This window comes from Aquarana catesbeiana, linkage group LG09 (genome assembly GCF_042186555.1).
Source record: "Aquarana catesbeiana isolate 2022-GZ linkage group LG09, ASM4218655v1, whole genome shotgun sequence".
NCBI lineage: Eukaryota > Metazoa > Chordata > Amphibia > Anura > Ranidae > Aquarana > Aquarana catesbeiana.
In genome coordinates, this window is record NC_133332.1 from 23,476,788 (window position 1) to 23,765,145 (window position 288,358).

Genomic DNA, 288,358 nt, shown 5'->3' on the forward strand with positions numbered 1-288,358 from the left:
CCAACAAAAACTAAGGGAGTGAAAGAAATAGAAAAAGAAAACAGCACCTCACCCAGAGATGGGCAGTTCACCAAAGGCAGGTCTGATATTCCTCCACGCCCTTTTCCAGACCGCCCGAGGCTCCCTGCCCCTCTCAAGACCCCGAATTTTCCCAACCTCACCCAGAATATCGTGCACCACCACCTCAACAGAGAGGACTTTTTTCCGCAGGGTAATCTGGCACCGTGCATTCCATGTGAAGTAACGGACAACTATACTAACTAAAAACAGTGTATCCAAATCAAAATCCCAGCAAGTCGGGAATGCCCCGTACACCCACTCCGCATAACTCATGCAATAGAAAAAGGGGATGCCTAGAGCCCTCCCCACCCTTTTATATACCTCTATGTTAAAGGGACACTGCAGCAAAAAGTGGTCCATAGACTCCACTTTACCAACACACTCCGCTCTAGGACAATCCCGATCATCCACAGGGCGATGCTTCAAGTTCCCTCTGACATAGAGCCTTCCATGGAAAGCGAGCCAGGCTTGATCCCTAAACTTCAAGGGAATTCTTTCTAAATTGATTAAACGCAACCCCTCCCTCATTACAGAGCCTGGGCAATCCCTTAAGGCCAGTGACACACTGAAAGCAGAGCTCAAAATCCTCTTCTCCAGAAGCTTCCTGGGGAGGGACTTGATATCCTCCACTGTCACCTGCCACTGCCGAAGTATTTTCAGACATGGGGCAACATAAGCCGGGAGCTTGCCATGTCGGACTCTCAGACTTTTCACTGGCCCGCCATCTTCCCAGCATCGCAGAAAAGGCCTAAAACAAGATTGAAAAATGCCCACCCATCCCGGCGGGTTCTCTGCTAGCATGTTACCAAGATTGTACTTTAAAAAGAGCAGAGAAAAGAAAACTATTGGGTTGACCATTCCTAGGCCACCCTCCCGCCTAGACAGGTAAGTTACATTGCGTTTGATCAGGTTCAGCCTACTTCCCCATAACAGCTGGAAAAAACAGCTGTACACCCTTGCATAGAGAGATGCTGGCAAGATACAGACGAAGCTAACATATAAAAAGATTGGGACCAGGTACGTTTTGATCAAGTCAACCCTCTCCCTCAAGGAAAGCTTCCATTTCTTCCAGCTTGCTACTTTGGCATTGGCACACACCAACCTGCTTTCCCAATTTCGATGACCATAGTCACCAGGACCAAATTTGATGCCCAACACTTTAATTTCCTGCTGGGGCTCTGGGAAGGCATCCGGAAGTTCGAAGCTTTCACCCTCCTCACCCATCCAGAAAACTTCACTCTTTTCATGGTTGACTTTAGAACCAGAAGCCTCCGTGTACTGCTCTATCATAGAGACCACCTCCTGCGCCTCCTCTGTCCCAGAGACAATAACAGACACATCATCGGCATAGGCCACGACCTTCAGAGGCGGCACACCAGCAATGCCCAAAGGCACCCCGCACAAAGATCCACTCTCTAGCCTTCTTATGAAGGGGTCGATTGTGAATACATATAACAGGGGGCTCAGAGGACATCCCTGGCGCACACCAGAGCCAACCTCAAAAGGCCGTCCAACCCAACCATTAACCAGTGGGAAGCTCTCAGCCCCTCTATATAATGTCTTCAGCCAATCTATAAACCTCCCCTGCAGGCCGTATCTACCAAGTAGCAAATACAGGTACTCGTGATTGACTCTATCAAAAGCCTTCGCCTGATCCAATGCCAGCAAGTACTTTCTCCATCCAGCAGCCCTGCATCGTTCCAAAGCCTCCCGGACAGCTAAAACCGCTGAAAAGGTACTTCTACCTTGGACTGAGCAGTGCTGATGACTGGACAACAAATCGCCTGCTACTGACGACAAGCACCAAAAAAGAATCTTCGCCAGGATCTTTCTATCAACATTGAGAAGACTGATGGGGCGCCAGTTCTCAATCATTGAGGGGTCTTTACCTTTTGACAGAAGAATCACAGCGGATTGCCTCATGGAGGGAGGGAGCGAACCCTCTTCTAGACAGCTGTTATAAACCTCTGCTAAAAAGGGAGCCAGAATGGACTTAAAACACTTGTAGAATTCAGCTGTCAACCCATCTGGCCCAGGCGATTTTTTGGTAGCCAGCTTCTCTATAGCATTAACTACCTCATCCACTGAAATTGGTTCTGTCAAATCCATCAAAGGCAACGTACCATTTCCCAATCCTGGAGTAGAATCCAGAAAGCTTTCCATCCTGTCCCGACAAAGGTCCTTTCTTCCCAGAAGGTCTGCGTAATATGATCTGAAGATCTCCAGGATCCCTGATCTGGACTTCACCAGGGAACCCGTACTATCCCTCAGGCCTATGACCGTCTTAACTGCTATGCCTTGCTTACAGTTCTGGTAAGGATCAGGCGAGTGATATTTTCCATAATCCCTCTCCAGAACCAAGGAGGCATGCCGGTCATATTGACACTTCCTAAGAAGAAACTTCACCTCAGAGATCTCCCCTGGATCTCCTCTATACGAGACAAGACGATCAAGCTTCCTCCGCAAATGCTGGTAGGCAATGTACATACCAAGCTGCTTCTTCTTACTTATGGCCTTGAAAAGTCCAATTGCCCTTTGTTTCACAAGCTCCCACCACTCTGACTTACTGCTGCAAAAGTCCAGAATAGAAACCTGTGCCTGAAAAAAATCCTCAAAGGATTGTCTTACCTCTACATCTTCCAGGAGAGTCGAATTCAGTTTCCAGGTACCCCTTCCCCTGGGTGGAGTGTCCGAGGCATTCAGAGTCACAGACAGCATACAGTGGTCAGAGAACTCCACCGCCCTCAACTCAGAAGCCGAGAAAGCAGAGTTCTCCTTTAAAAAAAACTATCTATCCTACTCTGACTATTCCCTCTCTGAAATGTGAATCCCGTGCTGCCAGGGCAGTGCTTAATATGCACATCTACCAGGCCTGCTTGTCTCACCATATCTCTAAGAAAAACGCTATCGTAACCCAGCCTGTCTATGGAGCCTCTCCTGTCTTCAGGCCTAATTATGGTGTTAAAATCACCTCCAAAGACAACCTGCTGGGACGTAAAAAGGAAGGGCTTGATCTCTGTGAGGAGGCATTTCCTGCCCCATTTTGACTGCGGTCCATAGATATTGATTAGGCGCAGGTCCTGCCCCCTAACAGAGACGTCCAAGACCATGCATCTCCCCATTTCTACCTCAATTACCCGCCGGCACGTTACCATATCGGTTTTAAAAAGGACCGCAACTCCTCTGCAGGGCTCAGCCGCAAGAGACCAAAAGGCGGGACCACATCTCCACTCCCTTTTTGCTAGATGGACATCGGCCAAAGTATTGAGCCAGGTCTCTTGCAAAAATAAAATCTCGGCATCAAACTCGCTGAGCAAAAATAAGGCAATATCACGAGCTCTTGCAGATTTAATGCTGGCGACATTAATGGTCGCCACCTTTATCGGAGTGGGAACTGCCATCAGGATGATTGGGGTAATCGTTTCTTAACCTTTACCACACTCTCATCACCAGAAACAGCTCTCTTCAGACTACGTGACTCCCCCTCATCCATGGATGATAAAGAGAAGGATATATCAGACATCTCATCACCCGACAAAACTGAAAAGATATTACCAAGAGGAACCCCTCCTGGGTCCGACCCTGAGGAAGAAATGGCCACTTTACTTGTCTTCCTCTTCTTCTTTTTCTTCCTCCTAAACTTCTCCCACCCCTCATCATCCGAATCCCCCTCAACAGAGGGTGAGACATGGGATATGGACACCCTTCTATCAGCCCCACCCCCATCCAGCACCCCCACATTCCCCTGACCACGTTTGCGCCGCTGAGGGACAGGGACTGGAGGCCGAGAGGGAAGATCTGCCAAACCTGCCCCCCCAGCAGCTTCTGCCAGCCTGGAGGATCTGCGTACAGCAGGATTAGGGACCACCACATGGGGGACAGACTCAGGGACCACATTACTGGGAGAAATAGAATCCGAAACAACAGATGTAACAGACACAGGAGGGACAGACTCAGGGACCACATTACTAGGTGAAACAGAATCCGAAACAACAGATATAACAGACACAGGAGGGACAGACTCAGGGACCACATTGCTAGGGGAAACAGAATCTGGAACAGATGTAACAGAAACAGGAGGGTCAATAACAGTTTTAGCGGCCTCATCCTCCTTATCAAGTCTCTGCAACTCAGCCTCCAATCCTGGCAAGTTATGTAATGCCTCCGGGCACTGGCTATAAGGATGACCGAGCTTTTGGCACAAATTGCACCGAATTTCAGTACAATCCTTAGCCAAATGGTCCAGATCCTGGCATAGTGAGCATTTCTTACGGGTACAAGTAGATGCAAAATGGCCTTTGTCTCCACATTTGTTACAGACTTTAGGCTGACCCTGGTAAAAAATAGTCAGCCTATCTCTCCCCAGAAAAGCTGAACAGGGAAGGTGTTGAACTACATTTCCAAGCACCCCCAATTTTAGTGACACTGTCCAGGCCCCTGTCCATATCCCATGCTCATCAAGGACCTTCCGCAGTGGAGCGAGGACCTCACCATATCGGCGTAGCCATACTATTAAATCAGCCTCTGGTATGGATTCGTTACGCACCAGGATCGTCACCGACTTTATCAGAGGCTGCCTGGAAATCACCTTTGGCACCAAACCACTCCACTGCGGAAGGCCCTTGCCCCTACTATACCTCTCCCAAAATAAATCCAGACCCTCAGGCTTTACAAAGGACAAATCAAATTCATAACTCCCCACTGGGCAAATCAAAGCAAAGATATCCAAGGCTTTAAACCCCATTTCCAGAACCAACTCAGCCACCCTCCCCCTTACTGGTGGGGTCCCCTCCCTCTCCCACTTCAATTGAACCACATTCCTCCTCCTGTACCCACCAACCATCCCACCACCAAGCCTCCCCAAATTGTGACCACTAATATTTACAAAATTCCCTCCACCCTCCTTGGTGCGACTCCCCAGAACAGACGCATAACTGCCCACATTTCTCCCAGCAGAAGAAACATTTGTGAGTTTTGAACCGTCTGACACATTCCTAGCAGATATCGATTGTACAGATTTGGTCTGAACAATCGATGAGTCTTTCCTCTGCTGAGCAGGGAGAGCAATGTCATTTTTATTTTTCCCAGCAGTATTAACCCCTTCACCACCACCCACCACATTCATTGTTTTATCATTACTGTCATTCTTAATACTTGCTGGTATATTCACAGTTCCTGTAGTCTTCCCAACAGTGTCAGTTCCCACTGCTGTGCTGGTGGAATCTTCAGCTGGCCTGTTCTCTTCCATCAGGACAGGACTTTCAGCAGGCTGGTCTGACACATCCATGGCTTCCACTGCACATGGTGCAATGTGCTGATCCCCTCCCCCATCACCATCAATCAGCTCTGCTGGAACACAGGGAGGCTCAGGTGAGGCAATCTCTTTGCTGGTGTCAGCCATACTGTGTGAAACACATGCAGCAAACTTGGTAGAGGAACTACTGGTCTTAGCAAATGCAGGAGTAGAAACATCCATGTTCAGGGTATTTGGTGCAGGTCCATCTTCATTCCCTGGTTTATTTTTCCTCTCATCCTCAGGGGTTTCTGATGGATCATCAGAAATGGCAAACTTGTCTGCTCTCAGGGGTGACTCCATCTGCTGGATGAAGGTCAGGGTGCCATGCTCACTCTCAACCCCCTGGCTGGTTGCCGCTGGCGATTCCAAGGCCTTACATGGGGGGAGAGGTGCAGAGGCAGATGGACCCGGGTCATCCATAGCCTGAGGCTGCTGATCCATGCAACTTACTGACGACTGGCTGGCAAATCTCTTCTCATTGTCAAATTTTTCTTTAAAAGCTCCACTTCTGGCTTTTAACTTCTCCAACAATAAAGTTTGCTGCTTTACTTTTTCCTCTAATTCCTGTAACTCAGGCTTCATGGCTGTGCGATTTCTACTCCAGGCCTGGAAGTATTTGGCTCTGAAGTTCTTATGTTCAGTTTTCAAAACTTGAAGTTTCTCTTCAGCCCTTCCAATTTCCCTGAAACGATCAACAATCTTCTGTCTGAAGATACTTGCATCCATACCAGGGCCTGGACCCACAGTCAGATTCTCCAGCTCCTCCTCACTAGGCCCCATGTCATCAGGGGGATCCCTCCCTGGGCCTCCCCCAGGATCAGGCATTGTTCCTGGGCCAAGCTAGCAGGCAAGGCCCAGGCTTGAAAAAAGGCTGGTTCTCAGAGAGCTCCTTAGGTGTGTCCTCCTCCTCCTTCCCACTGACCTCCAATGTAAGGAACATTCTTCCCACTGACCTCCAATGTAAGGAACATTCTTCCCACTGACCTCCAATGTAAGGAACATTCTTCACTGACCCCCAATGTAAGGAACATTCTTCTCACTGATCACCAATGTAAGGAACATTCTTCTCACTGATCACCAATGTAAGGAACATTCTTCTCACTGATCACCAATGTAAGGAACATTCTTCCCACTGATCACCAATGTAAGGAACATTCTTCCCACTGATCACCAATGTAAGGAACATTCTTCTCACTGATCACCAGTGTAAGGAACATTCTTCTCACTGATCACCAATGTAAGGGATATTCTTCCCACTGATCACCAATGTAAGGGACATTCTTCCCACTGATCACCAATGTAAGGAACATTCTTCCCACTGATCACCAATGTAAGGAACATTCTTCCGACTGATCACCAATGTAAGGAACATTCTTCTCACTGATCTCCAATGTAAGGGACATTCTTCCCACTGACCACCAATGTAAGGGACATTCTTCTCACTGATCACCAATGTAAGGAACATTCTTCCCACTGATCACCGATATAAGGAACATTCTTCCCACTGATCACCAATGTAAGGAACATTCTTCCCACTGATCACCAATGTAAGGAACATTCTTCTCACTGATCACCAATGTAAGGAACATTCTTCCCACTGATCACCAATGTAAGGAACATTCTTCTCACTGATCACCAATGTAAGGAACATTCTTCCCACTGATCACCAATGTAAGGAACATTCTTCTCACTGATCACCAATGTAAGGAACATTCTTCCCACTGATCACCAATGTAAGGAACATTCTTCTCACTGATTACCAATGTAAGGAACATTCTTCCCACTGATCACCAATGTAAGGAACATTCTTCTCACTGATCACAATGTAAGGAACATTCTTCTCACTGATCACCAATGTAAGGGACATTCTTCCCACTGATCACCAATGTAAGGAACATTCTTCCCACTGATCACCAATGTAAGGAACATTCTTCCCACTGATCACCAATGTAAGGAACATTCTTCTCACTGATCACCAATGTAAGGAACATTCTTCTCACTGATCACCAATGTAAGGAACATTCTTCCCACTGATCACCAATGTAAGGAACATTCTTCCCACTGATCACCAATGTAAGGAACATTCTTCTCACTGATCTCCAATGTAAGGGACATTCTTCCCACTGACCACCAATGTAAGGAACATTCTTCCCACCGATCACCAATGTAAGGAACATTCTTCCCACTGATCACCAATGTAAGGAACATTCTTCTCACTGATCACCAATGTAAGGAACATTCTTCCCACTGATCACCAATGTAAGGAACATTCTTCTCACTGATCACCAATGTAAGGAACATTCTTCCCACTGATCACCAATGTAAGGAACATTCTTCTCACTGATCACCAATGTAAGGAACATTCTTCCCACTGATCACCAATGTAAGGAACATTCTTCTCACTGATCACCAATGTAAGGAACATTCTTCCCACTGATCACCAATGTAAGGAACATTCTTCTCACTGATCACCAATGTAAGGAACATTCTTCCCACTGATCACCAATGTAAGGAACATTCTTCCCACTGATCACCAATGTAAGGAACATTCTTCCCACTGATCACCAATGTAAGGAACATTCTTCCCACTGATCACCAATATAATGAACATTCTTCCCACTGACCACCAGTGCCTTGGGACTCTTTTCCACTGACCGCCCATGTAAAGGGGCACTTCAATGACTGCCAATGTGATTCTTACAGTTTTCACTATCTGCATTCTTTTCTGGCTTTTATCCTCAAACATGAAATATGAACAAAGCATATCCCCTCTATAGTGTGTACTTATCTAAATAAAACTATAATATATTGATTTATTAAAAAAATAAATTATTTTTATTAACACTGTAGGTCAATATCCTTTTCAACATTCCTTCAAATCTCAGCTAAAAATATTGGCAAAAATCAAACAGTTTGCATTGATATAAAGAATAATAATATCAATAACAATAAAAATATTAATAAATTATATAGTATGTCTCTCTATGACACATATAACAAGCATGTTTATTGAAAAGTGCCCACTAGAGGGCGATGTGGTTTAATTTATTCTTGCCCATGACCCAGCCGTATGGACTTTGCCACCCTTCCAGTTATTCCAGTCGAACAAGCAGTAATGTAACATATAATCTTTCAGTTTCCTGAATCTTCCGTCTGTGGATGTTTTACAATAAAGAGATGATTACAGTTACCTGCTGTTAGCCCAAGTAGCACACCATGCGTGCAGCATAATTAAAATGTCTAGTGCTGTGCATTACGCTGCACACATTTCTGCAATGGCTTATTCTCCGGAGATAAAAAAACAAAAAAAAGGAAAAAGCAAAAGAAGAATGAAAGGAAGCTTTGACATTTTGTTTTCATGAAACACATAATGACCCATCAATTTGGTCTCGCACACTATGCAGCGAGTCGTAGTTACTTACCGCTGCGGAAGCTCTGATCTGCGCTATTGTTTCTGAGAGACGCCAACAACCTCATAATATCATTGAAAACATAGAGAGAGAGAGAGGGAGATGTAAGCCCAATCACTGAAATCTTATACAAGCTTTAACCTCTTCCTGCCGCTGTGATGCTTATATACAGTGGTGAGGTGGGTGGGTCTTAATGCCCAGCCGCCATACTTGTATGTACATAGGGCTCCAAGGTTGTGTGCTGAGAGCGCTCCCACTGCGTGCTACCAGTACAGTGACTGAGCTGTTGTCAGCAGCTCCCAGTTTCTGTTTGTGATTGGGAGCCAATAAGATAAGCTTCAGATCATGTAATCGCTGTGAGAGCCAATCACAGCGATCACATGATCAAGACACCTTCTTCAACTCCCTGCATAAAGATCCACTTAAAGTGGGTGGGAGGTGGCAGGAAGATGTTAACATATAAATGCAATTTTTTAACCACTTTCAATAGTTTTAAATCTTTAGCTCCCGAGGCTCCTGGTCATGTGACCATTTTGAGAGCCAATCACAGTGATCACATGATCAGGACACCTTCTCCAACTCCCTGCATAAAGATCCACTTAAAGTGGGTGGGAGGTGGCAGGAAGGAGTTAACATATAAATGTAATTTTTTAACCACTTTCAATATTTTTAAATCTTTAGCTCCTGAGGCTCCTGGTCATGTGACCATTTTGAGAGCCAATCACAGTGATCACATGATCAGGACATCTCCTCCAACTCCCTGCGTAGAGGCTCACTTAAAGGGGTGGACAAGAGGTGGCAGGAAGGGGTTAACATGTTAATGTAATTTTTAACCACTTTCTCTTCAAAATATTTATTGTTTTTTTCAACAAGCAAGTTGTACAGTCAACGAAACATGTAGGCAGAGTAGTCATATCACATACAGTTAGACCCCAATGGGGTAGGCATTTCAGGCAAAGGAAACACATAAAAAAAAAAAAAGAAAATAAAAGGAAAACAAAAACAAATGTTAGGGGTTAGGACCCGGCCTGTGGTTATAACAGCTAATCTAAAAGAACAACACCGTTTACCTAAGGAAAGAACTAAAGAGAGGATAAATCCCTAGACTATCCAAGGAGTAGTTGTAGGAGGCCTGAGGGATTCCGTCGGCACCCCAAAAGGGAACACACTGTGACCGGCGAAACCTCCATCAGCTCCCCCCAACCCCCCAGCAAACATTGCTGAATTGTAGACATCCAGTTAGGGAAACATCATCAGAGCATTTTAACCCCTTAGAACAGAAACCATCTGGGATCATGAGTGTCACTAAAACCTTCGGACTGTCTGCGATTCAAAACTTAAGGCAAATAAAGAGAGAGAAAAGAGTGTGAAATGGAGAGGGGGGGGAGGAGAGAGAAGAGAGATATGGGAGCCAACCCGCGGGGAGATGTCCCGCATCCCCGCAACATCCAGCTGAGTTATGGTTGCATGCCCGGAATCAGGGAAACACCAATGAAATTTGCCCAGGGCTCCCAAATAGCCTCAAATTGGTCTTTTGTGTTGTCGAGAATGCTAGCGAGCTTCTCCTGGGCCATAATCCAGGAGATTTTCCGGATCGTCGCCTTAAGGGACACTTTGGGTTTCTTCCAGGCCTTGGCGATGGTGAGCTTAGCGCCCAGAAAAATAAAGTGGATTAGTTTGCGGGCAAGCTTCGGGACCCTGGGCAAATTGTCATTTAGGAGCGCCATAGTTGGTGTTTTCGGGATATGGGCCTTGGTAATTTTCTTGATCAAGAGGAAAATCTTATTCCAGAATGTCCTCAATCTTGAGCATTCCCAGAATATATGAGCCAGCGTGCCCCTAAGTAAACAACCTCTAAAACACCTCGGGTCAGCCGAGGGGAACATTTTGGCTAATCTGTCAGGAGATAGATACCACCTAGTAATAACCTTAAGACTAGACTCTATCATGGGAATATTCTTAATGCCCCTGTAGGCCCTGAAAAAGGTAATCCTCCATTTATCTAGGTCCCACTGCATGGATAAGTCCGACTCCCATGCCAGCATATACGGAGTCTTGGTTGACTGATTGGCGAGTGACTGATAGATGACGGTAATGCCTCCCCTCTGCTCTGAAGACCTGCCACACCAGAGTTCGTATGGCGTGAATGAGTGGGGGCAGATTTTGCCTCCCCATTGTGGGCGAGGAAATGACGAATTTGATGAAATCTGAATCGCTCCGAGGTAGGCATCTCCAATTGGCTCACACAAAAGGCCAGGGTAATAGGGCCTAAACTCGTGTAGAAGTGTCCGATCCGGTACATCCCCTTATCCAACCACCAACGGAATGCTTTGATGTCTAGACCTGGAACAAAGTCCGGATTATTGAAAATGTGAGCAAGTGGGTGGCAATTTGAAATCAAGCCCCGATTGTTTCTTAGAGAGTCCCATACTTTAAAGGATTGAGAGAGAGTTGGTGAGAGAATCGAGGGGCGCTTTCTAGGAGGTGCCCACAGTAGGAAATCTAGGGTGTGGGATGGTACAGCCTGTCTCTCTATTTGGATCCAGTCTGGTTTTTCTGTCTTCGCATACACTACCGATAACTGGGCGAGCCTGGCAGCTTGATAGTACCAGAAGAGCTGAGGGAGACCTAAGCCCCCCTGTGATCTGGCTAAAAATAAGGTATTTTGCTGGGGTCTGTGTCCCTTACCCCCCCAGATAAACTTGATAACTTTTCTTTGGAATGCAGATAGATGATCTTTTACAATATTTATCGGGAGGGCCCTGAAAAGGTAGAGGAGTCTAGGTAGCAATGTCATCTTGACTGCATGAACTCTACCTAGCCAAGAGATTCCTCCCTTTGCCCAGTTGCCTAGGTCTGACTCTAGCTTGCAGTATGTGTGAGGGAAGTTGGCCGAATAAAGTAGCTCCGTTTTCGCAGTGAGCTTGATTCCTAAATAGTCAATAAAAGTGTCGCTCCATCTAAACTCGAAGGCATTCTGGAGGGAAGAGACCACATGTGGTTTGAGGGAAATGTTCAGGGCAGATGATTTTGAGTAGTTTACCTTTAAGCCCGAGATCTGTGAGAATTCCTTTAGGAGTTTACACAGATTTGGGAGGGAAGTGATTGGTGATGTGATGAATAAGAGCATTTGTGGACTTGTTCGCCGCATTTCACTCCTAGTATATTGGGGTCCGATCTGACTGCGATTGCTAGGGTTTCAATCGCAATGGCAAAAATTAAAGGGGATAGAGGACAACCCTGTCTAGTGCCTCTCGCTATAGATAGAGGTTTGGAGTAATGGCCTTGTAAGCGAATTACTGCTTTTGGAGTGGAGTATAAGGATTTAAGGGTCCCAAGAAAACTGGGACCGAAGCCCCATTTCTCCAGTAAGGAGAAAAGATAAGGCCATTCGATAGAATCGAAGGCCTTATGGAGGTCCAACGAAAGGAGAAATCCTTCCTGTTTCGGTCCCCCTTCCCAATTTGATTGGAGGATGGAGACAATGTCTATTGCTCTCCTAATTTGGTCCGGTCCTTGTCTCCCTGGTATAAAACCAACCTGGTCCTTGTGTATATAAAGATTAATAAAAGATGAGAGGCGGTTGGCCAGGATTTTGGTGAAAATTTTGTGGTCATTATTGATCAGGGAGATCGGCCTGTAATTTTCCACTTCCTCGTGATTTTTGTTGGGTTTGGGGATTACCGAGATAAATGCAGTATTCAGTTGTGTATCCGGGGGAGTACCTGTTTTAATGGAATTGAAAAATTTAGCCAAGTAAGGAGCTAAAATTTCTCCAAATTGTTTGTAGTAGGGGACCGAGAGGCCATCTGGCCCTGGGGCTGATCCGGGCTTCAAGCCTTTTATAACCGTCCTGACCTCCTCTACTGAAAAGGCTCCTTCCATTAGATCCCTGCAATCTTTGGAGATTGAAGGGATCTGCAAATTGTCCAGAAAGGCCGTGGTTATAGGGCCCTTCCCTGATTGGGGGGATTTGTAGAGATTTTCATAAAATTCATGAAAGGCTGACATTATTTTGTTCAGGTTAGCTGTTGGGGGATGTCCTGCGATTCTTAGTTTAGGGAAAGAGGAAGTTCAGAACCTCTGGGTGAGTTTGGAGGCTAGCACTGAGCTGAATCTGTCTTTCTGGCAGTAAAATTTGGCTCCACTCCACCTGATGTTTTTCTCTGCTTTGGCCGTTAAGGCGAGGTTCAGCTCAAGTCTAGTCGCGTCTAACCTTTCTGAAATGGACCTGTTCGGGTGTTTTTTGTGTTCTGCTTTTAAGGAGAGGAATGTTTTTTCAAGGCGTTGAATATCTATTAAGCGCTCCTTTTTATATTGAGTCACGATCCTGATTAGAATGCCTCTAATGGTTGCCTTGTGGGCGGCCCAAAGGGTCTCTGGGGAGATATTATCTATGTCATTCAGGGTAAAGTATTCTTCAATGGAGTCTGCTATCTCCTTACAGTAGCAAGGGTCAGAGAGCAGGGATTCATTTAGGCGCCAGTAGGAACCACCTCGCCCCGAGAGGACATTTCTCAGGGTGAAGAGGACCAAAGAATGGTCCGACCAGGCTGTGTCCAATATTGCAGCTTTTTTGGAGAGGGGTATAAGTGAAGATGGGATAAGTATGTGGTCAATCCTGGCGTAAGATTGGTGGGGGGCGGAGAAGTGTGTGTAGTCCCTACTTTTGGGGTTTAGTTCCCTCCAGATGTCTATAAGTCCATGGGTATGTAGCAGCTTAGCTATTCTGGTGCTTAATTTTGTGGGGCGTGTGAGCTGGTCCTTGGGGGGTCTAGTTTTGTCCAAGCCCTGGTCAAACGCCACGTTAGAATCTCCTCCCATAATGACCTTCCCTTCTAATAGGGGTTCTATTGTACTGAGGAGTCCCTGGAAAAAGGATGCTTGACCCTTATTCGGGGCATAATATGAGATAATCGTGTATAAAACTCCTTCCAGGGTACCCTTCACCACAACAAATCTTCCCTCCGGATCTTTATAATCAGAAATATAGGAGAATTTGCTGTTTTTGGAAAGTAGGATTGCCACCCCCTTAGTCTTGTTAGGGGCATTCGCTAAGAAGAAGGATGGATAATAAGAGTGAAGGAACTTGGGGGTGTACCGGATGGGAAAGTGAGTCTCTTGAAGGAGAACTACATCAAGTCTTAAAGATTTGTAGTGATCCAAGGCTAGTCTTCTTTTTCTAGGTGAATTCAGGCCCTGAACATTATGAGAGGCCACCTTGAGATCGTTTCCTAGTGTAAGTGTGTCAGTCATTTGAGCAGAGGGGAGGGGGAATCATGATCAAGCAGTCACTCACCAATTGAAGTCTTCCATATCTTGCCGGGTAAGATACGTAATGGGTGTCTTCTATGTTTATCTCTGAGAGGTGCGAGGCCCCTGCCCGCAGGACGGCTGGAAAAAAGAAAAGGGATGAGCGGATACAAAGAGTAGAAAAGGACAAACAAACATATAAGAGCAACAATAATAGCGACATGGGTCTCATAATATGACCCTTGGGATCTTGTGGAAAATTTTCCGCAATAATCCCAAATTTAACCTTCAGTCCACCTGGGAGGCCGACTGAAGTCCCAAAACCAAAGGACACTAAGGTTCTTCGTAAATGAGAGGAGGCACAAGGGATCCACCCCGGACCCTTTCTTTGTCAAGGTAAAACATTAATACTTACACACTAACGTAAAAGAACAACTGTAGTAAGGTTCAAACAGCCCTGTACTCATGGCACTGCGTGCCAGGTTAACTAGTAATATACCATAATGCTTAAATCAAAAACGAAAACTCCCCACCCGCTGTAGCACTTCCACCCCCCCTACCCCATATCTGACTTGGTGGGCAACCTAAACGACCCGGGCTCTACACTGTAGAGGTAAAAACACCCCTACCCTCTAAGCATATCTTGCAAACTTTTGGTCATTATTAGCTAGACCTACAAGCAATCTTGCCCTATGCTAGAGCGGGGCTAGGTACCAAAGTCCCAGTAAGACTAAATCAACTCTACAGTCCGCTAGGACTATTGTCCCGAAGATCCGAACGTCTGCTGGAGGGCGTCTGAGTCCGCTGGACAGTTCCGCTATAGGGAAGGATGTAGATATTCTGGTCTTGGAGGGTTGCTTCCCTTCCCCTGTGGAGGGGTTTTTCGTTGGGGGGAATTGGTGCTATAAAGTGCATTGGGAGGTGTAATTCGGGTGATGGGCTTATCAAGCCTTTGAACCGTGATGGGGTGTGGAGCTCCAGCTCCGACAACTGTGGGGACCACCACCTCAAAAAAAAGTCCCTGCTGGGACAGAGAAAAGATAAGAGACCAGGCTGGCCTTATGAGGGTTTTCCATCCTTGCTCCTCTTGGACGTGTTCTTATTCCACAGGGGGGACACAGGGCTGCCTGGTGGAGGGCGTTTTGTCGAGCCTGATGAGGATGCAGAAAAGTCCATTGGAGCTTCCTGTGAGATGAATTTAAGGGACAGCAGCAGTTTTTCACCTTCTGGGAGACTGAAAAAAGAGTGGGTTTTACCCTGAGATGTGAATTTTACTGCGAAAGGAAAGGACCAGCGGTATTTAATGTCCCTCTGTGATAGGATCAAGAGAAGTGGTTTTAGAGTTCTGCGTCTTTGAATAGTGGAGGGAGCTAAATCCACAAAAATCTGGATCTGATGTCCCCTGTATTGCAGTTTGGGGTTCTGACGAGATTGTCGCATGACTTCCTCCTTGATCGCAAAAAAGTGTGGTTTCACAATTATGTCTCTGGTTGAGCCATCTTGTCTGGGGGGACCAAGGGATCTGTGTGCCCTGTCTAATTCGAGGCGTTGAGTGGGGATATTAGGAATGATTTCAGAGATAATGTCCTGTACCGTGGAGGGAATATCCGTGAAGGTTTCTGGGAGGCCTCTAATTCTGAAATTATACCTCCTGGACCTGTTCTCGAGTTCGTCTATCCTGGAAAGGGCCACATCGAGTTGTTCTTGAATAGACTGTAGGTGAGCTGCATTTTGGTTCGTTCTAGAGACCGTGCTCTCAACTTTTTCCTCTATTGCTTCTATTCTTGAGCCTATACTCAATAGGTCGGCTTTGATCGTATTAGTGATCTGATGTGCTGTGCTGGCCAGGCCTTTCTCCAGTAATGAGGAAAATTTAATAAACATGTCTTCTTGCATTTGTGTAAAGTCAGTGATTGAGAAGCCTGAGGACAGGTGAGCTGCCCCTGAGAGCTGGGCCTGTATGGGTAGGGCCTGGGGAGACAGCTCCTGGTGTGTCAGGCTTGAGGAGCCTGTGGAGGCCTTAGCAGAGGCCTGGGGTTTCTGGGAGCCTTGATGGGGATTCTGATGGACGGTTGGGGGCCCCTGTGCTGCCTGGGCATAAGTGAGTGTCGGTAGAGTTAATACCGGCCTGTGTTCAGGAGCCTTGGGGTGCTGGGCCGCGTGTGGCTGTGTGAGGTCCGTGCTGGCGGCCATCTTGGGACTCCCGTCGGCTCCCGCTGTGTCGAATAGCGGGCCGAGATCTCTCCTCACCGGGGGACCGGACATCTCCGCTGTCTCCTCGGAGGGTCCCTGGCACGGATGGGTTAGCGGCAAGCGGCGCTGAGGGCTGTGGCTGCTGTAGTGCGGCTCTGCGGTCCGGGGTGGAGCGGAGCTCCTGGCTCAAGCAGCCATATTGGAACTCCCGCGCATGCGCCCTTTTTAGCCATTTTCAATATTTTTTAATCTTTAGCTCCCCCGGGGCTCCCGGTCATGTGATCATTGTGAGAGCCAATCACAGTAATCACGTGATCAGTACTCCTCCTCCAACTCCCTGCATAAAGACGCACTTAAAAGGGGCCAGGAGGTGGCAGGAAGGGGTTAATATGTTAATGTAATTTTTTGCCACTTTCAATATTATTAAATCTTTTTCTCCTGAGGCTCCAGATTATGTGACCATTATGAGAGCCAATCACAGTGATCACCTGATCAGAACACCTCCTCCAACTCCCTACATGAAGACCCGTTAATGTAATGTTAAGCCACTTTAAGTTTTTTAAAATATTTTGCTCCTGAGGCTCTTGGTCATGTGACCATTGTGAGAGCCAATCACAGCGATCACATGATCAGGACACATCCTCCAACTCCCTGTATAAAGAGACCCATTTAAAGGGATGGCCAAGAGGTGGCAGGAAGGGGTTAAAATATTAGTGTTATTTTTATTCACTGACAAAAATTTTAAATCTGCAGCTTTCATTAAAATAGTCACTAGTGATCCTGCCATGGGGATCCTTTTTAGGCCCTTCCTGTTATAAGGTCTGACCACTGACAGGCTGACCCCCCACCCCTTCAACCTCTGCAGCAATGCTGGCAGCACTCATACGTCCATTTCCCAAAGACAACCTCTGGATATGACGCTGAGCACGTGACCTCAACTTCTTTAGTGGACCATGGTGAGGCCTGTTCTGAGTGGAACCTGTCCTGTTAAACCGCTGTATGGTCTTGGCCACCGTGCTGCAGCTCAGTTTCAGGGTCTTGGCAATCTTCTTATAGCCTAGGCCATCTTTATGTAGAGCAACAATTATTTTTTTCAGATCCTCAGAGAGTTCTTTGCCATGAGGTGCCATGTTGAACTTCCAGTGACCAGTATGAGAGAGTGAGAGCGATAACACCAAATTTAACACACCTTCTCCCCATTCACACCTGAGACCTTGTAACACTAACAAGTCACATGACACCGGGGAGGGAAAATGGCTAATTATTTTAAATATTAAATAAATTAAATAAATTTTAAATGGCCCAATCTGGACATTTTCACTTAGGGGTGTACTCACTTTTGTTGCCAGCGGTTTAGACATTCATGGCTGTGTGTTGAGTTATTTTGAGGGGACAGCAAATTAACACTGTTATACAAGCTGTACACTCACTACTTTACATTGTAGCAAAGTGTCATTTATTCAGTGTTGTCACATGAAAAGATAGAAGAAAATATTTACAAAAATGTGAGGGGTGTACTTACTTTTGTGAGATACTGTAACACACAGAGCACAGGGGTCAGGAGTAAGTAACACAGAACACGGGGGTCAGGAGTAGGTAACACACAGAGCACAGGGTTCAGAAGTAAGTAACACACAGGGCACGGGGTCATGAATAAGTAACCCACATAACAAGGGGGTCAGGAGTAAGTAACACACAGAGCACAGGGGTCAGGAGTAGGTAACACACAGAGCACAGGGGTCAGTAGTAAGTAACACACAGGGCACTGGGGTCAGGAGTATATAATGCACAGAGCGCAGGGATCAGAAGTAAGTAACACACAGAACACGGTGGTCAGGAGTAAGTAACACACAGAGCACAGGGGTCAGGAATAAGTAACACACAGAGCACAGGGGTCAGGAATAAGTAACACACAGAGCATAGGGGTCAGGAGTAGGTAATACACAGAGCACGGGGTCAGGAGTAGAAAACACACAGCGTACAGGGATCAGGAGTAAGTAACACACAGGGCATAGGGGTCAGGAGTAAGTAATGCACAGAGAACAGGGGTCAGACGTAAGTAACACAGAGCGCAGGGGTCAGATGCAAGTGTAGCGGTGAAACACCTCTCCAGGTTGCGAGAACTGATGGCCAACAAATCCCGGACGAGCCCCCACATGTAGCAATAACTCTCGGTGGAGCTGCTGGTTTAAAGCGTGCTGTTACCTTCACTCTCGATACCTCTGTTTCAGCGGCACCGGGTCTAGGGTTCCGTTGAGTTTACCTCTGGACGATATAAGCACCAAACACTTGAGTATGTTTTCAAATGCTTTAATGAACAAGTAATAAAGGAAGTAGCAGGAAAGAGGCAGAAGGAAAGTTGCAGGGAAGCTCAAATACCTTTACTTAGTATTCTTTAGAACATTCTTTGGAATTGAACACTTGTAGTTGAATGCGCTCCCCTTGTGGGATTCAATCTTTGCCCGCCTGGATAGGCCTCTCTCACTTGCCTAGCAGCCAGTATGTAGCACGGACAAAAGTCTCTGCCACAGACTTGTTTGGAATAAAACCCGTACGATCCTCTGGCACAGGATGTATTGGTTTGCGATGAATGTCAGACACAGTACTTGAACCTTTAAGCCAACCCGGCAGTACTATGCAGTAAGACTACTTTAGGATACGTCCTCCAACCGAGTCACCAGGCCCCTCTCCAGACCAGCACTCTGCATGATCCTTCCATGATGGGTCCTCCCCTGGGATCTCCTCGGTTGTCCAGCTTCTTCACTTGGGATAGACAGCTCAGGACCATTCCTCTGCTGCTGTGGTAGGCCCCAGACAGGCTTCTGGGCCCACCCACACGCCACAGCGACGTGGGCCTCCGAAACGGAGGACCACGAGGTGGTACTCTTAACACATACCTGTCGGCCAGGAGGGCCAGCAGGTGGATGAAAACGAACCCCTAAACATGGCGTCTGTCCCATAAATACCCTCTCCCAGAATGCAACTCGGAGGACCACCTCCATTGAGTTGTCTCCGGGACAGAAGAGCACTCATACGCTTCAACACGTTGCCTTTCCAACACTGGCCCATGGTGACAACGACACCCACCGGCACAGTGTGGATCCACACGCAACTCAGCCAAGCTGGAACAGAGGCAAATCTAACTTCCTCTAACAAGTAACCCACAAGATTTACCTATCAGCGGTAGATTAAAAATCTACCAGCGCTACATAAGTAACACAGAGCACGGGGATCAGGAGTAGGTAACACACAGAGCATGGGGGTCAGGAGTAAGTAACAAACAGAACACAGGGGTCACAGTAGGTAATACACAGGGCACGGGGGACAGGAATAAGTAACACACAGAGCACAGGGGTTAGGAGTAAGTAACACACAGGGCACAGGGGTCACAGTCCTTACACTCATAAAATACTCCTAAGCACTCTGCTTTCAATGACATCCTCACAGCCACACATAAACCTCAGTACAAAAGGATCATTATTAAAAAAAGAAAATGAACACTTTAAGCAAATGCTGCAAAGACGTATCTGGGATACTATGTTGAGCCAATGCGATCCCCACCCACCACACTCTTGGGACTCAGACTGCAAGTAGTAAAAATAAGAACTTTCCCTTACCAAATTATTTGAACCAGTGCACAAAGCAAGGTCCATAAAGACATGGATGAGCGAGTTTGGGGTGGAGGAACTTGACTGGCCTGCACAGAGTCCTGACCTCAACCCGATAGAACACCTTTGTGATGAATTAGAGGGGAGACTGTGAGCCAGGCCTTCTCATCCAACATCAGTGGCTGACCTCACAAATGCTCTTCTGGAAGAATGGTCAAACATTCCCATAGACACACTCCTAAACCTTGTGGACGGCCTTCCCAGAAGAGTTGAAGCTGTTATAGCTGCAAAGGGTGGGCCAACTCAATATTGAACCCTACGGACTAAGACTGGGAGGCCATTAGAATCCATGTGCGTCCCAATACTTTTGGTATTAGAGTGTATATGAGAAACGTGTCAGCATTTGGCGCGGTAGCCAAGTGGTTAATGCAGCTACAGACTGAACAATCGTTTCTTCCTACAAATGAAACTCTTTGTTTTATCCCTCCCCAAAAAAATAAAAAATAAAAGACACAAGTCGGGTGTCATGAGCGCGGATCTATGTGAAGTGTCAGGCGGGCGTGTGATGGATAATGACTCGTAAAAAGCAATATTATAATACATGGCGGCCTCGCTGTTGACGGAACAATCTGTCCTCGCTGCGGAGCTGCCGCGTTCACTTTGCATTTTATTGTCACTTACTTACCGAACTGCAAAATATCTGTGGGTGTGTTATGAATAAATAATAAAAAATAAAAAAAACGCCCGGACTTTAAAATAGAAGTGCGGAAGGTGACCCGGGTGTCGGATCTCACCGCGTTCTTTGCGGAGAAAACCGACAACAAAAAAAAGTAAAATAAAATAACTGAAAAGAGTTGTAAATGACATATTAAAGTAAACCCATTATGCAAAATATTCCATGGCTTGTCCTTGCTGTGATCTCCTTCAGGGGATGGTGGAAGCCTGCTGGTCATGTTGGTCCTTTCAGGGCTTCCTCAGACAGGAGTTGCTGGCCTCGGTGGCTGCATGCTTCTGTGACAGCGCTGAAGGCAAGGGACGGACATGACAGCCAGGCAACTAACAGCAATGGCAACCCCAGGGGTTTATCCTGCCATAGATCACTGCTCTTGTCATCTTATATCTACTTTTCTCTCCAGAAGGACGGCGACATCTTTTGTTCAGGCATCATCCAGGGTCACCATCTACTTTCTGTGTTGCAACATCGTAACACTGTATTATGTTGACTATTGTGGATGGTTTTAGAACAGGTTACGGGCAAGTGTACAAGGGCACCACATCCCGATCAAGTAGTACAGTGGTCTCCAAACTGCGGGACTTTGTCACTTTTGGGACTATTTTTACCATTGACACCAATGATGGGGCACTAGTCCTCCCACTGACACCAATGACATGGACTATTCCTCCCACTGACACCAATGACATGGACTATTCCTCCCACTGACACCAATGACATGGACTATTCCTCCCACTGACATCAATGATGGGGCACTATTCCTCCCACTGACATCAATGAAATGGACTATTCCTCCCACTGACACCAATGATGGGGCACTTTTTATCCCACTGACACCAATGACACGGACTATTCCTCTATTCCTCCCACTGACACCAATAATGGGGCACTATTCCTCCCACTGACATCAATGATGGGGCCCACTGACATCAATAAAACGGACTATTCCTCCCACTGACACCAATGATGGGGCACTATTCCTCCTACTGACACCAATGACATGGACTATTCCTCCCACTGACACCAATGATGGGGCACTTTTTCTCACACCGACACCAATGATGGGGCGTTATTCCTCCCACTGACACTAATGATGGGGCACCATTACTCCCCCTAATACCAATGATGGGGCACTATTCCTCCCACTGACACCAATGATAGCACACTATTAATCCCACTGACACCAACAATAGGGCACTATTCATTCCACTGACACCAATGACATGGACTATTCCTCCCACTGATACCAATGATGGGGCACTTTTTCTCACACTGACACCAATGATGGGGCACTATTCCTCCCACTGATTTCAATGATGGAGCACTATTCCTCCCACTGACACCAACAATAGGGCACTATTCATTCCACTGACACCATTGACATGGACTATTCCTCCCACTGATACCAATGACGGGGCACTATTCCTCCCACTGATTCCAATGATGGGGCACTATTCCTCCCACTGACACCAATGATGGGGCACTATTCATTCCACTGATACCAATGATGGAGCACTATTCCTCCAACTGACACCAACAATAGGGCACTATTTATTCCACTGACACCATTGACATGGACTATTCCTCCCACTGATACCAATGACGGGGCAATATTCCTCCCTCTGACACAAACAATAGGGCACTACTCCTCCCACTGACACCAATGATGGGGCACTATTCCACCTGTTGACAACAACGATAGGGCACTATTCATCTCACGAACACCAATAATGGGGCACTGTTACCGACGCCAGGACATTTTCTACTCCCACTGGCAAAATTCTGGCCCCTCTAAAATTTCAAGGACAGTAAACTTTATTTACAAAGTTTGGAGACCCCTGAAGTAGTACATTGATTATTGGAAGTGGACTTTAATCAGTTTGGCACTAGAGATTTTTTTTTTTACATTTTGTGCACACAGGTACATTTTGGGGAGGAAAGAACTAAATGATGCTGAACGTCCTCCCAATTCAGTAAAGGATGGGAGCCTGTACAACAGTGGAAGACTGAAGGGTCTTGGCCGTTAGAGTTCAGCTTTAACCTACCAAAACAAGAGCTTAATAGTGCTTTAAAAGCTTGAACAAAGCTCCTTGACGCATGCCGAAAGTTCTTTATGCAAGCTGAGGCCCTTGTGAACATGACATCAGAGAAATACAACACATTGTGGTACCCGAATACAATGCACCAAATTACTGACACTAAAAAGGCACCAAGTTGTCTGTTCTGAATGGGACCTCCAGTTCCTTGTCCTCTCTACATCTTCCAGCTGCTGCATAAAGTAGTAATTTCACAGCCATGATACAAGTTCATACCTTTCTGTGAGAAACATTTAAAAGCATAATTAACCAAGACACATTCACAAATATCCAGAGTTTATTGGAACAACAATGAATGAGGAATGCCTTCTGATCCCCATAGCAAAGAAGAACCTAACATTTTATTGGAGTTTCGTGTCTGTACAATGCTCTTCCAGTTAAATACCAGGATGTCTTATAATGTGTTTTACTACAGATTCTTCTTCTAAGTTCAAACAGGTCCCAAGTTTTATAAACGCAAATAACTGAAGGGAACAACTCGAAGAATTCGTAAAACAGTTGGGGAAAAAAAGTTAAATAATTATATACAGAAATGCATGAAGACATGCTCATGTATAAAACAGGGTAAGACAGGATCCATAAGGTGAGGAACGGGGGGCCTCGGTTGGGTTACTTCACCTGGAGAGATGGATTAATGCATTCTGGTTGATATTATCCATGAATGCTTAAACATTCTTGAGAACATCTGGGGCCCAGGAGAAGAAACAATATGGACCCCTAAATTTCTTCCTGAAACATGGCCCTATAGCTCCAAATATGACGCTGGGGCTCAGCTTTGAAGGGTTCATCTAGGAGTTTCAGGGGTCCATAACAGATCAGATCATAGATATATAGATAGATATTAGTCATAATAAAAAGATTGAGTTATTTTACATGAAAAGATGGCTTGCTAGATTCTATTTGATATTATTCAAGGATGTTTAGACATTCTTGAGAACATCTGGGCCCCAGGAGTGAAAACAATATAGACCCCTAAACTCCTACCTGGATCATGGCCCTATAGCTCCAAATGTGACCCTGGGGCTCAGCTCTGTTGGGTCCATCTAGAAGTTTCAGTGTTTCAAAACAGCTCAGATCATAGATAGATAGATAGATAGATAGATAGATAGATAGATAGATAGATAGATAGATAGATAGATAGATAGATAGATAGATAGATAGATAGATAGATAGAATGCTTAAACATGCTTGAGAACATCTGGGGCCCAGGAGTAGAAACATTATGGACCCCTAAACTTCTACCTGGAAAATGTCCCTAAAGCTCCAAATGTGACCCTGGGACTCAGCATTGATGGGTTACTTCACACGGGGTGATGGCTTGATAGATTATATTTGATATTACCCAAGGATTTTTAGACATTTTGTAGAACATCTGGACCCCAGGAGTGGAAATAATACGGACTTTTAAACCCCTACCTGGATTATGACCCTATAGTTCCAAATGTGACAGTGGGACTCAATTTTGTTGGGTTCATCTAGGAGTTTTGGGGTTTCAAATCAGTTCAGATCATGGATACAGTAGATAGATATGTAGATAGATAGATAGATAGATAGATAGATAGATAGATAGATAGATAGATAGATAGATAGATAGATAGATAGATAGATAGATAGATAGATATTGGTCATAATAAAAAGATTGGATTACTTCACATTGAGAGATGGATTCTAATTGATATTATCCAAGGATGCGCAGAAATTCTTGTGAATATGTGGAATACATTATGGGTTTCTAAACCCCTACTTTGAATATGACCCTAAAGTTCCAAATGTGACCCAGAGACTCAGCTTTGTTATAGTTTATCTAGAAGTTTCAGGGTTTTAAACCAGCTGATGATGATAGAGAGAGAGATAGATAGATAGATAGATAGATAGATAGATAGATAGATAGATAGATAGATAGATAGATAGATAGATAGATAGATGTAAGGATAAAAAGATTGGGTTACTTCACATGGAGAGATGGATTGATGGATTCTGTTTGATTATCCAAGAACACTTAGATGTTCTTGAGAACATCTGGGCCCCAGAAATGGAAACATTATGGACACCCCTAAACCCCTACCTGGAATATGGTCCTATAGCTCCAAATGGGGACTCAGCTTTGTTGGATTTATCTAGGTGTTTCAAACCAGCTCAGATCATAGATAGATAGATAGATAGATAGATAGATAGATAGATAGATAGATAGATAGATAGATAGATAGATAGATAGATATTGGTCATAATAAAGGGACTGGATCATTCCACATGGATTGATAAATTCTATTTGATATTATCCAAGGATACTTAGATATTCTTTAGAACACGTGGATCCCAGGAGTGGAAACAATATGGACCCCTAAACCCCTACCTAAAATATGGCCCTATAGCTCCAGTTTTGACCTTGGGATTCAACTTTGCTAGTTTTATTTAGGAATTTCAGGGCTTCAATCCAGTTCAGGTATTAATTTGATCGAGAGATAGACTGGAGGACAGGTAAATGGAAATTGGTCAAGATAAAAAGAAAGATTGGGTTATTCCACCTGGAGAGATGGATTGATGGATTTTAATTGATATAATGCAAGAATGCTTAGACATTCTTGAGAATATTCGAGTCCCAGGAGTGGAAACAATATGAACTTCTAAACCCCTACCTGGAATATGGCCCTAAAACTCCGGATATGACCCTGGGACGCAGCTTTGTTGGTTCCATCTATGAATTTTACGTTTCAAAAAAGTTCAGGTAGGTGGATAGAAGATTAGATAGATAGATAGATAGATAGATAGATAGATAGATAGATAGATAGATAGATAGATAGATAGATAGATAGATAGATAGATAGATAGATAGATAGATAGATAGATATTGGTAATGTTAAAACTTTAGATTGGATTGCTAATTGATTATTTTGATCATTGAAACATATCTATTGTCAGGAACACAGCTACTTACTGCCTCAACCATAATAAGAGTCACTGGGGTACCACATTATAAAGAATTAGACAATGCAGATCTAGCTATTCCTGTCTATGTCTAAATCAGCCCACACTTCCAGGTCTTTGACTGCTACTTTTTACTTTGCATTCTTCTACAGACTGAGTGGAAAGCAAGTCATAACACTGATTTTACATTGCAAGAATTGCTTATTATTTAAGCGAAATGAAAAGAACAGCGTACATTCCCGCATGTCAAATCTCCTATGCCTCCTGCCCTCTCCCTTTCTTCTCTTGCGTCACCCCACAGACTGACGAGTATCCGGGCTCCAGCTCATGTGTAGAGTTAAAGCCTCGCCGAGACCCAGATGTTTTATCTTACAGCTACCTGTATTTATCAGACAGCTACTCAGTCTACATCTGAATGTAGAAGAAAAGGAGTCTACTTCTTCGAATTTAGTTTTCAAATGCAGAGAGACCCACAGTACAAGGTCCTCCAGGTTCCCAGGATTCATGGGGGGATAGAAATAATGGATGGAAAACAATTTAGTGAAATGTGGGAATAAGAAATCGCAGCAATAATAAGACACTGGGTGTATGTCTTGATACTTTGTATACAGCTACTAATGTCAAAGCTCCCTCGGACCCTGTGGACTTGCAAACAAGTTTCCAATGATCCATGAGAAAAAAAAGAAAAGTTCTATAAAACGTTTAGTGGAATACGTAAATTATATTTAAAACAAAGGATATAATCTACACCAGCCTTTCTCAAACACTTTTAAGTTAAAGGAACCATTGAAATAACTTTCCAGGCTTGGAGAACCCCAACTAACAATTACTTTATCTACGGCTCACCGTACATTAGCGTGATGGTCGCATCGAAGGATAGTCCTTATATTTGTGTTCATTAGGATACATCCCATCCTTACAGATAGCTAAAAAAAGATCATTGCGTCAGTGGTTACTTATCTAAGAGGCAGGAGTTGCTCCAGAAACCCATGGCAACCTTTGGAGGAACAATGGTTGGGAAAGGCTGATCTATACTATTGCAACGCACACCATTCTGAAATGTAATATGACCTAAAAATTATTAAAGGGAATCTGTTACTAAAATAAAATTTGACATCAAAGACATACTTGAAAAAAAAGAAAGCATATCCTTACCTCTCTTGCTGCCCATGCCATTGAATTCCGCTCTGATTACCAGAAATCCCTTATGAAGTCTATTTAGGATCCTATACTCTTGGGAGTGTCCAGTGGTTCCCTCTATTGACCCTCACATCATTAGAGGACACAGTTGCAAGGGTGGGCAAGAGGAACCAATGAGAGCAATGGAGGACCAAGAGATTGACACCCCAGGATGTGTTTGTTTTTAAAGAGTTTGGGAAGTGATATCTCTCCATAAGAGCAGCATTTGGACTGTCACTTAAAAGCTCAGCCTATCACATAAAGATTTTTTTTCTTTTAGAAATTATTTTTATTGAATTTTTCATAGAAAAGATAAAATAAACAATACAAACCGAGCCTTGGGGCATACCCCAGCTCGAAGAACACAACAACAAAACATTAGATGTTCTAACACACAAAAGCAGTGTCTATTTTGTACAGGAGCATAGAAGACAATATCAAAAATCAAGTAGAATGTCTCCAAGGTGTCCATCAGGATAGAGCATAACATTGGCACTCCCAATACCCACGCCAGCCATAGATATAAGAGGACAAGTAAACATTGACAGCCTAACACCAAAGCAACCAACTACCAATAACTCCTGAGAAAAGCAAGAAAATGCATGATTCATTTGTAGAGGGAGAATCAAGCCAGAGGTCCCAAACCTTGTTGAACTTCTGGGGGCATCCACGAAACAAGTAGGTACCATTGTAAGGGGCACAACAATATTTATCAAGGACTTCCAGAAATGCAAAGTGAGGGCCTCCTGCAATTTCCATTTTAAGGTAATAGCCTTTCTGAGCATAAAATAGTAAACTTACATCAATGATATTGAAAAATGGGTCCTAAGCACCCAACAGAAGGCCAGGGGACCCACTAAGCCAAGCAAATAGTAGTCAATGCACATGGGAACCACTACGGTGGTCAATTGAGCAAGGAGTTTTATAGTTAGGAAAGGACAGGATATCTTTCTCAATCTCAAGAGTCGAAATAGGGGCATCAAGGCTTTCCACATCCTCCAGAGCCAGGGAAGGCAGAGATAGACTATGTGACTCCTCCGAGAGGGAGACCTCTGGAGGAGATGTGGTCTGACTTTACAAATAACTATAACTGGAGATCACGTAAAGATTTTTAGTGCTTCCAAGGAGAGGTTGTTATTGTGTTCCTCCCTCCCATTTAAAGGATAAAGGTACTTTCATTTAACTTAAGTCTAACAGTCCAAATCCCAGCCCTGATGACCGTGACCATGAAAAAATCCTACATGTAGAGGGGAAGAGTTCCAGCCTTCCTCTGAGCTAGTAGGACTTTTCGGTACTGTTCATGTGCAGCCTTTTCTCCATAGTCCCTAATAGAGACTAATCGCATCTCCCTTCAAGTTTTCAAGTAGGTGGATTCTCTTTTATAGACTATTTTAGGTTATGCAGTAACATGCAGCCCCACTAGCTCAGGGGGTGCATCTTCCAGCCCAGGTCATCTGCTGGTCTGGGGCATGTATCAGGGAGGTGTAGATAGCATAGGAAGAACAAGGGGGCTGTTAGAGTTAAATTGGTTTTAAACCCTTACATATATACAGTGACTGGCATCAGATAATACACAGAGACAAAACAAATCCTCCTACATACGTTGTACCTGCTTAACTAAAAAATACCTGTTGCATGCTGTAGGCACCAGTGAGGTTGCATTCTCCTAGAACCCAGGGAAAGCACATTCTGCATTGCTCGAAGACACAGAAAAAGAGAGTTTAACTCTGTCTGGTAAAGCAAACGGAAAAATGGCAAGGATTGACCGCACAAAAAATAGATTGATTTTAGTCAAATTGAATGTATTGTGCTCATACTGTATGTATGCCCTAGGTTTGAGGGAAATGGAGTTTAATTTAGGATAAAGTCATTGGAGCCAAGGGGAAAGGTGAAATTAATGTGGATTCTGGTGGTTTTTAAGGATTCAGTTGGTTATCAATGCCCCTTGGGGGGGCTGCAGAAGCCCCTTTCATCTATTGTGAGTCGGTTTTTATGGCAAAAATATCCCCTGACTAGCCTAAGTACTTTCTTTCACAGAAAGAAAAAACAGAGAGGGGTAAAAGCAAAATTAAAATGTCAGGCGGCAGTCACCAAATAATCGAAAAAAAAACAAAATGTAAAAACAACACGAATAACACTAATGCCCTGTACATACAGTCGAACTTTTCGATGGAATATGTGCAATCAGAACTTGTTGTTGGAAATTCCGACCGTGTGTAGGCTCCATCTGACTTTTTCGATCGGAATTTCCGACAAACAAAGTTTGAGAGCAGGCTACAAATTTTTCCGACAACAAAATCCGATCGTGTGTACACAAATCCGACACACAAAGTGCCACGCATGCTCAGAATAAATAAAGAGATGAAAGCTATTGGCTACTGCCCCGTTTATAGTCCCGACGTATGTGTTTTACGTCACCGCGTTCAGAACGATCGGATTTTCTGACAACTTTGTGCGACCGTGTGTATGCAAGACAAGTTTGAGCCAACATCCGTGGGAAAAAAATCCGATGGATTTTGTTGTCGGAATGTCCGAACAAAGTCCGACCGTGTGTACGGGGCATAAAACTAAATTACCCCCTTTTTTTTTCGCTACAGCTTTAGTTGCATTATTATTACCTGTAATTAAAGGGTAACTCCACTTTCGTGGGGAAAAAAAAGGCAAATAAAGAAAAAATAATATAGCGCATGTAATTGCGACACTAATCATATTGTAATTGAATGTTATTAAAAATGACTTTTCCTTTTCAATCTGCAGCTGCTGTAATTTTCTGAGAATGCATAGCAATATGGCTACCTGAAGTTGTTCTGTACACAGAGTGTGTACTGACCACTCCCCAGAAACATCATTTCCTGCTGGTGTGAATGGCTCATCAATTTGCCCAGAAGTCTGCCAAAGATACAAGTCAGATTTCAGGCATCCCCTGCAACAAAAATTTAATTTCTGGAGAGATACTTTCAATAGGAACAAAGGGATGCAGGCCCAGCAGATTTCCTCATTAGTGCTTTCCAGCAGCACACCTGACAGTTAATTATGAAACCACTCCCATTAGACCCACTTAGTACAGAGGCACACAAACACACAGGATTTCTTCAGATTAACAAAAGGTAGGAATTTGCAACAAAGGTTGTTATAATCCTTGCAATGTACATCGATCACCCAGAGGGGAATGTTTTTTTCTCAACAAAAGTGGAGTTATGCTTTAGGTATGTCCTGAGATGTTCCGGTTGCTGGGTTCTGTAGAAATATTCCCTGCAGGGCTGCCCTGTCCTCTTCCTGGTTCTGAAACGTTCAGGGCTGTTGGGTTCAACAGCTTTGGACCCCCTGGACTAAAGCTGCACTAAAGAAGTTCATCCTGGGGGTGGGCATGCCCCCATTGGATCATTTTAGTGTAGCTAAGTCCAGGGACCTGAAGGGGTTAAAGCCCACGGCCCTGGGCTTTAGCTGTAGAAAAAAAAAAAAAAAAGTTTGACTTTCACCCCCTTCCTGCCCAGGCCAGTTTTCAGCGCTGTCACGCTTTGAATGACAATTGCGCGGTCATGCGATGTTGTACCCAAATTAAATTTTGATCGTCTTTTTTCCCCACAAATAGAGCTTTCTTTTGGTGGTATTTGATCACCTCTGCGTTTTTTATTTTTTGCGCTATGAACAAAAAAAGAGCAACAATTTTGAAAAAAAAACACAATATTTATTACTTTTTGCTATAATAAATATCCCATTTAAAAAAAAAAAAAAAAACAAAACGTTTTTTTTCCTCAGTTTAGGCCGATATGTATTCTTCTACATATTTTTGGTAAAAAAAATCCCAATAAGCTTATATTGATTGGTTTGCGCAAAAGTTATAGCGTCTACAAAATAGGGGATAGATTTGTCATTTTTATTATTTTTTTTTACTACTAGAGGGGGCGACCTGCGATTTTTTATTGTGACAGTGAGATTGCAGCGGACAGATCGGACACTTTTGACACTATTTTGGGACCATTCACATTTATAAAGCGATCGGTGCTATAAAAAAATGCACTGATTACTGTATAAATGTGACTGGCAGGAAAGGGGTTAACACTAGGGGGCGCTGCAGAGGTTAAATGTGTGTCCTAGGGAGTGATTCTAACTGTGTGGGGAGGGGACTGATAAGGGGAGGAGACCGATTGGTGTTCCCCTGTACAAGGAACATACGATCAGTTCTCCTCTCTCCTGACAGGACGTGGATCTGTGTGTTTACACACACAGATCCACGTCCCTGCTCTGTGATGAGCAATCGCAGGTGCCCGAGGACATTGCAGCCCCCAGGCACGTGCATCGGGTCCCCAGTGATGCGGCGAGCACGCGCCAGCGGCGACGCACGCGCGCTCTATCCACAATGCCGGGAAGCCAAGGACGTCATATGACGCTCACCCGGAGGGAGAAACGGTTCCGGCCGTAGGGAACTGGTTAATATCCATAAAAAAATACACACTTTAAATGAAAGACTAAAAGATTGGACTTCGAAATTTAGAAAAGAACAGCTGACGGACTTTAGCGGTACCAGTAGAGGACAATGAAAATCCAATAGATAAGATATTGTCTTTATTACAAAATTTAAAATTGTTTAACATACTTTTTCTAAAAAAAAAGCTCATGTCAGACCATTAGCTCATGTCAATTATAACATGTCAATTATTACTCCTATGTGACTCCATTACTGCTATGTCAAGAGGTTGACGCATTTCACAATTATAGCTTCTTCAGGACCTCAATATCTTGACCACAGATGGGGATTGCCTATCCAAAGAGAAAGGCATAGCTGTTAGTAATACTGTATTAAAACATCAGTACATATCAACCTTCTTTTGGGGTTCCCATAAAAAAAAGGAGAAACCAATTAATCATATGTATTAACAGCTACCCTGTTTCCCCGAAAATAAGACCTAGCGTGATTGGCGGTGATGGCTGCAATATAAGCCCTACCCCCCAAATAAGCCCTAGTTAAAGTCCTTGTAGGTCTTAGTTTCAGGGTAGGGCTTATTTTCGGGGAAACAGGGTAGGGCTTATTTGGGGGGTAGGGCTTATATTGCAGCCATCACCGACAATCACGCTAGGTCTTATTTTCGGGGAAACAGGGTATGCATTCCTCTTTGGATAGGCCATCTCTATCTGTGGTCAAGATATAGAGGTCCTGAGAAAGCTATAATTGTGAAACGCGTCGACCTCTTGATATCACATAAAGTCACATAAGAGTAATAATTGACATGTTATAAATGTATTGAGTGAATGGTTTTCTTTTAGAAAAAGTATGTTAAACAATTTTAACTTTTGTAATAAAGATAATATTTTATCTATTGGATTTTCATTGTCCTCTTCTGGTACCGCTAAAGTCCGTCAGTTGTTCTTTTCCAAATTTCAAAGTACCTTATAGGATGAGGTAACCATGTAGCCCATAATTCTCTAAGCTTCTAAAAGACTGGACTGTTAGGCCCATATACAGTATATCTTGTACTTGGGCTTCAACGTACGTCTGTCATCAATATGCATGGGGAGTAGGGTTGCCACCTTTCCGGTATTCACCCGGACAGTCCGGGTTTTGAATCATGTGTCCGGGTTTCAGTCCACCTGAAACCCGGACACATTTTTTCAAACATGAATGTAGTTCGGAAGAGACCCTGACAAGGAGGGTGAGGGGGCACTATGCACGCTGCATTACTATTCTCTTTGGAGCACCAAATGGTGTCCCAGGTCTGTTATCCTATAGAGCAGGGGTCTCCAAACTTTCTAAACAAAGGGCCAGTTTATTGTCCTTTAGACTTTATGGGGAACGGACTGTGGCAGGAGTGGACATTTTTCTGTCATCAGTGGGAGTAAACATCATCACGATTGGTATTAGGGGGAGGAATAGCGCCTCATCATTGATATCATTGGCAGGAATTGTATTGTGTTGGTGTCAGTGGGAGAAATGGTGCCCCATTGTTGGGGGCCCCTGCAGTTGGCCCCTGTCAGTTGGCAGAATAGTGCCCCATATCAGTGGGAGGAATAGTGCTCCAAGGGCTGGATAAAGGCAAGAAAAGGGCCACATCTGGCCCCACGGGAGTTTGGAGACCACTGCTATAGAGCATATTAAAAAAGAAAAAAGAATTGCTGTGCGCCGCTAAAGTGTTCAGGTTTGGCTTGAAGAAAAAGCAGCAACCCTAATTGGGAGTGCCATTCACAATGAATGTCACCGCAGCACACCAACACGCATTGTGGTAACGCAGATGTATGAATCCAGACTTATTCTTTATTTCAACCAAGTTTCTCCTAAGCAGCTAAATTAGCAAAATTAGATTTACGACTTTGGTAACGCCGAAATTCACGACAACATCAATTTTGCCTAAATCGTTCCACTCATCCCTAAACTTGATGTTTCCTTGATTAAATGGATAGAGAAGTTACAATCAATGAGGTATTGTTCCCAGATGATGGTTTTATTTGTAACATTTTATTTAAACTTTAAAGATAATTCAAATGAACTCTACTAAGAACCAAAAAGAAAAGAAGTGAATGGAGCCAGGCTAAGCAAACCATTGTAGGAATTCAGACACAGCTTGGTGGAGTAGAGAGAACAAAGCCAAGCAAAGAGCCAAAATTGCCTTGCGATACTCAAAATAAAGTGGACCTGTCACTTCTATTCACATTTCACAATAATCCATGGAGTACATCAGCTCTACCAAAGGACATTATTATTTTGAGTGAAAAAGTACCTAGTTCTGGCCATGAGTCAAACATAAACTGATGTCCTTCAGCTTCCAGCCTAGGCAGTCTATCTATCTATCTATCTATCTATCTATCTATCTATCTATCTATCTATCTATCTATCTATCTATCTATCTATCTATCTATCTATCTATCTATCTATCTATCTATCTATCTATGATCTTAGATGTTTTGAAACCCTGAAACTCCTAGATGAACTCAACGAAGCTGAGCCCAGGGGTCACATTTGGAGCTATAGGGTCATATTCCAGGTAGGGGTTTAAGGGTCCATATTGTTTCCACTCCTGGAGTCCAGATGTTCTCAAGAATGTCTAAACATTCTTGAGTAATATCAAATAGAATCTATCAAGCCATCTTTTCATGTAAAATAACTCAATCTTTTTATTATGACCAATATCTATCTATATATCTATGATCTGAGCTGTTATGAAACCCTGAAACTTTTAGATGAACCCATCAAAGCTGAGCCCCAGTGTCACATTTGGAGCTATAGGGCCATGATCCAGGTAGAGCTTTAGGGGTCCATATTGTTTCTACTCCTGGGCCCCAGATGTTCTCAAGAATGTTTAAGCCTTCTTGGATAATATCAACCAGAATGCATCAATCCATCTCTCCAGGTGAAGTAACCCAACCGAGGCCCCCTGTTCCCCACCTAATCGATCCTATCTGTAGCTCAGGGGCGTCGGGAGGGGGTGGCTAGCCGTGGCTGAAGCCCCGAATGTGCCCCCGAAAAGCCCCGAGCCTCAGGCATGCAGCTCTTCATTACAAGCCCCGAGCGGCGAGCGCCAGGACAGATCTGATCCCGAGCGCCGGCGAATTTGGTCGAGTTTGGCCGAGTGCCGTAGCAGGTCCCGCCTATTGGAGCCTGCAACGCCTATGATGGACGTCCCCCTGGTCCAATGCTCGGACCGCGGGACGTGTGACGTCCATCATAGGCGCTGCAGGCTCCAGAAGGCGGGAATTTCAATGCGGCCGCCGCGCCACTGTAAGATCCCCGCTGAGCGCTCGGGCGGCCCGCTCTCCTCTCCTCCTCGGCTCCTCCTCGTCCTCTGACTGCCTGGCTGCTGTGACACCGCACACCACGGCTGAGCTGAGGTAGGTCAGGTCAGACAGTGTATGTGGGTCAGGCTGGTCAGTGTAGGTAAATGTCAGTGTAGGTAGGTCAGTGTAGGTAGGTCACTACGGTCAGTGTAGGTAGGTCAGTGTATGTAAGTGTCAGTGTAGGTAGGTCAGTGTATGTAAATGTCAGTGTATGTAAATGTCAGTGTAGGTAAATGTCAGTGCAGGTAGGTCACTATGGTCAGTGTAGGTAGGTCAGTGTATGTAAATGTCAGTGTATGTAAATGTCAGTGTAGGTAAATGTCAGTGTAGGTAAGTGTCAGTGTAGGTAGGTCAGTGTATGTAAATGTCAGTGTATGTAAATGTCAGTGTAGGTAAATGTCAGTGTATGTAAATGTCAGTGTAGGTAAATGTCAGTGTAGGTAGGTCACTACGGTCAGTGTAGGTAAATGTCAGTGTAGGTAAATGTCAGTGTAGGTAGGTCAGTGTATGTAAATGTCAGTGTAGGTAAATGTCAGTGTAGGTAGGTCAGTGTATGTAAATGTCAGTGTAGGTAGGTCAGTGTATGTAAATGTCAGTGTAGGTAGGTCAGTGTATGTAAATGTCAGTGTAGGTAGGTCAGTGTATGTAAATGTCAGTGTAGGTAAATGTCAGTGTAGGTAGGTCAGTGTATGTAAATGTCAGTGTAGGTAAATGTCAGTGTAGGTAAATGTCAGTGTAGGTAGGTCACTACGGTCAGTGTAGGTAAATGTCAGTGTAGGTAGGTCAGTGTAGGTAGGTCACTACGGTCAGTGTAGGTAGGTCAGTGAATGTAAATTTCAGTGAATGTAAATTTCAGTGAATGTAAATTTCAGTGAATGTAAATGTCAGTGTAGGTAAATGTCAGTGTAGGTAGGTCAGTGCAGGTAGGTCACTACGGTCAGTGTAGGTAGGTCAGTGAATGTAAATGTCAGTGTAGGTAGGTCAGTGTAGGTAAATGTCAGTGTAGGTAGGTCAGTGTAGGTAGGTCAGTGTAGGTAAATGTCAGTGTAGGTAAATGTCAGTGTAGGTAGGTCACTACGGTCAGTGTAGGTAGGTCAGTGAATGTAAAGGTCAGTGTTCACTACCGTCAGTGTATGTAGGTCAGGTAAGTCACGGCCCAGCCAAAAAAAAAAGCCTGCATCACGTGTACAACACCCCCCCCCCCCCCCCCGGGTCCGGCCTTGGACTTCGGGCTGAAGCCCCTGGTCTTTTTGCCACCTAGCAACGCCCCTGCTGTAGCTATTCATCTATTTGTCATTGCCTGCTGACACTAAATTATGGCGAGAGGGGGCTATGAAGGGCATACTGATGTAAATGGGAACCACAATGTAAAAGGGGACTCTTATGGGGTCACCTGAACTAAGGAGGGGCTTTGATGGGGATCCTAATGTAAGAGGGGACTCTGATGGGGACACCTGATGTAAGGAGGGATTTTGATGGGGGCACCTGATGTAAATCGGACTCCTATGGGGACTTTGATGTAAGGAGAGAGTTCTGATGGGTACGCTGATATAAACCCTGACATTTTTAGATGAACCCATCAAAGCTGAGCCCCAGCGTCACATTTGGAGCTATAGGGCCATGATCCAGGTAGAGCTTTAGGGTCCATATTGTTTCTACTCCTGGGCCCCAGATGTTCTCAAGAATGTTTAAGCTTTCTTGGATAATATCAGCCAGAATGCATCAATCCATCTCTCCAGGTGAAGTAACCCAACCAAGGCCCCCGTTCCCCACCGAATCGATCCTGTCTGTAGCTATTCATCTATTTGTCATTACCTGATGACACTAAATTATGGCGGGAGGAGATGACACTAAATTATGGCGGGAGGGGGCTATGATGGGTATACTGATGTAAATGGGGACCCCGATGTAAGAGGGGACTCTGATGGGGTCACCTGAAATAAGGAGGGGCTTTGATGGGGATCCTAATGTAAGAGGGGACTCTGATGGGGACACCTAATGTAAGGGTGGTTTTGATGGGGACCTTGATGTCTGGGGGGAACTCTGATGGAGACACCTGATGTAAGGAGGGATTTTGATGGGGGCACCTGATGTAAATAGGACTTCTATGGGGACTGATGTAAGGAGGGAGTTCTGATGGGTACGCCGATAAAAGGGGGACTCTGATGATACCTGATGTAAAAGGGGACTGTGATGGAGACCCTGATGTAAGGGGGGACACTGATGTAAGGGGGAACTCTGATGTAAGGGGGAACTCTGATGTAAGGGGGGAACTTTGATAGGGACCCTGATGTAATGGGGGATCCTGATGAGAAAGATGCAAACTGATTTTTTTTTAATGGCGCAAAGTTTATTTAGAATTTCTTTGCTCTGGATGAATATGCATATTCAAAATGTATAAGGTTTTATCATATCATATGCATATTCATAAACTCTTCTCCTTCTCATTATTCCAATATCTATCAATCTATCTATCTATCTATCTATCTATCTATCTATCTATCTATCTATCTATCTATCTATCTATCTATCTATCTATCTATCTATCTATCTATCTATCTATCTATCTATCTATCTATCTGTCTATCTATCTGTCTATCTATCTATCTATCTATCTATCTATCTATCTATCTATCTATCTATCTATCTATCTATCTATCTATCTATCTATCTATCTATCTATCTATCTATCTATCTATCTGTCTATCTATCTGTCTATCCGTCTGGTCGTCTGTCTGTCTCAGTCATTTGTGTATGGTATGAAGTTTGCTGTGCACTGGGTACATTTTACTACTGAAGAAGAATACACGCCTAGGGAAAAAAGAAAAAAAAATGTAAGGAAGGATTGGTATGGGAGATCATTAAGTCACTGAAATATAATTCCCCTTCTGTGGTCCTGCAGCAGCAGACTCCGTGTTGCACAATTGCCTCTCCAGCTCTCTCCCTTACTCCAGCCTTACTCACTGTCCCTATAGCAACTCCAAGGATGAAGACTATACTAGAAGAGACAGGGCTTCCAGAAGTAAGGAAACTATATATTTTTTTAAATAAGTGTTGTCTTTATTATATATATATATATATATATATATATATATATATATATATATATATATATATATATATATATATATATATATATATATAAATATATTATATATATTTATATATAGATGTATATCTATATATATAGATATATATCAATTTATATCTTCTTTTTCCTTTAAGGCAGAAGTATCAAAACCAAAAAAGTGGAATTCCAAAAAATGTGTGATTTTGGCGATATCCACCTGCGCTGTTGCGGTTATATCACTAACTCTGCTCTTCTTTGTGAAAGAATTCTGGAAACAGCTTCCAGAGAAGGTAAGTCACCTCCCATAGTGCCTTAGCATTTAATATGCTTAGTTTTTTTTTTAGTTTTTTTTATTAACAGTGAAATTATAGATAAGACATATTTAGTGATCAGATTGCTATGGACTTTTTTTTTTAAGATTACTCACTACCACCTTTGAATTTTATTGGTATGGTATGGGCAATCGAAAGAAAAAAAAAATCGGAATCTGGTTTGCTGGCGTACGCATAAGGGCGGAGTCAGCTTTCACCGAATTTCCCTACAAGAAATATGGGAACATGGTAGCTTTTTTTGTTTTTTCCTTAACTTGCTTGCGTCACTGAGTTGAACGTTGGTCTATGAAGCTAATATAGACCTGCTATCCTGTATATTGTTTACACTAAGGGGTATAGTTATAAATCAGTCCAGTGAATGTGACAATAACTAAACATTGACTGCAGGTGTACATTCCCGGGTGAAAGCGTTTTAAAATGAGTGTATGTATATAGTATCTTAGTATATTGCATAGTGCTAAATATGTTGTAAAAGGCTGCGCAAACTGTGCTATATAAATCTTGTATAATAATAATATAATAAAAGTATAAATCACCTGTAGTGAATGGTGAATGTCACATTCAATACCACTTAAAAAAAAAAAAAAAAAAGCTGCTTTGACAGGCATTTGAGCTTTTAGTTCAGCTTGAAGAAGCTTGTACTTTTTTGGGCTCCTTTTCACTTTTTTACTGAGCTTCTTTGAGCTCCCTTGAGCTTTTTTGCGCATAAGTGTTTTTTTTTCACAAACCCTCCCCTCGTCTAATTTTTCCTTATTTTTTTTTTGTGTGTGTGTTTTCGAGCTTCTTTGAGCTTTTTCTTGCATTTTCACACTCTTTCACGTGTTTTTGAGCACTTTGAATTTTTTGCTCAAAAGTTCTTCTCAAAAACGCAAGTATTGTTGTTTTTTTTTTCTGCCTGTAAGAGCACATGCCTGTAAACTCCTGAAAAAGCCATAGTGTGCACAGACACATTGGCTAACATGGAGGGGAGTTTCCAGGCAGGAAAAAAAAAATAGAGCTCAAAAAAGCTCAAAAGCCTGTAGGAACCGCTTCTTTGAACTTCGTTGAGATGCAGTGTGCATGAGCCCTAAGTGTTTCTCCTTTTATCTGGCATGGACTAGCAAAATTAACTCAAAGTGTATCTAAAGCCCAAACTTTTTCTTTTAGTTTTCGATAAAGTAGGGAAGGGTTAACATCTCTGTCGGGTTTTTATTGCTTGGGAAACCGAAGATAGGTGTGGGAACTGGATCTCTTAAAGCAGTAGATGTATTGAAGGAGTCAGGTCCTAAGCAATGTGGAGGGAATGATTCTCTTTCAGTAGCTATCCAAGAATAGTGGGTGAAGGTTGGCATTTTGCTCAAGTAGGAACTGGATGTGCAAGGGGGAAAATACCAAAAGCAGAATGTATAAAGAGCAGATACAATCTATTTGAAACTCTTATGTCATAAAAAAAACCACCAACACATTTCAGAGGTTTAAAGGGTTCCCCTTTATCAGGGCTTAGTACCGCTGAACTGGACTGATAAAAGTGGAGGGATCCTGAGAGATAATTATTCTGATGATGGCTGCAGATGCTAGTGAAGCCTAACCAGTATCTGGAGTCACCATACTAACCGGTATCTGGAGTCACCATACTAACCGGTATCTGGAGTCACCATACTAACCGGTATCTGGAGTCACCATACTAACCGGTATCTGGAGTCACCATACTAACCAGTATCTGGAGTCACCATAGTAACCAGTATCTGGAGTCACCATACTAACCGGTATCTGGAGTCAACACCATACTAATTACCCTTCAAGATCCCTCCAATTGTATACATTTTGGATGTACGGTACACACTTTGTTCAACAGTAACAAAGCCCTGATAAAAACTGACCCTTTGACTCAAGAAACCTGTTGACCAGGGCTTTTTTTAAGCAGGAATGTGGGGGAACCCAGTTTTGGTACCTCCAGGACAGCATGTATGTAATGGCAAGGGGTACTAGAGTGTGTGTTGGAGGGTCTAATAATGATGGCTGCTAGGGGGGTCTAAGGTTGCTGGGGGGGTCTATTTTTGCGGAGGGGGTCTAGTGTCGCTGGGGGAGGATCTATTGTTGCTGAGTAGGTCAATTGCTTCTGAGAGGGCTCTACTGTTGAGGCAGGGGTCTATTGTTGCTGTCCCCTTGAGGGTCTATAGATGCTAGGAGATGTTGCTGGCTGGGGTTTATTGTTATTTGGGTGTGGGGTATTTTGTTGTGACGGCTCTATTGTTACTGGGGAGGATCTATTGTTGCTGGGGTAAGGGCTCTATTGTTGCTGAGGTGGGGGCTCTATTGTTGCTGAGGTGGGGGCTCTATTCTTGCTGGGGGGCACTATTCTTGCTGGGGGATCCATTGTTGTTGGCTGCAGGGATCTCTTTTACTGTGTTTTTTTGTTATCAGTACCCAATTCCATACAAGATTACTTCCATACAATGTAGGATTAGTACAGGAAGGTGGGTAGGGGGTGGAACCAAGGGACGGTGCTCTAAAGTGGGTAGGGGGTGGAACCAAGGGATGGTGCTCTGAGGTGGGTAGGGGTGGAACCAAGCAACGGTTCTCAGAGTTGGGTAGGGGGTGGAACCAAGGGACGGTGCTCTGAGGTGGGTAGGGGTGAAACCAAGGAACGGTGCTCAGAGGTGGGTAGGGGTGAAACCAAGGAATGGTGCTCAGAGGTGGGTACGGAGTGGAACCAAGGGACGGTGCTCAGAGGTGGATAAGGCGTGAAACCAAGGAACGGTGCTCAGAGCTGGGTAGGAGGTGGAACCAAGGAACAGTGCTCAGAGGTGGGTAGGGGATGGAACCAAGGAACGGTGGTCTGAGGTGGGTAGGGGGTGTAATCAAGGGACGGTGCTCGGAGGTGGGTAGGGGGTGAAACCAAGGGATGGTGCTCTCTGGTGGGTAGGGATGGAACCAAGGGACGGTGCTCTGAGGTGGGTAGGGGGTGGAACCAAGGAACGGAGCTCGGAGTTGGGTAGAGAGTGGAACCAAGGGACGGTGCTCTGAAGTGGGTGGGGGCGGAACCAAGGAACGGTGCTCAGGGGTGGGTAGGGGGTGAAACCAAGGAACGGTGCTTGGAGGTGGGTAGGGGGTGGAACCAAGGGACGGTGCTCTGAGGTGGGTAGAGGGTGGAACCAAGGGACGGTGCTCGGAGGTGGGTAGAGGGTGGAACCAAGAGACGGTGCTCTGAGGTGGGCAGGGGGTGGAACCAAGGGACGGTGCTCGGAGGTGGGTAGGGGGTGGAACCAAGGAACGGTGCTCTGAGGTGGGAAGAGTGGAACCAAGGGACGGTGCTCTGAAGTGGGTAGGGGTGGAACCAAGGAACGGTGCTCAGAGGTGGGTAGGGAGCAAAACCAAGGAACGGTGCTCAGAGCTGGGTAGGGGGTGGAACCAAGGGGCGGTGCTCTGAGGTGGGTAGGGGTGGAACCAAGGAACGGTGCTCAGAGTTGGGTACGGGGTGGAACCAAGGGATGGTGCTCTGAGGTGGGTAGGGGTGGAACCAAGGAACGGTGCTCTGAGGTGGGTAGGGGGTGGAACCAAGGGACAGTGCTCAGAGGTGGGTAGGGGGTGGAACCAAGGGATAGTGCTCGGAAGTGGGTAGGGGTGGAACCAAGGGACGGTGCTCTGAGATGGGTAGGGGGTGGAACCAAGGGAAGGTGCTCGGAGGTGGGTGGGGGTGGAACCAAGGGACGGTGCTCGGGGGTGGGTAGAGGGTGGAACCAAGAGACGGTGCTCGGAGGTGGGTAGGGGGTGGAACCAAGGAATGGTGCTCGGAGGTGGGTAGAGGGTGGAACCAAGGGACGGTGCTCTGAGGTGGATAGGGGTGGAACCAAGGAACGGTGCTCAGAGGTGGGTAGGGGGTGGAACCAAGGGACGGTGCTCTGAGGTGGGTAGGGGGTGGAACCAAGGGACGGTGCTCAGAGGTTGATAGGGGTGGAACCAAGGAACGGTGTTCGGAGGTGGGTAGGGAGTGAAACCAAGGAACGGTGCTCAGAGGTGGGTAGTGGGTGGAACCAAAGGACGGTGCTCTGAGGTGGGTAGGAGGTGGAACCAAGGGATGGTGCTCTGAGGTGGGTAGGGGAGGAACCAAGGAACGGTGCTCAGAGTTGGGTAGGGGGTTGAACCAAGGGATGGTGCTCTGAGGTGGGTAGGGGTGGAACCAAGGAACGGTGCTCAGAGCTGAGTAGGGGGTAGAACCAAGGGATGGTGCTCAGAGGTGGGTAGGGGGTGGAATCAAGGGACGGTGCTCGGAGGTGGGTTTTTAAAGTGCTTTGTAAACTGTTGGTACTTCATTAAGTCAGTATAATAATAATACTCTTCATCCACTTGATTAAAATTATAATCTGAATTAGACCCAAATCTTTCAAATTCGCACACCATTTCTTAGTACTGTAAATACATTTTTTCTACCCAATGATTATTTTCCTATGGCAAAAACTAAGTTTCTTGTTTTTAATGGAATGTCTTAACACTACAAACGTTATATATTATAAATGAGCTCAAATTTTGAAATCTGCGTCTGATCATTATGCCATTACTGATTATGATCATCATTATGTGCCTTAACTGAATATTGATTTGGTATAGTTTCTTAATAAGAAGTGTTATTTTGTTTTCCACATTTTTTAATCTTTTAATCCTTTCCTAAATATTTCAGTTTCCACAAACCTTATATTTAAAATTGTCCAAGATTAGAATAAATTAAAGACCAGATTTAAAATACGAGCAACACTTTGGAACACAATATAAAAAATCTGCAGAATTTTATAAGGTATTTATGTCCCACGCCTCTCTCAGCGCTCCACAGACAGGTCAGGTTACCTCCTGACATCGAGCTGAGAATGATTGAATACTTTTCCAGATACTCTGATTGTTCTGCCAGAGGTTCGTGGAAAATAAACAGTGCCACGTAGGAATGTGGGCCAAACACCAGCACTTAGTTCCTGACATTTTTAGTTCATTTAAAAAAAAAAAAAAAAAAATTACTTGCTCAAGATGAATAATTTTGACATTGTGATGAGAGGGAAAAAAATGTCATAGGTAATTAAACATATGTCTTATATTATTTCAGTAGCAACTGGGAGCGACAAGGGAAATCGATCGCTAAACTTTTAACATAAGCCAGGTTATGAATGAGGTCTGCATTGGTACATTCCCAGGAACCAATAGCACCACTTATCTATTTTTGACAGTTTCCTATTTAAAAAAAAATACATGGATGAGTACTCATTGAAAGTCCCCCTTCGAAGTGACAAGGACCTGGTTAACAATATGGAGGGTTTTAGTCTTTTTGCAATCAGTATGTGGTCAATCGCATTGTAAAATGCAGTGTCTGGTTGCCTTTATTTATCATATAACCAGGGCTGGGACAAGGGGTGGGCAGAAGGGACCGGCTGCCCTGGGCACAGCGTGTATTGTAGGATTGGGGGTGCCACAAGTTCCTTCTACTATAAGGCTGACTACTTCTTTCAGCCCAGCGCTGGAAGCAGCAAGGAAAGCGGGAGAGAGTCGGGTGCAGGTGCAAGCTGTGCTCTCTCTCCCCCTTCCCTCCATAAGCTGGCACATAATAAAGCGGAGGGACGCAATTTGCCATCTTTGCCCTGGGCACTGGATGATCTTGTCCCGGCGCTGCATATAGCCACCCCATCTACAGTGTATAATATGTCCAGGGCTGGTGCTACCACTAGGCAAACTAGGCAGTCGCCTAGGGCGCCCAGCCACTGGTGTTCCTACTCTCTTCTCTCTGCTGCAAGCAACTAAGTCTCAGCATCAGCAGGCAGCCACTGATCCGTTCGCACATAGTGTTAGAGGCGCAGCGGTGGCGGAGGGCTGTGTCTGTGTCCCGACTCCCGAATGAAAGTAAGCAAGCAAACATTCCTTGATGGGCCCATGTAGGCTGCATTGTTGGGCGCTGGTAGACTACATTTGACGGGCGCTGGTGAGGCTGCATTGATGGGCGCTAGTAGGCTGCATTGATGGGCGCTGGTGAGGCTGCATTAATGGGCGCTGGTGAGGATGCATTTGATGGGCGCTCGTAGGCTGCATTGATATGCGCTGGTGAGGCTGCATTTGATGGGCTCTAGTGAGGCTGCATTGATGGGCGCTGGTGAGGCTGCATTTGATGGGCGCTAGTGAGGCTGCATTTGATGGGCGCTAGTGAGGCTGCATTGATGGGCGCTGGTGAGGCTGCATTGATATGCGCTGGTGGGGCTGCATTTGATGGGCGCTAGTGAGGCTGCATTGATGGGCGCTAGTGAGGCTGCATTGATGGGCGCTCGTAGGCTGCATTGATGGGCGCTCGTAGGCTGCATTGATGGGTGCTGGTAAAGCTGATTGATGGGTGCTGGTGAGGCTGCATCGATGGGCGCTGGTGATGCTGCATTTGATGAGCGCTTCGTTAAAAAGGTGGGGTTTACATGGGCAGGGAAAAGGGGGTGGAGCCAAGGGGGGCAGCAAAATGAGGTTTCGTCTAGGGTATCAAAAATCCTTGCACCAGCCCTGGATATGTCCTAATTTTTACTGTGTGTGATAGGACATCCACCCTATCAATTGTATGTACAGTAATAGATTTACTCCACATTATCTGTTTGCAGTAGGATATTTATTCTACCCATCAACAGTATGGATGGATATTCCTTACCTGTTATATATGATAGAATATGATCCTCCATCAACTGTGTGTGTGAAAATATATACCCAACCCCAACAATAATATGGGTCCCCCATCAATTGTGCATAAAAGGATATGACCCCCCTATTAACAGTGTGTGATACAAGATGCCCTCAACCCACTGAGTGATAATATTTGTTCCTCCTTCAACTGTGTGATAAGATACACTATATTGCCAAAAGTATTAGGACACCTGCCTTTACACGCACATGAACTTTAATGACATCACAGTCTCAGTCCGTTGGGTTTAACATTGAGTTGGCCCACCCTTTGCAGCTATAACAGCTTCAAATCTTCTAGGAAGACTGTCCACAAGGTTTAGGAGTGTGTCTATGCGAATGTTTGACCATTCTTCCATGAGCGCATTAGTGAGGTCAGGCACTGATGTGGTCGAGAAGGCCTGGCTCACAGTCTCCGCTCTAATTCATCCCAAAGGTGTTCTATCGTGTTGAAGTGCAGGACAGTCAAGTTCCTCCACCACAAACTCGCTCATCCATGCCTTTATGGACCTTGCTTTGTGCACTTCTCCAAATCATTTGGTGGAGGGGGGATTATGGTGTGGGGGTTATTTTTCAGGGGTTGAGCTTGGCCCCTTTCTTCCAGTGAAGGGAATGCTTAAGGTGTCAGCATACCAAGACATGTGGGACAATTTCATGCTCCCAACTTTGTGGGAACAGTTTGGGGATGGCCCCTTCCTGTTCCAACATGACTGCGCACCAGTGAACATGGGGACTTTGATGTGAACTGGGGGGGCTTGGATGTGAACTGGGGGGGCTTGGATGTGAACTAGGGGGCTTGGATGTGAACTAGTGTGCTTGGATGTGAACTAGGCTTTGATGTGAACTAGGGGACTTGGATGTGAACTAGGGGGCTTGGATGTGAACTAGGGGGCTTGGATGTGAACTAGTGAGCTTGGATGTGAACTAGGGGGCTTGGATATGAACTAGGAGGCTTGGATGTGAGCTGGGGGGGCTTGGATGTGAACTAGGGGGTTTGGATGTGAACTAGGGGGCTTGTATGTGAACTAGTGGGCTTGGATCTGAACTAGGGGGCTTGGGTGTGAACTAGGGCGCTTGGATGTGAACTAGGGGGCTTGGATATGAACTAGTGGGCTTGGGTGTGAACTAAGGGGCTTGGATATAAACTAGCGGGCTTGGATGTGAACTAGGGGGCTTAGATGTGAACTAGGGGGCTTGGATGTAACCTAAGGGGCTTGGATGTGAACTAGTGGGCTTGGATGTGAACTAGTGGGCTTGGGTGTGAACTAGTGGGCTTGGATGTGAACTAGGGGCTTGGATGTGAACTAGTGGGCTTGGATGTGAACTAGGAGGCTTGGATATAAACTAGTGGGCTTGGATGTGAACTAGGGAGCTTGGATGTGAACTAGTGGGCTTGGATGTGAACTAGTGGGCTTGGATGTGAACTAGTGGGCTTGGATGTGAACTAGGAGGCTTGGATGTAACCTAAGGGGCTTGGATGTGAACTAGTGGGCTTGGATGTGAACTAAGGGGCTTGGATGTGAACTAGGGGGCTTAGATGTGAACTAGGGGGCTTGAATGTGAACTAGGGGGCTTGAATGTGAACTAGGGGGCTTGGATGTGAACTAATGGGCTTGGATGTGAACTAGTGGGCTTGGATGTGAACTAGGGGGCTTGGATGTCAACTAGGGGCTTGGATGTGAACTAGTGGGCTTGGATGTGAACTAGTGGGCTTGGATGTGAGCTGGGGGGGGCTTGGATGAGAACTAGGGGGCTTGGATGTGAACTAGGGGGCTTGGATGTGAACTAGGGAGCTTGGATGTGAACTACTGGTCTTGGATGTGACCTAGTGGGCTTGGATGTGAACTAGGAAGCTTGGATGTGAACTAGTGGGCTCGGGTGTGAACTAATGGGCTTGGATATAAACTAGTGGGCTTGGATGTGAACTAGGGGGCTTAGATGTGAACTAGGGGGCTTGGATGTAACCTAAGGGGCTTGGATGTGAACTAAGGGGCTTGGATGTGAACTAGTGGGCTTGGATGTGAGCTGGGGGGGGCTTGGATGTGAACTAGGGGGCTTGGATGTGAACTAGGGAGCTTGGATGTGAACTACTGGTCTTGGATGTGACCTAGTGGGCTTGGATGTGAACTAGGAAGCTTGGATGTGAACTAGTGGGCTCGGGTGTGAACTAATGGGCTTGGATATAAACTAGTGGGCTTGGATGTGAACTAGGGGGCTTAGATGTGAACTAGGGGGCTTGGATGTAACCTAAGGGGCTTGGATGTGAACTAGTGGGCTTGGATGTGAACTAAGGGGCTTGGATGTGAACTAGTGGGCTTGGATGTGAGCTGGGGGGGCTTGGATGTGAACTAGGGGGCTTGGATGTGAACTAGGGGACTTGGATGTGAACTGGGGGGACTTGGATGTGAACTAGTGGGCTTGGATGTGAACTGGGGGGCTTGGATGTGAACTGGGGGGCTTGGATGTGAACTGGTGGAGCTTGGATGTAAACTAGTGGGCATGGATGTGAACTAGGGGGCTTAGATGTGAACTGGGGGGGCTTGGATGTGAACTAGGGGGCTTGGATGTGAACTAGGGGGCTTGGATGTGAACTGGGGGTCTTGAATGTGAACTAGTGGGCTTGGATGCAAACGGGGCTCTGATGAGATCATAGATATGATTGTGGGGGCTCTCATGTGAATGGGGGAAGCTCTGATGGGAATATAGGGACTCTGATGTGTACTGGGGGATTCAGATATGAAGTTGGGGGGGGGGGGGTGTAATAACATATGTCCCTATCAACTGTCATGGGGGTCTCAGATGTGAACAAGGGGTCTCTGATGTGAAGTTGAGTCGGGAGTAGGGGGGGGGGGGGTGTAATAAGATATGTCCCAATCAACTGTGTGTGATAGGATATGCCCATTTATTGTACAATAGGAGAAGTCCCCCATCAACTGTGCATAAAGGATATGCCTTCCCCATCAACAGTGTGAGATGCAACATGCCCTAAATCCGATGATTGATAGAATATGTCCACCCCCAACAACTGTGTGTGATGGGTTCTGCTCCCTGTATGTATTAACTGTACATCATAGGAATAGTGATGGATCCTCAATGTGTGGGGCCCAATGTGCATCCAATGACTGCACACACTGAGGATCCAGGTTAGCTGGGAATCCAGCACAGCCCATCTCTTCCTCTCGATCATGCACATAGGTCGACTGCATTTCGAAAATGCCCCCTACATAAGATATCCTGATCCCATACTACCTATCAACTGTATGTGAAAGGATATCCTCCCTATTAACTCTGTTATAGAATATGCCCCCCTATTAACTGTATGTGATTGGACATGCCCCCGTTCAACTATGTGAAATGGATACCCTCCCTCAACAACAGTGTGTAATAGGATATGTTAACCAATCAAATATGTAATAGGATATGCTCCCCCATCAACTGTGTGTATTAGGATATACTCCCTCATCAGCTGTGTGTAATAGGATATGCTCCCCCCCATCAACTGTGTGTAATAGAATATGCTCCCCCATCAACTGTGTGTAATAGGATATTCTCCCTCCCCCATCAACTGTGTGTAATAGGATATGCCCCCCCCCCCCCCCCATCAACTGTGTGTAATATTATATGCTCCCCCATAAACTGTGTGTAATAGGATATTCTCCCCCCCCCCCATCAACTGTGTGTAATAGGATATGCTCCTCCTATCAACTGTGTGTAATAAGATATGCTCCCCCAATCAACTGTGTGGCATAGGATGCCCCCCCATCAGCTGTGTATAATAGGATATGCTCCCCCATCAACTGTGTGCAATAGGACATGAGCCTCCATCAACTCTGTGTAATAGGATATGCCCCCCCAATAGCTGTGTGTAATAGGTTTTCCTGATGCCAACATGGCAGCATACATATGATATAGCTCCACCCCTATATCCCCCAACAGGATCGGTCCTGTCACAGGACCTGTCCAAATCTATAAAAGTCTGACTGACACATGCATCATGGACCCCCATCATGGACCCCAGCAACCGAACACCATCTCAGATGTGCATCCATCTCAGGTGTGCAGAGAGGCACATGCATCATGGACCCCAGCAACCGAACACCATCTCAGATGTGCATCCATCTCAGGTGTGCAGAGAGGCACATGCATCATGGACTCCAGCAACCAAACACCAGCTCAGGTGCACCACATGAGGTTTTAACGTCTCAGGTGTGCAGAGAGGCACATGCATCATGGACCCCAGCAACCGAACACCATCTCAGATGTGCATCCATCTCAGGTGTGCAGAGAGGCACATGCATCATGGACTCCAGCAACCAAACACCAGCTCAGGTGCACCACATGAGGTTTTAACGTCTCTAGTTAGAGAACCCCTCAGCCCCAAAAGACCACCAGAAGGGGCTCCCCACCTTGTTAGTGCATTTAGCAAGCTAAGACGTGGGACTGCACCTGGGGGGGGAACGAACCCAGATGGACACCAAAACAGTCGACAGGTAGGGACTTTTCGCAACATCACGGTCTTGCGGGTGTATATCTTGAGGACAGAAAGGAGAATGGGGGAGGTTGCTCTCAGTCAGACTTTTATAGATTTGGACAGGTCCTGTAGGTGGATATAGGGGCGGAGCTATATCATATGTATGCTACCATAACACCATCTCAGGTGTACAGAGAGACACATGCATCATGGACTTCAGCAACCAAACACCATCTCAGGTGTGCAGAGAGATACATGCATCATGGACCCCAGCAACCAAACACCAACTCAGGTGTGCAGCCATCTCAGGTGTGCAGAGAGGCACATGCATCATGGACTCCAGCAACCAAACACCAGCTCAGGTGCACCACATGAGGTTTTAATGTCTCTAGTTAGGGAACCCCTCAGCTCCAAAAGACAACCAGAAGGGGCTCCCCACCTTGTTAGTGCATTTAGCAAGCTAAGATGTGGGACTGCGCCTGGGGGAGGCTGAACCCAGATGGACACCGAAACAGTCGGCAGGTAGGGACTTATCGCAACATCACGTTCTTGCGGGTGTATATCTTGAGGACAGAAAGCAGAATGGGGGAGGTTGCTCTCAGTCAGACTTTTATAGATTTGGACAGGTCCTGTAGGTGGATATAGGGGCGGAGCTATATCATATGTATGCTACCATGGATTGACGTCAAGAAAGTAAAAATTATGGTATTTGATACAATTTTCCGTTATGCTCCCCCCATCGGCTGTGTTGAATAGGCTATTTCCACCTATCAGCTGTATGTAATAGGATGCCCCCACCGTATACTGTGGGTATCATAGGCTACAACCCTTGAGAATGTAATCCAGATCTGAAAACGTTATTCAGATCCCCAGCAGGATCTGTAAAACGATTCGGAATATGCCGCACACGCTGGACGGATTACATCTTCATTCATTGACAAACTTTCAAAAAAGATAAAAAAAATGTATTTAGAATATTAGCAGATGGCTACAAAGAAACATTTCAGAAAGTTCCATTGTTTCCATCTATTTTGTCTCTCTGTATATCGCAGACCCCACCATCCGCCAGCTACAGCTGGGATCTATTAGTCTCCTGGCTTCTCTTTATTACTGAAGACATTCTAAGCATCCTTCTCTCAGAGGGAACATTACAACCATGCTGGGGACACAGCTCTCATCTCAGAGCCCCCGCTTAAAAAAAAAAAAAAAAAAAAAAGAAAAAAATTTGTCTCTTTCTTTCTATTTTTTTTTCCATTAGGGTCTGGCAGGTGTACATGCTTCAGGAGAGGAAAGTCACATTAGACTTAGGAGCAGTTAAGGCTAAATCAGGCATCAGGAAAGTCCTCATGCTGCATTCATTTACTTTAGAATTCCTTTTTTTTTGTATATTATTTTTAGAGGTACTAATTAACTTTGAAAATTTTTTAACTTTGAATGCAATAATTAATATAGCTTTTCAAAGTGTTCGTGTTGCGGGAGTGAAGAATGAATTATGAATATGAAGATTTGGTGCTTGATGGTATCAAGTCTTATCTACGCATATCTACGAGAACACTGGCAACTTCCAGCTCCCAAGATCTTCAGATACACTCAAATCAGCCATCATGTTTACTTTCTTCCTCAAAGCCAACCAGGTTCCCATGAACGCTTGACGCCATTTCAAAAACAGTGCCTAAAAGACCCTACACAGAAGGGTCCAGTTGGTATCTGACTTACATGCCTCCCTGACTGATGCCATGGGATCATGCACACTTCTTTGTGTTCCGAAATGGGAGCTTGATCTGAGAAGAACCCTGGACCAATCCGACTGGAATCATATATGGCTCAACTCATCTAAATTCCCAGAATATACCTTTTCACACACAGTTGATAGGGATATACACTATATTGTCAAAGGTATTGGGACGCCTGCCTTTACACACACATGAACTTTAATGGCATCCCAGTCCTAATCCATAGGGTTCAATATTGAGTTGGCCCACCCTTTGTAGCTATAACAGCTTCAAATCTTCTGGGAAGGCCGTCCACAAGGTTTAGGAGAGTGTCTATGGGAATGTTTGACCATTCTTCCAGAAGCGCATTTGTGAGGTCAGGCACTGATGTTGGACAAGAAGGCCTGGCTCACTGTCTCCACTTTAATTCATCCCAAAGGTGTTCTATTGAGTTGAGGTCAGGACTCTGTGCAAGTCAAGTTCCTCCACCCCAAACTTGCTCATCTATGTCTTTATGGACCTTGCTTTGTGCACTGGTCCAAATCATTTGGTGGAGGGGGGATTATGGTGGGGGGTTGTTTTTCAGGGGCTGGGCTTGGCCCTTTAGTTCCAGTGAAGGGAACTCTTAAGGTGTCAGCGTACCAAGACATTTTGGACAATTTCCTGCTCCCAACTTTGTGGGAACAGTTTGGGTATGGCCCCTTCCTGTTCCAACATGACTGCGCACCAGTGCACAAAGCAAGGTCCATAAAAACATGGATGAGCAGGTTTGGGGTGGAGGAACTTGACTGGCCTGCACAGAGTCCTGACCTCAACCCAATAGAACACCTTTGGGATGAATTAGAGCAGAGACTGCGAGCCAGGCCTTCTCCTCCAACATCAGTGCCTGACCTCACAAGTGGGCTTCTGGAAGAATGGTCAAATATTCCCATAGACTAGGGTTGCCACCTCATCCCTTTGAACCCGAACACATATTAATTACACAGGTTCTGTGGCTGATTAAGGTGGTAATTCAACTCACTTGGTGCCTTATCTGCATTAAATTAGCCACAGAAGGTGTGTAATTCATGTGTGTTCGGGTTTAAGGCTCGATTCACACCTATGCATGTTGCTTTTGAGCGTTTCTGCAGTGTTTTTTGTGGTGCTTGCCGTGTTTTTGAGCAGCATTTTTACAGCGTTTTTTGCGGCGTTTTTGCCGCGTTTTGCGTTTTTTTATACTGTATACAGTCTTTAAAAAAACCACCAAAAACGCAAAACGTGTCAAAAACGCTGCAAAAATGATGCACTTGCGTTTTTGATGCTGGTCCATTGAATTCTATTACATGCAAAACGCTGCATTTTGCATGAAAAAAAGTCCCTGACCCTTTCCAAAAATGCAGAGGTACAAAAAGGCATTGATGTGAACATGTTCCATAGGAACCCATGTTAAAAAATTCCCATGCATTTCTGCAAAATGCAAAATGCACCAAAAAACGTGTTAGTGTGAATAGAGCCTAAAGGGATGAGGTGGCAACCCTACCATAGACACACTCCTAAACCTTGTGGACGGCCTTCCCAGAAGAGTTGAAGCTGTTATAGCTGCAAAGGGTGGGCCAACTCAATATTGAACCCTACGGACTAAGACTGGGATGCCATTAAAGTTCATGTGCGTGTAAAAGCAGGCGTCCCAATACTTTTGGTAATATAGTGTAGGTGGGTTTGATGGACAGGTGTCCAAATACTTTTGACCACACAGTATAGCTACCTAGCTGTTACCCTTCCTGTAATACTCCTATGGCCCTGAAATGGACATGTGACAATTGTATTGGAACTTCTGATCTGCACTTTGCTCCTGGCAAGTGAATGCATTGAAGCCGGAGGATCGGCCTGACAGCTAGGTGGTTAGCATTTTCTGAAGCAGTTGAGCAATGGGAACCCTTTATTTTCCTGTTTTCTTTCATGATAATTTTTCTGTAAAGACTTAAAAACAATAAATTCTGCAACAGATTGTCGGAGGAGATTGACGAATGCAAATCCTTATCCCAGCACCTTATTTACTCCCAAACTAGGTGCTGATTATATCTCATTACATCAAATGTTTGTCGGTACACAATGAACTTGTTTTAAATATCTAATTAGACGTCTTCACACACTTTAGGTGATTGTGATACAAGGAGATTTCACACAAACTTATTTATCGCAAGGAGATGAAGTCTGAACAGTGATGATGCACTTAAGGAAGGATTAAAGGGGGACGCGGTGTATTTTCATTGAAGGAATCCAAATTGATTACTGTTAAAGTCCAACTAGAATTAGAATTCTCCACCAAACTATTCAAGGCAATATAATGCTTTTGTATGTAATATCTTTATTGTATTTTATAGTTGTGTAGCGATCTCCCCAACTTCCAAGGGCCTGATGGTGACCCCCCAGAGCCAGGGAGAACTACATTCCTCCTCAGGGTGCAGGTTACTAGGCATAGTGGGTGTGGTGCAAGGTGAAAAGATGGGGCGCCAGTCACTTTTTGTAAAAAAAGAGTTTTATTTCTCTTAACAGGAATGTTGGGGAGAGAGGGTTAGGGCAAAGGACACCCTTAGGCAAATGCAATAGCAATTAAGGCAAACTCCGCAGACAACAATAGAACTAGGCCAACAGCAATACAGAAAAAGGGCCTTTAAGGTGAATGCAGCAATCTGTTTCTTGTAGCAACCGCTGTTTCCTATGGCAACAAATTCTCTCAGAGGTAACCCACTGTAGATCTTCCAGCTTAACTCACAGTGTCCCACTCAGTGGCGGTGCGTCCATTAGGGGCGCTCGAGCGCCGCCCCCTCTCTCCAGTCGCCCCCTCTGTGTACTATGGATAGATTCATGCATTGCACTAATCTATCCATGGCCGTTGTAGCCCCCCCATGCAGGCGTGGCTACTTTTCGGGCGCCGGGTGGTCTGAATTACAGCGGGGGGGGTGTTTTTGAAGCACCTGATTAGAGCCATAGGCTCTAATAGGCTTCAAAAAAGGTGCACTGCCAGCACAAACCGTTGTGCGCGCAATGCACCCAGGTGTCATAGCAAAGCAAATGATTATTTGCTTTGCTAACACAGAACCGCCTCTCAGCCAATCAGGAGGCATGGATGTAATACCGGGCACCTGATTGACTGAAGGTAGAGGCGATCTCATTGGCCGCTGTGCAGAACAGGAAGAAGACATGCACGGAGGAGCCCTGCATCCATCGGCGCGCTACACATCCCACAGCTCGCCGCCTGACCCAGCACCACGATGGGGTAAGTGCCAGGCAGACGGCGGGCGGGCGGGGGGGGCACAGTGGCTGCATATTATGGGCACAAAGGCTGCAATTGACGGAGCACATTTGGCTACATTTTCGGGGCACAGTGGCTGCATATTATGGGCACGTGTGTGGTGGCAACCAGGTGAGGAGTACAAAGACAAGTGTGTCTTGTCTACAGTCAAGCATGGTGGTGGGAGTGTCATGGTCTGGGGTTGTATAAGCACTGCCGGCACTGGGGAGCTACAGATCATTGAGGGAACCATGAATGCCAACATGTACTGTGACATACTGAAGCAGAGCATGATCCCCTCCCTTCAGAGACTGGGCCACAGGGCAGTATTTCAACATGATAACCACCCCAAACACACCTCCAAGATGACCACTGCCTTGCTAAAGAAGCTGAGAGTAAAGGTGATGGACTGGCCAAGCATGTCTCCAGACCTAAAGCCTATTGATCATCTGTGGGGCATCCTCAAACGGAAGGTGGAGGAGCGCAAGGTCTCTAACATCCACCAGCTCCGTGATGTCATCATGGAGGAGGGGAAGAGGACTCCAGTGACAACCTGCGAAGCTCTGGTGACCTCCATGCCCAAGAGGGTTAAGGCAGTGCTGGAAAATAATGGTGACCACACAAAATATTGACACTTTGGGCCCAATTTGGACATTTTCACTTAGGGGTGTACTCGCTTTTGTTGCCAGCGGTTTAGACATTAATGGCTGTGTGTTGAGTTATTTTAAGGGGACAGCAAATTTACACTGTTATACAAGCTGTACACTCACTACTTTACATTGTAGCAAAGTGTCATTTCTTCAGTGTTGTCACATGAAAAGATAGAAGAAAATATTGACAAAAATGTGAGGGGTGTACTCACTTTTGTGAGATACTGTACACACACACAGTATTGCTTTAACAAATAATTATGACATGTTACATATTTCCCACTTGCAGTCACCAGAGGGAGTATTAATCAATATATATATACACATACATAGAGTATAGCACAATGTTTTAGTACTAAAAGCAATAAATAATAAAGATTTTTTACTAATGTCACTTCATCATTCCTGACTAGGGATGAGCCGAACACCCCCCGGTTCGGTTCGCACCAGAACCCGCGAACGGACCGAAAGTTCGCACGAACGTTAGAACCCCATTGACGTCTATGGGACTCGAACGTTCGAAATCAAAAGTGCTCATTTTAAAGGCTAATTTGCATGGTATTGTCCTAAAAAGGGTTTGGGGACCCGGGTCCTACCCCAGGGGACATGTATCAATGCAAAAAAAACTTTTAAAAACGGCCGTTTTTTCGGGAGCAGTGATTTTAATGATGCTTAAAGTAAAAAAAAAATGTGAAATATTCCTTTAAATATCGTACCTGGGGGGTGTCTATAGTATGCCTGTAAAGTGACGCGTGTTTCCCATGTTTAGAACAGTCCCTGCACCAAATGTCATTTTTAAAGGAAAAAATCTCATTTAAAACTGCTTGCGGGTTTAATGTCATGTCGGGTCATGGCAATATGGATGAAAATCAGTGAGACAAACGGCATGGGTACCCCCCAGTCCATTACCAGTCCCTTTGGGTCTTGTATGGATATTAAGGGGAACCCCGCACCCAAATTAAAATAAGGAAAGGTGTGGGGCCACCAGGCCCTATATACTCTGAACAGCAGTATACAGGCGGTGCAAACAAGACAGGGACTGTAGGTTTGTTGTTAAGTAGAATCTGTTTGTAATTTTGAACATTTTTAACGTGTTTAGCTCCAGCCAAAAAATCTTTTCTAAGCTTTTTGGAAAACATAGGGAAGGGTTATCACCCCTGTGACATTTGTTTTGCTGTCTTTCCTCCTCTTCAGAAGATTTCACCTCACTTTTTTGTCCCAATGAAAAATGTTTTTTGAAAATTTGGGTTTTTTTGTGGAACAAGGATTGGAAAGCATCAGTGGAAAGGAGAACTTGTTTTCCCATATTAACTCTTACAGGAGAGAATTTCCCTTCCTAGGGGTAGATTTCATCTCACTTCCTGTTGTCTCCTTCCGTTTACAAGTAGGAGTCGTTTGTAAGTTAGATGTTTGAAAGTAGGGTCCTGCCCTATATACTCAGCAGAAATTTGGGCCTTAGGTGTTGCTGTGGCCACAACACTGTAAGCCCTCACAGGGCCCTGCTGTGAAATATTAGATCAAGAATTGTAATTACATGCCCCTGTTGAACAGGAGCTGAAAAATTAGGCCTTAGGCACTGGTGCTGGTGCCACAACACTGCAACCCCTCACAGACACTCTAGTTGGAACGCAGGAACGAGCCCTGCTGCAAATTATTGCTTCAAAAATTGTAATTACACGCCCCTGTTAGACAGGGGCAGAAAAATTGGGCCTTAGGCACTGGTGCTGGTGCCACAACACTGCAACCCCTCACAGACACTCTAGTTGGAACGCAGGAACGAGCCCTGCTGCAAAGTATTGCATCAAAAATTGTAATTACACGCCCCTGTTAGACAGGGGCAGAAAAATTGGGCCCTAGGCACTGGTGCTGGTGCCACAACACTGCAACCCCTCACAGACACTCTAGTTGGAATGCAGGAACGAGCCCTGCTGCAAAGTATTACATCAAAAATTGTAATTACACGCCCCTGTTAAACAGGGGCTGAAAAATTGTGCCTTAGGCACTGGTGGTGGCGCCCAGAACCAAAAATGTTCTTACAAGCTATCAGCGTGATGATTGAGGAGGAAGAGGATAATTACTCAGGGATAGTCACTCAGCATCAGCATAGGCAGTCTTTGAAGGGATCTGAGATTTCAAAAAAAATTATTCGGTTACATCAGCATCAGGTGCTTGGTAGCTGGTGGTGATCCAAGACTCATTCATTTTTATGAAGGTCAGCCGATCGACCGAGTCGGTGGACAGACGCACCCTGTGATCGGTTACCACGCCTCCAGCAGCACTGAATGTGCGTTCCGAAAGAACGCTGGATGCAGGACAGGCCAGTAGCTCAATTGCATACTGTGCAAGCTCTGGCCAGTGATCCATCCTCAAGACCCAGTAACCCAGAGGATTTTCGGTGGGAAAGGTGTCCAAGTCTGATCTTGCCCCTAGGTATTCCTGCACCATGTAAAACAGACGCTGGCGATGGTTGCTGGAACCGATCATACCTTGGGGCTGCGGACCAAAAAATTGTCTGAACGCATCGGTCAGACGGCCACCTTCTCCACCGCTCCTTCTTTGACTGACCGAAGCCTCAGCAACACGTTGTCCAGAAACAGGAGTTTGTAACCTCCCAGTCTCTGGGAACGCGTTGCACAGACCTTTCTGCAAGGCCTCCCGAAGATGTTTCATCCTCTGCTCCCTCTGCGATGGCAAGATAAGGTCCGCAACCTTACCCTTGTAACGTGGATCAAGGAGGGTTGCCAGCCAGTATTGGTCCTTCTCCTTGATACCACGAATACGAGGATCCTTACGCAGGCTTTGCAGGATCAGGGAGGCCATGCAGCGTAGGTTTGCTGAGGCATTCGGTCCGGAGTCCTCTGGGTCACTAAGAACGACATGGTCCGCAGCCACCTCCTCCCAGCCACGTACAAGTCCATGTGTTTCTTGGGACTGATCCCTTAAAGACTGCTGCTGATGCTGAGTGCCAGGCTCCACCTCCATACTGACACAATCTTCCTCCTCCTCCTCTTCCTCCTCCTCCTCTTCCTGTGTGATTGGCGGGCACGCAGGAACACTGTCTGGATAAAGGGGGCCTTGAGAGCTAAGGAAGTCCTCCTCTTCCTGCCTCTGTTCTGCCTCAAGTGCCCTGTCCATTATTCCACGCAGCGTGTGCTCCAACAGGTGGACAAGGGGGACAGTGTCACTGATGCATGCACTGTCACTGCTCACCATCCTCGTGGCCTCCTCGAATGGTGACAGGACAGTGCATGCATCCCTGATCATGGCCCACTGGCGTGGGGAAAAAAAACCAAGCTCCCCTGACCCTGTCCTGGTGCCATAGTCGCACAGGTACTCATTGATGGCCCTCTGCTGCGTGTGCAGCCGCTGCAGCATGGCCAACGTTGAGTTCCACCTGGTGGGCATGTCACAGATTAGGCGGTTCTTGGGCAGGTTAAACTCCTTTTGGAGGTCCGTCAGCCGAGCACTGGCATTATATGACCGGCGGAAATGCACACAGACTTTCCTGGCCTGCCTCAGGACATCCTGTAAGCCCGGGTACCTGCCCAAGAACCGCTGCACCACCAAGTTAAGGACGTGAGCCAAACAGGGCACATGGGTCATTTGTCCCTGTCGGAGGGCAGAGAGGAGGTTGGTGCCATTGTCGCAAACCACCATTCCTGCCTTAAGTTGGCGTGGCGCCAACCACCTCTGAACCTGCCCCTGCAGAGCTGACAGAACCTCTGCCCCAGTGTGGCTCCTGTCCCCCAAGCACACCAGCTCAAGCACCGCATGGCATCTTTTGGCCTGCGTACTTGCGTAGCCCCTTGAACGCCTACGGAGCACCGCTGGTTCCGAGGAAGAGGCCATGGAGGAAGAAGAAGAGGAGGGGGTGGAGGAGAGAGGTGTGTCACAATCAGCATTTTGGAGGCGTGGTGGCGGAACAACCTCCAACACTACTGCACCTTGTCCTGCATCCTTCCCAGCTGCCAGCAGAGTCACCCAATGCGCCGTGAAACTTAGGTAACGTCCCTGTCCATGCCTGCTGGACCATGAGTCAGCGGTAATATGCACCTTACCGCTGACCGCCCTGTCCAGCGAGGCATGGACATTGCCTTCCACATGCCGGTAGAGAGCCGGAATCGCCTTCCGTGAGAAAAAGTGGCGTTTGGGTACCTGCCACTGAGGAACCGCACATTCCACAAACTCACGGAAGGGGGCAGAGTCTACCAACTGAAAAGGCAGCAGTTGAAGTGCTAGCAATTTTGCCAAGCTAGCATTCAACCGCTGGGCATGTGGATGGCTGGGAGCAAACTTCTTTCGGCGGTGCAGCAGCTGGGGCAGGGAAATTTGCCTGGTACAATCTGACGTCGGTGTACCAAAAGCAGATTGCCCACAAGTACTTGGTTGTGACACACCTAATTCTACACCTTCATTCCTCTCACTGCAGGTCTCAGAGAGGACTGAAGGTCTAGTGGGGTTGGAAATCTCAGCTGATGAGGAGCAAGGAGAGATCCTCTTTGTTCTTTGGTGTGGGTCTTTTAGATACGCTTGCCAACGAACTGCATGGCAGGTCAACATATGTCTGGTCAAGCATGTGGTACCCAAGCGGGAGATATTTTGGCCACGCGAGATACGCTTGAGACATATGTTGCAAATAGCAGCGGTGCGATCTGATGCACTCGTCTCAAAAAAGGCCCACACCAAAGAACTTTTTGAATAACGCGCAGAGACTGCAGCGCCCTGCACATGTGGAGCTTTGGGGTGTGATGCAGTCAATGTGCTGCCCTTAGGCTGGCCCCTGGAGGGCATCCTGCCTCATTGGTGATGTGCTGCCGCCTCCTCCTCCTCCTCCTCCTCCTCCTCCTCTCTCCTATCAGGCACCCACGTTGAGTCAGTGACCTCATCATCCCCTCCCTCCTCATCACTGGAGCAAACCTGGCAGTATGCTGCAGCAGGGGGAGCATGACTGCCAGATTGCTGTCCTTCTTGGGCACCCCCTCTGTCCGCGCTCATGTTACTGCCTTCATCGAGCTCAGTATCGTCATCAGAGCCTTCCAAACGCTGGGCATCCTCCTGGAGCATGTACCCAACACTGTGGTCAAACAGTTCGAGGGAATCCTCATGAGGACATGGTGGAGCTAGGGAAGGAGTCACTGATGACATTGAGCTGAGGGAAGAGGCCGCTGCTTTGCCAGACAAAGCACCCTGGGCATGGGTGAGAGAGGATGAGGAGGATGAGGACGGCTTGGTCATCCACTCGACCAAGTCTTCCGCATGTTGCGGCTCAACATGGCCAGCTGCCGAAAAAAAGGCCAAGCGTGTCCCATGGCCACGTGCTGATGAGGATGCACCGTCTCCACGACCAGCACTAGACACAGAGCCTGCTTGCCCTCTCTTATTGGCTTGTGACTGTCTGCCTCTCCTTCTTGGCCTTCCAGACATACTAATGGCCTGTAGCTGCACTAAGCTGGGATAGAACACCTGTAATTTTCTTCAAGTAGCTTTATATACTGTAACCAGACAAGCCTGCCTGTCAGTAGGAAGATAACAGGAACGGATCTAGCTGAACACTGTGAGCAGGACGCACTGTACTAAATGTAAATAGTCTAGCTGCCTGACCGTGGTACTAATAGGATCAAATAGAACACCTGTAATTTTCTTCAGGTAGCTTTATATACTGTAACCAGACAAGCCTGCCTGTCAGTAGGAAGATAACAGGAACGGATCTAGCTGTACACTGTGAGCAGGACGCACTGTACTAAATGTAAATAGTCTAGCTGCCTGACCGTGGTACTAATAGGATCAAATAGAACACCTGTAATTTTCTTCAGGTAGCTTTATATACTGTAACCAGACAAGCCTGCCTGTCAGTAGGAAGATAACAGGAACGGATCTAGCTGTACACTGTGAGCAGGACGCACTGTACTAAATGTAAATAGTCTAGCTGCCTGACCGTGGTACTAATAGGATCAAATAGAACACCTGTAATTTTCTTCAGGTAGCTTTATATACTGTAACCAGACAAGCCTGCCTGTCAGTAGGAAGATAACAGGAACGGATCTAGCTGTACACTGTGAGCAGGACGCACTGTACTAAATGTAAATAGTCTAGCTGCCTGACCGTGGTACTAATAGGATCAAATAGAACACCTGTAATTTTCTTCAGGTAGCTTTATATACTGTAACCAGACAAGCCTGCCGGTCAGTAGGAATTTAACAGGAACGGATCTAGCTGAACACTGTGAGCAGGACGCACTGCACTAAATGTAAATAGCAGGAACGGATCTAGCTGAACACTGTGAGCAGGACGCACTGCACTAAATGTAAATAGTCTAGAAGATAACAGGAACGGATCTAGCTGAACACTGTGAGCAGGACGCACTGCACTAAATGTAAATAGTCTAGAAGATAACAGGAACGGATCTAGCTGAACACTGTGAGCAGGACGCACTGCACTAAATGTAAATAGCAGGAACGGCTCTAGCTGAACACTGTGCGCAGGACGCACTGCACTAAATGTAAATAGCAGGAACGGATCTAGCTGAACACTGTGAGCAGGACGCACTGCACTAAATGTAAATAGCAGGAACGGATCTAGCTGAACACTGTGAGCAGGACGCACTGCACTAAATGTAAATAGCAGGAACGGATCTAGCTGAACACTGTGAGCAGGACGCACTGCACTAAATGTAAATAGCAGGAACGGATCTAGCTGAACACTGTGAGCAGGACGCACTGCACTAAATGTAAATTGCAGGAACGGATCTAGCTGAACACTGTGAGCAGGACGCACTACACTAAATGTAAATAGTCTAGAAGATAACAGGAACGGATCTAGCTGAACACTGTGAGCAGGACGCACTGCACTAAATGTAAATAGCAGGAACGGATCTAGCTGAACACTGTGAGCAGGACGCACTGCACTAAATGTAAATAGCAGGAACGGATCTAGCTGAACACTGTGAGCAGGACGCACTGCACTAAATGTAAATAGCAGGAACGGATCTAGCTGAACACTGTGAGCAGGACGCACTGCACTAAATGTAAATTGCAGGAACGGATCTAGCTGAACACTGTGAGCAGGACGCACTGCACTAAATGTAAATAGTCTAGAAGATAACAGGAACGGATCTAGCTGAACACTGTGAGCAGGACGCACTGCACTAAATGTAAATAGCAGGAACGGATCTAGCTGAACACTGTGAGCAGGACGCACTGCATTAAATGTAAATAGTCTAGATAGAAGATAACAGGAACGGATCTAGCTAAACTGAATACAGTGTATATATATATATGCAACACCTGGGATGCATATATATACACAATACACTGTAAGTGCAGCTAACTGACTGACTGTTCTGCCTAATCTATCTAACTCAAATCAAATGACACTGTCTCTCTCTCTCTCTATCTCTCAGCACACCGGAACACACACTACACAGGGCCGCCGTGCAGGCGGCCTTATATAGTGTGGGGTGTGTACTAAATCCCCTGAGCCATAATTGGCCAAAGCCACCCTGGCTTTGGCCAATTACAGCTCTCTCTACTGACAGCGCTGTGATTGGCCAAGCATGCGGGTCATAGTGCATGCTTGGCCAATCATCAGCCAGCAATGCACTGCGATGCCGCAGTGAATTATGGGCCGTGACGCGCCACACGAATTTAGCGCGAACGGCCCATAACGTTCGCAATTCGGCGAACGATCGAACAGCCGATGTTCGAGTCGAACATGGGTTCGACTCGAACACGAAGCTCATCCCTATTCCTGACAAGCTTTGTTGCATATCTCCTTTAATTAGTCACCGCAGACCTCTCTCATCCCGGTAGATCTCTCTATGCTGCATCTTGTCTGCTGTAACTTTCTCCATCATAAACCTGTAATATGAAACATCTGCTGAAGACATAATGGAAGTGGCAAGCCAAATAGTTATTTTATGTCCTCAGTAACATTTTTGGTGTGACGCTGTGACTTGTCTGTAGAAGATCTCTGGTCATCAAGCGGAGCCCGAGAGCAATGGGCTCCGTCTCCTCTGTCCCTTTGTGTCAGATTAAATTTAGAATTTAAAACATTTGTTTTTTTGTTTTTTTTGGAGTAAAGAAGGAAAGTACATTATTATTCCGCCTGGGAGAAAAGTGGACTGAGCCTCAGTGTGACATAAAGTAGAATATATACAAGCAAAGGGAGTATTATATACATAACAGAGGAATACATTTCTACCTGTCATTTTCAAGCTAGAAAAAAAACATTTAAAGAAGGAAACATCTGATCTTAGCTTTGCTGCAAACATAAATATATTTATACTCAATGCCACATGCGGAGCTGCAGTCAACAGTCAAGCTGTCCTGTGGTGACAGTTGATCTCCACAAATATCTATAGACAATTATGCCACAAAAGCACAGCCCGTAGCAAAATAAAGAACATAAAAAGCGCAGGGCTGCACGAACAGGGGCACAAGGGAGCCAGGCTAGTGGGGGTTAATACTGTTGCTAGGCAACTAGAGCAGGCCGTAGATTGGCCAGTTAAGTGGTGGGGGGAGGTACTGCAGGAGCTGGAGTGAGGGTGGTCAGGGGTGACAGGATATCCGGGCCAGCAGACACGCGGAGGAAATCGTTCCATGCTGAGCCCTTCCCCTGCGTTCCTGATGGAGGATCCAACGCTCAATGGCGGAATCCATGGGGACCGATTGGCTGCAGAGCCAGATTGCAGCCCTGCAGGGGACGCCCACTGCTGCTCCGGCTGGCACCCAGGTGAGACGTGCTCGGCCGGCACGCCCCCCAGAGCGATTCAGCCCCTCACAATCCCCGCGAGCTCAGCGCCATATTGGGAGCCCCGACTCAGACCCTTCAGCCCAGCCACCCCTGGCTGGAATGGGCACGGGTGCTGGGAGAAAGCCCCGTCGGGGGCGGAGCTCGGTGGGATGGGTACGCAGCCCACCCCCAGGCCCAGCACCAGTTATGTCATCTCAGTGAAGGAGGAGTCGAGCCGCGGATCAGGGCCAGTTGGGTAGGGCAGCCAGTGACCCCATCACACCCAGATTCAGTCTGGATCTGATGGCCTCCAGTTCGGGTCAGCACAGCAGGGCCCCGCCCACCATCGGGGGGTGAAGAGGAGCTACACAGCTACGGCCGGGCAAACCAGTCCTGGGAGTCAGAGATGCAGACAGGACAGCGAACAGTCTGGTCCTTCCATGGGCGGCTTATCGTCACCAGTCCAGCCTCCTGAAGGCTGACGGGATTCCCCCGCTCTAAAGGGTGAGCTGTCCAGTGCAGAAGAGGATGTCGCCCTGCGAAGGTCATCGACGGTGAATTCCGGCATGGCAGCTGTGGGACCTTGTCCTGGTCTGCCCGGTAAGTTGTTGTCTAACAGCTTTCTGTTTCACCTGTTGTGGGTTCTAGCGGTGGGCAGGCCCCAGGGGTGGGTCCTGGTATCAGTCGGCAGGTAGTAGGCGGGGCCTCCCTCACATGGGACGGCAGGCCTAGGGCAGGCCGCGCCAGGTGACGCTGCCGCCGTACTGGACCTTTTAGTCGGGCTGCCTTCTTTGGTCCAACGCTTTGACGCGGGCACGTCGGCAAGCTCTACGGCTTGGGTTTCAGACTCCCTGGGGGCAGGGCGGGTAGTGACACAGGATACTGCAAGTCCTGTGTTGGCTCTGGGTCAGGTATTGGTGGCATTAACGTCTCTGGGGGGTTACAGTGGCCCCAGGTACTAGTGTTAGTCCCCCCCGTAGAATCTGCGAAAGAAGCTAATAAAAGCACGGACTTGGTTCGCCTGGCCGATTCGGCCAAATTTGAAGTGTATGTCTGTTTTGAAGGTGAGCACATGTCCTATGGAGTCCAAACCTGGTGGGTTTGATTGTTTATAGTATGGTCCGATTGTATGTTTATTGCATATTTCAAGCCGTGAGTTAATCAAATCGCTTTATATTCTTTTTTTTTCTTCTGTTTAGTAACATCCCTTACATCCCCTTCCTGAAGAAGCCAGAATGGCGAAACATGTAGAAGAATAAGTGTAAAGGAATCCTACTTTTCATTTGCTGTACATGTACAGTAGTTAACTGCCATATCAATTTACCATTGCTTTTAATGACTTTTTGTAAACTAAAATTGATATATTAACAGCAACATGTGTATCAACAATTTTGCACCCATAATATGCCATCCTTAAAAAATTGTCTGGATTGGAGCACTGTACTGAGATCCAGACCAATGCACACCGTATAAGAGCAGCAGTCTGGATCTCCAGGGTTCCGTCAGCGCATAGTAGCTTGATACAGCAGTAAAGTACCGGTACTTTTAACTCATTAAAAAAAAAAACATACCGGTACTATAGCATTAAAAAAAAAAAAAAATGGATTCAAACGGGCATTAAAGCTGAACTCCAGGAGAAGCAAATATTAAATAAATCCATTACTCCCGTGTATTCTTCTGGAATCTCAGTGTGCTTTGAGTATTTCTTCCAGATTTGTGCAGTCATCCAGTGTGAGACTTTTCCTTCCTGTAATAGAGACCGCTCACTGCTGCTGTCTCTTCTTGTGCAGGGTGACCGGTCTTGTCTCCGCCCCCTCCTGTCGTTTTCTGCAGGTAGTCTGTAGTGGGTGGAGCCTGCTGGGCCCCTCCCACAGCTCTTTACTATGTCAGAACCTCTTAACCTCTTTAGCTCAGTCCTTCTAGTAGCAGTCAGGGGCTATCCCCTTCTCTAATGCTTTAGAGCAGAGGTCTCAGAGCAGCGGCCCTTTGCTTGCCTTAAGGCCCCTTTCACACTTTTGCAACTTGTCCTGCGACTTGGGACTGCAAAGTCGCATGACAAGTCGTACCCCATGAGTACCATTCATATCTGTGCGACTTCAAGTCGCACCGACTTCAAAGTAGTCCCTGCACTACTTTGTTCCGACTTTAATGCGAGTTGAGGTCCATAGACCTTAAAGTTTACAAAGGCATTCCCTGAAATCGTGGCAAAATCGCAGCTGTGAAATTGTGGTAAAATCTTGGCAAAATCGTGTTACTTTTAAGTGTAAAAGGGGCCTTATCCAGTTCTTGGGGCCCTCTTATACACACCAACAACGGGACTCTATCCCTCCCACTGACACCAATAATGTGGCACCATTCCTCTCAATGACAACAACAATGGGACACTATTCCTCCCAATGACACCAATGAGGCACACTTTTCCTTCCACTGACAACAAAAATAGGCTGTATTCCTCCCACTGACACCAATGATAGGGCACCATTCCTCCCACTGACCCCAACAATGGGGCACTATTCCTCTCATTGACCCCAACAATGGGGCACTATTCCTTCCACTGACACCAACAATGGGGCAGTATTCCTCCCATCGACACCAATGAGGGGCACCATTCCTCCCACTGACACCAACAATGGGGCACTTTTCCCCCAACTGACACCAAAAATAGGGCAGTATTCTTCCCACTGACACCAATGAGGGCCACCACTCCTCCCAATGACACCAACAATGGGACACTATTCCTCCCACCGACACCAATGAGGCACACTTTTGCTTCCACTGACACCAAAAATAGGCTGTATTCCTCCCACTGGCACCACTGATAGGGCACCATTCCTCCCACTGACCCCAACAATGGGGCACTATTCCTCTCATTGACACCAACAATGGGGCACTATTCCTCCCACTGACACCAACAATAGGGTACTATTCCTCTCACTGACACCAATGATGGGGCACTATTCCTCCCACTGACACTAACAAAAGGGCAGTACTCTTCCCACTGACACCAACAATGGGGTACTATTTCTCCCACTGACACCATTAATGGGGCACTAGTCCTAAAACTTACACCATCAATGGGGCACCATTCCTCTAGCTGACATCAACAATGGGGCACTATTTCGCCCACTGACACCAGTGCTGGGTCACTATTCATCCCACCTTCACCAATAATGGCATTGCTTACACTCACTGACACCAGGACATTTTCAATCAGGTGATTAAAACATGTGCATGTGAATAAATCAATAGTGAAAAAGCCAAATTACATCAATAGCAAAAATTGAAATAAAAATATATGTTAATTAATGTCCATATACAAAATGGTGCAAAAAACAATGTCCTTTCTTTTAAATATAGTTGATAGATGTATACACAAAAGAGAGGTGGGTAATGAGATCCACAGCAGGTAACAGAGTCCGGGTGGTCTATCTTGCTCTTTAGTGCCGAAACCAAAAGAAAACTAGGGTATGAAGCTCTATATATGATAACCCTTACCGGAACTGGTGGACCCCCTAAAGAGCGGGGTCATACGAGCAGACAGATTAAGACCTTTGCAGGGACACTTGGATCCTCCAATATCTCCGGTCCTTTGATTACCTTGGGTGGTCAATGGGGATTTTGCCAGAAAGTGATCAATCGCTCATCAGCTGGATGTCCTCAATCTGAAAAGGAAAACACATCTCGGGCTTTATTTTGCAGTATCCATCACAAGTATGCTGTCACATGACTTCAATTCTACTTCCTTTTCTCTTAGTTTCGGCACTAAAGAGCAAGATAGACCACCCGGACTCTCTTACCTGCTGTGGATCTCATTACCCAACTCTCTTTTGTGTATACATCTATCAACTATATTCAAAAGAAAGGACGCTGTTTTTTGCACCATTTTGTATATGGACATTAATTTACATATATTTTTTATTTCAATTTTTGCTATTGATGTAATTTGACTTTTTCACTATTGATTTATTCACATGCACATGTTTTTATCACCTGATTGAGATTGCCATTTTCTCGTTAATAGAGATTACTTAATCTAGCGCAACTTTGTATCTATAATTTTCACATTAGCACCATTAGATATTAGATGGTTTATTGTTGCTGCTGTCTGTTTGCTTGCTGTTTTCCTAGCGCGGTATTTCCTTTATTTTTAATATAAAAAGATGTACATTTTCTAGGCTATATTTGTATGGGCATGGTACGCCTGGCTTGAATAATTTCCAATAATTTCCAATACAAAATGAAGCTGAATTATCTCTTATATAACACATATATAGCACACATATCTTTCTACTGGAAAGATATATGTGTTATATAAGAGATAATTCAGCTTCACTTTGTATTGGATTTTGCAAAAGCATTTGACACAGTTCCCCATAAACATTTACTGTATGAATGAATGAATGAATGAATGAAAGATTTGTATAGCGTTGCAAATGCGAACTGAATCACCTCAAGGTGCTAGATCCGTCCTGTGTTGTCAAGCTTCTTAGAAGAGATAGGTCTTGAGTTTCTTTCTGAAGGCCTGATGGTTTTCTTCCATGCGAATGTGAGTAGGTAGAGCGTTCCATAGCCGTGGTCCTTGGACTGCGAATCTTCGTTCTTCCTTTGTTTTGTAGCGGGGTTTTGGAATAAGGAGGAGGTTTTGGTTAGAAGATCAGAGACTGCGATTGGGTGTGTAGCGTTTTATTTTCTCGCATAGGTATTGAAGGGCGTTTCCTTGTATAGATTTGTGGGTGAGGCAGAGGGTCTTGAAAGTGATTCGATTCTTTATGGTTAGCCAATGTAGGGTCCTCAGGGAAGGGGAGATGGATTCCCAGGGTTTTTTTTCCTGTTAACAGTCTTGCCGCCGTGTTTTGGATGAGTTGTAAGCGAGCAAGCTGATATTGGGGTAGTCCTATATAGAGGGAGTTTTTTTTTTTGTTTAATAAGTTTTTATTAAAGAAAATATATCATGTATACAGTTATAACACAAATCTTCCATTATTTTAACAGCATAGGTTATAGTACTCATAAAATTCACTGCTTAGTTAGTTTTATCAGGTGCGCACAGGAAGTTACAATAAGTCAACTAAACAGCTGATTTGGATAAAGAAGTGTAAGCTAGGTGAGCACTATACATTAAATGGAATTTAAATAGAAAATATTGCTTTAGTTTAACATAAGTATACATCGAGACAAGATAGTGGTAGAGAGGGAGAGGATAGAAAAGAAAGAGTTGAAGGTGGGAAGGGGAGAGGGTAGGAGGTTGCTGGCATACTAGACCATGTATTGAGCAGAGGGGAAGATTATCATGAGTGGGTGTTTAATGGCTATGCTAAAGTGTTAGGGTTGAGGGGTTAGAGCAGGAGGTTTGTATATACGTGGCAGTAGTCTGAAATTTTTTCCAGGGTTCCCAGGTTAAAGAATGTTTCTGGGAGGTCCCTCTAATATTGTGGGTGATACTCTCCATAAGGTATACATTGTCAATCATTTGTAGCCAGGCCTTCATAGAGGGAGTAATTGGTTGGCCCCACAATGTGGGGATTAAGGCTTTGGCAGTGTTTAATAGATGAGGAATGATTGAGTGTTTGTACGCCTTTATGGGAGTTTTTGTGATATGAAACAGAATAGCCCATGGATCATTTGGTATTTGAACATCAGCTATCTGAGCAATCAGAGTGCGAATATTCTCCCAATACGGTTTAATCAATGGGCAGAACCACCATATGTGTGCGTGAGTAGCTTTGTTCCCACAGTTCCTCCAGCACAATGGGGAACTGGCGGGGAACATTTGGTGTAGGCGAACTGGGGTGTAATGCCACCTAGTGAGCAGTTTATAGTTGACCTCTGTCATTCTTGAGGCTATGGACGAGGTGTGAGCAAGTTGGAGGATCCTATCTTTTTGGTTGTCAGTCAGGAAGAGACCAAGGTCAATTTCCCATTTAGTCAGGTAGGAAGGGGGGTCTGGGTTTTGAAGTGTAATAAGAGCTTTATAGAATATAGAAATGCAATGTAGAGGGGGGTCTTTTGGAAGGAATATTACTTCTATTTCGTTTAAATCGCTAATGCCTCTAATTGGATTAGAAAGGGAGCTTAAGAAGTGTTGTAATTGGTGGTATCTCCATTTATCTAGGAACGTGGCTGGTTTAGGGGTGAGGATTGAAGATAAGGGTTTAAGTGTATTGCCATTTAGAACGTGATGTAATAAGAGGGGTTCCTCTGACCTCCATGTCTTAAAACCTGGATCCAAAAGGCCTGGTAGAAAGTATGTGTGATTGAGAAGAGGTAGCAAAGGGGAGTCATAATTCCAGGAATGTTTTTTGTGTAGTGCGTCCCATATATCCAAAGAGGAAATGGTAAGGGCCGAGGTGGTGTGGGCGAGGTTCCTGTGGGAGCGGGGTATCCAGGGAGCCATTGAAAGGTCCACTCCACTCAGATGATATTCGATTTGTACCCATAGCTTCCTGCCAAGGGCATATTTCCATTCAGCTAGTCTGGCCAGTACCGTTGCTTGGAAATAGGCTTTAAAATTAGGAAGTGCCAAACCACCTGAGCATTTGGAGCGGGACAATAACCCCCTGGATATTCTAGGGTGTCTATCCTTCCAGATAAAGCGGGAGACCAGGGACTGTAAAGTAGTAAAAAACCCCACCGGGACACCTAGTGGTAGCATTTGAAAAAGGAAAAGGATGCGTGGTAGTATGTTCATTTTAATTATATTAACCTTCCCTAACCAAGTATGTGACAGGTTAGACCATTTTCGTAGGTCAGTTCTGACTTTATTTAGCGTGGGGATGTAATTATATCGGAAAATGGATTGAAGATTAGAGGTGAGGTAAATACCTAGGTACTTCAAACAGTTTGATTCCCATCGAAAAGGAAAAAGGGGTTTGAGGAAGAGAGTCTCGGCCTTGGGGATGTTAATGTTTAAAATTTCGGATTTAGATAAATTTATTTTGAAGTTAGAAATTGATTGAAACGTGGAGAATGCAGACATCAGATTCGGAATCGAGATCCGAGGTTGTTGGATAAAAAATAGTACATCGTCTGCATATGTCGCGTATTTATGGGATCTGTTGCCTATTTGTATGCCTTTGATGTTAGTATTGTTCCTGATTGTGGCGAGAAAAGGTTCTAGAGTGATAGCAAATAGAAGAGGGGAGAGGGGACAGCCCTGCCTGGTTCCGTTATGTAGGGTAAAGGGGTCGCTCAACGTTCCGTTAATCTTGACTTGAGCCGAAGGGTTAGCATAAAGAGAAGAAATACGGTGAAACATTTTAGGACCCACCCCCAAATGGCGTAAGGTCAGCTTAAGGTACTCCCAGTCCACCCTATCGAAAGCCTTTTCTGCATCAGTAGAGAGGAGTAGGGTGGGCTGGGAGCACCGTCGAACGTATTGAATCAGAGAAATTGCACGAAGGGAGTTATCTTTCGCTTCTCTAGCGGGTATAAAACCTGATTGATCCGCCGAAATCCAATTTGGTATAAGGGGAAGTAGGCGGTTTGCCATAACTTTGGCAAATAATTTAATGTCAACGTTTATTAACGATATAGGTCTAAAACTATTACAGAGTGTAGGGTCCTTGTCTGGTTTAGGGATGACTGTGATATGAGTCAAAAGTGATTCTGGGCGTAAGCCTGAAGAGTGGGAGATTGAGTTTGCATATTCAGAGAGTCGAGGGAGCAGGATGTCACTAAATGTTTTATAGTATAAAATCGTGAGTCCGTCAGGTCCAGGGGCTTTACCAGAGGGGGAGGACTTCAATGCTGTCTGGAATTCCTCGACCGAAAAGTCTTCTTCTAATTCTTTTAGAACAGATATGGGTAATTTGGGAAGATTTGCCTCTCTCAAGTAGGATAGCATACGGTTTCGTCTCTCCTCACAAGGGAGAGAGGATAAGTCATTTTTGACATTATATAGGTCCGCGTAGTAGTCTCTAAATGCTTTAGCAATATCTGGGGTTGCATGGGCCAATGTACCTGACGGAAGCTTAATCTTGGGGATGAATGATTGCGACTGTTTAGTCTTTAGTGATCTAGCCAGCAATCTACTTGGTTTGTTCCCCCATTAGTAAAATTTTTGCGACAGACGCTGGAATCTTCTCTTGGTGTCTAGATTAAGGAGGGACTTCAATTCCTCACGTTTAAGTGTGAGGGATTTAAGGTGTTCATTATGTAAAGAAAGTTTATGTTGCTTATCTAGAGCCTCTATCTGTTGTAGAACCTGGTTAATTTGTTGACCATGCTCTCTTTTTATCCGTGCACCAAGCTCAATGAGCCGACCTCTAATGGTAGCCTTATGAGCTTCCCAAACGACCGAGGGGGAGGTGTCAGAGGATTTGTTTTCCCTAAAATATTGCGATAAGTGGGAGGCTAGCATAGAGACCTCTGCTTCATTAGTGAGAAGGGAATCGTTAAGCCTCCAGTTGGTGGTGCGTCGGGGTAGGGAGGGCATGGTCGATGTCATCGACACAGGTGCGTGATCTGAAATTGATGTGAGACCAATGTGGGCAGAGTGTAAAAAGGGGAGATGGAAATGGTCTAAGAATATATTGTCTATTCTAGAGTATGATTGGTGTGTTGAGGAGTAGTGTGAGAAATCCTTCTCCTTAGGATGAAGAAGGCGCCAAACATCCATCAATTGATGATCAAGAAGCCGTTTTTTCACAAATTTCAGTCTTTTGAAAGAGATATTAGAACGGCTTTGTGATGTATCAATAATGGGGTCTAACGGCATGTTTAAGTCCCCCGCTAGAATAGTAAGTCCTGTGGCAAAGTGTGACAACTTAGTCAGTATTTGGGAAAGGAAGGTAGGTTGGTCATGGTTCGGGCAATAGATATTTGCAAGCGTGCATTGGACATTTCCAATGAATCCCTTAAGAAAAAGGAAGCGACCATAGTCATCCGCAAGCATGTCAGAAAGCCTGAAAGACAAACCACTGCAGAAACCAATAGCTACACCTTTGGACTTATTGGTGTCTGACAGGCTATAGTACCACTGCGGAAAGTTAAGTGAGGTAAGTTTAACAGGTGTTGTGTGGGTTAAGTGCGTTTCTTGAAGAAAGGCAATGGAACATGTAGCTTGTTTAAGTTCACGATATAATTGATGTCGTTTAGCAGCAACATTAAGACCCCTAACATTGTAGGATACAATCTTTACCTTAGCCATTTAAAAAGAGCATGAATATTTTCAGTTTGTCTTGCCAAGCATACCAGCAGAGAGGGGGAAGAGGGGGGGGGGAAGAGAGAGAGGAATAGTAGGAAAGAAAGAGAAGAGAGGAAGAAGGAGAAGACAAACATATACAATAATTATACATGTAGGTCAGAGAACTAGTGGGAAATGAAAAAATATCACGCAGAAAACTGCAGTGGTCCCATTGGGGAGAGAGAGAGCGAAAGGCCATCCCAATCCTTAAACAAGGATTAGATAGGATATCTTCGGGGCCATTCACGCTCGCCATCCCCAGGAGGAGGTGGGGGGTGGTGTTACGCTATGGGGGGGAGGTGGCGAGGGGAGTGTGCCCCGACAGCACACGGCCTGTAGAAGAAAAACATGTTAACAACCCGTCATTAACAAGAGAGCAATGAATTCCAGTCGGAAATATGAAAACCCATGTAAGTGAAACCAGGATCAATAAAAACAATAAGCAACCTACAAGAAATCGCAAATGTAGACCAATTGGAAACATGCAACAATCAACATAATAATAAAGAAAAACAAATATTGGTCAGTTTACCGATGAGTCCACCCCGGCTCCGCAGGCACAAGTACAGAAAAGAGTAAAGAAAAATTCTATATGCACACGCAAACACAGCGACCGGGTCCGGACTCAGCCAAAAGAGCCTTTTTGTAAGAAAAAAAAAAAAAAAATGATTTATATTATTAACAATAATATGGGTGAAAAAATAAATGTTTTAGCCTTGTGTTTGTGCAGAGCCTGGGAGAGAAGCGCGACTCCTCTTTGAGGGGGTCTTTTTCCAGACAGAGTCCATGGGACATGAGAATTTTGGAATCGAATCCTGCCAGCCTGGAAGTTCCATGGGTGAGAGATGTAGGTCCTGCAAAAAAGTTGGAAGTTCCTCAGGAAATCTCAATGTATGGGAACGACCATTTTTTGTAGCAATCAGGCAGGCAGGAAAACCCCATCTGTATGTAATCCCGTCAGATCGTAAGTTATCCAGTAGCGGTTTTAATGCTCTGCGGCGGTCCAGAGTATCTTTAGAAAGATCTGGATAGATACTGATGGTGGCACCGTCAAAGTCAATGTTAGGTATGCCTCGCATCTTTATCATAATGGCATTTTTATCTTCAAAATAATGTAGGCGGCAGATGACATCTCTGGGCTGGTCCGAGTTAGCGTTACGGGGTCGTAAAGCCCGATGCACACGATCAAAGCGTAATGGTGCGGCGACAGGGTTACCCAGGATGGTATTAAAAATGCCTCTTATAGAAGGTTCAAGATCAGTATCCCTAGTGGCTTCCGGCAACCCTCTAACTCGGATATTGTTTCTGCGGTTACGATTTTCGAGGTCTTCGAGCTTATATAAGGATGTACGGTGAGCAAAAGCCAGCTGGGCAACAGTGTCCTGCAGTTCTTTAATGGCTAGTGCCTGCGTGTCCTGTCGCTGCTCCGTTTCCTCCACCCTGACCAGGAGATGTGACATATCAGATCGAACAGCAGTTATTTCTTTTTTGATGGATTTCTCCAAACTGTGAAACATACCTGCAAGTTCTTTTTTGAGGCCGCTCATAAGTGCTGACATTTCAGAGCCTACGGGGGATCCGGGATCATCCATAAGATCCGAGCAGCAGGAAGAAGCTGGAGAGCTCTCCCTCACAGAAGCAGCGTGGGATGATGGAGAGGCGCTTACTCTCGAGGCCCTGTCTTGGTCACCGCGTGCGTTGGCTAGGTATTGCTGAATAGAACCTGTGGAGACTGGAATAGAGAGTGATCTCTTGCTTGAACGTTTAACAGAGGCAGAGCGGAGCTTAGGTGTTTTGGCGGGCATAATTGGAGCTATATGGCCGATAGCTGCAAGGGGCACCCCCCCTCACATCTGAGCAGTGTCACATATTCATCAAAATGTTGTCAGCACCTGGAGGGGTTCCCATTTAGGTGGAGCACAGGTAGCAGAAAGTGTACTCTAATGACAGTAGAAGGGCAAGTAAAATTATTAAAATTATTGTAATTAAGCAAAAATAGAGGCTGTAAAGGTAATGCGTCAGATGAGAGAGGAACTTGCTGAAAAGTGAGTGCTGTAGAAAAGTTTCAATGAGAAAGGTAGTGGAGAAAGATGGTTATGGGAGTACTTGGAGCACCAAGATGGCCGCCGACCTCCAGGGATAGGCCGAAGCCGCGGACTTTCCTAGTGATTGTATCCGGTCGGGCGAGCGCCTTTTTCAGTGCGAGATGTAGGCTCAGAGCGGATCTTTGGGGAGGGGAAGCTGTTACTCACTGTGTCCCAGGGATCAGGCAGGGCAGATCCATCCCAGGCCGGTGTCCAGCTCCCCAGATAGTGTAGGTCAGAGGCTCCAGGTATGTAGCAGGCCGCGGGGCAGCATCAGGCCGTAGCGCAGCGGAGCGGAGGGATCGGGCTTCCAGGCAGACCTCGGGTGACCCCCCTCGCCGTTCCCCCGACAGGTTGGCAGCCACTCGCCGAGGATGAGCGTCCGCTCGGCTCCCGGCTCACTGGGGCGGCAGGCTAGAGGCTCCGATCGGGCCGTAGGCCCCAAGATGGCGGCGGGAGTCTCTGCCAGGAGCAATCCACAGGCCCGGGGCACCGAAAACAGCAAGAGTCCACAAAAATAACACTCCGGGCGCCAAGCAGGGCGGCCCCAGGGGCTGATAAAGTATAAAGCAGGCTCTCAGGAGAGAGTTAGAGCCCGGATGGCAGCAGATTCTCTGTGGCTTGGAGGAGCTCAGCCAGAACACGTCCTCCACCTTGCTCATCCAGACACGCCCCCCTAGAGGGAGTTTGTGTAGTCGAGTCTGGAATTGATGATGGTTCCAACTACTGATGCTTTGTACTCTTCTGAGACGAAGGGGATGATTCTACGTAGCAGTCGGAGGAGATGGTGAGATCCGCTGACTACTGATCCTATTTGTGCATCCATTGACATTTCTGAGTCAAAAATGACTCAGAGACTCTTGGCTTTGGTGCTTGGAGAGATGGTCTGTCCAAAGATGGTGGGAGGTGTCCAAAGGGTCTTAGTTTTGGAATTTTGGTTTGCGTGTAGGAGAAGAAGCTCTGTTTTTGATCCGCTGAGTTTGAGAGAGCTAGTGGTCATCCAGTCATCTATCAAAGTGATCTGGAGGACATTAGTTATGAGGAAAGGTTGCGAGCGTTGAACTTATTCTCTCTGGAGAAGAGAAGCTTGAGAGGGGATATGATTTCAATATACAAATACTGTACTGGTGACCCTACAATAGAGATAAAACTTTTTTGTGGAAGAGAGTTTAACAAGACTCGTGGCCACTCATTAAAATCAGAAGAAAAGAGGTTTAACCTTAAACTACGTAGAGGATTCTTTACTGTAAGAGCGGCAAGAATGTGGAATTCCCTTCCACAGGCGGTGGTCTCAGCGGGGAGCATTGATAGCTTTAAGAAACTATTAGATAAGCACCTGAATGACCACAACATACAGGGATATACAATGTAATACTGACACATAATCACACACATAGGTTAGACTTGATGGACTTGTGTCTTTTTTCAACCTCACCTACTATGTAACTATGTTTACCAGTCCAATATACATATAGCCTAGAGAATGTAAATCTTTTTTTATTGCAATGTATTGCAATACATCTGTTGTGCCCATATTTTGATCTTGATGAAAACAGCCTATACAGTCTGCATAGGCTGCTTTCATCAAGATCAAAATATGGGCACAGATGTATTGCAATATAAAAAAATGTACATTCTCTAAGCTATTAATATGGGCATGGTACGCCTGGCCTGGGTAATTTCCAATGCAAAGTGAAGAAGATGAATTATCTCTTATTACATAATATCTTTCCAGTAATATATAAATCAAAATGCTCCTCCTAACTGCTGTTACCTGTGGTTCTTCTTCTGTTGCTTGCAACTTTTATATGCCACTTCAGGTCGGGATTTCCTGTGATGTGATGATGAGTAGGCACTGGCAGCGTATCACTCGGCAGCTCGGCCACTGACTGCACTGAGTGGGCGGTGCTGGTGCTGCGCCGGCTGGATCTACACAACACATACACAGGCAGGCAGCCAATCACTGAAGAGGAACAGCAGAACTGCCGAGGGGAGGCCCGAGCAGCCGAGCCATCTCATCCGATGATCAGGCCGGGGGGTGGGGGAGGGACATCAGATGTGTCAGGACAGAGAGCAGCCGGCAGGCTTGGAAAAAAGTCTGCAGCGGCTGCAGAGGACACTGCAACTGGCAACTGCAACACCTTCTTGATGATTCCAGGGGGAGGCAATTGCCCCCCCCTTGTTCCTACTTGCGGATGCCCATGTTCACTTAGTCATTGGAGTTGCTTGCCACCCACTCTCCACAGATAGATCCTCAGTTAAAGAGAGACAAAAGATCCTGAATGAAGTCCCTTGCGTAGACAGGATTTCCAGGAACATAGGCCCCTCTGGCTCTGCCACAGCTACGACCTCCATGAAATACTTGAGGAGCTGTAGCTGGACTGCCTGGAAGGGCTACAGCCCTTTCAGGCTGTGGACTTCTCCTCTTGGGCAAATGACCCCTCTGCCTCATGCCTCAGAGTATATATGTACCCTCTCACCCCCACCACCACCACCAAAAAAATAAAAGTCAGCAGCTACAAATACTGTACTGTGGTAAATTTAGTTGATTGGACATGATTTGGAAAGGCACACACCTGTCTTTATAAGGTCCCACAGTTAACAGTGCATGTCAGAGCATAAACCAAGCCATGAAGTCCAAGGAATTGTCTGTAGACCCCCAAGACAGGATTGTATGGAGACACAGATCTGGAGAAGGATACAGAAGCAGCATTCAAGGTCCCAGTGAGCACAGTGGCCTCTATCATCCGTAAACGGAAGACATTTGGATCCACCAGGACTCTTCCTAGAGTGGGTCGCCCCGGTCAAATTAAGTGATTGGGGGAGAAGGGCCTTAGTCGGGGAGGTGACCAAGAACCCGATGGTCACTCTGACAGAGCTCCAGGGTTTCTCTGTGGAGAGAGGAGAACCTTCCAGAGGAACAACCATCTCTGCAGCACTCCACCAATCAGTCCTGTATGGTAGAGTGGCCAGACAGAAGCCACTCCTCAGTAAAAGGCACATTACAGACCCCCTGGAGTTTGCCAAAAGGCAGCTGAAGGACTCTCAGACCATGAGAAACAAAACTCTCTGGTCTGATGAAACAAAGCTTGAACTCTTTGGCCTGAATGAAGCGTCATGTCTAGGGGAAACCAGGCACCGCTCATCACCTGGCCAATACCATCCCTACAGTGAAGCATGGTGGTGGCAGCATAATGCTGTGGGGATGTTTTTCAGCGGCAGGAAGTGGGAAACTAGTCAGGATCGAGGGAAAGATGAATGCAGCAATGTACAGAGACATCCTTGATGAAAACCTGCTCCAGAGCGCTCTGGACCTCAGACTCGGGCGAAGGTTCATCTTACAACAGGACAACGACCCTAAGCACACAGCCAAAATAACAAAGGAGTGGCTAGAGGACAACTCCGTGAATGTCCTTGAGTGGCCCAGCCAGAGCCCAGACTTGAACCCGATTGATTGAACATCTCTGGAGAGATCTGAAAATGGCTGCGCACCGACGCTCCCCATCCAACCTGATGGAGCTTGAGAGGTCCTGCAAAGAAGAATGGGAGAAACCGCCCAAAAATAGGTGTGCCAAGCTTGTAGGCATCATACTCAAAAAGACTGGAGGCTGTAATTGGTGCCAAAGGAGCTTCACCAAAGTATTGAGCAAAGGCTGTTTTTTGTTTTTTTGTTCTAATAAATTTGCAAAGATTTCAAACAAACTTCTTTCGCATTGTCAGCATGGGGTATTGTTTGTAGAATTTTGAGGGAAATAATGAATTGAATCCATTTTGGAATAAGGCTGTAACATAACAAAATGTGGAAAAAGTGAAGCGCTGTGAATACTTTCCGGATGCACTGTATATTTGAAAGTTTTTGCTTCCAGACTTTAAATCTCTACATTTGGGTAAGGCCTTTATCATTATTCTAGAACGTTTTTTTTTTTTTTTTTTACTTTCACGACAATGACACCTTCTAATATTCCAAAAACAAAGTCAATGTGAACTTTTCTTGTTTGGACAAGCTGAACATTCTACAATGACAAGATTTTCTCTTTGCGCCTCTATAAAAAGAAATTATAGAGCGGCGTCAACCCGTTGTTGTTCTTATTATTGCCGGGAATATTATTCTGTCAAGCCCTAGAAAAAGCTACAATAATAAGCAAGCAAAAAAAAAAAAAAAAGGCGAAAAAAATAAATAATCAAACTTAGCGATAGTCCTGCGGGAACATTTAACATAACGTGACAAGACGGGAAGAGATGAAAATTAATTGAAAGTACTTTAAAGAAAACTATTAGGCGACTTTAACTGGCAGCTCGGTTCCCAGAGGACGGATCCAGATATTCGGTTTAGAATTTTAATGGTTACAGCTTGTTTTTTTTCTGTCAGGCAAACTATGATGTGTTACGTTTTTTTTTTTTTTTTTTCTTTTGTAGTGTTTGGTAATGTTGTATTGTGGCTGTTAGGTGTATTTTTATTTAATAGGGTGCATTATTGATTTCTAAAACAGAATAATGTAATTTTCTAAGGACTGGGTGACCTGTACTAGACCAGACTATTAAAGGAACGACTCTTTGGACTTATGCAAGAATCTGGACAGTCAGTCACTATTATGAAAGAGAACCCGTCTTTGACTTAAAACATTTTTAGGTAAACTACAAAAAAATCCGGTATTTCAAATGCTCATAAACCAATGTTCCAGAAAGCAAATAAAAAAAAAAAATTTAATTTTTTATTTTTTGCTCTATGAACAAAAAAAGACTGAAAAGTGTTTTTCTTAGTTTGTTGTAAAAATTTGCAAATAAGTCATTTTTCTTCATCGATTTTGACTAGACATGCGAACTGCCGAAAAATTAGTTTGTTCGTTTTTTGTTTTTGTTTTTTTCATTTTTCGGGTCATTCGTTATGATTGAAATTCGTAAACTCGTACATTCCGAAATTCGAAAAATCGAAAATAAGAAAGAAAACCCAAAAACTCAAATGAACGAAAATTCGAAATAATAACTAATTAACTAACTAATAATAACTAACTATTAAGTTATAGGTATTGGAATTTCCATTTAAATTTGACTGTTAGTGAATGTAACAAATACGAATTTATCCAAAGTTACGAATCATCGAAATAATGAATGCCGTATCTAAACAAATGGAACGGAATAAATTAATAATAATAATAAAGTTTTTTATTATTATTATTATTTATTATTATTAATTTGTTACGTCCCATTCGTTTAGATACAGCATTCGTTATTTCAGATAATTCTTAACTTCGGATAAATTCGTATTCCTTACGTTCACTAATGCCAAGTACACACGAGCGGACTTTCGACGGACTGAACTCCGAAGGACTTTTTCGACGGACTTTCGACGGAGTTCCGACGCAACGGACTTGCCTACACATGATCACATCAAAGTCCGACGGATTCGAACGTGATGACGTACGACCGGACTAGAATAAGGAAGTTCATAGCCAGTAGCCAATAGCTGCCCTTGCGCCCTTTTTGTCCGTCGAACTAGAGTACAGATGAACGGATTTTTCGACCGGACTCGAGTCCGTCGGAAAGATTTGAAACATGTTCTATTTGTAAAGTCCGTCTGATTTTTCAACAGCAAAGGTCCGATGAAGCCCACACACGATCGAATTGTCCGGCGGATTCGTTCCATCGGACCTTTGCTGTCGAAAAGTCCGCTCGTGAGTACGTGGCATAACAGCCAAATTCGAAAGGAAATTCCAATTACCTATAATTTAATAATTAAGTTATTATTAGTTAGTTATTATTTCAGATTTTCGAATTTTCGGATTTTCGTTCTAATTTTTGGATTTTCGTTTTTTTTTAAATTTTCGTCTTTATCTTCAGATTTTCGAATTTCCGAATTTTGAATTTCCGAGTTTCAGAATTTTTGAATTTAGGAGTTTTCGAATATTCGAATTGACGAATTTTCGAATATTCAAATTTGTTAAACAGGTTCTTGTTAATTCGCATGTTTCCAAATTAACGAATTTGTTAAAGCGGAGTTCCAGTCAGAAAACAAATTTAACATTATTCAACTGCATTCAATACAAAGAACAACCTTTGGGAAAAAAATTTTTTTTTTACTCTCCTCTTCAGGTCTGTTGCTAGGGGGGTCCCTCATAATCTGCCTCTTCCTCTTCAAGGCGCCAGACGTCATTTACCTCGGCGCCCGTGCGCGCTAGTGCTCCTGGGAGATGTCTGTCATAATTTCCCAGGAGTCACTGGGCAGCGCCGAGGGCTGTAATCGTGTTACGTTGTCATAACAAAGGGGCAAGACCTTCCTCTGTCACCGCCCGTTGTTATGGCAACATTACAAACAATCAGCGCTATGGCCGCCGCTAAATCGCGCATGCGCGAGATCGAGGGGTGCATGCTGGTTACCCAGCATGCACCTCTCCCTGTATATTCCATGAAGCAATCGCCATTGGGCTTCATATACCCACATCAACCATGGAAATGGCCAAATACGGAGGAAACAAATTTACCAGTAAGGAGTTTATTTCTTACAATAGAATAAGATATATAGATCATTGTATATTTTTATTTTAATTTAGTTAGCACTAAAAATATAACACAAAAATGTTTTTTTTTCGCTTTAAAATTCGGGTAAACGAATTCGGAACGAAACTAATTTCACATGTCTAATTTTGACCAATATTGATATTGCTACAGTTATAGAGTCTACAAATTATGCTACGTACCATTGAAAATTCATCACACCTGATGTACTGATGGCTTATCTAACTTCTTGAGGCCCTAACATGCCAAATACCCCCCCCCCCCCAAATTACCTACTTTTGGAAAGTAGACAGTCCAAGGTATTTAGTAAGAGGCATGGCAAGTTTTTTGATGTTGTAATTTCTTTACCACCATTCTTTGGAAAATTAAGATTTTTTTTTTTCACAAAATTGTCATAATAACAAGTTATTTCTCACACACAGCATCCTTGTAACTATATCCCAAAACGCATTCTGCTACTCCTCCTGAGTATGGCAATACCACATGTGTGAGACTTTTTCACAGCCTGGCCACATAGAGAGGCCCAATATCCAAGGAGCACCTTTAGGCATTATCCATTTTAAAGCAGAGTTCCACCCAAAAGTGGAACCTCCGCTTATCTGCTTCCTTCCCCCCTCTGGTGCCAGATTTTGCACCTATTTTTGACAGGTACCCTTCCCCAGTGCCGCGGCCCCTCTCCCCCTTCCTCCGCTGCCGGGCCAGTTAGAAAGCGCAGTGCGCTTCTTGCATGCGCCGTAAGGAACTGGCTGTGAAGCCAAAAGGATACCCTTACCATGAATGGTGGCAGCAGCACCCAAGAGCCAATCCGAAAATCGGCTGGGGTGCCGACATCGCGGGAACCCTGGACAGTTAAGTGTCCTAATATTAAAAGTCAGCAGCTACAGTATTTGTAGCTGCTGACTTTTAATTTTTTCGTGGGGGGGGGGGGGGAGACTCCACTTTAAGACGAGGCCTTCTTCTGACGCTTTTTGTTTTCAAGTAAAAATCTGTATTTTTGCTAGAAAATTACTCAGAACCGCCAAACATTATAAATTTGTTAGCAGAGGCCCTAGAGCAGGGAGTCTCAAACTGGTGGCCCTCCAGCTGTTGCGAAACTACAAGTCCCATGAGGCATTGCAAGGCTGACAGTTACAAGCATGACTCCCACAGGCAGAGGCATGGTGGGACTTGTAGTTTCACAACAGCTGGAGGGCCACCAGTTTGAGACCTCTGCGAGAATGAAATGGTGGGTTTTGCAATTCTTTTATGTCACACGGTATTTGCGTATGCAAGAATACACTTCAATGACTTTTAAAGCACACAAACACAACATCATACCCAATTTTTAACTAAAATATAAAATGTGGTGGTGCGCTGAGTAAATAGATACCAAACATGTCACGCTTTAAAATTGCGCCAAACTACGGTAGTTAAAAATCTCCATAGGCGACGCTTAATAAGCCTTTACAGGTTAGCAGTTTAGAGTTACAGAGGTGGTGAGATGTTTGCAGCAATACCTCACATGTGTGGTGTGATCGTCGTTTATATGGGTTCCTCCACCCCAAACTCATCCATGTCTTTATGGACCTGAAATTTTCCAAAATGTCTTGGTATGCTGACGCCTTAAGAGTTCTCTTCACTGGAACTAAGGGGCCCCAACCCCTGAAAAACAACCCCCCACCATAATCCCCCCTTCACCAAATGATTTGGACCAGTGCACAAAGCAAGGTCCATAAAGACATGGATGAGTGAGTTTGGGGTGGAGGAACTTGACTGGCCTCAACACGATAGAACACCTTTGGGATGAATTAGAGCGTAGACTGCAAGCCAGGCCTTCTCATCCACATCAGTGCCTGACCTCACAAATGCGCTTCTGGAATAATGGTCAAACATTCCCATAGACACACTCCTAAACCTTGTGGACGGCCTTCCCAGAAGAGTTGAAGCTGTTATAGCTGCAAAGGACGGGCCAACTCAATATTGAACCCTACGGACTTAGCTTGGGATGCCATTAATACTCATTTGAGTGTAAAGGTAGGCGTCCCAATACTTTTGGTAATATAGTGTACCTCTTTGCCCCATGAGCAATCTCCAAAGAAGAGCTTTTGGGAACCCACCCTTTCCCACTTAAATATCTCAACTATGAGGTGTTCCACAGGCCACATGGCAGACATCTACTGGGATTTTCTACTGATCTACTGGGATTTTCACACACAGCCATCTCTCGGGGTTTACAGAGTATGGTGGGAAAAAAGAGAAAATATCCAGTGAGTGGAAGTTGTGTGGAGGAAAATGCCTTGTTGAGGTCAGAGGAGAATGAGCAGACTGGTTCCAGATGATAGAAAGACAACAGTAACTCAAATAACCACTCGTTACATCCAAGGTGTGCAGAATATGATCTCTGAATGCACAACACATCCAACCTTGAAGCAGATGGGCTACAGCAGCAGAAGACCACACCGGGTGCCACTCCTGTCAGCTACGAACAGGAAACTGAGGTTACAATTTGCACAGGATCACCAAAATTGGACCACAGAAGATTGGAAAAACGTTGTCTGGTCTGATGAGTCTGGATTTCAGCTGCGACATTCAGATGGTGGGGTCAGAATTTGGCGTAAACAACATGAAAGCATGGATCTATTCTACCTTGTATCACCGGCTCAGGCTGGTGGTGGGGGTGTAATGGTGTGGGGGGGGGGGAATTTCTTGGCACACTTTGGGCCCCTTAGTACCAATTGAGCATCGTTTAAACGCCACGGCCTACCTGAATATTGTTGCTGACCATGTCCATCCCTTTATGACTACAGTGTCCCCATCTTCTGATGGCTCCTAACAGCAGGATAACGCACCATGTCACAAAGCTCCAATCACAATGAGGTCACTCTACTCCAAAGGTCTCCATAGTCACCAGATCTCAATCCAATAGAGACCCTTTGGTATGTAGCATGTCTCTATGGACCAAAATCCAAATCCAAGAATTAAGGCAGTTCTGAAGGCAAAAGGGGGTCCAACCTGGTACTAGGTGTGTGTGATAAAGTGGCCGGTGTGTGTATTTGGATGATAGAAGTCAGCAGAGCTATAACTCATCCACTAAGCTCCTTTCACTAAGCTTCCTTTGTAAAGTGCAACTTCCCTTGCAAAGTGAACAGCCTGTGGGCATGGCCTAAGGCACCCTTACATAGGCAGGGAGCCACTGCTATGTAAAAGTCAACATTAAGGCGAAACTCCAAGCTTTGAAGCGGGCATCACTTGCACAGTTAACATTTCATAATCCGTGGTCATCTTACATTAAGTGTGCAGTATTTTTGAGCTGGTATTTCTGTACTGGTCTTCACCAACTCAGCAGTCCAATCACCTTACTCCCAGTGACAATGTTCTGGAAGTTGCTAATGGACACAGGAAACACACTTTCTCCATAACTCCATGCTTGTTCTCCTTCCTGGGGCCCCCCTCTATATTTCTCTCACCCATGACTTCAGGCTGTGTCCCTAGGTATGCTGGCCAAGCATAACCCCCCTTCACTACCAGAGTAATCATCACCTTGGCCATGTCACCCATTTCCTGATTGTTTGGCTGCTTTAGCAAGTTACACAAATACGGTAATCTTTAGCAACAGCACTCAAGCTTCCTCCGGACAGTATTCTGCTTGTTAGACCCCTGTACTGTATCTTTTCTAACTTTAGTCCCCTGTCGTAAGACCTGTTCTTTTGATGCACAGTGCATGCACATCTTTGGAGACTTAAGACCTAGCAATTTAGATAAACAAATAAGGATCGTTTACTGAAGTAGTGCAAGTAACAAGTGACATTCTCAAAGACATCATCCACACATTTTCCTATACAAAACTCTCTAATGCCCCATAAAGTGACTGTACAGCCTTGGTCAAAAGTTTTGAGAGTGACACAAATATACATTTTCACAAAGTCTGCTGCCTCAGTTTTTATGATGACAATTTGCATATACTCCAGAATGTTATGAAGAGTGATCAGATGAATTGCAATCTATGCAAAGTCCCTCTTTGCCATGAAAATTAACTTAATGACATGAACAACATTTACACTGCATTTGTGAAGAAGGCTTTAGGGCGCCCAAGAAAATCCAGCAAGCGCCAGGACCGTCTCCTACAGTTGATTCAGCTGGGGGTTCGGGGGGGCACCACCAGTGCAGAGCTTGCTCAGGAATGGCAGCGGGCAGGTGTGAGTACATCGGCACACATAGTAAGGAGAAGACTTTTGGAGGATGGCCTGGTGTCAAGAAGGGCAGCAAAGAAGCCATTTCTCTCCAGGAAAAACATCAGGGACAGATATTCTGCAAAAGGTACAGGGATTTGGACTGCTGAGGACTGGGGTAAAGTAATTTTCTCTGATGAATTCCCTTTTCTGATTGTTTGGGGCATCCGAAAAAAAACCTTGTCCGGAGAAGAAAAGGTGAGCGCTGTCATCAGTCCTGTGTGATGTATCCTGAGACCATTCATGTGTGGGGTCGCCTTTCAGCCAAGGGAGTGGGCTCACTCACATTTTTACCTAAGAAAACAGCCATGAATAAAAGAATGGTACAAAAACATCCTCCGAGAGCAACTTCTTCCAACCATCCAAGAACAGTTTGGTGAGGAAAATGCTTTGTCCAGCATGTTGGAGCACCTTGCATAAGGCAAAAGTCATAACTAAGTGGCTTGGAGAACAAAACATAGAAATATGGAAAATATGGAAAATATGGAAACACGGAATCGAAAGGAGCATTTAGAAGCGTTTAGGGTTTTTTTCTGCCTGGAAAACACTCTAAAAAACATTTTTTTCTGCTCCTAAACACTGAAGCTCCTAAGAATGCTCATAATAGATTCTAGGAGCTTTAAAAAATGCTAGTGTGAATGGAGCCAAGTCTATGATTTGGTAATAATTTACAAAAGGCAGTAAATCCATAGACATCCACAGATCCCAGCCCCCATTGGGAACCCCACCTGGGCTCCAACCCCCCCCCCCCCCCCCCAAAGAGCGAGTAAACCCAACCAGCAATGTTAACACCTTCTTTTTTGACTCCACCAGCTCAGCAGGTCAACTTGAGGACAGAGTGCAACTTTAAGGCCCCTTTCACACTGAGGCGCTTCTAAACTGCCAGTAAAACATTTGAGCGCTTTTGAAGAGCTTTTCAGGTGCTTTTGAAGAGCTTTCCATTATTTTCAATGGAGAGGGGCGTTTTTTCACCACCCTGCCAGCCCACTGCTCCAGTGTGAAAGTATTCATTGATTTTAAATGGAAATAGGTTTTTGTGAGCTTTTCAGGTGGTTTTCTTAGCGTGAAAGTGCCTGAAAAGCGCTTCAGTGTGAAAGGGGTCCTAGACATTGTAGCAATTTTTTACCTGGTTGACTTAATTAACTTGAGGAAGCACCTGCTTACAAGCCAATTTGTCCTTAGTAAACTAAACCCAATGAGTAATATAGCTTGTGTCGCTAAAGTTATGGAAAATCAGGATGTTGAGAACGTTCGGGGAGAATGAGAACTGTGAGGGAGCTTTGCAAAAAACCTTTCCATGGTGGAGAAACTGCAAATGGCTGGCAAGTCGGTCCTTTGATGCTTTATACATATGCAAGTTATGTTTAAGGGGAAGATTGCTTGTTTACCTCTGGGGAAATTCTACACATTACTGAGGAGGTGGTCCCAGACGAGTGGTGATGAGCAAACTGATTTGCAAAGCAGGCAAATTAGCAATTCTACTGAATGTATGGCAGATATCTCCAGCTGTCAGAGGAACAATTCATTGATATTTGATCATCGCTACAAATGAGTACTTTACAGACTTAAATTAGAATGTAAAACTGTAGTCTTTGTACCGGCTGCCACCGAGGGTCCTACCAAGAGAAGCACTTGAGAAGAATTATCTTACTGTGTGTGTTGTATCACCCATAGCTTCCCGGTGTAGGAGGTAAATCCAAGATTCACCAGGACGTGACATATCAGGGATAAGTTGTCCAGTCCAAATTAGAGATGAACTGAGATTTGTTTGTTCCCTACAAATTCCACCAAAAATTGGGACTAGGGAGGGAAATTGAGAGTTTTGGATTCCCTGAAATTCCAAAGGCAATCAGGAGAGTTCGGTGAAATTTGCTTTTTTTAGGCATGCTGCATTGCATTGCTAGAGGGAGTTGTACACATGACTTGGCTGTGATGCCCTGCAGAAATTTTTACACGGCTTGTTGAGTTGACAGGTGGTCAATAGATTGCCAAATGGCAATTCTGAATGGGACCAAAGACAAGACAGGCATTCGGGAGGTGGCAGGATTGCCTCCTGAATAAGGATGAGCTCAGGCGTGTTCGCAACTTCACGTGCCCGCACCCACCAGGAAGCTGAGACTCGGCAGCGCTAATCACAGGTAGTGAGACATTTCCCGATCGAACTCACACAATTTCAAAGTCACAGTCAATGTGAACGAGGGCTAAAAGTCTGATTCTGAGGAACCCTTGCTGCTATTTTACAGCATCAGGAGTCGGGAAGCAATGTCTTCAGCACACAGTAAAGTCTACACACATTTAGTCCCCACGTTGTTGTGATAATTATTTCCTTCTTTTGGCTGAGAACGACTTTATTCTGTTATTCCCCCCTGATTACGTTCTCCTTCTCGTTTGCACATAACAAACTAAACCAAGGCGCTTTGAACAGCCGCGAGTGACAGAAGGCCGGGTTGCTTTCCAACAAACACAAGGTGCGTTCAATCATTGCTGGATTACCATCAGTAGAACACACTCTTTGACACACAATGGCCTTTCTCTTGTACCAGTCTGTGAGATTAATTTGGTCTTTCTGGTTGTTTGATGGGAAAAGTGTGGGGGGGTGATGCTGGTCACAGGCATGAGATGGTAGTTGGGAAATGTGCCCGCAGAGTGATGCTTTTGGAGAAAAATGAAGACATTAACAAGCATGAACCATGGTAGTAAAGTCTAAAGAAAAAATACCTGAGACCCCTGCAGGTTAACGCCATAGTGTGCTGGCATGGACCGCACATTATGGCAGACTTACCTGTCCAATGAAGCCCTCCAGGGGCATGCAGTTACCGCTGCCGGTGCTTCCATCTCCACCCAGTCTTCCTACTGGGTTTGCACACTTTGGCCCTCCAGTGGCATGCAGGTACCGCTTTGTGATTGTGTGAAGCACATCTACCAAGACTCTCTGTTGGTGTCCTATGGTGTGACTTTGGTGGTTCTCAAATAAACACTCCAGCAGCACTCCACGGAAACTGCCTTACTAAAACTCACTAATGATCTACTAACTGCTAAAACCAACAGCCAGTACTCCATACTCCTACTACTTGACCTCTCTGCGGCCTTTGATACTGTCCACCATCCGCTCCTTCTCAATAAACTACATTCCCTTGGCCTCTGAGAATCTGCTCTATCCTGGTTCTCTGCCTATTTATCACAGAACTCCTTCTGTGTCACCTACAACTCTGTCCCCTCCTCTCCATTCCCCCTTTCTGTGGGGGGGGGTCCCCTAAGGCTCTGTTTTTGGACCCCTTCTCTTCTCTATCTACACCTCCTCCCTTGGTCACTTGATAACCGCCCACGGCTTCCAGTACCACTTATACGCCGATGACACCCAAATCTAGGGACGAGGGAATTTAAACCAGGATAGTTGACAAGTATGAGGCAGCTGCTTTGGGCCCCACAACAATGACAGGGCCCAGGGCAGCTGCCCCCTTTGCCCTGCCTTTAAAAACGGCCCTGGAGTCCACGGGAACCCGGACACATTTTAGCCATGCTACCATGTATTTGCACTAACCAGACAACTCTGGGGCCAGGCTTATCTCACAAAGCAGAGCAGGGAGCCGATTGGCGGTGTTTGATCGCTCGATTCAATGTTCTCTTGCAGCCTAAGGCCACTTTCACACCGAGGCGCTTTACAGGCGTTTTTTTATGTGCTAACAATAGCGCCTGTAAAATGGCTCTTCTGCAGCCCCAGTGTAAAAGCCCGAGTGCTTTCACACTGGGGGGGGGGGGGGGTGGTGCGCTGGCAGGACAAGAAAAAAGAAGTCCTGCAAGCAGCATCTTTGGGGTGGTGCAGGAGCGGTGTATACAGCGATCCTAAACCGCCCCTGCCATTGAAATCAATGGGCAGCGCAGCCAAGCACCTGCAAAGTGCTTTGGCAGCGACAATTTTCAGGCGCTTTTAACCCTTTCCTCACGCGCTAGTAAAGCGCCGCTAGAACTAGGTTTACTGCTAACACCCCCAACCCCCCCCCCCCCCCCGTGTGAAAGTAGCCTAAATTATACTATCCAGTTTCACGTGTCATTGTCACAAGATAATCAATGTTGTTCACTTTACCTGTCAGTGGTCATAATGTTACATACCTTCCAAATTTCTGAGATGGGAACGAGGGACACCTGTTAGCAAAAGTATGTAGGCACAGGACACACCCCCTGCCATGCCCCCCTTAAAGGAGAATTAAAATGATTGATTAAACTCATAAGGGCTTTTTTTTACCGCTACTATTCCTTAATACAGTGGAACCTTGGTTTACAAGTAACGCGGTTAACAAGCTTTTTTAAAAGACGAGTACATTTTTTTTTTTTTAATTCTGACTCGGTTTGCAAGTGTTGTCTCGCAAAACGAGCACAATTCAAGCTGATGGGCGGTGTGCAGTACCGCATTTGGCCAGAGGTGCGGGGGACGCCGGAGACACTCGGAACAGTTCGGAGCCATTCGGAAATACTTAGAATGACTCGGAAATACTCAGTTCCAGAGTGTTTCCGAGCCTTTCCGAGTTCATCCGAGCTGTCCCTAAGTATTTCCGAGGCTCTCCGGTGCCCCCCCCACCTCTGGCCACATGCGGTATTGCATGCAATAGAAGTCAATGCGGAACTAATTATCTTCGTTTCCATTGACTTCTACGGGGAAACTCGCTTTGATATGCGACTGCTTTGGATTACAAGCATTCTCCTGGAAAGGATTATGCTCGTAATCCAAGGTTCCACTGTATTTGCTTGTGAAATTTTATGACTGCAGCAATTTAAAAATTGGATGAAACGTTGGGCACTGTAAAACACTTTCTTATAGATAAATAGTGCATTTTCTGTACAACTATATAGATCAGGCCTGGAAGAAAAGAAGAAACCCTGGACGGCCGCACACCTCTGAAGGCATCTTTATTGTTGCGATAAAATCCAATACAGTGACCTCATATACAAAAAGGGACAAGCATCTAACGCGTTTCACACCAAACCAGGGTGCTTAATCATGATTAAGCACCCTGGTCTGGTGTGAAACGCGTTAGCTGCTTGTCCTTGCCCCTTTTTGTATATGAGGTTACAATATTGAATTTTATCGCAAACAATAAAGACGCCTTCAGCGGCGTGCGGCCGTCCAGGATTTCTTCTATTCTTCCAAGTTTGCGCAGAGCCATAATAGGGTAGGTGTTTCCTAAAAGGTCTGGAGTTTTTTGAAGCGGCAATCCCTTTTCCCATATATATAGATCAGGCCAAAAATGAGGGACAAACGAGGAGGAAAGAGGAACAGGAGGGACTTGGGACAGTCCCTCGAAATCCGGGACGGTTGGGAGTTATGTGAGTATGGTGTTATGATCGGTGCATTTCGATATAAAACTTTTTCAGCTCTAACCGCCTAACTTTGGCAACTACGTAACTATTTTTTCTTTTATATTCAGCTATTCTGTAAAATTAGTTGGATCAGAAAAGTGGGGGGGCGGTCAAATCACGCAGCGCCCAAGAGTTTTCGTTAAGAAGGATCGCGACTGATGAAAACCTTAAAGAAAACTTTCCACGAGGCGTTAAATTAAACTTTGGCTCGCTTGTGCGCAGACAGCCCCCTTGAACGCACTTTCTATTGTATTTTAATAGAAGCATTGATGTATTATCCAGACCGGGGCGCGAACCTCCAAAAAAAAAAAAGTGTCAGTCAGCCTGAGCAAAAGCCGTCTCCGACAAAGGAAGGATTTCAGAACTATTTCAGACCCACGATGAAATATCTCCGACCTCACACATGAACTATTTTAAAACTCATATTCTAGGCAGGCTGCTTGCATGATTTAAATACTGCGGATATCATTTTCTCTCCCTCCGTTGGCTTCCTTTTAAAACTTTGTGAGCTAACTGTGAACTGTAATCTTAAAAAGCAATCATTGCCGAGACATTATATGAAATATTTATATTGTACCTCTGTCCTGGGAGTCGGATATTAAGGGAACATATTGACTTCTCCTATTTTATTGCAGATTGTTTTGCCGGCGGTCGGCGTTGGAGACGGTTGGGTTATGTCAGCGGTATTCCGAGCCGCAAAACCGGCTGAGGTTCCCATTCAACGATGGGATGTTTAGCCGTGAACCCAGATACTCAAATAAGGGAATGCCTGCCTCAGCAATTTTTTTTTTTTTATTTTGCTAGGGCAAAATTCATTTTAACCACTTGCCGACCGACTCGCGCCGATATACGTCGGCAAAGTGGCACGGGTGCGCAAAACAACCTACCCGTACGTCGCTGCGTCATCGGCAGCTAGCAGGCGTGTGCGCGTGCCAACGGGAGCGTGCCCACGAGTGCGCAAAACAACGTGCCCGTACGTCGCTGCGTCATTGGCGGCTAGCAGGAGCGCGCGCCGTGGGAGCGTGCCCGCGGTTCGCGAAGACTCGATGTCCGCCGGTGGCCCGCGATCGTGACACGGAGAGGCAGAACGGGGAGATGCCTATGTAAACAAGGCATTTCCCTGTTCTGCCTAGCAACATGACAGGGGATCTACTGCTCCCTGTGATCGAGAGCAGTGATCTCTGTCAAGTTCTAGTCCCATCCCCACTACAGTTAGAACACGCCCAGGGAACACACTTGACCCCTTGATCGCCCCCCTAGTGTTTAACCCCTTCCCTGCCAGTGACATTTATACAGTAATCAATACATTTTTATAGCACTGATCGCTGTATAAATGCCAATGGTCCCAAAGGTCAAAAGCGTCCGATGTGTCCACCGCAATTTCGCAGTCATGCTAAAAATCACTGATCGCTGCCATTAGTAATAAAAAAAAAAATTATAATAAAAATGCCATAAATCTATCCCCTATTTTGTAGACGCTATAACTTTTGTGCAAACCAATCAATATACGTTTATTGCGATTTTTTTTTTACCAAAAATATGTAGAAGAATACGTATCGGCCTAAACTGAGGAAAAAATTAGTTTTTTTATATATTTTTTGGGGATATTTATTATAGAAAAAGTGAAAAAATCTTGCTTTTTTTTTAAAAAATTGTCGCTCTTTTTTTGTTTATAGCGCAAAAAATAAAAACCGCAGAGGTGATCAAATACCGAATACCAAGTGCCGAATCTCAAAAAATGCTCTGGTCAGGAAGGGGGTAAATCCTTCCGGGGCCTCCAGGGCTACCGTAGTTTGTCACCATTCCACTAATGTGTGCAATTTTAAAGCATGACATGTTAGGTATCTATTTACGCCGAGTAACATCATCATTCGCATTATACAAAAAAAAATTAGGTAAATATTGTGTTTTGGTTTTTTTTTATTCATTAAAGTGTATTTTTTCCCAAAAAAAATTGCATTTGAAAGACCTCTGCGCAAATACTTTGTGACATAAAATAATGCAACGACTGCCGTTTTATTCTCTAGAGACTGCTAAAAAAAAATGTATAATTATTTAACTTTTAAACAAAAAGTTCCAGAAGAGGCCTGGTCTTCAAGTTGTTAAAGTAGTTGTCAAGGCTGAAGAGTTTTGTATTCTATGCATGTAGGTATAAAAACTTTCTATGTGCTGCCCCCCCCAATACTCAGCTGAGCCCCATCTCGATCCAGAGATGTGCACTAGAGCCTCGACTGTCCCGGGACTCCCTCTCTTCATTGGCTGAGACAGCAGCAGGAGCCATTGGATCCCTCCGCTGTCAATCACAGCCAGTAACCCAATAAGGAGAAAGCGTGGGGGGTGGGGCCGAGCTGCGGTTCTATGTCTTATGGATACATAGAGCAGGGAGTTAGGAGCGAGCACCCTCCCCAATACTCACCTGAGCCCCCTCTCGATCCTCGACTGTACCAGGACTCCCTCTCAGTGTTGGGACAAGGTCATCCAAAGCCCAGGGCAAAGATGCCAAACTGCGCCCTCCCCCCTTCCCTTAGGGTTAGGACCAGAGCACCCCCCATCCCTGCAATAAACCATTGGCACCCCTCCTGCCCACCCTTTGTCCCGGCCCTGCTCCCTCTCCTCCTTAGCTGAGCCATTGGCTCCCGTTGCTGTCAATCACAGCCAGTGAGTCAGTGAGGAGAGAGCGGAGGGCGGGGCTGAGCCGAGGTTCTATGTGTCTTATGGACGTTATAGAGCAGGGCTCGGGAGCGAGCAACTTGCTATTGGGGGTACTGGTCAATGGGGAGGAGCTAGGAGCATGGGACCTGAGAAGAGGAGGATCGAGGCTGCTCTGTGCAAAACCACTGCACAGAGCAGGTAAGTATAACATGTTTGTTTTTTATTAACCGAAACCTTTAATACCACTTTAACTCCTGGAAGGTTGAAATTATCCCTTGCAGTGGGGCTGTGTGTGCACTGGAAAGGTTAAAGTGGAAAAAAAGCCTGAGTCTAACTATTCTTGAAAAGTGTTCCCTCCCCCCTCATCCTACCCATAAAAATGATGTGTGTACTTACCTATTTTTAACCTGCTCTGGTCTCGTCCGGTAACATGATGCTGCAGCTCAGGGAGAGCTCAACAATGGCTGGGAACTCCAGGAACCATGACGTCACCCACAGACTCTCGCGGTCCTGCCGTCGGCACTCCCTCTTCTACCCTGCAGCAGCTGCTCTCTGACACAGGAAAGCTGGAGCTGCAGGATAATGTGAGATTGAGGTCTACATGTTCTCAATTGTTTTATCTCTCAATTCCGACATCTGTCCCACTCCAGAATGTGGGCAGGCCTTCACCATCATAGCATACAGTGCAAAGGCAGCAATGGCCACTGATTCTACGTTGTACTTGAAGATGTTGGCAAGAGGAGAGCGACTTGAGGAGAGGGTAAGATATCAAAGAACAAAAATAAAGTGCCACATCCCTCTATATTATATATATACATACTTGCATCTGATACTTTACAGACCACCGTAGGGGGCATCAAACATGGAGGCTGCAGCCTGTGGACACTTTGCCATCCATAACTGTGAGTTTAATACTGTCCCCTTAAAAGTTGATTCTGCTCAGTGTGGATCATAGGTACCTCCAGAGTTCCCTTAGGTGCAATTAGGTGGAAGAGGTCCTACATCACTGGCTCCTGCCCCTTACGCGTTATGCCACAAGGAGTGGCTTTATCAAAGGGAGCTTTGGGGGACTAGTTGTCACTGTTGGGGAGGAATCCTGAGGGATCATGTAGTAGAAGGTAGTAGGTAGAATTTCCTCTCTAAGCCGACAGACAAGTATAAAACCTCCTGGGCTTTAGAGTAGACGCCAGAGGTAGCAGTTGACTATATTTCCATGCTGGCTTTTGTGGACAAGCCTCGCCTTGCTGCTCAGTCAAGACTGGGGAAGTCTGGATACACTGAAACCATTAACAAAACAGAGGGCATACCAGCCTAGTGCGATATCCTCAAAACATATTTTTTATTTTTAAAAAGGTGGTAAATATATTTACAAACCAACGGGTGCATCAAAGCTTGTCAACATAATACCACATTTCCAAGACTTCGATACATCACATCTCATAACGGGATGATAAAAGGCCAACATGTTTCAAGGGACTTCTCTCTTCCTCAGAGCCTCAAAGGCACCACCGCATTTCCTGATTTCGGAATAGGTAATGATGCCATCACGTACACCGCAACCAGGAAGTGGTCTTCCATTCCCCGGGATTATCTGTTTTTACAAGCGCTTATCTTCCATGACTTTGTAAGTAGTCTGTACTTGTTTTAATAAAATTTCCATATGGCTTTACACTATGTGGCCCTTCCGGCTTTTCTTATATGCTGGTTAATTTTGCTTGCCAATGAGGGACTTATGTGGATGCGGTGGTGATACGGAGGATGTCCATCCTCTGTATTAGGGTCCATTAATATATCAATTCTTTTTTGACTCTTTTTAATTAAAAAGTCCACCGACTCTGGTAAGAGTCCTCATTGCACATATAGGTGGTGGAGCACTTGGAAAATTGATGGCACCAACTCTGGTAAGAGTCCTTTTTTGCACAGATAGGTGGTGGAGCACTTGGAGAATTGATGGCGTCCGGAAAGTATTCACAATGCTTCACTTTTTCAACATTTTGTTATGTTACAGCCTCATTCCAAAATGATTTAATTCACTATTTTCCTCAAAGCTCTACAAACAATACCCCATAATGACAATGTTAAAGAAGTTTGAAATCTTTGCAAATGAATTAAAAATAAAAAACGAAAACAAAAAAAAAATCACATGTACATAAGTATTCACAGCCTTTGCTCAATACTTTGGTGAAGCTCTTTTGGCACTATTTACAGCCTCAAGTCTTTTTGAGTATGATGCTACAAGCTTGGCACACCTATTTTTGGGCAGTTTCTCCCATTCTTCTTTGCAGGACCTCTCAAGCTCCATCAGGTTGGACGGGGAGCTTCGGTGCACAGCCATTTTCAGATCTCTCCAGAGATGTTCAATCGGGTTCAAGTCTGGGCTCTGGCTGGGACACTCAAGGACATTTACAGAGTTGTCCCATAGCCATTGTTATCTTGGCTTGGTATGCTTACGCTCGTTGTCCTGTTGGAAGTTGAACTTTTGCCCCAGTCTGAGGTCCAGAGCGCTCTGGAGCAGGTTTTCATCAAGCATGTCTCTGTACATTGCTGCATTCATCTTTCCCTCGATCCTGACTAGTCTCTCAGTTCCTGCCACTGAAAAACATGCCCGCAGTATAATGCTGCCACCGCAATGCTTCACTGTAGGGATGGTATTGGCCAGGGGATAAGCAGTGCCCGGATTCCTCCAGACATGACGCTTGCCATTCAAGCCAAATAGTTCAATCTTTGTTTTATCAGACCAGAGAATTTTGTTTCTCATGGTCTGGGAGTCCATCAGGTGCCTTTTGGCAAACTTCAGGTGGGCTGTCATGTGCCTCTTACCGAGGAGTGTAAATGGATTGAAATAAACAGCGCTCGTAGGATATAAGGCAACAAAGCCCAAGGCCAATAAACAGTGAAAACAATGAAAAACAATATTTTGCAGCACATGGGTACTAGACCCTAGAATATGGAAAAATTGCAAAACGTGAATGAATACAATCAATACACTATATTATACATGATTTACATGAATAGTTACTTGAATAAAGTGCTCAAAAAAGGTGCTAACAAGTACATAAGTGCTTCAATATTATTGCTAGTGCTCCAAAAACAGTAGATTGCTGCAGAGATGGTTGTTCTTCTGGGAAGGTTCTCCTCTCTCCATAGATGAATGCTGGAGCTCTGTCAGAGTGACCATCGGGTTCTTGGTCACCTCCCTGACTAAGGCCCTTCTCCCGGGCAATCCGCACTAGGAAGAGCCCTGGTGGTTCCAAACGTCTTCCATTTACGGATGATGGAGGCCACTGTGCTCATTGAGACCTTCAATGCAGCAGAAATTTTTCCATACCCTTCCCCAGATCTGTGCCTCCATACAATCCTGTCTTGGAGGTCTACAGACAATTCCTTGGACTTCATGGCTTGGTGACTCTGACATGCACTGTTAACTGCAAGACCTTATATAGACAGGTGTGTGCCTTTCCAAATCATGTCCAGTCAACTGAATTTACCACAGGTGGACTCCAATCAAGTCGTAGAAACATCTCAAGGATGATCAATGGAAACAGGAGGCACCTGAGACTCAATGTTGAGTGTCATGGCAAAGGCTGGGAATACTTATGTACACAGGATTTTTTTTTCGTTTTTTTTATTTTTAATAAATTTGCATAGATTTCAAACAAACTACTTTCAGGTTGTCATTATGGGGTATTGTTTGTAGAATTTGAAGGAAAATATTGAATGTAATACATTTTGGAATAAGGCTGTAACATAACAAAATGTGATAAAAGTGAAGTGTTGTAAATACTTTCTCGGATGCTCTGTATACCTAGAATATTCTTTACTCACCTTCTTTTTGGGATATTTTATATCACTGCCTTTGCTTTGGGGCTACTTATCAACCTTTTTGGGACTACCATTTATTTTATTATTTTTTATTTTATTATATATTCACATTGGATATTATTTTTGTATATCATGTGTTTTAGAGTATTTTAGCCCGTCATTACTTTTAAATTCACACCCACCTTATTGCATTTCTACTCTCTGCTTTCCGAAAACTATGCATCATCAAGTAATCTCCACAGGCTGATTGGCCCATGAATTGTAAGTCACAGAAGGTTCGAGTAGAATCCTACGTGCTTTAGACTGATTTAATTCACTTTTTGCCAGCTCTTGGATAAATTACAGTGCAATCACTTTGCATTTCCAAGCTACTCGTATTCAGATGATATCCTGCTTTAAGTAGGCTCCCGGCGCAGTGGACTTCGTAATTAACATGACCCCACTGCCGACCCTCTGCTCCAGGTAGTTAGCCAAGATACTTGTCAGAAAGATTATTATCTTTACAATCAGCCTGGGGGAATTGAGCCGCAATTACAGGACAGAGCAGGTTGCAAGGCGAGAGACGGAGAACCAGATTTAAATACTGAAATTGGGTGAAGCTAACAGTACCGATTGGGTAATTACTGGGATTTTTTTGGTTTTTGGTTTCGTCTTTTTTTTTTTTTTTTACTGTAGACATTCTTTTATCTTGGAAAAGAAATTCAGGACAGATATCAAATTAAATGATATTTGTATTTTACTTGAATGAATCACCACCTGAATGAATACATCTTTTGGGGAGATTCAGCTGTAGGCGCACACGTTAGATTGATGCCTGCGAGAATAAAAAGAACTGAAATGTCTACTTATTTCCAAATGAAAGGCCATATTTTTAGAGTGGTACTTTGTAGGAAGGGTTAGAACCTCTGAAAAGTGTTGAGAGAATGAGGGTGCCACAAATATAGTGTAACTCCACACGTTTTATGGTCCCCCCCGCACTTTTTAGTCTACTTTGGGGATCTCCAGGGGCACCCCGGTTCAAAAAGCCTCTAAAATTTAGATCTCAAGCCTCATCCTTTTGGTTTTTGGTCCAGTGATCTACCAACAAAGATATTGTCAGGCTAGAATGTCTATCAGATTTTCATTACTACAGTGGGCAGTGGCGACTGGTGCGCAATATCTTGGGGGGGAGGGGGCGGCAAACAAAACCTGCTCGCTGCTCGCTTGATCGCAATAGCCCCCCCGGCGCTCACTCAATCGCACTACACCACCAGTGCTTGTGGGCGGCACAGTGGTGTAGTGGGTAGCACTCTCGCCTAGCAGTAAAAAAGGGTCGCTGGTTCGAATCCCAACCACAACACTACCTGTCTGGATTTTGCATGTTCTCCCTGTGCCTGCGTGGGTTTCCTCCGGGTACTCCAGTTTCCTCCCACACTCCAAAGACATGCTGGTAGGTTAATTGGTGTCTATCCAAAACTGGCCCTGGTATATGAATGTAAGTTGGGGACCTTGGATTGTGGGCTCCTCGAGGGCAGGGACCAATGTGAGTGTGTATGGAGCGCTGTGTAAATTGACGGCGCTTTATGGGTACCTTAAATAGATAGAGACAATTGTAGACATGCACCCACACTCACTCAGGTTGAACTGGATGGACTGGTATCTTTAATCAACCCTACTAACTATGTAACTATGTGAAGGTGGCGATCCATGGCCTTACCTTATGCAGCGGTAGAGAAGCGGGGAGGAGGACAATGACGAGGTGGTGCCAGGGCCGTTGCGTCTCCTCCCGGTCCGAACAAGAAGCGGGTCCTGAGACCCGATTGGCCTAAGACTGAAAGAGCACAGTCTGACGTTTTTAAAAATACTGGGGTTATGGCAGCTGGCTGCTGTCGTAACAACGGTATTTAACGTCAAAGTAGTGACGTATAACAACGGTGGCTGGTCCTTAATGGAGTTGTAAATCTTCCGGTTCCTATGCATTAAGGTGAAAAAACATCTGATGGTTACAGGCCCCCCAGTTTACTTACCTGAGCCCCCGAAAGTCCCGCGTCGAGAACGCGTTGGCTTCTCGGCTCTTCTCGGCCCGGTCTTCTCGGCTCTTCATTGGATAGATTGATAGCAGCGCAGCCCTTGGCTCGTGCTGCTGTCAATCAAATCCAAATGACGCGGCCGCCGGGGGGGGGGGGGGCGTAACCGAGACATACACTCTGTGTCTATGGACGCAGAGTGTATAAGATGGGAGCGCGCCCGCAAAGTAGCCCCTTCAGGAGAGAGCTTCCCAAGGGGGTTATCTATTGCGGGGAGGAGCCGAGAGAGCCGCCGTGGGACCCCAGAAGAGGAGGATCGGAGCCACTCTCTGCAAAATGAACTGCACAGTGGAGGTAAGTATAACATGTTTGTTATTTTTAAAAAAAATAACCTATACAACCAATTTAAGAGTAATTAAGAGAAAAAAAAACAGAAATGAAAAGGAAGAACATACAGGTTGTAGAACGGGACTGGGAGGGACCTCACTGTTCTGTGCAGCTATGCCATTTTATAATATAGGCGCATAATGATAAACTTAATGGGAGGTGTGGAAAGCCTCTGAGCTGTGCAGCCAGCAGAGCTGAACCAGAGAGGTCATTCTATTCCAGGTCCTGCATATCAGTTTGGAGGCCTTCTGGAAAAGGCACAATACATTTAGTCATTGGTTTGGTAGTTTGTCTTTTTTTTATATCTTTTGGGTTTTTACTGCTAATTTCCTCTTGCAGGCTGTCATGTGAGCAGTGAGATCTCTCCGATGTTAGCACAGGGGAGGAGTTCCGCTTTAACCACTTAAGGACCGAGCCTCTTTCTGAGATTTGTTGTTTACAAGTTAAAAATAGTTTTTTTTGATAGAAAATTACTTAGAACCTCCAAACATTATACTTTTTTTTTTTATAACACCCTAGAGAATAAAATGGCGGTCGTTGCAATACTTTTTGTCACATCGTACTTGCGCAGCGGTCTTACAAGCGCACTTTTTTTGGAAAAAATACACTTTTTTGAATAAAAAAATAAGACAACAATAAAGCTAGCCCAATTTTTTTTTTATATTTTGAAAGATAATGTTACGCCGAGTAAATTGATACCCAACACGTCACGCTTCAAAATTGCGCCCGCTCGTGGAATGGCGACAAACTTTTTACCCTTAAAAATCTCCATAGGCGACGTTGGAAAAATTCTACAGGTTGCATGTTTTGAGTTACAGAGGAGGTCTAGGGCTAGAATGATTGCTCTCGCTCTACCGATCGCAGCGATACCTCACATGTGTGGTTTAAACAACGTTTTCATATGCGGGCGCTACTCACGTATGCGTTCGCTTCTGCACACGAGCTCGTCGGGACGGGGCACGTTTAAAAAAATATTTTTCTTAATTATTTTACCTTTTATTCTTCATTTTTACACTGTTTAAAAAAAAAAAGTGTTACTTTTATTCCTATTACAGGGAATGTGAACATCCCTTGTAATAAAAAAAAAGCATGACAGGTCCTCTTAAATATGAGATCCGGGGTCAAAAAGACATCAGATCTCATATTTACACTAAAATGCAATCAAGAAAAAAAAAATAAAAATAAAAAAATGTTGTCATTTAAAAAAAAAAAAAATGGCCTTTTAAGAGCTATGGGCGGAAGTGACGTTTTGACGTCGCTTTCGCCCTGTATTTTTATGGAGATGGGAGGGGGCCATCTTCCCCTCACTCGTCTCCATGCCCAGCAAGGGAGAAGATCCGATCGCCCCCGCCGCTGCCGGCGGCTCCGGTAAGCGGCGGAGGGCACCGGATCATGCCCGGAGGGAGGGCCCTGTCCCACCACCGATAAAAGCGATCTTGCGGCGAATCCGCTGCAGAGACCACTTTTATCTTAAAGCGGACCGCTCGCTGAAGAAGAGGATACCGGGGTTATGGTAGCTAGCTGCTGCCATAACAACGATACTCTTCTTCAAACAGCCGACGTATAACGACGGTGGGCGGTCCGGAAGTGGTTAATATACACTCACTGCCATGTCTTCATTCGGCTAAGTCTTCAGTAGAACATGTAAATGATTATTAAGGAATGGCTGAGCGAGCGGTGGCTTTCCATTGGTTAGAAAGAACGGCTGACGCTGTTTTCAGCCAAATAAACCGCAGAATCAACCACATCAATTATGCTGCTGTGGTTTTTTTTTTTTGTGGTGCTCCTTTATTTTCAGTAGAGCGCACTGAATCAGGGGAAATCTTTGCTTCTTAATTTGCTGGATAGATGTACCTTTATCCACCTGCTCCACACTAAATACCCCAAGGGAGGCGCTGTTAGCTGAAATCAGATGTATACATCTGTTACTTTCTTTTGCATGATTACACCGGCTGATGGTCCATCGACTGTAAAGTAATTTCCACTTGCCATCTGAGCCAATTCTTACATTTCTCTCATATATGAAAAAATCTGTGATTTTTTTTTTTTTGCTAGAAAATTACTCAGAAACATTATATATTTTCTAGCATAGACCCTAGGGAATAAAATGGCGGTTGTTGCAATTGCAAAGTGTTTGGGAGAAAAAAAAAAATACTTTCATGAACTAAAAAAAAAAAACAAAACACTAAAGGTAGCCCAATTTTTTTGTATAATGTGAAGGATGATGTTACGCCGAGTAAATAGATACCAAACATGTCACCCTTTAAGATTGCGCATACTCGTGGAATGGTGCCAGACTTTGGTACTTAAAAATCCAAAAAAAATTTAGGTTACCAGTTTAGGGTTACAGAGGACTAGAATTATTGCTCTCGCTCTAACGTTTATGTAAAATGCCGTTTAGGCGCGACCTACCTATGCGTGCGAGCACGAGGGGATGGGGGGTGCTTTTACTTTTTTTTTTTTTACTGTTTATTTTATTTTATTTTTTTTCCATTTTTATTTTATTCCTTTTATTACTATTACAAGGAATGTAAACACCCCTTGTAGGTAGTAAACACCTAGGGGTGTTTACGACCCCTTGTCGTAAACCCCCCTAGGAATAGGGTATGACAGGTCCTCTTTACAGAGAGATCTGGGGTCTATGAGTCCCCAGATCTCACCTCTATGCCAGAAAGCCAGAAAGATCTCATGCTTTCCAGCAAAAAAAAGAAAAAAAAAATCCGGTGCCAGAATAACGTTGTTTTGAGCCTCTGAGGGTCATAGAGATGGCCTGGGATCATCTGGTCCATGGCCAGCTCTATAGTAAACCGCCGCCACTGGTGGTTTCATTCTCCGGCTCGCCAATCGCACGGGCTAGCCCGGATAAGAACCGGAGGGCGACAGGAGGGGGGGTGTCTCCTCCCGACGTCTTTAAAAGCAATCAAGCAGCTAGAGAGCCACTATGATGGCTTTTACTTTGCAGGGAATCGCCTGCTGGAAAATAAAGATATCTGAATGATCCCTGCAGCTGCACACATCATTCAGATATCTCCACTTAAAGCCCAGGACGTCATATGACGGCCTCCAAAGCGGGAACGAAATTCAATGTTCCTAAAATTTCTTGGACAATCATTTAAAGATGAATTTATTGGATATTCTTTGCAGTCAGGTTTATATTTATTTTCACCTGTTTAGCTGCATTGAGAATGACTCTTCTGAAGGTCAGAGCTGGCAGGTCCTCTGAGCACATTCCTTGGGTAGATGGAGCTGTCCACAGCTTGGGTGCTGAAATTGTTAAAAAAAAAAGAAATGCAATCAGGAGGATGAACATCACCAGTGCCGGCCCATCCATTAGGGGCACCTGAGCGCCGCCCCCCCTATCCAAGGCCGTCACCCCCATGCTCTATCCACGGCCGCTATTTTGACAAAACTGCCAACCCATATTCATGCATTTGGCCCCTTTCGGGACGCCACGCGCATGAATTACAGTAGGGGGCATGGGGACGGTTGAAGCACCTGATTAGAGCCAGAGGCTCTAATAGGCTTCAAAATAAGGTGGGAGCCCAGAGCATTGCGTCGGGAGCCCACCCGGGTGTTACAATAGCGAATGAATATTCGCTATTGAAACACTGTTCCTCAATCCGGCCAATCACAAGCAGGTCTGAGACCAGTATTCCGATTGGCCAAAAAGAGAAGAGTCCCTAATGGTCGCCGAGGAGGAGGGAGGAAAGTAGTGAGTGTACAGCTCGTGTAAAAATAAAATAATTCAACACACGGCCATTAATATAAAAAAAACATAAATACAGCGCTCACAACCACAAACCCATCACAAGTGAAAAAAAAATCAAAACATAAAGTTCATGAACAACTGAAAAAATGAAAAACTGAAAAAATGCTTCACATCTGGTGTGCAAATAGTGCAGAAAAAATGTTTCAGAAATTTTCAGGCGTACCAAGACACCCCCACATGTGTCCCCACTCACCAGATCACAATGACACCCAGATTTTCAGTCTGGGGGTGAAAAGAGACTTAGAACGATATCCAAAGGACGTCAGGCAGATTCAGTGATGGGACTTGATGACAAATACTTCTTCAAGATGATATCTTAGCCATAAAAACAGGTACCCAAAAGGAAAGAGATGGACTAATAGTGAAGTAAACTAAGAACAGGTTTTATTGCGCAAAAAAAATGCATACTTACAGACGTAAGTTAAAAGCAAACGCCGTTACTGGCGTTGTTTCCACGAGACCGGAAGTGATGTCAGTCATGCCGGAAGTTGCGTCGCGTCAATGCATTTCGCCCTCCCACAGGGCGTCATCGAAGGACCTGCATTTCGCCCTGTGGGAGGGCAAAATGCATTGACGCAACGCAACTTCCGGCACGACTGACATCACTTCCGGTCTCGTGGACCAAATCTGAACCAAATACGTTTATCTTGGTCTCGTCAGACCACAGGACATGGTTCCAGTAATCCATGTCCTTAGTCTACTTGTCTTCAGCAAACTGTTTGTGGGCTTTCATGTGCATCATCTTTAGAAGAGGTTTCCTTCTGGGATGACAGCCATGCAGACCAATTTGATGCAGTGTGTGGTGTATGGTCTGAGGACTGACAGGCTGACCCCCCACCCCTTCAACCTCTGCAGCAATGCTGGCAGCACTCATACGTCTATTTCCCAAAGACAACCTCTGGATATGAGGCTGAGCACGTGACCTCAACTTCTTTGGTCAACCATGGCGAGGCCTGTTCTGAGTGGAACCTGTCCTGTTAAACCGCTGTATAGTCTTGGCCACCGTGCTGCAGATCAGTTTCAGGGTCTTGGCAATCTTCTTATAGCCTAGGCCATCTTTATGTAGAGCAACAATTCTTTTTTTCAGATCCTTAGAGAGTTCTTTGCCATGAGGTGCCATATTGAACTTCCAGTGACCAGTATGAGAGAGCGAGAGCGATAACACCAAATTTAACGCACCTGCTCCCCATTCACACCTGAGCCTTGTAACACTAAGGAGTCACATGACACCGGAGAGGGAAAATGGCTAATTGGGTCCAATTTGGACATTTTCACTTAGGGGTGTACTCACTTTTGTTGCCAGTGGTTTAGACATTAATAGCTGTGTGTTGAGTTATTTTGAGGGGACAGCAAATTTACACTGTTATACAAGCTGTACACTCACTACTTTACATTGTAGCAAAGTGTCATTTCTTCAGTGTTGTCAAATGAAAAGGTAGAAGAAAATATAAAATATTTACAAAAATGTGAGGGGTGTACTCACTTTTGTGAGATACTGTGTGTGTATATATATATAACACACGTGTGTTTGAGATTTGGGGTGCACACCTTAATGCCATAGGCTATGCACAATCACATCTATGGAAGGCATGTTGCTTCTCCTTGGAATCCATTATTTACTTGCAATTAAAAAGAAGAAGAGTTACTATAGAGAAGGGGTCTCCATACATTCTGAGCAAAGGGCCAAGTTACTGTCCTTCAGACTTTAGGGGGCCCGGACTGTGGCCAGTGGGAGTTGAAAATATCCTGGTGTCAGTGGAAGTAAACAATGCCACAATTTTAGTGGGAGGAATAGTGCCCCATTATTGGTGTCAGTGGAAGGAATAGTGCCCCATTGTTGGTGTCAGTGGTAGGAAAAGTCTCCCATTGTTGATGTCAGTGGGAGGAATAGTGCTCCACTATTGGTGTCGGTAGGGAAGGTTATAGTCCCATTGTTGGTTTCAGTGAGAGGAATAGCACCCCATCATTGGTGTCAGTGGGAGGATTAGTGTCTCCTCATTGGTATTAGTGGAAGGAATAGTGCCCCATCATTGGTGTCAGAGGGAGGAATAGTGTCCCGTTCTTGGTGTCAGTGGCAAGAATAGTTCCACCTATTATTGGTGTCAGTAGGAGGAAAAGTGTCCAATTGTTGATGTCAGTGGGAGGAAAAAGGCACTCATACATGTGAGTTGAATATCTTTTAATTTTTTGGAATAAAAGTTCTTTTTAAACGGCACTGAGCACTGAGGTTTTCTCTATTGTATCCATCTATATGAGGAACATTCATCATAGTTAACCAACGGTCCAGAGGATATCTACAGGGGTCGCCCCACACACGTATTTGACCTTACTAGCAATAGTTGGTCCAATCCCAAGGGTGAGTGCACATCTAGTAGGGGGCCACCCTATTTAAGCACATAAGGAGCACGGAACTACTTATCAAGTCACAGCACTGTATATGAGTTTTTCATCATTGTTACACAAGCACCAGCACTTTTCACTGGGGACTGTTTTATTTATTGATTGTTTTCAGTATTTTACATTTATTTTTTTGTATGTAGCAACATTACATATAGGATTTAGCGCGGTATATTTATTTTCAATCATGACTTGTTTACACCAATTTCACACTGCGGCTGCTCAAATCATGTGGTCATTTTTACTTTTATTTTTATCCATGATATTAATACATACATGAGGTGATTTATATTGGTAGTAATCCTTTTAGCGCTTTGGTCCATATATATATATATATATATATATATATATATATATATATATATATATATATATACAGTGGGGACGGAAAGTATTCAGACCCCCTTAAATTTTTCACTCTTTGTTATATTGCAGCCATTTGCTAAAATCATTTAAGTTCATTTTTTTCCTCATTAATGTACACACAGCACCCATATTGTACACACAGCACCCCATATTGTACACACAGCACCCCATATTGTACACACAGCACCCATATTGTACACACAGCACCCCATATTGTACACACAGCACCCCATATTGTACACACAGCACCCATATTGTACACACAGCACCCCATATTGTACACACAGCACCCCATATTGTACACACAGCACCCATATTGTACACACAGCACCCCATATTGTACACACAGCACCCCATATTGTACACACAGCACCCATATTGTACACACAGCACCCCATATTGTACACACAGCACCCATATTGTACACACAGCACCCATATTGTACACACAGCACCCCATATTGTACACACAGCACCCCATATTGTACACACAGCACCCATATTGTACACACAGCACCCCATATTGTACACACAGCACCCATATTGTACACACAGCACCCATATTGTACACACAGCACCCCATATTGTACACACAGCACCCATATTGTACACACAGCACCCCATATTTTACACACAGCACCCCATATTGTACACACAGCACCCATATTGTACACACAGCACCTCATATTTTACACACAGCACCTCATATTGTACACACAGCACCTCATATTGTACACACAGCACCCCATATTGACAGAAAAACACAGAATTGTTGACATTTTTGCAGATTTATTAAAAAAGAAAAACTGAAATATCACATGGTCCTAAGTATTCAGACCCTTTGCTGTGACACTCATATATATAACTCAGGTGCTGTCCATTTCTTCTGATCATCCTTGAGATGGTTCTACACCTTCATTTGAGTCCAGCTGTGTTTTGATTATACTGATTGGACTTGATAAGGAAAGCCACACACCTGTCTATATAAGACCTTACAGATCACAGTGCATGTCAGAGCAAATGAGAATCATGAGGTCAAAGGAACTGCCTGAAGAGCTCAGAGACAGAATTGTGGCAAGGCACAGATCTGGCCAAGGTTACAAAAAATTTCTGCTGCATTTAAGGTTCCTAAGAGCACAGTGGCCTCCATGATCCTTAAATGGAAGATGTTTGGGACGACCAGAACCCTTCCTAGAGCTGGCCGTCCGGCCAAACTGAGCTATCGGGGGAGAAGAGCCTTGGTGAGAGAGATAAAGAAGAACCCAAAGATCACTGTGGCCGAGCTCCAGAGATGCAGTTGGGAGATGGGAGAAAGTTGTAGAAAGTCAACCATGACTGCAGCCCTCCACCAGTCGGGGCTTTATGGCAGAGTGGCCCGACGGAAGCCTCTCCTCAGTGCAAGACACATGAAAGCCTGCATGGAGTTTGCTAAAAAAACACCTGAAGGACTCCAAGATGGTGAGAAATAAGATTCTCTGGTCTGATGAGACCAAGATAGAACTTTTTGGCCTTAATTCTAAGCGGTATGTGTGGAGAAAACCAGGCACTGCTCATCACCTGTCCTATACAGTCCCAACAGTGAAGCATGGTGGTGGCAGCATCATGCTGTGGGGGTGTTTTTCAGCTGCAGGGACAGGACGACTGGTTGCAATCGAGGGAAAGATGAATGCGGCCAAGTACAGGGATATCCTGGACGAAAACCTTCTCCAGAGTGCTCAGGACCTCAGACTGGGCCGAAGGTTTACCTTCCAACAAGACAATGACCCTAAGCACACAGCTAAAATAACGAAGGAGTGGCTTCACAACAACTCCGTGACTGTTCTTGAATGGCCCAGCCAGAGCTCTGACTTAAACCCAATTGAGCATCTCTGGAGAGACCTAAAAATGGCCGTCCACCAACGTTTACCATCCAACCTGACAGAACTGGAGAGGATCTGCAAGGAGGAATGGCAGAGGATCCCCAAATCCAGGTGTGAAGAACTTGTTGCATCTTTCCCAAAAAGTCTCATGGCTGTATTAGATCAAAAGGGGCTTCTACTAAATACTGAGCAAAGGGTCTGAATACTTAGGACCATGTGATATTTCAGTTTTTCTTTTTTAATAAATCTGCAAAAATGTCAACAATTCAGTGTTTTTCTGTCAATATGGGGGGCTGTGTGTACAATATGGGGTGCTGTGTGTACAATATGGGGTGATGTGTGTACAATATGGGGTGTTGTGTGTACAATATGGGGGGCTGTGTGTACAATATGGAGTGCTGTGTGTACAATATGGGGGGCTGTGTGTACAATATGGGGTGCTGTGTGTACAATATGGGGGCTGTGTGTACAATATGGGGTGCTGTGTGTACAATATGGGGTGCTGTGTGTACAATATGGGGTGTTGTGTGTACAATATGGGGGCTGTGTGTACAATATGGGGTGTTGTGTGTACAATATGGGGGCTGTGTGTACAATATGGGGTGCTGTGTGTATAATATGAGGTGCTGTGTGTACAATATGGGGGGCTGTGTGTACAATATGGAGTGCTGTGTGTACAATATGGGGTGCTGTGTGTACAATATGAGGTGCTGTGTGTACAATATGGGGTGTTGTGTGTACAATATGGGGGCTGTGTGTACAATATGGGGTGCTGTGTGTACAATATGGGGTGCTGTGTGTACAATATGGGGTGCTGTGTGTATAATATGAGGTGCTGTGTGTACAATATGGGGGGCTGTGTGTACAATATGGGGTGCTGTGTGTACAATATGGGGTGCTGTGTGTACAATATGAGGTGCTGTGTGTACAATATGGGTGCTGTGTGTACAATATGGGGTGCTGTGTGTACAATATGGGCTGCTGTGTGTACAATATGAGGTGCTGTGTGTACAATATGGGGTGCTGTGTGTACAATATGGGGTGCTGTGTGTACAATATGGGGTGCTGTGTGTACAATATGGGGAGCTGTGTGTACAATATGGGGTGCTGTGTGTACATTAATGAGGAAAAAAATGAACTTAAATGATTTTAGCAAATGGCTGCAATATAACAAAGAGTGAAAAATTTAAGGGGGTCTGAATACTTTCCGTCCCCACTGTATATATATATATAATTTTTTTTCACAATGATAGAGAATAGAAATTCCCATCACCACCAACTCCTGATTAATACACGTAAGAAAGGAACGCATGGCACTTGTCACGTCTTTCATCCCATCACCCGCTACGAAGATTGTCAAACAAGAACAGACATCTGATTCCGATCCCTCAACTATCACCCAAGGCTTCCAACAAGCTGCTTTTATTTGTACAATTAATTCTTAATCTAGTTCTCATTAAGGCATATCACAAAATCAAAACCTGTTTAGAGACAATAATTACATTAGGATACGTGGCGCGGGCCGGAGGGAAACGATGGAAGTCCCGATCCATCCTGGGTACACTTCCGATCGATGACACGGGGGGAGGGGAGGGGGGGGAGACGGCTTGTAAGAGTGTACTAAGCAATCACGGCTAACAGATGCACCAATTCCTTCTCATGCGTTCATCGGATTGCGAAGGGCGCAGCTGGCGCCAGGATTTCGCACTGGCGGAGACGGCAAACAGAGCTAATGATTGCGTCTTAACTTCGTCAACAGCGGCTGAAGGCTGGATGATCAGCCAGATGCTTTGTACTGAGGATTAGACCCGGTCTGAAGGTTCCAGATTATCGATCGTAAAATAAAGTTTAAAAAAAAAATTAAGCTTTCATGGAATGGACTAGAAAATAATTTAACCACTTGAGCCCCCCAGGCCAATTCTGATACTTCTCACCTACAAGTAAAAAATCTGCATTTTTTTTTTTTTTTTTTTTGCTCGAAAATTACTTAGAAACCCCAAACATTGTATATCTTTTTTATTTATTTTTATTTATTTATTTTATTTTTATTATTATTATCTTTTTATGTATTTTTATTTATTTATTGTTTTTATTAATTTTTATTTTTTTATATATTTATTTATTTTTTTATTTATTTATTTTATTTATATTTTGTATATCTTTTTGAAAGCAGAGGCCCTGGAGAATAAAATGGCGGTTGTTGCAGTTCTTTATGTCACACAACGTTTTTTAAAAAAAACACTTTAACCGTATCATCCCTGGAAGGTTTTACACTTCCGCCCATAGCTCTTAAAGGGCCATCTCTTTTTTTTTTTTCATTTTTGTAAATTACAACATTTTTTTTTTTTATTGCATTTTAGTGTAAATGTGAGATGTGAGGTCTTTTTGACCCCGAATCTCATATTTAAGAGGTCCTGTCATGCTTTTTTCTATTACAAGGGATGTTTGCATTTCTTGTAATAGGAATAAAAGTGACACATTTTTTTTTTTTAACAGTGTAAAAATAAAAAATAAAAGGGAAAATAAATAAGAAAAAAAAAATGTTTTAAACGCACCCCTTCCCACCGAGCTCGCGTGCAGAAGCGAACGCATACGTGAGCAGCGCCCGCATATGAAAACCACACATGTGATGTATCGCCACGATCGGTAGAGCGAGAGGAATGATTCTAGCCCTAGACCTCCTCTGTAACTCAAAACATGCAACCTGTAGAATTTTTTAAATGTCGCCTATGGAGATTTTTAAGGGTAAAAGTTTGTCGCCATTCCACGAGCGGATGCAATTTTGAAGCGTGACATGTTGGGTATCAATTTACTCGGCATAACATTATCTTTCACAATATAAAAAAAATGGGCTAACTTTACTGTTGTCTGATTTTTTAATTTAAAAAAGTGTATTTTTGAAAAAAAAAAGTGCGCTTGTAAGACCGCTGCGCAAGTACGGTGTGACAGAAAGTATTGCAACAACCACCATTTTATTCTCTAGGGTGTTAGAAAAAAAATGTATAATGTTTGGGGGTTCTAAGTAATTTTCTAGCAAAAAAAAAAACTGTTTTTAACTTGTAAACAACAAATCTAAAAAAGAGGCTCGGTCCTTAAGTGGTTAAGGGGGGAAAATCTTCCGGTCCTTAAGTGGTTAAGTGACAATTTCGCAGTCGTGCGACGCTGTACCCAAATAAAATTGATCTCCCTTTTTCCCCACAAATAGAGCTTTCTTTTGGTGGTATTTGATCACCTCTGCGCTATAAACAAAAAAGAGCGACTATTTTGAAAAAAACCTCAATATTTTTTACTTTCTGCTGTAAAATACATCCAAAAAAAACGTAAAAAATCGAATTTCTTCATCAATTTAGGCCAATATGTATTTTGCTACATATTTTTGCTTAAAAAAAAAAAAAAAGTGAATATTGATTGGTTGGCGCAAAAGTTATACTATCTACAAACTATGGGATAGATTCATGGACTTTAATTTTATTTTCCAAAGAACCCTGGATGAGAAAGGCTGATATAATGTATCTGCAACATTAAGAACCCGAAAGTCACATCAATCAGAATTCTTCTTACCCTCTTCTGACTTCAATAAAGGGAATTCTGATGATTGTGTCAAGATCTCAACCCTAACCACTTGACCCCTGGAAAGGTTTTACCCCCTTCGTAACCAGAGCATTTTTTGATATTCAGCACTGTGCTACTTTAACCACTTCAGCTCCGTAAAGTTTACCCCCTTTCGCGATTTTGCCGCAATTTGTGTTTTGCATTTCTTTTTTTAACACCGTATATAGCTGGTTGCTAAGGAGGGGTCCGGGAAGCCGGCCGCTGCGTCCTTAACAACCGATGAGTCATCAGCTGTCAGCGAGGTTCCCGCTGAATGTAAAAAAAAAAGATTTGCCGGCTAAAAAAAAAAATGTGAAAGAAAACAGTGTGGGGTCTCCCCCCCCCCCCAGGTCCATACAAGGCCCTTGGGATATGCAGCAGGACAATGATCCGAAACACAACAGCAAGTCCAACACCAAATGGTTCCAACAAAGCTAAATTAAGGTTTTGGAGTGGCTTAGTCAAAGCCCGGACCTAAATCCAATTGAGATGCTGTGACATGACCTTACACAGGCCGTTCATGCTGGAAAACCCTCCAATGTGGCTGGATTAAAACAGTTCTGCATAGAAGAGTGGGCCAAAATTGCTCCACAGCGATGTGAAAGACTCATTGCCAGATATCGCAAACGTTGCACTGCAGTTGTTGCCGCCAAGGGTGGCGCAACCAGTTATTAGATTTAGGGGGCAATTACTTTTTCACATAAAGCCGGGCAGGTTTGGACAGATTTTTTGCCTTAATAAATGAAACCATCATTTAAAAACTGCATTTTGTATGTACTCCGGTTATCTCTGTGGAATAATAAAATCTGTTTGACGAGCTAAACCATTTAAGTGTATATATATATAGAGAGAGAGAGAGTGAGATATATATAGATACACATTTGTGCTCATAAGTTTACATACCCTGGCAAAATTTATGATTTCTTGGCCATTTTTCAGAGAATATGAATGATAAAATAAAAACTTTTCTTTCACTCATGGTTAGTGTTTGGCTGAAGTCATTTATTATAAATCAACTGTTTTTACTCTTTTTAAATCATAATGACAACAGAAACGACCCAAATGACCCTGATCAAAAGTTTACATACCCTGGTGATTTTGGCCTGATAACATGCACACAAGTTGACACAAAGGAGTTTGAATGGCTGTTAAAGGTAACCATCCTCACCTGTGATCTGTTTGCTTGTAATTAGTGTGTGTGTGTATAAAAGGTCAATGAGTTTCTGGACTCCTGACAGACCCTTGCATCTTTCATCCGGTGCTGCACTGACGTTTCTGGATTCTGAGTCATGGGGAAAGCAAATGAAATGTCAAAGGATCTGTGGGAAAAGGTAGTTGAGCTGTATAAAACAGGAAAGGGATATAAAAAGATATCCAAGGAATTGAGAATGCCAATCAGCAGTGTTCAAACTCTAATCAAGAAGTGGAAATGAGGGGTTCTGATGAAACCAAACCACGGTCAGGTAGACCAACTAAAATTTCAGCCACAACTGCCAGGAAAATTGTTTGGGATGCAAAGAAAAACCTACAAATAACTTCAGGTGAAATACAGGACTCTCTGAAAACATGTGGTGTGGCTGTTTCAAGATGCACAATAAGGAGGCACTCGAAGAAAGATGGGCTGCATGGTCAAGTCGCCAGAAGAAAGCCATTACTACACAAATGCCACAAAGTATCCCACTTACAATACGCCAAACAGCACAGAGACGAGCCTCAAACCTTCTGGCACAAAGTCATTTGGAGTGATGAGACCAAAATTGAGCTTTTTTTGCCACAACCATAAAACACTACATTTGGAGAGGAGTCACCAAGGCCTATGATGAAAGGTCCACCATTCCTACTGTGAAACACGGAGGTGGATCGCTGATGTTTTGGGGATGGGTGAATTACAAAGGAACAGGAAATTTGGTCAAAATTGATGGCAAGATGAATGCAGTATGTTATCAAAAAATACTGGAGGAACATTTGCATTCATCAGCCAGGAAGCTGCGCATGGGACGTACTTGGACGTTCCAACATGACAATGATCCAAAACACAAGGCCAAGTCCACCTTTCATTGGCTACAGCAGAATAAAGTGAAGGTTCTGGAGTGGCCATCTCAGTCTCCTGACCTCAATATCATTGAGCCACTCTGGGGAGATCTCAAACGTGCCGTTCATGCAAGACAGCCCAAGAATTTACAGGAACTGGAGGCTTTTTGCCAAGAGGAATGGGCAGCTTTACCATCTGAGAAGATAAAGAGCCTCATCCACAAATATCACAAAAGACTTTAACATCAATGACAGCTTGAAGGGGGCAATACACGGTATTAAGTACTGGGGTATGTAAAATTTTGATCAGGTTTATTTGGGTTTCTGATGTCATTATGATACAAAACACAGTTGATTGATAATAAATGGCTTCAGCCAAACACTAACCATGAGTGAAAGAAAAGTTTTTTTGTGTTATCATTAATATTCTCTGAAAAATGGCCAAGAAATCATAAATTCTGCCAGGGTATGTAAACTTATGAGCACAACTGTATATATATATATTTGTGTGTATTTTTAAGTAATCCTAAATACATATTTGCTATTTTAGTACCATTTTGCTGTCTGTGTCATGGGAACTGATAAACCTTTATATTCATCGTTCTACTTTATTAAAGGGGTTGTAAAGTCAGAAGTTTTTTTTTTATCTGAATGCATTCTATGCATTCAGATAAAAAACCCTCTGTGCACAGCAGCCGCCCCCAGCACCCCCTAATACTTACCTGAGCCCCATCTCTCTCCAGTGATGTCCACGAGTGCCTCAGCCATGTGGGACTCTCCTCCTGATTGGCTGAGACAGCAGCGCGGTACCATTGGCTCTCACTGCTGTCAATCAAAGTCAGTCAGCCAATCAGAAGAGAAAGGGGGCGGGGTTGAATCAGGGCTCACAGGTAGCTGTGACTCAGCTCAGGTGCCCCCATAGCAAGCTGCTTGCTGTGGGGGGGAGGGGGGGCACTCAACAGGAGGGAGGGGCCTGGAGCAGTCAAAAGGGACCTGAGAAGAGGAGGATCGGGGCTGCCCTGTTCAAAACCAACTGCACAGAGGAGGCAAGTATAACATGTTTATTATTTTTAGAGAAAAAAAAAAACGAGACTTTACAATCACTTTAACCACTTGCTGACCGCTGCACGCCGATATACGTTGGCACAATGGCAGCGGTGGGCAAATGGGCGTACCTGTACGTCCCCTTTAAGAGCTAGCAGGGGGGGCCGCGTGACCGTGCCCGCGGGTCTCCCGCTGATCATGTCACGGAGCCGCGGAACGGGGAGATGCCTATGTAAACGAGGCATTTCCCCGTTCTGGCTTGTGTCATGACAGAGATCACTGCTCCCTGTCATGTAAGTAGTAGCCCGTCCCCCCCCCATAGTTGGAATCACTCCCTAGGACACACTTAACCCCTTGATTGCCCCCTAGTGTTTAACCCCTTCCCTGCCAGTGTCATTTACACAGTAATCGGTGCATTTTTATAGCACTGATCGCTGTATAAATGCCAATGGTCCCAAAATAGTGTCAAAAGTGTCCAATGTGTCCGCCATAATGTCGCAGTCCTGATAAAAATCGCAAATCGCCGCCATTACTAATTAAAAAAAATAATAATAATAAAAATGCCATAAAACTATTGCCTATTTTGTAGACGCTATAACTTTTGCGCAAACCAATCAATAAACGCTTATTGCAATTTTTTTTTTTACCAAAAATATGTAGAAGAATACATATCGGCCTAAACTGAGGAAAAAATATGTTTTTTATATATTTTAGGGGGATATTTATTATAGCAAATAAGTAAAAAAATATTGCTTTTTTTTCAAAACTGTCACTCTTTTTTTGCTTATAGCACAAAAAATAAAAAACGCAGAGATGATCAAACACCACCAAAAGAAAGCTCTATTTGTGGGGAAAAAAAGGACGTCAATTTTCTTTGGGTGCAACATCGCATGACCGCGCAATTGTCAGTTAAAGCGACGCAGTGCCGAATCGCAAAAAAAGTGCTCTGGTCAGGAAGGGGGTAAAATCTTCTGGGGGGCTGAAGCGGTTAAAAACTGCATCTTGGATTTACTCGAGTTATCTTTGTGTAATAATAAAATTTGTTTGATGATCTGAGTCATTTAAGTGTGACAAATATGCAAAAAAAAATTTTCAGAAAAGGGGCAAATACTTTTTCACAGCATTGTAGATAGATAGATAGATAGATAGATAGATAGATAGATAGATAGATAGATAGATAGATAGATAGATAGATAGATAGATAGATAGATAGATAGATAGAAAGATAGAAAGATAGAAAGATAGAAAGATAGAAAGATAGAAAGATAGAAAGATAGAAAGATAGAAAGATAGAAAGATAGAAAGATAGAAAGATAGAAAGATAGAAAGATTGATAGAGAGATAGATTGATAGAGAGATAGATTGATAGAGATATATTTGTGTGTATTTTTATGGAATCCTATATAAATATTTGCTATTTTAGTACCATTTTGCTGTCTGTGTAAATATTTATATTTATTGTTCTTCTTCATTAATAAAAACTCTCTCACAGTTGGAGTTCTCCTTTAAAGAGATCTCTTGTTTGTCAACAGGAAGGCAGAAAAAAAATAAAAAATAAAATAAAAAAAGGCAAAAAAAGTAGCGAATTCAGCAGTGATTACAGACACAGTCATCCCTCATTGCCGTGGAATAGCATCAAGCTCACTATTTTCCACATTCCCTATTCATGTGTTTTTTTTTTCTGAACTCGGAGATTTAAACGCAAATAAAAACAGCTGCCAAAAATCCATTATTTTGAAACATCTACCCACTCCGCCGGCTTTGAAAGGAGATGTTTTGAACTCGGTTAGGTATATTGCAAGTCTTTCTAGATGAATACTCGGCTGTCGTTACAGCGTGTTCCTGGCAGCGGAACACACGCCAAACATCTGCTCGCTGAATCGTTTTATCTCCGTACTTTTCACGTGACACTTGGCGACTTTTTTTTTTTTCTTTTTTGAGCTTCCTAGATATTGTAATTGAGTTGACTCTTCTCTGCCGTGGATGAAAAAAAAAATGATTTAAAGCCTTAATGTAACGAAATAGGAGAAAAGTTACAACTTTTTTTTTTTTTTTTTCCTTGTGTGACCCCCTTTAGTGAGAGTTTCCCCCACTTCCTGTTCCCGTGACACAATAACAAGAGATAGGAAGAAGAAGACATATACCGTGTTTCCCCGAAAATAAGACCTACCCTGAAATTAAGACCTAGCGTTATTTTCTAGCAGGGCTGTAATAGAAGCCCTAACCCGAAAATAAGCCCTAGTTTCAAATGCTTGTAAAATCCTATAATCCACTCTATTACAGTAGAATATAATGTACAATGTGTGTGTTTCTGTAATATAATTGTGGGGAAGAGATCTCCGGCGGGTTACAGAAGCGCTATAATGAAGGTATTTGGCACAATTATATTACAGAAACACACACATTGTACATTATATAATACTGTAATATAGTAAATTATAGGATTTTACAAGCATTTTGAATCAGTTCACACTGGGGATTCCTGGCAGGGAGAGGGAGGGGGATAGAAGACAGCACATTACATGGTAAGACCTACCCCGAAAATAAGCCCCCCTGTGTCTTTTACTGACAAAATTAATATAAGACCCGGGCTTATTTTCGGGGAAACACGGTATAAATAGGGCCCAGACAGCAACCAAAAGACCAGTAAAAGTTTTCCCCAGAATAGAATTGTTCTTTTTGTCCATTTCCCATCACTTTCTGTCCTGATAGACAGGGTGGGAAAATCTCACCAAAAGAGACACAAATAGCAATAAAAAAAAAATTGCCAGAGTCTCTAACACGTCTGTTCACTATCTAAAATGAAATGAAACATTTTTCTGCAGTGAAGCCTAAATCCTCCCTCCGGCCCTCAGCCTTGCACAGGTGTACCGGCTCCTCTCCTGGACTAAAACAGCTTCCTCTGATTTCACTGCACACTGTGAGCTTCCCACAACGTGCATTAGAAGCTGCAGCAAGTCAAATAGAGCCCCGCTTAATTTCCTGGGCTGGAGGACGCCCAGCATCCTCTAGCCCAGGGATATGCAATTAGCGGACCTCCAGCTGTTGCAAAACTACAAGTCCCATCAAGCCTCTGCCTCCGGGTGTCATGATTGTGGCTGTCAGAGCCTTGTTATGCCTCATGGGACTTGTAGTTCTGCAACAGCTGGAGGTCTGCTAATTGCATATCCCTGATTCTAGCCCCTTTCCCTGCCCAGCTTGACTGTCCTTGGTCCGTTCATTTTCATTCATTGGATTCCAGTTCTTTCAAATCATGGCGGCTCAGCGTCACATGTGGGCGTTACCTATGCAAATACAGTCTGCCTAGAAACGCCCACTCCTCCAGACTGACACCCACATCCAGGGTTCTAATGAAAAAAAAAAAAGTGGGAGGGGCTGAACCCCCTTAGATATGATTTCCATTCGGAAGTATCTCACCAAAAATGTTTACAGAAATCCAACCGAGAAGACCCATATGTTGCCAACATCCCAATTTGAACAATATTAACCACTTCAATACCGGGCACTTATACACCTTTCTGCCCAGGCCAATTTTCAGCTTTCGGCGCTGTCGCAATTTGAATGACAATTGCGTGGTAATACAACACTGTACCCAAACAAATTTTTTATCATTTCATTCCCACAAATAGAGCTTTCTTCTGGTGGTATTTGATCACCTCTGTGGTTTTTATTTTTTGCGCAACAAATAAAAAAAGACCGAAAATTTTGAAAAAAACAAGTTTTTCTTTGTTTCTGTTAAAATTTTTTGTAAATAAGTTTTCTTCCTTAATGACAAGCACTGATAAGGCGGCACTGATGGGCACCAATGAGGTGGCACCAATGAGGTGGCACTGATGAGGTGGCACTAACGGGCACTGATGATGGGCACTGATAGGCGGCACTGATGGGCACTGATAGGTGGCACTGATGGGCACTCATAGGTGGCATTGATGGGCACTGATGATGGGCACTGATAGGTGGCACTGATGGGCACTGATAGGTGGCACTGATGGGCACTCATAGGTGCTACTGATGGGAACTCATAGGTGGCACTGATGGGCACTCATAGGTGGCACTGACGGGCACTGATGATGGGCACTGATAGGTGGCACTGATGGGCACTCATAGGTGGCACTGGTATGCAGCACTGATGGGCACTCATAGGTGCTACTGATGGGCACTCATAGGCGGCACTGATGGGCACTCATAGGTGGCACTGATGATGGGCACTGATAGGTGGTACTGGTATGCGGCACTGATGGGCATTCATAGGTGGCACTGATGAGCACTTATATACGGCACTGATGGGCACTCATAGGTGGCATTGATGGGTACTTAGGGGTGGCATTGATGGGCACTGATGGGCACTGATAGGTGGGAACTGATGGGCACGGATGGGCACTGAGAGTTGGCAACGATGGACACTGATGGGTAGCACTGATTACACTGATTGGTGGCACTGATGAAACTGATGGGTGGTATTGCTGGGCATCACGATATGATATATAATGGTGCCAGTCAGTGCCCATTTGTGGGCACTGATTGGCACAGATCGGGCATAATTTGCACATGTGGATGGCCATGGGGTAGTGGTTAAAGAAAGAGTACCCCCCAAGGAATACTAAGGGACTTTTGAGGCAACTGATCAACAATTGATGAAAAAAAAAAAACGTTTTTTGGTATTTTTTTTCCCCACGAAAGTGGTGTTACCCTTTAACATGGGTGTTCAAAATTTAAAAAAAAAATTGCTCCAGACACAAAATGGTTACAAAAAAAAGGAAACAACTCTCTAAGGCCTCTTTCACACGGATGATCCGTATGTCCGTTTTTCATCCATCCGTTTTCGGATGAAAAACGGACATACAGTCATCCCTATGGAGCGTCGGATGTCAGCGGTGACATGTCCGCTGACATCCGACCCCGCTCCGATCCGAAAAGTGTAACGGAGGAAAAACCTACTTTTCCCTCCGTTTTCGGATCGGATCGGATGACGACGGACACTACGGACCGTCATCATCCGATCCCCCCATAGGGGAGAGCGGCGCTCTGACAGGTCCGTCGCTGCACAGCGTGCAGCGATGCACCTGTCATCTTCCTGCTCAGCGGGGATCGGCGGAGCGATCCCCGCTGAGCCAGCGTGTGTTCACGGGGCGGATCATGACTGATCTGCCCCGTGTGAAAGAGGCCTAACTTTTTGCTGATAAAATGATACTTTAAAAAATAAATAAAAATCACACTGTTGCCACAGATTGCGATGTCATGATTTTATTCAGACAGACTTGTAAAGATACGGACATGCTATATATTTTTTTTTTGGTAATTTTTTTCCCCACGAAAGTGGAGTTACCCTTTAACATGAGCGTTAAAAATTAAAAAAAAAAATTGCTCCAGACACAAAATGGTTACAAAAAAAAGAAACATCTTTCTAACTTTTTACTGATAAAATGATACTTTAAAAAATAAATAAAAACATAAAAACTACACTGTTGCCATAGATTGGGATGTCATGATTTTATTTAGACAGACGTGTAAAGATACGGACATTATATATTTTTTTTTTTGGTAATTTTTTTCCCCACGAAAGTGGAGTTACTCTTTAATATGAGTGTTAAACATTTTTTTTTTAAATTGCTCCAGACACAAAATGGTTACAAAAAAAAAAAAAAAAACATCTCTCTAACTTTTTACTGATAAAATGATACTTTAAAAAATAAATAAATATTACACTGTTGCCACAGATTGCGATGTCATGATTTTTATTCAGACAGACTTGTAAAGACACGGATGGGTCTACAATAAAATCTAATAATTTACAGAAAGACATTTTTGAAAAATATCTGGGGGGGTGTTCTGTACACCATCTGTTTACAGAACGCCTCCAGTTTCCGTATTGAATTTTTCAGAAAATCAAAGATTAAAAAGGAAAGGTATTTTTTAATAACATTAAATTACAATAGGACTTGGGTAGGAATTGTATATGCTATATCATTTTTTTTATTTGCTCATTTTTTTTCCCATGGAAGTAATTATCCTTTAACATGAGTGGGAACATTTTTTAAAAAATTGCTACAGGCACAAAATGGTTAAAAAAAAAATTGCAACATCTCTCAATGACATTTTACTGATAAACTGATACTTAAAAAAAAAAAAATAATACACTGTTGCCACAGATTGTGATGTCAAGATGTTATTCAGACAGACTTGTAAAGATACCGATGGGTCTACATTAAAATGTCTAATAATTTACAGAAAGTTATTTTTGAAAAAATATCTGAGAGGCATTCTATTTGTGTATAGAACGTCTCCAGTTTGCCGTATTGCATTTTTCTGAAAATTACAGCTTGGAAAGGAAAGGTATTTTTTAATTTGATCCCATTACAATCTGTCTTGTGTAGCAATTGTACATGCTATATTATTTTTATTTGCTATTTTTTCTTACAAAAGTCGGGTAGCATGAGTGTAAAAAATAAAAAAATAAAAATTGCTCCAGACACAAATTGGTTTAAAAAAAAATAAACAGTGGATATAAAAAGTCTACACACCCCTGTGGTAAAATGTCAGGTTTCTGTGATGTAAAAAAATGAGACAAAGATAAATCATTTCAGAACTTTTTCCACCTTTAATGTGACCTACAAACTGTACAACTCAGTTGAACAACAAACTGAAATCTTTTAGGTGGAGGAAAGTAAAAATAAAAAAAAATAAAATAATACGGTTGCATAAGTCTGCACACCCCTTACACTAATACTTTGTTGAAGCACCTTTTGATTTTATTCCAGCACTCAGTCTTTTTGGGTATGAGTCTATCAGCATGGGACATCTTGACTTGGCAATATTTGCCCACTCTTCTTTGCAAAAATACTCCAAATCTGTCAGATTGCGAGGGCATCTCCTGGGCATAGCCCTCTTCAGATCACCCCACAGATTTTCAACGGGATTCAGGTCTGGGCTCTGGCCGGGCCATTCCAAGACTTTAAACTTCTTCTGGTGAAGTCATTCCTTTGTTGATTTGGATGTATGATTTGGGTCGTTGTCATGCTGAAAGATGAAGTTCCTCTTCACGTTCAGCTTTCTAGCAGAAGCATGAAGATTTTGTGTCAATATTGACTGGTATTTGGAACTGATCATAATTCCCTCTACCTTGACTAAGGCCCCTGTTCCAGCTGAAGGAAAAGAGCCCCAAAGCACGATGCTGCCACCACCATGCTTCACGGTGGGTATGGTGTTCTTTTTTGGTGATATGCAGTGTTGTTTTTGCACCAAACATATCTTTCGGAATTATGGCCACAAAGTTCAACCTTGGTTTCATCAGACCAGAACACATTTTCCCCCACATGCTTTTTGGAAACTTCCGATGTGTTTTTGCAAAATGTAGTCGGGTTTGGATGTTTTTCTTAGTAAGAAAAGTCTTCCGTCTTGCCACTCTACCCCATAGACCAGACATATGAAGAATACGGGAGATTGTTGTCACCACATAGCCAGTATTTGTCAGATATTCCTGCAGCTCCTTTAATGTTGCAGTAGACCTCTTGGCAGCCTCCCTGACAAGTTTTCTTCTCGTCTTTTCATCAATTTTGGAGGGACGTCCAGTTCTTGGTAATGTCACCATATTTTCTCCACTTGATGGTGACGGTCCTCACTGTGTTCCATGGTATATCTAATGCCTCAGAGATTCTTTTGTACCCTTCTCCTGACTGATACCTTCTAACAATGAGATCCCTCTGAGGCTTTCTAAGCTCTCTGAGGACCATGGCTTTTGCTGTAGGATGTGACTAAGAAAATGTCAGGAAAGACCTACTAGAACAGCTGAACTTTATTTGGGGTTAATCAGAGGCACTTTAAATGATGGCAGGTGTGTACTGACTCCTATTTAACATGAATTTGAATGTGATTGCTTAATTCTGAACACAGCTACATCCCCAGTTATAAGAGGGTGTGCACACTTATGCAACCACATTATTTTAGTTTTTTTATTTTTACTCCCTCCCCCCAAAAGATTTTAGTTTGTTGTTCAACTGAGTTGTACAATTTATAGGTCACATTAACCACTTCCGGACCGCCCACCGTCGTTTTATTTTATTTTTTTTATTGCATCTTAGTGTAAATATGAGATTTGAGGTCTTTTTGACCCCCAGATCTCATGTTTAAGAGGTCCTGTCATGCTTTTTTTCTATTACAAGGGATGTTTACATTCTTTGTAATAGGAATAAAAGTGGCACAATTTGTTCTTAAAAGAACAGTTTAAAATGATAAAAGCTAAAATAAATAAGAAAAAAAATTTTAAACTCGCCCCGTCCTGATGAGCTCGTGTGCAGAAGCGAACGCATACGTGAGCAGCGCCCGCAAATGAAAACGGTGTTCAAACCACATATGTGAGTTATCACCGCGATCGGTAGAGCAAGATAAATAATTCTAGCCCTAGACCTCCTCTTTAACTCAAAACATCCTTGTAGAATTTTTTAAACGTCGCCTATGGAGATTCTTAAGGGTAAATGTTTGTCACCATTCCACGAGCGGGCGCAATTTCGAAGCGTGACATGTTGGGTATCAATTACTCGGCTTAACATTATCTTTCACAATATAAAAAAAATTGGGCTCACTTTACTGTTGTCTTATTTTTTAATTAAAAAAAATGTATTTTTTCCAAAAAAAGTGCGCTTGTAAAACCCCATACCCATGACAGGACTTTATACAAACTTTCCTGTGGATTTTTGAACAAAGGGCGTTGGCCATAAGTTTGTATTGCATACAGACGGCAGGACTTTTCCAGCCAACTTTCACCAAATCACGTGGTTTTTCAGCTCTTTACCACTACCCTTTGGTCAACTTCTGTATTGTTGTATGATATTGTGTCAATCTTGCCGTTTTTATCGGCGAGATTGACACCTTGCGAGCCGAGTTCACACTGGTGCTGGGATCCGACTTGGATCCCAGTCAATGCCAGGCACTGTGTTTGGTATGAATCTTGTGTGGGAACTCCACGCCAAATTTTAAATAAAAAACCGGCATGGGTTCCCCTCCAGGGGCATACCAGGCCCTTAGGTCTGGTATGGATTTTAAGGGGAACACCTACGCTGAAAAAACAGTGTGAGGGTCCCCCCAACATCCATACAAGACCCTTATCCGAGCATGCAGCCCAGACAGTCAGGAAAGGGGGTGGGGACGAGCGAGTGCCCCCCCTCCTGAGCCGTACCAGCCGTACCATGCCCTCAACATGGGGGGGTGGGTGCTTTGGGGGAGGGGGGCACCCTGCGGCCCCCCAAACCCAAAGCACCTTGTCACTGTGTTGATGAGGACAAGGGCCTCTTCCCGATAACCCTGGCCGTTGGTTGTCGGGGTCTGCGGGCGGGGGGCTTATCGGAATCTGGGAGCCCCCTTTAATAAGGGGGCCCCCAGACCCCGGTCCCCCACCCTATGTGAATGAGTATGGGGTACCCATTCACCTAGGGAAAAAAGTGTCAATAACAAAACACACTACACAGGTTTTTAAAGGAATTTATTAGGCAGCTCTGGTAGTCTTCTTCCGACTCCGGGAGTCTTCTTCCGACTTCGGGGGTCTCTCCGGCGTCTTCTCCCAGTGTCCGGTTCTTCTGCTGGGCTCCTCCGCTATCTTCTGCCGCTCTTTTGCAAACAGTGGCCCGGACTTCTATGTCATCTTCTTCCCTCTTCTTTTCTTCCATGTTGACACGATGCTCTCTCCCAATGTAATGCTGTGTAAGCGCTCCGTAATGACTTATATAGGCATGGGGCGGGGTCACCGGGTGATGTCATCTGATGACCACGCCCCCTTATGACGTCAGAGTCCCAGCATGTCGCGGGACTGTGACGTCATAAGGGGCGGGGTCACCGCCTATATAAGTCATTCTGATCACACACCATTACAGTGGGAGAGAGCGTCATGTCAACATCGGAAGAAGAGAAGAGGGAAGATGATGACGCAGAAGTCTGGGCCACCGCTAGCAAAAGAGCGGCAGAAGATAGCGGAGGAGCCGGCAGAGAGACGCCGGAGGAACCCCCGAGGTCGGAAGAAGACCCCCCGGAGCTGCCTAATAAATTACTTTAAAAACCTGTGTAGTGTGTTTTTTTTATTGACACTTTTTTCCCTAGGTGAATGGGTAGGGGTACGATGTACCCCATACTCATTCACATAGGGTGGGGGGCCGTGATCTGGGGGCCCCCTTATTAAAGGGGGCTCCCGGATTCCGATAAGCCCCCGCCCGCAGACCCCGACAACCAATGGCCAGGGTTGTCGCGAAGAGGCCCTTGTCCTTATCAACATGGGGACAAGGTGCTTTGGGGTTGGGGGGCCGCAGGGCGCCCCCCTCCCCCAAAGCACCCCCCATGTTGAGGGCATGTGGCCTGGTACGGCTCAGGAGGGGGGGGGCGCTCGCTTGTCCCCACCCCCTTTCCTGACTGGCCGGGCTGCGTGCTCGGATAAGGGTCTGGTATGGATTTGTGGGGGGACCCCCACGCCTTTTTTTGGTGTAGGGGTTCCCCTTAAAATCCATACCAGACCTAAGGGCCTGGTATGCACCCAGAGGGGAATTCCCTCTCACGCTCGCCGCAATAAGAAAATGTGTTTTTCCTATTGCAGCCAGCGTGAGATATACAGTACCCTGTCGCCGAGAACCAGCGCGATCGGATCGCGCTGGAAACATTCTCGCGGGCAGGTACTGTAGTTTGTACAAAAATCCGACAGCTTTGTGTACACACCGATCGGACTTTGCTCCATCGGACTTTTGTTGCCGTAAAGTTTGTCCGTTCGCACAGCCAACAAAAGTCCGATGAAAAGAGAAAAAGTTTGTCAGATGGAGCGTACACACGGTCGGATGTTGCTCCAAAACAGCTAATTTGCGTGTTTGTTGTCAAAAAGTCAGATCGTGTGTATGGGCCTTAAGACCGCTGCGCAAATACGGTGTGACAGAAAGTATTGCAACGACCGCCATTTTATTCTCTAGGGTGTTAGAAAAAAATGTATAATGTTTGGGGTTTCTAAGTCATTTTCTAGCAAAAAAAAAAAATGTTTTTAACTTGTAAACAACAAATCTCAGAAAGAGGTGAAAGGTGGAAAAAGTTCTGAAATGATTTATCTTTGTCTCATTTTTTTACATCACATAAACCTGACATTTTAACAGGGGTGTGTAGACTTTTTATATCCACTGGGTAAATATTATGAAACATCTCTCCATGACTTTTTTTCTGACAAAATACTTAAATAAATAAATAAAAATTACACTGTTGCCATATATTGGAATGTTATTATTTTCTTCAGGCAGACTTGTAAAGCTACTGACGGATCTACATTAAAATTTCTAATAATTTACAGAAAGACACTTTTGGGGAAAAAAAAAGATTATTTGGACAAATAAGAAAGTTGATTACCGAAGCTTCAAATTGCAGACCAAACTAGAACTGTAAAACAATTACTGTTCCAACATGACCCGCGAATCTCTCCCATCTGTCTCCCTGCAGGTCTATGACGTGGAATACAAATTCTTCAGCGCGGGCGAGAAGACGACGGTATTAATGGAAATTGATCCGCGCAACAAGATTGAAACTTTTCGGACGGAGAACGGCACAGACAAAGCGGTGGAGATCCACGACTTCAAACATGTTAGTGTTCGGAGAACTGCTTTTTTTCGTTTCATTTTCTTGTACAAATATAATAGACTTTCTTATATTTAAAAAAAAAAGAGACGTAAAATGACTTTTAAAATTGCGTCGACGGCAAAGGTTGTACAATGAAAAGACTGTTTTGAAAATCTGCAGTATAAAGAGTCTATCTTTGTAGAAATGAAAAAAGAAAAACTGTTTAAATAACCGTTCGATATGTAATTGGATCTTTTTATGACTTCTTAACGCTGAGCAGGTTTAATCAATGAAGGAAAATATTGTACATCAAAGTACAGTATAAAGTAAAGTACAGTCGATTAAATTAAACCATTGGGAGAAAAAGATAGAAACATTGCAGGTGGGTTCAAAAATCCAGACAAAGTCCTAAGGCAGGGGCCTCCAAACTTTCTAAACATGGGGCCAGTTTACTGTCCTTCAGACTTTAGAGGGGCCGGACCAGGGCCAGTGGGAGTAGAAAATATCCTGGTGTCAGTGTGGGTAAACAATACCACATCTTTGGTGGGAGGAATAACGCCCTCATCATTGGTGTCAGTGGGAGGAATAGTGCCCCATCATTGGTATTAGTGGGAGGAATAGTGCCCCATCATTGGTATTAGTGGGAGGAATAGTGCCCCATCATTGGTATTAGTGGGAGGAATAGTGCCCCATCATTGGTATCGGTGGGAGTGCCCTATAATTGGTATCAGGGGGAGGAGTAGTGCTCCATCATTGGTATCAGTAGAAGGGATAATCTCCCATCATTGGTGTCAGTGAGAGGAATAGTGCCCCATTATTGGTGTCAGTGGGAGGAATAGTGCCCCATTATTGGTGTCAGTGGGAGGAATAGTGTCCCATCATTGGTATTAGTGGGAGGAATAGTGCCCCATCATTGGTATTAGTGGGAGGAATCGTGCCCCATCATTGGTATGGGTGGGAGTAATAGTGCCCTATAATTGGTATCAGTAGAAGGAATAGTGTCCCGTCATTGGTGTCAGTGGGAGGTATAGTGTCCCATCATTAATATCAGTAGAAGGAATAGTGTCCCGTTATTGATATCGGTGGGAGGAATAGTGCCCTATAATTGGTGTCAATGAGAGGAATAGTGCCCCATCATTGGTGTCAGTAGGAGGAATAGTGCCCCATCATTGTTATCAGTGGAAGGAATAGTGTCCCATTATTGGTATCAATGGAAGGAACAGTGCCCCATCATTGGTATGGGTGGGAGGAATAGTGCCCTATAATTGGTGTCAATGAGAGGAATAGTGCCCCATCATTGGTATTAGTGGGAGGAATAGTGCCCCATCATTGGTGTCAGTGGGAGGAATAGTGCCCATCATTGGTATAAGTAGGAGAGCTAGTGCCCCATTATTGGTGTCTGTGGCAAGAATTATGACCCAGTTGTTGGTGTCAGTAGGAGGAATAGTGCCCCATCATTGGTATCGTTTTTTTTTTTTTAATTCCATTTGGCCAAGGGCAATATTTATTTTTGATGGATACAAGCAAAGTCGGAACAATTGATAGGCAGGAGGGGCGACTGCCCTGGGCACAATGGTTTATTGCAGAGATGGGGGCACCCTGACCCTAAGGGAATGAGGTGCACAGTTTGGCATCTTTGCCCTGGGCGGCTGGATGACCTTGTCCCGTCACTGAGTACAAGGGCCTCTTCCTCACAACCCTGGCCAATGGTTGTGGGGGTCTCTGGGCAGGGGGCATATCGGAATCTGGAAACCCCCATAATAATGAGGACACCAGATAACCCCCCCCCCATGTGCATTGAGTACAGTGTAAAATAAAAAAAATGTCACCTAGAAATAAAGATATCCAAATGTTTGACAAGTGCTTTATTAAAAATTGTCAGAAAGCATGAACCAGGCCGAGACAGAAGTATAGTAAAATCACACTAGTTTATTAATAAAAATAAAAAGGTAAATAGAGTAAGCGTAGTCAAAGCTTAGCCACAGTCCAGTAACCGGATTGGGCAATCAGCCAAGACAGAGTTCAGTAACCAGATCGGGTAATCAGCCAAGCCAAAAGTCAGGGATCCAAGTAGAGGAACAGCAAGCAGGATAAGGAGCCAGAAAGGATGTCAGCAAAGCCAGTCTTTAAACAGGAACACAAGAGATGGTTTCTTGTGATGTGACCAAGGCGAAGGCAGGAATGAAGTGAGCTGGACGTCTTTAAGTAGGCAGGACTGATGAGCAGATCCACAGCAGCTGGTTAACTGTGGAGAGAGATGAGAGCTGGCAATTAGATGACAGCTGAGCAGCAAGCTCAGAGAAGGAAGGGCTGAGCCCAGCCCTGACAAAAATACAAATAAAAATCCCCCAAAAATGTCCCTCATTGTAAATCCATTGTCAATCACGGTGCCAAACTCACTGGAAAAAAAACCCAGATGATCCAGCTCAGACGACCAATCCCGACACTACCCAAAGCCGAATAAAAGCATCCTGAGCTATCGTCAGCTACAGTGGGGCAAAAAAGTATTTAGTCAGCCACCAATTGTGGAAGTTATTCCACTTAAAAAGATGAGAGAGGACTGTAATTGTCATCATAGGTATACCTCAACTATGAGAGACAAAATATGGAAACAAATCCAGACAATCACATTGTCTGATTTTTGAAAGAATTTATTTGTAAATTATGGTGGAAAATAAGTATTTGGTCACCTACAAACAAGCAAGATTTCTGGCTCTCACAGACCTGTATCTTCTTCTTTAAGAGGCTCCTCTGTCCTCCACTCATTACCTGTATTAATGGCACCTGTTTGAACTTGTTATCAGTATAAAAGACACCTGTCCACAACCTCAAACAGTCACACTCCAAACTCCACTATGGTGAAGACCAAAGAGCTGTTGAAGGACACCAGAAACAAAATTTTAGACCTGCACCAGGCTGGGAAGACTGAATCTGCAATAGGCAAGCAGCTTGGTGTGAAGAAATCAACTGTGGGAGCAATAATTAGAAAATGGAAGACATACAAGACCAGTGATAATCTCCCTCGATCTGGGGCTCCACGCAAGATCCCCCCCCCCGTGGGGTCAAAATGATCACAAGAATGGTGAGCAAAAATCCCAGAACCACACGGGGGGACCTAGTGAATGTCCTGCAGAGAGCTGGGACCAACGTAACAAAGGCTACCATCAATAACTCACTACACCGACAGGGACTCAGATCCTGCAGTGCCAGACGTGTCCCCCTGCTTAAGCCAGTACATGTCCGGGCCCATCTGAGGTTTGCTAGAGAGCATTTGGATGATCCAGAAGAGGATTGGGAGAATGTCATATGGTCAGATGAAACCAAAGTAGAACTGTTTGGTAGAAACACAACTCGTCATGTTTGAAGGACAGAGAATGCTGAGTTGCAACCAAAGAACACCATACCTACTGTGAAGCATGGGGGTGGCAACATCATGCTTTGGGGCTTTTTCTCTGCAAATGGAACAGGATGACTGATCCGTGTACATGAAAGAATGAATGGGGCCATGTATCGTGAGATTTTGAGTGCAAACCTCCTCCCATCAGCAAGGGCATTGAAGATGAAACGTGGCTGGGTCTTTCAGCATGACAATGATCCCAAACACACCGCCCAGGCAATGAAGGAGTGGCTTTGTAAGAAGCATTTCAAGGTCCTGGAGTGGCCTAGCCAGTCTCCAGATCTCAACCTCATAGAAAACCTTTGGAGGGAGTTGAAAGTCCGTGTTGCCCGGCGACAGCCCCAAAACATCACTGCTCTAGAGGAGATCTGCATGGAGGAATGGGCCAACATACCAGCAACAGTGTGTGACAACCTTGTGAAGACTTACAGAAAACGTTTGACCTCTGTCATTGCCAACAAAGGATATATAACAAAGTATTGAGATGAACTTTTGATATTGACCAAATACTTATTTTCCACCATAATTTGCAAATAAATTCTTTCCAAATCAGACAATGTGATTGTCTGGATTTGTTTCCACATTTTGTCTCTCATAGTTGAGGTATACCTATGATGACAATTACAGGCCTCTCTCATCTTTTTAAGTGGAATAACTTCCACAATTGGTGGCTGACTAAATACTTTTTTGCCCCACTGTATATAACAGAAGGGGTGAGGATAGTGGTGACATTATTGCCCAAATATGGCCAAGTGTGCCCTTATGGACGCACTGCCACTAATATCTATCTATTTGTACTCACCGCAGCTCTCTTACCTGTATCCCCCTTATAGACCAGCACAATTTATGCATTTCTGCTATAGGGGTCTGTAATAATAATAATAAAAATATGTATTAAAAAAAAAAAAAAAAACTTAAAAAGAAAAAAAAGTGTTACTTTAAATCAATTTAAAATCCTAATTAAATGCTAAGACATCACATCCCAACTGACTATATAAAAGCAGAAAATAATTTGTGGGGAGTTTTGAGGTGTCAATACATCCTTCATTATTATTCCATTAAAACATACATTTTCTTAATAATTCATAAAAAATGTCTTGTTATTGCATTACATATAAACTTTGTTAGAAGTGTACGTTGTATTACCACTGCAATTCTATCTATCTATCTATCTATCTATCTATCTATCTATCTATCTATCTATCTATCTATCTATCTATCTATCTATCTATCTATCTATCTATCTATCTATCTATCTATCTATCTATCTTTATTTTACACATATGATGGTCCCATGTGCTCTTATTTCTGTACTGTAAATACTTAGATGTGATCAGTTATGAATTCTCTGAAGTTAAAAAAAAAAAACCTGCATGGGGTTGCGATAACAATTCTTGTATTTTGTCTTCTCTATCCTCTCCTTCCAATGACAGGGAATCACTGGAATATACTTTGCTGATCTCCAAAAATGCTTCATCAAGACGCAGAGCAAAGAAATTCCTGAATTTGCAGAGACCGAGCTAGTAGAACTTGAGGTAAGCGGAAATGTTTTTCTATATATATAAAAGGGCTTTTTTTTTTTTTCAGCGAGAACGCAGCTCCGGCACCTCCAGGACTGACTGTATGTATGTAATGGCAGGGAGTGCTGGGGTGTGCTGCAGGGTCTATTGATGCCCGCTGGGTCCATAAAGACATGGATGAGCCAGTTTGAGGTGGAGGAACTTGACTGTCCTGCACAGAGTCCTGATCTCAACCTGATGGAACACCTTTGGGATGAATTAGAGCGGAGACTGTGAGCCAGGCCTTCTCGTCCAACATCAGTACCTGACCTCACATATGCTCTTCTGGAAGAATGGTCAAACATTCCCATAGACACACTCCTAAACCTTGTGGACGGCCTTCCCAGAAGAGTTGAAGCTGTTAGAGCTGCAAAGGGTGGGCCAACTCAATATTGAACCCTACGGACTAAGACTGGGACGCCATTAAAGCTCATGTACGTGTAAAGGCAGGTGTCCCAATACTTTTGGTAATATAGTGTATATATGACTTTCGTCTCCAGCTGGACCGAACCTTCGGCTCACCCTTACTGATCACTGTGGGGGGGGGGGGGGGGGACTGAGGAAATGTTCCCACCTGCCTGCAGCATACTGATAACATCATCCCAGACGAACCATGACTGACTTTTTGCTAATAAAATTACATCTTTTTTGAAAAATGATACTGTTGGGATGTATTAGGAATTTATTTACCCAAACCTGTAAAGCTACGGACAATTCCACTGTAAAATGTCTCATGATTTACAGAAAGGAGTTTTAAAACATGTATCTGATAAAAAAAAAAAAAAAACTTTTAATATTGCAACTTTAACTAGAAGCTCAATCCCAAGCGACAAGTTTGAAAAGCAATTAGTAGAAAAAAATTCTCTCACTTATCAGCTGGCCAGCAAATAATGAGTTAAAGTGGAAACTTGTTGAGGGATCACTTTGAACTCCCCCCCCCCTTTGCATTTCTAGCTACGGCCATCTTGAGTAAGGGCAGATGATTCATGTAGCATTTACTTCCTGGAATCCATCTGCCCTGCAGGTACCCCCCCCCCCCCCATTTCAAATCACCCCCTTGTGTCAACCTCCAAGCATTGTCCCTTGGTTTGACCCCCTACCCACCTCCTAGTACCGCCCCTTTTAGAGGAGACAGAACCACGTATTATTTTGTAATGCTAAGTAACTTGTATCTAATTTGGTATTGATAACAAGAAAAGCAGTAAAATAGATCCCCTGCAGCCAGCAACAATAGATCCCCCCAGCAACAATAGACCCCCCACAGCAACAATAGATCCCCCAGCAATAATAGATCCCCCAGAAACAATAAACCACTTTGAGAAACGGATCTCCCAGCAGCCAGCTTCAGTAGACCCCTCCCTCAACAGTAGATCCCTTCCTGGAACAATTGACTCCCCAGCAATATAAAACCCCCCCAGCAACAATATATCCCCCACAAGCAACAATAGATCCCCCCAGCAACCATACATCCACCCCAGAAACAAGAGACCAGCTCGAAAAAACAACAGCAGCCAGTATCAGTAGACCCCTACTGTAACAATAGATCCTTGCAACAACTGACCCCCAGCAATATAAGACCCTCCCCCAGCAACAATAAATCCCCCAGAAAACAGCAATAGATCTTCCAACACAAATCAGCACCCCTTGCCATTACATGCATTCAGTGCTGGAGGTGCCGGAACTACATTCCCCATCATTCTCACTGAAATAAATCCCTGACTAAGACCCAATGAATGAAGGGGGCAGATGATGCTAGATGTCCTCCAGCCAGGAAATGAGGCTGGGCTCTATCTGACTTGCTGCAGCTTCTAATGCACATTGTGAGAAACTCACAGTGTGCAGTGAATTCAGAGTAAGCCATTTCAGTCCAGGAGAGGAGCCGGTACAACTGTGCAAGCAGGGCTGGTGCAAGGATTTTTGACACCCTAGGCTAAACCTAATTTTGCCACCCTCCCTTGGCTCCACCCCTGACTCCACCCCCTTTCTCCTGCCCATGTATACCCCACCTTTTTAATGAAGCGCCCATCAAATGCAGCTCACCAGCGCCCATCAATGCAGCCTACCAGCGCCCATCAATGCAGCCTCACCAGCGCCCATCAATGCAGCCTCACCAGCGCCCATCAAATGCAGCCTCACCAGCGCCCATCAAATGCAGCCTCACCAGCGCCCATCAAATGCAGCCTCACCAGCGCCCATCAAATGCAGCCTCACCAGCGCCCATCAAATGCAGCCTCACCAGCGCCCATCAAATGCAGCCTACCAGCGCCCATCAAATGCAGCCTCACCAGTGCCCATCAAATGCAGCCTCACCAGCGCCCATCAAATGCAGCCTCACCAGCGCCCATCAAATGCAGCCTCACCAGTGCCCATCAATGCAGCCTATCAGCGCCCATCAAATGCAGCCTCACCAGCGCCCATCAAATGCAGCCTCACCAGCGCCCATCAATGCAGCCTACCAGCGCCCATCAATGCAGCCTCACCAGCGCCCATCAATGCAGCCTCACCAGCGCCCATCAAATGCAGCCTCACCAGCGCCCATCAAATGCAGCCTCACCAGCGCCCATCAAATGCAGCCTACCAGCGCCCATCAAATGCAGCCTCACCAGCGCCCATCAAATGCAGCCTCACCAGCGCCCATCAAATGCAGCCTCACCAGCGCCCATCAAATGCAGCCTCACCAGTGCCCATCAATGCAGCCTATCAGCGCCCATCAAATGCAGCCTATCAGCGCCCATCAAAAGCAGCCTCACCAGTGCCCATCAATACAACCTCACCAGCTCCCATCAAATGCAGCCTCACCAGCGCCCATCAAATGCAGCCTCACCAGCGCCCATCAATGAATGTTTGCTTGCTTCCATTCATTCGGGAGTCGGAACATAGACACAGTTCTCCACCACCGCTGCGCCTCTGACACTATGTGCGAATGGAGGGGCGGCTGCCTGCTGATTCTGAGACTTAGTTACTTGCTGCAGAGAGAAGAGAGTAGGAACACCAGTGGCCGGCCGCCCTGGGCAGCAGTGCGCTCTAGGCGGCTGCCTAGTTTGCCTCGTGGTAGCACCTGTGTGCAAGACTATTCACCTTTAAGTATAATACGGCTTTGTTGCCTACGGCTGCGTTTTTTTTTTTTTTTTTTTTTTTCCTGTGACCTCGAACATTTTGATAAATACAATCATTTGTTTGTATATGAGTTTATGTTCTGTGAAAGGACCGTTTTCCGCTGTCAGATTGTTATGCTTTAAATAATAATGATTTTCAGCGTGACAATGAAATCCGGGAACATTGTGTGGTTCTGGTAAATACTGTGTGAGACGGGTAATTGCCCTCAGATGTCACACACACACACACGGAATACAATGCGCTTTTTGTGCTCCGCGTCTGAGAACCGGCGGGAGTCCATCGCTCTGTTTCTTGTTTGCTACAATTGTACTTTTCAAGAGATCTCAGGTCCGGGCAGGTCCGCTGAATGACGCCATATTTATACCCGCAGAAAACCTATTTAGTATTTACCGACATTTCACAGCCAGAGCCGGAGGAGCCGAGAAATCAACGCGACGTTTATATTGCTAAAATATATATTATCATCGGATAATTACCGCCACTGCAAATATACTCCTCGCCTGCGACCATTTGTACTCATAACTGGCTATTCTCAATTATCAGACCAACTGCAGCATTGAGACAACCTTCTGGGATAAAAAGGGGCTTATTAAAGTGGACCTGTCATAAATATCGCCCCCCCCCCCCCCCCTAGACTAGCACTTAAATCTAAAGACGTTTACAGATGACGGCCATAAGCGCAAAACGGTGCTTTTGACACGCGGGGTTAACTGACACCCAGAACGCTGCAATGCGCCATTCCATAACGTTTTATTACAAAGGCTCAGTTCTTAACTCTTTCACTGCTGGAGTCTTTTTTTTTTTTTTTTGCAAACATTTTAACTACTTGCCGTCCGGGCATTTTTTGATTTTTCCACACACATGTTAAACTCACCATTGTTTGCTAGAACATTACTTGGAACCCCCATTATATGTGATGACGGCTACAGCGCGGACCTACTTTGCCGGGAGGCCGTCAATAGATATCCTCCCCAATGGCGTCCCTGGGGGGGCCAGAGGGGGCCCTGACCCCCCCAACATTATGATGTGCCCCCCCCCCCCAATAAAAATAAAAAAATAATTTTTTTTTTTTTTTTACAAAAAATCAATGTCTAAGAGGGAGAGAGTCCCAAGTCAGCTCCTGCGGGTGATTCCTCCCCACTCCCTCTGCTCGCTGACACTGCATAATGCGAGCGATCACACAACCACGGCCCCCCGATCTGCTCCTTCCCCTGCATCCTCATTGGCAGGGAAAAGAGCGAGTTGCAGGAAGGACTCCACCAGGACTCTCAGTTACTGAAAAAACAGACTGATTTCTCCCATCCTTAGGACAGAAGAACCAGCCTGTAAATTCCAAGAGATGCCAGACCAGAGCTATCAATAGCAGGGGCAGGACAGCAAGAGGAGGCTGGGGAACCCCACAGTGGCAGAACACCAGGGCCCGGTGGCAAGACAACCTTTGCAACCCTGATAGTTCTCCCACTGCTTTGGACCCTTATATTTTCTTGGTATGCTGGTGACATATATCTCTTGTTTTCTGCCACCCTGGAGGGGCCCCAAAACAGTAGGAAGGGAGCTCACTGCAGAACATGTGAAAGGGCCGTTGTGGGGTCATAGTAAAGGGCCCCAGGATATATATATATATATATATATATATATATATATATATATATATATATATATATATATAATTGCATTTTATAGTTGCCCCCCTACTTTTGTCCCTGTCCCCCCATGTGCCCCCCCTAAATATGAAAGCTGGAGATGCCACTGATCCTCCCCTATGCACGCTCCACGTGCGGCGCGCGCGCTGTGGTCACCGAGTCAATGAGACCGGCCTAGGGTTGCCACTTGTCCGGGATTCACCCGGACAGTCTGGGTTTGGAATTATGTGTCCGGGTTGCAGTCTGCCTGCAACCCGGACACACTATTCAGACTGGGCTGTGGCACCCCCCAAGTAACTGAGATAGTCACACAAAAATCTGTTGCCATTCGGGAGCTGCGGGCTGTCTGGGGGCAGGTTTGGCATCATTGGGGCACGGGGGGGGGGGGGTGATGATTTCAGCAAGAGCGGTTTAGCCACATCCACTTTTTGCAGCAGCACGCTGCATTACCACTCTCCTTGGGGCACCCAAAGATGTCCAGGTCTTTGTATGACCAGTATGTCCAGTATGAAAAAAAATGTGCCCTGTGCTGCTAAAGCGTTCGGGTTAGGCTTGAAGAAAAGGTGGCAACCCTAGACCGGCCCCTTACCACGGGACCAGCTGATCACATGATGTAAACAGAAGATCGGTAATCGTTTAATCTTTTCTCCTCACGCTGCCAGCGTGAGGAGAAAAAAAAGCCGATCACCAGCTTCGGTGCAAGGGACATCGGTCCCGAAGAGGAAGATGCACAGCCATCTCATCTGTGCCCACTAGTGCTGCCTGCCAGTGCCACCTGCCAGTGCCCACAGTGCCACGAATCAGTGCCCACCAGTGCATAACAGTGCCAGCAATCAGTGCCACCTATCAATGCCCACGAGTGCCACCTATCAATGCCCACCAGTGGTGCCAATCAGTGCCTCATCAGTGCCACCTAGCAATGCTGCCTATCAGTGTCACCTACCAGTGCTGATCAGTGCCCATCACTGCCACCCATCAGTGTCACCTACCCTGTTTCCCCGAAAATAAGACCTAGCGTGATTGTCGGTGATGGCTGCAATATAAGCCCCCCCAAATAAGCCCCAGTTAAAGTCCTTGTAGGTCTTATTTTCAGGGTAGGGCTTATTTTTAGGGTAGGGCTTATTTTCGGGGAAACAGGGTAGGGCTTATATTGCAGCCATCATCGACACTCACGCTAGGTCTTATTTTCGGGGAAACAGGGTATCAGGGCCACCTATTAGTGTCTTTCAGTGCCACCTATCAATGCCTTTCAGTGCCACCTATCAATGCCTTTCAGTGCCACCCATCAGTGCCACCTCATCAGTGCCCATCAATGCCACCTCATCAGTGCCCATCAGTGCCGCCTTATCATTGCCCATCAATGCAGCCTATCAGTGCCCATAAGTGCAGCCTGATCAGCGTATATTAATAAAGGAGAAAAATTACCAGTTTCAAAATTTAATAACAAAACATAAACCGGTTTTGTCTTATTTTAAAAGAAATTCGGTCTTTTTAAATTTTTTTAACAAAAAATAAAAAAACGCAGAGGTGATCAAATACCACCAAAAGAAAGCTCTATTTGTAGGGAATAAAATTATAAAAATGTAATTTGGGTACAGCGTTGTACGACCGCGCAATTGTCTTTCAAAGTGTGACAGGGCTAAAAGCTGAAAATTGGTCTGGGCAGGAGAGGGGGGTTTAAGTGCCTGGTAAGCAAGTGGTTAATTGAACAAGCTGAAGTTAGAAGCTGATTGGCTACCATGCACAGCTGCACCAGATTTTGCGCTCTCCGGTTTTAGTAAATCAACGCCAATATATTTGTGCAGCCGTTTATCCCAAAAATATGAAGGTGTTTTGTTTTGTTTTTTTATTATTATTCTATATATTTGCACTATGCACTTGGACTTTACATATTTATCTATTATTTTTTTCACTTGGTTCTTTTTTTTATCCCTTGGACTTTTTTGTGATTTATTTGGGTCCACTATGTGTTGTAGTCGTTGTTCGCTATTTATTTGTTTATAGTTAATTGAGCAAGCGCACCATTTTATACACATTACCATATTCACGTTCGTGTTACGAGTGCACTTTCAAATGGTTGCAGCTTTTCGGTTCATTTGATACATTATTAGCATTATTGAGTTTTTTCACGTAGCAGCGCACAAGTTCAATAATAGTCACTGATTTTATATATTTGATTTCTTTCTTTTTTTTTCTTTTTTTTTTTACACATCTTTATTTATTTTAATTTCCATTTAACTTATTTATTTTATAGTTTTTTATTTATTTTTTCTTTCACTTAGCTTAGTGCTATCACATGGAGGCTAACAAGCAGTCAAATAAACCCACGTTTTTGCCTCTTTTTGGGACATACTTCACCATTCTGTTGTTATTTACAACCACTTGAGGTTACCCTACGTCCTTTGGTGAAAGCCTGGAGTGACGGTTGATGCACGGAGTGCGTGCTGCAGATGATCCATCCAATTTTGTCTTTCCAATGCTGGTGTTGACCTCTCTATAATTTGAGGGTCAACACAATCTGGTAAGCGAATCAGCTTCATCACACAGCGGCGATGTTAGAGACTTTTATGACTCTGCCTCTTTACATGTTTTATGCTTATTTGGTGTGTAATCAAACCATTGGTGCTGGCTGCCTGCACAGTTTTTTTCCCTCCAAGCGCATATATTTTTTCTGTTTTTTTTTTTTTTTTTTTTTTTTTTTTTTAAGCAGTCAAATGCTGTCTTTTTTCTGAAAGGAGTGCTTTTCATTTTTTTTTATTAATATATTTTTTTATATATTTCAATTATTTTTTTATTTTATTTATTTCTTTCATCTAACTTATTGCTATCACGTGGGGGTGCTAACAAGCAGCCAAACACTGTCTTTTTTCTGAAAGGCCCTGGAGAAATAAAATAGTGGCTGTTGCAATTTTTTTTATTTCACAATATATTTATCAAACACAATTTTCAGCCGTTTATCAAACACACAATATATTTTTTCATATATTTTATATCATTTTATTTTTTTTATGTTTGTTTATTTTTAATTCAACTTATTTTTGTATTATGTTTATTCTTTAATTTTATTTTTTTTCTACACTTTTTTTATTTATTTATTGCACATTGCATTCACATGGAGGCTAACAAGCAGCCAAATGCTGTTTTTTATCTGAAAGACACTGGAGAGAAAAAAAAATGGTGGCTGTTGCAATTTTTTTTGTGTCGCATGATATTTGCGCAGCCATTTATCAAACACGTATTTTTTAGGAAAAGATATGAAGGGGTGCTTTATTTTAAAAAAGGGGTCCTGTACATTTTTTTTTTTAGTCCTGTTATAGGCTACACTACCTCTCCTTGGCTTCTAGTTGGTTCTAGAACAGCCTTTCTCAACCTTTTCAACACAGAGGAACCCTTGAAATAGTTCTCCGGTCTCGGGGAGCCCCTGCTAAAAATTAGAAATCTACAATTCATGATACATTAGTGTGATGGTCACTGGGAAGAATGGTCCTTACACTTGTGGTCATTGGGAAGAATTACCTCCTTACAGATAGCTAAAAAGATCAATGGGATCTTGGGATAAGTGGGAACTTATCTGAGAGGCAGAAACTGCCCAATGCTGAAGGAACCTCTAGCAGCCTCTGGAGGAACCCTGGTTGAGAATCACTGTTCTAGAATGTGGTGGACTGGAAGAGGCAGATCATGAATTTGAATATTTATGGGATTCTAGCCAATCCCTGGGGAGGTGTGCCCAGCTGAGAGCCTGCTGAGAGGGTTATTTTCTTGAAAGCAGTTCAGGGCCTTGTAAGGGGAAGCACTGGGGATCCAGCCTGGAGGTTCATGGTACAGTGTCTAGCCAATTTTGTATGGGATCAGTCCAAGAACTTGCCAAAAGTATTGGGACGCCTGCTTTCACACGCACATGAACTGTAATGGCATCCCAGTCTTAGTCCGTAGGGTTCAATATTGAGTTGGCCCACCCTTTGCAGCTATAACAGCTTCAACTCTTCTGGGAAGGCCGTCCACAAGGTTTAGGAGTGTGTCTATGGGAATGTTTGACCATGCTTCCAGAAGCACATTTGTGAGGTCAGGTACTGATGTAGAAGGCCTGGTTCGCAGTCACCACTCTAATTCATCCCAAAAGGTGTTCTATCGGGTTGAGGTGCAGGCCAGTCAAGTTCCTCCACCTCAAACTCACTCATCCATGTCTTTATGGACCTTGCTTTGTTCACTGGTGCACAGTCGTGTTGGAACAGGAAGGGGCCATCCCCAAACTGTTCCCACAAAGTTGGGAGCATGAAATTGTCCAAAATGTCTTAGTATGGTGACTCCTTAAGAATTTTCTTCACTGGAACTAAGGGGCCAAGCCCAACCCCTGAAAAACAACCCCCACACCATAATCCCCCCTCCACCAAATGATTTGGACCGGTGCACAAAGCAAGGTCCATAAAGACATGGATGAGCGAGTTTGGGGTGAAGGAACTTGACTGGCCTGCACCTCAACCCGATAGAACGCATTTGGGATGAATTAGAGCGGAGACTGCGAGCCGGGTCTTCTCGTCCAACATCAGTGCCTGACCTCGCAAATGCGCCTCTGGAAGAATGGTCAAACATTTTCCCATAGACACACTTCTAAACCTTGTGGATGGCCTTCCCAGAAGAGTTGAAGCTGTTATAGCTGCAAAGGGCGGGCCAACTGAATATTGAACCCTGCGGACTAATGCCCCGTACACACGGTCGGACTTTGTTCGGACATTCCGACAACAAAATCCTAGGATATTTTCCGACGGATGTTGGCTCAAACTTGTCTTGCATACACACGGTCACACAAAGTTGTCGGAAAATCCGATCATTCTGAACGCGGTGACGTAAAACACGTACGTCGGGACTATAAACGGGGCAGTGGCCATTAGCTTTTATCTCTTTATTTATTCTGAGCATGCCTGGCACTTTGTCCATCGGATTTGTGTACACACAATCGGAATTTCCGACAACGGATTTTGTTGTCGGAAAATTTTATCTCCTGCTCTCCAACTTTGTGTGTCGGAAAATCCGATGGAAAATGTCCGATGGAGCCCACACACGGTCGAAATTTCCGACAACACGCTCCGATCGGACATTTTCCAACGGAAAATCCGACCGTGTGTACGGAGCATAAGACTGGGATGCCATTAAAGTTCATGTGCGTGTAAAGGCAGGCGTCCCAATACTTTTGGTAATAGTGTATCTGGAGGCACAGTGAGTATAGGCTTGAAAGTATGACCCTAACGACTACTTGCTGTTTAACCCGTTGGGAGACTGTGCTAGAGCTGCCAAAGTAGGATTCACACTGCTGTAAAATCCCAGAATTGTTGCCCCTGTAGTCTCTGCAGAAAGGGAGGGAGATGTCCATGAAGAAAGTAGGCAGAAGGTAGAGAGTCCCCTGGTGTTAGGAGTGTGCAGGGGGTGTTCCGGGTGTGCCTCGGCACACCCTAATCACCCAGTGCAAGGCAGTTTCCCCCTGCTGATATTTTACCAAAGCCCCCCAACGTGGGGTAAAATATAAAAAAATTAAAAAACTACTGAAAAGTCCATTGCTCTACTGACACCCTCCAATCCCCTACTAACACCATCCATGTTTTAATACATTTGGGGTGCACACCCTAATGCAATAGGCTGCGCACACCTATGGATGTACTGAATTCAGGAGTATCCCAAGGGTTCCCTACACCCCATCCAAGTTCAACAAGACGTTAAAGCCTCATACACACGATCGGTCTTTCCGACGAGAAATGTTTGATGACAGGCTGTTGACAGTAAATCGGACAATTGTTGTCTGACTTTCCGCCGACAAATGTTGGATGGCAGGTTTTCAAATTTTCCGCGGACAAATGTGTGTTGTCGGATTTTCTGATCGTGTGTACACAAGTCCGTCGGACAAAAGTCCGAAGTACAAACACGCATGCTCGGAAGCAAGGATGAGCCGGAAGCGGTCGGTCTTGTAAACTTGCGTTCATAATGGAGAATTAACATTCGTGACGCGGCAAATTATGAAATCTGGAAATGCAGCGCACAATTCTCTTCTTCTTTAATGGGATAATAATGAAGCTGCTTTGCTGGTGATACTGATGGAGTTATTGCAAACACATTTCCAAAGGCTTTTTTTTTCCAGTGATATCAAGAATAATATTATCTTTTTTTGTTTTTTTTGTTTTTTTTGTTGGGCAAGTTACCACAACACCATTATCCTATAGTTTTTAAAATCAAAGATACAACTATGTTGGTGTCCCTTGTCAATGTTACATTGTATTTTTTAAATGTAACTGCCGACTCCCAAAATGTCATTTGAAGTAAAACACATAGCCAAGTATTATTCTCCATAACTTTTTTATTGTGCATTAAAAAAAGAAAACAAATAAAATTAGACATGATATCTGCCAATAGAACTTAACCAAAAAGTGCATTCTATGCATCCAAAAATATAGAAAATATACCAAATCAAATCATCATTATTCAACCAAAAAATAAAATAAAAGCCTCATGCATGTGTCCTGCTTCTTAATATAGGGGGTCAGCAATGCCAAGAGTTGGTGAAAGCAGGGGTCCGTCATCCGGAGATAATTCTGAAAATCATCCGGATTATTCTCCTGGAGCTCCCGCAGCAAAGGCATATGACATAATTGGTCACGATTATTAAAGCAACCAATTTTTGGTCCAAGAACTCCTCCTCCTCTTGTTCCTGGACTGGACTTGGGTCAAAGCAATAACTCCAAGGCCAATAATAAATAACACGTTATCTCCTCCGATTCCACAACATGGCTGGTTGATGAACGGCCGTTCAGAAACGAACTGAAAAGTGCGAATCAACACTCACCAAACTACTACTAACACGAAATTAGCAGGAGGAGCCCAAAGGGTGGCGCTAAAGAGCTGAAAAACCACATAGTAAGTCTAGGACGTCACTACGTTCGTAATTGTTGTCCAACAATTGTGTGGCCTTGTGTACGCAAGACAAGTTTGGGCCAACGCCCTTCGGACAAAATTCCACGGTTTTGTCGGCCAACGATCCGATGATCGTGTGTACGAGGCTTAAGACTTTGGGAGCTGCTGTGTGCCTGGCTCCCATGCACTCACGTGGGAATAGAACCTGGGACAAACCTGCAAGGCCTGTTTGGGAGGTCTGTGCTACACACTATTTTGCCCACTAAGTCAGGAGGTGCTTTGCACCTCCCCAAAAAACACAAAAGCCAACCACTTGCTTTTACCTCTCTTGTGAAAAGTTCTAGTTGTACTGCAAGTTCATAGGTCCATTAATGAGAGAGAAAAAAATATTTAGAAGTAAACAACACCCACAAGTCGGCACTATGACATCTGGTCACATATGGCGGCACATTTTGTATACTTCCTTAGCAAATGTTTCGCAGGGCAGAACTGTTAGAACTCATCAATTATAAAACGTTGCGGGCTACTTACGCTTATGCTATAAAGTATATATGTGAAGGCTCACATCGGAGAAAACGGTTCCAATTGGCTTGGCGTACGTATAGAAGATGACACCCTATGGCTTTATCTTGGAAGATTGTCATCCGCGTTAATTATTCGTAAGTTAGAAATTACATGCCAACTGGCACCAAGTCTAAGAACCCGTGTGTTCTCTGGAATCGTTCCATGTTCCTTGGCAGTGTTCAAGTGAGACTTTTGGAAACACATTGACAGTGAGTCTCTATACTGGACATATGGCTTGGGAGGCGACTGTTTATTGATTGACAAGAACATTCCCAAGTGCCTGTCTGTCTAATAAAAATAATGCAACTTAAAAATGAAGAGTTGATGGTGCTTGACGGGAGACTGACAGCTGTACAGCATTGCCGCGGTTTCAATACAGTGATTGTAAAAATAGGTTTACACAGTTACATAGTCAACTAGGTTGAATAAAAAAAAAAAAACCACGTGCAGCACTAACTCTCGGTGGAGCTGCTGGTTTAAAGCGGGCTGTTACCTCTCTCTCACTAACCTAGCAGCCAGTACGTAGCACGAACAAAAGTCTCTGCCACAGACTTGATTGGAACAAAACCCGTACGATCCTCTGCCACAGTATGTAATGGTTTACGATGAACAGAAAACACAGCACTAGCACTAGCAACCTTTAAGCCGACCCGGCAGTACTATGCGGTAAGATTACTTTAGGATGCATCCTCCAACTGAGTCACCAGGCCCCTCTCCAGACCAGCTCTCTGCATGATCCTTCCATGACGGGTCCTCCCCTGGGATCTCCTCGGTTGTCCAGCTTCTTCCCATAGGACAGACAGCTCAGGACCATTCCTCTGCCGCTGTGGTAGGCCCCAGACAGGCTTCTGGGCCCACCCACACGCCGCAGCGACGTGGGCCTCCCGGACGGAGGACCACGAGGTAGTACTCCTAACACATACCTGTCGGCCAGGAGGGCCAGCAGGTGGAACGAAAACGAACCCTAAAACATGGCGTCCTTCCCATAAATACCCTCTCCCAGAATGCAACTCGGAGGACCACCTCCACCGAGTTGTCTCTGGGACAGAGGAGCACTTATACGCTTCAGCGTGTTGCCTTTCCAACACCGACCCATGGTGACAACGACACCCACAGGCATAGTGTGAAACTACATGCAACTCAGCCAAGCTGGAACAGAGGCAAATCTGACTATGTTTGAACAGATAACCCACTAGATTCACCAATAAGCAATAGATTGAAAATCTACCAGCGCTACACAGGCGTCCATCAAATCAATCAAAGGAGGCCTCTAATGCAGCCCCTGACACCCGATGGAGGACACCACTGGTCCTCCTGCACGGGGCCCAGGATCTATATGTTCATCGAGGGGCCCATACATTTTATGGTAGTTGACTAGACCGTCAGGGTGAGGAGCAATTACTAGAACCAATCCCCTGTGATTCCTCCTTCATCGCAACCATCTTCTCCTCCTCTCCTTCCAGCTTGGCTTCAGTGATTGTGTCCCCCCCCGCTATTCTAATCACCCCTCTCCACAATCAGACCCTCCCTTCTTTAAGCTTTGGTCGCCCCCCCCGCAGCGCTGCCGGTAGGAGAGGGGGGCCAGTAAACATATTTAGTGGCCCCTTTATTTCTTGAATGAAGACAGTAAGCAATGGGTATTGTACAGCAATGGTTCTCAACCTCAGTCCTTAACCAGTCAACGACCGCCCTAAGCAGTTGTACCAGTCAACGTCCGCCCGCCGCAGTTGTACTGCGGCAGGTTGGGTCTCCTGTGCGAATCACCATCATTGTACGTCGCCTCGCGCAGGCTCGCGCCCGCTGCAAGCTCCGGGAGTGTGCCCCGCGGGTCGGGCGGACTCGGTGTCCGCCAGTGAGCCACGGTCACCTAGTACAGAGGCAGAATGGGGATCTGCCTTTGAAAACAAGGCAGATCCCCATTCTGACAGGAGGCATGATAGAGATCTTCTGTTCCCAGTGATCGGGAGCAGTGATCTCTGTCATGTCCCAGGCAGCCCATCCCCCCTACAGTTAGAACACACACAGGGAACACAGTTAACACCTTGAAGGACAACGTGAAGGAAGTTTGTTTGAAACCTTTGCAAATTTATTAAAAATAACAAAAATCCTGTGTACATAAGTATTCACAGCCTTTGCTCAATACTTTGTTGAAGCTCCTTTGGCACCAATTACAGCCTCCAGTCTTTTTGAGTATGATGCTACAAGCTTGGCACACCTATTTTTGGGCAGTTTCTCCCATTCTTCTTTGCAGGACCTCTCAAGCTCCATCAGGTTGGATGGGGAGCGTCGGTGCATAGCCATTTTTAGATCTCTCCAGAGATGTTCAGTCGGGTTCTGGGCTCTGGCTGGGCCACTCAAAGACATTCCCAGAGTTGTCCCGTAGCCACTTCTTTGTTATCTTTGCTGTGTACTTAGGGTCGTTGTCCTGTTGTAAGATGAACCTTCACCCCAGTCTGAGGTCCAGAGCGCTCTGGAGCAGGTTTTCATTAAGGATATCTCTGTACATTGCTGCATTCATCTTTCCCTTGATCCTGACTAGTCTCCCAGTTCCTGCCGCTGAAAAACACCCCCACATCATTAAGCTGCCACCACCATGCTTCACTGTAGGGATGGTATTGGCTAGGCGTTGAGCAGTGCCTGGTTTCCTCCAGACATGACGATTGCCATTCAGGCCAAAGAGTTCAATCTTTGTTTCATCAGACCAGAGAATTTTGTTTCTCATGGTCTGAGAGTCCTTCAGCTGCCTTTTGGCAAACTCCAGGCGGGCTGTCATGTACCTTTTACTGTGGAGTGGCTTCCGTCTGGCCACTCTACTATACAGGCCTGATTGGTGGAGTGCTGCAGAGATGGTTGTTCTTCTGGAAGGTTCTCCTTTCTCCACAGAGAAATGCTGGAGCTCTGTCAGAGTGACCATCGGGTTCTCGGTCACCTCCCTGACTAAGGCCCTTCTCCCCCGATCGCTCAGTTTGGCCGGGGAGCCCCCTCTAGGAACAGTCCTGGTGGATCCAAACTTCTTCCATTTACAGATGATGGAGACCACTGTGCTCATTGGGACCTTCAATGCTGCAGAAATGTTTCTGTACCCTTCCCCAGATCTGTGCTTCCATACAATCCTGTCTCTGAGGTCTACTCACAATTCCTTGGACTTCATGGCTCAGTTTGTGCTCTGACATGCACTGTTAGCCACTTACAGACCAGAAGATTTGCCTGCTTAATGACCAGGCCATTTTTTGCAATACTGCACTGCGTCACTTTAACTGACAATTGCGCGGCCGTGCGACATTGTACCCAAACAAAATTGACATTGTTTTTTTTCCCCCACAAATAGAGCTTTCTTTTGGTGGTATTTGATCACCTCTGCGGTTTTTTTTTTTTTGTGCTATAAACAAAACATGAGTGACAATTTTGAAAAACAATATTTTTTACTTTTTGCTATAATAAATATCCCCAAAAATGTTTTTAAAAAACAAATTCCTTTATCAGTTTAGGCCATTATATATTCTTCTACATATTTTTGGTAAAAAAATTGCAATAAGCGTATATTGATTGGTTTGCGCAAAAGTTATAGCGTCTATAAACTATGGGAAAGATTTATGGCATTTTTATTATTTTATATATATATATACTTTATTTAATTTTTTTTTACTAGTATTGGCGGTGATCTGTGATTTTTAGCGGTACTGCGACATTGCAGAGGACTTTGTTATTATGGGGTATTGTTTGTATCATTTGAAGGAAAATAATGAATGTAATCCATTTTGGAGTAAGGCTGTAACATAACAAAACGTGGAAAAAGTGAAACGCTGTAAATACTTTCCAGATGCACTGTACACCTGCACCCACATGCGGAAAGAGAGAGAAACAGGCGCCTCCTGAGTAAAAACTGTATCATTTATTGGTACATAATAGCAATATAAACACACATTGAGGTATGGAAAGTAAGCACATGTTGATCCAGTGAGATGCTGTCATCCGTCCCGGCTGTTGGACGTTCATGCGGCTCACACAACCCGCCGTTGTAGCTGTCCTGGCCCACAGGTTGCTTGACGATCAGATGGGATTAAAAATGAGGCTTGGAGAGTAGCTGGAGCTCGATGGAGAGGGCTGGAACACAACGTTGGGGTGCGATGGCGTAACTGGCGTGCTGGCGACGCGTTTCAGAGCATGGGCACTAGAATGGTGTACACAGTGCACGCTCCTTTCACAAGCTGATGTTACGTAGGCCAAAGACAAAGCCTTGGTATACTGCCATCTTGTGGAGAGAGTACTAATCTCCCTCCAACATATAGACAATAATAAATAAAACCCCTTACAGTACATCAATAATGATATAGGTGGTACGTATATGAACAAAATATACATGCATATGAAAGACATATATATATATATTTATTTATTTATTTATATAAGAGAATATTCACATAAACATCATATTTAAAAAATATGCAGTAAAGCATTAAATATATTCATGGACCACTATTGCATAACACTTATGAATTAATATTAATTAAAAATGTGTATATATATATATATATATATATTTAGAACTAAAGGGGGAAAAAAGATTAATGTAATGATAAGAATGGGTGCATGTACCAAGCTATAATGAAAGGACCTAGTTATGCTTAAACGGAGAAAAGAAAAATACTAAACAAAATCAAATAAAAAATAATAAATATTAAAAAATAAATGAATATCATTGTTATGGCAGCAGCTAGCTGCCATAACCCCGGTATCCTCTTCTTCGGCCGGCGGTCCGGTTTCCGATAAAAGTGGTCTCTGTGGCGGATTCGCCGCAAAATCACTTTTATTGGCAGCAGGAGAGGGCCGCCCCCCCCCTCCCCCGCCCTCCCGCCACGCTCCGGTGCCCTCCGCCGCTTACCGGAGCCATCGGCAGTGGTGGAAAGCGATCGGATCTTGTCCCTTGCTGAGTATGGAGACGACTGAGGGGCACCCACATGCCTGGGGGGGGGTACAGTTTTTTATGTTAATTTATTTTTATATGTATTTATTTTTATTTTTATATCTATTATTTATTTTTTATTTCTTGATATTTCTTTTCTCTTTATTTTTATTTTATTTTTATCATTTATTTTTTAATATTTGTGATTTTTTTATTTGATTTTGGTTAGTGTTTTTCTTTCCGGGCCCCATAATTTGTTCGGGGCCCCATAATTTTACAGTGACCTTGCTGTCATCACCATAATACTCAGTATATTTAATACTTGATAGGACAGTCAGACCTAATAGAGGAAATGAGGGTCACAGAGTTAGGAGAGGATGCAAGGGGGGTTATTTACTAAAGGAAACTCCACTTAGCACTGCAAGTGCACTTGGAAGTAGTAGATCCGAGGGGGACATGCAAGGAAAATAGAAAACAGCATTTTAGCTCGCACATGATTGGATGATAAAATCAGCAGAGCTTTCAAGTGCACTTGCAGTGCAAAGTGGATATGCCTTTCGTAAATAATCCCCAATGTTCCCACTATAAACTGCAGAGGTCCGAGGGCTGCACATCATACACCAAGGGGCCACGCGTGGCCCTTGGGCTGGTGGTTGGACACCAGGTGTCCTGAAGAAGGTAGAACAAAATGCCCTCAATTAACTGTGACCAGAGACAAACAAATACTGGTGTTGCAGAGGTGACCAGACTTGGTGGATTTTGCACCCGGAGCAGACAATTAGAGAGCTCTTGTAGCAATGCTGAAATCTATTTTATCATTGTCGTTACATTGAAACACCATATTTATATCCACAACATAACAAGAACCTTCATGGTGAGAAAAAAAATGTATTAATAGTCTGGAAGATTTGCTTCCTTTTTGGCAGGAAATATACATATTGAATTCACAGCTGAGATAGAGATGGGATAGGTGACCACTTAGCCGCCAGCAGAAATAAAGGGGTTCCAGAACACTTCAAGGCAGTCAATGGTCTCTTAACCACTTAAGCTCCATGAGGTTTTACCCCCTTCATGACCAGGCCATTTTTTTACTATTCAGCACTGCGCTACTTTAACTGGTAATTGTGCGGTCATGCAACATTGTACCAAAATGAAAGGTATATAATTTCATTTACACAAATAGAGCTTACTTTTGATGGTCTTTGATCACAACTGGGTTTTTTTATTTTTGCCATCACCTAGCGAATTAAATTCAAAATACTAACAACAACATACAAATCCATTCACAACTTTGCCCCCGAGCGACATCACCGATCTTGTTTCCAAATATCACCATAACTGTCCTTTCCACTTCTCTCAAGACCTCCTGCTCTCAAGCTCCCTTGTCTCCTCCTCCCATCTCCAGGATTTCTCCAGAGCCTCTCCCATCCTCTGGAACTCTCTACCTCAATCCGTCCGGCTGTCTCCTACTCTGGCTGCCTTTAGGCGATCCCTGAAAACTCCTCCCTTCAGGGAAGCCCATCACACCTCCAGCTAATCTCTTGTCACTTCCATCAGCTCTTTCCCCAGAGATACAACCTTTTATACCACTTGCCCCACACTATTAGATTGTAAGCTCTTCTGAGCAGGGCCCTCTTAACCCTATTGTATTTTATTGTATTGTAACTGTACTGTCTTCCTTTTATGTTGTAAAGCGCTGCGTAAACCGTTGGCTCTATATAAATCCTAAATAATAATAAATAAACAAAATATGATCAGAAATATTTGTCATGTTTTTTTTCTATTACAAGGGATGTTTACATTCTTTGTAATAGGAATAAAATAGGATAGGAAAAAAGTGACACCATTTTTTTTTCTAAAGAACAGAGTAAAAATAAAAAAATAAAAGGTAAAATAAATAAGAAAAAAAATTTTTGAACGCGCCCCGTCCCGCCGAGCTCGCGTGCAGAAGCGAACGCATACATGAGTAGCGCCCGCATATGAAAACGGAGTTCAAACCACACATGTGAGGTATCGCCGCGATCGGTAGAGCGAGAGTAATAATTCTAGCCCTAGATCTTCTCTGTAACTCAAAACATGCAACCTATAGAATTTTTTAAACGTTGCCTATAGAGATTTTTAAGGGTAAAAGTTTGTCGCCATTCCACGAGCGGGCGCAATTTTGAAGCGTGACGTGTATCAATTTACTCGGCGTAACATTATCTTTCACAATATAAAAAATTGGGGTAACTTTACTGTTGTCTTATTTTTGAATTCAAAAAAGTTTATTTTTTTTCCAAAAAAAGTGCGCTTTTAAGACCGTTGCGCAAATATGGTGTGATAGAAAGTATTGCAACGACCGCCATTTTGTTCTCTAGGGTGTTAGAAAAAAATGTATAATGTTTGGGGGTTCTAAGTAATTTTCTAGCAAAAAAAAAAAATGTTTTTAACTTGTAATCAACAAATCTCAAAAAGAGGCTCGGTCCTTAAGTTTAATAAATCAACCCCTTTGATAGAGTGGAGGGCAATCGGGGACTGGCGCTAACTGACACTTGCTGGGAGGGACACTAACTGACACTATCTGATGTCGCTAGTGACACTAATACAGTGATCAATTGGCTGTGAGCTTGCTGACACGCTGATGCTGTGTCCAACCACAGCGCAAGAAGCAGGGGCACATGCACCTGCAAACCAGGAATTTCCCATGCGACGTACGGGTAGGTGGCGGGGGAACCACGAAGGTAATTGTTAAACTGCTGGTCAGCAAGTGGTTAAACTGACTCAAAATCATTATGGTTTTTTTTTTGTTTTTTTTACAAAAGAGAGAAATTCAACCACTTTGTAAAAAGTGAAGGCACGCTGTGAGTTAAGTCTAAAGAGGTGCATGTCATCTTATGGACTTATCTCTATCATTTATATCTGATAGGGATGTGAGAGAGGAGAACACAGCACACAGAGTAGCTATGCCCGCCCTCCCTTCTGCTGCCCATTCAAAGAAGCCTTTGTATTTTGTGAATGTGCTCACATAATAGAAAGGCTTCTGTGAATGGGCAGGAGGAGGCGAGGGCGGGCATAGCAGAAGGATTCAAGTTCAAGCTGTTCAATCAGCATAGCCTAGAATGATCAGCGTCGCTCTCCTGGAACTACAGTGATCGCTGTCTTCTGGGAGTATGATAAAGCTGTCAGATATAAATAATAGAGCTAAGCCCAGGAGGTGTCATGCACCTCGCTGGACATTACTCATAGTGCACCTACATTTTTTACAAAGAAGCTGAGTACCTGGAATGCAACTTTACTTGGCTCACTACTATATGTGTGCGCAGCCTTTTGTATTAGGGTGTGCACCCCAAAGCTCAAACACGCGTGTATGTATGTATGCGTAATATACACACACACACACTCTTATAAATAAATGTAAAAATCATTTTAAAATGTGTTAAAACATGGACAGTGTTAACAGGGCAGTGGACATGTCAATAGAGCACAGGTTGGTGTCAGTAGATTTTTTATTTTTATTATTTTTATTTTCTTTTTTTTTTTTTTTTTTTTACAACTGTTTTTAGGAGCCCTATTTGGGGGCTTTTGGTGAAATAACAGCAGGGGGAATCTGCGCTGCACGGGTCATTAGGGTGTGCCCAGGCACACCTGGCACACCCCCTGCGCACACCTATGCTCACTACCTATTTCAAATGACTTCCCTGAGCTAGAAGTGAAAATGCAGTAATTTTCTGCCATGCTCTTATGTTTACTGCACTGAGTGTGCTGTGCATCTGAGGTTTTCTCTTACCACACTGTGATTGGTTGGGTAATTCTGTTTTAAAAACAACCTCTCACTGATTTAGAAAGATACGAGCAAGCACACTGCATGTACACCAACATCAACATGATAAGAGTGGGCAAAGAGCTGCAAGAAAAACTGTTAAATTACATGCAATGTATACAGGTAGAGGTGGTGGTGTTAGAGGGAGGAGGCAATATTTGATTTTGTATATATATGTATGTTCCTTATTGTTTTGGGATATGTTGTTTGTGTTTTACTTTTATGTCTTTTACAATGTTACCTTGTATCTCTCTATCTCTTGTCTGAACAATGTTTATAAACAATGATACTTGGTATTGCGGATCGGCTTGGAGGGCAGTCAGGTGTAAATGGACAGCCGGTCCGTTTACATCCGACTGCCTATAGGGTAGAGCGGGCTGTGCCTATGTTTGTGCTGCTGAGCGACAGGTCCCCCGTGGAGCAAGTAGGTTCACCCCATGTGAAAGGGGCCTATCTCCTCTCTGATCAATGTTTATAAACAATGTTAGTTTGTATCTCTCTCTCTGTCTGATCAATGTTAATAAAAAGTTTTTTACTTTGTATCTCTCTATCTCCTCTCTGATCAATGTTTATAAATAATGTTACTTTGTATCTCTCTCTCTCTCTCTCTCTCTCTCTCTCTCTCTCTCTCTCTCTCTCTCTCTCTCTCTCTCTCTCTCTCTCTCTCTCTCTCATCAGTGTTAATAAAAAGTGTTACTTTGTATCTCTCTATCTCCCATCTAATCATTGTTTATAAACAATTTTACTTTGTATCTCTCTATCTCCCATCTAATCAATGTTTATAAACAATGTTACTTTGTATCTCTCTCTCCGTCTGATCAATGTTAAAAAAAAGTGTTACTTTGTATCTCTCTATCTCTTCTCTGATCAATATTTATAAACAATGTTACTTTGTATCTCTCTCTCTCCCATCTAATAAATTACTGTCTCTCTCTCTCTCTCTCTCTCTCTCTCTCTCTCTCTCTCTCTCTCTCTCATCAATGTTAATAAAAAGAGTTACTTTGTATCTTTTTATCCCCTCTCTGATCAATGTTTATAAACAATGTTACTTTGTATCTCTCTATCTCCTGTCTAATCAATGTTTATAAACAACGTCACTTTGCATCTCTCTATCTCCCATCTAATAAATGTTTATAAACAATGTTACTTTGTATCTCTCTCTCTCTCTCTCTCTCTCTCTCTCTCTCTCTCTCTCTCTCTCTCTCTCTCTCTCTCACTCTCTCTCTGTCTGATCAGTGTTAATAAAAAGTGTTACTTTGTATCTCTCTATCCCCTCTCTGATCAATGTTTATAAACAATGTGAGTTTGTATCTCTCTATCTCCCATCTGAACATAGTTTATAAACAATGTTACTTTTTATCTCTGTCTCCCATCTGAGCAATGTTTATTAACACTGTGCATTTTATTGCAGGAAGGTGAAATTACTACAACCATCTATGAACAGTCCGTATTCTGGGTTCCTGCCCAAGAGCCGATACAAGACCGGGAATTCATAAAGAATTCCAGAATCTCTGAAATATGTAACAACGCATCCGTGCACTGGATTTATCCTTCATCTGCAACAGGTATGATGGGTGGGGATGAGCAAAATTGAAAGATTTAATTTCTCCAAAATGTTGGTGAAAATCGGGAGATTTATGCAAATGTGTAACCATTTTGGCAGTAGTAGAGTATCGTACAGTGTTATCTTTTGTTTAACACAGAAAGTTCGGAGTTTAAGTGTCTTTATTGACTAACCCAAGTTATTTAAGATGCAAATGTAGCACCCTCTGACCCCTGGAGGCAGGTGTAGTACCCCAGATACAGGAAGGGTTAGCATCAGGATATCCTATCCAGGATAGTCCTCAGGCAATAGTGAAAAAGGTGTACAGATGGGTGCCAGTCACTTTTAGATGCAACACAAAAGGAGTTTATTGGCTCTCACTTAAAACTCCACGGTAAGAGCACAGGACACCACTGGACTACCAGACTTCAGAAAAGGGTTAGGATACAAAAGTACTTATGGTCTCCACATGAATAGAACCCCCCCCCTCCAATCCTGGGGAGAAGACAACCTTACTCCAGTGAGATCCAGGCTTCACATCCAAGCTTCTGAAGCACATCTGGAGATCCTCCATGGCTCCTCAATCCCCAAACTACACAGGCTGGGACTCAAAAGCAGGCTTTTGCCCAGCTTCATGGTCACCCTCTCAGGAAGCCAAGCACATCCCTAGCCCTCGCAAGTGGCCCAAGGGAAAACTGACTTCCCAAGGTCATGTATACCCTCTCCCAGCATACAGTTGTGCTCATAAGTTCACATACCCTGGCAGAATTTATGATTTCTCAGAGAATATGAATGATAAGATTTAGCTGTTGCGATATATAAGTTATATATCACAATGGCTAAATCTATGTCTGTAGCGCAGGTTCAAACCTTAATACCATAAATAATAACCTGTTATTAGATTTCTTACTCCAGAAGTATATAATGAGTTAGGAAATTCTAGAGAAATGCTTAAATAATGCATTACAATTGAACTAAACCCATTAGATTTTAGTTGACTAAAATGATTTTAGTTGACTAAAATGTACTGGAGATGTTTGGCTGAAGCCATTTCTTATTAATCGACTGTGTTTACTCTTTTTAAATCATAATGACAACAGAAACTACCCAAATGACCCTGATCAAAAGTTTACATACCCCAATTCTTAATACCGTGTATTGCCCCCTTTAACTTCAATGACAGCTTGAAGTCTTTTCTGGTATTTGTGGATGAGGCTCTTTATCTTCTCACGTGGTAAAGCTGCCCATTCCTCTAAAAAGCCTCCAGTTCCTGTAAATTCTTGAGCTGTCTTGCATGAATGGCACGTTTGAGATCTCCCCAGAGTGGCTCAATGATATTGAGGTCAGGAGACTGAGATGGCCACTCCAGAACCTTCTCTTTATTCTGTTGTAGCCAATGACAGGTCGAGTTGGCCTTGTGTTTTGGATCATTGTCATGTTGGAATGTCCAAGCACGGCCCATGCGCAACTTTTGGGCTGATGAATGTAAATGTTCCTCCAGTATTTTTTGATAACATACTGCATTCATCTTGCCATCAATTTTGACCAAATTTCCTGTGCCTTTGTAGCTCACACATCCCCAAGTCGGTGATCCACCTCCGTCTTTCACAGTAGGAATGGTGTACCTTTCATCATTGGCCTTCTTAACTCCTCTCCAAATGTAGCATTTATGTTTGTGGCCAAAGAGCTCAATTTTGGTCTCATCACTCCAAATGACTTTGTGCCAAAAGGTTTGAGGCTTGTCTCTGTGCTGTTTGGCGTATTGTAAGTGGGATACTTTGTGGCATTTGCGTAGTAATGGCTTTCTTCTGGCAACTCGACCATGCAGCCCATCTTTCTTCAAGTGCCTCCTTATTGTGCATCTTGAAACAGTCACACCACATGTTTTCAGAGAGTCCTGTATTTCACCTGAAGTTATTTGTGTCTTTTTCTTTGTATCCCCAACAATTTTCCTGGCAGTTGTGACTGAAATTTTAGTTGGTCTACCTGACCGTGGTTTGGTTTCAACTGAACCCCTCATTTTCCACTTCTTGATTAGAGTTTGAACACTGCTGATTGGCATTCTCAATTCCTTGGATATCTTTTTCTATCCCTTTCCTGTTTTATACAGTTCAACTACCTTTTCCCGCAGATCCTTTGACAATTCTTTTGCTTTCCCCATGACTGAGAATCCAGAAACATCAGTGCAGCACTGGATGAAAGATGCAAGGGTCTGTCAGGAGTCCAGAAACTCATTGACCTTTTATACACACACACTAATTACAAGCAAACAGATCACAGGTGAGGATGGTTTCCTTTAATATTCATTCAAACCCCTTTGTGTCAACTTGTGTGCATGTTATCAGGATGAAATCACTAGGGTATGTAAACTTTTGATCAGGGTAATTTTGGGTAGTTTCTGTTGTGATTATGATTTAAAAAGAGTAAACACAGTTCAATGATAATAAATGGTTTCAGTCAAACACTAACCATGAGTGAAAGGAAAGTTTTTGTGTTATCATTCATGTTCTCTGAAAAATGACCAAGAAATCATAAATTGTGCCAGGGTATTTAAACTTATGAGCACAGCTGTATATTATTGGTAATGAACCTCCTAGTGGTTGGTCAGGGAGAGATAAATATTGTTAGCCTGATTAGTGCAGCTCTCACACCATTGCTAGAGGCAGCAGCAGAGGAAAACACAGTAACCAAAACCTAGGATAAACCTAAGGAAGATAAACTATCAGGTTAGATGAGCTTAGCACCACTAAATTAACGAGACGCGCCTTCTTATGACAGAGTGGCCACACTGACTTAAGATGCCTAGATTTAGGTTAAGGCTCTGTTTCCACTAGTGCGACTTTTCATGCGACTTGGGACTGAAAAGTCGCATGACAAATTGTTTCCCATGATTTCCAATGAGTACCGTTCATATCTGTGCGACTTCAAGTCGCAGCGACTTCAAAGTAGTCCCTGCACTACTTTGGTCCCACTTTGATGCGACTTGAGGTCTATAGATACAGGCATTGCTCCAAATCGCGGTAAAAAGTCGCGGTAAAATCGCGGTAAAAAATCGCGGCAAAATCGCGCGACTTTGGGGACGCACTAGTGGAAACCTAGCCTTACCGAAAGTTGCATACAACCTCTATGAGTTCAGCACTCCTACACACACATATCGCTAAATAGTGTGGCATCCTAGCATTACCATCTCAGTGTCGGGTTCTTTGTCTATGGTGGGGAGCAAAACAAAGTTGGGTGCCAGTTACTGCAGCTTTTTTCTTACCTTTTATTGTTGAATTTAATTCAAGTAGAGAGGTTTTAGGGGTGCAAGATACAGAAAAACACAAAAATAGGACAGGCATTCTGAAGGTGGCAGCAGGTACTAGTATGCCTCTGTCTAGTAAATCTGACTCTTGTCCCTCTGATAGCAAAGATGCCATGACCTGTGTACATGGATTCCGTCCTATAATGTCCAGCGGTAGCTTCTGCACAGCTCCAGAGAAGCATCTTCAGCATGAAGGCTCTTTATAGATTCTCCTTTTAGGTAGACCACCTTTAGCCCAGTTCCCACTATATATATAATTTTATATATATATATATATATATATATATATATATATATATATATATACACTCCAGCAGGGCAGCTAAAATTCTTGACCTTCCAGCACATGCTTTAGGCCAGGGGTCTCCAAACTTTCTGAACAAAGGGCCAGTTTACTGTCCTTCAGACGTTGAGGGGGCCAGACTGTGGTCTGCATGAGTAGAAAATGCCCTGAGATCAAACAATGCCCCATCATTGGTATCAGGGGGAGGAATAATGCCCCATCATTGGTGTCAGTGGGAGGAATAGTGCCCTATCATTGGTATCAGGGGAGGAATATTGCCCCATAATTGGTATCAGGGGGAGGAATAATGCCCCATCATTGGTGTCAGTGGGAGGAATAGTGCCCCATCATTGGGGTCAGTGGAAGGAATAGTGGCCCATCATTGGTGTCAGTGGGAGGAATAATGCCCCATCATTGGTATCAGTGAAAGGAGGATTAGTGCCCCATCATTGGTATCAGTGAAAGGAGTAGTGTCCCATCATTGGTATCAGTGAAAGGAGTAGTGTCCCATCATTGGTATCAGTGAAAGGAGTAGTGTCCCATCATTGGTATCAGTGAGAGGAATAGTGCCTCATCATTGGTCTTAGTGGGCAGAATAGTTCCCCATCATTGGTATCAGTGAGAGGAATAGTGCCTCCTCATTGGTATCAGTTGGAGGAATAGTGCCCCATTATTGATGTCAGTTTGATGGATAGTGTCCCATCATTGGTGTCAGTGGGAGGAATAGTGCACCATTATTGGTGTCAGTTGGAGGAATAGTGCCCCATCATTTGGAGTAAGTTGGAAGAATAGTGCACCGTTATTGGTGTCAGTTGGAGGAATAGTGTCCCATCATTGGTGTCAGTGGGAGGAATAGTGACCCATTTCTGGTTTCAGTGGGAGCAATAGTGGCCCATTATTGATGTCAGTTTGATGAATAGTTTCCCATCATTGGAATCAGTGGGAAGAATAGTGCCCCATCCGACCCCCGGGCCATAATTTGGAGATCACTGCTCTAGGCTAAGGCAAGACCCAAAAGAGAGAACAGGTTATGCAGACATCATCTATGGGCAGAAGCCTAGAAGGGGAATAACTCTCTGAAAAGGTATTCCAATTATTTATTATCTTCCCAAACCATAACTTTGAACAAGGACTTTGGGGAATGGTTGGGTAAGGGAAATATTGTTAACCCAATCATTCTCCTCCCATGGTGATTATTGGAACCTCCTCAACAGTAACAGGCAGGAGCAATCCACACATTGAGCTTAGGAGAACCAATAGAGGCCAGAAAAAATTAAACAAAGCTCAGTCTGATTATAGCCTCACTGCAAAACACACTCAACAAGGCCCCAAAACTATTCCCCAGATGGCAGGGATAATGTGCCATAAATTTGTGGCAGTGTTGAATTGTAAGTCTGTTAACTTGCTGCACATTTTCACTGACAAGTTGTACACTTGCAGAGCAGTTGAAGCACAAGTTCTAGTTGACACTCTTCCAATTTGTAGAAAATGTGCAAGGTAAGTTTCTAGCAAGAGCAAAGTTGCAGTGGTGAGTCTACAGCAAGAGCTCTGCAAGTCTACAGCATGGAAATTCAGCCACAGTGACCCCCTGTGGTGGGATAATTATTGCACAACATAACTGAACCAGAACTTGCAGCAGACTTGCAGAATGTTTGTGAAGAAAGTTGATCTGGAGCAGTGGCTTCTCTAACTTTCATAATTAGGGGGGGCACATGGGGGGACAGGGACAAAAGTAGGGGGGCAAACTATAAAACGCAATATATATATATATATATATATATATATATATATATATATATATATATATATAATTTCAAGAATAGAATGTACTCCAGAGGTCTTGTTAGAAAGAGATGTTAGCTGAACATTGCAGATGCAGGAGACACTTAGATTCAAAGCGCGTAATTTTTCTTTCAATGTTGGGATAAAATACATGCTCTTCAGTGCCACCTATCATGCTCATCAATACCACCTACCAGTGCAGCTTATCAGTGCTGCCTATCAGTGCCCATCAATGCTGCCTATCAATGTTCAATGCCCATCAGTGCTGCCTATCAGTGCCCATCAGTGCAGCATATCAGTGGCCATCAATGCTGCCTATCAGTGCCCATCAGTGCTACCTATCAGTGTTCATCAATGCCACCTATCAGTGGCCATCAATGCTGCCTATCAGTGCTCAATGCCCATCAGTGCCGCCTATCAGTGCTCATCACTGCAGCCTATCAGTGTAGCATATCAGTGCCCATCAATGCCGCCTATCAGCACCACTAATCATTGCTCATCAATGCCACCTATTAGTGCCTCCTATCAGTGAAGCCTATAGGTGCTCATCAATGCTGCCTATCAGTGCCACCTATCAGTGCTCATCAATGCCGCCTATCAGTGCCCACCAGTGCAGCCTATGAGTGCTGCCTATCAGGGCTCATCAATAACTTCTATTAGTGCCCACCAGTGCAGCCTATGAGTGCTGCCTATCAGTGCTCATCAATGCCACCTATCAGCGCCACCAATCATTGCTCATCAATGCCACCAATCAGTGCCTCCTCATCAGTGCAGCCTATCAGTGCTCAATGCCCATCAGTGCAGCATAACAGTGCCCATTAATGCTGCCTATCAGTGCTCATTAATGCTGGCTATTAGTGCCAATTAGTGCCTCCTATCAATGTCCTTTAGTGCCTCCTATCAGTGCCCTTTAGTGCCTCCTATCAGTACCTATTAGTGCCTCATATCAGTGCCCATTAGTACCTCCTGGCAGTGCCCATTAGTGCCTCCATTTCTCGATAGAACACCTGGTAGTTCTCTCTCCCCTCCTTCCTCTCTCGCACGGGATGGGAGAGGAGATACATCCGATCTGCTCCTCCTCCCCCCCTCCCCGCCTCCGCTCTCCTCCTGTGTGTGCACCGCGGGAGGTCAAGTGTGAAGCTAACGAGCTCACACTTCCCACGGTACACACACAGGATGAGAGCAGCAGCGGCACCGGGGGAGCGGAGGAGCAGATTGGATGTGTCTCCTCTCCCATCATGTGTGAGAGAGGAGGGAGGGGAGAGAGCACTACTAATGACGGGTCTGACATCACTGGTTGTTAGACGCCCGGGCGGCTCTAGCAACCAGTGGCCAGGAATGGAGTCAGGGGGAAGAGCTGGAGCCAGCACTACAACGGCTCAGTCCACCCCTGTTCCCAGTCCTAATGTCCGTTTATTTTAATTGGGGGGGCACATGGGGGCATAGTATAATGTTGGGGGGGCCATGGCCCCCTCTGCCCCCCTCCCCTAGTGACGCCACTGATCTGGAGTCATGCAATGCGGACTTGCTGCAATTTTGCAACAAATGTGTGAAGCCGGGCTAGTCTAGCAATAGCTGAGCAAGTCATTTTCAAACTTGCAGCTCAATTGCTTGCTATCTGGGTTGTTCTGTCTGCCGGATCATCTGACCATTTTGCTGGCTGCAGCTTCAAGTAAATTAATCATTTTTAAGACTCATTTCCACACTTTTAAGTTTGAGAAGTCCCATTCCCGAGTCTTTCAGTTGTTTTATTAAAAAGATCTTGCTTGCTAAATTGAAATTAATAATCAAAGAGGAGCAACCAATAAAAGATTCAAAATATTTCTCTTTTTTTTAGCTCCCGAATTTCAAGACTTTGAAGATGAAGAGGATGGCGGATCTATCTTACATCCAAACAGACCAGAACAGAGAGAAGATAAACAGAACAATAAGCGTCAAGGCAGATCACTGACTGAGGAAGACCAGCCTGTTAATGATTATGTAAGTCTTACTTCCATCCATTCTCTATGAAGAAGGACGGTGCCGATACAGCAAGAGGACTCGGCGTGTTGGACAAAGAATTGTCCACCCAAAAACATTTCTTTTACTTTTATAGTGGAGGAAGAATCAGAACCCCTGTCTGTTTTTTACAAGAGAGGGAAATTATCCTTTACTTCCTGCCCCCCCCCCGGTGACAATGGTTTTATACAACTGGAAGTGGGGAAAAATCTGATAGGGGTTCCAGCCTACCCCTAATTTACTGAAGAAAAGCAAAAGGGAAATTAGATCTAAAAAAAATCTAACCTTAAAAAATAGATATAGATAGATAGATAGATAGATAGATAGATAGATAGATAGATAGATAGATAGATAGATAGATAGATATTCTACCTACACATACATTAGAAAGAATATAACCTGGTAAAAAAAAAAGGTTACTTTTCTGTAAGAGGCATGTCAACAATTCATTTGTATGTTAGTCCCTGTACAGAAATGATTTTCAGTTACGAAAGAAAGGAAGAGAGGAGAGAAAAGGAAAGGAGACTCAGAAGAAGGCAGGAAAAGAACAAGGGAAAGAATCGAGAAAAGAAGCAAGGAGAGAGGGAAGGAGGATAGGAGGAAGGAAGGTAGGGAAGAAGGAAAAAAAAAGGGCAAGGGAAGGAAAAAAGGAAGGAAGGAGATATGGAAGGAGGATATGAGGAAAAGGAAAGGAAGGAAAAGAGGACTGGAGGAAGGGAGCAAGGAAGGGAGGGAGGGAAGAAGGAAGGGAGGGAGCAAGGGAAGAAAAAAAGGAAGGAAGGAGGATAGGAGGACGGAAGGAAGGAAGGAAGGAAGGAAGGAAGGAAGGAAGGAAGGAAGGAAGGAAGGAAGGAAGGAAGGATTGGAGGAAAGAAGGAAGATAGGAGGTAAGAAGGAAGGAAGGAAAAAATTAAGGAAAGAAAAAAGATTGGAAGGAAGAAGGAAGGATAGCAGCAAGGGAAGGAAAAAAAGAAGGAAGAAAGGAAAGGAAGAAAATTAGAGGAGTTTAAGAACACAAGGAAGTAAGATAAGAAGGAAGGAGAGGAGCAAGGAATTAAAAAAGGACAGGAGAGAAGGTAGGAAGATAGGAGGAAGAAAGGAAAGGATGAAGGGGAATAGGAGGAAGGAAAGAAGGATAGAAAAGATCAAGGATGGAAGGGAGGAAAGAGGATTGGAGGAAAAAAGGAAGATAGAAGGTAAGAAGGAAGGAAAGACAAGAATAAGGAGAGAACAAAAAGGTATAGGAGAAAGGAAGAAAATGAGTGGAGCAAGGGAAGTGAAAAAGGAAGGAAGGAAGACAAAGAAGGAAATTAGAGGAGTGGAAGAACACAAGGAAGTATGGTAAGAAGGAAGGAGGAATTAAACAACGGAAAGAAGAAGAGAAGGAAGGAGGGAAGATAGGCGAGCAGAAAGGAGAGGATGACGGAGGATAGGAGGAAGGAAGAAAAGGAGAGAAGGAAGGAGGATAGGAGGTAGGAAGGAAGGGAAGAAGGAAGGAAAGGAGCAAGGGAAGGAGATATGGAAGGAGGCTAGAAGGAAGGAAGGAAGAGGAAGGAAGGAAAGAAGGAAGCAAGAAAGGAAAAGAGGATTGGAGGAATGAAGGAAGATGGGAGGTAAGAATGAAGGAAGGGAGGAAGGAAAGAAAAAAATAAGGAAAGAAAAAAGATTGATAGGAAGAAAGAAGAAGGAAATAAGGAAGGAAAGAAGCAAGGGAAGGAAAAAAAGAAAGAAGAAAGGAAGAAAGGAAGGACGTTAGGAGGAATGGAAGAACAAAAGGAAGTAAGATAAAAAGGAAGGAGAGGAGCAAGGAATTAAAAAAGGAAAGAAGGAGAGAAGGAAGGAAGATAGGAGGCAGAAAGGAGAGGGTGAAGGAGGATAGGAGGAATCAAAGAAGGATAGAAAAGAGGAAGGAAGAAAGGAAGCAAAAGAGGATTGAAGGAAGGAAGGAAGGAAGGAAAGAAAAACGATTGATAGGAGGAAGTAAGAAGGAAAGAAAGAAGGAAGGATGGAGGAGAGGAAGGAAGGACAAAAGAAAGGAAGGAGGAATACATGGAGAAGGATAGGAATGAAAGGAAAGGAAGTGTAAATATACAATACATAAAAGCACACTGAACAGACACAATCATCTTTTCATGAGGATGACATTATTATAATAATAAAAGTTCTGCGTTCATCTTGCTGCGAGCGCGGCGACCTCAAACAGCTGAAATACAATACTTAGCCTCGCAGTGCCGCAATTATTGTAAAAACAGTAATCTTTGAGTAAAATTTACATCTCACATATGTTCTAATATATTTGTGGCATCAGTCTGCTGCGTTCAGGAATAAAGAACCCCCGCGAATCCCGTACAGCTGCGCGCACTAGACGTTTCCACACACATCAATGTAAATAATGAATGCGATCGCTCCTAATAGTCTTATAGAAAAGATCTGACACGCCTTTGGAGTCGCAACATCTATACGAACGTTAACAGGACTGATTTGCAACCTGGGTAATTAGAGGAACAGTGGCAGATCATAAATGGATTAAAAAAAAAATAAAAAATGTGAGTAATGAATTGATGCCGCCAGACTGAGCCGTTTAAAAGACAGATGACAAAAAAAAAAAAAAGGAGAGCCTTTAATGTTCGGATAAGTAACTGCCAAATCGCTGACTGTGATAAGCCTTTATCTCTTTACATGATGAAATGCAAGGTGTAAAAAAAAAAAAAAAAAGGAAAGTAGAATATTATAAAAAAAATAAAAATTATAATAAAGTCCCGTGTAGATCTTCAGCTTGAGTCTGGGTAGAGTACATCAAGAGATACCGCTTCCAACAGATGGATCATCAATATTCATTATATATGTCACATTGACAACTAACACTTTTATCATATCTGCAGCTGAACGGCGCTTTGCTGATCGCTGCTCTGACAGATGTTAGAAAATAAGAAAATGAAACATATAGAGATGTCACCGAATTCTACATGAGTCATCCCAACCTCGTCTCTTAACAGATTCTGGTGCAATTGGATGGGTGTTAAAACATGAATACTAACCAGCAAGTAAAAAGGAAATTAAAGCTAAACCCAATTGCTAAACCTCATATAAGCATTACTGCACTGTATGTATTATTTTTTCAAATGAAATTAATTCCTGGTGATCCTGCCAGCAGTAGGACATACAGTGAACAGCACTGGGGACACCATAAGCAATGTCCCAGGCCAGGCAAAACTAGTGCACCAAGGGTGCAGGTCAATAGGATCAGGGCCGTCTTTAAGGCAGGGCAAAAGGGGCGGCAGCCCTGGGCCCTGTCATTGTTGTGGGGCCCAAAGCAGCTGCCTCATACTTGACAACTATCCCAGTTCAAATTCCCTTGTCCCTTGAAGTTTTAGTCCTGTGCTGTGTCCCAATATCTCAGTGCGAAGTGCTGCTACTATTGCTGCCCAGCTCTGCCCTATTGTTGTGTACAGATGATTCACCTGCAGACCTGTGTTTACATGTAAATTACTGGCATTCATATGTAAATAGCGGCGGCCGGCAGCATTGATATGTATATCACGCCCCCCTGAGGTCATATCCACAGTAATCTCTAGCAACCAATCAACAAGCAGAAATCATGTGCTGTAACCTCTAACAACTAATCAGTGAGCCGTAATGTGTGCTGTAACCTCTATCAACCAGTCAGTGAGCGGTAATGATACACTGTAACCTCTGGCAACCAATCTCAATCGCTGCCTGATCTGATTCAGTAAACTGATTTTGAGTCTAGCTGCTATTTATTGTATGTCTCAGAGCAGGTGGAGAACGAAATTGCCTGGGGGGGGGCCAAGAAAAGGTTTGCCCAAGGTCCAATCGATATTAAAGACGTGCCTGAATAGGATCACTCAGCAGCAACAGTCACTAGCCACTTCAATACCGGGCGCTTTCACCCCCTTCATTCCCAGGACAATTTTCAGCTTTCAGCGCTCTCGCACTTTCAATAAGAATTGCGCGGTCATGTAACACTGTACCCAAATGAAATTTTTATAATTTTGTTCACACAAATAGAGCTTTCTTTTGGCGCATCGGGATCGTGCCGCTGCAAGGGCACGCGCTTGCGTGGTCCCCCTCCTTCTGAGGGACGTTCCTGCTCAGAAGGCGGAAGCTCCCGCCCGGCTGTATATGTGCAGTGGCCGGGTGGGAGGTGGCTAGGATTCCCCTCTCAGGTTTGTACTCACAGTGCCCCTGGGACTTGGACGTCTCCCTCCAGACTCAGGCAGACCGTCTTCTCGGTGAGCCCCCAGACCGGATGCTCAGTGATAATCCCCTCTTTTTAGCTCTTCAGGAACTTGCAGCAGAATAGGCCTTCCCAGCTTTGCACAGATGGGACCTCGATGAGTCAGGCAGAATCTTTAGCTGGACTGCCAGGAGGGGCAGCAGCCCTTCTGGCTGTGAACCTCTCCTCCTGGGTGACAAACACTGCTCTCTGAGACTCCAAATTATTTATGCACTCCCCAACCACCATCTGGGCACACCTCCCCAGGGATTGGCTTGAGCTGAAAAAATATTCAGGCTGCTCCTTTTGACTCTCCCATCCACTATATTCTAGAAATTAGACATGTGTGATTCATTTTGTTCCGAATCAAAATTCGGACAATTTTTTTCATTATTTGGAAATTTGGATGCATTCGAATTTTCAAATTACAATACAGACTCTCCTCACTTAACAACCAGGTTCCATTCCAACAACCAGGTCGTTAAAGAAATTGGTCGTTAAACGAGGAGCCACAAGTAATCCATATTTTAGGCATTCTTAACTACTGTACTGCACTGTATTGTGAAAAAAAGGTCTAAACGCATGCACCTCCAGCTCAATAACGTGGTTTTAATTTGCATAAGTACAGAACACAAACGAAAATTCTGTACTGTACTGTACAATACAGTGATGTATAGCGGGTCATTAGGGTGGGGAGAGCTGGTCTTAAGTCTGTGTGGTCGTTAAACAGGTAAGTCATTAAACGAGGAGTATCTGTATTAACGAATTTACCGAAACCCTAATAGCTAAACTAAATTTCAAATGAAATTTTAATCGAATTTGAATTTCTGAATAGAATAAAATAGAAAGGAATATAATAGAAAAGAATAGAATAGAACATAATTTAAAAAAATTGAATAGAAAATAAAAGAATGGAATAGAGTAAAATAGAACAAAATAGAATAGAAAATAAGAGCAGAATAAAATAGAATAGAAAATAAAGAAACAGAATAAAATAGAAAGAATATAACCATCTTCTGAAATTTGAATTTCAAGTAGAATAAATTTGAATTGGAATAGATTAGAATATAATAGAAAATAAGAATAGAATAGAAAAAAAACAATAGAATAAAATAGAAATAGAGCCGCCTTCCAAAATTCAAATTTCGAATAGAATAAATTTGAATTTGAATAGATTAGAAAATAATAGAATAGAGCTGGAGCTCCCCAGCCAGGCTGTGTGTCTATTGACACACACAGCCCAGCTCAGCCCTGCCCCCCCGATCCCTCCTCACGGTATTTGATTGACAGCAACAGAAGCCAATGGCTCCCACTGATGTTTCTGAGTCCTTTGAGGAGAGAGAGAGAGAGAGAGAGCGTGGCTGCTGGGAATGCATTAGGGTAAAAAATGTTGTGCCTCTAAACCCACTTTAGCTATGCTTCAGTTATAAATGAAGACAAGAGTGATTAATACTGATCGCTCACTGTGTTCATTCAGGAAATAAAGGGGGCAGTAAATATGACATGTTCATTCCCCCCCCCATGCTCTCTAACCCCGTTCCCCCCTGTGCCCCGTAGCAGCTGACAGCTGGCAGGGGGGAGAAGAGGAGAAGCTGGCTTGTAGGCAGGTGCAGTCTACTTTCTCCACGACAGGTGGCGCTCTTTTGCTGCAGCACCGTTGTTGGAGAGGAAGTCAAGAGGAACAGGGTTCCTCTATAGTTTCCTGGGTCACTGATGAAGTTATCCTATTGGATGCTGCTACCCCATGTGGCTTTGGCTGCCATCTTGGGTCAGGCAGAGCCTATTTAAGACCCTGGTTTCCTGTTTTGGAGAACATTTGCGAGTGGACAGTGTAGGGAGCAGTTTCCCCGCCTGTTAGGGACCGTATTAGCAGTAAGGAAAGTTTCCTGCCTAGGAGGGAAAGTGTAGGGTTTGCTACTCATCTGGACATCTTCCCGATTGGGCACGAGATGACCAGGCTGCTGTCTACCCGTTTTACAGGCTCTGTCAGCATTGCTCCACTATCTTTGCTGAAAACCGTGAGTGCACCTGGTTGGGCGTTCGAACCCCCCCCCCCCCCCTTGGCTTTGTAGTAACTGTTGCTTCAACTTAAAAAAAAGTTCTCTATTGCACCTGACTGTATGATTTATTGCCACCGCACCATGCTGCACGCCACCTACAGGCTGCACTGCAGGGGGGGGGGGCAACAGAGGGATTGGTTCCAGTAATGGACCCCCGCCCCCCTCCACACCGCTTCAGGCCTCCCTGTTAAATATATGGAGCCCGGACCCCGAACGAGAGGGCCAGAGCGCCTCCGCTTAAAAGGGGGCCCTGGTCATACGACAAGCAGCTGCAAACCCTGCAAAGAAGCACTCCGAAAGGCCTGCTGGATCTGACTGCTGTGAATTATATAAATGAAGCAGACTCTTGGACTTTAGGACAGGTGTCTGAAGTGAATTAGAAGTCCGCTGATTAATTTCCCTTGATGCCTGCAGTTGTCCTTTTAATTGTATGTTTTTAAGCTCATTAAACTTGCGGCAGCTTCTGTAAGGATAACAAGGAGACGACGAGCTTTGGGCTCCCTTGTAAACACGGATAGGTTGGTTTTCTGCATCTAGAAGGGGAGAACAAAGCGGCGCCGGGCTCCTTTGTGTGCAGCAAGTTTGGACTTTGATGAAGCTCGGATATCACATCTCAGGAAGCCAGAGAACCCAGCAACCAAGATGAAACGTCTCGTCCTGTGTCGTGGTAATCTAATTAGAATGCTAATAATGTACTCACTCCCAAAGAGGAATTTTCTTTTTTTTTTTAATTTTAATTTTTTTTTTTTTTCCTTTTTTTTTTTTTATTTATTTTTTTTTTTTTTCATTTTTTTTTTCTTTTTTTTTTAATGCCCGTGTTTACCGAGCTCTGAGAAGAAATAAGATGACATAACTGTGTGAACAACTTAAAGAGGAAGTAAACCCCGATGGGTTTTACGTCCTCTTTTGCTCCCCGCAAGGCCTACAAATTAAAAGCATAATGGGCTAGTATGCATCGCATGCTAGCCCATTATATGACAATTACCTGCAAACGAAGCCCGCGCTGTCCCCTGGCTGCAGGCCGCGTCCCTCTTCCTTCCGGGGGCCGCGGACTCTGTGACTGGCCAGAGTCGCGTGACGTCACTCCTGATGCGCACGGGAGCCGTCAGTCACGGCACACGCTGGGGGAAGAAACGAGCACGTTTGTTCTATTTCTTCACAGCGCATGCGCCGATGACGACATCGGCGCACTACAAGTGAATTGTCTCCTAAAAGGCGCACGTTTAGAGAAAATTTCCGCTACCTATAGGTAAGCCTTATTCTAGGCTTACCCACAGGTTTACAACCACTTTAAGGCAGATGTTTAACCCCTTCAACGCCTAAGGGTAAAACAAATCTTTTTTTTTTTTTTTTTTGGCAAAAACAAAATTTTTTTATTCAATAGGGAGCACAAGGTCATATAAAAATCAAAAGGAAGGCAACGATGGAGAAACAGTTGGAATTGGTGAAGCGTTTGTACCCCAGGGCAGACATCAATTATTTGACTTTCAAAATTGGTAACCTGAGGAGTCTATTTGATAGGGAGCATAATATGGTCCTGGACTCCGAGAGATCGGGAGCAGCAGCAGATGATATATATGTCCCGAGGCTGTGGTCTTCCAACAGCCTGCGTTTTTTTTTTTTAATCCATATATTTATTGGATATTTTGCAAAGAAATACAAAAGCGTTGGGTAACAAATAGTTGTACATAGTGATATACAATGTTTGGTTGAGTAGACCGGCTGTGCCTTAAAATGAACAGTGGTACGTTATGTTGTCTCGAGAACTAAGCAGAAACATTAACAATAGCCAAACATGAACATTCTAACAAACCAAAAATACAAGAAAAAAAAGGGGGTGAGAAATGTACATTACTCTAATAGTCTTAGTGATTGATTTTATATAAGGGTAATTCTCTTCCACTCCTTAAATTAAAGTTGGGGATAGGTAACTGCATACATCTCGTCACCCCTTGGGAGTAAACTGTGGCGAAACGGGAGCTGGTGACCATCTCAGGAGCCTTCTCCAATATTTCCGGAGTGAACACGTCAATATTATTTAAGACTTTTAGGTTGATGGTTGTAGGGATAGGTCAAGAGTGAAAACAGAATTTCCAGTGAGTTTAGCTCTCTAGTGACGTGGCCCATAAGGAGGAGCCTATGTGTCGTAGTCAGGGTTGACTGGAGATAGTCAGGCGGCTGGTAATTTCGGCAGGGTAAAACAAATCTTAATGTCTAAGCACAATTTTGCAACTTTGACATGTGTTAGTAAAACTGTACATATCGTCACAACGACTTTGTGCATCCAGGTGGATTATACCGCGTTTTTTTCAGGACAAATTGGGATTTTATTTGGTGGTAAATGGTAATGGATATCTCTTGGGGTTTTTTTTATTATCAAAGGAAAACTGGCCAAAAATTGTAAAAAAAAAAAAATATATTTTTTTTTAAATTTAGCTGTATATTTCTTGCTATTATCATAATTTACCACCAAAGAATAACCCAAAATAAATTCTCCTGCTCCTGACAATTGCAGCGATGCCACCTATGTGTATGTTAGTTGTTGTTTGTACCTGTAGTACAGCCCAAAAATAAGGGTGCAAAATTTTACATTTTTTTTTTTTTTTTTCATCCTGCCTAAAAACACATCGACACTGAGGCTGGGAAAATAGGGGAAAGAGGCACTACCAATGCCACATCCAAACATATAGGGACAAAGAAGGGGATACTACTTGAGTAGCCAGAAATCAGACTTTTTAGGCATGGAAACAATGGAGAAGTGAACAAAAAATATATATTATATAATTTATTAGAAAAAATATAGTGTACAAACACAGTGTTCAAAAAGAGATAAAAAACATGAAAACTGACACAGTCAGTACAGTGAGCTCTTGTGCGTCTACGCGTTTCGCCGTGAGGCTTCTTCAGGACACAATCAAGGTTCAAAGGCGTAACAAAAGAGAAACAGAGAGCAAGTCTCACTGTCTGAAATGAGATATATTTTTTTGTACCGTCAAGTATTGTATACCAGTAGAGGCTATGGCACACACCACCAGCAATGCTTGACCTGATTAAGGCTTACTGCTCTTCTATGACGCTGTATACTTCAGTTTCAGTAGCTGGACGGTCTCTCCTTCTTTAATACAAGATACACACGGGTCCCTGCTTTAGATATATTTTGGAAGGATTATTATAGGCTTACCTATAGGTACAAACAATTGATGGAAGTTTACTTCCACTTTAAATGAATAAGCTGATGTTAGAAGTTCATTGGCCACCATGCACAGCTGCACCAGATTCTGAATGCACCGGTTTTAGTAAATTTACCCCTATCTGACACTGATACCTATTTAATCGGTAAATTTTAATTTAAATTTTAAAAGAAATGTAATTCTACCCAAAATATGCTGACTGTGACTTTTGACCCCGACCTTGACCCTAACAATAACCCTGATCTTGTTTGTTTGTCTATTTATTTATTTTGTATTCTTTGTTTTTATTATTTATTAGATTTTTTTTTTTTTTTTTTTTTACACACTTTGGTTTGTTTACAATTCCTCTCCTGCAAGAAGAGGAAGATACAATATATCTTTCTTTTCATTCAAAAGAGGAAGGAAACCCAGGGGCGGACTCACAGTGACTGATCACTGTGATAGCAAATAAGAGGCTCTCACAGCGATCAGGTGACCCAGAACTGATAGTCCCGGGTCCGGATCGTTAACACAAGACCCAGGGCTCTCATGAGAGCCCAGTCTCTGTATGGTGAGAGCCCAGTCTCTGTACGGTGAGAGCGCTGTGCGGCGTGCTCCCAGCATAAAGTGATGTAGACATATATGCAGGCCCACACAAAAAAGCCCATTTACGTGACGCCACATTTATGTGTGCGGTCAGCACAAAGGGGTTAACCACCTTATATTTTGCAATCCCTGCTACCCCATCCCTCTTCCTTATCAACATGCTAATGAAATAAAGCAAATCTGCTTTCCTTGCATACCTTATTTTAGGCTCAGTGATGTCATCACTGGATCGCTGTGCTTCTCTATGCAATGCATGCACATCATGGCTGGTAGGAGGGGCCGGGAAGGTGCTTATACAGCACCCTTCTTCTGTACTCCTCTCAAGAGCCCTCGGTTCTGATGCAAGCAGTGGGCTGGCTCTAAGGAGGAATTATGCAAATATCAAAATGCCTTAATGTAGGTGGATGACAGTCTGGACGAGTGGGTGTTCCTAGGCAGGCTGTATTTGCATGCAGACCACACTAGGTAACAACCACATAAGCTTGAAAGAACTGAAATTCAATAAACGCAAAGGGTGGGCCAAACACAGACAGGCATGGGAAGGAAGGGCTACATGATGCTGGATGACCTCCAGCCAGGAAATGAGGTGGGGCTCTATCTGACTTGCTGCAACTTCTAATGCACATTGTGAGAAGCTCCGTGTGCAGTGAAATTTAGAGGAAGCCATTTCAGTCCAAAAGTGGAGACGGTACAACTGTGCAAGTCTGAAGGAAAGGCTGGAATAAGGTTTAAAAGTTTAATTGGATTGAAGCAAATTTCTATTTTTAAGGTTTGTGTAGACTGAAAAAGAATTAGAACCAGTGAGTCCCATTCTCACCCTAAAAATAGTACAGTACACTTGGGTTTCTACAAGGATAAGGATCTTTCTTTTCAGCCAATTGTCACTAAACTCACCAGAAAATTACAGTCAGTTTTCTTGAAAATATGGTTCCTTACGGTGTTTTAGCTTCATAAAATAGGCTGTAAATTGTGTGTAAACTAGACGCCAACCTCCTGTTGCCTGCCTTTTGCTGACCCGTATTGCCTGACCTGACTACTCTGATGTCTGCCACCTGCCTCAACTTTTGCTTGGATCTGACTACTCTCATGCCTGTCGCCACATTCCTCAACCATTGCCTGAACCAGACTTCTCTTTTGCTTGGTGACTGCTGCCTGCCTCTACCTTTGCCTGGACCTGACTATTTTCTTGCCTGCCATCTGCCTCGGCCACTCTCTGGGCTTGAGTACTCTCTTGTCTGCCGCCTGCCCGTGACTTTTGCTTGGACCTAACTATTCTCTTGCCTGCCTCTACCTCTATCAGGAACTGACAGCTTTCTTGTCTGCCACCTGCTTGGACCTCTGCCTGGATCTGACTATTCTCTTGCCTGTCACCTGCCTCAACCATTGCCTGGACCTGTGACCTCTTTTGCCTGCCGCCTACCCATGACCTCTGTTTGAATTAACTATTCTCTTGCCTGCCTTGACCACAGTCAGGACCTCAGTAATCTCTTGTCTGCCACCTGCTTTGACCTATGCCTGGACATGACTACTCTGTTGCTTGCCACCTGCCCAGGAACTCTGCATGGAGCTGACTATTCTCTTGCTTGCCACCTGCCCACAACCTCTACCTGGACTTGACTGCTCTCTTGTCTGCCACCTGTCCATAACCTCTGCCTGGACCCGACTATTCTTTTGCCTGCTGCCTACCTCTTCCTTAGCCTGGACCTGACTATTCTCTTGCCTGCTGCCTGCCTCTATCTTTGCCTGGATCTGACTATTTTCTTGCCTGCCACCTGTCTGTCAGGAACCATGAATCAGACTGAGACAGAAGTACGGTTAAATCACACTTGTTTAATAATAATAAAAAAGGTAAACAGAGTAAACGTAGTCAAAACATAGCCAGAGTTCAGGAAACGGAATGGATAGTCAGACAAGCCAAAACGTCAGGAAGTCAGAGATGAGCATAGTAGAACAGCAAGCAGGATCTGGAGCCAGAAGGAATGTCAGCCAAGCAAGTCTTTAACAGGAACACAGGAGAGCATTTCTAGAGATGTGACCAAGGCAAAGGCAGAGATCATCTGGACTGGACAGCTTAAGTAGGCAGGACTGACGAGCAGGATATCATCAACAGGTGAGTCAGTGTGGAGAGAAAGGAGCTGGCAATTAGCCAACAGCTGAGCGGCCAGCTTTGAGAAGGAAGGGCTGAGCCAAGCACTGACACTGTCTCAACCATTCTCTAGTTTAGAGTACTCTCTTGCTGCCCATGACCTTTGCTTGGACCTAACTGTTCTCTTCCCTGCCTCTACCTCTGTCAGAAACTAACAACTCTGTCTGCCACCTGCTTCGACCTCTGCCTGGACCTGACTTTTTTGTTGCTTGCCACCTGCCCAGTACCTCTGCTTGGATCTGACTACTCTTTTGCTTGTCGCCTACCTATTACCCCTTCCTGGACCTGACTATTCTCTTGCCTGCCACCTGCCCATGACCTCTGCTTGAACTTAAATATTCTCTTGCCTACCTCAACCTCATGGCCTCACTACTCTCTTGTCTGCCACCTGCTTTGACCTCTGCCTGAACATGACTACTCTGTTGCTTGCCACCTGCCCACAACCTCTACCTGGACCTGACTGCTCTCTTGTCTGCCACCTGCCCATGACTCTTGCCTGGACCGGACTATTCTCTTGCCTGCCACCTGTCTCGACCATTCACTGGACTTGTGCCCATTATATGCAGCCACTTGTGCCCCTCATATGCAGCCATTGTACCCATCAAAAGCAGCCACTGTGCCAATCATATGCAGCCACTTGTGCCCATCAAATGCAGCCACTTGTGCCCATCATATGCAGCCACTGTGCCCATCATATGCAGCCACTTGTGCCCATCAAATGCAGCCAATTGTGCCCAGTATATGCAGCCGCTTGTGCCCATCATATGCAGCCACTTGTGCCCATCATATGCAGTCACTTGTGCCCGTCAAATGCAGCCACTTGTGCCCGTCAAATGCAGCCACTTGTGCCCGTCATATGCAGCCACTTGTGCCTGTCAAATGCAGACACTTGTGCCCATCATATGCAGCCATTGTGCCCATCAAATGCAGCCACTTGTGCTCATCAAATGCAGCCAATTGTGCCAATCATATGCAGCCATTGTGCCCATCAAACGCAGCCACTGTACCCATCATATGCAGCCACTTGTGCCCATCATATGCAGCCACTTGTGCCCGTCAAATGCAGCCACTTGTGCCCATCGAACGCAGCCACTGTGCCCATCATATGCAGCCACTTGTGCCCATCATATGCAGCCACTTGTGCCCATCATATGCAGCCATTGTGCCCATCAAGTGCAGCCACTTGTGCTCATCAAATGCAGCCACTTGTGCCCATCATGTGCAGCCACTTGTGCCCATCAAATGCAACCACTTGTGCCTCCCAAATGCAGCCACTTGTGCCCAGTATATGCAGCCACTTGTGCCCATCATACGCAGCCATGGTGCCCACCGACCCCCCCCCCCACTCACAGGGCTCATGGCCCTGGAAGCACCCCCAAACACCCCCACCCTCACCCCCGCGCGCAGCTCTGACAGACCCCCCTGGCACTTACCGCCAGGCAGCAGCTCCTCTCGGTGCACTGAGTGCACCAAAGCGGCGGCGACCTCCGCTCCAGCGTGTGTCTCCTCCGCTGAGTCCGCTCCTCTTCTTAAGCGCCAGGCATCCAATAGGATGGCCTGGCGCTTTGGCCAATCAGGAAACAGGTCTGACGCCCTTCCTCCTGTTTGGCGGGGAGGAAGGTTAGTGTGAAAATAGCGAAAATGTATTTGCTTTTGTCACACAATTGGGTTAGATCAGGGCGCACTCTCTGCACCACAAGCCCACCCTATTTTGAAGCCTATTAGAGCCTCTGGCTCTAATCAGGTGCTTCAAAAAGTACCACCCCCTCCCACCCCCGCCATAGGATTCCATGCGTGCGGTGTCCTGAAAGGGGTGATGAATGTGTCAAGAACTCAAGATCAACTGATTGTTGTGTTTTCCTATGCTGCTCTGTATCAAAATGTATTGCAGATCCAGCACCTCTAAGGTGTATCTCTTTGAACCCTTCTTTGGTGGTCAGCTCAAGGACCCCCCAATCAACCTCAGGAGGAACTCTAGGGTTCCAAAGAACTCTGGATGAGAAAGGCTGATATAGTGTATCCGAAGCCACCAATCATAATTCTTCTTACTTCAGTAAAGGGTTCCAGATCTCAACCCTAACCACTTAACCACTGGAAGGTTTTACTCCCTTTGTAACCAGGGCATTTTCTGATATTCAGCACTGCGCTATTTTGACCACTTCAGCTCGGTAAAGTTTACCCTGTCCGATGACCAGGCCATTTTTTGCGATACAGTACTGCGTTATTTTAACTGACAATTGCGCAGTTGTGCGACGTTGTACACCAATAAAATTTATGTCCTTTTTTTCCCACAAATAGAGCTTTCTTTTGGTGGTATTTGATCACCTCTGCGGTTTTTATTTTTTGCGCTATAAACAAAAAAAAGCCGATCATTTTGACAAAAAACAACAATTTTTTTCTTTATGCTATTAAACATATCCAATAAAAAGAATAAAAAGAATGGGGAAAAAAATATCAAATCAGTTTAGGCCAATATGTATTCTGTTACATATTTGTGGTTAAAAAAAACCACAATAAGCGTATATTGATTGGTTTGCGCAAAAGTTATAGCGTCTACAAGCTATGTGTGTATATATATATATATATATATATATATATATATATATATATATATATATTTATTTATTTCTATTTTTTTACTAGTAATGACAGCGATCAGTGACTTATAGCGGGACTGCGACAGACTCGGAAGTGCAAGTACGGGATTCTGCCCAGGAGAGCCGCCTTGCCGCCGTATATTTACAGTATACGGTCGGCAAGTGGTTAATCAAGGATTGAAGATTACCTGTAAAATTACATTAACATGTTAAAGCTTATATGAGATTTTACTAACTGGATGAACACCTATTTTTTTTTTTGTGGTCCAAAGCTAGAGTACATTGTGCTGATTTTTTTATATGAATAGATGGCCAAGAGATTAAGCTTGTAGAAGATAAGGTTCTCGGAATGTTGTCTCTACACCGATGTTCTGTCAAAATAGCCAACTCGTCAAAATCTCCAATTACACCACTTCTGGTGTGGCTGAGTCACAATCAGCTGGCGCAACGTCAAGAGGTTGAGAAAAATGATAGAACATCGCCATGTTGGTACACCTAAAACAATTATGATTCCCCATCCTATAGGTAAACTCGGGGGCCATCTTCCTCTATAGTTCTACGAAAGGGTCTTTGCCGACAGGCCGCCATGTAATAATAAAATTCCAGTGAGCGGCCGCTGTATACCCGACTTTACCAATAAGACGGGGAATCAGAAACACCGCCATGTTGCTACACCTAAAATATTTTGGATTCCCCGTCCTATTGGTAAAGTGGAGTAAACAGCGGCCGCTCACTGGAATTTTATTATAACATGGCGGCCTGTCGGCAAAGACCCTTTCGTAGAACTATAGAGGAAGATGGTCCCGAGTTTACCAATAGGACGGGGAATCATAAATGTTTTAGGTGTACCAACATGGTGGTGTTCTATAATTTTCCTCAACCGATCTGCGTTTGTGCAGTGTTGACACCACGCCAGCTGATCGTGACTCGGCCACACTGGAAGTGACATATTTATCTGCGTATAACATGCACCTTAATTTTAAGAGGGAAGTTTCAGGAAAAAAAATCCTTAAATTTTAATTAAAGAACTTTGAAGCAAAATAGGGTTAGTGCCCATCAATGCAGCCTCACCATTGCCCATCAATGCAGCCTCACCAGTGCCCATGAATGCAGCCTCACCAGTACCCATGAATGCAGCCTCACCATTGTCCATGAATGCAGCCTCACCGGTGCCCATCAATGCAGCCTCAACATTGTCCATGAATGCAGCCTCACCGGTGCCCATCAATGCAGACTTAACATTGCCCATCCATGCAGCCTCATCAGTGCCCATCAATGCAGCCTCACCAGTGCCCATCAATGCAGCCTCACCATTGCCCATCAATGCAGTCTCACCTTTGCGCATCAATGCAGCCTCATCAGTGCCCATCAATGCAGCCTCACCATTGCCCATCAATGCAATCTCACCATTGCCCATCAATGCAGCCTCACCAGTGCCCATCAATGCAGCCTCACCAGTGCCCATCGATGCAGCCTGATCAGTGCCCATCTGCAGCCTCACAATTGCCCATCAATGCAGCCTGATCAGTGCCCATCTGCAGCCTCACCAGTGCCCATCAATGCAGCCTCACCATTGCCCATCAGTGCAGCCTCACCATTGCCCATCAGTGCAGCCTCACCAGTGCCTATCAATGCAGCCTCACCATTGCCCATCAATGCAGCCTCACCATTGCCCATTAATGCAGCCTGATCAATGCCCATCTGCAGCCTCATCATTGCCCATTAATGCAGCCTGATCAGTGCCCATCTGCAGCCTCACCATTGCCCATCAATGCAGCCTGATCAGTGCCCATCTGCAGCCTCACCATTGCCCATCAATGCAGCCTGATCAGTGCCCATCTGCAGCCTCACCATCGTCCATCAATGCAGCCTCACCATTGCACATTAATGCAGCCTGATCAGTGCCCATTAGCGCTGCCTTACCAGTACATGGAATATAGAGCCACCGGATTACACAGAGCGGGGATCTCCCGCTTACTCGGCTGACACTGTTCTACAAAGTCCCGCCTCTTGGACCGGCTCCTATGATAGATGTCATATGTCCCAGCATTGGACCAGTGTTCTGTCTATCATAGGAAACCGGTCCAGGAGGCGGGACTTTGTATAACAGCGGCTGCCGAATGAGCAGGAACTCCCCGCTCTGTGTAATCCAGTGGCGCACTTTCCCCTCCGAGGCAGCCCAATGAAAAATATTGGCGTATGACGTCTCACACATTATTTGCACTCTGTTTTCAGGGGGGGAAAAAAAGTGTATGCTATACGCCGATAAATACGGAGAAATTGGAGAGTTTGACGAGTTGGCTGTTTTGACAGAACACCGTCATTCCACAGACTTCTAGTGCTAACTGCAAACAGCGCTCCGGGGCGAGTTCAGATCCATCTGATCTCATTCAGCTAATTAATAAAAAAAGCATTTTGTGTCATTAGAAACCTACACTGTTTATCTACTAAGTAACATGATGGAGTAAAGTAAACTCTCTCAGGTCGTCACATGGTAGAATTTAATGAGCGCCGCATTAAATCAATTATCGGAAAATGACCCAAAGCTCTCAGCATTAAAGCCAATTTCAGGCTGACCTACCCGAGTACATTTTTATTAGATTAATATCAGCTACTGAGATAAGAATAGAGAGGAGCTCATTTACTTAAGATACAATCATCCACATAACAAGCGCAGGGCAGGCTGGATCCACGGCACACAATGGAGGCTCCAATTTTATTTATTTTAGCCCTTTTCAAGAAGGGGATTTGAATGTATTATAAGAGGGAGAAGGAGATTTGGAGTGGTATTACTTCTCTACAGGTGACACTGAGTGGCCGTGATAACTAGGGATGAAATGTTGGCCATGTCACTAAAGTTGGTAAATTACTCTGGTGGGCAATGCCATTTGCCTTTGTGCACAGAGCCATAGCATGCCCAGCTATCGGGGGGCTCTATGATATAGATTTTTATTCTTGCTAGCAGTTTTGACCGCATCCAAAACATGTAATACACAGTAAAATGAGATCCAAACCCAGTCACTAAAACTTTTTCTATACATTTTAATAATTTATTATATTTTTTTAAACATTATATATATATTATATTTGATAGCTATATAGATAGATAGATAGATAGATAGATAGATAGATAGATAGATAGATAGATAGATAGATAGATATATAGATAGATCGATGATATATCATCGTAGTCATGATAAAAATCGCAGATTGCCGCCATTACTATACATATACATATATATATATATATATATATATATATATATATTTATATATAGAAGACCTGTTTGCTAGCACTGAATTCAAAGCTGGGTGCAATTCTCTACAAATCTATATATATATATATATATATATATATATATTATATACAGAACATTTTAAAAGTATTGGGACGCCTGCCTTTACACACACATGAACTTTAATGACATCCCAGTCTTAGCCCGTAGGGTTCAATATTGAGTTGGCCCCGCCCTTTGCAGCTATAACAACTTCAACTCTTCTGGGAAGGCCGTCCACAAGGTTTAGGAGTGTGTCTATGGGAATGTTTGACCATTCTTCCTAGAAGTGCATTTGTGAGGTCAGGCACTGATGTTGGACGAGAAGGCCTGGCTCGCTGTCTCCACTCTAATTCATCCCAAAGGTGTTCTATGGGGTTGAGGTCAGGACTCTGTGCAGGACAGTCAAGTTCCTCCACCCCAAACTCGCTCATTCTTGTCTTTATGGACCTTGCTTTGTGCACTGGTCCAAATCAGTTGGTGGAGGGGTGATTATGGTGTGGGGTTGTTTTTCAGGGGTTGGGCTTGGCCCCTTAGTTCCAGTGAAATGAACTCTTAAGGTGTCAGAATACCAAGACATTTTGGACAATCTCATGCTCCCAACTTTGTGGGAACAGTTTGGGGATGGCCCCTTCCTGTTCCAACATGACTGCGCACCAGTGCACAAAGCAAGGTCCATAAAGACATGGATGAGCGAGTTTGGGGTGGAGGAACTTGACAGTCCTGCACAGAGTCCCGACCTCAACCTGATAGAACACCTTTCCGATAAATTAGAGCAGAGACTCATCCAACATCAGTGCCTGACCTCACAAATGCTCTTCTGGAAGAATGGTCAAACATTCCCATAGACACCCTCCTAAACCTTGTGGACGGCCTTCCCAGAAGAGTTGAAGCTGTTATAGCTGCAAAGGGCGGAGCCAACTCAATATTGAACCCTACGGACTAAGACTGGGAGGCCATTAAAGTTCATGTGTGTGTAAAGGCAGGTGTCCCAATACTTTTAAAATGTTAATGGTGGCGATCTGCTATTTTTATCATGACTGCGACATTATGGAGGACACATCGGACACTTTTGACACATTTTTGGGATGATTGACAATTCTACAGTGATCAGTGCTATAAAAATGCACTGATTACTGTATAAATGTCACTGTCAGGGAAGGGGTTAACACTAGGGGGCGATCAAGGGGTTAACTGTGTTCCCTGACAGTGTGTTCTAACTGTGGGGGGAGGGGACTGACCTAGAGGAAATGACAGATCGTGATTCCTAGCTATTAGTAACTCACAATCTGTCTCTCCTCACAGAACAGGGATTTGTGTGTTTACACACACGCACGTCCCTGTTCTGCCTCTCGTGCCCGCGATCGCTTGTGGCCGGGGGTCATCAGTGCTAAAAAATATGCACTGTCACTGTACTAATGACACTGGCAGGGAAGGGGTTACCATCAGGGGCAATCAAAGGGTTAAATGTGTCCATAGGGAGTGCTTGCTAACTGTGTGGGGGGTGGAAATTGTGGAAAGACAGAGATCCGTGTTCCTGTTTATCAGAAACACAGGATCTCCATCTTTCCCACTAACAGAATGGTGATCTGCCTCTGTTGAGAACGATTGGTGGGTCCCGGCGGACATCGGGTCCGACGGACATGCTGATTGGCTCCTGCTGTGTCCAATCACGTGCATGCCGCAGCCCGAAAGCAAAAATCACGTACCTGTACGTGATTTTGCGGAATAGAGCTGCCGTCCCGCAGTATATGTACATGGGCGGTCGGCAAGTGGTTAAATGGCAATTGCTTAGTCATGCAACACTGTACCCAAATGAAATTTAAAAAAACATTCACACAAATAGAGCTTTCTTTTGGTGGTATTTAATCAGACCAGAGTTTTTTATTTTTTATTATATAAACAAAAAAATACCAAACATTTTGAAAACAATATATATTATCGACTTTCTGTTATAAAACTCGTCCAATAAAATCAAATTTCTTCATAAATTTAGGCCAAAATGTATTGTGCTACACATCTTTGGTAAAAACCAAACGGTGTTTTTGGGGACACTATACTATTGGGGACACTCAGTGGCATAGCGTGGGGGGTGCAGGGGGTGCTGTGGCCCCGGGTGCGACATTTAGGGGGGCGCCAGTATGTGTCACTGGCTGCCTCCTCCTAATTTCAAATTCCTGTAACCCCGGGTTCCGGCCGCCATGTTAAGTGCCCGGCGCCCTGTGATTGGGCGTATGGGGGTCATGTGAGGCGTTGGGCTGGCCTGTTCTTGATCGCTCCTGAAGCCCCGCCTCCGCACATGACCCCCCCATACCCCCAATCACAGGGCGCTGGATACTGAACATGGCAGCAAGCAGAGCGCAGGGGAGAGAAGAATGTGAGCCGCCGCTGTCTTCTCCTCCTCATCCGGATTGATGCAGCCAGGACAAGAAGGTGAGAGAGAGTCTTGTTACTGGCTGGGGGGGGGGGGGGGGGGCAAGAGAGACTGTAGGCAGGACAGTGTAGTGTAGTATAGTGGTCAGTATAGTGGACAGTGTAGTATAGTATAGTGGTTAGTATAGTGGTCATTATAGTGTAGTTTAGTATGGAGGTCAGTGTAGTGTAGTATAGTGGTCAGTATAGTGGACAGTGTAGTATAGTGGTCAGTATAGTGGACAGTATAGTGGTCATTATAGTGTAGTTTAGTATAGAGGTCAGTGTAGTGGTCAGTATGGGGGGCAGTGTAGTGGACAGTATAGTGTAGTGGTCAGTGTAGTATAGTGTTGTGTAGTATAGTGGTCAGTGTAGTGTAGTATAGTGGACAGTATAGTGGTCAGTGTAGTATAGTATAGTGGACAGTATAGTGGTCAGTGTAGTATAGTATAGTGGACAGTATAGTGGTCAGTGTAGTATAGTATAGTGGTTAGCATAGTGGTCAGTATAGTGTAGTTTAGTATGGAGGTCAGTGTAGTGTAGTATAGTGGTCAGTATGGTGGTTAGTGTAGTGGTCAGTGTAGTATAGTGTGGTGGTCAGTGTAGTGTAGTATGGTGGTCAGTGTAGTGTAGTATGGTGGTCAGTGTAGTGTAGTATAGTGGTCAGTATAGTATAGTGGACAGTGTAGTGGTCAGTGTAGTGTAGTATGGTGGACAGTATAGTGTCGTGTAGTATAGTGGTCAGTATAGTGGTTAGTGTAGTATAGTATAGTGGTCAGTATAGTGTAGTTTAGTATGGAGGTCAGTGTAGTATAGTGGTCAGTGTAATGTAGTATAGTGGACAGTGTAGTATAGTGGTCAGTGTATAATGTGGTGTAGTGGACAGTGTAGTATAGTGGTCAGTGTAGTGGTCAGTATAGCGGACAGTGTAGTATAGTGGTCAGTGTAGTGTAGTATAGTGGTTAGTGTAGTATAGTATAGTGGTCAGTATAGTGTAGTTTAGTATGGAGGTCAGTGTAGTATAGTGGACAGTGTAATGTAGTATGGTGGTCAGTGTAGTGTAGTATGGTGGTCAGTATAGTGTAGTATAGTGGTCAGTATAGTGGTTAGTGTAGTATAGTATAGTGGTCAGTATAGTGTAGTTTAGTATGGAGGACAGTGTAGTATAGTGGACAGTGTAATGTAGTATGGTGGTCAGTGTAGTGTAGTATGGTGGTCAGTATAGTGTAGTATAGTGGTCAGTATAGTGGTTAGTATAGTATAGTATAGTGGTCAGTGTAGTTTAGTATAGTGGTCAGTGTAGTATAGTGGTCAGTGTAGTATAGTATAGTGGTCAGTGTAGTGTAGTGTAGTATAGTGGTCAGTGTAGTGTAGTATAGTGGTCAGTGTAGTGTAGTATAGTGGTCAGTGTAGTGTAGTATAGTGGTCAGCATAGTTTAGTATAGTGGTCAGTGTAGTATAGTGGTCAGTGTAGTATAGTATAGTGGTCAGTGTAGTGTAGTGTAGTATAGTGGTCAGTGTAGTGTAGTGTAGTATAGTGGTCAGTGTAGTGTAGTATAGTGGTCAGTGTAGTGTAGTATAGTGGTCAGCATAGTTTAGTATAGTGGTCAGTGTAGTATAGTGGACAGTGTAGTGTAGTGGTCAGTGTAATATAGTGGACAGTATAGTATAGTGGTCAATATAGTGGTCAGTGTAGTATAGTGGACAGTGTAGTGGTCAGTGTAATATAGTGGACAGTATAGTATAGTGGACAGTATAGTATAGTGGTCAGTATAGTGGTCAGTGTAGTATAGTGGTCAGTGTAGTGGACAATGTAGTGTAGTGGACAGTGTAGTTCTCAGTGTAGTGGTCAGTACTATTGAAGGGACTCAGGGAGTCCGCAGGTTGGGGGGCGCAAATTACTTGCCTTGCCCTGGGTGCTGACAACCCACGCTACGCCACTGGGGACACTATACTATTGGGGACACTATACTATTGGGGACACTAGTATAGTTCTGATCAAGATACTGATCTGGATAGACACTATACTAGTAATGGTGGTGATAGTGTGGCTGACAATATGGCGCTATCTGACACTGGTTGGGAGGGACACTGACACTAATAGAGTGATCAGTGATAATACTGTATACTGACACTGTTCTAATGGCACTGGCGGCTGATCCATAATGGCCACTCAGCCCCCCCCCCCAAAGCTTTGACCAATAGGAAAGGAATTCATAGAACGATTTATTTTTAAATAAATGAAAATATGACTAACATTTTTTAACATCTTAAAGTTAAAAAATGTTAGACATATTATGGTTTATTTAAAAATAAGTTGTTCTGTGTGTGCAGTGCACTGCGGGCACAGGACTAATAGAACTCTATTAGGCCTGTCAATGTTTAACAAGCACGTGATTAGAGCCTGAGGCTCCAATTGGCTTGTTTTGACATTGTGCCTCCCACTGTTGACTTAACGAACCCTCCCACTTTTGACTTAGCTAATCAAAATTCGGCATCTCGTCACTTCTGGTTTTGCGTCCTGGAACGCGGAAGTCGCCGGGTATCGGGGAGCCATGACAGCGATGGAGGCTCCATTTGCAGGTAAGGACCTGGAGGGGTTTGTTTGCACCCCCCCCCCCCACTAAAAAAAAAAATGTTTTTATCACCAGCCGCCACTAGTGACAGGGGTGATTGGGAGGGCAATCAAGGGGTCAACTGTGTGCCTAACAAGTGTATGCATGCTGCTTTTACTTACAGATCAGCTGGCTGGGTCTTTCTTTGCTTTCAGTTCTGAACAGTAACTAAAAACGGAGAGAAATTCAGCCAGATCTGTGTGTTGTGTTTACCAACACATATGTAGCACCCTCTAGTGTGCTAGAAGTGGTATGGTTAGAGTTTTTTTGAGAGTAGGACAATTTCCAGGCCTTGGCTGGGTGTGTTTTGATCTGGGTTGGGAGTAACTCAGAGCAGAGCTGGGTGACTCGCAGGCAGCATCACTGAGACTTCACACTTCTCTCCAGAGCGTTCTGGAATCTCCTGGAAGGAAGGCCGTAGAGGGGAGGTAGTGCTGTTCGGGGTGTTTTGGGGAGCCTTGACCAATCCCCAGCTTGGATTGTCAGGGCGCAGGCCTCTTTAGATACCCAGGGTCAGCCAAGCTGGGGGAGGAGTTGTTCAGGAGGAAGCTGGGGATGAAATGCTAGACTATCATGGCCTTGGAGGGAGCTCCATACTTGCCAACTGTCCCAAATTTCCCGGGACATTCCCGGGATTTAGACCCTTTTCCCGATCTAATCGTTTCCCGGGAGATGTCCTGAGAAATTCGGTTTTTCACGATTTTCGCCGCCGGCCGCTAGGGGTCCGCAGCCGGCGGAGACGATGTCTCCGCCGGCTGCCATTTTCTAAGAGACCGTAGGCTGGCTACTGATGGCTACAATAGAGATTGAGCTGCAGCGCTGCCCACCCCCCGGCCTGCTCCCCCCCGCTGCCAGTCTCTGTGACCTGTTATGGAAAGGGGCGGGGGATGGGCGGCACCGCAGCTCAATCTCTACTGTAACCACGCGGCTCTGCTCGACCAACTTTGGGGCCGGTCTGGATGTCACAGGGGGGGGGCGGTCTGGATGTCACAGGGTGGGCGGTCTGGATGTCACGGGGGGGGCGGTCTGGATGTCACGGGAGGCCAGTCTAAATGTCACGGGGGGCCAGTCTGGATGTCACAGGGGGGGTCGGTCTGGATGTCACAGGGGGGGCCGGTCTGGATGTCACAGGGGGGTGGTCTGGATGTCACAGGGGGGGCCAGTCTGGATGTCACGGGGGGGCCGGTCTGGATGTCACGGGGGGGCCGGTCTGGATGTCACAGGGGGGGCCGGTCTGGATGTCACGGGGGGGCTGGTCTGGATATCACAGGGGGGGCCGGTCTGGATGTCACAGGGGGGGCCAGTCTGGATGTCACGGGGGGGGCCGGTCTGGATGTCACGGGGGGCCGGTCTGGATGTCACAGGGGGGGCCGGTCTGGATGTCACGGGGGGGCTGGTCTGGATGTCATGGGGGGCTGGTCTGGATGTCACGGGGGGGCCAGTCTGGATGTCATGGGGGGCGGTCTGGATGTCACGGGGGGGCTGTATAGTCTGGATGTAACAGGGGGGCACCAGATGTAAAGAGGACTCTGCTGATGGGGACTCCTGATGTGAGGGGGGCTCCGCTGGGGACTCCTGGTGTGAGGGGGGCTCCGCTGGGGACTCCTGGTGTGAGGGGGGGCTCCGCTGGGGACTCCTGGTGTGAGGGGTGGCTCCGCTGGGGACTCCTGGTGTGAGGGGGGCTCCGCTGGGGACACCTGATGTAAGGGGGGCTCCGCTGGGGACATCTGATGTAAGGGGGGGCTCTACTGGGGACATCTGATGTAAGGGGGGCTCCGCTGGGGACATCTGATGTAAGGGGGGCTCCGCTGGGGCACCTAATGCAAGGACGGCCTCTGCTGGGACACCTGATGCAAGGACGGACGGCTGGTGGCAGGCGACGTGGCAGGTGACACGCTCAGGGATCCCACTGATTCAGCATTATGGTGAGTTGAATGATTTCATTTTATATTACAATGTAATAATAGAAATAATGCACTTCAATCATCCTGACACCATAACAACCATGGTGCCGGGATGATTGAAGCGCTAACACCAGGTGTTTGGAGTATCTTTATCTGCTGATTGTTAAACTTTCTAGAATACACATATTTCCATTGTGTAGGATCTGGGGCTGCTGTCCCTCCATCCCTCTCCTCCCCTTTCCCTCTCCATCCCTCATTCATCTCAGACTCTAACCACACCCCCTTTGAGCCACGCCTATTTAAGACACGGCCACTATTTTGCGTAAACCACGCCCATTTTTCACCACGGCGCGCGCATTTTTACTTTCCCATTATGCCACGCCCACAAATGCATGCCTACTCCGCCTACAACCAAAAAAGTGTCCCTAAATTTTTTTTCACAATGTTGGCAACTATGGAGCTCCCCAGTCATGGGGGAGGGGGGGGACCTTGGGCCTGGGCTCGGGTGCGGACGAGACCTTCTAGGAACACGCGGAAGTGTCCAGGACAGGAGGCACGAGAGCAAGGAGAGGACTACAGGAGGGCACTGCCAGGCAAAGTCTTTAGGAGGAATTACAGATTGCAGCCAGAAGGGGTTGGTGAATTACACACAGTTGGCAGAGGACTGGGGAGGCACGCCTAAGAGGACTGGGAGATTGCAGTCTGGGATGGGTGCAGAGTCAGTGGAGTGGATTGTGGTGACATGGTCAGTGGAGAGAGCCAGCTGCAACCAGGAGGGCTTGCAGGGCCTGAAGATGTGGTATTGGGCTCAGTAGCCACGTGGACAACTAGTATTTGGGACTTTCTAAATTTTTGCTACACCAAAGGGGCCCGCGGTCCCTGTCTGCAAAGGGCATCTGCTTTGGGCCTGGCTGAGCCAGTGTCAGGCCTACAAATCAGTGCTAGCTGGTCCTGGGAGAACAAGCAAGAGTTGTGCTGGAGGCCTGGAGCTGAAGTGTGGAGTTGTATATACCGAAAGTTACATAGTTACATAGTTAATCAGGTTAACAAAAGACCCAAGTCCATCTATTTCAACCACAAAAATAAATAAATACAATCCTATATACACAATCCTTCACCCACAGTTGATCCAGAGGAAGGCGAAAAACCCCAGCAAAGCATGATCCAATTTGCTACAGCAGGGGAAAATATTCCTTCTTGATCCCCCCCCCCCCCAGAGGCAATTGGATTTTCCCTGGATCAACTTTACCTATAAATGTTAGTACCCAGTTATATTATGTACATTTAGGAAAGAATCCAGGTGTATATAGTTGCTCCCTTATATTTTTCTGCAGTCAGTTAGGCACCTCATGAATATTCCATCCCCACCCAATTTAAATTCCCTCAATAAAAATACAAAGTTCAAGGACTGGTTTTCTGCCTGAGGGTGAATAAGAAGTGTGTGCCTGGCTGGGCAGGGTGACAGACAGCCCACAACTACCAGTGGCTCCTACGAGGGCACTGCTACACATAGATCTCTGTGCTGTGAATGGCCACAGCCGATCAGCAGGTATACAGCCAAAATGATTGGCTGTAACCTGCTGACAAACTCGTGCTGTGTCCAATTACAGCACAGGTCAGCAGCCCCGCGTGCCCTTAAACCAGGAAGTACACCGCAACTTATGTCTACGTTGTGGTGCCTGGCTGTGTCACCCGCTAGCAGTAAATGTACTTGTAGCGCCTTGGGGTTTAGACAGGGAGCTCCTCACAAGTTTACTTACCATGTGTAGTTACCCTGGTCAATAGCTAGAGATCCATTGATTTCTCCCTAAGTTTGGCCTTGTTGCACTTTTCTCTTCTACCGCTAGGTGGCCAGGTAATTGGTGGTACTAGATATGAGAAGAGCAACCCAAGGTCAGGTTATGGGTATTTGGGGTAACTCAGCCAATGGGCAGGGGTTTTCTTGAATCCCTTGGCCTGCTGGGAGAACCTATATATTTGGGTGAGGTCAAGTGATCTGTGTTCTGTGCCACCTGGACAGCTGTCTGGGTGGACATGTGTGGTACGCCTCGGGATGCTAGGCTGGAGATTGGGCCTATCCCAGGGGCATCTGGCTGCTAGGCTGTTTGAGGGCCTATCCAGAAGTAAGGGAGCGGCACAGGGTTGGGATTGCGTCTTGCAGTCCAACCAGAGGTGACGGTTCTGCCCGCCCGAGAACTTGTCAGTGGTCAGAGGTAGAGGGGAAGCTGTCGCCATGAGGGGACCAACCACCTTTACCGGGGACCACAGTGAGTGACTGAGGCAAGTGCCGGAGCAGCATTCTCACCAAACGGGCACGGTGGAGAATCGGGAAACTTCAGGCGGTGATCAAGTCAGGGACCCAACCAGCGGAGGTGATGCTTGCAGAGCAGCCTTGTGAGTCAAGTCAGGGACCGAGCCGGTTAGCAGGGGTGAAGCTTGAGGAGTGTTTGGAGTGCCAAGCTAGGTACCCAGCAGGCAAGCGTGGGTGACGTTTGAGGAAGACAACACCAAGCTTTGAGGAGCTCCGGGGATTCAGAGTCAGTGAATCGGAGGGTCCAGTGAGAGACCAGGAACTCAAGGGCCTGAAGAACTACAAGTAGAAGTTATAATGAAGCAAAGAGAACCGTGATGATTTGTGTTAGGAACTGTTGCCATGGGGGGGACAGCAATCCTGCATGTGCAGATGTGGCTCCTTACTGGGGTCTTTCCTTGCACGGCTGTCCTCCTATTGAAGGCTCAGAGTCTGCCAATTGAAGTTGCAACTGCTTAAGGGTGTCCAAGAGAAATAAAACCTCTTTTACATCCAAGAAGTGTCTGGTGCCCAATAACTATATCCACCTTGCACCCACTATGCCTGACAACCCACCACATACAGAAGGATGTTAGCTACAGTCAGGTCCATAAATATTGGGACATCAACACAATTCTATTCTTTTTGGCTCTATACACCACCACAGTGGATTTTAAATGAAACAAACAAGATGTGCCTTAACTGCAGACTTTCAGCTTTAATTTGAGGGTATTTACATCCAAATCAGGTGAACGGTGTAGGAATTACAACAGTTTGTATATGTGCCTCTCACTTTTTAAGGGACCAAAAGTAATGGGACAATTGGCTGCTCAGCTGTTCCATGGCCAGGTGTGTGTTATTCCCACATTATCCCATTTACAAGGAGCAGATAAAAGGTCCAGAGTTAATTTCAAGTGTGCTATTTGCATTTGGAATCTGTTGCTGTCAACTCTCAATATGAGATCCAAAGAACTGTCACTATCAGTGAAGCAAGCCATCATTAGGCTGAAAAAACAAAACAAACCCATCAGACAGATAGCAAAAACATTAGGTGTGGCCAAATCAACTGTTTGGAACATTCTTAAAAAGAAAGAACGCATCGGTGAGCTCAGCAACACCAAAAGACCCGGAAGACCACGTAAAACAACTGTGGTGGATCACCGAAGAATTCTTTCCCTGGTGAAGAAAACACCCTTCACAACAGTTGGCCAGATCAAGAACACTCTCCAGGAGGTAGGTGTATGTGTGTCAAAGTCAACAATCAAGAGAAGACTTCACCAGAGTGAATACAGAGGGTTCACCACAAGATGTAAACCATTGGTGAGCCTCAAAAACAGGAAGGCGAGACTAGAGTTTGCCAAACAACATCTAAAAAAGTCTTCACAGTTCTGGAACAACATCCTATGGACAGATGAGACCAAGATCAACTTTTACCAGAGTGATGGGAAGAGAAGAGTATGAAGAAGGAAAGGAACTGCTCATGATCCAAAGCATACCACCTCATCAGTGAAGCATGGTGGTGGTAGTGTCATGGCGTGGGCATGTATGGCTGCCAATGGAACTGGTTCTCTTGTATTTATTGATGATGTGACTGCTGACAAAAGCAGCAGGATGAATTCTGAAGTGTTTCGGGCAATATTATCTGCTCATATTCAGCAAAATGCTTCAGAACTCATTGGACGGCGCTTCACAGTGCAGATGGACAATGACCCGAAGCATACTGCAAAAGAGTTTTCTAAGGGAAAGAAGTGAAATGTTATGCAATGGCCAAGTCAATCACCTGACCTGAATCTGATTGAGCATGCATTTCACTTGCTGAAGACAAAACTGAAGGGAAAATGCCCCAAGAACAAGCAGGAACTGAAGACAGTTGCAGTAGAGGCCTGGCAGAGCATCACCAGGGATGAAACCCAGCATCTGGTGATGTCTATGCGTTCCAGACTTCAGGCTGTAATTGACTGCAAAGGATTTGCAACCAAGTATTAAAAAGTGAAAGTTTGATGGATGATTTTTAATCTGTCCCATTACTTTTGGTCCCTTAAAAAGCGGGAGGCACATATACAAACTGTTGTAATTCCTACACCGTTCACCTGATTTGGATGTAAATACCCTCAAAATAAAGCTGAAAGTCTGCAGTTAAAGCACATCTTGTTCATTTCATTTCAAATCCATTGTGGTGGTGTATAGAGCCAAAAAGATTAGAATTGTGTCGATGTCCCAATATTTATGGACCTGACTGTATCTTTGGCCCTGAAAGTTCTCATTAGACTGGACAAGGCCAGAGACCTTGCTACATACTGTTAGCCGGCGGCTAGTGGTTAAGCTATTAAGACATTTCGTCCACTCTTCCATTGGGTTCTGTAAATACCAGAAAACTTTAAAGGGGATCTATATTATCTAATTTCTTATATTTAGACCAGTAATAATATGGCCTTGAATTTCTGCAGTTTGCCGGCGAGCCCTAGCTCTGCTCCTGATGCTTTCCATCCACACATCGTCTCCGTCCCTGCTGTTGCATCTTCTGCTTGCCCTGCTCCCACTCTGCGCTCCTAATGAGCCATTAATGGCCTGCCAATTACTGATGCAAATGAGCGATTTTACTGAGAGCGTCGTAACTGTACCTGAAGGCATAACATGACACATCATGTTCAAATATAAATCATTTTTATTTAAATGACTTCCCTCCCCTCCCCCCCCCCCCCCCCCAAAGTTAACAGCGATAAGAGATTCCGCAGACTCCTCGCAGAAAGACAAATTTCGATTAAGCTCCGATTCGCTGAAAGAGATTATTCCCAAACAATTCATTAAAGCTCTCGGATAGATTACATATATTATGATGGTTATGACGGATGGCTAAGGTTTTGCTATTAGCACAGATGGTATTTACTGTGGCAGTGGGGAAGGTTAACGACCTCAGGACTTGGGTAAATTAGCAAAATTCCCCAAATGACGCTGACCTGGATATACGTTGTTCTCCGCGCAGTAAATATACAGATAGTTATTACTTTACAATTGGCAGAGCAATTTATGGGAAATTAAATTCTCAGGACTAAATGTTGGCCCATTTAGCTGCAATTTCTCTCTTTTTTTTCCAGAAATGTCTTTGTTGTTTTTTTTGTTTTTTTTATGTACATGAAATATTGAGAATTAGAAGGGCTCCTGGATGCAGTCCCATTGGGTTAGGCAGACAATTCATTTTGAATGGGCTGTCAACACACCTCAACACATTAGACACTGGTCCTGGACTATTATTTACAATGAAGCGCACCGCAACACACAGAACATTTGCATATGTAAGATGTTGTGCGCTATAGAGCACTATAGATGAAGATAAAGTCATTTTACACTTATTTTTTTTTTTTTTGTCTTTAACCACTTGCCTACCCGGCACTTACACCCCCATTTTTCAGCTTTCAACGGTGTCGCACTTTGAATGAGCCGTGAATTGCGCGGCCGTGCTACACTGTACCCAAACTAATTTTTTTATCATTTTTTTCACATAAATAGAGCTTTATTTTGGTTGTATTTAATCACTGCTGGGTTTTTTATTTTTTACAACAACAAAAAAGACCAAAATTTAAAAAAAAAAATGTTTTTTACTTTTTTTTCTGTCAGTAAATTTTGTAATTAAGTAATTTTTTACCTTCACTGATGTGCGCTGATGAGGCTGTACTGGCGGGCATTGATGAGGTGGCACTTATGGGCACTGATGGGGCGGTGTTCTGACATATACTGTCCTCTTATCGAATAGTGTCCGCTCCGTACTGCGCAGGCGCAGCAATTGCGCAGTACGGAGGAGAAGGAGATACCGAAAGTGTCCGAAGTTGATCAGCTGACTATCAGCTGTACACGGCGCTTGGGCACTTCTTAGCGATGGCTTTGTAAGAGGGCCCCTCGCGGGCTCGCTTCGCTCGCCACCCTTCGGGCACGGCCTTGCTGCGCTCGGCAACTATTTATTCTAACTCTATGTCCACTTGGATAGTAGGGAATGAACCTGGACATAGGGTGAGAATAAAAGCGCAGGCGCCGTGTACAGCTGATGATCAGCTGTTGAACTTTGGAGACTTTCGGCGTCTCGTTTGTCCTCCGTACTGCGCCTGCGCAGTACAGGGCGGACACTATATGATAGGGGACTGTATTCGACAAGACACCGGCACTTATGGGCACTAATGAGGTGGCACATGATGAGAAGGCACTAATAGGCCGCACTTATGGGCACTGATAGGTGGCACCAATATGTGGCACTGATGAGCACTGATAGGCATCACTGATGGGCACTGTTAGGTGGCACTGATGGGCACTAATAGGTGGCACTGGTGGGCACTGATAGGCGGCACGAATAGGCGGTAAAGATGGGCACTGATGGGCATTGATGGGTGGCACTGATGGGTGACATTGATGAGTATTGATCGACAGCAGTGATGGGCATTGATGGGCAGTACTGATAGGTGGCACTGATTGCCAGCACTGACTGGCATCGCTAATGGGCACTGATTGGTGGCACTTGTGGGCAGTGGTGGGCACTGATTGCTGTCACTGGTAGGCACTGATTGCTGGCATTGGTGGGCACTGATTGGTGACACTGTATAGCTTTATTGTAATAAGGGCACTGATGATCAGTGCCCTGATTACATTCGTAGATGTCCCCCTGCACGGAGTTGCCACTGATCGGCTCTCCTCGCCATACACTCTGTCAGTGTGAGGCGTGGAGAGCCGATTACCGGCATCTCCGTGTTTACATGTGACTGGCTGTGATTGGACACAGCCATTCACATGGTTAAAGAGCTACATCATATGACGTCGTCCCAAAACTAGAGCCGCACCGCCAGCCGTCATTTGACGGTGGGAAGGCGGTAAGCAAACTGCAGCCTGGGGGCCTGATGCTGCCCTTTGCTTTTATCCAGCCCTTGGGGCACTATTTCATTTACTGATGCCAACTGTGACGGAACCATCCAGTACCCAGCTTGGGTGCTTCTGTCAAGATATAGCTTCCTCCAGTCTGGACATAAGAACCAGATATGATAGCTGAGCTTCCAAGACTATACCGCACTAACTTAGATGCAACTGGAACACTTTATTATAAACTCACCCAGAATCAGTGGCGGCCACGTCATTAGGGGCGCCGCCCCCCTAAGCCATGTGCCTGGCCCCTAATCTACATGCAGGGTGCCGGACGCATGGATTTCAATGGGTTTTTTTTTTTTTTTAAAGCCTATAAATTGAGCCCGAGGCTCTAATTTTCTTCAAAAAAGGATGGGCTCAGGGCGAAGTGCACTGTGCCCTGAGCCCACCCGATTGTTTGACAATAGCCAATTAATATTCGCTACTGTCTTCCTGCTTCTCCTCCCGGCAAATCAGAAAGTGGGTCTTAAGACCCGATTGGCCGAGAGAAGTGACTGTATTGGCCGCAGGGGGGGAAGCAGGACGTTTCAGAAGCAGGGGAGAACTGCCGTGGAGGAGAGGCAGGGGAAACCAACAGAGGAGGAGACACAGGGGGAAGCCACTGAAGCTACCTGCGACCTAGATGGGGTAAGTGCGGGGCTGGTGGGCAGACGAGCGAGGCGGGGGGTTGGTTTGCCGATCGACCAAGCGATGGGGGGGGTGGAGGATTTGACTGACTGAACAGGGAGGGGAGGTTTGTTTGGAAATAGAGCACCAGCCGCCACATACACAGAATACTAATCCGTATCTAGCAACTAATAGCTGACAGTGATCTAATTAACATGAGCTAATTAACAACCAGTCACTTAAACCAGCCGAGGTGACCAGTCCTTTGGCACGTACAACCCTGAATGCAAAGTACTATACATTACACATTATTCTAAGTATAAACACAGAGCTGAGCAGACAGGAAGAAACAATAGGTGACTCAATTAACGCAATTAACAATGGAAAAGCCATACTTAGCAGAATCAGGTTACTTTGAGCTGATGATGTTAACATCTGCTCTGAGTATCACAATCTAAAGCAGTCATTGCTGGTTATGGGCATAGAGGCCCTAAATTTGGATACTGGGCCTAGATTCCCAAAGTCTGTGTGTTTCGGGGAGCCAATCCTGAATTCAAAGCAAGACCACTACCGGGGTCCCCCAGGCACACACCTCCCAAAGAGTAGCGTTCCTTTAAAAGCCAGGGCCCATAGTCAGTAGGCAAAAGGTCACCCTGCAGTTTCTTCCAAAAGCCCCTGTCCTGGTTGGGTCTGTCACACCAACAATGGGGCATAATTACTTCCAATGACACCAATGATGGGGCGTAATTCCTCCCAGCAATACCAATGATTGTGCATGGTTTCTCCCACTGACACCAACGATGGGGCACTATTCCTCCCAATGACACGAAATATTGGGCCCAATGACACCAATGAAAGAACACAATTCCTCCCACTGACACCAAAGATGGGGCATTGCCTTTTCCCACTGACATCGAGACCTTTTCTACTCCCAATGGCCAAAGTTCGGAAACCCTAAAGTCTTAAGGACAGTCAACTGGACCATTGTTTAGAAAGCTTGGAGACCCCTGCTTTAAAATAACAAACATGTCATACTTACCTGCTCTGTGCAATACTTTTGCCGAGAGCAGTCCTGACCCTCCTCTTCTCGGATCCCTCGCCAGGGCTTCTGGCTCCTCCCCCCCACCAAGTGCCTCCACAGTAGGCTATGGGGTCAGTGGTGTAGGCTCACTCCCCAGTTGACAAAGACAGGAGAAGATAGAATGCATTAAGGTTAAAAAAAAAAAATTCTGTCTTTAGAACCACTTAAAAATGTGTATTTGGGCAAAATTAAAATAAATCTTTTATATTTTACACATCTCTGTAATACAATGACATGTTCCTATGTTATATATATTGAAAACACTGCTAGTATAGACAAGCTCTTTTTGGTCATCCAAAAAGAGCATGTCCTGCTCCACAAGAAAGCCGAAGTGTAAGGATCAGGGATGCACTCTAATGGCATTAACCGTTCAAGTTGATTTCAAGCCCACCAGCTTCTGCGCAGTCACCCACCCTTGGCCACATATTTCTAATGTGTGTCACCCAGATTGGGCTTACCTGTTGAGGTCAGACCAACAATGTAGACCTCTACGATTAGGCCCAATCCGGGTTAAATGCATCAGAAGAGCGTGGCCAAGGCAGGGACTGTGCAGAAGTTGGTGGACTTGGAGTAAACCTAATGTCAGAATCCAGATATGAACCTGCAACGTCTGCTGTGTCTGGCAGCATCGCTTCTTGCTGAGCCACCTGAGGTGCTGGACAGCTCCTTGCCTGATTCCTTAGAGAACTTTGCCTTGTGTCATATTTCTGCTGAACCTTGAACTCTTTGCTCCTCCCATGAACTTCCTATTTAGGCAATGCCATTGCACTTCCTGTTTGCCAGATTTTTGTGCTTTCTCCAGCCAATATCTCACTTGTTTCACTCCTAATGGCGTCTGTATTTTCACTACCAACTTTTGGCTTGTTCCTCGACTACAATTGTGCTTGATCCCAATATGCAAGCACTTGTTGCCTAACTTTGGCTTGTTTACTGACTACGCTTCTGCTTGATCCCTACCTGTTATATCCGCTACTGGACTCCGGCTTGCTCACCTTCTGGTGGGGCGATCCTGAGGACTGCCTCCAGGTACTAACTTGCAGCAAAACTCATCTTCACCATTAGAAGCTTTAGACCCCGCACCTCGGGTGAGCCCATGTCATCCACCAGGGTGACCTGTTTGTATATCTATCCTGCTGGTGGTTTGGAGCCTTTCTACTGCTATAGCTGCTGGTCTCTGAGCTTGACCCCTGACTGTGACACTTAAATGGTTGACGTCATTAGAGCGTGACCCTGATCTTTACACTTTGAAATTCCAAGTAGCTTTGTTGGCCTTGCCTTGTCCTCCACTCCTCTGTTTCTCTCTCCACATGCATGCTGCCTGGCTGTGGCTTCACAGCTGGGCACGCACTGCGCATGCGCGAGCCATCGGCATGCTGTGGCTGGCCGGGCAATCATCTGGGACCTGTGACGTGTCCCAGATGATTGCCGAGAGGGAGGGGGAAAGGTGAACTGATTTCCAGTGCCGGGGGAGGAAGTGGGAGCTGGAGGGTTTCCGATCCCCCCCCCCAAAAAAAAAATTACATGCCAAATGTGGTATGTCAGGGGGTCATCTTCGCTTAGAGCAGAAGTTCCATTTTTGGGAGGAACGCTGCTTTAAGAAGGAATTGCAATGTACCTATAAAGTGTATTGCCATACGCCCTATGGAGTGAATGCCCCTTTTAGGATTAGTCTACCTACAACTAATTAAATTACAGGCGTTAATAATTGCATGAACTGATCTATGGTTTCTTTTTTTTCTTTTATTATTCATTTATTTATTTTTGTTATAAGAAAATAAAAAGAAAAAAAAGAAATTTTTCCCAGATCGACAAGATAATCACCAAAAACATTTCATTCTCTGTTTCCATCGAGATCCAAATATTATAATTCTGCTGTTTAATTTTAACTATAGACATGAAGCAGACAACATCAGACAAGATATAATATATTAATATAAAAAATATATGTTTCGAAAATTTGAGACGAGAGAAAAAAAAATAAAAAAAGAGATGAAGAAGGGGGTGCATTGATTCCCCTAAACGCAGATGTCATCTAAAAATATTAGTAATATTCCCTTGTGTACAAACATGATAAGGGAAAATACCTAGTCCATGGGTCATTATGTTAGTAACTCAGGGGACTACAAGCATTTTGATAACCTATAGATAGCTTAAATTTTCTTCAAACATCCCACAATTATAGTTCACGGGTTGTCGATTGCGCTGTACGAATTCCCCTGTGAGTATTGTATGATCTATCTGGTTAAACCATAACATAATGAACAAGGCTAACAATGACGTCCAATGTAAAGGACTCATTACTCTTTGCAGAATTTAATAAATGAGGGATTAAACAATACCCATGATCTTTCTATGAGATATTGGAGCCATGAATGAAATAGATCCAAGAGTCTACAGCAGCTTTTCCAACCCTTTTTCCTTCAGAGGAACACTTGAAATATTTTTCAGATCTCAGGTAACCCCTGGTAAAACCAATTCACTGGAGGTCAGTGGGAAAAAATGCCCCTTACAGTGGTGGTCAGAATCCACCCCTATAGACAGATAAAAAGATCATTGGTGTTATGCCTCTGGCTCAGCCAAGTGGTCTTGACCTTGCAGATACTGTATGCAGGCACCAAAAATTGAGAGTTCATCAGCCAACCTCTTGAGAAGCCCTAGGGTTCCACAGAACCCTGGTTAAGATTGGCTGGTCTAAAGGGAAAGGACAAGCTAAAGAGTTAGTTATTACACTCACTCTAGACCAGTGGTCTCCAAACTGCGGCACGGGGGGCAGTTTGTTGGCATTTGCTTGCTTTTATCTGGCCCTTGGAACAATATTTCATCCTGACACCAGCAATGGGGCATAATCCCCCCATCAGTGACACAAGTAAAGGGGCACACCAACGATGTGAGAAAAAGTAAGGTGGGACTTTAAATGATCTATTGATTTGTGGGGGTGAGATAATTAGAAAATATGTTTAATTGGCATATTGAGTCTGGCAATACATAACAATGATGCACATAGTAGAAAAGGTTTAATATGTATACACACACATACATGGTGTTGACCTCATGAATACATTACATATACATATCAAAGGGACGGCATATAAAATTGACAAGAGATTTAATATGGATAAAATGAATTATTGCAAATTCATATATGTACACATCATCTAAATGGCACTATGCAGTGTAATCAATGGTAAGAAACACAGTATAATCATTTGGTTGTAGATAATGAGTAGGTTCCTATCAGTAGGCATGAGAATGCATCCTAAAAGCCCAACGCGTTTCGTGGATAATACCACTCTTCAGGGGCAGATGCATGCAACTCTATAAAAGACAACAAAACATGAGTATGATCAAACGTTATACCCCTCAACAAGGAGGATGTGTCATTGATGCGGGGATACCAACAACAGGACACAGTTCCTCCCAGTGACACCAATGATGGGGCACCATTCCTCCAGTGACACCAACGATGGGAAATGATTCTTTCCACCCAATGACACCAATGATGGGGCACAATTCCTCTCACTGACACCAAAGATGGGGCATTGTTTACTCCTACTGATGCTGAGACATTTTCTGTTTCCAATGGCCAGTCTGGCCCCCCCTAAAGTCTGAAGAACAGTAAACTGGCCCTTTGTTTAGAAAGTTTGGAGACCCCCTGTTCTAGACCAATATGTTTGGAAGACTGGACAAAACCACCACATGTGTGCAATAGTTCAATTGGTACTTCTCTGAGACTCCAGCAGTGAGATCTTCTTGATGAACCTCAATGCACCAAGTAGGACACATACTGAATTCACATTCACATACTGAATTCCCTACATAAGCCTTTTTTAACAAGGGTTCTGTGGAGCACTGGGGTTCCTTGAGCAGTAAGCAGTATGCAGATTACCCTCCTACCTATACTGACCTCACCTTCATAAATGGACTCACCTTCATAAATGACTCACCTTCATAAATGACTCGGCTTCATAAATGGACTCACCTTCATAAATGACTCACCTTCATAAATGACTCGGCTTCATAAATGGACTCACCTTCATAAATGACGCACTATGTGTTTTATTTTGTTTTAACATGACCTGTGTATGCCGATGATTATGCTATTTGGATATTGCATGACCAAGGGGAGGACATATGTGAAGCCAGCCTACTCATCTATATTATTACCCTTATGAAGGGACTGCATTAATGACCTATCTGTTGGCTCAGTGGGTCCATTTATGAAGGTGAGCGGCCTGCACTTCTGGTGGTGGTATACACTGATTTGGATGCACGATTGTTACCATCGTTCCATTACAGCACCCTATCCACCTTTAGGGAGTCTCCTCTCTGTCTGTTGATGTGACATCTACGTATTTCCATGGGAATTACATGCTTTGGGACTTTATTCATACTGCTTCTGAGCGCTGAACAGTTTTGCTTTTATTATTTTAATGTTAAGACTTAAATACTATTTCAAGGATTCTTGGAGGTAAAAATAAGTCGAGAAAGGGTAGTTTAGACCTTAAACCCTTAATGGAGTTATCTCACTGCCGGAGTCTTCAAAAGTGATGAGGTCAATGAGCTAAAGCATCACCCTGCCCCATAACCTAATTTGACCATGAACAATCCACAAGCCAGGTGGATAGTTACCCCACCAAATCATTAGTGGAATCCTCCAGACATACATCGTCCCTGAACGCAGACTGCCTACGTCCGGGGCCGATCACTCGCATGCGATCGCTGCATGAGAGATTATATGTGAGTGGCTGCGATTGGCTGCGGGAGCTGCCAGCCTCCCATTGCTTTCAATGCAGCTGCCTCCTGCAGCCCTCTAACCTAATTTGACCTTGAACTATGCAGGGGGATAGTTGCCTCACCAAATCAGTTGTGGAATCCTCCAGACACACATCAGCCCTGAACCCAGACTACCTGAATCCAGGGGCGATCACTCGCATGTGAAACGCTGCATGGGAGATTACATGTGAGTGGCCACATTTAGCTGCAGGAGTCGTCAGCCTGCCATTGCTTTCAATAAGGATGCCTCCCGCAGCTAATCACAGGAACTCCTGTGATTAGCTGCGGGAGGCATGGCCCTAATGCATGGTCCGCCACTGATTTATAGACTGATCCAGTCTAGCCAAACCTGTTTTGTAAACTTCTTATGGTTCTCAGCTGTGAATTTATAGACTGTCCCAGTCTAGCTAAACTTGTTCTGCAAACATCTCAAGGGTTCCAACTGTGAGGGAAAGACTTTGTTGCTGCTATTTAGAGAGAAAGAGTTGTCCACTACAGAATTGTGCTCAAGCCTTTTAGAGTATTCCACATCACCCTGATTCCCCTCCCATGTACTGTATCTACAAGCAAAAAAATACAAACAGACAAACCCCTAGACCAACCATTCTCAACCAGGGTTCCGTGGAACCCTAGGGTTCCTCCAGAGGTGGTTAGGGGTTCCTTGAGCTGTGTCTACGTTACCTTCCATGTGATGATGCCTGCACAGTTCCAGGTTCAACACCACTTGGCAGAGCCAGAGGCATGACTGTTAGGGTGGCATTCTGACCACCACTGTAAGATGAGCATTCACCCCACTGACCACCACCAATGTAAGGGGTATTTTCCCAATAACCATAAATAGACCCATCTTAGCAGGGGTTCCCTGAGACCTGAAAATTATTGCAAGGGTTCCTTTGAGGTAAAAAGGTTAAAAAATACTGCCATATACTTTTCAATGAGCCGGAGTCAATGGACTGTTGCTTTGTGCCTGGCTGCCTCTCTGCACTGTTTTGGCAAAGAACTGGTTAAATCTATGGCAACCCCCTCAGGGTTAGCGTTGGGCGCTACATAGATATACAGTATTTTAATAAATGCGGCAATATGAGGTTGCTGAATTATGCGTCATGTTTTACTTTTCAACATATTTTTCTTTTGTCTTTCAGAGAGAAGCCGGACTGGAGTTTCACTCCATGTGGGATCATCGAGGCTACTGCTGTAATTACTGCCGCCGCGGACAGCGGTATTGCCAGAAAGTCTGCGAGCCCATGCTGGGATATTATCCATACCCATACTGCTACGGGTCGGGGCGTGTGATCTGCAGGATCATTATGCCCTGTAACTGGTGGGTGGCCAGGATGTTGGGCAGAGTTTGAGCAAGTTTGAGATCATTATTGTATTCTAAAAAGAAGAATTGCCATCCTGTGCTTGTAAAATTCTGTAAGTGCTTGGCAAATTTGAGATCAGCAATTCAAGATAATATAAGGTAAAATAGGCAAAAAAGAAATTTTGGCTAGAAATGGGCTGAACCTTCCATGCAATAAAAACAACCAATACTTGTTCCTCAGTGATACCTACACTATATTACCAAAAGTGTTGGGACGCCTGCCTTTACACGCACATGAACTTTAATGGCATCCCAGTCTTAGTCTGTAGGGTTCAAAATTGCATTGACCCACCCTTTGCAGCTATAACAGCTTCAACTCTTCTGGGAAGGCTGTCCACAAAGTTTAGGAGCGTGTCTATGGGAATGTTTGACCATTCTTCCATTTCGCATTTGTGAGGTCACACACTGATGTTGGATGAGGAGGCCTGGCTTGCAGTCTCCACTCTAATTCATCCCAAAGGTCTTCTATTGGGTTGAGACCAGTCAAGTTCCTCCACCCTAAACTCGCTCACCCATGTCTTTATGGCCCTTTTCACTCTCCCAATCAACATTGATTATTTGTAATCCTCATGCTGCTAGCATTAATAAACAGATAGGAAGATATATCACGTTCACTTCTTCTCAATTTTTTTTATTTACATTTCTTCAGCTACTTTCTGGTTTCTTGCCTAGGCAAATTATTTGGAAATATCAGAATTAACAAAAACCTGTTAAAACTTCTCAGAATATTCGTAAATTTGAATATTCAAAAATTCGTACATTTAAATATTCAAAAATTCGTAAATTCGCAAATTAAAAGAAAAAACGTAAATTTGTAAAAATTCGCAAATTTTAAAAAATTTGTAAATTCGTACATTTTCGTAAATTTTTAAAAATTCGTAAGTTTGAAAATCCAAAAAACCCGAAAATTTTATAATAATAATAATAATAACTTAACTATTACTAACTATTAAATTGTAGGTATTGGAATTTCCTTTCAAATTTGGCTGTTAGTGAATGTAACGAATACAAATGTATCCAAAGTTACGAATTATCTGAAATAACGAATGCCGCATCTAAACACATGGAATGGAATGAATTAATAATAAATAATAATAATAAAAAGTTTTTATTATAATTAATTTGTTACGTTCCACTCTTTTGGATACGGCATTCGTTATTTCAGATAATTCGTAACTTCGGATAAATTCGTTACGTTCACTAACAGCCAAATTAGAAAGGAAATTTAATAGTTAGTTATTGTTAAGTTATTATTAGTTAGTTATTATTTCAGATTTTCGAATTTTCGGGTTTTCAGATTTTCGCCATTCGAATTTTGAATTTTCGTATTTACAAATATTCGGAAAAAATAGTTTAAACGGGTTTTCGTTAATTCAGAATGGACTAATTTGTCGAAATTCGTTGAAAAAATGAATTTAGAACTAAACGAATTGCATGTGTCTAAATAAGATCATGATCAAGGTCATTCACAATTTTGGAAGTTAATAATAAGAGATCTAGTACCTCTTATGCGTGTCCTCCAAACTTTTTTAAATGACAGGTTCGAAGAGGGTTGTGATATGATGGATGTGATGTCATTGACAGAAGACTGTAAAGGTATGGAGGTGCCCATTCTCTAACTTGTATGAGCTACGTATCTTAATTGTAATATAGATAATGATAATATAGGGAGTTTGATTAATGCGTGCCTTGAAGAACATTGGCCTTTCTGACAGAGAGGCAATACAATTAGAGTGCCTTGGTGACCATAAAGAGCACTATAATTGGACAAAGTAATGGCAGTTTTTGGGGCTAAGTTCTGAAGTCACACCCTTAGTACCAAGGTGAAACTAATTGTGAAACAAGTTTTAAAGAGGAATGTAGAAGAGTCTAACAAGGGCAATTTCTTTGTAAAAGAGATGATGCCAGAGAGGTGTTTTTTTGGGTGCCATAATTTGTATGCAAGCATCTAATGAGAGCTCTAAATGAAATGCCTGAAAGTCCAAGAGCTTTTAATATTGGTTAACAAAAACAAAAACGACATAGAACAGCCAACGGGTTTTGGAAACTCAAAGACCTCCCCCTTCTTTGGGACTTAAGCTATTAATAATTATGAGGACTTAGTGATGGCACATTTACCAGGAATGAATTGTTTTGCTCTGTAAATGTTAGGCATAACAAGGATTAGTGGACCAGAAAAATGCCCATTGTTAGAGTACTCAGTGCCAGATCTTCCAAGATTTCCAGGATACCCTGGATCTCCATAACTTCCAGCAGCTGGGTTTGTGTCTTGTTGCAAGTTACCTGAGAGCTTTAATACTTGTCTGACAGTTGCTTGTTTATTGGCAACCTGTCTTGACCTGACCACTCTCTTGCTGCCCGCTTAGACCTTAGCTTTGACCTGATTACTTTCCCACCTGCCTCATAGCCTGACTGGACCTGACTACCCTGTCACCTTCCTCATCCCCTGACTGGACCTGACTACCCTGTCACCTTCCTCATCCCCTGGTTGGACCTGACTACCATCTCGCCTGCTTCATCCCCTGCCTGGACCTGACTACCCTCTCACCTGCCTCATTCCCTTGCCTGGACCTCACCACCCTCTCACTTGCCTCATCCTCTGCCTGAACCTGCCTACCCTCCTGCTTGCCTCATCCCCTGCCTGGACCTGACTACCCTCTTGTTTTCCTCATCCCCTGCCTGGACCTGACTACCCTCTTGTTTTCCTCATCCCCTGCCTGGACCTGACTACCCTCTTGCTTTCCTCATCCCCTGCCTGGACCTGACTACCCTCCTGCTTGCCTCATCCCCTGCCTGGATCTGACTACCCTCTTGCTTTCCTAATCCCCTGCCTGGACCTGACTACCCTCTTGTTTGCCTCATCCCCTGTCTGGACCTGACTACCACTCACCTGCCTCATCCCCTGCCTGGACCTGACTATCCTCTCACCTGCCTCATTCCCTGCTGGGACCTGACTACCCTTTCGCTTGTTTTATCCCCTGCCTGAACCTGACTTCCCTCTCACCAGCCTCATCCATTGCCTGGACCTGACTATCCTCTCACCAGCCTCATCCTCTTCCTGGAACTAACTACCCTCTCACCTGCCTCATTTCTGGCCTGGACCTGGATTTCCCTCTCGCCTGCCTCATTCCCTGCCTGGACCTGACTACCCTCTTGCTTACCTCATTCCCTGCCGAGACGTGACTACCCTCTCGCCTGCCTCATACCCTACCTGGAGCTGACTACCCTCTCACCTGCTTCCTCTTCTGCCTGGATCTGATTACACTCTTGTTTGCCTCATCCCCTTCCTGGATCTGACTACCCTCTTGCCTGCCTGGACCTGACTACCGTCGCCTGCCTCAGCCCTTCCTGGAACTGACTACTCTTTTGCCTGCCTCATCCCCTTCCTGGATCTGACTACGTTTTCACCTGCCTCACCTCCTGCCTGGACCTAACTACCCTCTCGCCCTTAGCCCTATCTCCACACCATAACCTGTTTGTTGAAGCCAACATCTTGGTAGGGGGCGATCCTGAGGGTCAAAACCTAACACCAGTTTGTGGCAAAGCTGGGACTACTGGGGTTCCTCACACAACTCCACCACAGGAGCTTTGGTGAAGACCGATTGTGCTACTTGGATTTTGTGCCTCAAGAGAGCCCTCAATACAGATTGCACGGTACACCCATATCGAACCAAAAATAAAGGTACTTTGACTTAAACCTTTCATTTGGCTCTCCATTAGTAAATCAGATTTCTCAAATCTGGGTCTCCTGTTTTTGTCAAGAGCAGCCTCACCAGAGCCACTGTGCCCTGCCACCATCTAAACGATTTACTGATAATCTGAAATCTCAGCATCTCATTTCTAGTTGTTCCAAAAACTATGTGTAGACAGGCTTGGGCTGGGTAAAAAAAAAAAAAAAAATCCAGCCCTGTTTTATATTGTATCTGCAGCTGAACAGGATGGCAATCCTTCCAGAATTAGTCCAAATATTTTTTCTTCCTAAACTAGCTTTCATACCGTATTCCTTCATTTATATTGCTGGTAATCACTATATACTGTATTTTTCCCTGAAAAGTAAAATGTATTATTTTTTTTTGTATAGTCCATAAATCAGTATTGTGCTGTGATGTTTTTTTTATTTCTAGAAATATTAAGGTGTCAGTAGACTTTCACACAACACTCTCTATAAATCATCGCGCCGAAGGTTTTGACTTTAATCAATAATATACAGCCAGGAATTTTTAATCCTCCGCCCAAAGGAACCAAAAATTAAAACAAAAGTTAAAGCTCAGTTGGACTTTAAGTTTAAATTGGCTAAATAAATTCCAGGTAAATCAAAGTGAAAGGTGTATATAAAAATTTATAATATAAAACATTTAAAAATCTAAAAAAAACATATAAGAATCATATAAAAATCTATATATAAAACATTTTCCATGCGCACAGGCACAACGATGGATTGCTTTATTATTTTTTTTGCAATATTATTATCTATTAAGACTGTCAGCTCCATCTAGTGGCCATGATGTGTTTTTTTCCGACATACCTCAATAATAAAAAATACTGCACTATGGCCACTAGATGGAGCTTCGAATCATGGGAGATGATCATATTACAAAAAATCCAGCAATCATTTGCGGTGCCTGTACATAAGGACACTTACCTGTCCAGGGCGCTCGCGATGTCCTCACCCGAAGCCGACCCTTCCCTCGGCTCTGGGTGCAGGCGTCAGCATCTTCAGTAAGGGAATTTAGGAATTGAAGGTTCCCTACTGCACATGCGCGGGTTGCTCTGCATGTTCTGAATGGTCCCTGCTGTCTTCTGGGACCTGTGTGTCTCTCAGAAGACAGCGGAGGGGGGGGCAAAGGAGGGGCCGGACATGGCGTAGTTTGCCACGGATTCTGCGGCGCCCTTTTGGGAGAAAATACCTCTATTAGACAGGTATCTGTTCCCCCCTCCCCCCTGAAAGGTGCCCAATTTAATACCGGAGTGGGGGAGGAACCAGATCAGCGGAAGTTCTATTTCTGTGTGGAACTCGGCTTTAAGAGAGCAGCCTGAGTAGAAAAGCCTGCCCCCGGCCAGCATGCTATAGCATGCTTGCCGTCTGTGTGGAAGCAGTGGCCTCTCTGCAAAGGTCTGACATGCCCTCTGCTGAATCAGAGCTGAAGCTCTTTAATTAACAGGGAACATGAGATCTGCTGATTGCAGAGCTACATTTCTGACTCAGCAGGGGGCATGACGAACCGCGGCAGAGAGGCCACTGCTCCCACACAGAGAACAAGGGTCTTTCTTTGTAGATTACTGGACATGCATTTCTACTCAGACTAGGTCTGGTTTCTAAAGAAAACCAACTATAGGACACTTGTTAATCTTTTATTTTGGTGCTTCTGAAATATATTTAGCTGATTTAAACTGAATGTTTAGATGGGCTTTAAAGGCACCACTACACCGTGTCTACTTTTTCTACTAGCGATCCCTATTCAGCCATTTGACTATGTGTGGGATCAAAATGATGACAGTAGATATTCTCTAGGGCAGGCATTCTCAACCAGGGTCCTTTGGAACCCTATGGTTCCTCCAGAGGTTGCTAGGGGGTCCTTGAGCTATGGCTTGCTGACCTTCTATCGGATGGTGCCTTCATGGTTCCAGGTCCATTGCCACTTGGCAGAGCCAATAGCATGACACCAATGATCTTTTTCAGCTTAATGTAATGGTGGCATTCTAACCACCACTGTAAGGGACCATTCCTTCCACTGACAACCACTGTAAGGGATCATACCTTGCACTGACAACCAATGTAAGGGGTAATTTCTTCCATTGATCACCAATGTAAGGGGTCGTTTCTTCCACTGACCAGTGACCACCACTGTAAGGGATCATACCTTCCACTGACCACCAATGTAAGGGGTAATTTCTTCCACTGATCACCAATGTAAGGTGTCATTTCTTCAACTGACCGCCAATATACGGGGTCATTTCTTTCACTGACCATCAATGTAAGGGGTCATTTCTTCCACTGATCACCAATGTAAGGGGTCATTTCTTCCACTGACCAGTGACCACCACTGTAAGGGATCATACCTTCCACTGACCACCAATGTAAGGGGTAATTTCTTCCACTGATCACCAATGTAAGGTGTCATTTCTTCAACTGACCGCCAATATACGGGGTCATTTCTTTCACTGACCATCAATGTAAGGGGTCATTTCTGTCACTGACCACCAAGGTAAGGAGCATTTTCCTTATGACCCCTGAACAACTAAGCTAGCAGGGGTATCCAAACACATGAAAATTTTTTAATGGTTCCTCTGGGTAAGAAGGTTGAGAAAGCCTGCTCTAGGGGATCGGAACCTGATAGAAGGTTGAGAATTAAGAATGCTTTGATATTGTATTCTGCGAAACGAGCAGAGGTAAGGCCGGCTCCCATGATGGAGCCCATAGGTGGGCTAAACCAAACACCAAACAGAATGCAATGATCTCCAGAAACTGGATATGTATGATACTGATGAATTATGTGATGTTTTTTAAAATAAATAAAGTTTTTATTTGTTTCCATTGGATGTTTTCCTATGTTCTTATGGCGGTAATGAGTTGGGTTTTTAAGTGTAACCTCACCTTTGGTTGCAATTACATGTATTTTGTAACCCCACCACCACCGCTACCACCACCATCATCCGCCCCTCCTAGTCTTACACTATCTGTCCCCTATCCAGACAGATTAGATATGCAACTTGTTGGTGCCGATGGTCTTAATCCTGCTGGTTATTCTAAAGCAGAATACAAACTCGACTTGGGATTCAGTGGAGGATATACAGCCCATGCACGGGCCCGGCAAGCATCTATACCAGTGATGGTGAATCATGGCACCCCAGATGTTTTGGAACTACATTTCCCATGATGCTTAACTACACTGCAGAGTGCATGAGCATCATGGGAAATGTAGTTCCAAAACATCTGGGGTGCCAAGGTTCGCCATCACTGATCTATACGATAACAATATCAGATGAATTGTATCTGCATCCATCCATAAAAAGTTGTACTCCACACAGATAATAGCATCTTATACTATAACTCATTTCCAAGGTGAAGGGAGAAAAGAATGGGGTTCTCAGTAGGTGCTGGTTGGGCAGTTTCCAGCATCCTATATAGGCCTCATCAAACAATGGATCGGAGGAGTGTGCCACGTATGTCTCTACTAAATGTCTCCCAGAAATAATTATAATAGTAAAGTTTGTTTTGATTTGTATGGCTTATTACATTCTTAATAAACTTATTTCCTGTTAAAAAAAAAATATATTATTAATAGTAATAATATAACATTAAAAAAAAATCACATGCACTAAAAAACTATTGCAACAAAAACTTTGATGATTTTTTTTTATATTATTATTAAAACATTTTCACAAATACTGCACATTGGTAATATTGTGCTAAGGATACTTTTTTTTGTCTACCTGCAATGGAGCTTCAGAATATTTACTTGTTCTCAGTGGCGGTCGCTCATACAGGGCACAGGGGCGCCAACCCCCTAATCTCCATGCGCCCGGCTCCTAACCTTCATGCAGGGTGCCGGATACATGGATTTCTATGGGGGGTTTTTTTGTTTTGTTTTTAAGCACATAATTAGAGCCAGAGGCTATAATTGGCTTTAAAAAGGGTGGGCTCTGGGTGCAGAGCCCACCCAGTTATGTGACAATAGCAAATTCATATTCGTTATTGTCTTCCTGTTTCTCCTCCAGGCCAATCAGCAAGCGGTTCTTTGCAGGGCTCTCTTTATGCATGGGCCCCCCTGGGCCCTGCCCAGGGGCCCCAGGTACGTGGGGGTGCCATGGTAATTTTGCATTACATTATACTTGCCAACTGTCCTAGATTTGCCGGGACAGTCACGTTTTTTTACTAAGGTGTTCTGGGATGGCCGTGTCCTGGGCAGCATCCCAGAAACCTGTACTGTGCCCTCCTGATCCTGGTATTGCGCCCTCCTGACTCCCCTTGTACTGTGCCCTTCTTCCCCCTCTCCCCCATACTGTGCCCTTTGTGTTGATTAGACTTCGATGTATGGCAGGTTTTCTTATTGTTTAAAATTTATTTTATTGAAAGTACTAATTATATATATGTTTAATTCTATCAACTATTTATCCAGTACTTTAATTCTTGAGAGTAGGGGCATCAATTGGGGCAGGCTGGTAGGGGCCCCAGCGCATTATTTTGCCCAGGGGTCCATAATGCCATTAAAATGGCCCTGGGTCTTAGGACCCGATTGGCCGGGAGGAGAAGCAACCAGATAAGTAGGAAGCCTTCAAAGCCGCCTGCGAAGTTGCCGAGGGGTAGAAGCAGGGGGGAAAGCCGCCGAATGGATGGGGTAAGCAGTGTGCGGGAAGATCGACCGAGCGACCGGGGGGGGGGGGGGTTGTAGCAGGGGAATGGAGCACCAGCTGCCACTGCTTGTTCTTGTTTCAGGTAACTCACGCCTGAAAGTTACAACCAAGAAAAACTGTATTGTCATTAACTGTTGCAGGTACGGTTGAGTGGAGTAATATTGGTGTAGTGCTTACCCCTAGAGGAGACGCTGGTGATGGTGGGTTCTTTCTTCTGCCATGACTCAGTAAACTGCTTGATCTCCACCGACACACCTGGTTGTGGTTTGAGACTCACTCACACCTGTGTGACTTAAGAGTTAGTATACCTACAATCTACTGTATATCAACACACAGAAAGTAAGCCACCAAACCGAAAGGTAGATTAATTCAATGTATTATATAAAGGCGTGAATTGGTAAACAAACAACAGAACACTTTCAAAGCTGCAGAACTAGGAAAAGTGAACACTGACCTATAACGGGGTGATTTACCTGAACTGCGGCACTGTTATACCAAGTTTTAATTGACGTAACCAGTAATAATCAGATTTACTTAACACAGGTATAATGTTCTTGAGTGCACTTACACCCCTTTAATGGGTGGAATCGCCCATACCTAATAAAGAGGTACCCAGAAGGTGACTATAAAGTACTGGTGCCTAATTGTTAGTGTTTTTCAGCTTTCGGTGTGGCCCTTCTGTGGGTGGTGCACATGAAGCTGTCCCTTTAAGGGTGTGGCTAATGGCTAGTGGGCAGTGAAAAAAGGAGTAGCGTTGTGACAACCAAGTGTTGGGACAAGCACAGATAACTCAGCTCACCCCTCTTGGTACACAGGAATCCAGTCCAGAATGCATGGCGGTCCTCTGAAGTGAGGTCCCAGTGTCTCTCAGCTCTGGTCCTCAGAACACTTTAATCTCTACTGTCCTGCTCTAGAATTGCTATGGTTGACTGTCTAGTGCAGCTCTGGCAGGTCGCCTCTGCTCTGCTTCCCCTCAGCAAAGATCTCCCAATCTCTAGATTTGCCCAGTAAAACAGTCCTGTGTCTCTCCCGCTCTGTGTGCAGGGAGTTTGGCTCTTGTAGTCCTTGCAGCATTTTCAATTCCATTATACAGTGCCCCTTTACGACTACATCTCCCTCGATGCTCACTGCCAGGAGGTGGTGGTGGTGGGGGGCAGGAGCAATCTGGGAATTCAAACAGCTGGTAGCAGGATCTAGCTACATTGGCAAAACTGATTTCACCACAACATTGCCAATGACCAAAAGAGGGTGAATGCACCAAAATGGAATGTTTTTCTTGTTATTCTGGTTATTGCCTTGAAAACAATTAAACTTCCCAAAATACAACGTAACAAAATAGGAGGTTTATTTTCACAAGTTTTTAATACACTATATTGCCAAAAATATTGGAACACCTGCCTTTACACGCACAAGAACTTTAATGGCATCCCAGTCTTAGTCTGTAGGGTTCAATATTGAGTTGGCCCACCCTTTCAGCTATAACAGCTTCAAATCTTCTGGGAAGGCTGTCCACAAGGTTTAGGAGTGTGTCTATGGGAACGTTTGACCATTTTTTCAGAAGTGCATTTGTGAGGTTAGGCACTGATGTTGGAGGAGAAGGCCCGGCTCGCAGTCCCCACTTTAATTCATCCCAAAGGTGTTCTATGGGGTTGAGGTCAGTCAAGTTCCTCCACCCCAAACTTGCTCATTCTTGTCTTAATGGACCTTGCTTTGGAGAACCAAAGTTCTCCTCCCCCTCATTTATCATGTTGTCTACTTGTCATTTCAATCTTTTGATATTTAATTGTATTGTTATAGATAAATTGTGTATAATTCCTGCCGAAGAAGTGTTTGTTCACCAAGAAACATGTAGAGGATTCAGCATACTTCCAAGAGTAACTACACCTTACCAGCAAACGCCAGCTAGGAATTCTAAGGATTTTTGAAATGTCTCTCTAATTGTTTTACACTTATGGACATGTCTCTGTTTTTAACTATGGATAAATAAAACTTTAAAGGAAATCAACCCTGAATATTCACTGGAAGGACAGATCCCGAAGCTGAACCTCAGATTCTTTGGCCACCTAATGCGAAGAGAGGACTCATTGGAAAAGACCCCGATGCTGGGAAACATGGAAGGACAAATGAGAAGAGGACAACAGAGAACAAGATGGATAGATAGCATCATCGAAACAATGAACATGAAGTTAAGTAAGCCCTGGGAGGCAGTAGAGGACAAAAAAAGCCTGGTGCGCTATGGTCCATAAGGTCACAAAGAGTCGGACACGACTAAACCACTGAACAACAAATAAAACCTTATAATCTTTTAAAATGTCATTGTAATCCTTGGGTACCGATATGCTCCTCTGTTTTTTCTCAAATTTCAAGTGTTAGGATGACGGTACCCAAACCCCCCCCCACAATTATTACTTATGTTAACTACTTTTGAGGCCCATAATTCAGACAGTGGCGGCCTGTAATGCAAGGTGCACAGGCGCCCCCCCCCCCATCCTTGTGTCCGGCCCCCTAATCTACATGCAGGAGGCCGGATGCATGGATTCCAATGGGTTTATTTGTTTTTTTTTTTTTGGAAGAACATGATTAGAGCCAGAGGCTCTAATAGGCTTCAGAAAAGGGTGGGCTCTGAGCGCAGAGCACTGCGCCCTGAGCTCACCCAGTTGTGTGACAATAGCGAATGATTATTCGCTACTGTCACACTAATTCTCCTCCAGGCCAATCAGGAAGCGGGTCCTGAGAGCCGTTTCCCGATTGGCTGAAAGGAGAAGCAAGCCCATTGGCCTAGGAGGAGGAGGGAGGAGGAGGGTGGGGATGGTATGGTGGCGGGCTCCTGCTGCTCTGTCCTTGTAGGATGTGTACAGCATGGCCAAGAGCCTGGGCTCCAAGCTGCAGAGCCTCACCGAGCAGTAAGGCCCGGAGTCCGTGTCCAGGGGGTGGTCCCGCAAGTGGAGCGGGTCCTGGAGCTGCTGGAGAGTTTTGCGGCCACCGGGAGAGAGCAAAGCTGTACGGAGGAGGAGCTGCTGATCAGAGCCGTGCAGAGTATGGGCAGATAGCAGCGACAGTCCCTGGTGTGTATACTGAGCCTGCGTCAGAAAACATGAAATCAGACCAAGACAGAAGTACAGTTAAATCACACTTGTTTAATAATAAAAGTAAATAGAACAAACTTAGTCAAAACATAGCCAGAGTTCTGGAACCGGAACGGATAGTCAGACAAGCCAAACGTCACAGAGCTGAAGATGAGCGTAGTAAAACACCAAGCAGGATCTGGAGCCAGAAGGGATGTCAGCCAAGCAAGTCTTTTAATTGGAATGCAGGAGATAGTCTCTGTGATGTTTACTAAGGAGAAGGCAGAGATACTCTGGGCTGGATGGCTTAAGTAGGCGGGACTGACGAGCAGGATATCATCAACAGCTGAGTAACTGTGGAGAGATAGGAGCTGGCAATTAGCCGACAGCTGAGCGGCCAGCTCAGAGAAGGAAGGGCTGAGCCCAGCCCTGACAGTCTGACCTGTATGATCCCAGGGGGACTAAAGTCCTAGAGACTGCATTGTGCATCCGCAGGCATTGCATGACCTCTCCAGATATGGCGCTGCAGAAGGCAGGTGTGCAGTACAATGTGCGGTGTTGACACCCACAGCCACCCCCCCTCCCCCTAAAGAAAATATACCACCAACCGCCACTGGATTTTGAAACATTTAAATCTCAGAATAACAAAAATGTTGTCCAAATTTCGATTCGGAACTAAACTAATTGCACATGTCTACTTCTCCTCATTTACTAAGCTTTGTAGCAAATGCATAGTTGCCAACATTGTAAAAAAAATTTTAGGGACACTTTTTTGGCTGTAGGCGGATTCTTATTATAATTAGGGGGCGGGGCATACGTTTGTAGGTGTGGCACAGGGGAGAAGCAAAAATGCGGCACGCGGAGCTGCACTCTGTGCAAAGTGTCTTCTGGGGTCCCCCGGCGGCTCTTGCGGCTCCTCCCCACATCAGATAACCCCCTAGGGGGAAGCGCTTCCCCGAGGGGGGTTACCTTGCGGGCGCGCTCCAGAGTCCAGCATTCGGCGTCCATAGCCGCCGAATGTATGACTCGGCCCCGCCCCCCCCCGGCGCCCGCGTCATTGATTTTGATTGACAGCAGCTGGAGCCAATGGCTGCGCTGCTATCAATCTATCTAATCAAGAGCCGAGAACCAGTGTTGCCAACCACCCCAAAGTGAAATTTACTGGCAGAACGCCAACATTTACAAACGGCACCAATTTTTTACTGGCAAAAAATTATGACATTGACTGACGGATCCACATTCTTTACTGGCACTCCAAAAAAGTACCTAAAATGACTGTTTTTAGTGCTAAACAGTGCAAATAACAATATTTGAACTATAAACACATAGCTAGTGTTATTAGCAATGTGTTTAAGTTAAACAAAAGTCAAAAAACATATTTCTCAATTTACATAAAGGTCAGGATACTATAACCCAGCCAGCACAGAGTTCTCCCTTACATCAGAGTCTACAGGATGGTGACCAGAAACCACCTTCCGCAGAGTGAATACACTTAGGTAAGGGGGGGATTACTAATATAGGGGGAACCTTTGTATCAGTGTCCCCTTACATTATTCTATTCACTCCCCCCTTACATCAGTGACCCCCCTCAGACTGGCCTGGCGGCACTGTCACTGACCTCCTCTCAGGTGCACCGTGCAGGGCTCAGTCAGACAGCTCCAGCATGGCGGCTCTTGTTTTATTCTATAGTCTCCTCTCCACAGTCCACACATGTCTGTCTCTTCCTGTAACCCCCATCCCGGCAGAGCTCCCACTCTTGACTCCTTTCTAGGATCCCCTCAGAGACTGCAGACATGATAAAAGACAAGAGATGGTCAGAGGCTGCGGACATGATACAGGAGCTGGACAGAGGCTGTGGACATGATACAGGAGGTAGACAGAGGCTGTGGACATGATACAGGAGGTGGACAGAGGCTGTGGACACACTACAGGAGGTGGGTAGAGGCTGCGGAAATAGTACAGGAGATGAACAGAGGCTACGGACATAATACAGGAGGTGGACAGCGGCTGCGGACATACTACAGGAGGTGGACAGAGGTTGCGGACATGATACAGGAGGTGGACAGAGGCTGTGGACATGATACAGGAGGTGGACAGAGGCTGTGGACATGATACTGGAGGTGGACAGAGGTTGTGGACACGATACAGGAGTTGAAAAGAGGCTGTGGACATGATACAGGAGTTGGAAAGAGGCTGTGGACATGATACAGAAGGTGGACAGAGGCTGCAGACATACTACAGGAGGTGGACAGAGGCTGCAGATATACTACAGGAGATGAACAGAGGCTACGGACATACTACAGGAGGTGGACAGCGGCTGCGGACATACTACAGGAGGGGGACAGAGGATGTGGACATAATACAGGAGGTGGACAGCGGCTGCGGACATACTACAGGAGGTGGACAGAGGTTGCAGACATACTACAGGAGGTGGACAGAGGCTGCGGACATGATACAGGAGGTGGACAGAGCCTGTGGACATGATACAGGAGGTGGACAGAGGCTGTAGACATGATACAGGAGGTGGACAGGGGTTGTGGACATGATTCAGGAGTTGGAAAGAGGCTGTGGACATGATACAGGAGGTGGACAGAGGCTGTAGACATGATACAGGAGGTTGACAGGGGTTGTGGACATGATACAGGAGTTGGAAAGAGGCTGTGGACATGATACAGGAGTTGGAAAGAGGCTGAGGACATGATACAGGAGGTGGACAGAGGCTGCAGACATACTACAGGAGGTGGACAGAGGCTGCAGACATACTACAAGAGGTGGACAGAGGCTGCGGACATGATAGTGTCCTCCTCACCCCCTCACAGTAGCCTCCTCCTCTGCCCACCATCACATTACTTCGCCACATCAGTGTGCAGGTCGACCTGTGGAGAGGTGAAAGGGGCACAGGAGGAGGACACAAAACACTGATGATGTGGACTGGAGAAGTAATATGATGGTGGACAGAGCACATCAGTCTCTGTCCCCCTGCATGGCATGGCTTCTGTCCCCTTTTTACTACGATATCCTAATCCCCCCCACAGCTTCACTCTCCTCCTCACTGTCACCGGCTGCTCAGCTCGCCAGCCACCATGGTCTCTCTCTATTCAAAAATGCCGCTGGGCAGCGTAATTATGTTACTGCGCATGCGCATGCGCTGCCCCGCCGAGCGTGTACGAGCTTTCCCGAGTCCGGCCGGCTTCGGAGCGGTGCATTGCGCAGTTGCGTGGTCGGCTCACGACCATCTTTTTTATGGGCACCGGTGCCCGTAACGGACTTTAATAGGCAGCCCAAAAAAGGTTTTAAAGTTACGGGCTGCCCGTAAATTTACAGGCGGCTGGCAACACTGCAGAGAACCCCAGGCACAGAGACAGCGCGTCCGCGGCGGGTCAAGTTCCAGGGCTCGAGTAAGTAAAACGGGGGGGGGAGCTGGGGGGCCGGTCACCGCCACGTGTTTTTTCACCTTAATGCATATCATGCATTAAGGTGAAAAAACACGAAGGTTTACAACCCCTTTAAGCTGCCCGTGGATGGTGCCAAGTCAGCAGGGCACCGGTGCCCATAACGGACTTTAACAGGCAGCCCAAAAAAGGGTTTAAAGTTACGGGCTGTCCGTAAATTTTCAGGCGGCTGGCAACACTGCAGAGAACCCCAGGCACAGAGACAGCGCGTCCGCGGCGGGTCAAGTTCCAGGGCTCGGGTAAGTAAAACGGGGGGGAGCTGGGGGGCCGGTCACCGCCACGTGTTTTTTCACCTTAATGCATATGATGCATTAAGGTGAAAAAACATGAAGGTTTACAACCCCTTTAAGCTGCCCGTGGATGGTGCCAAGTCAGCAGGTGACCATGCTGTCCGGACAGACCAGGGTCTGAGGAGGGACATCAAATGCACAAAGCGCCATTTGAAACAGAACAGAAACAAAAGTTTCACTTTAAGCCTTGTTGACGTTATCCAGGTAGAAATGATGATTTAATTATAGAAATGGAGCGCACAGTAAACTCCGGAGTCTCGTCTCATTAGCCGCCTTCCCCGCGTTATCCCAGCCTCCGGTCTCCATTTTCCAGGATACGCACTGCGGACGCTCCCGGCGCCTCCGGGGCTCTCTTTTCATCTACTCGGTGAGTTAATGAAAGGCACAGCCTCCTATTGCACACGTACCTTTTTTTTTTATTGTGGTTTACAAATTACTCATATGCAGAGTGTCATCACGTTCCTAATTTAATGCTGTTTACCACATAAAAATTAATGGCTTCTGGTGCCATTTGCATGTTGAGTAGTGGTCCATGATATTGGTTATGGAAATGAAATGTTTTCTTGGCAGTGGGGCCCAATAAACGCTTAGGAGCAGTTTATTTCAATTAGCTAGCTGGGAATAAAGAGACATGAAAACGCTCGGCGCGCGGCGCGCGGCCTCAGATGACTGGCGCGGGGGGCTATCTGAGGATTGGCGTTACTTTTACTCGCGTCCTTCGACTATTACTAGACGTATTATACTCTTATTATCCTACTTTTATCAGCAGCATTTAATATCGTGCAAATCACTCTTCAGCCAACCATTGTGCATCGCATCGCATCGCTTTTATTTGCAACCCGCAATTATAACACAGAACTCATTTTAAATTTCTCTTATTACGGCCGAAAGGAAAATATACTCAGAGCTGAAGTGCAATCTGCTTGTATTTGGCTTTTCATGACCCTTTCCTGCTATTGACAAGATGCTAATAAAATGTTTGCATAGCGCCTTTTAACCCCTTCAATCCCGGACACTTTTACCCCCTTCCTGCCCCAGGGCAGTTTTCGGCTTTCAGCACTGTCGCACTTTGAATGACAATTGCGCGGTCATGCAACGCTGTATCCAGATGACATTTTTATCATTTTTTTTTTTTAACCACTTGCCTACCGCTGCACGCTAGCTGCCGTAACCCCAGTATCCCCGTGCTACAAGATAAAAGTGGTCTCTGAGGCGGATTCGCAGCGAGATCACTTTTATCAGTGGCGGGAGAGGGCTCCCGCCGCGATCCGGTGCCCTCCGGCGCTATTCGGAGCCGTCGGCAGCGGCGGAGTGGATTGCGTCTGTCCCCTTGCTGGGTATGGAGATGAGTGAGGGGAAGATGGCCCCCCCCCACCCGTCTCCATATCATAGCAGGGCGGAAGCAGCGTCAAAACGTCACTTCCGCCCATACGTCTTAAAGGCACTTTTTTCTGTTGTCATTTTTTCAAATGACAATTTTTTTTTTTTTTTTATTGCATTTAAGTCCAAATATTTGATCTGAGGACTTTTTGACCCCCAGATCTCATATTTAAGAGGACCTGTCATGCTTTTTTCTATTACAAGGGATGTTTACATCCCTTGTAATATGAATAAAAGTGACCCAAATGTTTAAAAAAAAAAAAAAAAAAACAGTGTAAAAATAAATAAAATCAAGTAAAATAAATAAGAAAAACATTTTTTTTTTAAATGCCCCGTCCCAACGAGCTTGCGCGCAGAAGCGAAGGCATATGTGGGTAGCGCCCGCATATGAAAACGGTGGTCAAACCACACATGTAAGGCATCGCCGCGATCGGTAGAGCGAGAGCAATAATTCTAGCCCTAGATTTCCTCTGTGACACAAAACTGGTAACCTGTAGAATTTTTTAAACGTCGCCTATGGAGATTTTTTTGTAGGGTAAAAGTTTGACGCCATTCCACGAGTGGGCGCAATTTTGAAGCGTGACATGTATCAATTTACTCGGTGTAGCATTATCTTTCACAATATAAAAAAAAAATTGGGCTAACTTTACTGTTGTCTTATTTTTTTATTTAAAAAAAGTAAATTTTTACCAAAAAAAGTGCGCTTGCAAGACCGCTGCGCAAATACGGTGTGAAAAAAATATTGCAATGACCGCCATTTTATTCTCTAGGGTGTTAGAAAAAAAAACAATATATAATGTTTGGGGGTTCTAAGTAATTTTCTAACAAAAAAAAAACTGTTTTCAACATGTAAACACCAAAATCTCAAAACGAGGCTCGTCCTTAAGTGGTTAAACAGATAAAGCTTTCTTTTTAACCCTTTCATGCCTAAACCTATTTCTGACATTTGTATTTTTTTCTAGAAAACTACTTAGAACCCCCAAACATCCATATATATTTTTTTTAGCGGGAACCCTAGAGAATAAAATGGCGATCGTTGCAATGTCTTATCTCACACAGTATTTGAGCAGCGATCTTTCAAACGCAATGTTTTGGCAAAAAAGACACTTTCATGAATTAAAAAAAAAAAACGAAACAGTAAAGTTAGCCCAATTTTTTTGTATAATGTGAAAGATGATGTTACGCCGAGTAAATAGATACCTAACATGTCATGCTTTGAAATTGCATTGCACACTCGTGGAATAGCGACAAACTACGGTAACGAAAAATCTCAATAGGCGGCGCTTTAAAAAAATGTAACGGTTAGGCTCCATGCATACTGGACGTTAAAAAACCTTATAAAAAATGCCAGTAGCTTTGCAGTGAGTCTTTCAACGTTTTTTAACGTTTGTGCAATAGCGTTTATCAGCATTTTTTCTGCGTTAGCATTTTTTAGCGTTTGTTTTTTTTTTTTTTTTTTTTTTTTTTTTTTCAATGGATCAAAAACGTTAAAAAGCCCCTTCAAGCTATCAACGCAAATTTGCGTACGGTCGGCGTGAAGGGGTTAACCAACACTGGATTTGTTATTTTTTGCTAAACAAATGAAAAAAAGACCAAACATTTTGGGTAAAAAAAAGTCTTCTTAGACCCCATATCCCTTCATAAAGTGTACCTGTCTCGTGCCTATTGCTGTAAAAAAAAAAAGTCAAATAAATGTAAAAAATTTAAAGCCCCCCATCCCTCCGAGCTTGCGCGCAGAAGCGAAAGCATACGTAAGTCACGCCTGCATTTGTAAACAGTATTCACACCACACATGTGAGGTATCGCCGCAATCGTTAGAGCGAGAGCAATAATTCTAGCACTAGACCTCCTCTGTAAGTCTAAACTGGTAACCTGTAAAAAAAAGTAAAAAGTGCCACCTATGGACTGTGTGCGCAATTTTAAAGCATGACATGTTAGGCGTCTATTTACTCGGCATAACATCATCTTTCACATTATGCAAAAAAATTGGACCAACTTTATGCCCCGGTACACACGATCGGATTTTCCAACGGGAATTGTGTGATGACAGGCTTTTGGCGGAAAATCCGACCGTGTGTACGCTCCATCGGACAATTGTTGTTGGACTTTCCGCCAACAAATGTTGGCTAGCAGGTTTTCAAATTTTTCCACCAACAAATGTGTGTTGTCGGATTTTCCGATCATGTGTACACAAGTCCGTCGGACAAAAGCGGTCGGTCTTGTAAACTAGCGTTCGTCATCGAGAATTAACATTCGTGACGCGGCAAATTATGAAATCTCAAAACGCAGCGCACAATTCTCTTCTTCTTTAATGGGATAATAATGAAGCTGCTTTGCTGGTGATTCTGATGGAGTTCTTGCAAACGAATTTTCAAAGGCTTTTGTTTTTCTAGTGATATCAAGAATAATATTATTATGCTTTTTTTTTTGTGCAAGTTACCACAACACCATTATCCTGTAGTTTTTAAGATCAAAGATACAACTATGTTGGTGTCCCTTATCAATTTTACATTGTATTTAAATGTAACTGCCGACTCCCAAACTGTCATATGAAGTAAAACACATAGCCAAGTATTATTCTCCATATTTTTTTTATTGTGCATTAAAAAAAGAAAAGAAATAAAATTAGACATGATATCTGCCAACAGAACTTAACCAAAAAGTGCATTCTATGCATCCAAAAATATAGAAAATATACCAAATCAAATCATTATTATTCAACCAAAAAAATAATGTCAAAGCAATAACTCCAAGGCCAATAATAAATAACACGTTATCTCCTCCGATTCCGCAACATGTCTGGTTGACGAACGGCCGTTCAGAAACTGAAGAGCATGAAATGAAAAGCGCTAAATGAAAAACACGAAAAGAAAAGCGCGAATCAACACTCTACTAGACTTCTACTAACACGAAATTAGCAGAAGGAGCCCAAAGGGTGGCGCTAAAAAGCTGAAAAACCACATAGTACGTCTAGTAAGTCACTACGTTCGTAATTGTTGGCCAACAATTGTGTGACCGTGTGTATGCAAGACAAGTTTGAGCCAACACCCTTCGGACAAAATTCCACGGTTTTGTTGGCCAACAATCCGATCGTCTGTACGAGGCATTACTGTTTTGTTTTGTTTTTTTTAATTCATGAAAGTGTCTTTTTGCCCAAAAAATTGCACAAACACTGTGTGACATAAAATATTGCAACGATTGCCATTTTATTTTCCAGGGTCTCTGCTAAAAAAAAAAAAAAAATTATATATATATATATATATATATATATATATATATATATATATATATATATATATATATATATATATATATATATATATATATATTTATATTTATTTATATATATATATATATATATATATATATATATATATATATATATATATATATATATATACAATGTTTGAGGGTTCTAAGTAATTTTCTAGTAAAAAAAATACTGATTTTAACTTGTAAGCAACAAATGTCAGAAAAAGGCCTGGTCCTTAAGTGGTTAACCGCTCAAGGAGCGGAAGGATTTGCCCCCTTAATGACCAGGTCATTTTTTGCGATACGGCACTAAGTCGCCTTAACTGACAATTGCGTGGTCGTGCGACGTTGTACCCAAACAAAAATGTGTGTCCTTTTTTGCCACAAATAGAGCTTTCTTTTGGTTGATATTTGATCACCTCTGAGGTTTTTATTTTTTGTAATATAAACAAAAAAGGAGTGACAATTTTGAAAAAAAAAAAACAAAAAAAAACAATATTTTTTACTTTTTGCTATAATAAATATCCCCAAAAGAAAAAAAAAATAAATTCATCGGTTTAGACCAATATGCATTCTTTACATATTTTTGGTTAAAAAAAAACACAATAAGCATATATTGATTAGTTTGCGCAAAAGTTATAGCGTCTACAACATAGGGGATAGATTTATGGCATTAATATTATTTATTTATTTTTTACTAGTAATGGCAGTGATCTGTGATTTTTAGTGGGACTGCGACATCGCGGCGGACAGATCGGACACTTTTGACACTTTTTTTGGGACCAGTCACTTTTAAGGCGATCAGAGTTAAAAATAGCCACTGATTACTGTATAAAGCTCACTGGCAGGGTAGGGGTTAACACTAGGGGGCGATCAAGGGGTTAATTGTGTTCCCTAGGGAGGTGTTTCTAACTGTGGGGGGAGGGGACTGTTAAATCAGGTTAGGGAGTCTCCAAACAAGACATTTTTCTGATGAGACAGTGAGTCCAAATCTTAAGAAAATGAGGTGCTTTTATTCCATACACTGCAGTGGAGAAACACAATACACAGTTCTCAATAAAGCAGTAAAGTGAAAGTGCTTCTGAGGTTACATCCACAGGCTATACAATTTTATATGTATGAATATGCATAAGGTCTAGGCGTGTTATAGGTGTGACCGTATAGTTTAGTCCAATCAGCATTCTTCTTAACAGCAAGGGAACAGTTAAGTAGGTGGTTGCATCATGTGACTGATAGAAAGTGAAAGAAAACATGGGCACCGCCATGACGGTACTGGATCGGACCAGCTAGATAAGACTGTCCATTTCTCAGAGCAAAAAGGGAGTAAACTGTTGCTTCTTATCTGGCGGTGAAGGTCATCATAGACTGAAAACTCTGTGTCTAAAAAGAAGCAAGAAAGTGCATTACAAATTTTTAAAGTGATAGCCTCCATATATTTCTCTCTATATACATACTTGCCAACTGTCCCAAATTTCCCGAGACATTCCCGAGATTTAGACCTTTGCCCCGTTCTTGCCGTTGACCGGGAAATGTCCCGGGAAATCTCTGCTTTCTCGATTTTTTCCCCGCCGCTGCCGCTAGAGGTCTGCGGCCGGAACTAGGTAATGCTGTTTCCGTCGCGGCCATTTTACTGAAGTCCAGCTCATGAAGAAACAAGAGGTGGAGCCCGTGTGGCAATGATTGCGGCTGCCAATAGAAGTGAAGCTCCATTTCTATTGGCAGCCGCTTTCATTCCAACCCAGGCTCCGCCTCTTGGATTTTCCCCTTCGGCATCCACAAGGTGATCTCCTGTGATGGAGAGCCCTGGTTCCGGGAGCCTCGCTGAGTGAGACTCTGCTCTGTCTCAAACTCACTGCGGCTGCCTCCTGTCACAAGCACGCCGCCCAGAGAGTGACAGTCTGAGCAAGCAACTCACCGGGCGGCTGCACGTTGAATCCTCTGCTCGCCGGCCAGTGCATGAGGGGAGGGGGTGGGTTGTCCTGGGGGGTCTGTACATATGGGGGGTGGTTTGTCCAGGGGGGTCTGTACATATGTGGGGTGGTTTGTCCAGGGAGGGTCTGTACATATGTGGGGGGTTGCCCTGGGGGGTCTGTATATATGGGGGAGTGGTTTGTCCTGGGAGAAGTCTGTACATATGGGGGGTGGGTTGTCCTGGGGGGGTCTGTACATATGGGGGGTGGGTTGTCCTGGAGGTCTGTTCTGATGGGGGGGTCGGTACAGATGGAGGGGGGATGGTTTGTCCAGGGGGGTCTGTACTGAGGGAGGGGGTCTGCACTGAGAGAGGTCTGCACTATGGGAGGGGGATCTGCACTTAGTGAGGGGGATCTATACTGCTGGAGGGGGGTCTGTACTGCAGGAAGGGGGTCTGCACTTAGTGAGGAGGGTCTGTAATGCCGGAGGGGGGTCTGTACTGAGGGGGGAATATAGTTGGTGTGGGGGTGACACCATGTTTTTATGCACCGGGTGACATCAACCCTAGTGATGCCACTGGTAACTGGGTACACCTGGTGTAAGGAGGGACTCCACTGGGGACCTGGCAGCTGGGTGCTGGGATGATTGAAGCGCTAACACCAGGTGTTTGGAGTATCTTTATCTGCTGATTTGTTAAACTCTGGAATACACATTTCTATTGTGGTGTAGGATCTGGGCCTGCTGTCCCTCCATCCCTCTTTCTGTCCCTCCTTGTTTGCTTCTTTCTCTCTCCCTCCCTCCCTCTTTTCCCCTTTCTTTCTCCATCTCTCATTCATCTGAGACTCTAACCACACCCCTATTTGAACCATACCCGTATAAACCACGCCCACTATTTCACGTAAACCACACCCATTTTGCCGCAACACGCTGCGCGTGCCGCATTTTTCTTTTTTTCTTATGTCACAACAACAAACACATGCCCCTGCCCCCTAATTATAATAAGACTCCACCTACAGCCAAAAAAGTGTCCCTCAAAAATTTTTTTACAATGTTGGCAACTATGTATATATATATATCATCAGCATTATCAGACCCCTATAATTCTACTCATTACTGACTGGAGGAGGAGAGAGGTCGCTGTTCCTGATCACTAGGAACAGCAGATCTCTCTCTACTCCCCTGTCAGAAAAGGGATCTGTTTGTTTACATTGACAGATCCCCGGTTCTGGCTCTCTGTGGAGCAATCACAGATGGCAGGCGGAGCGAGTGCCCCCTATCGCTCTTAAAGCGGCCGACGTACACCTATGGCGATTCGCACAGCTGGTGCCAACCTGCCGCAGTATAATGATGGCGGCTGGTTGGCAAGTGGTTAAACAGACGGTCCAGCACCCTACACCCCTCTCCAGGAATAAAAACTTGACAAAGGGTCTTACCCTTCCCCACTCTCTCCAAAAGAAAAGTTTTGCCCTTGCGTATATTTTACAAAACGAAAACAAAGGGCAATCAGTAATGTATTGTTTGTAATACAAGAGTATGACTCATATCACTCATCAAGTATTGTATTCATTGTACAACCTCTAATGGCATTATAAGAGCCCTGTGCTCATTTCATTAGAAGACCTTCACTCTCATAATGAAAGTACTGATTGCACCATAAGGGCACTGCTTTTATTATAAGATGTTAGTCATTGCGTTTCATATGAAACCAATACTTACATAGGGACATTGCATTCATTAAATGACTATTACTTTCATCATGGGGATGATATGATCATGACTACTGTTCACATCATGGGAACATTATGTTCATTGTAAGATCACCATAAGACAAAGTTGCCAACAGTTCCGATTTTCCCGGGACAATCCTGATTTTGGGACCCTCGTCCCGATCGGAGGCTGTCCCGATTCGGGATTTTGCCTTTTTGTCCATGGAAAAATGGGAATGTTTGGCTCTGCAGCAGTCATGGCTCCTGGCTCCAACAAAATTTCCACCGTCGCTGCCGCGAGAGCTTTGCCCTTGTGTTCAGCTACATCTCCTCTCGTTCCTCGTGTTCGGTGGAGAGGGGAGGGGCTGATCCGTGCAGCCAATGAATCGGCTTCTTTCTTCACAATTCTTCAGCCGGGGTTAGCTGCACAGATCGGCCCCTCCCCTCTCCAATGAACACGAGGAACGAGAGGAGATGTAGCTAGACTGCAGCCAACACTCCGTCTGCAGCCAACACTCCACTGATTTAAGAGGCACTCCGCTGGGGGCACTGATTTAAGAGGCACTCCGCTGGGGGCACTGATTTAAGAGGCACTCCGCTGGGGGCACTGATTTAAGAGGCACTCCGCTGGGAACACCTGATGTAAGAGGCACTCCGCTGGGGACACTGACCGCTGGGGACACCTGATGTAGGAGGCACTCCGCTGGGGACACCTGATGTAAGAGGCACTCTGCTGGGGACAACTGATGTAAGAGGTACTGTACTGGGGACACCAGATGTAAAGGAGGGCTCCGCTGCTGGGAACACCAAATGTAAATGAGGGCTCCACTGCCGGGGACACAGATGTAAAGGAGGGCTCTGCTGCTGGGGACACCAGATGTAAAGGAGGGCTCCGCTGCTGGGGACACCAGATGTAAAGGAGGGCCCTGCTGCCGGGGACACCAGATGTAAAGGAAGGCACTGCTGCTGGGGACACCAGATGTAAAGGAGGGCTCCGCTGCAGGGACACCAGATGTAAGGAGGGGCTCCGCTGCCAGGGACACAGATCTGTAAGGAGGGCATCTGCTTCTGGGGGCACCTGATGTTAGGACGGACTCTTTTGGGGGCACCTGATGTAAGGACGGACTCTGCTGGGGGCACCTGATGTAAGGACAGACTCTGCTGGGGGCACCTGATGTAAGGACGGACTCTGCTGGGGGCACCTGATGCAAGGATGGACTCTGCTGGGGGCACCTGATGGCATCTGGTGGCAGGTGATGTGGCAGGTGACACGCTCAGGGGTTCCACTGATTCTGGATTATGGTGAGTTGAATGATTTCATTCTATATTACAATTTAATAATAGTAATAATGCGCTTTAATCATCCTAACACCACAACAACCATGGTGCTGGGATGATTGAAGCGCTAACACCAGGTGTTTGGAGTATCTTTATCTGCTGATTTGTTAAACTCTGGAATACACATTTCTATTGTGGTGTAGGATCTGGGCCTGCTGTCCCTCCATCCCTCTTTCCTTCCTTCTCTCTCCTTCCCTCCTTCTTTCCTTCTTTCTCTCTCCCTCCCTCTTTTCTCCTTTCTTTCTCCATCTCTCATTCATCTCAGACTCTAACCACTCCCCCATTTGAACCACGCCCATATAAGCCACGTTCACCATTTCACGTAAAACACACACGTTTTTCGGCGTGGCATTTTTCTTTTTTGCAATGTCACACCTACAAACGCATGCCTCACCCCCTGATTATAATAAGACTCTGCCTACAGCCAAAAAAAGTGTCCCTATAAATTTTTTTACAATGTTGGCAACTATACATAAGACCACCCTTCACACTATAAGAGCAAGTCACTAATGGTACCAGGTATCATAGAAGTATTAGTTAAATTCAATGGCGGCTGGTGCTCAAAATTTTTTTTGGGGGTGGCACAAACAAACTGAAAAATTCTGAAAAAAAACATCAATTGCATCCTCACTGTACCATCAATTGCAGCCACTGTGCCATCAAACGCAGCCACTGTACCATCAAACGCAGCCACTGTGCCATCAAACACAGCCACCGTGCCCATCAAACACAGCCACTATGCCCATCAATTGCCGCCACTGTGCCATCAAACACAGCCACCGTGCCCATCAAACACAGCCACTGTACCCATCAAACGCAGCCACTGTGCCCATCAAACGCAGCCACTCTGCCATCAAACACAGCCACTGTGCCCATCAATTGCTGCCACTGTGCCATCAAACGCAGCCACTGTGCCCATCAAACGCAGCCACTGTGCCCATGAAATGCAGCCACTGTGCCCCATCAAATGCAGCCACTGTGCAGCATTGAATGCAGCCATCTGTGCCCATCATATGCAGCCTCACTGTGCCCCATCAAATGCAGCCTCACTGTGCCCATCATATGCAGCCTCACTGTGCCCCATCATATGCAGCCTCACTGTGCCCCATCATATGCAGCCTTACTGTGTACCATCATATGCAGCCTCACTTACCTTACAGACAGCTCCGCTCAGGCTGTGCGTTCCACAGAGCTGCCGATGTCACTTCCGGTTTCTCTGTGGAACAGGGAAACCGGAAGTAACCTCTTAACTTGAACAACAAGTAATACTACGCACGGAAGCTGTTTGGCGCTTTGGATTGCAGGTCAAAAGCCTGCAAATGAAGCACCTCGTCTGCAATCTCGTGATTGCATTGACGTGGCGCTTCCCATAGTGCACTGTGTCCGGCGCCCGAACACAGTGCACTTAAAGAACATTTTTTTCTATTTTTTTTTAAAGGAGCCTTTTTTTAGAAAAAAAATTTTTGTGATTGCTGGGTGGGGGGGGGGGCGCGCCCGTGCGCCCCCTAAGGACGGGCAGCCACTGGTTAAATTGCAATAGCATATAGGCAGAGGTTTAACTAGAACCTTCAGGGCCCCTGTGCAGAAACCATGAAGGGCCCCCCTGGCCCCCGATCCAGGGGCCCTTCCCACTGATCCCAGGGGCCCTTTACTCCCATCGAGGGACCCTTAATTAAGGTGGGCCACTTTCCTACTGTCTTAAGGTCCCCCCATGCCGGCGGGACACCAGAGCCAAGTCGCAAGTGCAAACCTTTGCAACTATGGTAGTTCTGCCACTGGTGTCAGTCGTTTTTTATTTTTGCTGTTGTATATTTTATTATATTTATACACTATATTACCAAAAGTATTGGGACGCCTGCTTTTACACGCATATGAACTGTAATGGCATCCCAGTCTTAGTTTTAATATTGAGCTGGCCCACCCTTTACTGCTATAAGGCTCAATGCACACTGGCTTAAAAAAACGTTGCTTCTACAGGAGTTTTGTGTTCTGCCTGTGGAAGCAGCTCAATGTTATCCTATGTGTCCATGCACATTAGGACGATTACAGGCATATTAGAGCTCAACGTTTTTAGAGGCAGGAAAACAAAACCCCTCTGGTTCGCGTTTCTGATTGGAGCTCACTGGCAGAAAAAACTTAAAACTCTCCTAAACTCATCTAGATTTTGTACAAAAAATGCTCTATATATGAGCGTTTTTTACTCCCAAGAGAACAGACGTTTTTTTAAGCCCAGTGTGCATGGAGCCTTACAGCTTAAACTCTTATGGGAAGGCTGTCCACAAGGTTTAGGCGTGTGTCTATGGGAATGTTTGACCATTCTTCCAGAAGCACATTTGTGAGGTCAGGCACTGATGTGGATAGGATGGCCTGGCTCTGCTCTAATTTATCCCAAAGCTGTTCTATCAGGTTGAGGTCAGGACTCTGTGCAGGCCAGTCAAGTCCCTCCACCCCAAACTCATTCATCCACGTCTTTATGGACCTTTTTTATAACATGTTTGTTTCTTCTCAAGCATGTCAGTACAGCTACACTGGAAGACAGCAACTTCACAGGAGCCTAACTGACTCGGTTAGATTGATGATAGGCAACTCCTATCCTCATATTGATTAGTGGTTCCAAATTAATAATAACTACTGCAGTAGGGAACAGACACAAAAGATATGCTCGGCATCTTTCCAAATAACTGTTCTGCTTTATTATGACGCAATTGAAGGTTTTTATGCACATGATTACGTAGGTATCACATTAATATTACAATTGTACATTTATGGTAACAAGGGGCGTTACATAGGCAGGCTAATTCTAATCAGGACTCGAAAGAATGTAAACATGTACTGAAAATATTATTAGTGCCATGTGCACAGTGAGGACATACAAAATACAATAAAATTATATACAGAACTTACAAATTTCCATTACAGTCTCCCCTCTTTTGATCAATATTTTGATCACTAACCATACCTGCTATCACCTTTAACCTGGAACCTCCACACGCTTAGGTGGAGGTAGTCCTGGCCAAAGAGGCAAAAAACTCCATTGTGGAGAAAATAATAGCTGAGCAACTTTTTCATTACCAAATGACTTTTCATTGTGAAAAACAAATGATTGATAAGACATATTTACAGAGTACTGGCTGTACTCTCATGTGGCCAGAATGGCCTTCTAGCTTAATTGTGAGCATGCTGACTTATCAGCATATGTAAACACAGACAATTCTACATAAAATGGAAGACGTACAAAAGACAAAATATGACTTCAACATGGCTAAACTACTTTTCAAATATATATTTTCCTTACAACTAAAGTAATTTAATCAAAAAGTACCCTAGACTGTGATCACAAGAGGGAAACAAATCAAACTCAGAGATTTCTTTAATTTAGTCATTTTTGCAGTGTCTGGTGTGGATCCAGGTCACTTTTTCTTCACGTTTTGCAAAAACTGTACATGAAATAGACGCTGTATTGAGTCTCCAAACATTTCCTTATATATATAAATGTCTCTTAACAATCCACAAGTCACCTGGCTTTAGTTTTAGATCCTTCCAAACTTTTAGGATCTGGAATTGGGGAGAAAACACATAAATTAGTTTGTCAAAAACCTTAAAAGATCAGCAACTTTCTCTATGAGATCCGAATGAAGGACTTCAGCTGCTGAGACAAAATATAAGCAAGTGAGTAACACACTCCCAAACCAAATCCCATAGGGAGAGAGTCCAACATCCCCCTTAGGGGCTTCATAAAATATAAGAAAACATTCAGGCAAAAGTTTTCTAGTTTCTTACTTTACTTTGTCCGATACATTGTAGACAGTAGGGGGTGTAAAAATAAAACCTCAAAACTTCTAGTAAGGACTCTCCTATAAAAAATAATTTCCTCTGTTACTCTCTGTACTTTCTGGCACTCTGTACTTACAAACTACTTCTGATAACACTTTTTACTGTGGCCTTTGCAGTAGCATTTGCCACTGGACATCCAAAAAACATGTCCATACAGACAAAATCCATACTCGTAAGATCCTAACTTGGGCATCTGGATATATCTTTTTTGTGATCTCTGGAAGGGATGTTCAGCTTTTGGTAACACCTTTGGTAACAGGTAAAACAAGAAGTGGTATGTTATAAAAACAACTGTGGTGAACCCTGGCTCTATCCCACGCTCATTTACTAAGGCAGCCATAACTTCTTGTGACTGATGACACGGTCCATGTGTCAAGCTGGAGGGAAAAGAGTGGCTGGCAGACATAAATGATCACCTTTTCCAAAGTCCTGTTTCATAAGAAGTTGCCCCCTGTGGACCACTTGTTCTTCTCGTTCTGGGGTCCTTAAAGTTGAATTATTAATCCCAGCTATACTGGGCCAGAACTAGGGTGGAATCTGTGAGTTGCACAGACCCATCAAGTGTCCGGGGCTGTAATGCAGCATCCTTAGTCACCTGGCCTGCTTCCATGTGTGAAAGTTAATATGGCTACCTCAGCAAGAACCTGGAAGGCTGAAAACAGCCGATCAAATTAACTTGGCATGCTTGGTTGGTTTACCTGCCGAAGTAAAAACAAACTTCTGGCCCTTTAAATGGAACCAAAAGCTCTCTATATCTCGACTATTTATATAAATATACACTCTTTTTATAGCTCACAGGCTTTGCTAAAACATGGAGCTCTGCTTCTTGAGCTGGGGAAAAAGGATCCAATGACTTTGAATACAGAGTATCCTTCTGGGTGATGAACTGCATACTCAAATCTACAAAAAATGTAATATCTGGGTCTTCAGGGAGTGTGTCCCGCACTGGGCTCACAGCAGCTGATTCCTACACCATCAATTTAACACACATGTCTTCCTTTGTCTCCAGCCTCCTCCAACAGAGGCAATAAGGTGGCTGGATTCAAATGTACGCATTTCTCATTGTTAGATTTGTACATAAACAAACTCATATTTTAAACCCTTCATTTGACAAACATTTAGTTATCTGTATATTTGCTGCACAGAATGTCGGACCATTAAAAATTAAATGTTTGCCCAAAGCAATATCTAACTTTGTCTAATAGAACCTTTGCATAAAAGCTACAGCTCTGATATATCGGGGTGAACCCCTTATTACTGGGTCCAGCTTCCATAAATATATTACAATGGCTTGTGTTCTATCACGCTATTTGTGTAAGAACTCCAGTTTCATGCTTCAAAAGACAACTTCTTCCTGGCAATATTATAATAAATGATAACAATACCCTGCGGTCATGGAGAGATGCCCATAAATCCAAAATATTCTTCTGCTTATACCACGGCATTTACAAGGAAAAGGGGCACATCATTTCACAATCCACACATTCTGCTTTGGATTTCAAAAATAAAAATAAATAAAACAAAAGGATCAACAATCTGTATGATGGACCAGAAAGCATCAAAAACTATAAAACAACTGGCTGCAGGTGGCATCTATCCTAACAGGGTGTGTGGACTTGATGTGATGGGTCTGTTATATTTAAATTTTATTTATTATTACTCTCACATCATGGACCGCACATCAAGTTATTATCAAAAACCTTAAAATTTCATTTTTGTAGAAGAACTTCTTATGTATTCCATCCATCTTGGCTTTGTTAAATATTATGGCAGCTTTATTCAAAATAACAACCTCATCTTAATCTTTTTTTTCTCTCAATAAGGGCTTATTGTATAAATGTAAAATTACAAAATTGTTATCTTAATCTAAACTAATCCCATTCATTACAAATTTCCCCAATAACCTGGATTTCATTTCCAACCAAAGGTTCTCTAAACCAGTGTCAATATATCTATATTATTAATAAAATTGTTAAACTCATATTAGAAATTAATACTCATTATTACTTAATTTTACTTAATTCCCCTTTTTAAAATGCACTGTTTCCACTATCAAAGGATATTCAATTTGTGTAATACACAGTTAAATGTAACCTTCATTTTACCATGTTTGGAAAACAGATTCAAAATAATTGTGATCATATTGTTTACCATTAGATTCGTTAACCCGGCACATGTTTTGTCTAAAAAACTGGAATTGGCATGGTGTCCTTCCAGCTTATCACTAACCTCTCATCCCAGCCACATTTCTTTCATGAGAGCACAAAGGAGGGGGTCACATCTGCGTACATGACATACACAAGTGATAGAACTAAAGGTCCCAGCATTCGCACACACATACACCAATATCTCTCTAAAATCGCTTACATTTTCCCATTTGTACACAACACATGCATATAATTCTCTCACTTTCTTTTAGCTCTTTAATATTTCCCTGCATAAATTCTGCTTTCCTTATTTTGTTCAGATATCTTTATTTTCTAGCTTCTATGATCAGACGGGCAGCCAGAGTGCTCATCCCATCTTCTCTCTCTGACAACATATAAAGTATTCTGTTTTACCTCTCATTTCTCTGTTTCTGATTCTAATAGTTGTAGTACCTGACCCCAAATTCATCCCACAACTTAACATGAAAATGTCCCTTTCTGTCTAGTGTTAATGTCACCCTTGATCCATCCTGCTCACATAGATAACTGTTTCTCTAGCTGTTTACTCTGCATGATTCTTAGTCCCTGTGGACCTTGGTAACCCAGTTACCCATTGTGGATCCATGTCCACTCTAACCATTAATCTAGGGGCTCAGTATAGGCGGAACCGCACCTTTGGTTCATGTATAGCGCTCCTCTTGCGCTGGGCATTTTTGAGGGTCTCTTACCCTTCATTCCTTTACTTAATTCAATGCCCATAATGACTGGCCAGTCTTCTCTCTCTTCTCTACGTGTGCCTATACCCTCTTGCCTCTAAACTACTTTATCTAGCAGATGTACTACATATACCTGTGAACAGCACTATTCTTCCCTTTCTTATCTATAACACTCCGATGGACAATAGACAGGGACAACATAACATATAACCACCAATCAATACAGTTTGATTAAGGGGAGTAAAATAGGTACCCTTTGTCCCGAAAATGCCTTACCGATCAAGGAAGTCTGATAACTCAAATGTAAGCAAAAGGCTTACCTCAGCCGGCTGATTATCAGAAATTCCCGGATCGTCTCAAGCTCCTCGTTTCGGATACTCAGGGTCACCTGGAATCCCCTCCTAAGGCAAAGCTCGCCATGCTGACTCGGTTAAATTGATGATAGGCAACTCCTATCCTCGTATTGATTAGTGGTTCCAAATTAATAATAACTACTGCAGTAGGGAACAGACACAAAAGATACGCTCCGCATCTTTCCAAATAACTGTTCTGCTTTATTATGACGCAATTGAAGGTTTTTATGCACATGATTACGTAGGTATCACATTAATATTACAATTGTAGGTTTATCGTAACAAGGGGCGTTACATAGGCAGGCTTATTCTAATCAGGACTCGAAAGAATGTAAACATGTACTGAAAACATTATTAGTGCTGTGTGCACAGTGAGGGCAATGTGCGATACATACAAAATACAATAAAATTATATACAGAACTTACAAATTTCCATTACACTAACCTAGCTGCAACAGTCTTTAATGAACCCAACAAAGTGCAAGAAGTACTGATGGGCACAAGCGCTATGGGCACAGTTCTTTGGAGAAAATATTCATCGCCTACCTTTGATTTTATTCACTCTCTACAGTGAAGACCAATTTGACCTTGCTTGCTGCTGAAGACTCAATCCAACCAAAGGGGCTATTCAGATAGGAATCTACACCTGGTGTCAACAAAAGCAGAAAAATGCGGGTTTTCAATTTCTGCAATAGTCTCAAAACTTTTTAGTGCTACCCTCGCAGGGGCAGCTTATATTAGCTGGTTCTTAACAGTAGAGAGGCCACCAGTCACCAAAGCAACAGTCCTTTTGTAGGCAGGTGCAGTCTATATTCTCCACTGCAGGGGGCACTTGTCTGCTGCGGCAATACAGATGGGGAGGAAGTTGAGAGGAACCTAGTTCCTCTATGTTTCCTTGGTCACATGGAGACAGCTATCAGATTGGATACTGGCACCCCATGTGACTTTGGTGGCCATCTTGGGTCAGGCAGAATCTATTTAAGACCCTGGTTTCCGGATTTGGCCTAGTGGCTAGTGTAGGGACAGGTCACTCATCTGTCAGGGACAGTATTTAGAGCCAGGGAAGGATTTCAACGGAGTTTGGAAAGCGCAGGGACTATGCCAACCAGAGGCGTCGCCAGGGGGTGGCTATCGAGGCTGGAGCCCCGAATGTGGAGCCCATAGCCCCGAGTCTCAGCGGCGGGTGTGGAGGAGAAACTAGCGGTCGGGTCGCGGCTGCGGGCGGGCGGCATTGCAGGTGGAGGAGAGTCGAGCAGGCACTGAGCCATCGGACCGCCACCTCCCTCACCTCTTTTCCCTGCTTAGTTATGCAGCGGCTGCATACAGACATGTCTCAGCTATCCTGTGACCAGTGGCAGATCGAGAGCGGCGCATCCCGATTCCCGTGCCCACTGACATCTGTGTTACACTCACATACAAGGCCTGGGCAGCGGGCGCTCTGTGATTGGCCGTGCAGGCGGCGGACATGTCTGTGATTGGCCCGGTGGAGGTGGTAAATGGTTACATGTGGAGGCGGGGCTGGGCTGGACTGTGGGTGATCTTGGAGTCCCGCCTCTCTGCCTGGCGCGCAATGTGTCTCCTCTTTACTGAGGTCTGTTATCTGCCCTTCCTCCAGTCTGTCAGCGTGCCCCTCTCTGTAAGCCACCCCCGTCTGTCATCCCGCCCCTCTCTGTCAGCCCACCCCCCTCTGTCAGCACCCCCTCTCTGTCAGCTCATACCCTCTCTGTCAGCACCCCCTCTCTGTCAGCCCACCCCCCCAGTCAGCACCCCCCTCTGTCAGCCCACCCCCCTCTCTGTCAGCCCACCCCCTGTCAGCACCCCCCTCTCTGTCAGCACCCCCCTCTCTGTCAGCCCACCCCCCTGTCAGCACCCCCTCTCTGTCGGCCCACCCCCCCAGTCAGCACCCCCCTCTGTCAGCCCACCCCCCTCTCTGTCAGCCCACCCCCTGTCAGCACCCCCTCTCCGTCAGCCCACCCCCCAGTCAGCACCCCCTCTGTCAGCCCACCCCTCTGTCAGCACCCCCCTCTCTGTCAGCACCCCCCTCTCTGTCAGCCCACCCCCTCTGTCAGCACCCCCCCTCTCTGTCAGCACCCCCCTCTCTGTCAGCACCCCCCCTTTCTGTCAGCCCCCCTCTCTGTCAGCCCACCCCCCCAGTCAGCACCCCCCTCTGTCAGCCCACCCCCCTCTCTGTCAGCCCACCCCCTGTCAGCACCCCTCTCTGTCAGCCCACCCCCCTGTCAGCACCCCCCTCTCTGTCAGCTCATACCCTCTCCGTCAGCCCACCCCCCAGTCAGCACCCCCCTCTGTCAGCACCCCCCTCTGTCAGCACCCCCCTCTGTCAGCACCCCCTCTCTGTCAGCCCACCCCTCTGTCAGCACCCCCCTCTCTGTCAGCACCCCCCTCTCTGTCAGCCCACCCTCTCTGTCAGCACCCCCCTCTCTGTCAGCACCCCCCTCTCTGTCAGCCCACCCCCTCTCTGTCAGCACCCCCTCTCTGTCAGCCCACCCCCCCCAGTCAGCACCCCCCTCTGTCTGCCCACCCCCCTCTCTGTCAGCCCACCCCCTGTCAGCACCCCCCTCTCTGTCAGCACCCCCCTCTCTGTCAGCCCACCCCCCAGTCAGCACCCCCCTCTGTCAGCCCACCCCCCTCTCTGTCAGCCCACCCCCCTCTCTGTCAGCCCACCCTCTCTGTCAGCCCACCCCCCTGTCAGCACCCCCCTCTCTGTCAGCACCCCCCCTCTCTGTCAGCTCATACCCTCTCCATCAGCCCACCCCCCAGTCAGCACCCCCCTCTGTCAGCCCACCCCTCTGTCAGCACCCCCCTCTCTGTCAGCACCCCCCTCTCTGTCAGCACCCCCCTCTCTGTCAGCCCACCCCCTCTGTCAGCACCCCCCTCTCTGTCAGCCCTCCCCTCTGTCAGCACCCCCCTCTCTGTCAGCACCCCCTCTCTGTCAGCACCCCCTCTCTGTCAGCACCCCCCCCTCTGTCAGCCCACCCCCTCTGTCAGCCCACCACCTCTGTCAGCCCACCCCCTCTGTCAGCACCCCCCTCTCTGTCAGCACCCCCCTCTCTGTCAGCACCCCCCTCTCTGTCAGCCCACCCCCCTCTGTCAGCACCCCCTCTCTCTGTCAGCTCATACCCTCTCTGTCAGCACCCCCCCTCTCTGTCAGCTCATACCCTCTCTGTCAGCCCACCCCCCAGTCAGCACCCCCCTCTCTTTCAGCACCCCCCTCTCTGTCAGCCCACCCCCCTCTGTCAGCACCCCCTCTCTGTCAGCCCACCCCCCTCTCTGTAAGCACCCCCCTCATTGTCAGCCCACCCCCCTCATTGTCAGCCCACCCCCCTGTCAGCACCCCCCTCTCTGTCAGCACTCCCCCTCTCTGTCAGCCCATACCCTCTCTGTCAGTGCCCCCCTCTCTGTCAGCGTCCCCTACTCTGTCAGCCCACCCCCTCTCTGTCAGCCCACCCCCTCTCTGTCAGCCCTCCCCCTCTCTGTCAGCACCACCCTCCTCTGTGTCAGCATCCCCTCTCTCTCCTGCCGCCTCCTCTCTCACCTCCCTCCCCCCACCTCTTTTCCCCCCTCAGGGGGTGGAGGCCCCATGATTCCTAACAGCAGCCCTGTGAGTGAGTGTACCAGTTCAAATGTGTCCTGCCTACACAGTGGGCACAGCGATGCAGCATCTGCCTCTACTATGCCTTCTCCCCAAGCCCCCCCACACAATGGAAGGAAGGAAAATGGCACTACAGAAGAGCAGCTTCGCTCTGCCCCCAAACTCCGGCTCCCACACTTCCTGACTCTAAACGGCTCTCGGTAAGGCAGTCTAATGGGGGTCTTTAGGGGCAGGGGTCACTGATCTATTAGAGATATCTAAGGGGGGTGCTGATATAAGGGGACTCTGAGCTAATGTAGAGGGGGTGCTGACTGCTGGTGACCCATTAGATCAGCAGTCAGCACCCGCCATTAGATCAGCACCCCCACCTCCCCTCCCTAGAGACCTCTACTAAGTAAGGGAAACTCTCCTTATATCAGCACCCACATTAGATCAGCTTGTCCTTATATTACCTACTCCTCCCTCTCCTCAGAGAAACCCATTATATTACAGTCCCCTTATATCAGCACCCCCCTTAGAGAATGATGGTTTGTCTCTAAAGAGGATCAGATATAGGGGACTCTGATCTAAAAAAAACAAATAAAAAACACCTAGAATAAAACTAAAATTCCTCGAAAAAAACTATGCAAAAATAAATTAAAATGCAGTGCAACCTCCCCCTATAATTATAATTGATTTAAAATAATTAATTTAAATGTGAACAAATAATTGTGAATGATGGTGGAAACCCCCAAGGGTAATCCAAGTATTAATACACTCCAATCTTATTTAAACATATACTGTGCAATCGCCAAACACATATAATACTGTATGAATAGAGGTGTAAATCCATTCCAAAATGTGTTTTGCTAATATCCAAAAAAGTAAATTGGATATTAGCACATTTTGGAATGAATTGGAGGTTTACACCTCTATTCATACATTATTATATGTGTATGGAGATTGCACGGTATATGTTTAAATAAGATTGGAGTGTATTAGTACTTGGATTATCCTTGGGGGTTTCCACCATAATTTACAACTATTTTTTCCTATACGAATATAATTATAGGGGGAGGTTGTGCTGCATTTTTTCCATTTTAATTTTTTTGGGTCTCTAAGAGGAGCACTCATATAAGGGGACTCTGATCTAATGGGGGTCCTCTATGGGGGGCCCCTAAATTATATGGGGGTAACACTGACCCCTGTATTATGGGGGGTAACACTCACCAATAAAGCATCTGACATTATTGCTCTCCTTAGTGCACCCAAAGGTGTCCCAGGTCTTTACAATCCTATAGTGTATATTAATTTAAATGTGAAAAAAGAATTGTGAATGATGGTGGAAACCGCAAAGGATAAAGTATTAATACACTCCAATCTTATTTAAACATATACTTTGCAGTCGCCATACACATAATAATAATAATAATAATAATAATGTATGAATAGAGGAGTAAATCCATTCCAAAATGTGTTGTGCTAATATTTGCCATGCAGCTTTTTTTTCCAAAATTTTTTGCCATGCACCTCTAAAGTGTACAGGTTTGGCTTAAAGAAAAGGGGGCAACCCTATCCTGCAGTGAAGAGAAAGGGAGAGAAAATAGGTTTAGATAGCAGCGGCGGCAGCCGCAATTTACCTGTGTGATTCGGCCGTTGCAGCGCCGCCCACTGCACTGACTGACAGGCGGAGTGATATGCCGCCTGGCCTGAGGAAAGCAAAAGGAGATCAGGAGAATGCAACGCCTCATTCTCCCTCAACCTCCAGAGTCACGCTGAATAACGGCCATGGTTGCTGTGACTGGGAGTGGGACAGAACGAAGATTTAAAAAAAAAAGGTGTCACTCTCTCTCTGTGTTTCTTGCTCTCCTTCTCTCTCTCGCTTTCTCTCTTTCTCCCTTCTCTCCTTCTCTCTCTCTTCTTCTCTGTCTTTATTCTCTCTCTTCTCTCTTTTGACGGGCACAGTGGCTTCATTTCACGGGGCACAGTGGTTGCAATTGATGGGGCACAGTGGTTGCAATTGACGGGCACAGTGGCTGCAATTGATGATTTGACTGCCCTTGGCTAATTTTAAATAAATAAACTTAGGCTTTAGGGGGCAAGGGCAGGTAGGTCAGTGCATATCAGGTAGGTCAGTGTGGGTCAGTGTATGTCAGATAGGTAGGTCAGTGTGTGTCAGTGTATGTCAGATAGGTAGGTCAGTGTGTGTCAGGTAGGTCAGATAGGTAGGCCAGTGTGTGTCAGGTAGGTCAGATAGGTAGGTCAGTGTGTGTCAGGTAGGTAGGTCAGTGTATGTCAGGTAGGTCAGTGTATCAAGTAGGTCAGTGTGTGTCAGATAGGTAGGTCAGTGTGTGTCAAGTAGGTCAGTGTGTGTCAGGTAGGTCAGTGTGTATCAGGTAGATTAGTGCGTGTCAGGTATGTCATGTAGGTCAGTGTATGTCAGCCAGGCAGGTCAGTGTGTGTCAGGTAGGTCAGTGTATGTCATGTAGGTCAGTGTGTGTCAGCCAGGTAGGTCAGTGTATGTCAGATAGGTAGGTCAGTGTGTGTCAAGTAGGTCAGTGTATGTCAGATAGGTAGGTCAGTGTATGTTAGGTAGGTCAGTGTATGTCAGGTAGGTCAGTGTATGTCAGGTAGGTCAGTGTATGTCAGTCAGGTAGGTCAGTGTATGTCAGGTAGGTAACACCCCCCTCCATACAACCCCACCGTCTGCCGCACCATCACCCCCCCCCCAGTGCTGGGCTCTAACTTCGGGCTGAAGCCCCTGGTCTTTTTGCTACCTAGCAACGCCCCTGATGCCAACCTTCCTGAAAAGCCTCCCCTTTGGGTACAGACTAGCCAGACCACATTCCGCTCCTCATGGCAGACGCTGTCGGCATTCCTGAGTCTCCAGTAATTTGTTCCCTCACTGTTGTAAGTGGTCTTGGTCGGGTTGCCTCCCCAATGGGCCTTTTGTGTACTGTTGACAGGGCCGGTGCAATTTTGGATTTTTATCTACTTAGGCGAAGGTACATTTTGCAACACCCGTCATGACAGCACCGGTCCCGCAGATGGGACAGCGGAGCCTGGTGAACATGGCGGGGGGGGAGTCCCGCAGGGTTGAAAGTGATAAACGGCTCCACAGCTGCTTGTATCACTTTCACAGGAAAGCCGAAGTCAGCTTTACTAAAGTATACACACTCCCGACTGCTATCCTGGTGCCCTAAGGTGGCTGCTTAAGCCGCCTTACGGTAGCACCTGCCCTGACTGTTGAACTTTTGTTACAATATACTCCTATTACTGCACTTGGACTCCACATGTTCTTTGTCTACCGCATCACGCTACACCTACCCACACATTTACCTTGATAAACAGTCTAGGGGTTGTTTTGTAATTTATTGCTTGATGAAATTTGAGAACCAGAGGGGTAATGGGGCATGGGATACTTCAAAATGGCTAGCTACATCAATGAGGGAACAGTTCAAACAGCTGGGGACCATGAGGTATCTATCTGAGGAGTCTTAAAGCCTCACAGGCGGGGACGATGAGGTATATCTCTTTGGCACCTGGTTACCCTGCACAGTTGCATAGCCGTAGGTAACCATTGCAACTTCAGGAACACCTCACAGTATAGGGAAAGCACTCTTCACAAAGCCTGCTGAGGACAGGGAAATGGCCAGTATCTGAGACTCTATGAGAGCTGTCCCAGTCAGAGCAACATTATATCCCAAAGATACTAAATTAGAAGTCCGCGCTTAGGAAAATATTATAGAAGGGCTGCAGCCTCCCCTTAATTAATTCCTAATAGGAGTTAATTGGAAGTATTAAAAGGAGAGATCTGGGGAATTGGCGCTGCCCTATTACCATTAGATGTTAATTAAAAATCACAGAAACATATGAATAAATGTATAAAACGAAAAAAGCTAAATGTGTATCCCTTAGGTGAATGTACCCGTACGCTTGTGCCAGAAATAAATAAAATTAGTGAAAAGGTGTGATTATTTAAAGTGAGCGTGCAATTCCTCTGTATTACGTAAGTGAATATTACAATATATGGGTTTGGTTTAGATTTGCCCCACCTCCATTGCAAAACTACACATTTACAACATATCAAATCATATCAAACTAACCAAAACTTTTGAAAAATTAATATTATGTAGCCCCCTATAATATTGTTGGGGTCCGTGACAAACCACACTATTTGGGGGCTGACAGTATCCGTGTGAGGTTACCACATATCCCTAATGTATATGGTGACTAAAGTGCACTATGCATAAAGTGAAACCAAAGTGCATTAGACCTCTATGATACAATCCCAAAATTCATATATAATAAATTCATATATAAAAAATTCATAAAAATAGAAATCCAAACCATTGACACTCAAAATAAAAAGTAACGAATATGAATACACATCTGTGAAAAAAGTCCCTGTGATGGACCCAAACAGGGTTAGAATGTCTTATTTTTAGAGACAAGGATATTAAAAACGTCAGGATCGGTTGACATGCATTTACAAATGCCCAAGGAGTGGTAAAAGGTGACTTCCGGGCATGTAGAAGCTGGTGACTCCAAGTGCTCCCCCCCGTGCTCCCCCACTCACCAGAATCCGTCACCCCCTAGGGGGTATTAGGCAGAGGAGTGGGTGTCTCAAGATGACTGCCTGTGATGAATGTCCCTTTTAGGCTTTACTGCTCCGTGAGTTCCTTCTATTACACCTTCTATTACACTGGTGGTGAGGGTCCCCTTCTGCTGATCCAGGTCCAGGTACCTCCACTACTCTCCACCTCCGTACTGCTAGATCCTCCTCCTCAGGATCTGTTGACATGCATTTACAAATGCCCAAGGAGTGGTAAAAGGTGACTTCCGTGCATGTAGAAGCTGGTGACTCCAAGTGCTCCCCCTCCCCCGTACTGCTAGATCCTCCTCTTCCACTACTCTCCACCTCAGAGGAGGAGGATCTAGCAGTACGGAGGTGGAGAGTAGTGGAGGTACCTGGACCTGGATCAGCAGAAGGGGACCCTCACCACCAGTGTAATAGAAGGTGTAATAGAAGGAACTCACGGAGCAGTAAAGCCTAAAAGGGACATTCATTACAGGCAGTCATCTTGAGACACCCACTCCTCTGCCTAATACCCCCTAGGGGGTGACGGATTCTGGTGAGTGGGGGAGCACGGGGGGGAGCACTTGGAGTCACCAGCTTCTACATGCACGGAAGTCACCTTTTACCACTCCTTGGGCATTTGTAAATGCATGTCAACCGATCCTGACGTTTTTAATATCCTTGTCTCTAAAAATAAGACATTCTAACCCTGTTTGGGTCCATCACAGGGACTTTTTTCACAGATGTGTATTCATATTCGTTACTTTTTATTTTGAGCGTCAATGGTTTGGATTTCTATTTTTATGAATTTTTTATATATGAATTTATTATATATGAATTTTGGGATTGTATCATAGAGGTCTAATGCACTTTGGTTTCACTTTATGCATAGTGCACTTTAGTCACCATATATATTAGGGATATGTGGTAACCTCACACGGATACTGTCAGCCCCCAAATAGTGTGGTTTGTCACGGACCCCAACAATATTATAGGGGGCTACATAATATTAATTTTTCAAAAGTTTTGGTTAGTTTGATATGATTTGATATGTTGTAAATGTGTAGTTTCGCAATGGAGGTGGGGCAAATCTAAACCAAACCCATATATTGTAATATTCACTTACGCAATACAGAGGAATTGCACGCTCACTTTAAAGAATCACACCTTTTCACTAATTTTATTTATTTCTGGCACAAGCGTAGGGGTACATTCACCTAAGGGATACACATTTAGCTTTTTTCGTTTTATACATTTATTTATATGTTTCTGTGATTTTTAATTAACATTATATCCCAAAGGGACACAGTCACCAGAAATCAGTACATGGTAATTGCTAACAAGTTCCCAGGACAGCTGCACACCTTCCAGCTTCCCCTGGACCCCATCCAGTGAGTGAGAAAAATCCTTCTCATGACCAGTTCCCTTTGGTGAAGTCCTGCAGGCAGCCAGGTTCAGGTCCCTTCCAGGTCTCCTACCCCAAGACCTCAGAGAACAGTAGCGCAATCCAAGGCTTTCCTCGAAGCACTCTTTCTTGGAAAAACAATCTCTCCAGGGCTTCAGACTATTTATCAGCTTCCCTAACCACCATCTGGGCACACCTCCCCAGGGATGGACTAGGCCCCAATTAATATTCTGACTATCTATCAGCTTTCCCAGTCACTATCTGGGCACACCTCCCCAGGAATTGGCTAGGCCTTGATCAATATTCAGGCTGATTATTTGAATTCTCCCTCCCTAAGCTCTTGAACCTTCTTCTAGAGGCAGGGGGAAGCAATCAAACTCTCAGCCTGTGAAACCCTGAACAGACCAGGCCAAACAGTCTCTGCTCCCTTGATTACAGAAGGAGCCAAAAACTCAATATACCTAGAAGCCTATCCAGGAGGACACTACACAAAAAAAGTGCATCCAGTGCACAAGTAATTAGCTTTTCTCTTTTATATTTTATTTACTACATGTTATGCTTGCCTTGGAGTTCTATACAGAGACATAATAAAGAGTTTGGTCATTACTCTTTTTCAGGAATGAGCTCATGGTTGTTCAGACTAAACCTTGATTTTTCAGTAGTTATTCCGGACGCCAGACCTCCAATCTGTTCGTCAGGAGACGACCATCATATATAGTAGTGAGCTTTTCTCCTGCTATTATATATGATAGCTTCTAGACATGTGCAATTCGTTTAGTTCCAAATTCGTTTTTTAACGAATTTTGACAAATTAATTAATTCCGAAATTTCTGAGTTTACGAAATTTCGAATTTCCGTAAATTTTTCATTTAGAAAATTCGTAATTTCGGAAATTGGAAAATTCTAAATTTCAGAAATTGGAAAATTCTAAATTTCAGAAGTTTGGATAATTCAAAATTTCAAACATTCAAAATTTCGTAAATTCAAAATTTCAGATTTCTATATTTTTTCTAAATTCTATATTTCGGAAATTCCAGAAATTCTATATTTCCGAAATTCAGAAGTTCGGAAATTTAAAATTTCGGAAATTCAGAAATTGGAAATGAGGAATTTTGAGTTCAGGAAATTCGAAAATTCAAAAATTTGGAAATTTGAAAATCCGAAAATAACAATAAAAATCTTAGAATTCAAAAGAATGAAAATCTGAACATTCGAAAACCCGAAAATCTGAAATAATAACTAATAATAACTATTAAATTATAGGTATTGGAATTTCCTTTCAAATTTGGTACAAATTTATCCGAAGTTACGAATTATCTGTAATAACGAATGTCGTATCTAAACGAATGGAACGTAACGATCTAATAATAATCAATAATAATAATAATAAAACCTTTTTATTATTATTATTTATTATTTATTTGTTCCATTCCATTTGTTTAGATGCGGTATTCGTTATTTCAGATAATTCGTAACTTCAGATAAATTTGTATTCATTACCTTCACAAACAGCCAAATTTGAAAGGAAATTCCAATACCTATAATTTAATAGTTAGTTATTATTAGTTAGTTATTATTTCGAATTTTACTGATTTTCTTTTTTTTTTCAGATTTTCACATTTTTGGATTTTCGAATTTTTGAATTTCCAAAGTCTGAAAATTGGAAAATTCAAAAAATCGGAATTCTAAAATCGGTAATTCGAAAATCTCAAATTAGAAAATTAGAAAATTAGAAATTTGGAAATTCGGAAATTCGAAACTCGGAAATTTGAAAATCTGAATTTTCGGATTTCCAAATTTCCGAATTTCCGAAAAAAGCAAAAAAACTAGTGAAACGAAAACGAAAAATTTTTTTTTTTAGTGCACATGTCTAATAACGTCTTCCTTCTTCCTTTCAATGGATGTTCAATGGTTGTTAAGGAAGTAGTGGGTGTCTGTAACCAGTGACATCATTCGGCCCTAATAATTTATTGGTCAGGAATCCCTGTCCATGTAAATAAATGTGCTAGGGATTTCCCCTGTACTTTAAACCAGGCCCTCCAGGTTTGGTATGAATTTTTAATGGGGACCCCAGGCACAAAAAAAAAAAACAGCCTGAGGCCTCCCTTCAACTCTTTACCAAGCCCTTTGGGTCAAGTTCATATTTGATAAATGATGTCACAAAAAAGCCCCCCACCCCTTTGTTTAAATTTTGAGTAGTATGAATCGGAGCTATTATAATGTAGAGGGAAGCGAGGGGACCGGTTATTTGTTGGTGTTGCCATTTTTATTTTCTTTTGATGGGTCAGAAGGCATTGGGCCTCATGATTAACTTGGATTTACATCACTGGAGGACGTAATTGATGATGGATGAACTATGTTTGTGTTTTTAGTTACACTTTTATTTTTTCTTTGTAAATGAGTATGGGTACTCCTCATTTACATGGGGGGGCAGTATCTGGGGGCCCCCTGAATTGTTAAAGAGAGCTTCCAGATCCCCCACACCCACAGACCCCTACAACCACCGGGCCAAGGTTGTGGGGAAGAGGCCCTTGTCCTCATCAACATGTGAAAAAGGTGCTTTGCCAGGGCCATCCCTTTCCCCCCCAGCAAAGTACCCCCTCATCTTGAGGGCATGTGGCCTGGGGTGGTTTAGTAGGAGGAGGGTGATCACGTTGCATTCTCGGACAAGGGTCTGGTATGAATTCGGCACATTTTTTTTCTTGATTTTTGCATGGGGTTTCCCCTCAAAATCCTTAATTTCCCCTTAATCCTTAATCCTGAATTTCCAAAGTCTGAAAATTGGAAAATTCAAAAAATCAAAATTCTAAAATTAGGTAATTCGAAAATCTCAAATTAGAAAATTAGAAAATTCGAAATTCGGAAATTCGAAATTCGGAAATTCGAAAATCTGAATTTTCGGATTTCCAAATTTCCGAAAAAAGCAAAAAAACGAATGAAACGAAAACGAAAATTTTTTTTTGTCAGTGCACGTGTCTAATAACATCTTCCTTCTTCCTTTCAATGATTGTTCAATGGTTGTTAAGGAAGTAGTGGGTGTCAAAGGTGCCAAAGGTAGTATAGTATTAAAGGAGAAACTATTTTTTGAGGTCAACCCTAAAAATTTATACAAGACCTGTTGTTAGAAGTCATGGGGCCCCGTACAGCCCACCTCACAGGGCTCCCCCTGGCATGTGGGTGCAGGTGTATAGCACCAAACACAGACAGCGTGCATTTGGACCGCTTATCTGCACCTGCATATATGTCAAATTAGGACCTGTGGCTGTGTCTGTACAGCCTCTGCATCCCCATAGAGTAACAGGTGGCTCTAGCTGCATGAACAAACACAGTTTACAATGCTTCAGTTATAAATGGACACCAGAATGATCAGTACCGGTTGCTTACTGTGTTCATTCAAGAAGTGAAGGGGCCAGTAAATATGACATGTTTACTGGCACCCCCCTCCCCATCCTGACATCCATCAGCGCTGCAAGGGGGGCACACAGGGGGAATCGGAGCTGCGGGAAGGGGGGATATAATTGTGGAGGGGGGTGAACAGAAGAGCGGGGCAACACAATTACTGGAACCAAGTGAGAGGGAGAGGAGGAGAAGATGGGGAGTCACGGGAATTGGTTCCAGTAATTGCTCCCCACCCTGCCGGTCTAGTGAAATGCCATAAAGCTGTAGGGGCCCTTCGTTGAACATATAGAGCCTGGGCCCTGTACAGGAGGACTCCGATATCAGTGTCCTTGGGTCTGCCGGCTGCTCCCACCAGCCATGATCTGCCTCAGGGCCAGGACAAGGTCGTCTAGAGCCAAGGGCCAATATGCTAAACTGCACCCCCCCTCCAAAATGTATGCGCATTATGCACAATTCCCCCCCCCCCCAAAAAAACATTTTTTAGTACTAATCTGCATGCTTACCCCTAAGCATAAATGCCTCCTCCTCCCAGTACAAATCCACACCCCTGCTGAAATCCCCCCTCCCAGCACAAATCTTTGTCCTCCCATCCTCCAAATTCCCCCAGCAAAAACGCACCGCCCCCCCAAAAAAATAAAAATCACTCCTCCTAGCATAAATCCTCTACCCCTTAAATTTACCCTCTGAGTACACACCCTCTCTCCACCTCCAAATACCCCCTCCTAGCCCAAATTCACCCCCAATCCCCCTCCTAGCTTGACTACTCCCTCAATCATCCCTACTAGCTCAAATTCCTCCCCCCCCAAAAAAAAAAAATTTCCCCTGCTAGCACAATTCCCCTTCCCCTCTACCATATCACATTTTCTAGCACTAATCCCCCCTCCTAGCACAAATCCTCTTCCCCCAACCCCCCTCCCCTTAAATCACCACTTCCTGCACACCCCACCCCCACCCCACACACAAATTTCCACTGCTAGAATCGTTCTTACCACCTGCCCCCTCCCAAAATCCGCCTTGTAACACAAATCCCCTCCCCAACAATCTCCCCGCAGCCCCCCACCTCACATGATACTACAGTGCCCCGGGGGGGGCAACTGGGCAATTGCCCCTTCCGAGAATGCAGGTGAGTGAGTGGGCGGCTCCGTGGGTGGGTGGCTCCGCGGGTGAGGGAGCAGGCGGGCCGGGCGGGTGGCTTGGTCGGTGAGCGAGGCGGGTGGGAGAGCAGACGAGCAGCTGGGCGGCTTGGTGTGTGAGCGGGCTGCTGGCCAATCAGGGAGCCGGCGGGCGGGGACCAAGAGACCACCTTAGCAGGAAAGTGACACAGCAAGTGACAATTGTAGCAGGCAAGTGACAATCCGCAACGTGTGGCAGGCGATGTGGCAAGTGACAATCCGCAACGTGTGGCAGGCGACGTGGCAAGTGACAATCCACAACATGTGGCAGGCGACGTGGCAAGTGACACGCTCAGGGCTCCCACTGATTCTGCAATATGGTGAGTTGAACTATTTCATTTTATATAACAATGTAATAATAGAAATAATGCGCTTCAACCATCCTGACACCATAACAACCATGCCGCCGTGATGATTGAAGCGCCAACACCAGCCATTTCCCCCATAAATTGCCCCCAAAAAAACATATTTTCTGGCAGCGCCCCTCCCGAGACCAGACTCTGGATCCGCCCCTGCAGTGCCCAGGGGGGCAGCCGCCCCTCCTGCCCACATCTTGCCCTGGCCCTGATATGTCTGTATTGCACACGGAAACTGAGCAACCCAGTGATGGTGTCACTGGATCCAGAAATAATCTATGTAATGAAAACAGAAAGGTTTTATTTAAAAATGTTATTAGCATGTAGATGAGGGGGAGACCAGGGAAGCAAAATATAAAATGGATTAAACATCAGCTTTAATAAAATCGCAGAGAACTGATGTTTGCAGCCTCTGCACCTTTAATCCAGAGTGAAGCCAACGTTCGTGTGATATATTTAAATATCGAAATGTGATGGGAGGACGGAGAGAGATGAGTCAAAAGCAGCCCACCACTGCTTATCATGGCCTCTCCAGCTGCCACCCCCATAAAAGTCAATGGGGGGGGGGAACGTGCAAACGCGGCAGAGAAACGCGGTGAATCAATCCTTGCAAATCTATTTAATAAGGTTGATTGGCTGATGCCAGCTTTGATAAGCCCGCAGAGTGTCAAAGTGCTGAAGTGACAAGTTTACAAGCAAGACGGGTGATTGGGATAAAGGGAGGAAAATGCGGCAAACAGCTCACGATGAACGCTTATCTGTAATTACATCTCCCAGATCTCTTTCCTTAATGTCATTATGCGTATTTAAACATTAATGGTGCTTGAAAAAGAGGGAGGGGGGGGGAATAAGAAATGTTCATTTTTATTCAAATACTGCATCATTGGCAGTGGGAGTTAATATCATTGCTGAACAACAGATGGGAATGATGCACCGACTCAAAATTCTCACCTCTGATTTATTTTTTTACCCAACAGATTAATTAGAGGATAACTTAGCAAAAGATTCGAGCAAGTTCACATCAATGGCTGAACTTCTTTTTTTTTTTTTTTTTTAATATAGTGATAAGATAGCTTACTCCTACCCATAGGAATATAGTAATTATGTTTAAATATATAAATATATTATGAACTAATTGAAATTATAAGGAAATACTTCATTTCCATTAAGGTTTAATGTTACATATTCAATTGCCACATAAGACGTTTTGTAACTTAATGTTAATAAAAGTTACATATCCATTAATGGCCAGCTATGATTATCTGAAACTGGCCAAAAAAAATGTAAGTTTTTCTTTCTTTCCAGCACAAGTGGTAATCGGTTTGTAGAAATTAATATTTTTCCTTTTCCACCTAATGTGCTTGAGGCTGGGCTGGGCTCAGCCCTTCCTTCTCAGAGCTGGCCGCTCAGCTGTCAGCTAATTGCCAGCTCCTATCTCTCCACAGTTACTCAGCTGTTGATGATATCCTGCTCGTCAGTCCTGCCTACTTAAGCCATTCAGGCCGGATTCACACTGGTGCGACACGACTGCCGTCCTACTTTGGATCCGACTTTGACCTGCGACTTGAAGCCGGCATACGTCCGACTTTCAACGAATGGTGATCCGACTTGGATTCCCGCCAATACCAGGCACTGTGTTTGGTATGAATCTTGAGGGGGAACTCCACGCCAAATTTTAAATTAAAAAAACAGCATGGGTTCCCCCTCCAAGGGCATACCAGGCCCTTAGGTCTGATGTGGATTTTAAGGGGAACCCCCTACGCCGAAAAAAACGGCTTGGGGTCCCCCCAAAATCCATACCAGGCCCTTATCCAAACATGCAGCCCGGCCGGTCAGGAAAGGGGGTGGGGACGAGCGCGCGCCCCCCCTCCTGAACTGTACCAGGCCGCATGCCCTCAACATGGGGGGGGTGGGTGCCTTGGGGCAGGGGGGCACCTTGCGGCCCTCCCACCCCAAAGCACCTTCTCCCCATGTTGATGAGGACAAGGGCCTCTTCCCGACAACCCTGGGCGTTGGTTGTCGGGGTCTGCAGGGTTATCGGAATCTGGAAGCCCCCTTTAACAAGGGGGCCCCCAGATCCCGGCCCCCTACCCTATGTGAATGAGTATGGGGTACAACACCCCATGCCTATATAAGTCGTTGCACACCGCGCACACCGCATTACAGCAGGAGAGAGTGTCGTGTCAACATCGGAAGAAGAGAAGAGGGAAGAAGACGACGGTGAAGACCGGGCCACCGCTAGAAAAAAGAGCTGGCAAAAGAACAGAAAATAGCGGAGGAGCCCGGCAGAAGGCACCGGAGAGCGGGAGAAAGACCGGAGAGCACGGAGAAGGGGCCGGAGAGCGCAGAGAAGTCAGAAGAGACCCCCCAAGTCAGAAGAAGACCCCCAGAGCTGCCTAATAAATTACTTTAAAAACCTGTGTAGTGTGTTTTTTTATTGACACTTTTTTATCCCCAGGTGAATGGGTAGGGGTACGATGTACCCCATACTCATTCACATAGGGTAGAGGGCTGGGATCTGGGGGCCCCCTTATTAAAGGGGGTTCCCGGATTCCGATAAGTCCCCTGCCCGCAGACCCCGACAACCAACGGCCAGGGTTGTCGGGAAGAGGCCCTTGACCTCATCAACATGGGGACAAGGTGCTTTGGGGTGGGGGGGCCGCAGGGCGCCCCCCCGCCCCAAAGCACCCAACCCCCCATGTTGAGGACATGCGGCCTGGTACGGTTCAGGAGGGGGGGCGCTCGCTCTTCCCCGCCCCCTTTCCGGACTGGCCGGGCTGCATGCTCGGATAAGGGTCTGGTATGGATTTGGGGGTGACCCCCCACGCCGTTCTTTGGGCTTAGGGGGTGCCCCTTAAAATCCATACCAGACCCAAGGGCCTTGTATGCTCTTGGAGGGGGAACCCATGCCGGTTTTTCATTTAAAATTTGGCGGGGAGTTCCCCCTCAAGATCATCTGAGCACAAGTCACATGCCAAAGTTGGATCATGCAAGATGGCAATCCGACTTTGATCCGACGTCAATGATAGTCAATGGGCTGAAGTAGGATCAAAGTCGGACTAAAGTAGTACTTGTGTCGGACCAGTTAGGATGGCTCCCATAGGGAAACATTGATTTTCACACGTCATGCGACATGAGCTCCCAATGTCGGAGCGTTTGTCGCACTAGTGTGAACCCGGCCTCAGTCTAGAGGATCTCTGCCTTCACCTTGGTCAACGTCACAGAGACGCTCTCCTGCATTCCTGTTAAAAGACTTGCTTGGCTGACATCCCTTCTGGCTCCAGATCTTGCTTGCTGTTTTCTCGTCTCTGGCTCCCTGACGTTTGGCTTGTCTGAATATCTGTTCCGGTTTCTGAACTCTGGCTATGTTTTGACTACGTTTTGTTCTATTTACATTTATTATTAAACAAGTGTGATTTAACTGTACTTCTGTCTTGGTCTGATTTCATTGTTTCTGACGGCTTGCAGCTTGTAGGCAGGTGTAGCTAGCTAGTCTGCCACTAGGTGGCTCTGTGCTAGAATAGTGTCTGATTACAGAAAGCAGTGTCATTAGGTGCTAGGCCCCTTTTTAAGCCACCTATAGATGGATCCATTGTCAGAAACCATGAAATCAGGCCGAGACAGAAGTACAGTCAAATCACACTTGTTTAATAATAAAAGTAAAAAGAACAAACGTAGTCAAAACATAGCCAAAGTTCAGTCACCTCACCGGAATGGATAGTCAGTCAAGCCAGAAGTCAGGGATCAAAGTAGTGGAACAGCAAGCAGGATCTGGAGCCAGAAGGGATGTTAGCAAAGCCAGTCTTTAAACAGGAACGCAGGAGATAGTCTCTGTGATGTTGACCAAGGCGAAGGCAGAGCTCCTCTGGACTGGACGGCTTAAGTAGGCAGGACTGACGAGCAGGATATCATCAACAGCTGAGTACCTGTGGAGAGATAGGAGCTGGCAATTAGCCGACAGCTGAGCTGCCTGCTCAGAGAAGGAAGGGCTGAGCCCAGCCCTGACATCCATGAAAACTAACTTGTAGCGCTTGTACAATTAAAAAACATATACAGTGTCTTGAAAAAGTATTCATACACCTTGATTTTGTCATGTTACAGCCAAAAACTTAAATGTATTTTATTGGGATTTTATGTGATAGAGAAACACAAAATGGCACATAATTGTGAAGTGGAAGGAAAATGATAAATGATTTTCAGAATTTTTTACAAATAAATATGTGAAAAGTGTGGGGGGTACATTTGTATGGCGCCCCCCGGAGTCAATACTTTGTAGAACCTCCTTTCTCTGCAATTACAGCTACAAGTCTTTTTGGGGATGTCTCTACCAGCTTTTCACATCTAGAGAGGGAAATTTTTGCCCATTCTTCTTTGCAAAATATCTCAAGCTCTGTCAAATTGGATGGAGAGCGTCTGTGAACAGCATTTTTCAAGTCTTGCCACAGATTCTCAATTGGATTTAGGTCTGGACTTTGACTGAGCTATTCTAACACATGGATATGCTTTGATCAAAACCATTCCATTGTAGCTCTGGCTGTATGTTTAGGGTCCTTGTCCTGCTGGAAGGTGAACCTCCCCCCCAGTCTCAAGCCTTTTGCAGACCCTAACAGGTTTTCTTCTAAGATTGCCCTGTATTTGTCTCCATTCATCTTCCCATCAACTCTGACCAGCTTCCCTGTCCCTGCTGAAGAAAAGCATCCCCACCACATGATGCTGCCACCACCATGTTTCACGGTGGGGATGGTGTGTTCAGGGTGATGTACAGTGTTAGTTTTCCACCACACATAATGTTTTGCTTTTAGGCCAAAAAGTAAAATTTTGGTCTCCTCTGACCAGATCACCTTCTTCCACATGTTTGCTGTGTCCCCCACATGGCTTCTCACAAACTGCAAACAGGACTTCTTATGGCTTTCTTTCACCAATGTCTTTCTTCTTGTCACTCTTCCATAAAGGTCAGATTTGTGGAGAACACGACTAATAGTTGTCCTGTGGACAGATTCTCCCACCTGAGCTGTGGATCTCTGCAGCTCCTCCAGAGTTACCATGGGCCTCTTGGCTGCTTCTCTGATGAATGCTCTCCTTGCCCGGCTGGTCAGTTTAGGTGGACAGCCATGTCTTGGTAGGTTTGTAGTTGTGCCATACTCCTTTCCATTTTCAGATGATGGATTGAACAGAGCTCCGTGAGATGTTCAAAGCTTGAGATATTTTTTTTTTTTTTATAACCTAACCCTGCTTTATACTTCTCCACAACTTTATCTCTGACCTGTCTGGTGTGTTCCTTGGCATTCATGATGCTCTTTGTTCACTAAGGTTCTCTAACAAACCTCCTCACACAACAGCTGTATTTATACTGAGATTAAATGACACACAGGTGGACTCTATTTACTAATTAGGTGACTTCTGAAGGCAATTGGTTCCACCCCCCCACACACTTTTCACATATTTATTTGTAAAACAAAATTGAAAATCATTTATCATTTTCCTTCCACTTCACAATTATGTGCCACTTTGTGTTTACAAAGTCTTTTTGCCTTTTACATACAATCCCAATAAAATACATTTACGTTTTGCTTGTAACATGACAAAATGTAGAAAATTTCAAGGGGTACGAATACTTTTTCAAGGCACTGTGTAAATATATATATATACATACATACATACAAGTAATAAACAGTGCATATGCACCAGTGCACAAAGCAAGGTCCATAAAGACATGGATGAGCAAGTTGGGTGGAGGAACTTGACTGTCCTGCACAGAGTAGTCCTGACCTCAACTTGATGAACCCCTTTGGGATGAATTAGAGCGGAGACTGCGAGCCAGGCCTTCTCCTCCAACATCAGTGTCTGACCTCATAATTGCGCTTCTGGAAGAATGGTCAAACATTCCCATAGACACACTCCTAAACCTTGTGGACGGCCTTCCCAGAAGAGTTGAAGCTGTTATAGCTGGAAAGGGCGGGCCAACTCAATATTGAACCTTACGGACTAAGACTGGGATGCCATTAAAGTTCATGTGTGTGTAAAGGCAGGTGTCCCAATACTTTTGGTAATATAGTGTATGGGCACTACATTAGCTGGTCTTAGGATTGCAGTCTCATCCCTTTAAGACTGAACACATATGAATTACACGGGTTCTGTGGCTGATTAAGGTGCTAATTAAACTCACTTGGTGCCTTATCTGCATTATATTAGCCTCAGAACCTGTAATTCATACGTGTTTTGGGTTTAAAGGGATGAGGTGGCAACCCTAGCTGTACTGGAAGGAAAATCATATGGCATTAGTGTGGACCGAGCCTAAGTGGTGAAGACAAATCCCACCTGCCCACTTTGTAGTTCGAAGGTACGGATATGACGGAACGCGTAACTTTTCTACGCAGGCAATCTCAACCAAATGAACCCGAGTTCTCGTAGCTCCCCAGGCTGAGTCTACACGAACGCTCGCCACTGAAGTAGCTCATGAAATTGTGAAAGTTAAATATGAAGGCTTGGTAATCATTTTCTGCATCTCTAATTATGTTTCCAACCACTGTAGAATGTAATTAGGAGAAAAGTCCTACTGCTTTCAGTATGATTGGATCCAGCAGTGCATGTGCAACAAGACTCCCAGGAAGCCTAAATGGAGGTGGAGGTTTTATAATGGGGGGGAGATGACACTGGAAAACGATCCTGCAGGCCCTCGTGGACATGAGAAGATCGATAGGCACAAACATTTGGCCGTAACGCTGCAGATTAGAATCTATCAGCGCTGTTTGGGGACGGCCAGGAGAACTCGCGTGTGTTTTCCGAATCAGCCTAATGATTCCTATAGTATTAGCCGAGCATCACCGTTCCGTACCTACAAATTAGACAAGACGGCATGACTGGGGTGCCTTAGGGTGGGCCATAGGGTACAAGATATCTTCATCAAGAACGAAGGGCAGCGAGAGAGACGACTGTTTTCTCTGAAAGGGGAAAAGAGAGTTTTAAAAGCAGAGCAAAATAAAAAATTAGCAAAAAGAATGTTTTTTTTTTTTTAAAGATTATGTCTATTGATATAATTTCTTTTAACCCCTTCAATACCGGGGACTTTTACCGTCTTTCCTGCCCAGGCCAATTTTTAGCTTTCAGAGCTGTCACACTTTGAATGACAATTGCGCGGTCATGCAACGCTGTACCCAAACAACATTTGGGTACAGCGTTGCACTGATAGGTGGCACTGATGAAGAGGCACTAATATGCATCACTGATGGGCACTGATAGGTGGCATTTATAGATGGCACTAATGAGCAGTCTTTATGGGCACTGGTAGGCGGCCCTGATGGGCACTGATGGGCAGCAATGATGGGCACTGATAGGCGGCACTGATGAGGAGGCACTAATATGCAGCGCTGATGGGCACTGATAGGTGACATTGATAGACGGCACTAATGGGCAGTCTTTATGGGCACTGATAGGCGGCCCTGATAGGCACTGATGGGCAGCAATGATGGGCACTGATAGGCGGCACTGATGGTCACTGATGAGCAGCAATGATGGGCACTGATAGGTGGCACTGATGGGCACTGATGAACAGGTACTAATATGCAGCGCTGATGGGCACTGATAGGTGGCATTGATAGACAGCACTAATGAGCAGCCTTTATGGGCACTGGTAGGCGGCCTTGATGGGCACTGATGGGCAGCAATGATGGGCACTGATAGCCGGCACTGATGGCCACTGATGAAGAGGCACTAATATGCAGGACTGATTGGCACTGATAGGTGGCATTGATAGATGGCACTAATGGGCAGTCTTTATGGGCACTGATAGGTGGCCCTGATGGGCAGCAATGATGGGCACTGATAGGCGGCACTGATGGGCACTGATGAGGAGGCACTAATATGCAGCACTGATGGGCACTGATAGGTGGCATTGATAGATGGCACTAATGGGCAGTCTTTATGGGCACTGATAGGCGGCCCTGATGGGCAGCAATGATGGGCACTGATAGGCGGCACTGATGAGGAGGCACTAATATGCAGCACTGATGGACACTGATAGGTGGCATTGATAGACGGCACTAATGGGCAGTCTTTATGGGCACTGATAGGCGGCCCTGATGGGCACTGATGGGCAGCAATGATGGGCACTGATAGGCGGCCCTGGTGGGCACTGATGGGCAGCAATGATGGGCACTGATAGGCGGCATTGATGGGCACTGATGGGCAGCAATGATGGGCACTGATAGGTGGCACTGATAGGAATCCTTTACGAGCACTGATGGCCAGCAATGATGGGCACTGATGGAACGCATATGTAAACAGCACTTATGTAGCCCCCTTGTGTAATACAAATATGTTTAAAAAAAGGTAAAAAATAAATATTAAAATTCATATTAAATAAAAAAAATAAAAAAAATAAAAGGAATCTTTTAAAAGCACCTCCATCCCCCCATGCATACACAAAAATGTGCACGTAAGTCTGGCACGCATATGTAAACAGTGTATATGTAGCCCCCTTGTGTAAAGCAATAAAGTTATATGAAAAATAAATAAAATAAATAATAATAATAATGAAAAAAAAATTAAAGTGTCTCTATTCCTTATGCATACACGCAAATGCACGTGTAGGTCCGGCACACACATGTAAACAGCGATTGCGCCACACATGTGAGTTATCGCTGCAAATGTTGGAGTGAGAGCAATAATTCTAGGACCATAATTCATAATTCATTCGCGTTTAAAGCGTCACCTAGGGACCATTTTAGGGACCATAGTTTGTCACCTTATATTTAAATCTTGCCATGTTTGGTATCTATTTATGTAACATCATCTTTTATTATTTATACAATAAATGTGTATTATTTTATGTCAGTGTTTGCGCTAAAATTAATTTTAGTGTAATTTATTTCTTGAAAATGTGCATTGGATATGATATGTGACATACAAAAATTGCAGACAGACACCATTTTATTCTCCAAGGCCTCTGGTTTTTAGAAAATGAATAATGTTTTTGGGTTCTAAGTAAATTTCTAGGGAGGGGGGGGGATGCTGATTTTAACATGTATGAAAAATAAATAAAAAATTGCCCTGGTCACTAAGTGGTTAGTGACCTCTGGTGACAAAGGGGTTAACACATTGCGATTGCATCACTAAGTAAAAGATAATCACTGTGCAAAGTAAATGTTAATTTTGTCTTTTTTTTTTTCTTCGTTGTTATTATTATTATTTCCCTGGTGGATGATTGGGCGTTGGAAGTGAACATGGCAAATCTGTTGCGTTCGTTTGTATTGTTTGGAAAGGAAACCGATTAACTTTAACGCCTTCCATTGTATCAGCCGACAGATCCGAACGCAGCTCCTAATCCTGCTGCGCTCTTTGTGGAAGACACGATGTAACATTCCTGCACTGCGGAGAGTTCAGAGTGGGTGAAGTGAGTCTGCCGCTCGCTCAGAAGACGTTCGCTGCCTGCGCTCGCTTTTTTTTTTTTCCTTTAGTGTCGTCCTCACAAGAGCCTTCGCCTGCCTTCTGTTTTTACCTCTGTAAATGTTAAGCTAATGATGTCAGTGTGCTCCAGCTGTATGTGTCTTCTGTGTAGGAGTATTTATACTGAGCACATGGCAAACTCATTCAGAGACCGGGAAAGTGTTTAGTACCCAGCAATGCAGCGGTAATGAAGATGACGGGGGCCGTTCCGGCACAGCTCAATTGTAGAACAGCACTTAACAATGAACCCTAACAATCAACTTCCCTTATTTATCTATTTAATATATCATTAAACGTGTTTTGTTATATCTTTTTTTTTTTTAAAAAACATAGTTGATCCTGCCAGAAATCCAGTAAATCCTTTTCCTAGTTCCTGTGACCCCAGTGCCCCCAACAATCCCTGCACCTTGGTGCCTCTCAAGCGACTCTGTTATTCCCTCACTCCTGTGTTCCCAGCACCCTAGTGCTACAAGACCCCCTAAACCAGTGATCCTAGCATCTAAGTGCCTCCATTGACCTCTGTACACTCAGTAACCCCTGCTCTATGTGGCTCCTGTGTCCCCCAGTGTCTTCAAGTCCAGTGTCCCCGAGTTTGGTGTCCCAGAGTTCCTGTCTCTTCAGTTATCGAGCTTGGCCTTGTCTCTGACCAAACTTGTCCGCTACCTGCCCTGACCTTTGGCCTGTTTTTTGTGTCTGAGATAGCTTATTTGGTACTTTGCTCTGTTTTTTTCCGTGGGTATCTGCCGTCTGCATGAGTGTGTCTGAGGACTGCAACCTGGGAGCTGCCCTGCAGCAAAGTCCATCACCCTTTAAGGGTACGTTCATTAGCTGACACAAGCTTTGGCAAGTCCTCATTTCCGAGGTTGCTTATTGCAACTTAGGAGCTGCCCTACAGCAGAATAAATCCAGCAAATCCATTTCCTAGTTCCTGTGACCCCAGTGCCTCCAGCAATCCCTGCACCTTGGTGCCTCCAGTGACTCTGTTATTCCCTCACTCCTGTGTTCCCAGCACCCTAGTGCTACAAGACTACCCTCACACCAGTGATCCTAGCATCTAAGTGCCCCCATTGTCCTCTGTACGCTCAGTAACCCCTGCTCTGTGTGCCTCCTGTGTCCCCCAGTGTCTTCAAGTCCAGTGTCCCAGAGTTTTGGTGTCCCAGAGTTCCTGTCTCTTCAGTTATCGAGCTTGGCCTTGTCTCTGACCAAACTTGTCCGCTACCTGCCCTGACCTTTGGCCTGTTTTTTGTTTCTGAGGTAGCTTATTTGGTACTTTGTTCTGTTTTTTTCCATGGGTATCTGCCGTCTGCATGAGTGTGTCTGAGGCCTGCAACCTGGGCAACCTTTTTCCCATTTCGGTGCTGCTGACACCCTGCAGCTGCTTGACAACCACTGACTGTCTACACACACCCCAGGCTGCACAGCATTTCTCAGGGAGGTTTTCTTGATGGTGAGTGAAACATGCCTACATAATGTGCATTCAAAACCGCCACTTGCAGATGTAGCACCTCTCTATCACCCCAATGACAGGGTAGAACTTCCAGAGGCCAGGGACAGGCTAGCATTTCTAAGTCTATGGCTAAAATAGGAGGACCGAGAAAGAATATTGGGCACCAGACACTTTTTTTTTTCTTTTTTTTATTAGCTTTATAAAGAGCAATCCAAGGAGTGTGAACAGGCACCAGTCACTTTCGTTTTTTTAAAGTTTTATTGCAGAACGGTTAAGAAGGTGAAGGTCAGGGATCCCAGATACCATAGCAGATCACTTACAGACTCTCCAGATCCAGATCAATGTCAAGCTTTACAGTGTCAGAAACTTTGAGCCGACTCAGCAACACTGTAAGCACTTTCCAAATTTCAGAGCATCTTCCAAAGGAGTCACTAGACTCTTCTGAAAGACCAGCCCTCTTCCTGACTCTCCAGCAAGGGGCCTCCCCTGGGTCTCCTCCTTGGCACAGCTTCCTCCAGACCAGGCAGGGCAGCTTCAGGACCATTTAAGTACAGGCCCCAAAACAGGCTATTGGGCCTAACAGCAGAGCTCCATTTAGCAGCACCTCCCTAGGCCTTATCCCAGGGGAAGAGAGCGAGCACATGGCCTGTCACAAATATGTATATCCTGCCCCAGCATGCACCAGTGACATAAACCTCCTACTGGATTGGCTTAAGAAAATATAAATAGTCATAACTTATTTTAGTTTGCCTCATATGACCAATGGTACCAGCAATATCTACTGGTGACAGTGAGAAATCACAAGCCAACTTAAAGGGGAAGTCCACCCTAACACTAAAATTGCTGCATCTACTGGCATCCATGATCTAAGACTAACCTATCTAACCCTGTAAAGAGGAAATCAATATACATACCTTTTTTTAAGCCGACCGGTCCGGTCTCCAGCGGCGGAAGCTATGTACAGGAGACAGCCGTGAAAACATAGGCTGTGAAATGAATAGGAAGTGTGTTGGAAGGCAACATGTTTTAGTTCATGATACAAGAGGTGTTTGAAATATGAACGATGGCTATAAAAGACCTTCCCATCCTTGGGGGGCTGTTTGGAGTGTAACAAGTTGACCATCAAAGCTTTGTAGCATATCAAATTATTCATCTGAAAGAAGCAAGGCTGAACAAAAGCTTGGCTCCTGTCCGTCTGGTGTGATAACATGGAAATGTTTGATTAGCCCTCTGCAAGCAAGCTTGAAAAGGACCATAGCTGACAAGATGATTGATGAATGTCCTGCTACAGAAGATCAAAGGACCAACAGGCTTTGAAGATTGACCTGGGATACAGAGACATGATACATGGACAATGCTGCCCCTAGGGGCCAATACAGCAGGACGGACAGTTATATAGTATATTGAGGAGGACGGCCCCATAAATACTGTGATTCGTCAAAAGTCTAGATGGGATGGCAATGGGGTTGGGTCTGGATGGTGTATGATTGAAGTTTAAAAGGGCTGAACGAGTCAGAGAGCTCTCTCTACCATTTTTGAGCCTCGTGGCTCTCTCTCTATCATCTTGAGCTCAGCAGAGTAGACAGTCCGAGAAGTATCTTTGATGTTCTTGTATTATATGTTCTGTTGTTATTTGCTTTGTAATATCTTTCTTTAGCATTTTCATGTTAGCGTTTTCCCTTTTTTCTTGGGAAATAAGACGTTGTTTTATTAAGCAGTGTGGTTGTTTTCATAGCTAACCTTGTATTATTGTGATAGCAACAGTAACATGTGATCAGAGTTTTAATAGACTAGCTAATTATACAGCTGTGCTCATAAGTTTACATACCCTGGCAGAATTTATGTTTTCTTGGCCATTTTTCAGAGAATATGAATGATAACATAAAGTCTTTTCTTTCACTCATTGTTAGTGTTTGGCTGAAGCCATGTATTATAAATCAACTGTGTTTACTCTTTTTAAATCCCAATCACAACAGAAACTACCCAAATGACCCTAATCAAAAGTTTAAATACTCCAGTTCTTAAAGTGGAGGGCCACCCTGAAAAAAAAATTCCACCAAAAATCCTAAAAAAAAAAAAAAAAATTTGGAAAATTTTTTTTTTTTATACTTACCTAAACCCTTGTTGCTAGGCAATCTTCCTAATCTGCCTCTTCCTATTCCGCGGCGTGTTCTGCTCCTCGATGAGCGGCCCCGTTGTCTTCTGGGAACTGTGTGTGTTCCCAGAACACCACGGGGCCATTCACAGATCGCCGTGCCGCTCGCGCGTGCGTAGTAGAAAACTGGCAGTGAAGCCGCAAGGCTCCACTGCCTGTTTCCCTTACCTAGGATGGCGGTGCCGGGACCTGAGAGCCGAGGGACGGGTCGGCCTCGGGCGGCCGACATCGCGGGCACCCAGGACAGGTAAGTCTACTTATTTAAAGTCAACAGCTACAGTGTTTATAGCTGCTGACTTTAAAAAAAAATGTTTAGCTGGCCGGAATCCCGCTTTAATACTGTGTATTGCCCCCTTTAACATCAATGACAGTTTGAAGTCTTTTGTGATATTTGTGGATGAGGCTCTTTATCTTCTCAGATGGTAAAGCTGCCCATTCCTCTTGGCAAAAAGCCTCAAGTTCCTGTAAATTCTTGGGCAGTTTTGCATGAACTGCACATTTGAGATCTCCCCAGAGTGGCTCAATGATATTGAGGTCAGGAGACTGAGATGGCCACTCCAGAACCTTCACTTTATTCTGTTGTAGCCAATGACAGGTTGACTTGGCCTTGTGTTTTCTATCATTGTCATGTTGGAATGTCCAAGTACGTTCCATGCGCAGCTTCCTGGCTGATGAATGAAAAGTTCCTCCAGTATTTTTTGATACCATACTGCATTCATCTTGCCATGAATTTTGACCATATTTCCTGTGCCTTTGTAGCTCACACATCCCCAAAACATCAGCGATCCACCTCCATGTTTCACAGTAGGAATGATGTACCTTTCATCATAGGCCTTGTTGACTCCTCTACAAATGTAGAGTTTATGGTTGTGGCCAAAAAGCTAAATTTTGGTCTCATCACTCCAAATGACTTTGTGTCAGAAGGTTTGAGGCTTGTCTCTGTGCTGTTTGGCGTATTGTAAGCGGGATACTTTGTGCCATTTGTGTAGTAATAGCTTTCTTCTGGCGACTCGACCATGCAGCCCATCTTTACTCAAGTGCCTTCTTATTGTGCATTTTGAAACAGCCACACCACATGTTTTCAGAGAGTCCTGTATTTCACCTGAAGTTATTTGTGGTTTTTCCTTTGCATTCCGAGTAATTTTCCTGGCAGTTGTGGCTGGAATTTTAGTTGGTCTACCTGACCGTGGTTTGGTTTCAAACGAACCCCTCATTTTCCACATCTTCATTAGCGTTTGAACACTGCTGATTGGCATTCTCAATTCCTTGGATATCTTTTTATATCCCTTTTCTGTTTTATACAGTTCAAATACCTTTTGTCACAGATCCTTTGACAATTATTTTGCTTTCCCATGACTCAGAACCCAGAAACGTCAGTGCAGTACTGGATGAAAGATGCAAGGGTCTGTCAGGAGTCCAGAAACTCATTGACCTTTTATACACACACACTAATTACAAGCAAACAGATCACAGGTGAAGATGGTTAACTTTCATAGCCATTCAAACCCCTTTGTGTCAACTTGTGTGCATGTTATCAGGCCAAAATCACCAGGGTATGTAAACTTTTGATCAGGGTGATTTGGATAGTTTCTGTTGTGATTATGATTTAAAAAGAGTAAACACAGTTGATTGATAATAAATGGCTTCAGCCAAACACTAACCATGAGTAAAAGAAAAGTTTTTGTGTTATCATTCATATTCTCTGAAAAATGGCCAAGAAATCACAAATTCTGCCAGGGTATGTAAACTTATGAGCACAACTGTAGGAGTAGACAAATGAATACATTTATGGAATAAATAGAGGGAATCCATGACAAACCCTAGTTTAGAAGTTATTTCAATTTCAGAATTTAAGCTATGTACAGGAGACAGCCGTGAAAACATAGGTTGTGAAATGAATGGGAAGTGACGTCACCCGTAGACTTACTATGGGGCTTCCGTTATCGGCTGCCTCCTCTGAACCCACCTCCACAGCGAAGCCGCCACTGACAGCTCAGTGTGGGACCGGACCGGATTGATTCAAAAAAGGTATGTATAGTGATTTCTTCTTTACAGGGATAGATAGGTTAGTCTTAGATTGAGTGTTAGGGTAGACTTACCCTTCAAGCTTAGTAGCGCTACATAGTCTTCCTTGGAAGCCCATGTGACCGGGTGACAACACCTAGGGACAGAGCAGCATGGGTCTTCAAGACTGGCTCTTCTTGGATTTGTTTTAATATGGCATTAAAATGTTAAAGCTTATATTAAGTTTTGGTGATTGGGTTTACATCTTCAGGTCATTTCTCATTAAACTAGTATGCATTGTACAGTGCAGGACACTTACATGTAGATCTCATATGGAAATAAAGTATTATTCAAAATAAAGGTGCTGTAATATTCTTGATGCGTTGCTTGATATGGAGCATAAATAGAGTGAATCTATCGGACTGTCCGTTAATCATACAATGTATATAAAAGAATGTGTCACGTACTGTATATATCTATATAATAAACCAATCTGTGCCGAAAAAAAAAATGCAAAAAAAATTGCAAAAAATAATACCACATGTACATAAGTGATATAAATCAGGGAAAGAGCACATAGCGCAGACCGCAAACTACAGTGCATCTGAAAAGTATTCACAGAGCTTCACCTTTTCCACATTGTGTTATGTTCCAGTCTTTTTTCCAAATGGATTAAAATCATTATTTTCCTCAAAATTCTACAAAATTCTACAAACAATACCCCATAATAACAACGTGAAAGAAGTCTGTTTGAAATCTTTGCAAATGTATTAAAAATTCAAAAAATGAAAATGTACATAAGTATTCACAGCCTTTGCTCAATACTTTAGTGAAGCACCTTTGGCACCAATTACAACCTCCAGTCCTTTTGAGTAATTTTTGGGCAGTTTCTCCCATTCTTCTTTGCAGGACCTCTCAAGCTCCATCAGGTTGGACGGGGAGCGTCGGTGCACAGCCATTTTCAGATCTCTCCAGAGATGTTCAATCGGGTTCAAGTCTGGGCTCTGGCTGGGCCACTCAATGACATTCATAAAGTCGTCCCGTAGCCACTTCTTTGTTATCTTGGCTGAGTGCTTAGGGTCGTTGTCCTGTTAGATGATGAACCTTCGCTCCAGTCTGAGGTCCAGAGCGCTCTGGAGCAGGTTTTCAAGGATGTCTCTGTACATTGCTGCATTCATCTTTCCCTCAATCCTCCTGACTAGTCTCCCAGTTCCTGCTGCTGAAAAACATCCCCACAGCATGATGCTGCCACCACCATGCTTCACTGTAGGGATGGTATTGGCCAGGTGCTGAGCGGTGCCTGGTTTCCTCCAGACATGACTATTCAGGCCAAAGAGTTCAATCTTTGTTTCATCAGACCAGAGAATTTTGTTTCTCATGGTCTGAGTCCTTTAGGTGCCTTTTTGGCAAACTCCAGGTGGGCTGTCATGTGCCTTTTACTGAGGAGTGGCTTCCGTCTGGCCACTCTACCATACAGGCCTGATTGGTGGAGTGCTGCGGAGATGGTTGTTCTTCTTGAAGGTTCTCCTCACTCCACAGAGAAACGCTGGAGCTCTGTCAGAGTGACCATCAGGTTCTCAATCACCTCCCTGACTAAGGCCCTTTTCCCCCAGTCGCATAGTTTGGAGGGGCGGCCCGCTCTAGGAAGAGTCCTGGTGGTTCCAAACTTCTTCCATTTACACATGATGGAGGCCACTGTGCTCATTGGGACCTTCAATGCTGCTGGCTTCTGTACCCTTCCCCAGATCTGTGCCTCCATACAATCCTGTCTCGGAGGTCTACAGACAATTCCTTGGACTTCATGGCTTGGTTTGTGCTCTGACATGCACTGTGGGACCTTATATAGACAGGTGTGTGCCTTTCCAAATCATGTCCAATCAACTGAATTTACCACAGGTGGACTCCAATCAAGTTGTAGAAACATCTCAAGGATGATCAGTGGAAACAGGAGGCACCTGAGCTCAATTTTGAGTGTCATGGCAAAGACTGTGAATACTTATGTACATTTGCAAGGATTTCAAACAAACTTCTTTCATTTTGTCATTATGGGGTATTGTTTGTAGAATTGTTTGTAGAATTTTGAGGAAAATAGTAAATTGAATCCATTTTGGAATAAGGCTATAACATAACATAATGTGGAAAAAGTGAAGCCCTGCGAATACTTTCCTGATGCACTGTACAATGACATGGTAGAACAATCAATATTCTTGTGTGGCATAAAAAACACCAGAAAAATGGAATCCTAGCTCCGCCCAGCGTGATGACGTCACTGCCCGCTTAATGAGTTGCGTCCAATCGGCTTTCTCAAAGGCTCAGTCTTTATTGCTTGACTATGGTCTTCCCATTAACTTCTGTGCACCTTAGTACAGTTTATGTACCAATCAGTATTAATGTACCAATTATTCCTTAATGAAATAATTAGAGTAGCATCAATGATTTTGGCAAATATATGGAGAGGAATATCTCTATAGAAATGTAATTAGAATGTATATTTTATTTACAGACATTTTGCACAATCTGCTCTGATTTCCTGTACATATGGTCTGTTTTGAGGAATCGGAAATTATTCCATAAACTCCTCGAGAACCCCCCATTTGGGCTGATACTAAATTCCCATATGGAATCTCGGCATATGTAACCTTTGCACCGTGGTTCGCACCAAGCGCAATGGCACATGTTTATTCCCTCGTTGAGCCGCCTTCCGTTCTGTTTGTATGGATTTGGAGTAATTCGATTTATTTAAAGCTGAAGTCGGGGCAAAAATATTTTCATTGAGGCCTCTTTCACGTTATGTGAAATTGGAACTTACATTCCTGCTTGCAAATTTTGTTTGTGTGATTCTTATGTGGGAAATGCGTGTCGGGCATAGGGCAGCACCTTTCACTTGAATGAGCAGCCCTATGCGCAATTGTTGCTTCAAAAAATACAAATTAAAAAAAGAATGTAAAAAAATAATAACAAAAACAAAAAAAAAGTAATAAAAAGACCCCCCCAAAAAAAAAAGAAAAAAAAAAAGAAGAGCACACCCGATGGACCACTTGGTCTTTTTTCTGCCGTTGCTTTTTCAAAGAAACTCCATTACCAAATTCAACCATACTGTATGTAAATGGAGCCCTAAAAGGATAACTCCACTTTCCTAGGGAAACAAATAGCTAATAATGATAAAAAAAATAATATAGCGTATAAAATTGCTACACAAGTCATATTGTAATTGAATGTTACTAAAAATAACCTTTCCTTTTCAATCTTCAGCCGCTGTAATTTTCTGTAAAATGCAATATGGCCGCCTGGAGGCAGAGGCGGCCCGTCCATTAAGGGCGTATGGGCGCCGCCTCCCCTATCCATGTGTCCGGCCCCTTTCAGGACACCTGGATTCCAATGCCAGAGGCTCTAATAGGCTTCAATATAGGGTGGGCTCAGGTGGCAGAGAGTGCGCTCAGATCCCACCCAGGTGTGTTACAACAGCGAATGAATATTCGCTGTTGTAACACTGATCCTCCTCCCGGTCAATCAGGAAGTGGGCTTTGACACCGGTTACCTGATCGGCCACAAAGGACAGGTGATCCTATTGGATGCCTAGGAGGAGGAGGGGAGGCGCTGGAAGCCGCCATGGAGGACAGGACATGGAGCCGAGCCGCTGCACCACGCTGCCTGCCACCCGCCACCATGGAGGACAGGACTCGGAGCCCAGCTGAGCCGCTACACGCTGCCTGCCACCTGCCACGATGGGGTAAGTGCCGGACATGCCGCTCGGGAGGGGGGTAGTTGTGTGCCACTTGGGGGGTCGTTGTTTGCCGCCCACCACCCCCCCAAAAAAAACACCAGCCCCCACTGCCTGGAGGTGTTCTGTATACAGATGGTACAGGGCCCATACACGGACAGGAGAGGAGAGAGGGCTTGATCTGCTCCGCCTCCTCCCGCCCCTACCCCCCTGTCTGCTCTCCTACATTCCAATCCCCGGCGTTCTGTGCCTCAGGAAAGGGATGTGTGGGCTGGAAATTTGAAGCTCAGCAACCGGCAGATACATCATGGATGAAAGGTGTTGATGCCTGAGCCTCCATCCTCGGGGGAGTCAGCTCACCATCAAATGTCTGTGTCTGAAGTCTCCCCCCCTTCCTCCCTTCTCTCTACTGCCTCCAAGCGAGTGAGTACACTAAGGTAAGGGGGACTCAGATGTATTGGGGGCCCTGTGGACTCTGATGTAAGGGGGGCTTTGGGAACCTTAATTTAGGGGGGATGCTGGGAACTCTGATGCAAGTGGGAAATTTGGTGAGGAGATACCCCCTTACATCAGAGTTCCCCTTTCTTTACACCAGAGTCCACAGCTTTCCCCCTTAAAAAATAAAAATTTGCTTTGTGCGGCTAAAGTGTTCGTGTTTGGCTTGAACAAAAGGTGGCAACCCTAGCCCACAGTGCCACCTACCTTTGCCCAACAGTGCCACCTATCATTGCCCACCAGTGCTGCCAATCAATGCCCATTAGTGCCCCATCATCTGTGCCACTGATCAGTGCTGCCTATCCGTGTCACCTACCAGTGCCTACCAGTGCCCATCAGTGCCACCCATCAGTGATCATCAGTGCCCATCAGTGCCGCCTATCAGTGCTCACAGTGACAGTGGGTTTTGTCACAAGTGTCACCTATCAGTGCCCTTCAGTGCCACCTATCAGTGCCCTTCAGTGCCGCCCATTAGTGCCAACCATCAGTGCCACCTATCAGTGCAGCCTATCAGTGCCCATGAGTGCAGCCTCATCAGCACATATTACCTGATTTCAAAATTGTATAACAAAATATGAAATTGTTATTTTTTTTCAAAAGTTTCGGTCTTTTTTAGTTAAAAAAAACCCAGATGTGATTAAATATCACCAAAAGAAAGCTCTATTTGTGTGAAAAAAATGATAAAAATTTCATATGAGTACAGCGCTGCAGGACCGCTCAATTGTCATTCAAAGAGTGACAGCGCTGAAAGCTGAAATTTGGCCTGGGCAGGAGGGGGGGTGGGTGAAAGTGCCTGGTAAGTAAGTGCTTAAAAAAGGGCATGCAGCTTGTGACCCAAAAAGGAGCAGGAGCTTCTTTTGGGCCACAAACACGAATAATGGGCCGTCCATTGAAGTGGCTGCCTTATGTCCAATGTGCAGAAACACGCTTTGAAAATCGCAAGGGGGAACGCTACTGGTAGTGTAAAAAGGGGCCTCAGCCATGACCATAGACCCCAGAATGGCACTTATATAACTATTGCAAAGGTACTTTAATGTTTTTCTTTGCAGGAACTGCAACATTGTAACTGTATAGCAACCCACTAGATTAAAAGACGACTAGTCAGGGGCTGATCTGCAGGGCTGCTGTTAGAAAGCACGGGGGTCCCCATACAGCCAACCTGACAGGACCCCCCCCCCCCCAAATAAGCACAGTTTACTATGCTTCAGATATGAATGAACACAGAGAGTGATCAGTACTGATCACTCATTGTGTTCATTCAGAAAAGAAAGAGTCTGGTAAGTATTACATATTTACCGGACCCTTCCCCAACTCTCCACCCTGAAGGATCCTATTGTATGCTTGCAACAGCCAATGGGAAGGAAAGGAGGGAAACCAGCAGCAGTGTGGGGGTAGGGGGGCCTGGGGCAAGGGGCTGGGCTTTTTTTCAGCAGGAACGTGGGGGGATGCAGTTCCGGCAGCTCCAGCATTGAATTCATGTAATAGCAAGGAGTGATGGGGAGTGTGATGGGGGAAAGGTCTATTGATGCTGACTGCTGGGGGGGATCTGTTGTCACTGGTGGGAATCTATTGTTGCTGGGGGGGTCAAGTGTTGCTGACTTCTGGAGGGTCTATTGATTCTGGCTGCTGGGGGATGTATTGTTGGTGTGGGGGGTTTATTTTTGCGTAGGGTTCTATGATTGCTGGGTAGGTCTATTGTTGGTGGGGGGGTCATTGGTTTCTGGGAGGGATCTACTGTGGAGGGAGAGATCTATTGTTGCTGGCTGCTGGGAGATCTGTTGTTGCTGCTGCGGGTCCATTGTTGCTGTTGGGGGGGCTATTGTTGTGTGGGGATCTATTGTTGCTGGGGGTCTATTGTTGATGGGGGGGCAATGTTGCTGGGGTGGGGTCTATTTTTACTCACTGTAGGGGATCTATTTTACAGTCTTTCTTGTTCTCATTAACACATTCCATACAAATTACTTAGTAGCAGAAAATGATACTTGGTTATGTATTCTCTAAAAGGGGCGGCACTGGGAGGTGGGAAGGGGGGGGACTAAGGGACGCAGCTCAGAGGTGGGTAGGGAGGCGGAGACGAAGGGTGACTCAGAAGGGAGGAGTTCCTGCATCTATTCTCTGAAAAAAAAAGGCCCTGGCGAGGGGTAAATGTATGGTGCACAGGGGGGTGATCAGTGTGACGGGGGGGGGGCAATTACTGGAACCAATCCCCTGTATGACTTTCTCTGCAGCAGCTGAAAGCCGACAGGAGGGAGAGGAGAAGATGCCAGCTTTCAGCTGCTGCAGAGAGAGCCATAAAGGGGTTTGTTTCCAGTAATTGCCCTCCCCGCCATGCCGATCACCCTAACTACCCACATCCGATTCACCCAGCTACCTGGGCTCCGTACAGGATGCCTAGATGTACCCCCTTATCCGCAGGCCCTGCTGATCTGTGTCCGACATTTACAGTATCTGACAAAAGTAAGTACACCCCTCACATTTTTGTAAATCTTTTCTTCTATCTTTTCATGTGACAACACTGAAGAAATGACACTTTGCTACAATGTAAAGTAGTGAGTGTACAGCTTGTATAACAGTGTAAATTTGCCGTCCCCTCAAAATAACTCAACACACAGCCATTAATGTCTAAACCGCTGTCGACAAAAGTGAGTACACCCCTAAGTTAAAATGTCCAAATTGGGACCCAATTAGCCATTTTCCCTCCCCGGTGTCATGTGACTCGTTAGTGTTACAAGGTCTCAGGTGTGAATGGGGAGCAGGTGTGTTCAATTTGGTGTTATCGCTCTCACTCTCTCATACTGGTCACTAGAAGTTCAACATGGCACCTCATGGCAAAGAACTCTCTGAGGATTTGAAAAAAAGAAAAAGAATTGTTGCTCTACATAAAGATGGCCTAGGCTATAAGAAGTCTGCCAAGACCCTGAAACTGAGCTGCAGCACGGTGGCCAAGACCATACAGCGGTATAACAGGACAGGTTCCACTCAGAACAGACCTCACCATGGTTGACCAAAGAAGTTGAGGTCACGTGCTCAGCGTCATATCCAGAGGTTGTCTTTGGGAAATAGACGTATGAGTGCTGCCAGCATTGCTGCAGAGGTTGTAGGGGTGGGGGGGTCAGCCTGTCAGTGCTCAGACCATACGCCGCACACTGCATCAAATTGGTCTGCATGGCTGTCGTCCCAGAAGGAAGCCTCTTCTAAAGATGATGCACAAGAAAGCCTGCAGTTTGCTGAAGACAAGCAGACTAAGGACATGGATTACTGGAACCATGTCCTGTGGTCTGATGAGACCAAGATAAACTTATTTAGTTCAGATGGTGTGAAGCGTGTGTGGGGGCAACCAGGTGAGGAGAACAAAGACAAGTGTGTCTTGCCTACAGTCAAGCATGGTGGTGGGACTGTCATGGTCTGGGGCTGCATGAGTGCTGCCAGCACTGGGGAGCTACAGATCATTGAGGGAACCATGAATGCCAACATGTACTGTGACATACTGAAGCAGAGCATGATCCCTTCCCTTCAGAGACTGGGCCGCAGGGCAGTATTCCAACATGATAACGACCCCAAACACACCTCCAAGATGACTACTGCCTTGCTAAAGAAGCTGAGGGTAAAGGTGATGGACTGGCCAAGCATGTCTCCAGACCTAAACCCTATTGAGCATCTGTGGGGCATCCTCAAACGGAAGGTGGAGGAGCGCAAGGTCTCTAACATCCACCAGCTCTGTGATGTCATCATGGAGGAGGGGAAGAGGACTCCAGTGACAACCTGTGAATCTCTGGTGAACTCCATGTCCAAGAGGGATAAGGCAGTGCTGGAAAATAATGGCGTCCACACAAAATATTGACACTTTGGGCCCAATTTGGACATTTTCTCTTAGGGGTGTACTCACTTTTGTTGCCAGTGGTTTAGACATTAATGGCTGTGTGTTGAGTTATTTTGAGGGGACAGAAAATTTACACTGTTATACAAGCTGTACACTCACTACTTTACATTGTAGACAAGTGTCATTTCTTCAGTGTTGTCACATGAAAAGATAGAATACAATATTTACAAAAAATGTGAGGGGTGTACTCACTTTTGTGAGATACTGTGTGTACACAGCCACCAATTAGAGAGTTAATAGGATTTACATGGTTGTGCCATCTCTGAGCCGGCATCTCAGTCCAGAAAGTAGATAGTGAACCTGGATGATGCCTGAACAAAGATGGCTCCGTTCTTCCAAAGAAAAAAACAAAAAAACAGGTGTCAGCACTGATGGGGGTGGGGGAGCAATGCGACCTTTGCGGGTGATAAATACCGTACACTGACAAATTAGTTAGCGTGTAAAAAATCATTGATCTGACCTCCTGTGTAGTGTATGGTGTGTCTGGATGTGATGTGTAGGTGAGATCTCTGCTTGGCTCTTTACATCTCATAATGGGAATTTCATCATGTTTTGTTAGTCAGCTGCCAGAGTCTGCTGAGTGCTGAGACCAGGGGAGGCGGAGACAAGGGGGTGCTGAGGCTGCACAGAGAGGCACAGGATCTGTAGGAGGAGTTTTGTCCTCATCTCTGCTGAGACAAAGTGGGGACGGAAATAAAGGGGGTGCTGAGGCTGCACAGAGAGGCACAGGATCTGTAGGAGGAGTTCTGTCCTTTTCTCTGCTGAGACAAGATGGGGACGGAGATGAAGAGGGTGCTGAGGCTGCACAGAGAGTGACAGGATCTGTAGGAGGAGTTCTGTCCTCGTCTCTGCTGAGACAAGGTGGGGACGGAGATGAAGGGGGTGCTGAGGCTGCACAGAGAGGCACAGGATCTGTAGGAGGAGTTCTGTTCTCCTCTCCACTGCCAACTGCTGAGACAAGGTGGGGGAGGAGAAGAGAGGGGTGCTTTGGCTGCATAGAGAGGGACAGAATCTGTAGGATGAGTTCTGCCCTCCTCTTTGCTGCCGACTGCTGGGAAAAGGTGGAGGCGGAGGAGAAGGGGGTGCTGCAGCTGCAGGAGAGGTGTGAGGGCGATTGACATATGTGATGTAGAGGATGGAATTTGCTTCCCAGATCAATTCTATATTCCATTGTGATGGGTACTGAGCCACTGATTCCTTAGTGGCGGGATCCCTGAACTTTTTAGTACAAGGGGCCGCATTGTATATGCTATAAATAATGGTGGGCCAAAAAAAAAAAAACCCCATCTAGGTCCCTATCAGGGTCCCCCTTACTTTACAGTCTCCACTGAAGTCTTAAATCAGAGTCCCTCATATATCAGGGTCCCCATCAGCACTATCACACTGTAAGTCACAGATTGCCGCCATTACTAGTATAAAAAAAAAAAATTCCAATATATATCCCATAGTTTGTAGACGCTATAACTCTCACGCAACACAATCAATATCCACTTATGTGGATTTTTTTTTTTTTTACCAAAGACATCAGAAGCATAATACACTTTGGCCAAAATGAGGACATTTTTTTCAAGATTTTCGGCGTTTCTTCGTTTATATAATGAAAAATAACAAGCCCAGAGGTGATCAAATACCACCAAAAAAAGCTCTTGTGTGGAAAAAGGACATAAATTTAATTTGGGTACAGCGTTGCATGACCACGCAATTGCCAGTTAAAATAGCGCAATGCCTCATAAATGCGTAAATTTCAACTCTTCTGGGAAGGCCGTCCACAAGGTTTAGGAGTGTGTCTATGGGAATGTTTGACCATTCTTCCAGAAGAGCATTTGTGAGGTCAGGTACTGATGTTGGACGAGAAGGCCTGGCTCGCAGTCTCCACTCTAATTCATCCCAAAGGTGTTCTGTCGGGTTGAGGTCAGGACTCTGTGCAGGCCGGTCAAGTTCCACCACCCCAAACTCACTCATCCATGTCTTTATGGACCTTGCTTTGTGCACTGGTCCAAATCATTTGGTAGAGGGGGGATTGTTTTTCAGGGGTTGGGTTTGGCCCCTTAGTTCCAGTGAAGGGAACCCTTAAGGCATCAGCATACCAAGACATTTTGGACAATTTCATACTCCCAACTTTGAGCCCGGGTTCACACCTATGCGAATTAGATGCGGCTTACACCGCATCTAATTCGCAGGACATTTTAAAATACATTCATATGAATGCATCTGGTTCACATATGTGCGTTGCATTCGCACTGCGCATTGCACAAAAAACGTGTGCGTTTTTTGGGCATTGCGGTGCGAACTACAAGCCTATTATCTCCTATGGGAACGCATCTGATTCGCAGATGCATTGCGTTCTGAACAAGGATTTTCTCTTTCTCCTCACTACACCTCCCCCTCCCCCCCCCCCTCCCTCCCCCTCTCCCTGCTCTCTAATCCTGAGCAAAAACGCAATGAATCCGTTGAACAGGAGATTGTTATCTCCCCAGTGAAACCTGAGCTTCAATTCGCACCGCACAAGTGTGAAACCAGGCTGAAGGAACAGTTTGGGGATGGCTTCTTCCTGTTCCAACATGACTGCGCACCAGTGCACAAAGCAAGGTCTGTAAAGACTTAATGAGCAAGTTTGGGGTGACTGGCCTGCACAGAGTTCTGACCTCAACGCAATAGAACACCTTTGGGATGAATTAGAGCGGAGACTGCGAGCCAGGCCTTCTCATCCAACATCAGTGCCTGACCTTCTGGAAGAATGGTTAAACATTCCCATACACACACTCCTAAACCTTGTGAACGGCCTTCCCAGAAGAGTTGAAGCTGTTAAAGCTGCAAAGGGTGGGCCAACTCAATATTGAACCCTACGGACTAATGCCCCGTACACACGGTCGGATTTTCCGATGGACAATGTCCGATCGGATCGTGTTGTCGGAAATTCAGACCGTGTGTGGGTGCCATCGGACATTTTCCATCGGATTTTCCGACACACAAAGTTGGAGAGCAGGAGATAAAATTTTCCGACAACAAAATCCGATCGCGTCAATTCCGACCGCGTGTGGCCTGTTCCGACGCACAAAGTGCCACGCATGCTCAGAATAAATTCCGACACGGGACAGCTCGTTCTGGTAAACTTAGCGTTCGTAATGGATACAGCACTTTCGTCACGCTGCAAAGTTAAAAATGGTTTAATACAGCGCACTCTCTTCTTCTTTATAATGTGACAAGAATTAAGTCGTTTTGCTGCTCATATTCACACACACTTCTCACAAAGTTTTATTTGTGTTTTTTAGTGGGATTCCCTCAATATATTGTTATTAGTTGTCACATCTGACAGTTTTATATTTTTTAATTTTTTTTTATTTTGGATTTTAAGCTTTTTTTTTTCTTTAATGTTTGGATTTTTTCCAAGGCTGATCTTTGTTCAATGTTATTTTTATTTTTACTCCAGAATATTTTTGGGTGTGTTTTGTGTGTCAAGTTACCCCAACACCATTGATATCTTTTATTATTTAAACTCAAGGAGATTGTTTGTTGTTGGTGTCCCTTGTTCATTTCACATTGTATATTTGAAATGTACCTGAATCCTCACAAACAAACTGTCCTTTTTGAAGTAAAACACATAGGAGAGTATAATTACAAACAAAAATCCTTTATTAAAGGCTCAGAACCAAACAAAGAGGAAGGCAACACTGGATCAACATGAGAAATTAGCGAAGCCTGGGACCTCCACGGCAGACATCAATTCTTCAACATCAAAATTGGTGGCCTGAGGAGTCCATATGTAAGGGAGGGCAGTCTGGTCCGGGATTCGCAGAGATCCGGATAGCAGCAGATGACATCTGTGTCCCCAGGCTGTGGTACCACAAGAGGCTGCATCTTTTGGCCGACCAGACTGAACCCAGGGCAATCACTGTCTGGTCTTCCTTCCACGCTTCCTTCCCGGCTGTGGCTGTGCAGTTGGAGATGTGGCAGGAGGAGGAGGAGGACTGGGGGGACCTGGAGGAGGACTGGGAGGACCTGGAGGAGAGGGAGGAGGAGGAGGAGGACCTGCAGGAGGAGGAGGAGGACCATCCCAAAGATGTGTGTGAGGTGTAATTTGGCCCCTCATACCTTTCTCCAGAGCCTCCGATATGAGGGCCTCACACATGGCTTTTTGGCCCTCCTCCATCCTCTGAATTTTATAGGCTATGAAGGCAGCAATGTTCTCCTGCATGGTGTGGGGTGCTCCCAGGACCTCTGTAGCCCTCCAAAAGAATGCTATAGCAGCCTCCTCTAGGGTACTCCTCCTACTGCCACTTTCTCTTTTCAGGGGGGGTGGAGGGACCTTGATATCAGCCAGCTGGCTCGGCCCGGCCACCTCCTGGCTGAGACTTCCCTGTGTATGAAAAAGGGACATGGTTGTAATGTTTTGCATCATCAATCACAATCCTAAATTAGTACTCCCAACTAACATCTAGTTAACATCATTGATTGGACAAGCAGAAATATTTAGAGGAATGCTATACCTGGCTCAATCTGGGCTCCTCTACATGTGGCCTGGAAGGCCCAGGTTGGGCGTCAGAAGCCTCAGCCGGGGGGGAAGGAAGCGTGAAAGGAAGACTGGAGAGGGATGGCCTGGGTTCAGTCTGGCCTGCCAGAAAGTGCAGCCTGTCATAGTACAACATCCTGGGGACATAGATGTCATCTGCTGCTCCGGATCTCTGTGAATCCAGGACTTTCTTGCGCTCCCTCAGATATGTGCTCCTCAGGCCACCAATGAAGATCTTTAAATAGGTGATGTCTGCCGTGGGGATCACCTGCTTCACAATTTCACACAATTGCTCCAGTGCTGCCTTCCTCTTTGCTTGGTTCTTGAAATGGGGGTGTTTAATCTCCCACAGACAGGGCAGCTCACTTAGCATCTCTACGAATACTGACATGAAGTCATTATTTTTCATTAAGATATCCATGTTCACTGCAAGACACAACACAAGACAAAGCCTAATGTCAGACAAAACTCTCCTAATCTTGTTACAATATAGGCCTCAATCTAGAAGCAGTATAGGCACAAGTTTGTCTCTTACCTTCGTTCTTACGATCGGCGCGTCCAATGCTCCTTCCTCTGCTCACAGATCGTACGTAATACGCATGCGTGTTACGCTTTATACACACTGCGCATGCGTGTAACTCCGCCCGCCCCTGACGTTCTTTCTAGTGTATTCCCCGCCCCTTTTCGTTTGGTGGAGGAAGAGCATGATGGCGGAGTTACAACAGGTGCGTGCTAATTCTAGCAACGAGGAGGAGGAAAGCCCGGATCCAGGCACGTCCCGATCCAGAAGGAGACGTTTTAAGGCCACAAATATGTAGTTTGGGGAGATGTTGGAGATGGTCGACATCATGAGGAAGTCCGACTATGACGGAAAATATGGGCCTTACCCCAACCCCAACATCCGAAAGGCCAAAATCATGGCGAAAGTGGTCAGGAGTCTTGAGCGGAATTTCGGGGTACGAAGATCTAAAGATCAGCTCAGGAAGCGGTGGTCGGACCTGAAGTTGAGAGAGCCAGAGCAGTACCAAAAGATCCGGAGAGTGCTGCAAAAAAGTAAGTAGTTGTGCTGTGTTCCTATTCTTTCTGTCTTTATTACGTTCGTTCTGCTCCATATGCTTTTTTTAGTTGTAACGTTTCAAAAGGTCAACTTTAATGTTCATGGGCCCATTATTCGTTCGTATCAAACATTTTTCTTTCGGCCTCTAGAACACCATTGTTTAGGCCATATGCATTTTCACACATTTTTCGGGCCTACTTGGATGCCAAATATTTGTTTTTGTAGATGGGTTTGTTACTAGAATGAAATGCAAACTAGATTGTGTGTAAGGAGAGGACACTGAGCAGCTGTTTTCACATCTGGACACTGGAGCACTAGTGTGGGACACAAGAACACCATTTTTATTAGGGGGGGCACACTGATGCTCCAGTGTATACTATAGGGGGGGCTACATCTGTGAAGCTTGTACTAAACAGGTAAAGTATTGCAGCTTGACAAAGGGCAATAAAAAATATACATCTTGGAACTCGGCTAAAATAGACAATTGTACCCCACTTCCAAGCAATGTTTCCTATTTCTAGTTCTGCCATCAAATATCTGTGTGCTAAGTATACCATTTTTGTTTTACATAGGGGAGAAAAGACTCAGACACCCCTCATCCCAGGAGACCAGAGACCCCCCACCTCTGGAAGAAGGGGAAATACCAACCCAAGAAGCTGAGCAGGAGGAAGAAGAAGATCTGGTGGAGATTGGCACCACAACAGGTGAGTGTCTGCGACCACAGGCTCAGGTAAAAGAGATGGATGGTGGCAGATTTTTGAGACTTTTTTTTTTGTTCTTTATCTCTTTTTAGGTGATCGTGATCCAGAACACTTTACATCTGAAAGTGCCCAGATACTGATCGGGGAGATCATGGGGTGTAATCTCCAACTTCAAAACATCCAGCAACAAATCAATGATGTTATTAAAAAAAATAATAACATCATTGATGTTTTGGGGCGAATTTAAACCCCACAAAATCACCTGTTTTATCGTGGTCCAATCTTACCAAAATTTTTTCAATGTTTAGAAAAGCCAAATTTGGAGGATGCACACAGTGTGCCAACATGTGCTATCTGCCATCACGGGAGATCAATGGACGCGTTTTGGGGGTGCAACCCCTTCCTCAATTATAAAGTAGCGTTGAGGAAGGGCTTGCTCCCCCAAAACACGTCCCTTGATCCCCCCTGATGGCAGATAGCACATGTTGACATTCGTAAATTGGTGTGCATCTTCCAAATTTGGCTTTTCCAGGGGTGATTTCCCCCCATCTGAACGCTATATCAAACCCAGTTCCTAAATACTGATGTCTGATATAGCCTTCAGGTTTTACCTAATGTGAACTTTGTAAGTTCAAGTTTTTTGGCTTTCTTGTTGGTTTTACACAGGCCTGTTTTATCTGAAATGGATATTTAGATTTTTGATAATGCTACTGAAAACATTGTTATACAACAAACATGTTGGTTTGTTTTAAAAACCTTTGGTAAATGCACATGTGATTGTGCAGGTATAAAAAAGTGCCTTACTCAAGAATGTGTGGATTATTGTCTCAACACTACAACACTTTTGGGGTGATGTAATTGCTGTTTTATGCAAAAATGGGGGTTATTTCCTAAGGGCAAATACACTTTGCACTACAAGTGCAGGTTCAGTGCAGTTGCAAGTGCACTTGTAGTGAAATGTGTTTTTGCATTTAGGAAGTACCAGCCAACAGTGTTTTTTATAAGGTTACCCAATCACGACATTTTCTGCACTCAACACATTTCTGTCAGGGTCAGCTAAAACAAACACAAGCAGTAAATGTCCACCAAGAATTTCTTTTGGTTGTTTTTTATTTGAAAAAGGTGTCACAGATTGTCTGGCATATTGATAGCCCCCCTACCCGCAAAGAACTCCAGGTAGCGTAACTGGACATCACGGGCATTCAGGGAGGGCAAGCCAGGACGGCCACTTTCAAGCGCCGTCAGTGTTGATGGATTTGGGATTCCGGCCTCAGGCCCAACTGAGCCAGCATAGTTGGCTGAATGTTTTCTTAAAAAATTATGGAGAACACAGCAGGCAAGTATTATATGGTTCAGTTTATACTCCGCCATATGGATGGGTGTCAGAAATAATCGGAACCGGCTGTCCAGGATTCCAAATGTGTTTTCCACCACTCTTCGGGCTCTGGCCAGCCGGTAATTAAAAACCCTCTGTTCCGGGGTGAGGGTCCTCATCGGGAATGGCCGCATCAGGTGGTCCCCCAGCGCAAATGCTTCATCAGCAACGAACACAAATGGGAGACCTTCAACATTGTCCTCTGGAGGTGGCAAGTCCAAGCTGCCATTCTGGAGACGCCTGTAGAACTCCGTCTGGGCGATCACTCCACCATCGGACATCCGGCCATTCTTCCCCACGTCCACATACAAGAACTCGTAATTAGCCGACACCACCGCCAACATCACTATACTATTAAACCCCTTGTAATTATAATAGTACGACCCCGAGTTGGGTGGTGGGACGATGTGGACGTGTTTCCCATCAATTGCCCCTCCGCAGTTAGGAAAGTCCCACCGCTGGGCAAAGTGGGAGGCCACAGTTTGCCATTCCTGTGGCGTTGAAGGAAACTGTTGAGGAAAAAACAATAAACATTACTATTTTTTCAAAGATACATGGCAAGCAGATTATACACAAACATTATGGGGCAACCTCCAGATAGCATTTACTAAGGGGAATTTAACAACAACAAAGTATAAGGTACACCTATCATATTCCCCCTCCCCCCCTCTCATGGGCCATTTCTAACATTATAGGGGGGGGGGACTCTTGGACAGGTAACCCTCTTCACTTCATTGAGAGATGAATGCCTAAATACAGGGTATTACTTGGAACAGCCCCTCCTTAGTTACACTATTAGCAGACCACTGGACAGGTAAGAAGTGTCATAATACAAAGATATAAATACACGCTGTACACATTTGAGGACATTTGGACATTCTGCTATTACCTATCAAGATAATAATAGGATACAGAAACTTTAAACAGTACCATTGGAAAGTATACAGGCAGGCCCTTGCACTACATGCTTTGGGGAATTCATCCATAAATCTGACCAGTAAAGAGATGGGTATAGTGTGTATGGGTTTGGCAAAGTCAGCAGATAGATGATTGAGGATAGAGAATTGGGATCAGCTGACTTAGCAGTTGGGGGAGGGAGGGTTACAAAAAATTTGGGGACACCACAAAAAAAAGCCTCTGGCACTCTGCCTGAATTTAAATCAAAAATAACATTTCCAAACATTTTAGGGGGTGTTTGGGGTAAAGCACTACTATGGAGCTGATAAAATACATTGTTAAGTGACTACATGAGGTGACTATAGGGCAGGAGACACCATGCTGGGGAGGTTATTGAAGGGCAAATATGTATGAAGGACATAAAATAATAATTACATAAAAATCCAGCATGCATGAGGACAAAGGGGACATTCACAGCATATTACAATCATGGTAATTAGGGAGTGAAGGAAGAAATACAATATATTAGCAAACATTCAATACAATAAAATGTGATATTAAAGGATAAAAATCTTACCTTCATATACTCCTTCTGCAGGACCTGTATGATGGCAGAACAGGTCTCTGGGATAATGATCCCCAGAGCCTGGGGGGAGATGCCTGTCGAGAACTTGAGGTCCTGCAGGCTTCTCCCTGTGGCCAAATACCGCAAGGTAGCGACCAACCTCTGCTCCGGAGTGATGGCTTGCCTCATGCAGGTATCCTGCCTGCTGATATAAGGGGTCAGCGAAGCCAACAAAGGGTGAAACACGGGGTCCGTCATCCTGAGAAAGTTCCTGAAATCATCAGAATTATTCTCACGGATCTCACGGAGCAAAGGCATATGACAGAACTGGTCACGCTGAAGCAACCAATTCTTGGTCCATGAACTCCTCCCCACCCTGTTCATGGACTGGACTTGTGTCAAAGTAAGGACCCCAACACCAAGCCCCCGCACATCATGAACTCTACGAGGAGTACGTATACGAAACATGGCTAGAAAACGGTCGGCTGCTCAGAACGAAGTAACAGAACGCACTGAAGAACAGCAAGGCCTGTGAAGAGCGACCTGAAAAACAGTAACGAACGAACAAGAATACAATGACTACCTAAAGTCACGCGGAACTTGCTGCACGCACTGAAGAGCAGATACAAACCCACAAGCACAAACTGAACGGCAGAAAACGATCTGAAAGCCACGAGTCTGAAAAAGCGCGAATCGTCTCTCACCAAACTTTTACTAACACGAGATTAGCAAAAGGATCCCAAAGGGTGCCGCGCTTGGTTCTGAACCGGCCTTTTCTAGTCTCGTCGTACGTGGTGTACGTGACCGCGTGGTTGTCGATCGGAAATTCCGACAACTTTGTGCGACCATGTGTAGGCAAAACAAGTTTGAGCCAACATCCGTCGGAAAAAATCCTAGGATTTTGTTGTCGGAATGTCCGAACAAAGTCCGACCGTGTGTACGGGGCATAAGACTGGGATGCCATTAAAGTTCATGTGTGTGTAAAGGCAGGCGTCCCAATACTTTTGGTAATATAGTGTGTGTATGTGTATAAATATATTTAGTTAATAATAATCATTATTAATTTTATATGATATAACTATAACTCATTCTAAGCAAAGATCATGTGACCTGAGAATAAAGCATTCTGCTTCTTCCCTCAAACATTTGGTTGGACTTTCAGCCTTGAAGATTTCTGGCTGTATTTTGCCTAACACACAGATTTGCTCTGATCATCAGCGCCATCTAGTGGCCATAATGCGTTTTTTTTTTTTCCTGACTGAGCTAGTTCAGAAAAAATACTCCATTAGGGCCACTAGATGGAGCTGATGATCCTAGGAAATCGCCGTATGAAAGGAAATGCAGCCAGAATACATCAATGTTGGAGAAATGCTCGTCACATTTCTGCACCAAATTTTCTATAAATTGAGTTGGATTCTCTGTTCCTTTCATATTAGGCCATATTATTACAGGATAGAGTGCTCACCGCTCCCTAAAATCTATTAGCTTGATTTTTGTTCATCCTATTTTGACCCATATCAGTGGCGGCTGTTCCAACAGGGGGCGCAGGGGCGCCGCCCCCCCTAATCCATGCGCCCAGCCCCTAATCTACATGCAGGGTGCCAGACGCATGGATTTCAATTGGGGTTTTTTTGTTTTTTTTTTGAGGCACTGCGTCCCACGCCCACCCAGTCATGTGACAATAGTGAATCATACCTCCCAACTGTCCCTGCTTTCGAGGGACTGTCCCTCATTCAGAAAAAAGTCCCTCTATCTGTGGGTTTAACTAATCATTTTTTTGTACAATTCTCCTTCAAGGGGGGCGTGGCAGGGTGTGTGTCCTATACCGACATACTTTTGCTAATAGGTGTCCCTCATTCCCATCTCAGAAAGTTGGGAGTTGGGAATATGCGCTATTGTCTTCCTGATTCTTCCTTCCAGGCCATTCGGAAAGCGGGTCCTGAGACCAGATTGGCCAGGGAGGAGTCTCAGGTATCAGGACCAATCGGGTATCAGGACCCACTTCCTATTCGGCCGGGAGGAGCTGCAGCAGGTGGAGGCAGCCTCCAGGAGCCCCACCCTGGATCACCAGCACTACCTCCTAAGGTAAGGACATGGATGGTGTTCTCTGACCCGTCCGGGCACGGGAGGAGGGGGGCTGGTGCAAGCGAGGGGGCCAGGGGCAGCTTCCAGGAGCTCCAATTCCCATCCTTCTGAAGGGGGGGTGTCTGCTGGACATGGATGGCATCCAACCCGTCTGGGCGGGGGGGGTCATGTGCTAGTGCAGATTAGAGTGAGCGGTCCAGGGGCAGCTTCCAGGAGCTGGAGCCGGGGGAGATGGTTGTGGTGGCTGGTGGACATGGATGACATCCAACCTGTGCGGGTGGGGGGGGTCACATGCTAGTGCGAATGAGGGGGCCAGGGGCAGCTTCTGGGAGCCAGAGCAGGCACCACCTCCAATTCCAGTCTGTCTCCTGCCGGGGGGGGGATGGCTGTGGTGGCTGGTGGACATGGATGACATCCAACCCATCCGGGCGGGGGTGGGAGGTCATGTGCTAGTGCGAATGAGGGGGCCAGGGGCAGCTTCCAGGAGCCGGAGCCCGCACCCCCTCCAATTCCCATCTGTCTCCTGCAGGGGGGGGTTGTGGTGGCTGGTGGACATGGATGACATCCGACCTGTCCGGGCAGGGGGGGTCATGTGCTAGTGCGAATGAGGGGGCCAGGGGCAGCTTCCAGGATCCGGAGCCTACACCACCTTCAATTCCAGTCCGTCTCCCATGATGGGGTGGAGTGGCGAATGGTGCAAGTGAGGGGGTCAAACGCCCCCCCCCCCCCTCACCAGCCCGCCACTGACCCATATTCTCTTCCCTCCTCTTCCCCCAAAACCCTTGTTACAGTGTATCAATACAAGACCCTATGGGGGAGATTTACAAAAAGTGGAGAGTGCAAAATCTGGTGCAGCTCTGCATAGAAACCAATCCGCTTCCATGTTTTATTGACAAAGCTTCATTGAAGAAGCTGAAGTTAGAAGCTGATTGGCTCCCATGCACAGCAGATTTTGCACTCCCCAGTGCTTCCCTCTCCCGCACACTGTGTCCTGGTCTCTGTGTGCTTCGCTTTCCAAGAATAAGCTGGCCGCATCGTCTCTTCGCTCATCTCAATTTCGATGTACGATCGCCAACGCCCCCATCTTCCTAACACGCCATTGGCTGCTCTCTGTACCATTCATCTATCTATAAGGGGAACTCTGCTGTTCATCTGTGTGATTCCCCCCACCCCCACCCCCCGCTTCTGTTACATTGTATCAATGCTAGCAACAATGCAAGTACTTCATTATATAATTAACAGTTTATAGGGAGCTGTGTGAAACCTGATTTTAGAGACACTGCTGATAAAAGCACGAAGCTGTAACCACAATACTACCCATGAGCAACCTACAGTGTTACAGTTTCCTTAAAACCAAAAAAAAAGTGTAAACTCTGCAAATAACATTAAAATCATCACATTTAAACCTGCCTAAAAAAAAAAAAAAACATATTGTATATTAGATTGGCAACCGAATGTGATATGTTACATTTTAACTACCGTTTAGGCTCCATTCAGTTACACCACTGGGTTCTCCCCCGAACGTGATTATTTGCGGGGGAGGGGTGAAGGTGAGTAAGGTAATGACAGGTAATAGATTCAAAGTATGGCCTTGCTGTTTGCAAATCAATTTACCTATGGTTGAAAATTGAAGGCAAATTGCACATTATTCTGGGAGAGGTAAAAAATATGTATTTTTTTTTTATATATTTTTTTTTTTAGGCAACAGTGACATCTAGTGGAGATCCAGTAATCTTTTTTTTTTTTTTTATAAATCATTTTATGGAGCTTATTGGGCCTCTATTTATCAAGCTTTTTTCAAAAATAAAATAAAAATAAAATAAAAATAAATAAAAAATAAAAAACAGTTGCAGAGAATTTTTTTCTTGTACATAAAGCAATATAAATGTCTAATTTGTGTCCAGCACATTTGGATTAAAGCAACTTAGATCCCTCTTTTTGAATATTTAGGTCCTAAAAACAGGGCATTGCATGAACTTAGTTTTTAAATGCTACAGATAGACAGGCAGATAGATACAGTTGTGCTCATAAGTTTACATACCCTGGCAGAATTTATGATTTCTTGGTCATTTTTCAGAGAATATGAATGATAACACAAAAAATCTTTTCTTTCACTCATGGTTAGTGTTTGTCTGAAGCCATTTCTTATCAATCAACCGTGTTTACTCTTTTTAAATCATAATGACAACAGAAACGACCCAAAAGACCCTGATCAAAAGTTTACATACCCCAGTTCATAATACCGTGTATTGCCCCCTTTAACATCAATGACAGCTTGAAGTCTTTTGTGGTATTTGTGGATGAGGCTCTTTATCTTCTCAGATGGTAAAGCTGCTCATTCATCTTGGCAAGCCTCCAGTTCTTGTAAATTCTTGGGCTGTCTTCCATGAACGGCACGTTTGAGATCTCCCCAGAGTGGCTCAATGATATTGAGGTCAGGAGACTGAGATGGCCACTCTAGAACCTTTTCTTTATTCTGCTGTAGCCAATGACAGGTCGCCTTGGCCTTGTGTTTTGGATCATTGTCATGTTGGAATGTCCAAGTACGTCCCATGTGCAGCTTCCTGGCTGATGAATGCAAATGTTCCTCCAGCATTTTTTGATAATTTTTTGATACTGCATTCATCTTGCCATCATTTCATTCATTTTGACCAAATTTCCTGTGCCTTTGTAGCTCACACATCCCCAAAACATCAGCTATCCACCGCCATGTTTCACAGTAGGAATGATGTACCTTTCATCATAGGCCTTGTTGACTCCTCTCCAAATGTAGCGTTTTATGGTTGTGGCCAAAAAGCTGAATTTTGGTCTCATTACTCCAAATGACTTTGTCCCAGAAGGTTTGAGGCTTGTCTCTGTGCTGTTTGGCGTATTGTAAGCGGGATACTTTGTGGCATTTGCGTAGTAATGGCTTTCTTCTGGTGACTCGACCATGCAGCCCATCTTTCTTCAAGTGCCTCCTTGTTGTGCATCTTGAAACAGCCACACCACATGTTTTCAGAGAGTCCCGTATTTCACCTCAAGTTATTTGTGGGTTTTTCTTTGCATCCCGAACAATTTTCCTGGCAGTTGTGGCTGAAATTTTAGTTGGTCTACCTGACCGTGGTTTGGTTTCAACAGAACCCCTCATTTTCCACTTCTTGATTAGAGTTTGAACACTGCTGATTGGCATTCTCAATTCCTTGGATATCTTTTTATATCCCTTTCCTGTTTTATACAGTTCAACTACCTTTTCCCGCAGATCCTTTGACAATTCTTTTGCTTTCCAAATGACTCAGAATCCAGAAACGTCAGTGCAGCACTGGATGAAAGATGCAAGGGTCTGTCAGGAGTCCAGAAACTCATTGACCTTGTATACACACACACTAATTACAAGCAAACAGATCACAGGTGAGGACGGTTACCTTTAACAGCCATTCAAACCCCTTTGTGTCAACTTGTGTGCATGTTATCAGGCCAAAATCACCAGGGTATGTAAACTTTTGATCAGGGTCATTTGGGTAGTTTCTGTTGTCATTATGATTTAAAAAGAGTAAAAACAGTTGACTGATAATAAATGGCTTCAGCCAAACACTAACCATGAGTGAAAGAAATGTTTTTGTGTTATCATTCATATTCTCTGAAAAATGGCCAAGAAATCATAAATTCTGCCAGGGTTTGTAAACTTATGAGCACAAATGTATCTTACACCTGTACGCCCCTATGGACCGGAGCAATTTTTACACTTCTGCTATAACTTTGCCATTACTTAAGCACTTGCATGCCGCTCCATGCACATATATATGGCGACGGGGGCGGCCGCTCTGCGCCGGATCACGTACATGCATTTCCGGGTAGGGGGCGCACATGGCGTCAGCCGTCCCATCTGTGCCGTGATTTGGTGCAGCACAAGTCAGGTCAACAGGTCCCGACCAATGATTTATGGCCAGGACTTGCTGATCTGCTTAGCAAATCACAGTACAGAGCCCTGTGCTTAAGGACAACACAGGGCTCTGTACATGGAGCGGGGATGTGCCTGTTGTTTTTTTCCCTGCAAAGCACATATTACATACATTGCTAGCCACACATTTAACCCCTTGATTGCCCCTAGATGTTAACCCCCTTCCCAGCCAGTGCTGTTGGTACAGTGACAGTGCATAATATTATCACTGATCACTGTATTATTGTCACTGTTGATGTCAGTGGCAGTTTGTTGCCCCCCCCAGTGTCAGATTTCCCGCCGCACCATCACAGTCCCACTATGAGTTGTTGATCACCACCATTACTAGTATATTTTGCTCTTCTTCTGTACTTTTTCTTTATTTCTATTTATTTTTTCCCCTGTCTTGTTTTCTATGTCTACTGGGTCCCAGGAACGATTAAAATGCATGGGGATCGAGCAGCTCAGACTCGCCCTTCTGGACTCCATGTAGGGTTCATTACCCAACAAATGTGACACACTTTGACATTGTCTAATATCATTGCTATTTACATTAATGAACCCAACTGTCAAGATCATTGTACATTATAGATATTATACATTATATATATATATATATATATATATATATATATATATATATATATACATATATAAAAATATTAAAATTGTGTCATAAAATATCTTGTGTCTAAAAAAATCAAAATATATAAGTGATAAAAAGAAAAAAAGAGAAAGAAAAGGTCAGAATAATACAAATAAGATGATACTGGTGGATGTAATTGATTGCTAACTGCAACCATATACCATAATAACACAGCTTTATAAGTTCACTTTATGTGATGTATCTCTACCATATATATATATATATAGTGCACAGTTAAAACCAATACTCCTGTGACATGTATAGTCCAACTCAATTGACAATATAAGTCCATATATACTTGTCACTGTATCTGACTAAGACTAAGTGTTTAAATAACCGGGATAATCCACAGTAAGGCTTACACTAACACATCCCTGGATAGTATGCACTATGGAAACAATCAGCCGCTAGGTGCGTAATGCTTTTCCTCACACCGCTACTATCTTTGCTGCAGACCAGCCTCAATAGTCTACGTCACTGGCTCCTCCTACGCGTTGCGTCACCGGTCACGTGACCTTTTTCAAGGATCAAGGATATATATACAGTGTCTCACAAAAGTCAGTACACCCCTCACATTTTTGTAAATATTTTATTCTATCTTTTCATGTGACAACACTGAAGAAGAAATGACACTTTGCTACAATGTAGTGAGTAGTGAGTGTACAGCTTGTATAACAGTGTAAATTTGCTGTCCCCTCAAAATAACTCAACACACAGCCAATTAATGTCTAAACCGCTGGCAACAAAAGTGAGTACACCCCTAAGTGAAATTGTCCAAATTGGGCCCAATAAGCCATTTTCCCTCCCCGGTGTCATGTGACTCTGTCACGAGGGCCACGTACCTGATGTGGGACCGAAGTATTGGGGAGGCCTCCCTTGCACCTCGGGTCCTTAAAGCCTCTGGAGATGGAGACAGAGACTTGGTGGGGACACCGAGTGGCAGGGGTGCCAAGGGTGCAGAGCACCCTGCAAGCCTTAGTCCGGGATCTGAGCCGAGGTCAAGTCCAGCTGGGCAACGAAGCATAAAAGGGTTAATCAGAAGAATGGTTGAGATCCAAGCGGTTCCAATCTGACAGATGAGTACAAAAGGGGCAAAGAAGTAGAGTGGTTAAGGTACAAATCCAAGGTCAAAGGCAAGCAGCAATCAAGAGTACTCAAACAGGTTTCCAGGTCACAACAGGTTCAGACAGATCACACACTAGCACAGGAACTAGGGGGGGACTGAAGATAATCCAGCAATTTGGCAGTGTCTGGGCTGGGCTTATATAGGGAAGTTTGAGGTCACTTCCTGTGCGCCTCCTGGGGATTTTCCCGCCTTTTCCCATCAGGTTGATGTCACTTCCTGTGCGCCTCCTAGGTATTTTCCCGCCTTTTTCCATCGGGTTGAGGTCACTTCCTATGCGCGTCCTGGGCATTTTCCTGCCCTTTTCCTTCAAGTCTTCTGCGCAGGTGCAGGTTGGCACCCTGAAGCTTCTTTGGCGCATGCTCAGTTGGCACGGATTTCCTCTCGCGGCAACGCACCATTGGTGCATGCGTAGTAAGCCTTGGACTGTTACAGAATCGTTAGTGTTACAAGGTCTCAGGTGTGAATGGGGAGCAGGTGTGTTAAATTTGGTGTTATCGCTCTCACTCTCTCATACTGGTCACTGGAAGTTCAACATGGCACCTCATGGCAAAGAACTCTCTGAGGATATGAAAAAAAATAATTGTGCTACATAAAGATGTCCTAGGCTATAAGAAGACCCTGAAACTGAGCTGCAGCACGGTGGCCAAGACCATACAGCGGTTTAACAGGGCAGGTTCCACTCAGAACAGGCCTCGCCATGGTCAACCAAAGAAGTTGAGTGCAGGTGCTCAGCGTCATATCCAGGGGTTGTCTTTGGGAAATAGACGTATGAGTGCTGCCAGCATTGCTGCAGAGGTTGTAGGGGTGGGGGGTCAGCCTGTCAGTGCTCAGACCATACGCCGCACACTGCATCAAATCGGTCTGCATGGCTTTCGTCCCAGAAGGAGGCCTCTTCTAAAGATATTGCACAAGAAAGACCACAGGATATGGTTCCAGTAAGTCA

At 44.7% G+C, this 288,358-nt stretch overlaps 1 protein-coding gene across 1 annotated transcript; it reads left to right on the forward strand.

The window, feature by feature from the left end:
• The first annotated feature begins 37,112 nt into the window (after positions 1-37,112).
• Positions 37,113-202,102, forward strand: TNMD (tenomodulin). The gene is made up of 7 exons (XM_073598138.1): positions 37,113-37,542; positions 37,746-37,880; positions 126,147-126,287; positions 131,094-131,195; positions 153,554-153,707; positions 160,892-161,034; positions 200,869-202,102. Exons 1-7 carry the CDS (start codon positions 37,507-37,509, stop codon positions 201,076-201,078), a joined length of 921 nt encoding a protein of 306 aa, XP_073454239.1. The 5' UTR covers positions 37,113-37,506; the 3' UTR covers positions 201,079-202,102.
• Positions 202,103-288,358: the final 86,256 nt, after the last annotated feature.

What these genes read in the sequence shown, in the direction of transcription:
- TNMD (XM_073598138.1), top strand. Translation starts at nt 37,507, where the DNA reads ATGAAGACTATACTAGAAGAGACAGGGCTTCCAGAA. An exon ending in GGAAACAGCTTCCAGAGAAG is followed by an intron (nt 37,881 to 126,146) that starts GTAAGTCACCTC and finishes GTCTCCCTGCAG; the next exon opens with GTCTATGACGTGGAATACAA. An exon ending in AGATCCACGACTTCAAACAT is followed by an intron (nt 126,288 to 131,093) that starts GTTAGTGTTCGG and finishes TTCCAATGACAG; the next exon opens with GGAATCACTGGAATATACTT.